The sequence below is a fragment of the Argopecten irradians genome, chromosome 13, assembly GCF_041381155.1.
Source record: "Argopecten irradians isolate NY chromosome 13, Ai_NY, whole genome shotgun sequence".
Lineage (NCBI taxonomy): Eukaryota > Metazoa > Mollusca > Bivalvia > Pectinida > Pectinidae > Argopecten > Argopecten irradians.
Genome location: NC_091146.1, coordinates 15,203,450 through 15,491,807, shown reverse-complemented (window position 1 = coordinate 15,491,807; position 288,358 = coordinate 15,203,450). Strand labels below are relative to the sequence as shown.

Sequence of the window (288,358 nt, the reverse complement as noted above, 5' to 3'; positions counted from 1 at the left end):
AACGGCATAAAATGTGCCAGTTTTGAATTTTTCAACTGCAACTGTTTTTATTTTTTTTGATTTTGCAGATTTAGAATGTGTACAAACGCGTTTCATCTGGCGTTTCTGTACAGTGTGAACTGGGGCCGAAGGAGCAATGGAATTAATCGCATGTACAGTATCTGGAATATGAGTTTGGAAAACCTCATTAATGATAGCAACAAGGTTTTCCTGTAGCTCTGCAACTGTTAGATTCCTTTTGTTTTTTGTCCAAGAAAAGAGCGATTTGTCAGATATGTTAGATTTTAGAATCAGTTTGTGTCCTAATATTTGATCCTTTATTTTTTGAACTTTTTTTGTTCTAGACAGCCCATCCAATCTTTCTGAAACAATATTGTAGGATGTCCACACTCCTTCACATTCCAATTTTTCTCTGATGTTGTTTTCTCTTTCTGCTTTCTTTTGTTTTGCAGCCTCCTTCTTTTCAATCCTTTTTGCTTGTAATAGTAACCTCTGCTTTCTTACAGCCAAAGTCTTTACACCATCTTGTGCAGCTCTCTCTTTTGCTAAATTTCTAGCTATTTTCATATATTTCTCTTTCTTTGATTTTGTCAATGTTTTTAAGTATTCTTTTGTTTTGTTTCGTTTGTAACAGATGGTGCCAGATCTACTCGCCTTGCCTTTTTGGGGAGCTTGGTTTACCGACCTATCCAAGTCGCTGAAATCAGCTTCTGACAGCCGATTTGTCAGTGGAGCTGTGGAGGTCTCTTGGACAAGGTCAGCTGAAGGATTATCATATTTTCCTCCTGGAAGCTGATCCTCGAGCTGTCTTGTTATAACTGGCAACATAGCTCGACATATTGATTGTATAGCTTCAAGGGTGGGTTTGTCATATTGAGCATTTGGTTCGATGAGTTTTTCATATACCTCATCCTTGTCTATGGAAGCTCCTCGAAAAGTTTGATTTCCTTTCAGCAAATCCTCTGGATGTTGTTGGTACTGCTCCAGGAACACTTTCAGTTGGAGCCAATGTTCATTCATCTCAAAGAATGATGTGTTTTGATCTTCCAACAATCTCCAAAGAGGGCCACAAATCAATTTCCCAACCAGTCCAAGGGCACGACATTCCGATAGGATTCTTTCATTTTCACATCCATTGTGGATAGCTGTGAGCAGTTTATTACACTTGCTTGTTCTACCCGATGAAAGGTATTCAAGAACATGTTTGCAATGGAAGTACATAGCACCTGCATCATGAAATAGCACATTGAACCGGTTATGCTTGAAAGTTATGAAGTGAAATTTTTGTTCCATTGAGTCCAAAAAATGTTTGAACTCGAGAGCATCTCCACTTTTTTCATCACCAGATGTTACCATGAAAGCTTTAGCACATGCTCTGATCAACTCTGATGCAGCTGATTGTTGATTATAATTGTTCACTATTTCATTGTGATCTTCAAATTCCTTCAGACCCTTCAGTGATGCAGAAGCCATATTAATGATAACATGAAGGCCACAAAACAGGCCATTCACTTCAGCAGTTTTGTTTTTTTCATCCTCCGTGAGTGTATCCCAATTGTCAATTATTTCCTCTCCATATTGTTTCCTTAAGTTTTCAAACTTGTGTTGATAACACTTATTGACAATGTGACGGTCAGTCATGAGGTTTTTTATTTTCATCATTAAGTTCGCAACATATGTTTTCTTTTCGTTTTCATCATCTGTTAGAGCAGAGGCCAGTTCTTCAACAGTATTGACAGTTGCCTCTATGTAACTGTCAGTGTCTCCAGTGGCCATTAATTGGTGACCAAGTGAAAATGAGCGGCCCCCACCAACCGAAATTTGAAAACCTGAGTATTCCTCGAAATGTTTTTTTGTGCCATCTAAATGCAGTGTTGCATTTTCACACTGGAGAATTTCCTCTGCTGCCTGTGCCTGTGCCAGGATTTGAGCCTCTACAGTTAGCAGAGTTGCAAGTGTTTTTTGCGGTAAACGATCTATTTCCACATGCATCAAGTTTGACAGAACAGATTTTACAACATTTTGACAATTCTTAATTGACACGCCCATTTGCAGCAAGTCAATGTACACTAAACGAATAGCATCATCATATTTTCCATTATGAAATACACTGATTTTTTTATGGCCCTCTAATGCTTCATCTACTTGTTCCCTAAGAACTGCATTTTCACTTTCAAGTGTTTTAATTGTTTCTTTCATCTCTTTAACTAATGTCTTATCAACATCTTTCTGTTTCACCCTTTCACCTTTCTGTTTGTAGTAGCTCTTTGCTTTCTGGAGATTAAGTTTCTCTTTTCTAAGTGTTGCAAGTTCTGTTTCAAGCTGATCTATTTGTTGTTGCTGATTGAGAAATTCTCTGTTTTTAACATCAATTTGTTGCTCTTTTTGTTTTAATTTTGCTTCCATTTTGTCAAGTTTCATGTCTCTTCTTTGAATTTTCCTTGATGTGTTGCGAGGTTTTAACTCTGTTAATTTCACCTTCAAATCATTTATCTCTTTCATTTGTTTGTTGTATTTTTGTTTCAGGTCAGCCATGTTTTTTATTTTCTCATTTAATGACACATTTTCTTCAGTTAAGTTTGTCATTTTGTCACTGTAATCTATGAGTTTATTGTACATTGAACGCAATACCTCTGCTGTTCTGTTATCCACAACAGATTCAGTACCCGTAGAACATTTCGTTTTGTTGACGACGTTTGAACTTAAGCTTGGACCCATTGTAGTTGGACCTTTGTAGATCTCGTCACAAAAATATTCGAAATCTGAAGGATGTAGACGAAGTCTTTTTTTGACTTCATACAGCCTGTTCCATTGTGATCTAATGGAATGTTCATTTTCAAATTTTGTGCCTTGGATTTCGGAAACCCATGCTGCGGCTTGTTTCCAAGGTACTGAGTGGAGAGTAACAATTCTCCTCAAGTTCAGTATATGTTTATTTTTAAGTTCAAATCCTGCTTTTACCTTAAATGTTCCACCTTGTAATAGCTGGTTCAGTTCATTACCCATTGATTTTAAATCAGGATGCAGTAAGTCTTGTGTTGAGATGAGATCCGGAATTAAAATATCTAGTTTTTCAGGTGTCTGATTTTTCAATACATAAGAGCGTACCTTTCGGGTAAGATTACTAATTTTTTGAGGAATTCTAAATTCATCATCAATTTCCTTCAAAATGACAGGAAGAGTGTTTTGAATGTTAACACATTTTGCTGCAAGTCCATCAACAAGGTCAATGTAGTTGCGGTAAGTCATCCGGATATCAGTTGGACATTTAAATTCAGAGTTGCTAACATTATCCAAAATGTTAATTATAGATTGATCCATGTTGGACACCTGAAAAACAAAAATAAAAAAGCAATGAAATTAATTGATAAAAAAATCAGAAATGAATGAAAAGTTTTCCATGGAAACCTGAAATGAACCATTAAGAGCAGTAAATAGTTTTTGTGTAGATTGTGATAATAAAATTTGATTTCTATGAAAATGAATACTTTAAAAAAATACATGAATCAAATAAATACATAAAATAAATTAATTAAATAAATATATAAAGACAAACATCATGAAATAATACATGTAAGAAGTAAATAAATGATAGAATAAATAAATATTTCTTGAAGATAACATGTCCATTGAGAATGTAGGTTATGTTAAAAAAATAAAATTTTAAAAGTTATATTTACCTTCATTTCATCACAGGTCCAAATTGAATCTCCACAAAATTAAAATAAAATCAGAAATAAAATTGAAATAATATGACAAACATAAATAAATAAATGAACTAAACACAACCACATCAGTATTTTTTAATCTTGTACAGTTTTGCCGTTTTTGTCCCCCGTTTCTTTCTGTTTATTTAGATCGTCAACAAGTTCCCCTCGCTGGACCTCGACTTGTAAATATCGCGTTATTTGCCATCATTTTCCATCCAGACTTTAATTAATGAAAGTGAACATTCAATAAATGTTTCTTCACAATTCTGATGTAAGGATAGTCATAATTTCGCAAATACGGTGACAAAATTGGCAGTTCGCCGACAACATGTTTGAAGATTTTTTATAGTCGCGAATGTAAATAATTACCCCGTCGGGGCCCCAAGTCAAGGGAATTGCGGCGAGTTGAGAGACCGCTCTGACCATGTGTTTTAAAACTCTTATTACGACATGAGCTGAATGAAGAAATATGTTCATAAGTTGAAAAGTTTGAAGATAAATATCTGACAATCGATCGACAATATGCGTCAGCCATAAATACCGTTGTATTCCCGATCTCCCACGGACTCAAAACATTCTGTCAGTCTTTTGCATATGAAGTAGTTAACAAAGGTCAAGGACGCATATATCATCTGAAACGTCATTTTATTGGCTATTCGCCCGTATCAATTTGTGTCGAGTCATTTCATTGGCTCAACTTGTACTTTCGTTTTTAGATAGAGTAGTGTTGAGTACACCGCCGGCCGCCATTACTCTGTCCGGGTCATATGGCGCTACCGGCGATTTTCGATCGCTTAGTATTTAAAAAGTTTGTGGTATTGAATTAAAACAAAGACATGAATCGCTTCAGATATGTTTATTTAACAGGTATGTAAAGTAACGTTATTCAAAACGAAATACTTTTTACAAAATACGACTTTTACAACAACAGTTCATTTGCCGTGAAACACATTTCATAACGTTAGCAACATAGCGAGTGGACTCCCTACTTAAGGCCAAAAGTGAGGCGATGCCAAGGGAGGCATTAGGAAAGATAAAGTCAGTTAGGAAGAAGAGAAAAGATAAGATCCTAAATTTAGTCGCCTTTTACGATCATGCAATATGGGCAGCAGGTACATTTCTAACGCCCTACCTGCAGGGGGACGGGGCCCAATAGAGGTAATAGAGGTAAAACATATAAATCGCTACTTGTCCTAGAGTTCTGCGCAGATCACCTTGCTGTAGGAATTTTTTTCACAGCCACAGCAAGTGTATCGGAAGGAAGTCAAAGTACCATCAAGCACAACAAATTGCCAGAGTTCTTCTTTGGGCAATTAGACTCTCTGATAACGTACCGTCCTAATATCACAACATCGTGTAACGAAACATTCCTGATGTTTTCCCAGAACAAAGCATGGTTGGCTAGAGGAACGGAATGAGTTATTGAATGATGCTAGGAAGGAGGGTAGAAAGATCAGGCAAAAGTTTCAGGAGAGAGGAAAAGAAATAGAGCGCACGTGTTTGGGAAAAATAAGGCAGAAAGAAAATGAATGGGAAAAGGAAAGTGCGATATTTCAGACAAAAAGGAAAAAATAACAAGTATTATACTTCATGTAGGATTGTGGCAGTCAGTCACAGATGTTGAAGAACACCTAGCAGACATTTCATCGAATCAGGAGAAGCTAAAAGCGGTGAAATCACAGCAAACATTTAGAAGAAAGTTTCTACAAGTGGTTAACGAGTAGAACATCTTTATATTTTTCTTTTGAAAAGAATCAATTCCTACTAATCATGGTGTTGATAGATGTTTGGGGATTGCTCCGCCACTATCAACTAGCATTACTGGTTATGGATGTTTAATATGGAATAGACGTTAACTACGTCAACTCTTATGGAATCATATCAAGCATGTTGTTGGTAGATATGTGGAGATTGCTCCACCACTATCAGTTATCGTCAATCTATTCTTGATATTGAACTACCTGTGAATATATCAATATATAGACCATCGTGTTACAAAGTTCTGATCTGGAAGTGCTATTGTAAAAGCAAAGACATGCATGATAGAGACATTCATGCTATACGTTTGTGTTTTACAAATTCCTTGAGTACTAGTATTATTACATGTGGAATTCAAGACCTTCAGGATACAGACCAATGTCAGAAAACAGAAGAGGTTAGATGGCATGTTGTTGAAGAGTTAAGTTTTCATGATTCAACACTCCCACCGATGATTAAAATCAGTAAATTTTACCAAATTGATTTGCACGGTAGATTAACCTTTGTCTTGTGATGTCCTCGTTTTTCCTGAAATGCATGTATGGAGTTATGAAATAAATATACCTAATACAAACCCATTTATTTGCATGTAAAGAATTGTAGCTACACGTATGTCAACTGCAAGCAGTTTTAACATATTCCCCATGTGATACTGTTTACAAAACCCAATTTAAGTCACTAAACAAGAGATCCCAGAGGGATCTTGGCGCCCACCAAAGAATGATCTATGTCTGACAATAGAAAGAGGGATCTTTTCCCTGCTTTTCAAACTTTTACTACATACTATATATGAAACTTGAGAAAGATCCTTTCAGTACTTTCTGAGATATGTAGCTATGTAGCAGTAACAAACTTCAATTATCAGAATCCAAGATGACTACCTGTCGATCATCTTGCTGATCAATAAGTCCGAAAATGCACTAGACCCCTTCAGGAACCTGTACATGAAATTTGAGAAAGATCCCTTCAGTACTTTCTGAGAAATAGCGGTAACAAACTTTATCTATCAAAATCCAAGATGGCCGCCGGTCGGCCATCTTGTTGACCGATTGCTCCCAAAATGCAATATGCACAACTAGGGTTCAAAGGGAACATGTATATGAAATTTGAGAAAGATCCCTTCAGTACTTTCTGAGAAATAGCGGTAACTAACTTTACCTATCAAAATCCAAGATGGCCGCCGGTCGGCCATCTTGTTGACCGATCGCTCCCAAAATGCAATATGCACAACTAGGGTCCTAGGGAAACTTACATATGAAATTTAATTTGAGAAAGATCCCTTCAGTGCTTTCTGAGAAATAGCGGTAACAAACTTTAACTATCAAAATCCAAGATGGCCGCCGGTCGGCCATCTTGTTGACCGATCGCTCCCAAAACTGTTCTGTTATCAGCAAATGGTAATTATCAAGAAAATATATCTCAAAACAAGTCACATCACAAATCAAACTACTGAAACGCAAAGTCTACATGATAAAGTTGGTTCGAGTAGCAATAAAATTACCATTGTAATGAAAGGAGTACAAAAAATATGAATGTATGTACTTTTCCGTGATTGCCTAGAACTTATTGGATTCTAGTAAGAGACAAGTTTTACACATATGGCAATAGAATTGAGAAAATGGAAAAAAAAATCATCCAAGTAGGTATAACAAATTGAAAATAAGAACTAAATGGATGGTTCTATAAACAGATAGGTCCAATAACAATTATTTTTGCAAAGTGCAATAACTCCGTAAGTAACAGTTGAATCAAGCTGATTTTCGAACTCGTCCGAGATTTTCTAATGTAAGTCTTCATTTAAAGTTTCATCAAGGTCGGTGCATATTTACTCAAGTTATCATGTTCAAAATATTTCAATAATTATTATTGCAAAGGTTTGTTTGTTTGTTTGAGTTTTACGGCCCATCGACAACTAAGGTCATTTAGGGCCAAACTACAGGGCAGGCATTAGTACCAGGATATAAACAAGGACTGTATCTAAAAGAGCATGATAAAAAAAGCAAGCAAAAACTAAAACAAAATTGTAAATGTTGATTTAACAAAATGAGTTACATAGGATAAAATGGTTCTGGCTAAAATATATGAGAAAATTCATGCACAATGGTGACGAAACGATGAGTGTTACGTTGATATGAATATAAGATGAGATGAGAAAACGTTCAAATTTTGTTGAAAATGCCGATCTCTTCGAGATAATTGAAAATACGATTATGTCTCAAGGCATGAAACAAAGTGTACATGTCGGAGACATCGTAGTACTTATCTCGTATGTGCTTAAAATCAATACAGTGCACTAAAATATGCTCCACTGTGAGAGGAGAATCACATGCATGGCATGTAGGAGGATCCTCCCCTCTCAATAGATAGGAATGTGTAAAATATGTGTGTCCAATTCGGAGCCGAGAGTGAACAACTTCCTCTCTGCGGTCTATCCGACTGGACATATTAGGATTAAGTGTAGTTTGTATTTTAAACAGTTTATTGTTTGTTAATTTCGGTAGACCACCTTTGTTGCCAATGGTGTTTAATGGCTGACTAAATGTAAGGTTTGATGTCGGTGCAAGGTAGTTTCAAATGTTTTTGTGCTAGGCGAAGAGCAGTCTTAGCTGCTTTATCAGCCTTTTCATTTCCCTTTATACCCACATGGCGGGGAATCCAGAGATAAGTATTTTGAGTTTTAGAAGAAAATCGAATTCGGATCAAAAGATTTTGGATTAATGTGTTTCTAGGGTTTCTTGATTTCAAAGCCTGAAGAACCGAAAGAGAGTCAGAACAGATGATTTGCCTTTTCAATGCGGTTGTTCTTCGATAGCACATGCTTCCGCAGAGAAAATGGAGACAACAGTCGGATAGAGGAGCAGTGATTAGCTGTACAGCATGCTGCCGCAACATTATCACCATCTTTTGATCCGTCCTAATGCACTCCCGAAAGGAGGATTTGTGGTCTTCGGGTAATGCACTGGATTTTGCCCTCTCATTTAGAGATAAATTGATATCAGGAATATATATATATGGAATTTCGTCTGGTCCAGCTGCCGAGTCCTTTGATTTCTCAAGGGACTCGAGCAATTCTGGTATCTCGAAAGGCCTATTGTAACTTTCACTATTGGAGGATTTAAAATTAGGACGTCTCTTTTCCTTTTCTTTTTTAAATTTTTGAAATTTTTTGGAATAATTTTTGACGGATGAATTTTTAGCAAAATTTTTGGCAAAGGCGTCAGCTATTTCGGATTTTGAAGAAAATATTTTATTTTTGTTAATGAGGTGGGAGGATGGTGTTGCTTTTCTTTTCCCACTGATTTTACCAATCATTTCCCAAACTTTCTTCGAAGATGTATTGGAATTAATTTTTGAGACATACTCCTTCCAAGTACTTTTCTTGTCAGACTTAATAGACCTTCGAGCTTTTGCTCTCCAAATTATAAAAATTGTTATAGTTTGAGACGGTTGGCGAAGCCAAGTACCGCCTCAGAGCGGAATTTCTACCAGATCTATTCATAAATGAATCTTTTGAGAGACGAAACTTTGTAGGTTTTGGCACGGATTTTGGTATGGTTTTTGTAGCGATAGAAGTGAGCGCTTATGTGAAAATTTTAATGGGGTCATTGAGGTTCAAAAATTTATCCTCGATGAGCTCCTCTGCGCACAAATTTTTAAATTGAACCCAGTCCGCCTTATGTAGATTCCAACGAGGAATAGGCTCCTCAAATTTTGGTGACCCTATGTTTTTAAGTATAATTGGAAAGTGATCGCTCCCACAAAGATCATCGTTGACCATCCAATTATAATCCAGAAGAATTGATGGATGGCACAACGATAGATCAATGTGGGTAAGCGAGCCAGAGGCAGGGTGTAAATATGTTGGGGCATTGGTGTTATAAAGACATAAGCTGTTTTTATCAATAAACTCTTCTGAGATTGATGGTGTCTTTCAGCATTATTTCTTGAACGCAGAATATGGATGGGTTTTTTGTTTGTATAAGATGTTTTAATTCTTCTATGTTCGTTTTAAATCCGCGTATGTTCCATTGTATGATAGTGTTTGTCTCTGTGTTGGTCCCTGAGGATAGTTTGTCGGACCGACAGGACTACTTGAAGTAGGTTGTTTGGTGGCGATAAATGTGTTGTCACCAAACTCGCTGTCGTCCGATAGAACATCATAGATGTTCCGTCCAAGGATAGGGTCATCTGATCCCTTACTGGGTTTGTTGTTTAGTGCAGGGAGCCTCGCCAGCTTTACCTTGGTGGTTTTTGTCTGGCGTTGCTCCTGCGGTGGTGTATTTGCTGGTCGCTGGCTCAGGGAGTTTTTTAACGTCAATAGACGGTGAAGATATAGCACGTCTATGACGAGCGGCGGTAACTTTTTTTCTAATGTTCGGTGTTTGGTGTTGTGTAAGTCCTGGAGATGCCGGTGTGATTGGCGTTTTAGCTCCAGGTGGTTTTTGTTGTGGCTAAGATGGACCAGACTTGAACCTGTTCGGGTCCCCCATGATTATTTTTGCAGGTCTTAGCATCAGCCATATCTGGGACATCATTGTCCCAGTTAGGCTTGTCAGCCAAGGCCTGGACCGACGCATGTTTAACGGTGACACTGTCAACAGGCGTCTTTGCGCGGGTGATCTGAGCATAGGTTGCCACATTCAGGTCTGAACGCTCGACTATCCTCCTAACCTCGGGGAAAGAGACACCTTGGGTATATTTGACCCGTAATATCTCCCTCTCCCGAGTCCAGGCAGGACAGGTGCGAGCAGACGCAGCGTGGTCACCCCCGCAATTGACGCAGTGACGGTTGACAATGTCACATTCGTCTTTTTCATTAGACCTGGATATGGCATACCATCAAGTTCAAATGCAAGAAGAAGACAAAGAAAAAACTGCATTCGCGACCCCTAGGGGTGGCCTTTATCAGTATGTAACTATGCCATTTGGATTATGCAATAGTCCGGGGACATTTCAACGTTTAATGGAACGAGTTCTGGCTGGTTTACAATGGCAAACGGCAGTGCTATATCTAGACGACATCATTGTTTACGGCCGAACATTTGAAGAACATTTTACAAACCTTGAGAGAGTATTAGACAGGATCGACAAAGCTGGGCTCAAATTAAAGGCCAAGAAGTGCCATTTCCGCCAAAGGGAATTAAAATTCCTGGGCCACATCGTGTCAAAACAGGGAGTACGCACGGACCCGGAAAAGATTAGCGCTGTTGAAAGCATACCCATTCCACGGTCAACAAAAGACGTTAGAAGCTTTCTCGGTCTCACATCGTATTACCGGAAGTTTATACAGAATTATGCGACGATAGCCAAACCTCTATTTGACCTTACCAAGAAAAACACGAAATTTTGCTGGAATTCGGATGCAGATACAGCCTTCATTGAACTGAAGAAAAAGCTTACTAGCTCAGAAATATTGGCTTACCCGGATGTCAATGGAGGGGAATTCATCCTGGATACCGACGCGAGCCAAAGCGCGATTGGAGGGGTACTATCTCAAATACAGGATGGAAAGGAAAGAGTTATTTCCTACGGCAGTAAAAGTCTAGATAAGGCAGAAAGAAACTACTGCGTCACAAGAAAAGAGATGTTAGCTGTAGTGTATTTCACAAAATATTTTAAACACTACCTAATCGGCAAACCATTTACTATTGGTACCGACCATGGGTCCCTTACTTGGTTACACCGATTCAAAGAACCAGATGGACAGATCCACCGATGGCTTCAACAAATCAGTCAGTTCGACATGAAAATAATACAAGGACCGACTGATACAAATACAACACCTCCAGTGTTCCCAGACATCACGCTGGACGGTAATGAGGATCGGATTGGTCACAATAATGAATATGAACGTGAAGAAGAAGCCGACATCGGAGAATCACAGGTGGTCCAACCGGAATCCACGTCCCGAAAGCTCCAGTCTGAGAAACAGCTTGTGAAACAGGGAACAAATCGTTCATTGTTTACAAGGACCAGAACGATTATGAAACCAGTGCGCTATCGCTAGAACACTTAAACGAGTCAGAACCATGGAGAACACAGCACGTGATTGGAGATGTGAAGACTGCGGAAACCAATACAGTACGAAACGGTAGTGAAATCCCGGCTTACAACGTCGACTGGACAAGTTTCTTTTCCTTTGTGAGTGAAGAAATCAAAGAACATTATGACTTTCAAAATTCAAGAAATGCCAAAGATGCACAAGAGCTAAATTAAAGATTTATTACCGATATTCGCATTGGAATTATAGTTAGAACTGTGTCAGTGATATTTACATCTTAGAACTGTGCCAGTGACATTCATATTGGAATTATCTTAGATCTGTGCCAGTGACATTCGCATTGGAATTATATTTATAACTGTGCCAGTTACGTTCGTATTGGAGTTATATTTAGAACTGTGCCAGTGACATTCGTATTGGGATTATATCTAGAACTTTACCAGTGACATTTATATCTTTGGATTATGTTTTAAAAAAAAACTGTCCCAGAAGTCTATTCATGTGTTCCTTCCATAACTTACTGTCGTCGTTTATGTTCTAGAAATGTTTATAATAATTTGTAATTACAAATTGTATGTAATAGAATAGTTTCGACAAAAGTTGTGTATGCAAGTGTATGTGAGTTGTAGTAACATCGATGGATACTTGATATCCACGCGATGTATTTAGTTATAGTTGTAGTAACATCGACGGGTACTTGATATCCACGCGATGTATTTAGTTATAGTTGTAGTAACATCGACGGGTACTTGATATCCACGCGATGTATTTAGTTATAGATATCAACGCGATGTATTATAGTTGTAGTAACATCGACGGGTACTTGATATCCACGCGATGTATTTAGTTATAGTTGTAGTAACATCGACGGGTACTTGATATCCACGCGATGTATTTAGTTATAGATATCAACGCGATGTATTTAGTTATCGTTGTAGTAACATCGACGGGTACTTGATATCCAAGCGATGTATTTAGTTATAGTTGTAGTAACCTCGACGGGTACTTGATATCCACGCGATGTATTTAGTTATAGTTGTAGTAACATAGACGGGTACACGATGTCCATGCGATGTATTGAAGGTTGAAACTTCATGATCACATTGTGAGTTTGACATAGATCAAGTAAAACATTCGTGTTTCAACGAAATAGCTTCGTCTAATCTTGTAGCTTATAATACACAGACTGGGTTTTATTTAGGATATAGAGGTAGAAGAAAAACATGTTTAACTGTTGAACAGTGGAAGTTCAATGTTTCAAAGGAGGGGGAAGTGTACTATTTTTATGTATGTATTTGTAGGTTTATACCAATTTCAATTGATTTGTATTCTTCTTAATTATGTACATGTTGACCGTGGGAATTTAGTAGGGATACACACTGGACCATTCCTTGATACACAGATAAAATTGTAGCGTTTTTTATCCCCCGCCGGTCGTGGACTGGCGCGGACAGCCACTGCAGTGTATACGTATTTCTGTACCTATCTGCGAGTGGCCCTCGGTCTAAGTGTCCTTTGTGGTAGCGCGCCGGACACCCGCCACAATACCCGAGTTTTATAGAGAAATAGTCGTGGGTCGTCGAGAGAATAAATGATCCAACACAGTCATAAAGTTTCCTGACTTCTGTATTCAATAGCAATCCACAGTGCATACAAACGCAGCAACACCTAGCACCTCAAGAATTGAACTCTCCACTGGACGTATGTTCGTCCGTAACTATGTCATCGTGACGACTCCTATACAGGGGAGTTCTAGTCGTCAGAGACCGTTGTTCTCTAGGTGTGCTGGTCATAACTGGCGATCCATCAAATCCAGAGTCCATCGTGGATCCTTCGTCGATCGTTTTGTTTTGCTGCTCCATAAAACAGAACTGTGTGAAAAGTCTCAACGATAAAAATCCGCTTCAACTAATTATAAGTGTAGCCTTTTTGAATCCCACCGCTGCCACCAATTGTATGACGTGAAGCGTCGTGAAGATACCATGTTATCCTGATTTTGCCCTGTAGAGATAAATTGATATCGGGTGTTTGAATGAGCCATGGTGGTACATCCGATATGGTGTACTCGTCAATGGTGTCGAAATTTATATTTAGTTCCAGCAACAATTTTGAAATTCTGATGCCAAATGTTGGTATGAGCTTTTGATTTTGTGTAAATATTTCTTGATGTTGTGGATTGAATACAAGGTTAAATGCGGGATTTTTGGGGTTGGATTTCAGTTGAGCAGCATACTGTAAGGATAATTTCTTTCGTCGATCGTCTAGAGATGGCTCATTAGCTTCCACATTGAGACTCTTCACAGGTGTTGTTCGAAAAGCTCCAAGTTTGAGACGCAGTCCCTGATTCTGTATAGGGTCAAGCATCTGTAGATAGGAGCTGCGAGCCGATCCATAGACAATAGAGCCGTAGTCAAGTTTTGATCTAATAAGTGCCCGATAGATACGTAGAAGCATTTCACGGTCTGCACCCCAATCAGAATGGGAAAGAACTCGTAGAATGTTCAGCGCCTTCGAGCACTTATCCTTCAGATGTTTGATATGTGGAACAAAGGACAGTTTCAAATCAAATATTAGTCCAAGAAATTTAGTTTGTTCAACTACTGGAATTTTAAGTCCATTGAGTGTGAGGTCAGGATCATTGTGCGGTTTTCGTTTTTGACAGAAGTGCATACAGACAGTTTTTGATCTTGAAAATCTAAAGCCATTTTCGTCAGCCCAATTTTGTAATTTGCCTAAACATTGTTGTAGTTGTCGTTCTATAGTGTGCATGTTTTTTGATCTTGTTTGTTTGTTTGATTTATTAACGTCCTATTAACAGCTATGGTCATGTAAGGAGGTGGGAGGATGGTGTTGCTTTTCTTTTCCCACTGATTTTACCAATCATTTCCCAAACTTTCTTCGAAGATGTATTGGAATTAATTTTTGAGACGTACTCCTTCCAAGTACTTTTCTTGTCAGACTTAATAGACCTTCGAGTTTTAGCTCTCCATATTTTAAAATTGTTATAGTTTGAGACAGTTGGCGAAGCCAAGTACCGCCTCAGAGCTGCATTTCTACCAGATGAATCATTTGACAGAAGAAACTTTGTAGGTTTTGGCACGGATTTTGTAGCGATAGAAGTGAGCGCTTCTGTGAAAATTTTAATGGGGTCATCGAGGTTCCAAAAATTATCCTCGATGAGCTCCTCGGCGCATAAGGTTTTAAACTGAGCCCAATCCGCCTTATGTAAATTCCAACGAGGAATAGGCTCCTCAAGTTTTGGTGACCCTATATTTTAATATAATTGGAAAGTGATTGCTTCCACAAAGATCATCGTTGACCCTCCAATCATAATCCAGAAGAATTGATGGATGGCATAACGATAGATCAATGTGGGTAAGCGAGCCAGAGGCAGGGTGTAAATATGTTGGGACATTGGTGTTATAAAGACATAAACTGTTTTTATCAATAAACTCTTCGATACGTCTCCTCTATCGTCAGTGCCTGGGGAGCCCCAGAGGCTATTATGACCGTTAAAGTCACCCATGATAATATATGGTACTGGTAGTTGTGATACGATGTTGCTCAGTTCATCACAACTAAATGGAGTATTTGGAGGTAAATATATAGAACAGACTGTTATTTTTCGGTGAAGAGTTGCGCTTATAGCAACAGCTTGTAAGGTGGTATTTGGCTGAATGTGTCTGTGAGGAACGTTTTTATGCACCGCCACCGCCACACCACCTGATGCGCGGCCACCTGTTGTTGGAGTTTTTGTGTATTGTGTAAATTGTCTGAGATTGATGGTGTCTTTCAGCATTATTTCTTGAAGGCAGAATATGGATGGGTTTTTTGATTGTATAAGATGTTTTAATTCGTCTATGTTCGCTTTAAATCCGCGTATGTTCCATTGTATGATAGTGTTTGTCTCTATGTTGGTCCCTGAGGATAGTTCGTCGGACCGACAGGACTACTTGAAGTAGGTTGTTTGGTGGCGATAAATGTGTTGTCACCAAACTCGCTGTCGTCCGATAGAACATCATAGATGTTCCGTCCAAGGATAGGGTCATCTGATCCCTTACTGGGTTTGTTGTTTAGTGCAGGGAACCTCGCCAGCTTTACCTTGGTTGTTTTGGTCTGGCGTTGCTCCTGCGGTGTGGTGTATTAGCTGGTCGCTTGGCTTTATTAGGGAGTTTTTTAACGTCAATAGACGGTGAAGATGTAGCACGTCTGACGAGCGGCAGTAACTTGTTTTCTAATGTTCTGTGTTTGGTGTTGTGCAAGTCCTGGAGACGCCGGTGGGATTGGCGTTTTAGCTCCAGATTGTTTTTGTTGTGGCTTAGATGGACCAGACTTGAACCTGTTAGGGTCACCCATGATTATTTTGCAGATCTTAGCATCAGCCATATCTGGGACATCTTTGTCCCAGTTAGGCTTGTCAACCAAGGACTGGACTGACGCATGTTTGACGTTGACACTGTCACTAGGCGTCTTTGCGCGGGTGATCTGAGCATAGGTTGCCACATTCAGGTCTGAACGCTCGACTATTCTCCTAGCCTCGGGGAAAGAGACACCTCGGGTATATTTGACCCGTAATATCTCCCTCTCCCGAGTCCAGGCAGGACAGGTGCGAGCAGACGCAGCATGGTCACCCCCGCAATTGACGCAGTGACGGTTGACAATGTCACAATTGTCTTTTTCATCGTGACCTTCACGGCCACAGTACTGACATACCATTTTCCGTCTACAATTGTTCTCATGATGGCCGTACCTCTGGCAGTTACGGCACCTCAATGGATTTGGAATGTAGACGGTAACAGCATAACGCTGGTAACCAACAGTTACGCTCTGCGGTAACGTTGGTGTTGCGAACGTCAATATGAAAGTGTGTGTTGGGACCAAGTTCCCACTCTTTCTGGTCATGATTCTCTTCACGTACGTGACCGGAATGCACTCCTCTTGGAAGTATGACAGTATGTCGGCCTCATTGTCATTGCGCAAGGCTGGGCACCTGATTACCCCCTTGCTGCAATTCCATGATGAGAGTGGTTTTACCCTTACGAATTTGCAGCACATGCTGTTATACAGCATATGTTGCAGATATGCTTCCTTGTATGCTGGCATCATGCTGCAAAGTTGGAAGCACTATTGCAGTACATGCTGTACTGCAGCATGAGAGTATGCTCTAATGCAGCATGTGCTGCAACTGTGCTTCTATTGGTGTGACAAAAATTGCAGCATTGATGCAGCATGTGCTGTACAGCAGTATGATTGAAGACTGCAATGCAGCATGTGCTGCTGTCATGCTGCATTATCTTGGAATTTCCTGTTATCTACGTCTTAGCTATGGGAAAATATGCTGTTGGGCAGCATGTACTTACTTCATGCTGCATTTTCTTTTATTCTACATCAACCCATGCTGCATTTATGCTGCATTCACTTAACTACTATTTACTAACCATGACCATACTGCTAGTATGCTGTAGTCACTTAGAGAATTAACAAAAAAGTTATCCTTGTCAAGAACTGACTCAGCTCAGTAAAATAAAAAAACATCCTACTATGTGACGTCCTCAATATTATATACATGACACTGATCATGAGGTAATATATATCTCAACTGAAGAAAATCAATATTCTTATATGAAGAAAGGGAAGGAAGACAAAAATAAAACAATGAAGAAAAACACAAAAACAGAGAATTTAGAACAACATTATCAAATAGATTTAATTCAGCAGAGGACATACAGAAAAGATTGCATTAACATTCTAATGGTCATAAGTTCATAGGTTATGTAAATATATACACATATATATACACAAATTTAAACAAATAGTTTTATGTTTACACAAGTAATTTGTGAATAAAAAAGAGATAAAATCTGAAGCTCTCCTCGATCTGTTCTGCATATATATATAAATCAAATTTATTATGTAATGTAGCCATAAAATGATATGCAATTTTTTTCTCACTGCTAGCAGTTTGTATTTCTGTATTTCCAATTACTTGTGCATAAATTTTGGAATCTTTTTATTCTCCCAAGAAGTTTACATTAAAATGGAAAACTTAGGGCTATCTTGAGAATTAATTTGCTCCTTATTAATGTAAAGATATCAACTTTTACTGCTTCAGAAAAAGCATTTCCTCATTTAGTTTTATTCTTAGAACCTAAAATCATTTTAAACATAGAAATCTAAGCATCAAAATTTAAAAAACTGGAAGATCTAACAATAGACCAAATGTTAGCTCACTTCAAGTATTAGCAGACATCGCACTGTTTTGACAGATTCAGAACATGGCTAGGTGGATCCTAGAAAATATTGATTCTTCATTAGTGATTAATCTTTCTCCCAAAAATTTGGGAACTCAGCAACATATGTTTTACCTGCACCAATGTCAAAAAACATTAGTTAATTCCTGAATGTCCTGCAGCTTGATCACCTTTGTGTCTCCCAAGACCACTGGAGTTATATGAGGACAAAATTTTGATTGATTTGGAACTGCAACAAGTTCACGAGCAATAGCCCCATATTGGTAACCTGGTGTTGAGCATTGCACAAAACACAAAATTTGAATATTGTCTTTATCACAAGATACTGTGAAAGAGTTCCTTCTTTTGACTGGACCATATTCTTAAATATGGAGTACATGTCCCTTGTGAAGGACTCTGTACATCTTCCTCACTTCAAATACTCTTCCAAAGCATTCCTGGATTGCTAAGCTTTCTGTTTCATTTGGTACATACAGATGTGATGCACCTAGCTGAAATGTATTGGTACATGGTCCAAGTTCATGATCTTTATAATTTGCTCTCTTACTCTTCGTTAAGTTGTTGTAAAATGTTCGGATTGGTCCTTCTTGCAGAGTGTCTTCCAGTTCTGGAATCTTCTGCTGAATACAAACTGCTGTTAAGATTTGTTGTTCAATTTGCTGGGTGCCATGAAACTGATTTCTGAGGTCTCCATTTAATCCTTCATAGAAGAAGCAAGAATGAGCCCAGAGGGGTCCAAGATCCTCAATTTTCTGAGTTAGGTGAAGGAGGCTGTGAACATTAAATGTTGAGTATCTTTCACCATACAATTTTTCAACACCTCCCACAAATCTTTGAAGAGAACGCTTTGCTGAAAGTATATCCTCTCCAGAGATGGAAACCTTCAACAAATGGTAAACTCCTACCACTAAATTTACATAGTGGCTGAAGTAATCTGTAGGCAAGATGTCATTTAAGACAGGTACAGAATAGAAAAGTAAAAATGTTCTGAATTCTGATGCCTTCCAGTCACCATAATCATCAATGTTTTGTGGCATTCTGGATATCAGGTGTGGCGGCCGAACACATCTTATTCTTTCATTGATGCTGTCAATGGACGCTCTGATAGACCATGCCTCTTGTCTGTGGTCTTGGTTTATCCAAAGCCCAATCATCATTTTCATGATACCCAGTAATACACAGTGCATATAGTCTATGGTCGTTCCTCGTATCAGAGAAAATGTCGGGAAAACAGATAGCATTGATATGCCTTTCACACCTTTTTCTGGTTCTGGTTCTCTTCTTTTCCCCTCAATGAACTTTTTTTCCACATTCCTTGCAAACGTTAAGGTTTCTTCATCAGTCCTGATAGTTGCATGACCATTTGCAATGTGATCCTCAGTCAAATCATACGGATATATATGGGAATTGCCCTTTTCACTTATATAAAAAGTTTCTCCTTTGGTGTAACAGCAGGGGCAGCCAAAGTTACCGTTGAACTGGACAAAGTCTAACATCATACACCTGGCAGGTGCATCAGCTACCGTAGAAAGAATTATGGCACGGAGATTGACAGCATTATTGTTGACTTGGACAGTTTCACCTGAAAGCAAAAAATTTCATCTGGTAACTTTAAAACATTTGTTTCTTTATAAATAATCAAAAAATATTTCTCGGGTTTTTCTTATATTTTGGCATTTGTCAATGCTAATCCCAGGAATCTAATAGACAGATATTATGATTTTAGGCCTACTAGTTAGTTCACTTAAGTAACAATTTTTTTCCAAAGAATCTGGCCCATGATCTTGAGTCAAGCTCATTTCCTCAGCACACTGAACTACTGGGCTAAAGTTGGCAACATTATCAAGGAAAACAAATCTTGCAAATAGGCGCCAGTGTATTTGTTACTGTTACAGTATAACTCTTGAATCATCCAACAAACATTGTTTTATTCTATTGCAAAATGATTTCATGTTAACATCAGTAATTTCAGCAGTATCTACAACTTTTAATGAATTATTCTTGAATTTACCTTTGAACAAATCCTTCATTTCTGTAAGCATAGATCCTAGAAATAATTTCATATCAGGTTTTTCATTTCCATACCACAAACCCATAAATAATCTATTTTCTCTTGTAAACCTGAAAATCAAAAATAATTCAACAATATCAAATACTTAAGCGATAACAGCAATTGTCAGAAATGGTCATCATGTTTAACTTAAAAATTAAAATGTTTTATTATATAGTAAACTGATTTCAATTATTGCATATTTTGAGCTGTAAGTTAAAAAATTAATATAATAAATGGAAGAGTGTTGAGTGGTAATAATATCTCAGTGTTATTTAACTGAACTCAAAATTGAGTATTACCTCTTTCTTTAAAAACAGACACGGAATATTCATAAAAACATTGTTACATGGTTTACAAGTTGCAAGGGATTAATTTTACTTGAGCAAAAGTGAGGGTGTAATAAATCCCAAGTGATAAGAAAGCAACAATCAACCAAACATTTTCAGATTTTTTAAAAGAATGACTTCCAAACATTTTCAGATTTTTTAAAAGAATGACTTCCACTAGTCCGAATGATTCTGACATTCTATCGACTCTTTATATTGGTCTGGAGTCAATGTCAACAAACATCATTTGAATGCCGACCCAGGCGCCAATCGCTTATTTCCCACAGTTTATATAGGGATGGAGTTCTGATGTCCATCGACTCCAGACCAATATAAAAAAGTTGATAGGACGTCAGAATCATTCAGACTAGACTACCATTAGTGTCTACAAGTATTCATATTTTATAAACATTTTACCGTAAGTTTGGAGGAAGTTCATTTATAGTTGCATACACTGGCCAAACACTGAACTTAGATGACTTAAATATGGCTACTCCATCTGTATTCACTTGAAGGGAAATATGCAGCTCATTTTCCCTTCTGTCCTTCTCAGATATTCCTCTCAAATATCCTGATTCATCAAAATGTTCTCTGTACAACTTCCCATCTGTAATGTCTTACATAGAGTCTAAATCTGTTGGACTTTGCTTTTTCTTTTGGATTGCTTTGAAAATTCCTGGTCCTGGAATGTGAAATAAGTAATACAAACTACAAAGTCTACTTTTAAAAAAAAATTCCATTTAAAAAAATATATATTATCTCTTTCAGACTAGCATTTCAAACATACAATATAAAAATGACGGGGCAATTGGGCACAAAATTATCAACATGCATGCAAATGCATGGTTTCACTAAAATATACATAGGCACTTGTATATGGAAGGCAAACCAAATCAAGAGCTGAATGTACAATGTGTCATGTAGAAATCTGTAATACAATACTATATATGCATTCAACTTTGAATCAAAAAAAGTTTGAAGTTTCTTGTTGTGTACCATAATATAAAGTCCAAAGGGTTTGAAAAAGTGATTTTAATATTACTTGCTTGAATGAATATATAATCACCATTAGATTGTCAGAACTTTCAGACTTTAGAGTACAAGTTGTCAACATAGATCAGAACATTTCTGATATCCATCAAGACCAGATTGAAAGAAATATCAATTGTTGATTTTCAACTTAAAAATCTGAATAAAAAACTGTAAGGTTCGTTGTTCTAGCTTTCAAGCTTTGATATCTTGAAAATTCTCTATACTATTTCAGTTCAAACTTACTGTTGAGAATCGAAGTCAGCTGTTTTACAGTTGGTACTGTCAGGAAATGACTAGACCTTGATGATGAGCAATTAGGGCAGTTTCCATGGTCATTTACTCCAAAATTCAGGAAACAATCCTGACAGTAGAAGTTGAAAACGATCGGGTTTTTTAAGTTTTGAAAAAAATCCCTGTATAATTTCAACGTACTACGGCACAAGTTGTTGGACATGCAGTGCAGTTCAACCAAAACAAGTAAATCACAAAGCGCAACACCGGTAAGAGAATGCCTCATAGCAAACGTAATTATGAGGAGCATCGACAGTGATGCAGTAAGTCTACATCCAGCATAAAGTGGTTGATCACCACGTGAGTTTGGAATCTGTTCAGAAGAACATGAAGATAGCTCAGCCTCCAATATATCATTTACCATCTCATCAAATTCATCGATGTCTGAGCCTGCTTCTCCAACATCGGCCTCATCAATTATCTGTGACGAATCGTGCGTTCTCTTTCGCCATTTTGTTGTTCTGGATTCTCGTTGGTATGGCCCTCTCTTTCCAGTCATATTTTGATGAGGTGTTTTAGATGCCATCATGTTTTTTAGGTCACCTGAGACGAAGTCTCAAGTGACCTATTCTAATCGCCTTTTGTCCGTCGTCGTGCGTCGTGCGTCGTCCGTCCGTAAACAATTTACATTTTCGACTTCTTCTCCAAAACTGCTGAAGCAATTTCAATGAAATTTTGCACAAACCTTCCTAGGTATAAGGCCAATCAAAATTGTGAATTATATGGTCCCCACCCCTCAGGGGGGCTGTAAGAGGGGCAAAAAGGGGTAAAATTGAGTAAAATTTCAAAAATCTTCTTCTCTACTCACAGATGTGGTAGAATCAAATACTTTTCATAAATAGAAAGGTCTTAAGGTCCTTTACAAAAATTGTGAATTATATGACCCTGGGGTCTCTAGTTCCCCCTGGGGAGGGGGTTAAGTTTACTATAGTTTATATAGGAAAACACATTTTTGCGCATTATTTGGTCATTTGTAATAGGAAATGAGTGAAATGTTGTCAGAATTATCAGTACGAGAAGGCCATTTTATCCTATTAAAACATTTCCTGACTGACCTCCAGGGGCCTTAGGGGCGGGGTAAAAAAAGGGTCAAATAGGCTAAAATTTCAAAAATCTTCTTCTGAAATTCTGGAAATGTTAGAATCAAATACTTTTCATAAATAGAAAGGTCTTAAGGTCCTTTACAAAAATTGTGAATTATATGACCCTGGGGTCTCTAGTTTCCCCCTGGGGAGGGGGTAAGTTTACTATAGTTTATATTGGGAAAACACAATTTTGCGCATTATTTGGTCATTTGTAATAGGAAATGAGTCAAATGGTTGTCAGAATAATCAGTATGAGATAGCATTTAATATCATATAACAAATTTTCAATGACCGACCTCCAGGGGCCTTAGGGGCGGGGTCAAAAAGGGTCAAATAGGCTAAAATTTCAAAAATCTTTTTTTGAAATTCTGGAAATGGTAGAATCAAATACTTTTAATAAATAGAAAGGTCTTAAGGTCCTTTACAAAAATTGTGAATTATATGACCCTGGGGTCTCTAGGTTCCTCCCTGGGGAGGGGGTCAAGTTTAGTATAGTTTATATAGGAAAAACACATTAATGAGCATGTTTTGCTCAATTTTTATTGGAAACGAATCAAACTTGGTTAGAATTATTAGCCTGAGATAGCATTTTAATATCATATCCACATTGGTCCTTGCCGACCCCCTGGGGGCAGAGGGGCGGGGCTAAAAAAGGGTAAAAATGATTAAAATTTCAAAAAATACCTCTAAGTTCACAGGTCTGATGGAAGCAAATACTCTTCATAGTATATTCTAACTCAGGTGACCGTTAAGGCCCATGGGCCTCTTGTTTAATGATAACAAAGCGAAACTTGAGTAATATCGCGATGGCGGCCATATTTATTGAGCATGATGTGGCACTGTTTCGTACGTGTAAGTGCTTACCGGTTTCTAGGACTATCTAGCTCTATTATACTTAATTTAATATCTCAATAGTTAATATTCAATAAAATTATTCGTTTGTTTAGCTATTCAAACAAGAAAATAGAACTACGCAATCGTCACACGATAATACGAAACTTCGGTTATGCGCGTTCCGGTTTCGTCATTCTGGCGCCAAATTGGAACCAGTAAGTTACGTTAACGCGCCCATTCAAATACATCGATAGAAAAAATGTCAATATCACATGTCATCGTTGAATGGCAGGAAGACGGATTTCCCATTGGAATTATACCGCTAAGAAACATCGAAGAACCAAGGAAGGAGTATAAAGAATACAAGGAAGATGATATTGTGCAGGCCAAATGCTTGGGATTTGAGGGCAGGTATCCTGCCAAATTATTAAAGTTTGGGGGTAAGTTGTCGTTTAGATCGATATTAAGCACTTGTAACTATACTGGTTGGCGACATATTATCGTGAAGAACATATTATCGTGATTTTGATTGAAGGGTTACACTAAATGCGATTTTTAAACGGTTTTGTGTTTAGAAAGATGACACCTACCAAAATTACCAACAATATTTTCAAATTTAGAAGAAAATTTAATTTTAACATAATAGATACCAAATTGCAGTAAATCTTACCTCACAAGTACAACATTAGCCAGGGGGAATGCATGATATCGGCTTTATTCTAAGATAATAGTCCCGATTTATATATCGTCTGCTTCAAAAAACGAAAGTTGTAAGGGAGATAATTCAATTTTAGAAAAGAACGCTGATCGGGGTCACTACAGCGCTTTTGATCAGACGACAAAATATATTAAGTTAGTAAAGAATGCCGATTTGATTTGTTATTTTATTGTTTACAGAATTAATCACCACCAGAAATCATTCAAATATCTTTAATATTTATTCAGAATACTAATAATTTATACATACACGTGAGAAATATTTGTCATTTTCAAGACATTTTGCCAGAAATAGACCTCTTCTTTTCCCCTGTCAGCGTAATCTAACGATTTGACATGTCATAAACAATACACGTTTTCTCTCATTTGCAAGGCAGTTTTTACATCAATTAATTTTTTAAAAATAGTTCAAATGTTTATCTTTATGTTGATACCAAATTTAATTTATACAATCACACGTAACTATTTTTAATATTTTTTGACAAAAAATCACGATAATATGTTCAGTAAAATGACACGAAAACCAATTTGACCGCCTTTTTTCAAAGGGCTGTGTTTATTGTAAAATATCATATAAATTCACTTAAAGCTTATTTATTTAAAGTGTTGTGGACTTAAGCTTATTTAGAACTCTAAAAATCTAAATTTAAATTCAACTTTTAGAAAAAAAATCGAGAAAAATCGCTATTTTTTCACGATAATATTTAGCAAGCCAGTAGATTATGCTGGCATGGTTTTCCTTTTATTTTTTATCTATTATTATGTTGAGGTGGTCACTAAAACTTACATTACTCTGTTATACTGAGGTTAATAATAATAGCTACATCTCGTTATGTGTACGTACGCTGGTGTCCTGAGTGGCGCACCTAAGCACGTTTGCTTGAATAATAAATCCAGTAAATTCAATTTCTTCACAACCTAGTTTATAGTTACCCATAGTTTGAATGTTCATTCATACAATACCAATACTTCTATAACTCTCTGGTATTTACAAATTACCCAAAACATGGTAAATATTGATGGACGCCGTGTTTTTGAAAGTCGAAAAGTGTCGGCTTGAGCGGCTTCCAGTTCTGCAAATTAGAAATATAAGAGCTTCGGACATAATTCAAGATCAGTCTGTTACTATGTACCATTATAGTCCATCACGTTTATCTTCTGTGTATTAGTAAGTAGTGATTAACGTATAATTTGGCATAATAATTATATCTAAGTGAAAAGTTGAAATGAATAAACTGGAAGAAGAAATCAACTAATCATACATGCATGTTTCACGTTCAATTCCAGTTTCCAATTTATTTCTGTAACTTTTAAGAAAATAAGGGAAACCAAACATACAGACATGTACAATCTGTATCATACTATTTGAATTAATTATGTAATCTCCAATTTATTGAACATTTTTGAACTAATAGAGAGTGTCAAGGACCTGAAAAAAAGTACAAGAAAGAATCTTAAGGACACCCAAGGAGACCCAGATATCATCCCAAAAGAAACACCAGAAAAACTCAACACCAACTCAGAAACAGAAAGAGAAAGTGAGAAAGAAGAAATGCGGAAAAAAAAATTCAGGAGAGGAGGATAGAGGCACAACACCGGAGGGAGGCAAGAAGGATAAGAATGGAAGAACTTGATAAATTACTGGACCATACAGTGAGGTAAATTTATGTGAACATCTTCTGTTCACTATGGATGTGGTACTTGAGTAGGATTTGGAATATTGACATTATATAATTACATCGCATTGGCATTTCTATTACCTGATGTATTTCATTTAAGCAAGGCATTCAATCAGTTTGTTAAGTAGCCTCGCAAAATAAGTTTTGACTCTGGTTTGAAGGGAAATGTTTATTTTTGAAATATGTTTTGACCCAGATTTGTAACTGAGCTTCTGAAATTGACAAATATTAAGAGTGAATGCCCTGTTAATTGTATCTTCCATGATTCATGATTGCATTTGTTAGGTATTTATACAATATAATATACTGATACATGTTATGCATTTACATATAGTGCTGGTACAATATCCACACCTGAGGCTGCCTCCCCAGTATCTGGTGACAGTGACTTATCTGAAGACAATGCACCTATACATATGGAGTAAGTATGTAATGTAATGAGAGTTTGGAATGCAAAGTAATCAGGACTTAGGTTGTGGTTTATAAGGTTGCGTGATGGACATAACTGTATTAAATACTAGTACAAATCAAATTATCAATAACTATATATATGTATTGTAAAACATATTCTAAAAAGAAAAAAAATCACACCTCAAAAACAATAAATTCTTAAAACAAAATTACTGAATATCAGTATGTTAGTAATCTATCATGATTGTAAGTCCCAAAATTTGATTGTACCCGTGTAAGTGGTACAAATTCAGTTTATGATTCATGAATTACTTTGAAGTGGAACAGTGTCAAAGGAAAGGCTTTCAAGTACATGATTCCCCCAAATCAATGAATAAATGAAATAAAATTAATAACACAACAGAAGTCGTTTTATCTATTTATTTGAAATGTATACCTATACTGGCACATGTTGTTCATTATAGTGTTAGCACAACATCCACTCCTGCCTCAATATCCCCAATACATGGCATTGACAACAGTCACATACCCGAAGACAACACACCTGTAGATATGGAGTAAGTATGTATGCTGTGATGAGTTTGTTGTTGTTAGGGTCATGTTACTTTTTAGATGCATTTAGAATTCTAACTTAGGAGTTTAGCAGAAGAAACAAACATGGCATTAAGCCTTTTCTGAAAGGAGATAGAAAGCATTTTTATAGATTATTAATTAGCATTAATACGTCGATGTTATTGTGACTTCACTTTTCTTCTTGTGAGTGAGAACAATTGTACTTTGCTGTTGATAGATTTAATATTTATTCTAGTTTGAATGTGGCAGTAAATGCCAAAGGATACCCTACTACAGCCATGAAAGTTCCTCGACAGCAGCCTATGCAAGGTGAGAATTACAATTATATGAAACAAAAGTTGTCACTCGCCCGTTGAAATTCTATTGAATGATAATTGGAACTGCATTCCAGGAAACCTGACATTGAGGAAAATAAATGACTATTATATATTCAATGCCATGTGGTCAAATTTGATAAAATTGGAACTATAGAGTACAGATCATATGCTAATTATTAATGGGTTTATTTGATGTTTGCTGGGTTCATTAATTTATTGCCTTAGGTGTTGATTTTATATAACCAAATATTTCACTTTATAATTGCTGCTATGAATATACATGATGCATACATGCTTACATGAAAAGTATCTGTAAAATTGTCTAGCAACATCCATCTGAAAAATTTCTGTAATTTTGATCTTGTAAATAATACTAAATGTTTGCTGTGGGTGTCAATTATATTGTTGTTTTATTGAAGAAAATTGCATACCAGGTGAGTGATTCATGCTTGTGTGTGGCAGGCAATAATGGTAATTTTCATTTTACAGATACAGAATGTCGCAAATGTCAACAGTTTGAATATAAATACAAGGAAGAAGTGAAGAAATTCGATGTGCTGAAATGCAGTGAGTTAATTTGAATTGATCATTCTCAAATTTTGTTGATAAATTTCCCTTGGTCTCTGGTCTTGCATTGTCCTTTTTATGATTGGATAGCGAACAGACTACAGCAAGCTATCATAGATTTTTGCATCTTCAATTATATCATCGCCACATTGAAATACTGATGATGGGTAAATCAGAGAGAGAGAAAATATAAAAATCATTTAATTATACATTAAAGAAATAATGATCATCCTTGGTCTGACATTTAACAGGATTTCATACTGTAATGTTAAAAAGTTGTTTTATGTCAACATTACTTGACATTGGAACTTCATACTTACCACATATGTTCATGTATGGTAAGGGAATGATATAGTATATACAGTTAAGGTATTTTAAGGCTTTTTCATTTGACTGTCATGATATTAGAATACAGGGAAAAAAAGAACCGAAAGAAAAGACAAATCAAACAGGAGAAACTTACCATACATCAATATATATATGCACTTCAGAACTGGCTGAGGCTCTCAAGGAAACAGCAGTTAAAAGACAGGCAAATGGAGGAAAACTTTAATGCTGGTTAATTTTCTTTAAGCATGCATATACATTGCTCTTATTGTAAATCATGACAATACCGTATTCATTTCTTTATTTTTAACATTTATTTCTTTGAGATATTAGATTGTTGATCATACACAATATTTCATGTATGTAATAAATCTGATGCATACATATTGCCAGCACAGTGCAGTGCAAAATCATGTAACACTGACTTAGTTCTGCATCATCCCTCTGAAAATGAACTATCACTACCTATTGAGGACAATGTGTTGCTTCTCAGATTTTTGTTAAGTTTTTTTTACTGGTATTCCTTGAATTCAAATTTGCTTTACACCAATTAGTTCTAAAAATATCAAATTTAATCTACAACTGATAAAATTTAGGTTTTTAATAAAGTTTATTTGGATAATTGTTGCATTGAATATTTTACCACAGGACATTCATATGCAGTGCCAAAACCAGGCATCCTGTCAAGGGATATTGCAACAAAGTATAAGGTAAATATGATTTAAAACTACATTGTCTCAAATAAATTGGTAGTATCCTAATGCTCTTCAGGATTTTAGTTCAAATTTGTCTTTCTGTTTTTTTTGCTCTTTCTTAATGCTGTGCAACAAATAGATTTAATTACAATCTTGATAATCATTTCTATTATCCCCACGACTGTCAGAGCACAAGTTGAGGTATTGCAGTTTATATCTGATGCATGCTATGGTTATTTTTTAGATGGTAGAGCTGGTACCAGCATCATCAGTTTTTGTGTTCCCTCATGACCTAGAGGAAATTAAAAAAGTGAGGAACATGGCAATAGCAGGCACAGTATCCAGTGGTTGTCGAATGGCCAAGTTGCTGATGAATAAATTCTGGCGAAAGAACGAACTGATTGGGGCAACCATTTCCACGGAAGGTTGTCCTAGCAAAATAGTGCTGGATCAGCACATCGTACGAGCCATAAAAGGTACGTCTTAATCTAGATTTCATTTTTCAATAAATAATTTTTGAAAAGGTCAATCAATTTAATCAGATATCTTATTGTTATGCTCATTCTCTGCAAAAAAGCTCACATTCAGTTTTGAATCATTTTTTGTCAGATTAACTATGTAGAATGAAATATAACTACTATCATGAATCCTATTCATTAGTTATTTATATTGGTAATGGCAAAGATACGGTGATCACTGTCGCCTAAATTTAAAGTGGTGGCCTGCCATGCATACCTGGTCAGAAAACCCATCAGCACTACGCATATAATTCTCGAACATCTTGCAACACACATTTGTTTTAATCCCCAGCGGTTGACTGACCCGCTTCTATAGTGTTTGAGTAACACTACTTATGGACCCTTTCAGTTTTTGTCACGGTTTGGCCGTTCTTTGATACAGTTCATTGATCCTATATCACATCTATTAATGGTGATTGAGTGAAGAATGTATGTGCAAATTATTTATTCATTATTTACTCTATTATTTGTGAGTACCACTGATTTAACACATTTGTTTAGAAAATAGAACTTCATAAAACAATATAATTTTATATCTATTTTGCTTTTAATGCCGTGCCATAATATTGCATGATGGAAAAACCACAAAAATATACATTTGCACCAAAAGTTTGCTTGGTAAAATTTCCTCCACCCATGATTTTTCAAATTGGGGTAACCCTCAGATATGTTAATATTTTCACACTACTTTTGCATTTTAATTAACCATTGTTTGGATGGAGGAATTATTGTGTCCTTTACTCATGGATCTGTTTTTGTAAGCTGTTTTTGTGCTTAATTTCAGCTTATTGTGTGTCAAATTTCGAGGCAACACCGGGTAATATACGTCAGGCTATGGCGTCCAAAATTACTTCCATTGATGCAAAGGAAAAGAGACCACCAGTAAAAAGAAGTTCTGAAGTTTAGGAAAAGTTCTGAAAATATGGCTGCTTTATTCATCATTGTTATGTTTGGATATCAGAAGTTATTAAACATGTCTTTTTTTATAGATATTATACATAACGTCATTGTACCCAAATTGATACCTTAATTGAAAAAATACCTAAAACATTTGTGTTGTTAAAGTTTACCTCATTTCTCATTGGTGATACCAAAGATGCATCATTTATTGATTATTACACTTCGTTAATGTAACTATTTCTGTTATTTTCTCTGAAAGATAACTTTGAAATTGATAACTCTGTCTGAATCATGTTAATCCCTAGAAATGTGGCCGTGCGACAATTACTTTTTGTACTATAATAGTGTTTTTTTCAAAGCGTAAGGCCTCCTCAAAGAAAATTTTTCTTAAATAATTAAATTTAAGAAATAAACACTTAATTTTTCTTAAATAATTAAATTTAAGAAATAAACACTCAACAGAAATAGATAAAATATAGTTGCCGCACATTATTTTTTTATTTAGTCACGTGCAAATTGCTCTTTTTATAGCATTATTTCTCCATCTTAATTTTTACTAAAACTGTTACTAGATTCAAGTATTTTGTAACTTGATTGATTCATAATTATGTTTGTAGTCTTTTTACATTGAATTTTTTTACAATCATTAAAAATAATTGATAGTGGTCTTTTGACATATGCACAACATTGGAACTGAAAACTGAATTTAAATGATTGAAATATCACACAAGTCATTACGTGGTGTTACGGGGTACCAAATTAGCACAGGTGCTGTTGTGAAAACACTTTTACAATTTTTACAGTAAAATGTATAACTGTATTCAGTATGACTCGTTATAATAAACGCAGCTACATCCCATTTATAAAGTAAACTCACAAAAATCTATATAAATTGATTTTTCTTAATTTTATACATTTTTTCTTGCTGGGTATCAATTTGGGTACACATCATGTGACAAAACTAGAAATTTCGAGACATGATATTAATTGTTCTAACAATAAAAATAAGCACTGAAATAACAAAACCAAGCATCAAATAAAGTTTGTGTGCTCTTTTTGAAAACAAAACAGAAATCAAAGTACTGAAAGTACTAAATGGCTCGGTCTTGATGATAGGAGAAATATATTTTTAAGGTCAATACTACTGTAGTTTTGTACAATAAGAAATAAATTTGGCTGGTGTTCCTAAAATACTAAAATCTTGGAAGCCTATTCTAATATTTCCTATGATGTTATATGTCAAATGATTTTATAACACATTCAGCATTTTCCTTGTTAATTTGATGTTAATGAAAATATCCATTCTTAATGACTATTGTCATCAAGTTCCTGGGACCACAGTATCAGTTAACAAGTATCGTTTGCAGCAGAGAAAGACAAGAGGCGTACTTTTCTATGACAAAATGTCTTAAATATAGAATATGTCTGTCCTCTAGAAGACTTATCAATATCACCACGTGATTTTTTAATAAATTGGTCAATTGGTCTACTTTTAACAAGTTTTGTAACTATTCTTTTGTAAAACAGCAAGTTGATTGTATCCGAACTTCAATTCAAACCGGATAACTTGTTAGCTCACCATAGACCATGAAATTGTTTGTACACTTTCTTAACTTCAGGATTGTTTTACAAAATTACAACTGAATTTTTCTACAACATTTTTTTATTTTCAAATCCCCATACCTCTGATGAGTATACTAAAACTGTCATTACAAGTGAATCAAATATATTCAGTTTAAGATGAACAGGAAGAGATACATTCCTCTATTTCTTATACAAACATTTTAATTTCTTCCTAACTGTTTATGTTTAATTAATCAAAACAAACAAACAAACAAAAGTTCAGCAGGTTTTTTCCCTTTCTTTAAAAACGCTACCATTAACATTATGTTCTGTACCTAGATATGTAAACAATTCTTATAAATCTAATTCTGTATTCCATAACATCAACTGGTGTTGTGGTACCGATTTACGTCTTGAGAATATCACAATTTTTATCTTTCTGATATGAAGTTCTAATTTCCATGTTATGCAATATTGTTAAAATTCAGGTAACATTTGTTGTAGACCATAAAAATATTTCTGATATCATAAAACAGTGTTATTGGCAAATAATATGATAAAAAGTTTGGGATACATTCCAATATCATATACCGTAAAAACTTGTATAATTTGCGCAGGTACTTTTTAGGGCTGAAAATGCTTAAAAAATCTACTATCAGTATATTTTGGCGCATCAAAAAATGGGGAAATACAATGTCCAGGGAGTCCCAAAACCGATGTATGAAGGTGACAATTTCAATGCAAAATATTCCCCATAAATGCTTGACAACTTGCACAAAAAGTGTTGTATTTAGAAGAAATAACATATGAAAACCGCATTGTGTTTGTTTTCTTTTATTGGCCACCGTAACCTGAAACTGAAATATCTAGCAGATGTCCCAAAACATTGGCTGTATGGTCCGCCGTACTCCGTGCACATGTCAAATGTTTTGAGATATTACACATGAATAGTAATCAGGAATATTTGAAAAGAGTAGAATATATTTACATTGGCACAATAAGTAATTAGTGTGTTTGAGGATCATTAACAATCAACAGTAATCAGCTAGCGGATACGTAGTTTAGCTTGCAACAATCACAGTGTGCATAATTTGTCGAGATTTTGTAAGACAAAATATTCTTTTCCACCAGGTAAGATTCTAAGTCATAAAGGCAGATTGAAAATAGGAAGGGAGATAAAATAACCAGATAAATATTTGTAGCGGGATCAGACTGGGTTGATTATCGGTGATCAGGTAGCTCAGCCGGAAGAGCTACATTTTCTTCTCTCCTGTTACAGAATTGGCACCCAACTAAATAACCAACGGTTGTGGTGTTTGAAAGGGTCTCGTATGTATTCAAAAAAGGAGGGAGGAGTGGAGTTGTAGCGGGACTGGACTGGGTCGATTATCGATGACAAGGTAGCTAGAGCACGGTAGTAGAGCACTTAGCTAGTGTTCGGAGAGTCCCGGGACTCGAATCCCGGTCTTGCCGCTACATTTTCTCCTCTCTAGTTACATATGGTACCATACTGTGCATGTAGATATTCAAGGTAAATCAACAATGTTCGCTGATCTTGCAGAATTTCCTTACAGTGTTATAATGAATGCAGTAAATGTATGTCTCATTGGTGTGATTGATTTAAAGGCAGTTCATGTGGTGACCGAAAAAAAGGTTTAAAATTAATACATTGATAGCCAAGGCGGGGAAAACATAAGACGACCTGTGTTATACAAATTAATGTTTAATTGATTTTCATTAAATTGTCTCGAAGGTGATGATTAGTGTGTTATGAACGATAGACTTAAATGTTTTTTGACAAAAAATATTACCAGCTTATGTCATATTGTGTTTTAAATTTAAATTATCTTTTATTTATTCATTTCATTTCATTTCAAGCATGTGTACATGTCATAGAATATAAACAAATGTCAGGTATATGCTTAAATCATATTACAGTTAAATTCACAATAAGGAATTTGAAGATGATGATAGTAATTTTTTCGGATTGATAATTATTACAATATTAAGCTTCCACAGTTGAAAATTACTTCTTTTTGTTCACACAATTCTTCTCCTAGACTGTTTCCAGTTGAAATGATACATGCATGCTGACATTCGGTGTAAAACATAAGGAAACAATAAATGTGTTAACAGAGTAATTACTGAAAAGGCTAATATCACATAATTAAACATTTTAATCAATAATTACCAATACCAGCATAGAGGAAATATTATTGAAGTTTTAATTCCCGCTGTTCTTCAGTCCTCCTGTTCTTACCTGTAAGAGTTTTGTCCTTCATAAATTGTTTGTAATATAGCAGTTGTTATATAATGTGCACAAAGAAGTATAAATATACACACGTAATGCATGGGTACAGTGGTTAAATTAATAAGTTATACAGAAAATGAGGGTGCTGATCATGAAAAGCGTAAAGTCTATTTTGTTGAGTGAAAAGTTAAAAAAACTAACATTGTTCTACACCCAAAGATGTGAATCGCACTAAAAACAGTGATCATGTGGGCTTTTGTGCGATTGCATTTTCTAAGACTGTGCCAGGTGGTAGTGATTAGTTCCGTTCGAGTGATCACACAATGCAAGCGGAGAGTCGGTCGGGAATAATGTTTATGTAAGTTTTGATTGCTAATCTCTGATGCTTGTTGGTAAAAATATAACTCAGGATAATTGCTAAACAATTAACAATTAATTTCTCTACATTTGTACAGATTGAAAACAGCTTTTTTAAGTGCCGTTTTACGGAAGAATTATGAAAAAGAAATCGGGCATTTTCGTCGATCTAGTAGTCCAAAAAAATATCACTTCGAGTTATATGAACATTCCATATATTGATTTATGTCATTCGGCAAAAATTTACTTCGTATTAACCTAGTTTAATGATAATGCTGTATGTTTTTGATCAGAACGTCAAGCTCCTGTGGTGAAAATAACTAAAATGTTTTAATAAGTATGGTTTAGTGGTATAAAATCTCTGAACGTACTTTGAGTATATGGATTACTAATCTGATTTTAATACACGGGTGCTTATAAAAAATTATCGAGTAAGTTATGGATGTGGTAAATAATTCATATCCTTATTAACTGCCCGCGTTAGTTTAGATTACGCCAATCTTGGACATTTACAAAATGTTCACCGTCTGTCCACGTACTAATTTTGCAGTAGACCAAATTTGTCCAAATTTTGTTAGAGTTGTCTTTCTTCCATTGTTAGTTCCGGATGAACGACATGTGCCAGTAACACAGCTGTGATAAATGCATTTCCATTTCGCCCATGAAATGGTATTTGCTCCGAGACAAATTTGATTCAAATTACAAAAATTCATTAAGGGTATCAATTTTGATGTTCGAGGTGAAATATTGATTTTCTTTTTTTCCATTGCGGGATAACTGTCACTAATGGAGGGAGGTAAACGACTGGGGGAAAAACAGCTTCGAAAGCGAAGCATTTTTGGGACGAAACGTCTTTCATTCATTGTAAACAACCCATTTTGGGAACGAAAAATTTAGATACTTTGTAAATAATTCAGGTGAAAATTTTCAAACAGAAGATCTTTTGGATAGTGTAAATATAGTAAGGATATAAAAAGCCGTAATATACTATTCCTATTTCAACGTTACAGATACGCTTATATCAGTTAACTTTCATATTCAAAATTTGCTATTTAAAATTCCCGGTAAAATCAAAGTTGTTGAATACACTGCCGCTAGGAGCGCTAGTATCTGCGAGCAAATTCTAAGCCAATCATATTGAGGAAATTGACTGTAAGAGAATTTTGCAAACCAGGATCATAATGGCGAGGTGAATCCTCGCCAAAAAAGTGAAGCACACCAAGCAAACAAATGTCATATAAGAGAAATCTACGTGTATTGGTATCAATTTTGGTACAATGACGTTAGTTATTTCAGTAAATTTGTCCTGAATAATCATAGTCATAATTGTTAGTTAAATTGTAACTTAGACATTAATGTTTTTTTCAGTACCTTTACTAGTCATATTTGTGTTTTAAATTGAAGCTTTGATATTATGTGTATGTGTTTTTAAAACAGTGCCAAGTTTCCTTAGTTTTTAAAGAAATCTTAAACTTTTATTTATTAACATTTGACCATGATGTGCTAGTTTTTAGCAGTAGAAATATTTTTTTTAATTCACAAATACCTCATTCCCCCCCCCCTTTTTTAAAAATTTTTTTTTACTTGCTTTTATCTGTTGAATTATATATAGTTTAAAAAAAAATATTTAATCACAGCTTTTCCCAATCTTCCTCACTATTCCATTACCAGTGTCTATTCTCTATGTAAATTACTTTAGTAATTGTAGGGTATATATAACTATATACAGCTAAAGAATTTGGTAAATGATTCTGAAAAGAAATACTACATTATATCTACTTACTGATAATTTCCAAGCTGATTTGATTCAAGTGAGTGATGCAAAATTTGGACTCCTTAGATAGGATTTAAATGCATTTTTTACAATTAGGAGGAAATTCATTTTGTCATTGGCTAATGCGTTTCCAAATACTTGCCACACAAAAACGTTTGGTTTTGTTCAAGATACATGTTTACATGTTATTTTTGGATTTTTGCATTGCTATTTTTGGAGAGATGCGTTATCTGTTGAAAATATTTGTGTATCAGTAAGTTTGGTTTTTTTGTTGTTTTTTTATGAAATATGCGTGTACATTATTTCAGTATTATCCTAAAGCTGCAATAATCTACTATAGTTGAGAATGGTTGTAAGAAAAAGCTGAATATTTACAAGTCATATTTGTAAGTGAAATTGTAACTTAGTAATTATGTTCATTTATTGGGAAAAATGTGCTAGAAGTATCCAGGTTTTTAAGTACTTAATTTTGTAAAGGTTTATTTTGCAATGTACATTGTATGACCATGATGTGTTAGTTTTCAGGATAGAAAGGCATTCTGAAATTGGCAAGTTTGATGATATTTTTTATTTGCAAACACATCTCAATGCATTTTTTTCTGTACAAATTTCCACTGCCCCTTAGATGTGGTCCTGAATAATTTCATGCTGTAGCTGTTGAATTTTATTCTAATAATCTCTCCCTTTCGTTAGTTTGTTAGCTGTAAAATTGTTGTAAAATCAGGCATGGGGGTTAATTAAAAATGTAATGGTAAATTAATTGTAATGCATTACAATTTTTCAAGTAACTGAAGTGTAATGTGTAATTGAAGCAAAATTTCAATTACATTTAATATGGTAATTTAATTAATTACATTACAAAAATGCATGTAATGCTCAATTACTTTTCAATTACATGTGATGTTTTTGTCAGATTACATTTTCCCTTATTTCTGTTCTTACTTAAGTTTTTGTCTTTTACATTTTAGCTTTTAATATTCTTATGATTAGCTACGGTCTATCATATAGTTTGATAACAGTTCTTTATTTTTGCATTCAAGATCAATAGTGAGAAAACAATGTCTTTCCCACCTATGCCCTTAATTGTATTAAATTAGGTACAAAATTGGAAGTTTGATTTGAAGACCAGAGGGTCTAGACTAGCTACCTTTAATTATTAGATTATCATACCTTGGGTGGCAAACAGCATAAAGGTTGAGGAACAATTGATCGTTACCTTCAATATTTCTGGCAGGCTGTAGCTAGGTTATAATGGTTAGAATCACACCTAATGTGACATTCAAAGTCATACCCACTATAAATATATGGCTTAATAAAGAGGCTTAGTTTTCCAGCACAAATTAGAACAAAAAAATGCATTCATTTATAAAGACAAAAATATGGGGGTAAAATGCATTAGATTGACCGTCACAATCAATAGAATGTCAATGGTGGCAATGTTATAGATATATCGTTTGTAAAACACAAATTTTTATCCTAATAGTGTTGTATATTTTATGTTACTTCTACCATAAGATCCTTAAATTAGATATCCGTACCTTGTACATTTTCTGGTCACACCATTTTTCAATAGAGTATTAGTTTTAAAGATAATTAAAACAATGTTAACTCAATAATTAAATGTACTGTTAACAATGATTGATTGTATAGTTGACAGGTGACATTATTAATTTATTACCTAATTAAGGGACTCATTCTTACAAAGGTAATATTTGGATTATCTAAAAGTAACCTAATTAATGGAAGGCACTAGCTTAAAATTAGTATACAAATGTACAGCATGGAATAATGTTATTGTTAAAACATAGTTTTATTTATACATAGTGGCCCAGTCCTTGCAGTAAAAGTTTGGGTCTTTTCATGTTAAAAAGGGGACAAGTAATGTGGTAATTTAATTAATAACATTGTTAAAGTAATGGTAATTTAATTAATTACATTGCAAAATACATGTAATGGTAATGCCATTTTAAAATGTAATGTGTAATTTAATTAATTACATTGCTATGTAATTGAACCCATCCCTGACTGTAAATACATAAAAACATAAAAATACTCCCATAAGTCAATACTTAATTGAAAATAGCTAATTCTGATAGTTAGCAATTTGCAATACAGGTAAAGTTTAAATATATTTTAAGCTTCTTTGCTATGGTTCATATATCTCATAAGTCTAGTCACCTATTTTGTGGACTTAGTGTGCAAATGTTTCCTTCATAATCTATGTACAGTTGTTTTTATGTGCTAATTAATTGGTTTTATTTTCTTCATAGAATTGCATTTACCTGTTACATAAATGTACTATTTTATTACAGACTGGTTGCAGCATTGATCCCAGCATATGTGACTTTCTCATGATAAATCTGCAGGGATGACCATGCTGTGATCATGCTACAACCATACTGGGATTGTGCTGCTGTACAGCACAGTTGTGCAGCAGATTCCCAGCATGATCACAGCATCATTTGCATAATTGAAACATGCTGGCATTCTGCTGCAACTAGGCTGCAACATGCTGTACAACAGCACAATCCAAGCATGGTTGCAGCATGGTCATTTTAAGCACATACATTATCCATGCTGCAATCATGCTGGGATAATGCTGTACTGAAGCACAGTTGCAGCATGATCCCAGCATGTGTATTGGTACTCACATTGCCTGTACTACAATCATGCTGGGATAGTGCTGTTCTGCAGCATGATCCCAGCATGATCTTCTGTATACACATTTCCCATGCTGCAATCATGCTGGACTATGCTTTTCTGCAGCACAGTAAAAGCATGGTCCCAGTATGGTTACCACTACAGGCTTTCATTGCAATGTGTGCTGCAACCATACTGCATTGCAGCCACATTCACAGCAGAGATGCAGTATGATCCCAACATCATTTGCATAATTGAAACATGCTGCATCTAGTAAAGATATATAGACAGAAATTTTGGTCACTGTGCTGCATCCATGCTGAAACCATGCTACAATTCTATGCTGCAAACATGCTGGAAATATACTGCATTCATGCTGGAAATCCATAAGGGTACACACACAGTGAGGCCGGCAAAAAACTGGTGGTTCCAAGGAGGTTCTCCGCTTGTTGCTTGCGGAAAACCTCTATTAGGAGATCACCCGATCCAAAGGCTTAACAGATTTGACATCGCCGGGCAATGCCTTTGATGCCCTTTCGCAATATTAAGGGTGATAAACCTGCAGTGGTCTTGCCGCTCTGTGTCATGACCAGAAACTGTGGGAATGTGTTTGTTGTACCGCTTTTTGTTTGTTGATTTGTGGTTGATTCCTTTTGGGGAGATTTTGGATGTAGTTCATTTTGTTTGTTTTGGGAAGCCATCTTTAAGAGTTTATACTATTCGCTAGCTGTGCCCCCACCCACCTCGGAGCCCAACAGGGGGACACTCATGATGACATGAATATCCAGTGTCAAAGTGCCAGGGTTACACAGATAGTATACTCGGGAGGATATTTCGAACGAACATAATTCAAATCAAGCTTGCGACAGCACGCTCGCAAGATTGTACACCTACAAGCTCGATCAGAATCAAGACAATCCAAATTAAACTCACGATTGACCCTAAGCCACCGCCTTCTTGGAAATCTACGAACCAAGGGCTCTGCATGACCAGCCGATTGATAATACAGGGCCCATATTACCTCTTGTCTAACCGGAGTCTGAAGCCAAAGTAGTGTGTAGCAGTAAAAAAAGGAAGAAAAAAGAGCAAAACCTATTCAACCACCAGGACCTTCTTCCCCCGGATACGAGATGCAACCCACGGCAAACAGGTTGGCTCAAATTGGAGCTACTGTGAAAGCCTTCAGCTACACTGATATCACGCGGACGGACGCACACCACACCCCCAAAAGTGGTGTGCATCCGCAAGAGACCAGTGTACCCAGTCTCGGGACATGGACCCAGCTTTCATGGTTTTACGGCCCATCGACAACTAAAGGTCATTTAGGGCAGAGTATCGGAACATACATATTTCAATCAGAATGTTTTATTTCAAATCCTAACATTTGGGTTTTCTTTGCTTGAAATAGGAATATCTAGAGAAAGCCACTGCAAATTTAGAGCTCTTAGACCTGGCTTTAGAAAAAAAACATCTTACGAAGTTCAGCCCATGCCTGCATGCAGTACACCAGAAAAAAAAATGCATTGGCAACTGAAATTCAAGGAATAACACCCAAAAGGACCTATTTAAGTGAAATGACTCCAAAACGAAGGAGAAGCCCTAGGTCACCTCGACTATTATCACCATGCCAAAGGTAAAGCATTGTTCTGTTTTTATTCAAACTCCGATTTCCTATATTACCTGAAAGTTTTTAACATGGCGTTGATCTGTGGCCACTTTTAAAATAAACAAAATTTGTTTACTCCTGAACTAACTTAAGAAGTTTACACCGTATTTATTTAAATTAGCACATTTAGAATTAAAAAAATATGAATAACCTATCAAATGTTAAAGTTCATTTTTTTTGAAAACAGATGTTGTACGTGGAAAGTGGTCATTTGCCATGAAGGCGATGATCAATGGGAAATTGGCTGATCTCCGGAAGCGAAGTGCTACAAGGCATTGATTTGTTTGTTTGAGTTTTACGGCCCATCGACAACTAAGGTCATTTAGGGCCAAACTACAAGTCATGCATTAATATCAGGATAAAAGATCAGGGTAAGAAAAGGCAAGTAAGGACTAAAACACATATTGTAAACGTTTATTTGATAAAAAAAGGTTTGCATGGGATAAAATAGTTTTGGCTAAAAACTCATGCACAATGTTGATGAAACGATGAAATGTTGAGTTGATACGATGATATGATGAGAAAACGTTCATATTTTGTTTAAAATACCGATCTCTTTGAGATAATTGAAAATACGATTATGTCTCACGGCATGAAACAAAGTGTACATGTCGGAGACATCATAGTACTTATCTCGTATGTGTTTAAAATCAATACAATGCAATAAAACATGCTCCACTGTGAGAGGAGAATCACATGCATGGCATGTAGGAGGATCCTCCCCTCTCAATAGATAGGAGTGTGTAAAATATGTGTGTCGGAGCCTAGAGAGAACAACTTCCTCTCTGCGGTCTCTTCGACTGGACAGGTTAGGATTAAGTGTAGGTTGTATTTTAAACAGTTTATTGTTTGTTTTGGTAGACCACCTTTGTTGCCAATGGTGTTTAATGGCTGACTGAATGTAAGGTTTGATGTCGGTGTAAGGTAGTTTCAAATGTGTTTGTGCTAGGCGATATTCCAAGTGAAATATCGCGAGAAGTGGTCATTGACGAGATCTTTCGTTTTGGACGCGCAACAGCCAGGCATGTTTTGGCTGGCGGACTGAGAGAACATTGATACTGTAAGTATTTTGTCGTATTATCGATTTACGTTTAGCGCAATGTATTGTTCTGATGTTTTTTTTCTCGGTCTGTTGTCTGCAGGGTCGTAGTGCATTCGTTTGTTTAAAACTTTTTTACATCGCACTTTTGTTAGACGACCGGCCAACACGTGGTGTTTGTACGTTCGGGGCATCCCCCGTACGTTTGGTGGCGTATGTTTTATGATGTTTACTAGCTTTTGCTAGTTTTTTGGTTCACATCGTTTTATTGTGAATTAGCCTGTTTTTGATCGGGCATACCCCCTTCGGTATTGTGGCGTACACTCCTAGTCCCTAGGTGTGTTTTCGTTACCCGCCATTTTGGATCGCCCAAGGCGTGGGTGTTAGGTGTGGGGTGAAAACGACGGTGGTCGTGGGTTTTTAACCGCATTTGGTCACTCGAATATCTTGTGTACTTAATCTGTTGGCAGGTAAGGTTAATCTACCTTTTGGTTCACATGGTTTTTGGTTGATATAGTGAACTATTTATTGGATGATTTCACATGGTTTTTAAAATGGGGTCAACGCAGTGTGTTTAGTCTAACACGAGTGTAGAGGGGTCGTGTCAGAGGTGTTTTTTGTGGTTGACCGACTTCTTTAGGTTATGATCAGTCAGTAGGTAATGGATATTTTGGTCTAGCATAACTCTATTTATGTTTGCCTTTAGTCAATGGCTTTTATTATCACTAGGACATTTGGTAGGGTTTACACAATGCTTGTTAGGGTTGGTTACCCAGCTGTGATTTGGGGTTGGGGGGGACGTCTCAAAGGTGTATTTGAAGTATTGGTTTGATATGCAGTCATATGTTTGGACTGTCACTGTGTTAAGATACCCTATATTTTGTTTAGTGTTGGGGTATGATTTGGTTTGTACTTATGTAATTACATATAAAATTTTCAGGCCAGTAGGCATATGGATTATTGACGTTGGTGGTGTTGTAGAGTGCATTTGTTTTTCTATATGTTCATCGCTTTATAATTCATATGTGCCTGTTGTTATATTGTAGATGGTTGTTTTGAAGGCAAGGCATTCGCTGGTGGGAAAGAATGTGTTGCCCCTGGCGCTGCGTTCTGAGGGAGTATGACATGGAACATATTGATATACCAAATTTAGCTCGATTGAAGAGGGGATCACCAACTGGACAAGTATGCGCTAAGCGAGCATTGAGGCGGAATTCCAAAACCTCACAGGAGAGTCATTGAGGACTATTACCAGTACTACACTCGAAAAGTATAATTATGGAATTTAAGGAAGGGCACGAGAAAAACTGACCCCGGAGGAGGAGGAAGATGTTTCCATGGTTACAGAAAAAAGTACAACAAGAGGCCCATGGGCCTTAAACGGTCACCTGAGTTAGAATATATAACGAAACAAATAATATGAAACAAAATGATAAAGAATATAAAACCACTATATGCTGGCCTTGAAGTTGGTCAGTGATTTATAATTTGACTTTTTAGACTATGAAGAGTATTTGCTTCCATCAAACCTGTGAACTTGGAAGTATTTTTTTTTGAAATTTTAATCTTTTTGACCCTGTTTGGTTCTGCCCCTCTGGTCCCCCAGGGGGTCATCGAGGACTGATATGGATGTTGAAATGCTATATCTTAGGCTAAGAATTCTAACCAAGTTTGACTCATTTCCTATGAAAATTGATCAAAAAATGCTCATTAATGTGTTTTTCCTATATAAACTTAAGTAAACTTGGCCCCCCTCCCCAGGGAATACATGAGACCCTAGGGTCATATAATTCTCAATTTTTATAAAACACCTTAAGACCTTTCCATCTATAATTATTTGATTGTACTATTTCCAGAATTTTAGAAGAATGTTTTTGAAGTTTTAGACTATTTGACCTTTTTTTAGTCCCACCCCCTCTACCCCAAAGGGGTAGGCCAGGATCAATATTGATATGATATTAAAATGCTATCTCAGGCTAATAATTCTAACCAAGTTTGACTCATTTCCTATGAAACTTGAGCAAAAAATGCTCATTAATGTGTTTTTCCTATTTAAACTATAGTAAACTTGACCCCGAAGTGGAAACATGAGACCCCATAGTCATACAATTCACAATTTTTATAAAACACATTTTAAGGCCTTTTCATCTATAAAGTGTATTTGATTTTACCATTTCCAGAATTTTAGAAGAATATTTTTGAAGTTTTTAGCCTCAAAAATATTCTCTATCTGACAATTTTTTGGCCCCGCCCCTCTGCCCCACATGGGCCCGGCATTGACCAATATGGATATGATGTTAAAATGCTATCTCAGACAAATAAATCTGACCAATATTGACTTATTTCCTATGAAACTTGAGCAAAAAAAAAAAGCTCATTAATGTGTTTTTCCTATTTAAACTGATTATAATTTGGATTTCTTTTTACTCGTGTGGAATTTTTATTTTGACAAACATTTAATGACAGCTTAGAGGAGTTGACAGTTTTTCATGCTTAAACAAGCCCCTTACAACGATAAAGACTTTGTTTATGCATCAGTAGGTGATACAGAGTTCAAATACTAGGTGTATATGTACAGTTGTACATGTATAGACTGAGCGCACCCGTGTCGATTCACACGCTTTATATAGGTGGGTCGGTGGGCGCGTCTGAAACAGTAATGGGTGTCTTCGACAGGGAAGTGTCTCATAAACGATTCTTGAAATATAGGTATACTTATTTTTATAACTTGCATTTCAACTTATAGATATTCTGGCCCCTCACAAGTCAGAAAGAATATTCTCCGACAGATAGAAGATCTATCTATCAACGTTTCCATGTTAGTAAAAGTATTGTGTATGAACAGAATCTCATTAGGGGTAAAAGAGTCGAGCATGGACAATTAACTTATGTGCTGTGATCTGCTTTTATAATAAGGGTGAAATAAGTTGGCATTGCTTTTACGATCGTTGTAAAATTGTGAATTAAACTCCGACACTTTTTTGTTCATCTAAAGCTTTTTAATGAATTCAAGTAGGCTATAATGTATTCACAGGGCGTTTTTAAATAAATTAGTATGACCATGATATGAACACTGACCTTTCTTACTTTTAGAGATAATTGTCCTCATGATTTGACCTTATTCTGGTTATTCATTAACGGTACCAGCAACAATTGATCTATCACACCTGGGTTTTGACCACAATAATAGACTGTTTATCACTTAGTCATTGAAATGAGTTAGTTTTCGCCTAAAATATATTCACATGCAACAATTTGTGTAAATCATAAACCTTTACTATATGCTTGATGGGCAAACAATATGCGGTTGAAATTTTGAAGTCAGTACTGTGTTAATCAATTTGTAAATTTGATATAGTTTTAGAATCTTTAATTGTGTAGTATAAGGCGATATTCGTTGAATTTCAAGCCCGCACTATGGACCTCAAGTGTTTAAAATTGCACAACGTTCTACTTTTATGAACATGATACGTGTGATTGAGTGCATACACGATTGATCCACTCAACTTAAGGTACCGTGAATCAGTTATCATCTTAATTCAGAGATGTGTGCCCCTACGTATAGACTCTGAGGTCGCACTATTGAACCCTGAGAAAAACTACCAATTTTCAGTCACGTAGTTCATGCGTATCGCACAAATCATATTTTAATGATCCTTCGACCAGATTGTCACACTAATTATAGCAAGTTCCTTACATGTAGCGTTAGAGTTATGAAAGTATCAGTGTATGTTTGGTCAGTGGTTAGTCAACTATGAATGTTAGTTGGTACAGCTGACATGCTATAGTGACCATGTAGGTACCCGTAAATGATATTCGATGAGGAGTAAACCTGGCCATGAGAATTTTTTACTACATCAGTAAATCAGTTACTCTAAGATCATAGGTAACATGTATTGCTGTTTGGTTAATTTTCTAGAAGTACTACATGAACGCTCATGCGCACAGTAAACCACGACATCGTATCATGTGATCAATGTCGTAAGTCTTACGGATGATCAACTTCAGACAGAAAACCTAATTTCAGTGTACATGTTGGACCCTTCAAACTCTAATCGACCGTTCGTTGCGGGGTGTATACTTATAAATATGATGAAATAAGTCTTATAGAAAAAATATTTTGTATATACATTTAATAACTTTGTTTGTCTATATGAATTATGTAGCACACCTTTATATCTAGGTAAGTAAGCTCCTATCTAACCACAGGTGCTCGTTTCTAATATAAGTATAAGTATAATACTGGGTCAAGGTCTATAACTCGGCCGGCCATATAACAGTACCCAATTTCAGAAAAAGTATGATTATTATCCAACCGTATAGAATATGATAATAGGAATACTCTCAATCGACAGTCAGATAATTTATCTTTAATTTGGTATATGATACAATATAAATCACGCCGTATAAATGTCACTAGGTATCCAGAAACATCGGAAAACAGCCAGATTTCAACTGGTCGGACACTGTGGTGTCCTCCGATAAACACGCTAGGGCTCTAATGGGTAGCTCAAAAACCACTGCATGTCAACATTTCAGCTTCATAGGAATTAAAGTTTGGTAAAAAACAAACTTACCGGTATGTTAGTGTTTATCTATATACCATCCATTTGCTCAATACAGCCTTTTGAAATTTCCGATTGAAAAAATGTGTGTCTCTAGCCGTCATGTTGATATGTGTGTAGTACATTTGTTTTCTCGGCGTTGATTGGTCAATTAATTTTCGAGAGCCAATCAACGCCGACAAAACAAATCTACTGCACACATACTTACATGGCGGCTAGAGACATAAATTTTTCAATCGGAAATTTCAAAGGGCTACGTTAGGCAAATGGATGGTATTTATCCATGGATTTACTAACCGGTAAGTTTGTTTTCTACCAAACTTTCATTCTTATGACGCTGAAGTGTTGACATGCAGTGGTTTTTGAGCTACGCATTAGAGTCCTGGCGTGTTTATCGGAGGACACCACAGTGTCCGACCAGTTGAAATCTGGCTGTTTTCCGATGTTTCTGGATACCTAGTGACATTTATACGGCATGATGATATATATTGTATCATATACCAAATTAAAGATAAATTATCTGGCTGTCGATTGAGAGTATTCCTATTATCATATCCTATACGGTTGGTTAATAATCATACTTTTTCTGAAATTGGGTACTGTTTATATGGCCGGCCGAGTTATAGACCTTGACCCAGTATTATACTTATGTTTATATTAGAAACGAACACCTGTGATCTAACACAGTTAGTAGGTGTAACTTCAATGTAGGGGAGTCTGTCATTGATCTGTTTGGAAATTGTCATAGCAAAACAAAACAAAGCAAAAACATGTTCTTCGTGAAATATAAACTTGTTTTCAAACTTTTAAATACTTTCCTTAAATTTGAATTACGTTACATGTAATTCATTTCGAATGTGTTTTGCAAACTGTTTTCTCTTATTTTCTAAGATTCTAAATATTCTTGAATATGGTTTCTTTGGTTCTAAGCTGTCCAGAGTAATAAAAATGAGTCAGTGTACTTCCACTTCGTTTTCACTCGATATTTTCTCCTAATCTGATAATATTTTATAATTTCCATAATACGGTGTTTTTACTTCTCATACAGAAAGTGTCTCGTTTATTTTCCCTATATCTGTATTTATCATTTCCTTTGTCAAATGATGGCGCGATTATGTGATTCCGAAAATTATCAAATTGTTTTTTCGCTGTTACCTATCGTGTATTTCAGAAACTACAATGTACCTGCTTTTTGAGTATGGCAATGGCTCAACAAGTTGGTATCGTGGTATTGGCATATGATCAAAATAGTAATTGTTTTAGATCATTTGTTCTTAGTAAATACACTCTGTATTACTAACTAATTAACCCCAATCGTCCCTGCCATTTCAAAATGGACTGGCCTAGTCTTTTATCTAGAAAACATAAATGTGTCATAGGGATGAATGAGTTAAAGGCTATTGTATTTGTTTGAGGATATTTTCGTGACATCATGGATACCATATAGTTTAAGTAAACATGATAAAAGAAAGGAAAATAGGTTTTGTTTGATTTTTGTTTGCGGGGTTATACTAAGACTGTATCATTGTTATCATAGTCATTAAGTCTATTGTGTGTTTGATCAACTGTTTACTATTTTTACACACTTAACTAACTATGAAAACGGAGTCCTAATTTTTCCAACCATCTATCTTTAGAATAACAAATAAATGTAGTACAAGTTGCGATTTTATCGGTAATAACCCGGTTGTAATTGAAGTAGCTATTTACTTTTTCAAAAATACGCTTTTGTCTGAAAGGTGCTTTTTAATAGTACAAGACACTCCCCGCGTGCCCATTTGTTGTTTATCTCTCTCCTCCAAGCATCCGGCTTGAGTATGGATATAGCGTACACATTGTACCTGCTTGATCGAATAGATACAAACGATTAGGAATTTCAACGATGTCAGTTAAAACCGTTAACAATACCTTGGAATTTGTCTATATTTGTGTGTGTGTTTTTTTCATGAGGGTGTAGAACGATGGATTTACATCACATTTTGCTTCGTGGTTACATGACAGACCATACTTCACCTTAACAAATGCATGGATATCTATATTACATATATATGGATTGTTTTCTCTAGGGATTGTCTGCCTCTGCTGTTCTCAACGTAAACGCTGTAATATTTATAGCACAGTGCATTTTAGTAATTTTATTGATTCGCGCATTAGGTTCAGTTCTGCATAGTCATATCTATGGAGAAAACGAAAAGGCGTCTGATATATATTATTTGCGTGACAATGCGCGAACATATATAATTACTTAATTAGTTCCTTCAAAACTGCTTTAAGAGGTTTATGTCAGTCACCCCAGCCACCGTCTACATACAATTATTAATTATGGACCTTTGTTGAGGTCTATATGGTTTTAAAACGCCTTGGTAGAATTTAAATAAAGAGACAGGCCGTATTTTAGATTCTACCAAGACATTATTTAAGGATTAACTTGAATAGATTTTTCATATAATGAAGTTACAACGCAAAAATCTGTGTGTATTCTAGACAAACCGCAAAGCGTACGCTAAGATTTTTGTGTTATATCTTCATAACATAAAAAGTATATTCAAGGTAATCATTATCATTCAATTTACTATTGATAATCTCTTTAATGTTCAATATTCATTTTGGGACTCTTTTCTCTATGAAATCATTACGCCGTTATCTCAGCCAATCAGAAGCGACGTTACAATCGTCGACGCCATTTTTTCATTTATTGGCTGATAGAATAGCTTTTAAGCCAATGAAAATTCTCGTTAATAGCAAAATTGAATCATAACACCATATGGACCGAATCAAAGGTCCTTAATTTCTATAATAGATATAAAGTTCTTTAACAAATGTCAAAAAAATTATCAAGAACTCAACGTTTGAGTAATGGTGTTTTTAACTTCTATAAGGGTATGAAAGAAATTTTGTTTGCAAACTGTGAAAACAAAAGTTTGCAAACAAAATTTATTTCATACCCCTATGAAGTTAAAAAATAGTTACATTAATGTTTATAATTAATTTTTCAGACTACTTGATAACATGAAATGCGTTTAAGCGTACGATTCCATTGATTTTCTAATGTATTATGGTTTTTTTTCTAAATCAATACGCGACTTTGACGTCTCTAGAATCTGCCAATCAGAGAGTTGGTTTTAGTATTAAAACAAATAAAAAAAATAAAAATAAGCCGATGAGAATAGTCGAAAATCAGAGCATATCTAATATAAGAAAATATCGAAAAACAACTGAAGCAGAGGTGACAAAAGCCTAGTACAGTCCTAGGCCTGGGTTCTTATCCAATTATTAATATATAATCTACCTTCACTTTTACAGTATGAAGGAATATATTGATGTATATTAGATATGCTCTAATTTTCCACTTTTTCATTAGCTAATACATGGTCACGTGACGTTCAATATTTAGCATATTGACTCGGTGTATCCTTTTTTGTGAAACACCAAGTCAATAATCATTTGATCACTTCATTGCCATTTCGCTTCAGGGTGGCGTTCTTTAAACAATGTTTTTTCTTGTAATTAATATACACATTAGATTTTTTTTACCTTTTGTTTTAAAGAAAGACATATCTAGTATAAAAGTTAAGGACCTTTGTTTCGGTATTCCATTTGCCTGCGATTTACATTCGCGAATTTCGCGATTCAAGTAAATTCGCGAAAGCTTATCTCCCCGAATTAATATCTTCATCATCTATATTGTTAGATCCACGATTATTTCTTTTCAAGAACTTGTGTTGAAATTAAAATTGGTTTACATTAAATGAATGTAGCAAACATAAGGTATAGCTGCGCTTCTTCACGGATGATTTAAGACTGTTCCAACATTACAATTTTTATATCAATTCCAACATATAAGTCATCAAGAGCTTGGTGTATTCAGGAGTGTTGGTGATATGAATTACTGTAAAACAACTTATTATCGCGCCGACATTATTTCGTATTTCCATGTCTAACGACGTTTCCATTCTTAATTTATATTAATTTCGCTATTTTGAATCATATACTTCTAATATACCTGTTTATTTTCGCTGTTTCTGCTCATGCGCGAAATTTAACAGCACGCGGAAACAAGATGGATTACACTTCTAGTTCCCGGTTTCATAAACATTTCTTAACTTTAAGGAATTGCTTTACTTAAATTTCCCCACAAACAAGCATTGCAAAAGTAAACGGAAAAATCTTGTGTTAAGGAACCTTCCTTAAAATCTATAATGCTTTCCTATGGATAATTTTTAATTAAGGAATTCCTTAAAGTTAAGGAATGTTCATGAAACTAGGCCCAGTTACTATTTACATGTATCAAGTTAGTTGTTGAGATGTCATATTTACTATCAAGGTTTTTGTTATACGGCATGGTGTCGGTGTCCAAGGCATTCGTTGGACTTGACCTATGAATCATTTATTGTATATTATTGGAACAGAAGTACTTGACCCATGTAGTTAAAATTGAAAGTCATGAAAGACCATAGAGTTGGTAGAATATATCCATTGAATCAGAATAAATTAGTGTGTATGAATGAAAATAATTTTATTGTACAACGTAAAACGAATCGGAGAAAAACCAATTGATATGATTAGCTAACTCCGGTAGGAATGTGTAATGGCTTCGGGGGCATTTAGTGCAATTAAAATGTCCTTTCAGACGTGGTTTACCTTGAGACGTGACTCTTGTTCGGGTATCGTGTAGACAACGGTTTGCTGTTCTTGGGTAAATGTCGAAGATGTTTGGGGATTAACTCGGGCACTCACAGCGGCCACTTGGCTGATACGTAAACAAACACCGTGATCAGTGTGTACGCAATCGATAGAACGCCATGAAAGGTTTTTACATATTTCTGACAACATGCGATAAAAGTTCTGGTGTGGTCAAGTGTCAATGTCCCAGTGGTCAGCCTATGTTAACATCGGAAAACCGAGATAACACGAGACCGTTATACAGGCAGACGACCCGCCTTATCTCGAGGTCATGTGGACGCTGCAAAATAGTATTGTGTTGATGTTTATGAAATCATGCATTTAATATTTTTATATATTTACACTTGCTTGGCTTGTTCACTATACGCAAATACTAGCCGATTTTGTTTACCATAACCGCATGGTAACATCGAACTTTTTTTAAAAAAGAAACCTATGACTTTGTTTACATTTTGACGCAACATTACGTGTATATTGTTGTTTTTCATAGAAATTTGGAAAAATGTAAACATATGCTAATGCGCTACATAGAATATATCCATAGAGGATTTGCTCCATACAAGCATGGTTAACATAAAAACGCAATCCAATCCCTATAGTTTTCTCATTGTTCTCTTTCTACCATAAGAGGGCGGTCAATTAAACTGTATGATGTCTTCACGTGGATTTCAAATAAATAGCACGTGAAATTCACGTGCAGGTTTTCAAGCGAAGTCAATTCATATGAGGTGTGCTCGTGGAATTTCAATGTTTACCCCGGTTCACATGTTGTTTATTTCATCCATTTTTAAATATATTTGTGTAACAACAGTCAGCAAAATATGCCATGTCATGGTCGAAAACATCGAGGTAATTATATTCCTGATCATCGTCAAATGAAATAGCTGAAGTGATTTATCTTCTAGAATAAACACGAGGAGGAAAGTTACAGTGTCCAGAGGTAAAAACACCAAGCTTTGTCCGAACTCACGCTCATAAGCAAGAGCGAATACTATTTTGTTTCATGCAAAGCACATAGAGACATTCAAAAAATATTTGCCTTCAAGGTCATAATAAACTTATTACATGCAAAGACCAATGAAACAATCTCCCTGGAATACGAAGTTTTAAAGCATTCTTTATCTGATACGGTATATCTAAAGACTGAAAGTTATGCCTTAGTATAAGTGTATTTTATAATGGCAAGGCTAAAAAGTGATGTTGATATTGGATGAATTATTCAAAACCAATTCGAAAAATAAATTGCGCCACAGGTTTTAATAAGAGTGACTCTCCATGGATATACAGCCCTATATGATTACGGTCGGTTGTGTTTTATACAGCTGTTTTAGAAGACTTCGGTGACATATTACGTTTGTAAAAAAAAACTACCTATTTAATTTGTATCCGGGTAAAGTAATAAATTGAGGAAATTTAGCGCCTGTCTTATTTCAATCGGCAGTGTCTGCATCAGAATATACATTGAAGTTTAGCGTTGCCTATCAACGAATGCATGACGCCTCATACGGATAATTGAGCTGAGATATTTGTCTAACAAACAACATAACAATTCAACACAGGAACGTGATCGTGGCTAGACTCATATCATTACTGCCTGGTAATAATTCCCATAATGCATTGCGCTGTGTTTCCGGTATAAACCCGACATGATTTCCAGTCAGCATTCGCTCGATCAGGGGAGAGGATAATATATACCCTATACATGTATAAGTTAAGCTTTAATGCGATATTGTTATAACCATATAAAATAGTTTCTTTATGACAGAAATGCCAATAAATTAATTGTTCTTTCGAGCGGTCCAACGAACTGTTAAAATCGACTGTTAAAATGGGCTGGCGGACATGAGTGACATCACAATGATGATTTGTTGGACTCTCACCCAAACTGCTGGCAAAACAAACCCCCATATGATAATGTGACACAGCATATTTTACAATCACGAGTTCTAATTAACTTGAACGGAACAGGAAGGAACCCGGACCCGAATTCCGTTTAAACCCATACTTACATAGACATTATTTTTAATGTTTCTTACGGAAATTAAATGTTTACTATTACAGAAATCGAACTCCAAATCCAAATTAGCGAAATTTATCAAAATTATGGTTTCGTCTTTTCAGAACGGGAATTTAAAGGGCTAGAAAGATTATTCGCGAAAATAAAACCCCGCCAAAATGTTTCAAATAGTTAATCGCCATTTTTTTACACCCGAGAAATATAACAACTGCGCAGTAGAGAAACGATGTAAAGAAAAGAAAATAAGTGCAAATATGTTTAGCGCAAAAAATTAAAATTAAATTATAGATGAAATATGCACGTTAAACGCAACAGTGAATCGGTTTTCTCTTCAGATACAATCACAAATCAAGATTAATAGAATCTTACATGGGTCTGTGAAATGGACAGGGATATCTCAACCCGAGTGAAAGATTTCAATTATTATCTAAAACGTTATAAGGGTTGACGGCCAAAATCTTTCATGAGGGTTGAGATATCCCTGTCCACTTCACAGACCCCATGTTTGATTCTTTTTCTCCCATACTCAGTAGAAAAAATGATGAAGTTTCACTTGGCTTCCAGTTTTTTTTATCGCGCCATTATCGCAGGAATGTCGTTATGCGTCAAAATTGATGACGTCATCGACAATGCGCGCCGCAGTTACGCCGCATGTATTGATGACGTCACGTTATTGTCTAGCGCGTGTGAGCTGTCTTGCACCCCCCTGTGTAAGATAGAGATATCTTTTCCCTAGCAACCGCGGGATATCCCTGTGAAGTATGGGAGAAATTATATTTTTCAATAACACTGATCTACAAATATGAAATTGAGTGTTGTAGAGATAAATTAATCTCGGGTGACTTACAGGTAGACAATACATAACGTATGGAACGGTATGACATTAACTTGTTATTGCTTAATCAAACTATAGTTGAAAAATACAATATGTCTGTGACTTTAGAGAACATCCGCTCACAACACCCGAATCATTTTAAGTAAGGATGAGTGTCTCGTTGACCTTGGCACTTTGTATAACAGTAAGCAGTCTAAAGCTAAATCGATCACCATTTAAGCATTTATACTCGGATTGAAAACGGTTGAATAGATTTCAATTATTATCTAAAACGTTATAATACTAAATTGAAGCGGTCGGAACGACGTTCAACTTAGTATGATTCCCTTATAATAAACCGCGTCCCAAAACTATAGATTTATGAATTATAAAATAACTTACATACACGTGTTAGGGTCGGGCTGATTTTTATCACCAGTCGCTCTATATCGCTAATGACTGGAGGATTACCATTTTAAAAATTCAAAGAATCGATGCTTAAGAGAACAAACAACACGCCTGGAGTGGTAGTTGAGGACACATCGAATGTGTTGTACAACGATGGCGTATCTGCTGATTTTTCTAGGTAAGAGATATTAACTCTTCAGTACCATATATGATATAGGTAAAGTCCTTTTGTGGTCATAATGGTTATATCTGACGCTTTAAGTAGGTAAGGTATTTCCTCTTTTTTATAAATGGATATTGTTATAATGATATTCATTTCAAATATATTGTTTTTACCTGCTGATTTTACTATGTAAGGGACTTTTTCTTCCGAAATGGATATAGGTGTTAAGATATCAATTAAAAATGAAGATTTCATCGGCTTGGTTTACAAGGTAAGGTGTTTACTCTTCTTTGAGAATGGATGGGAAGTGAGTTTTATGGTATCATTACAAAATAAAAGTTTCATCGGCTTGGTTTACAAGGTAAGGTTTTTACTCTTCTTTGTGAATGAATGGGATATAAGTTTTATGGTATCATTACAAAATGAAGGTTTCATCTGCCAATTCTAGAAGGTAAAGTAGTAATGAGGTAAAGTTTTGCTATATTAATTACCAAAAGTGATGGTTTATCCGCTGTTTACTACCTGATATTAACCTGTCTAAAATATAGTTTGCAGATTGTATATTCATCGCATAGCAATTCTGTTCCTTTTGGTTTAAGAAGGCAAGTAATTTACTCTTCTTCAAGAAAGGCTATTATTATATTCATTAACAAATGATGGCAAAATAAGTTTAATCAGGTAATAGCTCAATTTCTCCATAGGTTATAGTATAAGTATAATAATACAAAAGTATTAATTCCAAAACGGTGTACCTGCTGACTGTGCTGGATGAAGGATTTACTCTTTGTCAACGTATTCTGATATTCTTTACTAAAAAGATGATTTATTCGTTGTTTGTGCTAGACTCGGCGTTACCATATACACAATGTAGGTTACTGGTGAACAATTTAAAATGTATAAATTAGAAATACTAACGGTATATTTTCAAAATAAATCATTTGTACATATATTTTATAATATTTTGATCATCACATTTAGTGTGATAGATGTGATGATGCTATCTTTCGGGTGAGATTTACAAATGCTGACACCTACCCAACATGTACTGAACAACTGTCATAGACTGAGAACATTTAAAATGTATCTTAACTGCTGGCTGAGGAATTTAGTTGATGTCTACTAGTTACACTTTGGTAAATAACTTTGAGCAATTAGAGTTTCCCAATTAACAGATTTGTCCTTGGAGCAGTTGTAAAGTTGATAGATTATTCTCAGTAATGTGGAATCCATACATTCATATTTATGGATTGAACGAGTTACTTCATTCGACAGTCAACCGTGTTTATACCTTGTACAAAATGTGGGTTACAGATCTTATATTAATAGCATAATGACATAAATTGATATATACGTTAATAAGAAAGATTTTGATGCTGTACGAGATATAGGCTTTGGGTGTCTTAAGCGGCATCGACCGGTGTAATTGCAAGATGAAAAGGGCAAAAGTCCTTACTATTACACAACGACCGAACACGAATATACCACAACCACCCCAAACCTAAATACATTCACACATGGCACACATGAAAGGCCGTCGTTAAATGATGTTAATGGTAGATAAACAGTCAATCAACAGACAAGTTTTATTTACTTTCTTCTTGGTTCGAAATGTGGTTCAGTATGACAGGGAGGGCCTATACTACAGAAAACGTGGTGTAAATAATATAGTGATTTACGAATTATGTGCATTTGTCAGGATAAGTTAGTTTACTGGTGTTTCGTCCAATTTCGACGCATTTGGTATTTTGTATGTATTTATATTGATTTAGAAGGAAAAATTTGATATGCACTGTTTTTTATGCCTTTAGTAGACAATGACCTTGTCATTTTATAGTTAAACAAGTAACGCAACCTACATTTTAAAGGTCGTATTACTCTATGAACCTACATTTAATAGGTGATATTAATCTATGAACCTAAATTTAATAGGTTATATTTCTCAATGAACCTACATTTAAATTAATAGATGATATTATTCCATGAATCTACATTTAATAGGTGATATTACTCCATGAACCTACATTTAATAGGTATTATTACTCCATGAACCTAAATTTAATATGTGATATTACTCCATGAACCTACATTTAATAGGTGATTTTTCTCAATGAACCTACATTTACTAGGTGATATTATTCCATGAACATGATCTAATAGGTGATATTACTCCATAAACCTACATTTAATAGGTTATATTATTCCATGAACCTACATTTAATAGGTGATATTACTCCATGAACCTACATTTAATAGGTATTATTACTCCATGAACCTAAATTTAATATGTGATATTACTCCATGAACCTGCATTTATTAGGCGATATTACCCCATGAACCTACATTTAATAGATAACTCAACTCCATGAACCTACATTTGATAGGTACCATTACTCCATGAACCTAAATTTAATATGTGATATTACTTCATTAACATACATTTAATAGGTGATATTACTCCATGAACCTGTATTTGATAAGTGATATTACTCCATGAACCTGTATTTGATAAGTGATATTACTCTTAATAATAATTTTGTATGCTATGAGTCTTTTGCGTATAATAAATTTAATATTATGCAGCCACTGATTAACTTCGATTCTATTTATCGTGTAGCTGGTATTTATGGAAATATAGATACAATGTAATTTCGGATCTATTTAAGAATGGCGAAATCAGGCTCGGATTTATTTTTTTCTGTCTAACGCGCGACGTGATATTTTGATTATGGCGTTAGTATTACCCTTACTGTCACAATAGTGTTATTATATATGTGTCTTACGGTATTTTTGAACTTATGGTATGACATGGCTGAACGGGTCAGTTTTGTGGAAAATGTAATACTAATTCTTATTAACTTCAAACCCCATTATTGCATTGTTTTTTATCTCTGTTCTAGGATTACATATGGTTATGTGTTATGAATCGGTCGAGGAATTATGGAACATTGAGAGGGTATCGAATATCAGTCAATGTCCAACTGACCTTGATATGGTTGAATTATCACCCATAGCGTGTGTGGTGACCGCTATGACGTACAACCGGTCAACAGCTACGTATGATTGGTCAACTAATCAATGTACTGTCCACGATACAGCTTCTCAGAGCCAACAAACAACAGATGTACGTGTGATTTATATCAATGGAACCATGGAAGGTAAAATACAATTCTTTATCTGTATTTTCTAAAAAAAAATAACAAATATATTGGTTTATAAATACCATCACCTTATCATTATCATAAAACACGTTACTTTTTTCAAAGTTAACTATCCTGTCAAAGTGGAGTTTGTGAGTAAATTTCGACCCGAATTTTGGTCCTATTCTTTGTTGTATTCTACACAATTTAAACACATTAATAGTAAATACACTTTCGCTATAGTCATCTCGTACTAACTACACAACGCTATAGTTATTCTCGTACAACAAATAATACAATACCTGGTACTACAAACGCAGAAGTAAACAGGTTATATAATAATATTATTTAGTGCTCGTACTACACAACGTATAGTCCTACTACACAACGCTATTACACTTAGCACAAGCTATAGTTACTACACAACGCTATAGTGAGTACTACACAACGCTATATACTTAGCACAAGTGAGAGTAGTGAGATCAACTGTGGGTCTCGACGATGCCATATTGTATTCTAACATAATTTGCGAAAAAAATATACGAGATTAACCGACTATAAAATATAGATGTAACTTTACGATTATTTATATATGACTACATGCGATGATGAGTTTTGTATGTATTAAGATATAACCAGGTGTTATGCGATGTTTTATGTGGTTATTTAGATATAAACAGGTATGGTGAGATTTTTCTGAGTTAATTTAGATATAACCACGTGTGATGAGATGTTTTTTGTGTGTTTACTTATATATAACCAAGTGTTGTGAGATGTTTTTGTGTTCATTTAAATATAATCACGTATGATGAAATGTATTGTATGTTTATTAAGATAAACCCACATGTGGTGAGAATTTTTTGTGCTGATTTAGATATAACCACATGTGATGAGATGACTGATACTGGGGTGTACCGAGTCACGCCCACACCGGGGTTCAGCTTCCTAGTGAACTGTGAAATGGATAGTGAAGGACTCCCCTGGACTGTAAGTATATCTAATAATTAATTAATTCATCAATCGATAAATCACAATTAAGCAATCAATCAATAAATCAATCAATCAATTAATGAATCAATGAATCAATTAATCAATCAATCAATTAATTAATGAATCAATTAAGCAATTAATCAAACAGCCAGTTATTCAACCAATTTACGGATAAAATTGTTGAAAGCCAGTTCAGGGATATTGTGTAGATACATTAAAGTTAGTTTTGTATTTTATACGCATACATTTACCTTACTGTTGTGCACAAATCCTTTTATAACTTTTCCGATAAGGTATATCATAGTAGCATTTAACAGATATGTCATTTCCTTTGTGGAATATAACAACTACAAATACAAACACAAAATGTCTCCTTTTTATTTTGTGTGAAAACATTCTTATATAGAGATATCTGTTTTTGAAAACAAACACAACATGAAATTATACACGAGCCATAGCACTTTAACAACGACAATTAAAGTACCAAGTGGAAAGGTTTCATGATAATCACCTAAAATGGAGCCTAGTCCTCATATCATGTGAATAATTCATATGAGAGTGAGATAACATCACAACTTTTTTGTTAAGCTAGTAATGCGCCCCATGTTATATAAATAGCTATTTGATAATCCTAATTATTTCATCACCTGCATTTAGATGTGTTCAGGTAGATGTCAGGTGAATTAGGTTTGAAATATGAGTCTGTATATACGGGTACAAAAAATAGTTTGATAAATGATAGGGTGTGTCTGAACAATTTTGATTTAAGTAGGAAAGAGCGTGGGAAGATTAACGTTTTTAAATGTACGTATTTATATCAACAAATAACGCAATGATGTACCATAGAAATAAATTACTGTTATCGAAAGTTATCGTTATACGGTGCTTCTAATAGTCACACCCTCTACCACTTATCTAACATTAAATTCCTTTAAACAATATAATCTACAAGAATACAAAAATCTATTGTGGTGATTGGTAAATACAAGAGGCAGAGAGGGCCTGTATCGCTCACCTGGTTTGTAATGCCTAGTAATGTTCTGAATACAGGTTCATTGTTTCTTTTCTAAAGGAATTTGAATATTTCCCTCTAATTCCCCTATTGGGCCCCACTCTTTCTGCTTCAGAGGATCAAAGCCAAAAATTTATACGAATTCTGTTAACCCCAAGGATGTTCCCCTTCTCCCAAGGATCTTTGTGGCCAAATTTTGTTACAATCCATGCAGATCTCTAAGACTTCTAGCGCTTTAAAGGATTTACCTCTATTTTCCCCTATTTCGGCCCCGTCCGTTCGGCGGCTGGGGTCGCCAAGCCAAAATTTATACAAGTTCTGTTTCTCTTCCCCAAGAATGTCTTCGGGCCAAGGATTTTGTTACAATAACTGCAAAACTCTAGGACAAGTAGCCGATTTATAGGATTTACCTTTATTCCCCTATAAGGCCCCGCCCCTTTAATTGACTTCCCCTCCCCCCCCCCCCCCCCCCCTAGGGGGCGTAAAGCCAGCTTTTTCAAACAAGTTCTGTTACCCCTGTTTCCCTTCACCCAAGGATCTTGTGGCCAAATTTTGTTACATCCATGCAGATCTCTAAGACTTCTAGCGACTTTAAAGGAAAGGTTGACGAACTCATAAGTTATATTTGCCTGTATCGCGCAATCTTTAGCAGCTAGATGTGTTACTGAGAAATTTTCGGCGTCGTGTCACCTGTTACGTGAAAGTCACGTAACTGTACGGTAATCCTCAAAGTTATGGAATATTTGAAATATAATACAGTTCCAGAGAAATGAATCAACATCTGCAATTGGAAGTTTAAGTAGATTTGGGGTTCATTGTATACGACTTTGTCTCATTCAATTAACAAATCGTATGTGGTATAATTAAAATTTGTAATTGCCGTTTTCCCTTTTGAATTTGAAGCGAACATAACGTTTTCCTTGCAAAAACATAGTGCTACGCTGATGAAAATATTACTCAATGATCAGTATCTACCCGCATTGGCAGACATCTCGACTTATGCAGAATATGTTTGTTACCACAACGTTTGATTGACTAACGCAATATTCACATTCTAAGTAATTCGCAATGTGTCTGACCTAGGTGATACAGAATAGACAGAGTGCAGACGTGGATTTCTACAGAGTTTGGGACCAGTATAAACACGGATTCGGCAACATTTCCGGTAATTTCTGGCTAGGTGAGCTATCTTTTTACAACAATCTGATTCCCAAAGACAATTCACGTCACCTATTTAAGCCACGTTTAATTGCTTTTACGATTATTGCAATCCTGGTTACAACTTTCGTTCATTCATATCGATTAAATGTTTCTGGTCATCCTCCAGGTTTTGTCTATTATAACTAATGCACCGTAATATAATTGTTTCAACAAAATAAAAGACATAACAAACAATAGAAATTCAGAGAGAAAATAAACTAAAAAAAATTGTCATTTAAGGTAGCTCCATATTTTTGGGAAAACCAATGTCATTTTTTTAATGGGTCTAATTTTCTTTCATTTTTTCATGCAGATTTCAAATCTGTATAGAAACTTAGTTGTCTCGAACTACTTTTTGATATATTTGAGCTTGAAATATATACCATCCGTACACATACATTATGTATGCTGGCCGAAAATAGAAACAAATCATAAAAATATGTTTTCTGTAATATTATGGCAAATGTGCTTTTCAATCCTGTTGATTTTTGTCCTTAATTGCTAACGATAGCACAATATACAAAACTATTGTATTTTTATAAAAGCTAAGTAATTTCCGTTATTTCCGAGGACCTTTTCCATACGTAATTATCATGTTTTGCCACTAAACAATCGATAAAATAGGCAAAAAAAAAAAGGAAATGAAAATCCATGTAAATTTCACAATATGTGTATACGATATGCCCAAGGTAATGTAATTTTCAAATATCATATAAAAACACGGAGTCCTCGATCAAATTTTAACAGTTTTGTAAGCTTGAAGTTTGTAACTCACAACCCTTTCCCCATTTCATCCAGGGGAAAGACGGGTTCAGTTGGACTAATTTTTGAAAATCATGGCACAAAAAAACAGTCCACATCAGTGCATATTTTTTTGTAACATCGTATGTTGTTTATGTCTGTTTACTGTTATGATTTTCTCCGAATATTTCACGAAATCCTTAGGCGGTTTTCATAGAGTTCCGGAATTTTGGTCCAGACGTGTCCCCTCTTATCATTTATAGCGACGAACGTTACATCCGATGTATGACCATTCGTTCCCATTTACGACGGAAACCGCAATAACCTCCGAGATAAAATCTAATTTTCACTTCATTGCTTTTATCTGATTTATTTTAATTAATAATTTTAAAAAATCAAAATTATATGTAGACAATTTTCATTTATTGAAAAATATCCAAGTGGAATGGCGAAACGTATGGGAAACTATTCTGGTATTCAAAACAACTTCGGCAGCTTCCGGTTTCGCGTCATATGAACTGGCGTGGTTTGCAAAAGTATGGACGTACGTGTACCTTAACTGCCTAATAGGATAAATAAACAAAACACATGAAATGTATTTTCCCGGCAACAGAGGCATTGGAGCAATTATATATAAACAATATATATATACAAATTAGCAAAAACGTATAATAATTACGTGCCGTCACTGCTAACTGAGTCGCCTGAATGACAAACAATACATTTCTTCGAGAGAAAATAACTCTGTACCACGTGATACCTGTTAACGTTTGTGTGGGACTATTGTTTCTATTGGTGATGGAATGACGTCAAAAGACGATACCCCGTGTTAACGTCATTTCAACGGGAATAATACAAATAGTTACGTTCCATCACCACTGGAGATACTAGTTCCGCATAAACGTTAATCGGGTATCACGTGGTACATGAATTAGTCCCATTAGATTTTATTGACTTCTACGTATACTCTCACGGTTCTTAATGTTAAGTAACTAAGTTATTGAAAGTTTTAAAGTTATATATGCCGTATTTTTATACTCACGATTCAAGAATTTTACTATTTTTAATATGCTATTCATCGCCAAAAGTTATCAACATTTTGAAAGTAACAATACTTACAGTGTATAGGTTTTAATTTTACAAGTACAGATAAGAGTACTGCCAAGAGCATCATCATTACATCTGCAGAGCAGTGAAATGAGAACATACGGTCAGTTTTATTAGTAATTGTTCAGGGATTTCTGCAGGTATGTTTCCATCTAAACATATATAAAGCATAAACATTTAAGAATGCATAAATTCTTTGTTGTAACTGACGTTTATAAGGCATCATATATGGATTGAATGTATTTTTCTAATTTTCATAGCGGATATGAATAGCATAAGCTAACTACATATCCCTTGAACTGCGTTAGCGCTCCTCGGAAGATATTTAGAAAGCTTCTGCTATTCATAGCCGCTATGAAAATTAGAAAAATACATTCAATCCATATATATTTACATAAGAATAATTTATGAAATTAAAAAAAAGAGTATTGAAAAGTTATTATGCTATATTTAAAATTGTGACACCCATATACAACGAGAAACGAGTTTAATGGAACAGCTGGATGCCAAAGTCGTTCCACAAAGCCGCGTTTTCAAGCTTCCGTCTTCCGGTCGACTTTTTGCAAAAGACAAACGATAAACAAGACATATATATGTCGTTAAAATATTGTTTAATTGACTTATTACAGTAAACCTTAGTTGATTCTATATAAAGAAATAACACATTTAAGATTATACATTAAAATATTGTGGGGAAATACTTTTTTATTGATATGAAACTAACGTGGTGTTCGAAATCAGCTAATCGATGCACGAGAATCGTTGTATTCATAGTGTATTCAAAGTGTTTTCTTAGGCAAATGTTTGTCTTCGTCAGTTGGTTGATTCATATAGTGACGAAACATTCTGAATATAAATATACAAGTTTGTCTGTCCATTTGAATGACTTTCACACTTCGCAATTGTTTTCAATTAATTACAGAAGAAAAAGTAACATTTCGAAAGTGTCGTCCAAGTATATATGGCGCATACTGTTCGCGCTTATAAATCATAATTTACACTTTTTCGCATTTGTGCTTAAATTTGGCTTCGCTAAGAGAAGAATGTTTACCGAATAACTTAAATGTATAACACTGACAATCTTCTACTCAGGTAACGACAATATATTTATCCTGACTCGGAACTCGTGTGCACTAAGGATAGACATGCAATCTTTAAATGGGACATTTGGATACGCCGAATACTCGCACTTCCAAATAGCCAATGAGACAGAGAGGTATAAATTATCTATTTCAGGCTTTACTGGAAAGTTTAGTAAGTTTTCTGCATTTCTTTTTTTATTATCATTCATGTCGTATGATTATTCGCCAGATATTTTATGAGGGGGAGGGGTATTGAGAAAAATCTACCATTGATCACCAAACATGCTCTTAGTAACTTTGGCTTGAGTTTGTATAGACATCGTCTAAAGGATCTTCTCTTCTGAGCTGTAAATAAATTCATATGACTAACTTTGTTCTAATATTGATCTAGTGAAATTTTGAGTTTATATCAAAGTTGAAAATGGAATAGAATTAATATGGTGGCGGGCTCGATTATGTGCTATTGTGAATCCAATATAGCTATTTTACGCAAATTGTGATTATATCGTACACACTACAAATTTAAGCAACATTTCCCAAGCCGGTTTTCTGATAAGTACATGTATGCATATTCCCATAATTGATAAAAAATATTGTTCTCTCTAAGGAAACAAAAATATCACAGTCATTCCATTCTGTTTGTAGAATATAAGTTACCCCAAACCCCTAAATTTTGAAGATAAAAATAACTCGATTTTGACAATTTTAACATATTCACCGCTTCATAGAAAACTTTTTGATAATAACATTTTCTGAAAGTAGGGGGTTAGTGTGTTTTGATATTTTCATCATCTTAGAAAAGTTTTATTTTGAAGTTTTTCTTGATAAAACCTTAAATTACTTTAACTACACTGAAATGTAAAATATACAAAAAAAGATAGGGTATAATTTCACGCTTATAAATGCTTATTTTCATCACAGTGTACGTTAGGCTAATAATGCCACCGCGGTTACAATGATAATGAAGTTAAAATGTGAAATAACACCTCTCTACAAACTGTTAGAAATGCATTTATTTAAAATGGGTGCCAAATTGTTCATTTCTTAAACTTCTTGTTCCACAAAAAAAATCCACAAAATAAAAGTCGCGTTCTTAACATTTTTTATATACAAGAACCTGCTACAAATAAAGACAAATGTTTTCTTAAATCACAAAAACCTTCTCTTTGATTATTGTTAATTCAAGACTTCAATGAGACTGTAACCTTACAAGTGCAGAACCTTAATGAAAATTTAATAACAATATATGTGAAAGTAGATATTGATTGTTACAGCATGTTGTTTCGTGAACATAATGATATGCTCTTAATGGAAACAATTAACTTTCGCGTACAATATTATGACGTCACACTCGATACATACTAACATGGGTAGATACCTCTGTATATGAAAATGCCATAGCTTATGTCTCGTATGAAAATGATTTGTTTCGTGTTTTCTGTGAAAACGTTATGTTTTATATGAAAATGTTATGTTTTATGTCTAATAGAAAATGTCCTGTTTTATGTCTTATATAAAAATGTTCAGTTTTATGTTTTATATGAAAATGTCCTGTTTTATGTCTGATATGAAAATGTCCAGTTTTATGTCTTATATGAAAATGTTACGGTTTGTGTCTTATATAAAAATGGCTTGTTTTATGTCTAACATTGACATCTCCTACTTTATGTCTTATGAAAATGTCTTGTGTTATGTTTTATAAAAATGTCCTGTTTCATGTCTTATGAAAATGTCTTGTTTTATTATGACGTCACACTCGATACATACTAACATGGGTAGATACCTCTGTATATGAAAATGCCATAGCTTATGTCTCGTATGAAAATAATTTGTTTCGTGTTTTCTGTGAAAACGTTATGTTTTATATGAAAATGTTATGTTTTATGTCTTATATAAAAATGTTCAGTTTTATGTCTTACAGACAATGTCTTGTTTTATGTCTAATAGAAATGTCCTGTTTTATATCTTATAGAAAATGACCTGTTTACGTCTTATAGAAAATGTCTTGTTTTATGTTATATGAAAATGTCTTGTTTTATGTCGTATATGAAAATGTTCAGTTTTATGTCTAATATAAAAATGTTCAGTTTTATGTCTAATACAAAAATGTCCAGTTTTATGTCTTATATAAAATGTCCTTCTTTATGTCTTATATAAAAATGTCCAGTTTTATGTCTTACATGAAAATGCTATGTTTTATGTCTTTTATAAAAATGTCCTGTTTTATGTCTTTTATAAAAATAATATGTTTTATGTCTAATATAGAAATGTTCAGTTTTATGTCTAATATAAAAAAGTCCAGTTTTATGTCTTATATAAAAATGTCCTGTTTTATGTCTTATATAAAAATGTCCAGTTTTATGTCTTACATGAAAATGCTATGTTTTATGTCTTACATAAAAATGTCCTGTTTTATGTCTTTTATAAAAATGATATGTTTTATGTCTAATATAGAAATGTCCAGTTTTATGTCTAATATAAAAATGTCCAGTTTTATGTCTTATATAAAAATGTCCTGTTTTATGTCTTATATAAAAATGTCCTGTTTTATGTCTTATATAAAAATGTCCAGTTTTATGTCATACATAAAAAGACATGATTTATGTCTTATGTCCTTTTTTGTGTCTTATATAATACTACCATGGTTTATGCCTGTTTCCTAGGGGACTCCTTTCGTGTCCATCATGGGTACAAATTCTCTACACTAGACCGAGACAACGATAAAGACCCTGACAGAAGCTGTGCGGAGGGGCGGGGCGGGGCCTGGTGGTACCGGCACTGTGCTGACGTAAACCTCAATGGTATGTATAATCCCCCGACATGGAGGAAGGGGATCTACTGGCAAGGATTCTACAACGACAGCGAGTCTGTGGCAATGAAGACGACGAAAATGGCAGTGAAATGCTGACAAGGATTCAGGAATTGTTTATTTGTTGACCAGAGGGTCAGTTATTTTGTTGGCGCAAACAAATTAGGCACACGATGTGTTTCGGCATTCAAAGGGAACACGACAATTGCCAAAAGAAAAGGTGAACCTCTCAACATCTAAATATTTGGCATGATAGTACTTCTTTTAATAATTGTTATTCAAACTTGTGTAAGATGATCTTCTTCAAAATAACTAATGGATGACAGGACTTGAAAACGTCATTTAACCTGGACAGCGGCAAACGTTAACATTATCGCTTATGGGGAATCATTTAAATTTGATTCTGCTGTCTCTTATTTCCTTTCTACGGCCGATGATTTTTTTAATCTGACTTAAAATAAAGATTGTAGATTATAACAAATACAATCTATAAAATTTGTATTAGTTGCTATTTATTTCAATGGCGATTTATTTCAATACTCATATAATCGATCAGAAGAATTACAAAGTGTAGTGGTCTACGTAGTCGCGAGCATGTCGACTGCAAGTGCTGAAGAAGCTTGCAGTATCTAATTATAATTTCGGTGTGTGAAATTTTTGCTCTTTCGCATCAAACGCACACTAACCCAGACTATGACCACATCCAAAATATCCAAATTTACGGTATTTATATCCGTCTGTGTCTTTTGAATCAGAGCAGTGCGAATTATTCTTCTGTAAGTTTTCTTAAACTTGAAGACGTTTACAATGGCCGATCAATCATCAATACCTAACTATAACGTGATGCTACCCAAATTGGTACACTTTTAATATATAAGCAGAATTTTCAGTTTACAATCTAAACTGACAATAACTGTCCTGAACAAAAATTAAGGTACTAAACAGCAACTGTGACAATTTGTTTATCATATTATTTCCTGTTGCTTATTATCTCTATTTAAACATGAAAATAATTAAATTGTGAAATAAATCCGGAAAACAACGTCGTGCAACAACCGTAAATAAACCATGTATTTTAGAATATGTAAAACAATTTGCTGAATGGGATATTTTCCACAGAATTGTGACTTAAATCAACAAAAATAATGTTTGGACTTTCCGTAAATGAATTCAAACATTTTTCATCATGTCTAGACACTTATTAATCAATATAGGCATAGCCTATTGCCCAATCCCAATTGTAATACTACAATAAAAATATTCTGAAATGTTTTTTAAAACATGTAAAACAACTTGCTGAATGGAATATTTTCCATTGAAATGTGGCTTAAGTCAGAAAAATAATGATTGGACTTTCTGTAAATGAACTGAAACATTTTTTATCATGTCTAGACACTTATGAATCAATAAAGGCATAGCCTATTGCCCAATCCCAATGTAATACTACTATACAATTTAGTTGGTGTACCATTTTTGGTACCCAAACCTGCTGTAACACAGGACTTGACCAGGCATACTTCAAAGCTTTATATTTATGAATATATGCACTACTTACAAGTAAACCAATCATGGTATTAAAACTGGAGGCATCTATGTGTGTGAAATTTTGAAAGAAAAGTCTAGATTCAAGCCTACGTTAGAAAATTAGAAGCTATCTACATAGTCCATGGAGTGTGTTAGCGCTCCTCGGAAGATCCATTCATATATTTACATAAGAACAATTGATAAAATAAAAATTATTGGAGGGTTTTAATATAATATTTAAAATTATGATAATCATATACGATGAGAAACGAGATCAATTTGACAGCTGGATGAATGATCAATCCGTATATTTACATTAGAATATTTTTTGCAACTGACAAACGATAGACAAGAAATATAGTTAAAATAAGATTTGATTGACTTATTATAGTGAACCTTAGTTTATTCTACATCAGGAAACAACACATTAAAGATTATACATTAAAAGATTGTGGAGGCGCACGAGAATCGTTGCATTCATAGTGTAATCGTAGTGTTTTCATAGGCAAATATTTTTTGGCCAGTTGGTTGATTCATATAGTGACGAAACACTCAGAATGTAAATATTTATAAATGTGAAATGTATAGGTAAAAAGAATAACCCGTAAGTTCACATGTATCATTGAGATAAAGGTTATATCGGTAATAATGCAAGTTGGTGTGGTTTCAACTATAAGGTTAGCTACTTACACAAGTAAATGTTTTCTTTCGTATACCAAAACAACACAACTATATCGGATATAAAAATTAACAATAACAATAAACATGTTAAAACACATATACATGTATATTTGAATACGGCGGAATAAAGAAATTACCTTATTAGTATTAAAGCCAAGGTATTGATTGTGACGTCATGTGTTTAGGAACGTAACGTCATACGTTTCGGAGAAAACGACGTGAATTGCGCTCACAAAATAATGACGTAACAATCGATACCTACCACAAGAGAGCTAACTCAGTAATATTCAAAGACGGAATGTGGTATACTATAAATGGTTACAGAATAAATAAGGTTGACTTATTCATGCATGGAAGGCCATTACTTCATCTTGATGATGATCTGGTAGAGTATGATTGTATCTTCATGGATGGATGGGTTCTCGGTATCGAACAAGTATTCGATACATTTGGCGTTTCCACTGTTCTATTGAATCGTATAATGAAAGTAATAATTGCAAACATTCTTGTAAATGTAATTTTGTTTCTAATAAAGTATTAATACAGCATTTGTATTAGGAAGTTCCCGTTTATGAATTGCATCTGGCAGCTGTAGAACTAAACGTCTCAATGATTTTTCCCAATTTTATATAATTAGTTTCCCAAATAAAGAAAAACTCTCTAAAATATACGTATTTCAAGAAAAATACTATGTAATTTTTTTCCCAATTGAAAAGGTACATGCCTCTGAAATTATTGAGTAAGAAAAAGCCGGATACTGAGGGGGTAGACCTTATGAAAACATCATGAAAAAGATCGTGAAGTCCCGTTTTAACTGACAACCCCCTACAATATGCCACACAGTTGTATAGCAAAAGATTCCATTAGACACGTTCACTAAATATGACATTAAATGCATACGTTACTTCATCATAACCAACGTAATCGATGTACAGTGTAATCATCCACATTGGAAAGTGTAGTGGAGCGGCATAACAAGCCTAATTTTAATAATATTTGAAATAACCCATGCGAGAAACCTTTAATAATGGATTTTGTTTAGTTTAGCGAAGTTTTACTTGTGTGATAAAACATATTGGGACTATGACTAATTGCTTTTTGCATTGACTTAATTAATTTCATATTTTTATGGTTTACGACTTTTTCATTGCTATTTTTTTAATTTGCAATTTATAGTTATATTTTTGTATATGGTTCTCCTGTGCTGTGGTTGGAAAACGTTCGCGGCGAATATTTTCACAATTACCAAACAATTGTCCGTGAAATTCAACCGCGTGGAGAAGTAAGCTGATGAGGACCGCTCATGGGTTTCTGGCGAAGTTAGGTTTAGTACATTAGAAATACGTTATTGAGTGACCAAACCCACCAGTCCGCATGTACATAAAGCAAGAAATTTGCCAACCAAAAATGAATTCAAACTTTAACACGAGCAACGATACTCGATAAGTTTACTAATGCCGTAGAAAAACAATCGATATAAACATGTATTGTGTATTATCACTATTCACGAAGAAAAAAATATATTAAAATGAAACATTGTCAGAGTTACTTCCCTTCTCCCAAAACAAATGTTGTGTCGTGCATGCACCAGAATATTATATTTCCGAATAATTAATTTAAACCCACTACGTTATTTGATGATGATCATAATATCATCATGGTTAAGGAGAAGAAGAAGAGGAAGAAGTTGATGATGATTATGGTAATGTTGATGAAAAAGTTAAACTGTATATTACAAAACGTGAAAAAAATGTTAAAATGTTAGAAAACCTCAAAATTGAAAAAAATGTCAACAATAATATTCTTATAAAACCAACCACCGTCTGACAGGAAACTCTCACTCCTTATCATATCAAACTTTTTACTGAAAAACTGATTGTCAAAAACACTCCTTCTTCGTTAGTACAACCATAATCACCCGAAACGATCGCAGTCCCTTTTCGATGGATAGTTTCAAACTCGCCTACTAATTTACAGCACTGTTTAGTATCAGTTTGTCATCTAATGATGACGGTAACTGCTTTGGGGATAATCGGCGAGTCTGAAATGTTTTAATATCAAAATCAAGCCATTGTGTTTAATCACTAATGACAATATTTTGAACTATTCTGACTGAATAGTTTGACAAACTGCATCCGTGATTCCGACAGTGCAAAATGTTATTGTTCACTGGTTTAAAATCTCCATTCCAAGTGTCCAGGTGCGTAGCACACTAGTGTTATTCCATCCTCGTGTGTAGTATACATGTACCAGTGCGATCCTATTAGCCAGATCAAAACAACTGGATACTTTTATACTTTTAAATACTTTTATAAAAGTAATATTTATTCCCTAGTTCGTACATAACACACTTTCTATACCATATCAACAAGTTATTCAGTAAAGTCAAGCAAGTTGATTAACGGAGATGTAGAAAACAAAATGCCACAATGAAATATTTTACTAGTTTGAAATAAATGAAATTTACGATTTAGATGTGTTGATCTTTGTTTGTTTGATTAACTAACGTTCTATTAACAGCAAGTTTTTAAGGGTCATGATCTGGTGAGTTTGATTTGCTCGTTTTATTTCAAAGATTTTAAAATATTGCCGTTAGTAAGTAAACTCCAAGGTTGTATTTCAATATTTACACAGTTCAGACCCATCGATTCCCTCTAAAGCTGTTACCGCCATCATCAGAAGTCAGGCTGATGATTGAGTACGGCATCCTTTTACGGAACAAATTAATATCACATATAGATGAAGTCAACATGGATTTAAGGCGGCCCCTTTAAGTTGTTCCTCGTTAAGATTTCCGGCCTCTCATTGAAATAACATTTTATTGAATACAAATCAGATACATCAACAAACCAGCAATGCAAAGGGTACCTGTTTATAACAAAATTGACCCATAATATTTTAATCACCTGTATCCAATGTTCCGGTCGACTGGTCAGTTTGACCAGCTGGGCGTGTCGGAGTGGACACATTCTGTCTGATTTGTCCATGTTGACATTTAATAGATTTAAATGGATCTCAAGTAGTGGAAAGTGTGGCATTTGTAAAAACCGACAATGTGACTCACGCTTTGTCACTTCCTGGACACGACCAACCAGAAAACGTCATCAAAAGAAAAGTGAAAATAGCAACTCAAGGTATTGTAAATCGGCTGTACACGTAGTCAAGTTACCGCCACCTTGTAATAGGAAATTTGCGGTTTTATGTGTAGATACGTACCCAGTACACTGAATATGACGATAAAACTTGTGGTATTTATAAAGTAAAGCTGCTATTAAATGTTTGGGTTACGGATAATAGCTTTATTGGTTATGTCGTTAGCGGATAACGGGGATGATATCAAGCCGGATATTAAATCAGATTAATTGTGATTTAATAATGAATGTATGAAATTGTCAACACTTAGAAAATAGCACACGCATGAAATGTCACCATGGCACGTACTTGCTTTGATTTGGTTGATCATATTTATATCTTGTTAACAGCCAGGGTTATTTGAGGACGGTCTCCAATGTGTGCAATGTGTTGCAGTGAATGGATGTATGCCTGTTATGGGAGGCAATGGTATACATGTATGCATCAGCACTATGCAGTATCCGATGTGCTTATACACAAAATATCGATTACCCCCCCGCTCGTTCTAACAATATTCTATATATATGTTTACGTATTTGGGAAAAACACATATATGTAACATAATGGAAAGAACACACAAATGTAGTGACGGATAGGAAATCTTATATTTGATAACATTTAGTCAAACAAATTATTTGTGCAAGTATTTGTTTTCAACATCTAGTGTCAAGAATTGATGGAGGTTCCAATTATCGATATTGTCGATTTTTTATATCTGCAACGTGTTATCCCGATATGATATATCAATTATGGACGTTTTGTTGTTGTCCATATGGTGATATAAGTATAACACCTTGGTAAAATCAAATAACGACCGAGAGGAAAATTGAAGCATGTCTAAAATAAACGCGTGTATCTTCTCTAATATAAATGTATATATCCTCTCAAAAATAAATGCGTGTATCCTCTCAAATATAAATGTATATATCCTCTCTAATATAAATGTATGTATCCTCTTTAATATAAATGTATGTATCCTCTATTATATAAATGTATGTATCCTCTCTAATATAAATGTATATATCCTCTATAATATAAATGTATGTATCTTATATAATATAAATGTAAGTATCCTCTATAATGCAAATGTATGTATCTTATATAATATAAATGTATGTATCCTCTCTAATATAAATGTATGTATCTTATATAATATAAATGTAAGTATCCTCTATAATGCAAATGTATGTATCTTATATAATATAAATGTATGTATCCTCTCTAATATAAATATATGTATCCTCTCTAATATAAATGTATGTATCTTATATAATATAAATGTATGTATCCTCTCTAATATAAATGTATGTATCCTATATAATATAAATGTAAGTATCCTCTATAATGCAAATGTATGTATCTTCTATAATATAAATGTATGTATCCTCTCTAATATAAATGTATGTATCCTCTCTAATATAAATGTATGTATCCTCTATAATATAAATGTATGTATCCTCTATAATATAAATGTATGTATCCTCTCTAATATAAATGTATGTATCCTCTATAATATAAATGTATGTATCCTATATAATATAAATGTATGTATCCTCTATAATATAAATGTATGTATCCTCTCTTATATAAATGTATGTATCCTATATAAAAAATGTATATATCCTATATAATATAAATGTATGTATCCTCTCTACTATAAATGTATGTATCCTCTCTAATATATGTATGTATCCTCTCATAATATAAATGTATGTATCCTCTCTAATATAAATGTATGTATCCTATATAATATAAATGTATGTATCCTCTATAATATAAATGTATGTATCTTATATAATATAAATGTATGTATCCTCTCTAATATAAATGTATGTATCCTCTCTAATATAAATGTATGTATCCTCTATAATATAAATGTATGTATCCTCTCTAATATAAATGTATGTATCCTATATAATATAAATGTAAGTATCCTCTATAATGCAAATGTATGTATCTTCTATAATATAAATGTATGTATCCTCTCTAATATAAATGTATGTATCCTCTCTAATATAAATGTATGTATCTTATATAATATAAATGTATGTATCCTCTCTAATATAAACTCTCTAATATAAATGTATGTATCTTATATAATATAAATGTAAGTATCCTCTATAATGCAAATGTATGTATCCTCTATAATATAAATGTATGTATCCTCTCTAATATAAATGTATGTATCCTCTCTAATATAAATGTATGTATCCTCTATAATATAAATGTATGTATCCTCTATAATATAAATGTATGTATCCTCTCTAATATAAATGTAGGTATCCTCTATAAAATAAATGTATGTATCCTATATAATATAAATGTATGTATCCTCTATAATATAAATGTATGTATCCTCTCTTATATAAATGTATGTATCCTATATAAATAAATGTATGTATCCTATATAATATAAATGTATGTATCCTCTCTACTATAAATGTATGTTTCCTCTCTATTATAAATGTATGTATCTTATATAATATAAATGTATGTATCCTCTCTAATATAAATGTATGTATCTTATATAATATAAATGTATGTATCCTCTCTAATATATATGTATGTATCCTCTCTAATATAAATGTATGTATCCTCTATAATATAAATGTATGTATCCTCTCTAATATAAATGTATGTATCCTCTATAATATAAATGTATGTATCCTCTCTAATATAAATGTATGTATCCTCTCTAATATAAATGTATGTATCCTCTATAATATAAATGTATGTATCCTATATAATATAAATGTAAGTATCCTCTATAATGCAAATATATGTATCTTATATAATATAAATGTATGTATCCTCTCTAGTATAAATATATGTATCTTATATAATATAAATGTATGTATCCTCTCTAATATAATGTATGTATCCTCTATAATATAAATGTATGTATCCTCTATAATATAAATGTAAATATCCTCTATAATGCAAATATATGTATCTTATATAATATAAATGTATGTATCCTCTCTAGTATAAATATATGTATCTTATATAATATAAATGTATGTATCCTCTCTAATATAATGTATGTATCCTATACAATATAAATGTAAGTATCCTTTATAATGCAAATATATGTATCTTATATAATATAAATGTATGTATCCTCTCTCCATTTGCAAAGTTTGTTACTTCAGCGGATGTGTTTAGTGTTTCATCTTTATTGAAGATATCGAAAATGCCTTGATATTTAATGTTACGTGTACCTGTGTATAGGTTTTCACTCCATTCATAAATATTCGATTCTTTGCGTATACAAATGTAAATACACAACACCTGAACCTTGTCTAAACTCGTTAAGTTTATTTCGGCGGCTTTGCCAATCTAGCAAGAAAATACATGTAAATGATTTAATGTTATATGCCTTTTTTTTGTTAATGTAAAAAATTAATTGAAGCCCTCGGCAAAACCCTCTTCATAACCATGCGATACTTTTTCAATATTCAGAACGTGTATATTCTTATAATAATCCCAAAAAAATATACATATCTCATTTTTTGGTATACATTTGGTCAATTAAGAACTCAAATCATAGAGTCTTCTAATTTGTTTCCATTAATGTTATTTGTGATGCATTGTGATAAAATCCTAATTGATATTTCCCTCCCGTGAAAACCTGCACATTTCCTTTAATGGTGTTCTATGGGTATTAATTAACTGGCTGTTTACTCTAACGGATGTAGGGAGGTATAAATAGTTATTTATATCTCTGTGATCACACACCGTGCCGGGACCGGCCGGTAATTATACTGTTTAAAAAGAGTTTTTAAATCTGTGCAGTAATCTCTTGTGTCAATCGGTATGATATATAATTAATGTGTCGCTTCCCAGATGTTTTACAGGAACACTGTAGTGGAGATGGGACTAGACTGACTGCCACAAAAGAGTGGTTTACATGGGAAAAAACCTATAACTATTAAACTTCAGAATCACAGAGGCGACACCTCACTTCTGACCAAGACTTGATTTGGGAAGCGAAACTGAGTTCTGCCCCCTGGCATAAAAAACACATCGTGTTCTATAAAAGTGATCTTATATCGGCTGCGGCTTAGCGCCCTTGACTATTGACTAGGTTGTATTGAACTAATCAAGGTTTTACCAACAGTTCATGATCTTAAGGACGTTACTTTCACCGTCCTGCAGCTAGGGCGTTGTAATTGTACCTGCTGCCCCCCTTGCATGACACGCTAGTGTAAAAGGCGACTAATATTGGGACATAATATTTTATTTTCTTCCTAACTGACTTTTTTTTTTCTTAACGTCTCCCTTGATAATCGTCTTCTTTTTTGTCATGAATTGAGCTCTCGCCCTTTTGAGGTAGGCTTTGGGTTATATCCCTGGAATAAATACACCATAAACTAAAACATTGGTAGTGTCAAACACGGAAAACAGTTGTTCCACTCTTTATTCTTAGCGCTAAGTAGACGCACAAACGACTATGGTGTGTGTTGGACAGGGGACATAACCCAGAGGCTCCACTGTAGTATAAAAATGTGGTTTGATTTATTGTATTTACATTTTATTAAGAGTTAGAGTCATAAAAGAACGGCCTCCCTTGTGTGTGTTGTCTTGCGAGTGTGATGTCCTTTTTATAGTGCTATATCACTTGAGCATGACGCTAAAGACATCAAGCAAGACACCCAACCCGGTCACATTATACTGACAACGGGCGAATCAGTCGTCCAACTCTCTTAATGCTGAGCGCTAAGCAGTAGCAAAAACTACCACTTTTATGGACCATGGTGTATCTAAGTCGGGTGACAGAGGCCAGGGCCTACCTCATAAGGGCGAGCGTTTAACCGAAAGCCAAAAGTGAGGCGAGGTCAAGGGAAACGTTAGGAAGAAGAAAGATAAGATCCTAAATTTAGTCGCCTTTTACGCACATGCAATAGGGACAGAGAGTACAATTGTAATAGTCCAGTAAATATAGGGTGTTACCCGAAAATGATTGCAATAGATTGTATTCTTTGTTTTTCATTTAAGCAATAAACTGTTACCAGATTGGACATACAGTTGATATGAAGCCCATCCGGAAGGAAGATAAATAGAATGGCGCCCATTAGGGCGCCATGAATATTTATCTTTCGGACGGATGGGCTTCATATCAACTGTATGTCCAATCTGGTAACAGTTTATTACTTATATTTCCATTACGATCATTCGAATTCAAATCTACACACGTATATCCTTTAAATTTCCCGCTTGCGCTAGTGTTGACGTCACCAAGTTCAATAGACGGAACAGCAATAGCATCAACTTCTGAATATAGTTCAACACAAAACGGTTTGAAACAAGTGAACAAATGAAAATTATGCGATGACGTTTTTTTAATACAAGTGATTTTGTCAACACGATAATACTATTAGATTTCATAGACTACACAACTTTAAAACCACTTTTGAAATTATTTGACCGTTATGTATAGGCGTAAGTATACATTGAATACATTGTCAGTGACGCGGCGGAAACGTTAGATATTCATACGCTTGACCAGATTGGAGTTCATAGCCAGATATTGCCCATCTGGTTTAACATAGATTAAACGGGAAACTGAAAGTAGAATGGAAATAAAGTAAGATTGAAGTTTCTTTTTGTTCAAATATTTGAATAGGTCAGTTTTTCATTTTTCATAATGGAAGCCGATGAGGGTTACATAATTTTCAATGAGATAATGGAATAAAATAAAAGTTCAATTTCAGTTTTATAGCTGAAAATCATCACAGTTCTGATTTATTTGCTGGCAAAATATTATGACAAACGAATGAAACATGTTCCAAAAATTAAGATTTTTGTGTTGCAGATTTATGGCCTTAAGACATATTTTGGTATTCAGCCAAATTAACGTGATAGGGAGTTTTTACTGCTAAATAATATATGTATATTTATACCGTTTTTAGAACAAATGATGAAAATAACAAGTACAAAATATACAAAAAAGTCATAACATATTTGGAAGCATTTACTTTTTTATTTTTCCGAAATATTAGCCACCAAAATGGATGTTTTTCCCAAAATCCAGTCAACTTGACAGGTTAATATCTAGTTTTTCTTTTCTAGCTAATGTATTATCGGTCATGAATTAATATCAAAGAAAAAGTTAACCTTTAAGACATAAATCATAAATGTTCTTATTTTTCAGGTGGTGGAAAAAACCGCCTTTCCGAACATATGATTTTGGCAACTTTTGTATGTTAAAATACGAAGATCCTCCAACTCAAAAGCAGAAAACAAATTATGTTACAATTATTTTGAGGTTATATGCCTTTTTCGTATTTTTACTGGATTGTAAAATTGAAAGCGCCAACGGAGACGTTAGGAAGAAGAGAAAAGATAATATCCTGAATTCAGACGCCTCTAACGATCAGGGACGTTACAGGGTTTAGTGTGCTGTTCAATATCGTAGGGGGCATGGCTTATGAGACAACACTTTATCAACGACAAAAGTCTCTTTATTTGCTGCCCTATTGCATGATCTTAAAATGCGACAAAATTGAGGATCTTGGGTTTCCCTTGAAACCAGCTCACTTTTGGCCTTCTGTTGAGCGCTCGCCCCTTTGAAATAGGCTCTGGATTCTGTCCCCTGGCCGAGAAACACAAGTCTATAAAAGTGGTAGTTACGCTTAGCACTCAGTATTCCGGGAGCAGGTTCACCCGTTGTCAGTAAAATGTGACCGAGTCGGGTGTGTTGCTTGGTGTCTTCGGTGGCATGTTTCAGTAATATAGCACCATAAAAAGGGCAGCAGTTCCGCTATACCAGAAGACATAGCACAAACATACCGCAGTCTCCCAAAACAAGCACCTCGCACATCACACACGCTACAAACTTCATACATGGGAGGCCTCCTTACATGACCCTGGCTGTTAATAAGACGTTAATTAACCAAACAAACACACAAAAGATAAGAATCATATTCAAAAGAGACAACACACTTTGTACATTATGTATTTTAAATTGTGTGTAGGGTGGGTGTCGTTTTATGGAGTCTTGCTGAATTAAATTATTTAGATTTTGAATCTGATATATGAAATATTTGATCGGATCCTCAAAATGTAGAAAATTGAATTGTATACAACAAATTATTTACTGAATACACATTATACACTTCATTGGTATCTCGTTAGCCTAATACCATCGGCTGGATGTTAAATTTAATTTTGAACATAGCGTACAGTTACAGTACTCATATGTATTACATATATATTACATACTCAGTATGTAATATGTAAATTGACGTGTGACACTTTAATGAAATTTATTGTATTGAATTTAAAAGAGACACGGCATGAAGATACCGTAGCCCCCCCAAAACACTCTCACATGCAATATACTTACAAATGCAAAGGAAATATGCGAACTTTAAGTCGGCATACATTTCAGTTTTGCCTATGACATTACAATGCAATTGTTTGGTGTCATAACTTACACGTGGGTTTTTGCCCTGCATGTATGCATTAAAATTGTACCTGTAGCCCATATTGCATGATCTAAAAGGCTAGTTATCTTTTCTCTTCTTTCTACCTTACATTTTTCTTTCTAATGCCTCCCTTGACACCACCTCACATTTGGCTTATCAGCTGAACGCTCGCCCCTGTGAAGAAGGCTCTGAATTCTGCGCCTGGCCGAGCAACACCATAAACTATAAAAGTAGTTTCTGCTTATGATTAGTGTTCAGCATACCGAGAGTGGGACGACTGTATTGTCAGTTAACAATATAATGTGATCGCAGTGAGTGTGCTTATTTGGTGTATTTGGTGGCATGTGTCTATACAAAGGAAATAGTTCCTTTATTATTGAACACGATCATACCAAATATACATGTACCAAATAACACGCTCTAAGCGCTTCACTTTACGCTACACACCGTATACAGGGGAGGTTATCCTCAGATGTCACTTGTTGCTATTAGGACGTTCATGTAATCAAACAAACAAACAAACAAAAAGTGTCTTACGTGATATGAGACATCCACCTAAAGCTTTACCGTTATCGGTTAATTAGGATAATCTTATTTTCACAGACTGAATGAACGTTACAAAATGTGGCCACACATTTCCTTTCCCTAGTCATCCAATCATTTAAATGGAATTTAACAAAGTTGCTGTTAGAGGGACGTGTACATTTACCGCACACTTCACTGTCGGTGAACGAAGAATTCAGTCCAAATGCCTGTATCATTATAAATTACTGAACGAATTATTCACTGCATATTGAAGGGACGCATGTATTTATATTTCAATGAACGAAGGATTCAGTCAAAATATGTGTGCCATTATATCATTAACTAACAGGACTATTACTTAAAAGGACAGACATATAAATCCTATGTTATAGTAATGGTTCCGTTTGAAATGTTTGACTTTCATACACTGTTCTCCAAAAGTTCTGTCACATATAAGATTTGCTGACAATTTATCTTTAACAAATCTCGAAGAAGCAAACAATGAGTTAGAGATGATAAATAAGTTGATAGATAATGTTTAAAAATGACCATATCAAAAAGGTTTACATATTTCTATACTTTATGTATATTTGTGAAAATGCATGTGTAACACAACTTTTGGAGGGAAGTTATAATATATATCCACAGGAAGTATCCCATTAATATAATTAACATATAGTTACGAAAAAATTAATCAGTCACAGTGTGTGATTTATCATCCTCCGTAAGTTGATCAGTATACACAGTCCCATGGAGTGATTTCCACCCCGTCCTACCTACGTTAACGCCTCACCGCCCCTAAATACTTCACGGATCAGTGAACCCATTCACTGTCTCGGCTCTCGTACGTTTGAAATGAAATGTTTCACTGCAGTTAACTCACAACTCCTGGTCATTACGACATTTACCACGTAGGGCTCATGGCGATCTGATAGATACACAGACTTGTATTTATGTGGATCCTTTATTCTCTCGTAATACGATCACAATAGGAGGCCAGCAAAGCGTTACGGCGTAGTGTTAACTTTCTAAGGGACAAGATATACGTCAAAGTTTCACATAACACTGTTTACATTCAATCAGGCATGTTCCAAATGTGATCCAGGTTGTGTTCGTCGACTCTGCCAAAATTTGAAGCGTTCGTCTTTGATACTTTTAGTGATTTTTGGAAATAAGTGAATGAAATCTGTGTATAAATGCACGTGACGACTATCGTTATTACACAGTATTCTTGAGGAAGTCGGCAGCAGGTTTTTTAATAGGAAAACAAGACGTTTATTTGATGACGTAAAAAAGTGAACGAATTAAGTAATAGTTCTATGAAAAGTGACCGTCATATTTGTGCGGAGGTATATTATTGTAATGTATGTTCATTATCCAAGTGATGCATTCAGGCGGATTCTGAAAGATGTTAAGTTATAGAGGAATTTGATAGCTTTCTCATTCATGTGCCGCTGGAAAGTATAAATCACCAGGAAATTCAAATTGAAATGTCTAAAGGGATCTTACACGTGTTTAATATCGGAAGTGAACTTCCAGAGATGCAATAATGAAACGGTGAAGTCGTTATATTCATTTTGACTCGTCCGCTGTGATCCATTTCGTGAGCTAAAATTGCTGGATATTACAGGCAACGTCATATAAATTTAGATTAATTAAAAACACCAATAATTTCCTAATTAAACTGAATGAATTAGTAACAAGACAATCTGACTGTTTTTCCTATACACAAAATCGACTATCGGCAAAATTTCAACAAAAATATCTTTCCAGATTCAAAAAACCACTTCCCGGAATTGATAACCTTTTCACCATTAACAGGAACATTTGTATCACTTTATGGACTTAAGCATCGGTATTATTTAAAGCCCTCACGGATGTATGATATTTAATGTCCTAGTATTAATGCTTTCTGTGTACACGCACACTGGCTGTCATCATTCTATATAGTCATTGGTCTACTCCAGCTATAGTACGGTAACAACCACTACATAGACAATACGGATACTTTCAATGCATTAAACATATCCCAAAGAAAATGTGCCATTCATAACATTTAACAACTGTACGAACTGGAGAAAAAGTGTTAGATATATGATGGTTTAGTAACGTATAGAGGTTCGGGTTACTTCCACGCTTGCCACCTGGCGTTTAAATACCAGTTTCTACACATGTATATGATGTTGTGCGTTGATCACCAATTGCCCATTTACTGACGTCGCATACCATTTGGTGTCCACGAGACTCAACATTACAGTGAAGTTACACACTATTTATTCAAAATGGAGAGTTCTATAGTGTTCTGTACTATTCTGTGTATTTTATTTGTTGGAATTAGCAGTACATTTGCATTTGGGAATACGATGACCTTAGCTGAACTCATCGCGGATAACAACAGACTGCGAAAGGTAAGTCATATTACATACAGTACTAATAAACATCGTTATCTCGAAGAATTACCAATTAAGATGTTTATACTCGTTAATGCGAAATATTGGAAAAGCTTGAAAGTTTTTTCTTCGAGATAACACAATTAAACTCTGTTAAGGATGGTTTACACAATCATATGCATCATAATTTTATGTGATGTATCTGAAAGGTCTTGAAATACAGGGGCATATAACTGTTCCCTGAACACACAAAAAATGTTACAAAATTGGCGTTGTGTTTCCATGACTACATAAGTTTCATCCCCATGGTAACAGACTAAAGTGTCTCCATGGCTAGGAGTCATTGTTATTATGTGTTACTGTTTCCACGATTACGAATCATGTTGCCTTGGTAAGAAGCCTTTTTGTTCTCGTGGTCAATATTTTATGGCTTCTTACTACGTTTCATTTATACAATACGATCATGTTTCAATGTTTCCAGTAAGGCTGTGTTTAACAACCTGTCCTCATTTTAAGCAAGATGATATCCAAGGTACGAAATTTTATTTCAGCTACCCTGATTAAACAATGTATGTGTTGGTAAGAGAAAACATTCTCGGTTTGATTTATTTGAGTTGCTGAAAATCCTGTAGGTTGCAACATTGAGAACGTAAATATCGACATTTGTTATAAAGCGAGAAATTATACGAAAATCCTAATAGCTTACCATGGTCACGTGGATTAAGGATTTCGATATATCTGTTTATTGTTTCTTATTTTTAGAAAGTGTCACAATACATCCTGATGGTGTTCTGCAGGGTGATGCTCTTAGGGAATTGTTATTTATTTGTTGTTGTTGTTGGGATTTTTCTTTCTTTTTTTCGATAAATATATGAAACCTTGCAGATGTTTGGTTTTAGCCGGTTGATATAACGCAATGTTATCTTCACCACATAGCTATATTGAAATTACCCCTGCCAATTGATGAGTTTGATGTTTGATACTTATAATGCGGATTTGCTTTTTCTATCAGTCGGTATACCCGTTGGTATATTACACTGGGGATCCGGGTTCGATGCCTGGTCGACGATCCTGAATTCGCATTTTGCTGTACTCATAGTGCACGATAGAAACATGCCGAATTTGATGAATTTAATGAGCGACGATTGTGATCAAGGCCCGAAGGATTGTAATCATGGAGTTCCATCATAAAATCAACTCAGGGTCATGACAATTTAATGTCCCACACACAAGCAAATCATCGTAGTTGTAAATACCATTGCTGTCCAAGTGAATATGTAAATTGTGTATATAGCTGAAAGTACAAACTCCATCTTGTATTGATCGACTTGACATTTGTATAAAAGCATTTCCAAAGGGTCAAGCATTCTTGATCTTATGGCATGGGTGGGAATCAAAATGTAATGAAATTGCGGTTTTTTATAAGTCTTTTCGTTAAAGGTCAGACATCACACAGCAATTTATTTAAACTTAGTTGTATATTGATTCGATATGTTTTCAACATGTTTATACTTTCACAGTATATGAACGTTTCTGCTCCATGGCGGTCAATGAACTGAACCGGTTCTAATAGTACTAAATGCGATGTGTGATATATATTACATGCAAAGGATGTGCTTATGTAAAACCAAACTCAATATTGGATGTGAAGTCTCAATTACCTATAAACTTTGATTATAGTATCACCAAACCATTACTTTATTTTAAAGTCCGGTACATGTATATCTTTGATATTTTCACGTTATCGTTTCTAGTCAATATTTGACTCTAATGTGGCACAATAAAAAGCACAGATTCGCCAAAAAAACCTGACCTGGCGTGTCTGCGCTGCCCTCCATCAAGCATTACGTTATTGCATAATGTGCCTAAATTTGTTATGTAATCGTTTCTCTTCCTAACTGACTTTCTAATTGCTAACGTCCTTTACACCACCTCCTGACGTTTGACCGAATGGCGCGTTCACCTCTGTGAGGAATAATCTGAGGTCTGTCTACTGACATAATGATTAGAAGTGATTTCGGCTCCTACGTTGATGGGTGACCGGGATCGATGTGCTATTTGGTGTATGTAACAGTACAGGTCAGTAAGATAGCACTACAAATTAGACATGGGTTCCATTTTTAGACAACACCAACATACCACAGTTTCCCTGTATGCACTCAGCGCACGTAACTCTCATCACATCGACTGTACAGTATTTGCCCGGTCTGACATAGAACTGTCAATGGGAGTAGCAACAGAGTCATCTAACAGCTATTCGACCCACTGACACACAAGAATGAATGACCAGGCCCCGATTTCTCGAAACAAAATTAAGTCATAATTTTTCATATAAAGAAGAAAAACTTAAGTTTTGACTTAAGTCTGCACTTTTGTTTCGAGAAATCGGGGCCAGGGCTGTTCTCATGAATAGTCCTTAACTTCAATGAACTTCTTCACTTTAAAAAAGAGATATTGATGAAACGGACCCTGTTAAGCTATAGATATATGACGGCAATGGAAATAAATCAAATATATCCTTAGGCTTTAGGCTGACATTAACTGTATTTACTGCGGAATGTGATGAACTTTGATTGATTATACACTTCATCTTAAGACATAACCACGTTTTGGTACAGAGAGATAGATGGGGGCGAAAGTGGGTAAATGAAGGAGACACAATATTGAAAAATAGAAGTCGACGGAAATATAATTTCATGCACATGGAAGAGAATACTGGTGTAAAGACAAACACATTTGTTGCGTAAGATGCGGCCTCTATAAGTACATTCAACATCTCACATCGATCCCGGTTCCTTCAATCCCGAGACTAAGTGAGGCTAAACTAGTAATTTTCTACTCGGAAATTTTAAACATTTTCACGATAATATTCACCTTGCGAGACGAAAATCAACTTTTCACAAAAAAAAAGTCTTGCTGCGCTCAAGATTGATTTTTATTATAATAAATAGAACGAAACTGAAATGAAATTTCAAAACACATTTGTATAACGTCTGCACTTTAATACTAGTGCAATTCTCGTGAGTTTCTGTGACAGTAGACTAGGACAATCCTCCAGTCTTTGTCACTGACACAGTATTACCATAATCTGTATTTAAACACGTTGTATCATACTACTCAATATGTAAATATTGTAAATTTTTCCTCGTCAACTATGTATTATATCATCGCATGAAATTTAAATCCCTCCGTATTTACACACTTTCACTACTTATTTCCCTTTTTGTCGACAAGCATCTCCTTTTGTCTAAACTAATTTTACAAAACTACATAAATTATCTCTCCTCTTACTAAGTACTTCCATTTGCTACATCAGTTATCTGTAATTCTAAATTTTACAGACATTTTGTCTATTATCTTCCTTTTTTGGGGTAATCATTATAAATTATCTCCCTTTATTGGTTATCTCTCTTTTAGCTTGTTTCCTTGTTTCATAAGTTTCCTTTATTGAGTCGTCAATTTTCTCCCTTTGATAATAAATTATATGTATTTCAGTATTGGCTTTACCGTGATATCCCACCAATAGAATAAACATTTAGTATATGTGTAGTTAAAATCATGACAACAACTTCTTTTGGCTTTGCATCCACATAATCAAATACTCGGGTCCAAGGTAGCCGAAAAATTAGGTGTCCACACATTCTGTTTTTGGTCGTAATTAACATTAAGTGATTAGGATGACTTGTTTGTCTATAGGTAGTATATAACTATGTAGGGTGTGCTGTTTGGCGTCTTCATGTGACATGCTTCAGTGAAATAGCGTTATAAAAAGGGCAAGAGTCCCCCCTATTACAATGAATCTCAATATAACAACAAACTGCAGCCTTCCAAAACACACACGAACATTACACAGGCAACGCTCCGCTTTACAGACGGGGCCGTCCCTGAATGACCATGCTTGTTGATAACACGGACGTAATTTATACAACCAACTAATATTGCATTGGGGGAGACCATCCATAAATAGTTTAAGCTATCAATAGGACGATCAATCCACCAAGAAAGCAATCAACCGTTTATATGTATGTTGAACATAGACCAGGACCTAACAGAAGATCGAAGATTTTTCTCCAAATAATCTGGTTTTTCTTCAACTCAATAAATGTCAGCAGAACGAAGCAAAATCACGCGGCGTCATCGTTGATATTAGTTGTGTAGTGTGAAGAATTTGAATGCGACTGGGACCATAGTGTACCAGTCATGTCCAGTTCTAACAAGGATCTGAATATCTCTAACGATTCGTCACGGATCCGCAGAAGACTCATCATTGATCAAGAACTCTTTTTTAGATAGACAATTTACATAATTGTATTCTTATATCAATATTCATAGATTTCATTTACACCCTTAACGTATTTTTCCGATATCACTATATTTCCAGTATAAGGCATGGCATCACCATAGGATCCACTATACAAGAAGACACAACACGAACATACCGCAGTCTCCCAAAACACGCACCTCGCACTACACACCGCATACATGGGATGCCGTCCATACATGACCCTGGCTGTTAATGAATCAAACAAACAAACAAAAGGTATACTTTTCGTGGGATGGTCTGTAACTAGAATTATTAAACAAAATATAAAAGCAATAAAATTGTAACTGATCTGTATAATTCGTCTCTTGTTTCTCCACCTTCATCATCTACTTTCCTGCCCCCTCTCCTTCTCATAATTTACGATTACCCTAAATCCTACCACAATACTCCTCACCTATCAAAATAAGGAAACAGACTAATGCGACGTGGATATTAAAAAAATCAATATACTGTACCAGACTATGTAAAAGTCTTTTTACAAAACATCGCCGCGTGATGTGATCACTAAAATCTAGAAAGAAAATGTCTAATTCTGTTACTTTACTATTTCTGCTGAAACATGCGCAGTTCATCCATGTTGTTATTTGATTTCATAGCCTCAGAACTGTTGATGCAATGATATCCCGTTCATTATTCACAAATTATTTTCAATTACTGCTCAAATCACTGTCTGAATCAAGTAGATGATACCAATGGCGTCATGTGACAATGTGTGTACATCACGTCGCGTGCTGCTGACGTCAACAGCCACCAGACGGCGCTGATGCCATTGTTGATGATTAAAACAAATATTGCTGTATATCAGACAAGATATGGCCGATTTGTTTCAATTCATAGTTTGATCCGATTTAACCAAAAGGAAATTATTTTACAGTCATTTTACCGTAACTCACGCAATAGGCCTATTTACACACAAAATGTAAAGAATATATTCCTTAGGTACGGGCTTGCCAATATTCGACATACAGATTGCTTGTATGAACACAAATACACAAGTTTTTCCCAAAATCAATACAGTATCATAAAACACATCAAAGATAATTTAAACAATTCCAGGACTGACAAAGCGTACTGTGATCGTTTTGAGTCATACTTATAAGTTATTGCCTGTGTCTAATTATCTTTTATAGCAAATAGTATGTTATGTGTTTACCTCGTCCTGTAAACCGCAGTGTCTCAACTCTTCGTTCATTCAGTGTAGACTGATCACGCGGGTAACCAACAATGATGATGGCCCCTGGCCGAGGTACACCAAAACCTGTAATAGTGGTAGCTTCTTCTCCTGCTTAGAGTTCAGCATAAATGGATGACTACTATAATTATTCCATTTGACAGTATGATGTTAAACGGTGAGATGTGAGGTAGGCTTTGGGTTCTGTCCCCTGGCCAAGACAAACATAGTCTATAAAAGCGGTAGTTTCTACTCCTGCTGAGAGTTCAGTATATAGGGAGTGGAACGACTGATTTACTCATTGCCAGTATAATATCTTCGGAGGCATGCTTAAGTGAGGTAACAGTATAAAAGGAGCATGCGATTCCACTATCACAAAGAGATACAACACAAACATACTGCTATATCCCCTGGGAAGGCCTTAGATAAACTGGCTGTAAAAATGACTCTAAAAACAACCAACCAACCTATAGAAAGTTAAATTGAAACTAAATTTGAATATCTAAATTTAAAATTCCTTACCCATTTAGAGATGTACTATTCACTGTACCATGTATCAACACAAACTCAATAATACCACCATAATCTTTACTGAACGCACCTTAAATATAGTGAGAGCACTCCCGGTTTGATAGCAAGTGGCAGGCGATGTAAGCAGATTTGATACAAAACCATAACATTTTACCATCCCAGAGTGACTTCACATAATTATTGAAAAGTGGTATGCGTATAAGTCAGATACTCACGTGTTTCCCTTTTAAGAAATGCAATTTAACAATATTTATAACCATTAAATCCATTTATCGAATTAAAGGTGTATTTAAACTACACGATCAATTCTCTCTATGGTTATTTCAAGTCGCCGTCCTTCATGAATTTTAAAAATGATATCGTTTATGCGGTCCTTGAACCACGTATATAGTTGATTTTGATCATATAAGGTTCAGTGTTTCCAAATCGAAGAAGGGAAGGATCGCACCAAGGGTATTAATAAAGGACAATCACCTTACATTTATGTTCCAAACCTTGTCTGGTATATCATATAATTCTTTTATCGACAATTGTAGGCAAACAGATATGGAGTTCGCTTCCCTAACCAGACGCGGGAAAAAGTCGTCATATAGGAATTTCTATAACGTTAGGCAAGCTTCCTGTATCTCATTCTACAGATTAAAATAATTGTGAAAATGTAGAGCACATATTGCAGTATTTTGTTGACACTTTGTATCTCAATCTACAGATTAAAACAATTGTGAAAATGTAGAGCACATATTGCAGTATTTTGTTGACACTTTGTATCTCAATCTACAGATTAAAACAATTGTGAAAATGTAGAGCACATATTGCAGTATTTTGTTGACACTGGTTATCATAAATAAAATAAAATTAATTTTTTTTGTAACAATGCGTTTTTAGCTCACCCTTCGAAGGCAGTGGGCCTATGGAATTACTCTGGAGTGTAGGCCTTATAAAAATATTGTGTAAAGTTTGAAATTCTTAAAAAAAAATAGTTGCATTTATTTCTGTGTCAATACAAGATAAATCACACAGTGTGTAAGTGTTTGATATGGTTAATTATCTTAATCGGAGAAACAGTGCAGGATAATTTCAAGAGACAAACTAGACCAGAATGTTAAGGTTATGGAACATATATGTAAGTGTTCTTATGCTAAACAACTGACTTTGCTGTATTTGCATTGAAGTCGACATTTGTAATTGTTTGTCTTTTAGTGAAAGAGAGGAGAGTCAGAAAACGTTGGATTTTGAAAGCTGCAAGTGGTCCAAGGGGTCAAATTATGTTTGGTTAGGATGTTGGTAGTTTAGACTGCAAGACACGAGTTTTTCGTTCTCAAACATGTACATGTAGCTTTTTGATATAATTATATCCATAGGATTTTGACAACCATCACTACAGATCACGCGTTCGATAGGAAGACAGCGTATAGAAAATAAGACTGGCACTGATAATGTGTTGCGGTAACTTCTGGGTGTTGATGGCAAACGTTTTACGTGTTTAAAATGTGGATTAGAATATTTCTTATCGTGTCACTGGACTACTAGAATCATTCACCCTGTATACCCACATAACCTCGCTAACAAACTATTCATATTATACAAATAACACTTATGAAAAGGAAAAACATTTTATATCAAAATTTTAGGCATCAGCTCCCTGTAACGGGACCTACTAATTGTGACATACGAAACCTGGGGACCATACATTTGTTGACATTCACTGTCAGTATAGCATGGGAATACGTAATCTCCTTCCGCTCCGGTGCATTCGATTGTATACAATATGCAAGAAGGGAAATTGATCGGAGCGTTCGAATGGTTGTTTTATTGGTGTCTGGAGACCATCATATCCCAGCCATCGCCGTCGACACAATACATAAGCTCCATAATTCGTTTTTTCTCATTAAAATGGCTATCTATAATTAATTCTCACGCGAGGAATCTTCAATGTGAATTTACCGCGTTATTTAATGTCATCGAAATGTGTATAGTTTTTTTTCTGTTTTTTTTTAATCTGTTCTATCTGAATTGGTTTTTAAATAGACTCGCATTTCTGTCACTTTCGCTTATCATACTAAGCAATACGTATCAACTAGCCGGTTCTTTGTGTTAATTGTAGCTGGTATCATATGACAATTCCCTGACGCATACCCAATTTGTGTTGTGAGTGATACGTACAAAGTTGGTGTAAAGATATCTGATTGTTAATTTATGAGACCACTTTGTTGTGTAAACTATTCAATATTCTATTTCTGGTCATTTCATGATATATTTGATAGTTGACAATTGAAAGCGCCATATGTAACTGCGTTATGTATTTTACCTATCACATCATGGCGTGCTTAAGAATACGAGAGAAGATTATCAGACATAATGATACAGTCTACCCCACCACAATACGTGAGTCATGACTTCGCGGGAAACGGCCATTGGAATCGCGAGTCTCCCGTTCAAAATGTGTTAAATAAGTTTGTTATCATCACCTTTGAAATATTTGACAAAGTTGCTTTCTACGGGGATTTTTAATCGAAAAAAATACCAATCTTCGACGCTGGACAATAAGTGCAGTTGTACAGGAACCAGTCTCCTCGTCAATAAGCAAATCGTCAACACTGGGACATCTTTACTTTGGTTTTTGAGTTGAGTGTTTGTCACTGTAGAATAGAAGGTTCGGGTGTCTGTCTTCTGTACTAGATTCATTGTACAATGTTTTTTTTTTTTTCATTGTCAAAACAAAAGACAAAGGGATAAGGCAGAGTTATTACAACTTATAAACGCATTCTCCTAGCATACAATGACGAGATAAGAGACAGTAAACCTAGACAATATTAATAACATTAAATACAAAATTAACGTTTTTATAAAATCAAAATATTTTGCTGGACTTAATAAATAGATGCACGTGTCTGAAAATACTTTGGTTTATATGATCCGAGCATATAGCAGGGTGCCACATAGTAAAACTTTCAAATTTACATCAACATTTAAGTTTTTTGTTATCTAGTAAAATAATTCTGCCATTCACATACTCACTACATTGGAAGATAAAATGATAGGCACTCTCACACTAATTACCACACATACAACTTTTGATTGTACAATGTGCATCACGAACGCTCTTCATAGTACCCCAGAAAGAAAACACGAGACCAAATATTATTAAATTTGCACAATTATCAACTCCACGAATATAGAAATATTAAGAGATTAATGTAATTTATCAAAGTTATGTTTAAAAAATAATAATGTGCCCCCCTTCTATGTTGCATTTGTTGAATGTTGTACAAGTGTTTCTCTACACGGTGTATTTTGTAAAGAGATTAATAAAGTTTGAGGAGGCGGTAAACTGTGTTTCTTATATGATTAAATTCCATGCATTTCTTGAACATATATCACTGTGACACTAATTATTCTGATAGCAGGTGATGTAGAATCTAATAACTCTAAATCGTGACATTAAATTGTGCTTTTGACAAAAAAAATCGTTCGGCATGAAAACACGAAAATTAAGTCCCCCCGAAAATAAGTGGATTTACAGTATACTACATGTACGATAAGGTGTTGTATACTGTTCTATTAAAACGTGGCTGTAATGTTATCTATTGTTAAAGCTTGAGGTATAGTCGGAGCAGAGTCTACTATTATCACCCACTACTGTGGAATAGTTACCTTTTGTTGTGGAATAGTTTATGAACTATTGCACGGGAAAGGCAACTTTTCCACAGTTGAAGGTAAATGTAGAGACTGGTGAACATGGTTAAGCATGTAGTCAGAAATACATTCGATTCCCATCCATTAAATCCACCGAGAAATGGATTAAAGATTATCTCAGGCACTTGTCAACGTTGTCGTGATGTATTTAAGTGAGCCCTTACGGGCCTCGAACAATTCATCTTGACTATTCCACAGTTTTCGGTGTTTCTTCTATACATAATGCATAAGTTTCCGCTATGGCAAGGAGACCAAACATAAATATACGGTGATCTTCCATATCAAACACGTAACATTTTCACCATTACATATACATGGAGACACGTGTAGGAAATATCGTACACGATCAAATACTGATGGCGGGGAGTTGAGTAAAGTAATGAAATAACCACAAATTGATGAAACATATTATGTTTTACATTTAACAGTCGAAACATATTATGTTTTACATTTAACAGTCGAAACATATTATGTTTTACATTTAACAGTCGATTCCTGCATGCATCGACTTGTTTATCGGGGTATACAAAAATGTTTTACTAAAATAAAGATCACGTTAGAACTAAAATGATACTCTTAGCTCTGAAATACTGTAAAAGATATTTAAAAAGCCATTCACCACAAGTTGATTCACACAGAGTTCTTATGAAATGGTCTTTTAAATGATTTTATCTCATTCGTTTTTAAGTCGTGATAAATCATCTTTTTAAATTTAAATTGAATTAAGCGTGTAATGGAGATATCTCCGTGCTTGGCCTTGAATGGTTTAACGGCCGAATCCTAATTAGGATACGACCATTAAATTATGAACTGTTAACACACAACTTAACAACTGTATTAATATCGAAAAAAATTACAAAACAGTAAAATTTTGTTCAGCATTTTCGATCACACATCATAACCGTTTTTATTGTGCGCTTCTTGGAATTATTCTACAGTATATAGGTCCCGTATTTTCATTAGTAAGATGCTACACCGCTAATAAATTGTATTTTTTCTACATCAAAAACAGGAGCAGACAAATACGTATTTTTCTGTAGTTACAAAAGTTACTTACATTTGTACTTTACACCATTACCAACATTAAAAAGTTTGAGTTTATTATTTTACTCCAAGATAAATAAAATAAAAATGATTAATTGCGTTCTGAAAAAGTCTATGGTACTATGCTCAATATGAATTTACTTGCACATCCACCAAAAGCAAAGTCAACCATTACTTTTTGTTTTAATTAGACATACATTTATAAAAAAAAAACATTTTAAATAACTGTTTTTCGAAAGGTTTGTAGTGGTACTATTATCGTGTCTTCTTGATAAATAATATATTTAGACAAGATATCCCATAAAATCGTCCACGCAGACTAGAATATTTTAGCAAAACATTTTTTAAACATTAGTGTTTGTCATATCACCTTGACAAAGACGACACATTTTTAATGTGAATGGTTCTAAATGTTGTGTCGGTGGGAAAAGTTCAAACAGTGTAACAAAACCTGTTTATTGTTATGGTACAGCTTATCATGAACTCTGTATTGACAGTATACAGTAAGATGACTCTGACTGTTGGGCCTATCCCCCGTTTTTTCTCCCCATTTTTCACTACAGTTATAACCCAGATGAATAATTGATTCATTTGTATATATTTACATATGCCCCTATATATAGTCAACGGTAGGGGAGTTGCGTTCAAATTAGCGTAATCGCCATGACGTATGAATACAAACGCAGTGCAGGTTCGGACTATTTTTAGTTCACGCCTCGATAAGATTTTGCGTCATAATTTGACGGATTTCAAATTAACAATAAAGAGTTTTTATAAGATACAAGTAAATATGTATTTGACATTAAAACAAAAGATGTGTTCAAGATGTTACGTTAATAAACAACAAAATGATTCGCTGGTCGGGGCTACAACTGGGGAGCTTTCCTCAGGAATGTTCGGGGAATTTCTTAGTTACATGTACATCTGTATGTGTGTACAGAACATCTGATTGTCGGAGAACAAAATCATTACAAGTAGCCTATCCGAAAGAGTATCATCAGCTTTACCCCCGTCTTTGCATTCAAAATAGGCCTACACACACGTACAATGTACATGCAAACACTTGTCTATCCCCCGTCCTATAAAATAAAAGTCATGACTATGAAGAATTTGGTTTATATCGCGTTCGTAGACCGATACATACATGACAAACATTCAGTAGCTCAACGGTCATACCATCAATAGGCTAATAGGTGCACAGTAACTTTCCTCGGTTGAAAATCAAACATGGCGGCTCGCGCTCCACTTCGGACCGCATCACTACCCATTTCAACGATACATACCGGTAGTCGTTCCGCCTGGTTTATCTCAATTTTTATTCGAAATAGACATTATTGACAAATATCATTAATTGAATAAAAACATATTTCAAACGTACGGCGGCGTATTAGGGCCACTATATAATTTAATTTATCTTGTACGTACAAGTTAGTATCTTGTACGTACAAGTTAGTATCTTGTACGTACAAGATAGTATCTTGTACGTACAAGATAGTATCTTGTACGTACAACTTAGTATCTTGTACGTACAAGATAGTATCTTGTACGTACAACTTAGTATCTTGTACGTACAAGTTAGTATCTTGTACGTACAAGTTAGTATCTTGTACGTACAAGATAGTATCTTGTACGTACAACTTAGTATCTTGTACGTACAAGTTAGTATCTTGTACGTACAACTTAGTATCTTGTACGTACAAGATAGTATCTTGTACGTACAACTTAGTATCTTGTACGTACAAGTTAGTATCTTGTACGTACAAGATAGTATCTTGTACGTACAACTTAGTATCTTGTACGTACAAGTTAGTATCTTGTACGTACAAGTTAGTATCTTGTACGTACAACTTAGTATCTTGTACGTACAAGTTAGTATCTTGTACGTACAAGTTACTATCTTGTACGTACAAGTTACTATCTTGTACGTACAAGATAGTATAATGTTGAAACTCTCGGTATTAAGGCTGTGGCTGATTTACTGTCACCATGGTATCGCATGAAGCTATACGTATATTACGTACCCTTTGTATAAGCCAAAGGGAAAAAAGAATACCTTGCGACATGTTGTGGAGTTGTAATGCTGTGATAAGTTTCCGAACATATAGATGTAAATGTTTATAACAGAGTATTAACTATGATCATCATTTTGACAATAATTGATGTGTGTATATATGTCTAATAAACACAAAAACATATATGAAATAATTTGTTTTGCTTTTGTTGTCTGTGCAATCAGTAAATCATTCGAATTAGGGCATAATGCCTAAAATTGTTTTCGGAGGCAGTTAATTATTTTCAATACTACTATTCTGAAGTAAAATAAATGCTCAAACTTTTCCAATAATGGCACAAGTGTGAAGTATTTAACTTTTATTACTGAAGAAAATTACGAATTTGTTTGCTCCTCTTTTTAATAGATAAAAGTTATCATTCATCGGAGATGTATCATATCCATTTTATCACTAAATGTATCTTGTTATAAAACAAGCGACTATACAGTTTCCTCGGAAGGAACTATACAGTGTCAGTTTCAAAATAATGCAAGTGACTATACAGTTTCAACTCATAATCCGGCAATTTCATATTACGATTGTGAAAAAGATATTGTCCTCATTAATATATATCTATATTTTTAATATTGTCAAATAAGTTTATAAACCTGTGATCGTACTTGAAGCAATGCAAATTAGACCGATTATCTTTAATTACGTAAAATATCAGGCGGGTGACTCAATTCTGTGGTGATGAACAGCAGTTCAACTCAACTTGTATGTACAAAATACGATACTATCTTGTACGTACAAGATACTAAGTTGTACGTACAAGATACTAACTTGTACGTACAAGATACTAACTTGTACGTACAGGATACTAAGTTGTACGTACAAGATACTAAGTTGTACGTACAAGATACTATCTTGTACGTACAAGATACTAAGTTGTACGTACAAGATACTAACTTGTACGTACAAGATACTAAGTTGTACGTACAAGATACTATCTTGTACGTACAAGATACTATCATGTACGTACAAGATACTATCTTGTACGTACAAGATACTAAGTTGTACGTACAAGATACTAACTTGTACGTACAAGATACTAAGTTGTACGTACAAGATACTATCTTGTACGTACAAGATACTATCTTGTACGTACAAGATAGTAACTTGTACGTACAAGATACTATCTTGTACGTACAAGATACTAAGTTGTACGTACAAGATACTAAGTTGTACGTACAAGATACTATCTTGTACGTACAAGATACTATCTTGTACGTACAAGATACTAACTTGTACGTACAAGATACTAACTTGTACGTACAAGATACTATCTTGTACGTACAAGATACTAAGTTGTACGTACAAGATACTATTTTGTACGTACAAGATACTAACTTGTACGTACAAGATAAATTAAATTATATAGTGGCCCTAATACGCCGCCGTACAAACGTAATTGAAAGCCGCCATTGTTATATTTCAAACCAAACTGCAGCTATAACATTTAACAATCGGAGCTATATCTTCGGTCATCCTGACTACCGTAGCTACCAAGATTAACAACCAACATCGTTTTAACTTTGATCACGAACATGTAAAAATAGACATATTTATGTAAATATATAGATTGAACTGTGTTTTGGTTGCGTTAAAGGTGGTCTGAACACAATGATATACAGACATATTCTACATGTAGCGCTAACGCGCTACATACCACCTTTAACGCAATCAAAACACTGTTCAGTCTCTATATATATTGTACCACACGACTATACTAGAAGGCAAGGCAATAGTAAAAATGTTAAAGGTTTCTCCACTGCTTTGTTTTAGAGAAAACTTCTCTTCAGCTAGATCAGTTGATCATGAGCGTCATGCTAGTGCGTCAGAGGTCCCGAGTTCGATCTCAGGTAGAGGCAGTGATTCTATTTACATAAATCGTCCTCTCTTTCACACAACTTTCATATATTTTGATGAAAATTTGAATGATTTGAAGATATTTGAACAAAGAGTCACACAGTACCCACTGATGGTGTTACCTTACCTATGTTTGTACGAAGGATGTGCGAGAAAGAAACTTTGTGGAATCCCAAAGTACGACTGGTAAACTTTAGTTGGAAACATCTAGAAGTAGCCTGATAGCCTATTGGTCGAAAAGGATATCAGAGTCACGACTGATTTGATAACATATGGTTTATGACCAATACATGTTCCGTGTACCGATACGACGAACTTTCAGTAAACATGTACATGTACGTTAGTACAGTATGAATGTGACACCTGCACTTGTTCACACGCTCACGAGACGGTCAGGTGTCCGTGTGAATAGATTGATTTTGTTGTCGCCATTTCTTCCTTGTCCGTGCCCCAATTTTGACGATATCATAAGATCCTCAGGTGTCCTTACCTATTGTACAAACGTATAGTATTATACAATATCTATTGAGAGGTAAGCACTAAGTGAATTACACTTAATTGTATAACTACGGGAAAAGAGAATATCGAATGACAAACATTTAACGGCTAATTTTATAAATTGCTGGTGTTTGTTTTTATTTACCATTACAGCGCGGTTATAATGCAAAAAATGAATTGCTTGAAAACGTAAATGGGATAGTCGTATTACACAGGGGTGGTTGGGGTCAATGTACATGTGCAGGTGTCGCAAAGGAAGGCTAGCCGGTTAGAGAGTGTGGTGACAAGGTCACAAGAGTTACGTCCCTTGTCATACTATGTCTACACTTCCACATGTATATTGATAAAGTGTTGGTTATCGAACTCGCCGACCTATTCGGCAGAGTCATGTAGGCGATAACTCAATATTCTTAAATCGGGACAACCTAAATAGATTTTTAAAATGATAAATGCAATACCAATTTCATGATAAAACTAATCGGCTAAGTCTAAAATGTCAGACGATATCAAGTGAGATACTGTAAAACTGTCAATAAAAAGACAAATGCCAGGAAGTTTTACTGATAACATACAGCTTTAAAACCTTCGCGACGCCCTGATATGGTAGTATATTTGTTTGTTTTTCCATGTGTTAAGAGAGCGACCTACGAATTTCACATGCACAAAATTTGATCAATACCTGAATAGAGTACCACGTGGATATTTTGTGCGTCTCAGCACATATGCGTGTATATATACTGGCTCATGAACGTCAATTTCGTGACAGTACATGTAAATTAATTGAATAACGTTTGTGGCAATGGTCAGTCAGACGAGTCCAAGATTTTGAATTGATTTTAAGCAAAAATTGACAAAGAATGTTTCTAATATACAAAATGTGTATATGTATACTACGAACAGTTTAGAGGAAGGAATTAAAATAAGCACCTTGTGTACTAAAGTATAGCCATTGAAAAATCCAAGATGGATATGACTTACATGTAGCTGTCCTTTGATTCGATGCGCTTGAGGATGGCCAGAAGGCCAAAGGTTTGCAAAAGAAAAGACATTCATAATGATTTATATCCTAAATTACACTTCCAAAACCCTCGCGGGTTATTTTTTCAGTATCTATCGAATCAAACATTAAGTTTGTCTTTATTTTGACTTCTATCATATACAATGTACATTTTAACATTACGAGAAAGAGTTCAATGTGAAATGACCACCATGAAAACTGGAATACTTCATTTATAATAAATATCAAACAATTAAAACATATTTTTTTTTATACTTTTTTCGCACAGAAATAGTTTAAACGATTCAACAGGAATCTCCGAACTCGTGTTCCGGTAAATATAGTAATAGGGCGCCGCAGAAACCACAGAAATCTCGAGTCAGCAACCCACGAGAGAGAATGGCTACTTGCTTGATGGTCATATCTTTATGCTAACTAGTCTACTGAGAAATAATCAATAAAACACCTTTGATGAAGAGGATTACAATATCTTCAAAAATCAAGAGATGCATATGACTTAACGGGAAAAAACTCACATTGCTGCTATTGAAGTTTTGTTGATTTCCATTGTCAATATTTTGTGTAAAAAGATAACTGCTTTGATTTACACCAGTGGGGGGTGTATTTATTGTTACAGTAGTTAGCAATAAACGACTAGCGATTTACATGAACAGACGAAACTAGCACTATGGATTATTGATCACACTTCTAAATGACGACTAAAAGCAGTGTCTGCGCGGACATCCGGTCTTCAGGATTAAATGGAAACAAATTATGTAATAACGTTTGGCCGTCCCATCGATAGAAACATTAACAGCGCGTGCGAAACTGACCAAACCTTATCGACTTCACATCGCAACGAGAGTGGAATGACTCCACGCGGACTAAACTGTCCCGCGCGCTCTGACCGGTACAATTAAGGCAGGGAAGGTGGTCATTTTCGACCCCTAAATATGCAGAGTGGTCACTCAAATGGGTAATAGAGCGGACTAATTGGCCGAAATGTGTCTCGCGTGTGTCGTATATACAATGGTCAATGTAATTATCTCTGATCCGTCATGTTTACCATACAGACCGAGATGTTCCGAACCCGTCATTGTTATACTTGCAAAGTAAACTAACGAAAATCAATCGCTTTCGGTCATATCAACTAACACCCTCTGATAGACGGGCTTTAGACAAGATTGTACCACCAATAAACCGCGGGGAAGCACTGTACCGTTACAGAAACAGCGATACATGTAAACTTATTTAATGTTTTTATTTTTTATTCGAGGAAATATCGAGCATTTTTGAGGTATTTTTTTCTAAATTTCGAGTGTTACAAATACTGACAATATCAGGGTCGAATCTAACTTGACTTTCTGCTGTCAGCAACGTATATTATGACTATCAGTTGTCATACGCAAAAAATCGTTATGGGGAATTGTAAACATTAATACATACAGCCATGTCACACAAATATTGCTATTTTAATTTAATAATTGGTAAAATGGAGTGCAGGTCACAAGGTTACCTATAACAACACTTTAATTACAGAAGAATTAAATTTATTTTCTATATTTTAGTACGAGTTTCATTCCACTTGTTTTACTTAACTGCCCATGTAAAGTGTCCTTTATCTGTCGATTTCAGGTATGGATACTTTCTTCGTAATCAATGAATTATTCACTTTGCTTTTTTTGTCGAGTATGGATGTTGTGATACAGCAATAACCATGGCTAGTTGTTCATCATAGATATTGTGTCTTATCCTTTAACAAGGTACTCCAGCTGACTCCGTACGCAAATAATCCGTTGTCATCACCGAAATGGCAGTTCCGTGTGCATTTGAAAGACCTATTGACTGCATTAGCCAAAATACAATGACATTTTTTATTCTCATAAACCGAAGTTTACAGTGCATGCAGAGAATTAAATACAGAGTAGTAATGGGCCGAGCTTACATTTGTGAAAGTGAAGACTGAATCGTTGTTAAATAATTAAATCATGGTAATATTTTCATTCTGTATATTGTATTGTATGGTTATACATGTAATATATGTATTTCACTTTACAGTATTATTAAATCAAAAATTGTTAAAATCCACAAATCTCTCCTTAGTTCCTTCATCACGCTACGTCGATTTAGTCAGTCATTCAAATAATTACGTTCAGTCAGTAGTTTCAATTTAGTTAATTATCTATACCCAAAGATTTATGTTGGTAACATTATTAAATTTCTCATTACTCATGTCCAACACGGACGACCTTGCGATATCAATTCTAAACTACAAAAAAATGTACATCTGCACGTAATGTAACATGTCTGTCGGTCTCTGATTGGTTGTGAAGTGAGCTCAAGGCGATAATAGTTGTTGATCCACAACACCAAATATCCGGAAAAGGCACAATTCACACCAATCAATCATTGCTTACACTTACTTTGAGGCAAGAAGTGTCAGGAAGAATAATGATACGTTATACAGAAGAATTGTCTCGTCAGCACATGTCCAGTGATGTCTGGAACATACATATAGTTCTAGAACCATCAAGGAGAACAATGCTGTCGTAAGCAGCTACATATAAATAATAATGTCTCCATATTTAATGGCATCTTTCCGAAACTTATACATGTATCTCGAATAAAAAAAACCCAGACGTATGCACGTTTTCCTAAGATATATCTAGAGGAATAGGGGTCAGACTGGGGGATCATGGGAAGGGATTAGTTATATCAGACTAAAAAAATCTCGAATAAAAAAACCCAGATGTATCGATGTACCCGGTTTGGTATTGTCGTTAGCAACATGCATTTTTTTTTTTAATTTCTAGTGCAACGTTAAATATTAACCAATATAAGATCTTTATGTTAATCCCTACACAGTACGTCCCCATCTGAAGGAATTACTGGTTTTCTTATCATTAACTGAAAACAACGGTAACTAAGGCGTAAAGCGAGCTCCCTATCAGCTACTTAATTAAAAAGATACGATTTGAAGTGTAAAGTGACAAATGTGTTCCATTCATGACACGAGGCAAGCTACGTCGCTAATACCGAACGACTGCTTCTTTCAAAGGGGTTTCCAAGGTGATGGATCGTCCCAAAGGTGCGTCCGATGTTTTGTCTAAAGATCTTTCGGCTAGTTCGATGATCACCACCTTCACAGAGACCTGATATACTATATGTATCGGTCTAATGACAGTTTGCACGTTTTCCTAAGATATGTCTAGAGGATTAGGGGTCAGACTGAGGGATCATGGGAAGGGATTAGTTATATCAGACTAATGGCGGCATTATACTCCAAATCATTATTCTTTTCTCGTGGCGTAATCGATTCAAGGGAGATAATTGATCGTAGTTAGACTGGAATAACAGACGAAATGTAATGCTAACTTTTTATACATCAGTGTTTCCAAGGAAAAAAATAGAAACGAAAACTAAACAAATGCAGGGAGAGGATGACGAAGAACAGATTTAGTTCTATTGACATACAGATTGAGACAAAAGGTTTTCTTTTTATAATGAAGATCCGTGTCTTTGAATTAACAGTCATTTAAAAGTTACCGAATACCATCAATTAAATGTTTAAATTGTTGTTCAAAAGACATGGAAGACACTAAATTGTTACCTCCAAAAAACTTAAACTTAAACAACTTGGAAATAATTGGATTTAGCTTGGACGACCAAATTACTGTGCATCTTGGTTTTTCATTGTCCAGATTCCGAACCTAAATCTTAACGTAACATTTTTTGCAGTATTAGAAAACTAATTGTGTCCTTTCAAGGGACTAGTGGATACTCTTTGCGAAAAATGATTTACCTTGATGGTTGTAATATTTAACATATCTCAGTATAGGAAAAGAACAAACAACTTCCTGGTTAATCAATAGAGAGCGTCTTTATCAAAATACAGTTCAATGGTAAAGGTAATTGATAAATTGCCTTGTACATTTACCTAATACAGACTTATGACATTGCAACATGGTCAAAAAACAAATTTTCCTTTTTCGTCAACTTTGCGCTGTTGAAATTTCCACGTCCGTAGCAAATTGCTGCAAAATCACGAAAACATATAAAAAAATATTTAGTTGAAAGGATTTTCATCATTAACTAATTTTGTGCAAAAATAATTAATTATTTTGTTTAAATTGTATACGCTATATAAGGTTTTTAAAACAGTAAAAGTGCAAAGTCTTTAACAGATTCGAGTAATTGACCAAGACCCTAAGTAAATGAAACTTTTCGGAATATTCCCTGGCGAACAAAGTGCTAAATCCTGGCGTAACGTTATCGATAAACTGTCAAGCCTTTTACAACACTTCTCCTCCCAACTACACACCCCAATAACAAGCCTAACAACTCCATAGCGTGCTTTATATACACAAAGATATATACGTGTCGCATATAAAAATTTACATATATTAACTGCGGAACACTTCCGCTCCCCAGAGAGGACCAATCACAAACGATTTGACAAATGAGGTTTGATCAGAACGCTATAAATCTAATTCTTTGTTGTTTGGGCATGCCTCTGAAATGGAAAGTTTGCAGGAGTTCGTTATATGTAATGAGTTCCAGTGGGGAAGACGAATCCAATTATTCACCGCTAGATTTCCTATCGTGTATAAACTGTGTGTTTTTTGTACCTGAAACTGCATGTTCTGGGAGTGTTTATATCAAAATTATACGACATGAGCAAATTGATGCAAATGCATTAAAACAGTTTGTACTTTTACAATTAAAATTCAAATGAAGTGTCATATTTACATCCATGAGCGTGTAAAGTATGTAAATATGTACTTTCTGTAAACGTATAAAATATGTTTATATGTACTTTCTGTTAAATGTGGGCGTAAACTTCAAGAACACGAAGGAAATACACGATAGGTCGATTGGGCATGTTTCATATTGAGGCATTTAAGTAATTTGCAAAACATCCTTTAGATAATGTCTATATAAATGACCAATGATTTCCTTAAAACGACTACAAGATATAGAATATAGCTTATATAATGTCCATAACTGAGCAGTTCTAAAGCAGTATGCATCAGTGATGTCTATTTTCACTGTGCTTACCATTCGTATTTAGCCTTGCCATCCGCCGGGGCTGCCATTTCGTCAATGTAACATCACGGATAACTTTTCGTGTGTTACTTTTATTGAATCATCATGCTGTACAATGTACTGCTGGGATATATTACCTTAGATAATGAAAACAAATCTATCTTATATTAGCATGACACTTGTAATTTAATATGTATCGAATAATTACGCAATGAATAACTTCGCAGTATGTCAGCAAAATTAAGGCATACTCCTGAAGGAGTACATGGCAGATATATTACGGTATGACTGCTTTATTATTGAGATTTTTATATTTCTACTACGGTATGCTATCTACATCCCTTACACTTAGATGCTACTGTGTGATAATACACTGATACACGTACGCAGTAAATTACCCGGTCATGACTCCATGTAAACATACATCATTATGATAGAATGTAAACAATAGTTATATTGGCTACAATACAAACAATGCTAACGACCACCTGTTTGGTTAGTAATACTTTGGTCACAACTCCTTCCGAATAGGCTTACGATGTACTCCCGGCATGAATTTTAGCCATTTTAGTCTGGTTCCCAGCCGACACCAGACATGGCCGGCTGGTGACCACTCAGGCAGCATCGAGGAGGTGCCTGCAGAGTTTTGACTCGAAGTTAAAATCTCTCCGGTGTCCCGTAGATTTTCATAACCAGTTACACATATCATATATTATATACTTCACAGACGATGTCTGGAGAAAAGGCCGGTTATCAGCCGGACATCTTACATGTATGATAATCGGTCGATTAGACGGAGTGTATGATAATCGGTGCGATTAGCATTAGATGTTTGATTGGTATTCACTGCCTCACTATGGTATATTTGTATTATGCCTCCTTGTGGTAGTGTGTCTGGGAAGGTTTGTGATATATTTGTATTGTGTCTCCTTGTGATAGTGGGATTCTTACCCTTTTTATAGTGTTATATCACTGAAGTATGCCGCTGAAGATACAGAGTAGCACACCCTATCGGTCACAATATAGAAACTTTGGGTAAACCAGTCTCCCCACTGTCACTTAAGATGTTACAGTCACTTATATTTCGGACGATAATGGCAAAAATCTAATCAGACTGAATCGATATCAAAAGTCTCCTTAAAGGATATAACGAACGTCAATATACATCTAGCAAACTGAACCACAAGGATCTGAAAACTAGTAATATTATTTATATATTTGGATCTACCAGAGTATCCAAAGACCATTTTAGACGTTTAATGGCTCTTAATCAAAATCCATCAACACCATGCACTATATGCTTTAATGTTATGGACACTCTGGTGCACAGGGGCTTGGAGGAGAAGGTCTACAATAAATCTCTCACTCAACTCATGTTACAAGTCCCTGTGATCTAATGGTTTTATAAAAATTTTAGTAAATTTCCGGATTTCTCTGTGCTGGACTTCAATCTCAAGGACACATACACGGTCAGATAGCAGAGTAAGACGCTACATGTACATAAGTACATATGATGTCCATAAAAAGGTTGAAGTGTAATTTTTCTCGACATTTATATTTACTCTGTAGGTATCCCAGACACACATATCGCATGAGATGTACTCTGAGATTCAGTTTCAGACGCACACACCTGTATCACGTGGAACAATAGACCAATCAAATTGTGTCTACCATCTCTGTGATTTCTCCATTGAGTTGAAGTCAGATGTGAAGTGTTTCCTCGCGGGCTGAAATAGACGTACATGTTGTATATACTACCTCGGTAAACCTACTTACTGTATATTACCTCTCGATTTATCAATATTGACATGAGGTACGTACACATGTATATATAGACTATACCCAGGTGTCGAAGGGCGTATACTGGCTCATGATGGGTCTTTAAGAATTTCACGACCATTTTGTGATCTTAGACATATTACTATTCTGGGGCTGCAGTGGCCGAGTGGACATGTTTCCACACGCCTCCACGTGCACCTCCTCTGCGTTGCGAGTTTGAATCTCGTGTTGGGGAGTTGGCAACTAACCACTGAACGGTGGCTTTTCTCCTCATACTCCGACTTTTGTCCACCAACAAACCTTGCACGCTATTCATAAAACCTTAAACTAATTAACACCTAAACCAATTTTCATTCTGTTTTATCTCAAAACATCCCAGCCGATGTCTCGTTCTTGTGACCTTTATGAGCCCCCCGACACACACACCTAGTCATTAACTAAAATATATTTCTCCACAGCCGACATATGCACATGTAGCTATGTTGTGCTCTTTAGCCTAAATGACTTCATACACAATCATAATTATAACATCTTTTACAAACTATATATTTCGTACCCGTCCAGGATTGGTCGATATGTAAGGTCACAAGAACATGACCTCTGATGGGATGTTGTCAGATCGAAGTATTGCATTCCACCACAACCATAGTTACAGTATATGCACAATTCATTAAGGTTTGATTTTAAAATCCCTCAAGTAAACACGTTTTCAGACTTTAACTATTTCCGGGTCCCCGTGGTTCAAAAAAATAAGTGGTCAATGGTTTCCCCAAAATTAAAGGGATCGTTGTTAAATGACGAATACAGAGAAACATATGCCTTATGGCACCTTGTTATTTTATCAGAGGAATGGTTTGAAATAAGGTTCTACAAATATCGCCGATACCAATTATACCGCTGAGATCTATGGTCTCATATCAAATACTCGATCGTATATTGTACCTTACGTCTCCAATATCTACTTGTAATTTACCCGGAGTGTATAATCTATCAAAGCTTTTCTCATACGGCCATGAAGGTATTTTTGTATTTAAATTGGCTAATTATCAGGGACCAAATTTGGTAGAGACCTTCTTTCAATCCTTTTGAAGATAGACCTTTACATTATATCACCGTCTCAGGTCGGAAATATAACTTTTAAGAGAAACCATCTAGAGTGTGAGAATGTAGATTAATATCACATATAGGTACGGGTATATATGTGGTTCTTATATATTTGAAATTTGCCCATAAGATATTAAATAACGAACGATAAAAAGATAATGTAACCTCTGCTTTAAACATATTTTATTTACAGTGTATATCTTGAATACACAATTGAATTGGAGTTAACGCAAATTATCAAACTTGGTTAATCCTCCCCAATTGAATATAAATTAAAATTTGCATTTTACAAACAAGAAGACTTTATATCGACACATTTGCAAAATATCTCTCGTGCAATGTGCGAAATGGAAAGAAGGAGAAGAGGAAGAGAGAAGGGGGTATAAAATGTATATTGATACAAGAACATGTATGTATAAATAGAAATAAAAAAAATGCCAGCAGCAGAAAATTTCTCAATTTACTTTTCATAAATTTTAACTGTTTCAAATTACCTTCACCGTTCAATACTTGCTTCCTGAATACACTTTTTTTCAAATAATCTTAGTTTACACGTACAGCATCAATAAAAATATCAAAACGCTTGATTAACTTTTCTTTTGAACAGCTGGCATATATATTGCTCATGAATGCCAACTAGCATACGTTAAACACCAGTAACCGGATTGGAATACAGTGGTCCATACATCACCTCCTTTTGACGGTGAAATTACTGTTTGTAAATACTGGGGTTGTTTACGTGACGGCTCTAATACAGGTATGTATAGAGCCTTAACGTGACTATAACGAGTACCTACCTGTGTTTGTACACAATCTACCTGTATATTTACCTTGTACAGGTGAAAAGAGACCAGAGATTTATCACCGATTTCTGTGATAAAACTTGAACGCCGAAAAGATTTAATGAATGGGTTCTACATACAACTTACGTGAAGTCCTCCCTAGCATTCGTGCGGAGTTCCAAGTGGGCACAGTTTGGACGGTAACTGACCATCTCTTCCCGGCCAGGGAAAGTGTTTTGGCGACATGTGGCAGCCCTGTTAAAGTTCACGTATAAAATAGACCTTTAAAACCTACACAAGCGTGAAATGGGGATGATGGAAAGATAAACAGTTGTGACGTTTGATACACAAAAACTATTAATTGGTATGGTGTGTCCAAGCCGGTAGCCTAATGGAAGTTCTAGTAATTTGAGGTACGGGGACAAACGAAATCCGACATCTTATGGATGTTTCGGAATCCATGTGACTTCGGAACTAATCCGGGATTTCGGAATAGCACATACAAGCGGGAACTTAATGTAATATCGGCAATCAGTACGTATCTCCAATGTTTGTACGATACTTTTATTGACAGGTGTAAACTGGTATTGGGCATGACTTAAAACCATTCACATCGTCAGTACAGTGACAATCCGGAAATCACAGCTCCTGGACAATCACGGATTTCCGACAGGAACGTTTAGGCGGAATCGTAAAACCAATAACGATAATATGGACTGCAGCTCCCTAAAGGACAGGTGAAATGTACTATTGAAATTTACATTAAACATTCATGTATACAGGCCAAGGGTACATCCGGAAAACGCGAGTGATTCTCGGATAATTTAGATTACGGACTACCGGAACTAGAAATTACAGAGCAAATGGTAGCATATGTCATACCTTGAAAGGTGTATACGGAAGTTGTGGTGGCAAGTGTTTAAGTAAGGTGGCCGCGTTAATCGACATCTGCCCAAACAATTAACCTTCTTTTGGTTTAAGTTCGAGATTATTGAAATGTAAAGATTCAGACCTACAACACTCACACACACACACACACACACACACACACATCTAGGTCTGTGTATATGTAACTAGTTTGCCAGACACAAAGAGAACATGGTTAAATTGTTGTGTAGACCTGTCAATTGATGGCGCGACCAGTTTTTGAGCGACAATGTACCCTGTTCACGACTACATCTTCTTTTGTCCAACTCTGATATAATTGCCTGACCTTTCCCGCGGTTCAAGGTCAAACAACCACAATAAGACTAGTGTCAGAGGTTGTTCAGTGACAGACGAAAGTAAACAATCGCCGTGAGAGACACTACCCGTGACGTTCAGTACAATAGTCACGGTAAGGTGTGAAAGCAACTATTGTTTCCTGATTTAGCCAACAGAGGGAGCTGTCATAGTTTTCTAGTAATTAACCAGCAGGGGGAGCTAATATTCGTACCTGCTTTAACCGAAGAGGGAGCCAGGTACGTTTCCAGGTTAAGAAGGACTAGATTCATCATTGTTTTCTTATTTAGTCTCTCTCCCTCGCCACCTGTGGAAATCGGGATATGTTATCCGGCTTAGCCAACAGGGGACCCCAATAGTGTTCACCGGATTGCTCAATATTATGGGGTTAATAACTTTATCACCGTGTCTGAGAATGTCTGAATGAAAAACGACGTTTTTGTACTCGTGGAACAGACACGACATTCTGAAGGAACAGTGCACAAACAGCGATGTTTTGTGGAAAGTGATCTCTGTGTTTGTATATGCAGCACTCGAAATAACCGAAACTATTTGTTTACACTGCGAGCGTTCTAATTTGTACCAGAATTTCGTGTTACGTCAGATTCAGGAACATGACACGCTATATGGACCACCTACAGATATAAAAATAGATGCTGACAAAGCGTTCAATTACAGCAAGGAAAACAGGATTTCAAAATCTCGGAAGAAATTCAAGAGTTTAAGGCATGCGTGACCCCTAGGCGTGACCCCTAGACACTGACATTTTCTATCGTTTAGTGCTAAAGGGTTATCATCACATCATACCATGCATTACGGTCAGATTTGATGTACTACAACTTGCGTCTTTTAGCTATTGTGATAAAAACAATGCACGTGCATATATTATGACCTTGACCCTTCCGTGGTTGAAAGCGTCTATGAGAAGAGGTTCCGTGTGTCCTAATTATATTTGTAGTGTTTGTATACAAACGTTTGTACAATTCGCTCATATCAACAAGTGATATTAGAAGCTAAAAAGACTGGAAATAGGCTCTGAAAGAGACTCTAAACCGACGGAAACTGACATGTAGCCTCCAACAAAAACTAATTTTTATGGCTCTGGACATTTTCAATAACGACGACGCGTGCTATAGATGGAAAGCAACCAGGATGTTTGTACACAGTTGACGTTGATGCTGTTTGACGTTGTGTAACACTGTCTGCGATTGGCTGTGCATTATGACAACCGATGGTCACGTGATATCAAACGATTGACAACGATGGGGAATAAAAAGTAAGTATGACAGGGAAAATGCATATATTCAGGAAATATAATGTGCAAGAAATCTCCATAAATAATATTTTGATATTAATCAAACTTATGTTAAAATTAAACACAAATTTACGGACGTCTACACAAATATATGTATACATTCGCCTGAGATACATTCACACACATTTATTTTTTTTGTTTAGAACACTGAAACCAAACACTACAGTATAATATACTGCCATTTTTACTGAATGATATGTGTACACATGGTACTAATTTTAAACATACGACAAAATATGTCGGTCGTGGCTCCACTCTGTGGTCGCCAGTGTTCGTGGTATATTGTAGTTAACTTGCTTGGATCGTACTTTACTAACAGGGCTAGCCACTGGCGTGTGTATCTTTTCATCACATGCCGGAAATTAATATGCCAAAATAAACAAGCGCACAAAAGACCCTAGATTGACATCTCTAAGACGCTTACATCCTTACAAGGTCGACACGTCAAAGAGTTGATACGGGAGAGCAATTATTTCCCGATCGTAGATTAAACTGTAATGCCTAGGCTACGGTTCGCTATTGTACATGGTTAGCGGACGAGACCTACATTTTTGTACGAACTGAATTGAAGATTTTGCCGAAAGTTAAATCGTTGATATCAATGTTGCGATCATCTGTTTTCGCTTTTGAAGATCAAGGATAAACAAAAAACAAAGTCATTACATAAAAGAAATAACATACTGTATCATTCTTTAACTTTACAGGTTAATGATCCTGACATTTATCAGGACGTAATACCTAATAACAAACCAAAATTAATTTTGGGATACCGAAATATTTTGCGAATAGATAAAGAGTGTAACGCGAATCCTGATCACACGTAATTTTTTGCATGAAAGACAAGATTAGAAGCATTAGTTTTATGTTACTGGATTATAAAATCGTTGTATGGAAAGGACCATCTGCAAACGCTTATTCCTATTCTCTTTCCCACTACGCCGGAATCTTAATTAGACAAACAGCGAGAGTTTGACGCGAGACACCGGGGTCAGATATTGACATGGATCCTATATTATCACAGTAGGTCAAAGGTCAAACTGTCACAAACCCGTGATACTACATACAATAACAAACCTATTACGTATCCATGGTAACGCGACCATGTCTGCTCGCCCTATACCGGGACTATAGCGTGATAAACGCAAATGGCCGAGACACAGTAACGATTGTGTTCGACCACAGCTCACAGGGATCTGGTGACCAACGGCGTAGGCCTTTAAGATTTTGACCTTCGACCCATGGTCTCAAATTTTGCTTCTTACTGTTATAACAGTACCAACCGGATCATCTCGGAGAAATTTCCGGTAATCTTCGGAAATAATACCGAAGATTGACGCAAATTACTCCGAGTTATACATGATAATTTCTGGAGTGTTTTGACATGAATTTCCATTGTTGAATAAGAACTAAATGAAACACCACGTAAACACCGGATCGCTGGAGACTGCTTTTTAAAAACCTTAGCTTAATTCGTAGTTTTGTGATAAGCTTCTCATCATAGACTATAATGTAATAACAAGAGCTGTTGGAGAACAGCAAAGCTCGCCTATTCAGAAGAAGTTGATGTTCAAGTATTTACTATTTAAACATGGAAATGTGACAAATTAACAGACCTAAAAAAAAACCTATAGGGTCCCAAATTGGTTGTATTATCACGTTTAGCATCCATACACATTAGAAAAATAAAATCATAAACATTTATGATGACTTATGCTTAAACAATTGACAAAATAGAAACTTGCTCAAAAACTTTAACATGGAAATATGACAAATTAACAGACTCAAAAAACCCCTAAAGGGCCCCAAATTGGTTGTATTATCACGCTCAGCATCCATACACATTAGGAAAATAAAATCATAAACATTTATGATGACTTAAGCTTAAACAATAGACAAAATAGAAACTTGCTCAAAAACTTTAACGTGGAAATATGACAAATTAACAGACTCAAAAAACCCCTAAAGGGCCCCAAATTGGTTGTATTATCACGTTCAGCATCCATACACATTAGGAAAATAAAATCATAAACATTTATAATGACTTAAGCTTAAACAATTGACGAAACAGAAACTTGCTCAAAAACTTTAACGTGAAATAGGACGCCAACGCTGACGCCGACGCCGGGGTGACAACATTAGCTCCCCCTATTCTTCGAATAGGCGAGCTAATAATGTTCAATCATTGAGTAATTAAACTAATTAAATAAGATAATATGAAATAAACATAAAATTGATAACATTTTATTGCTCTGCTTAGTGCACGAAACTAAAAAGAAATGAATTGCGCAGAGTCGTCTTAAAATTTAAGGATTTGATAGCATTGCTGTGACGGCATTCTTACTGTTTTATTTTCTACGAGTAGATATACGCCGGTTCTAAATAACTCCAAACACTGAGTAAATCTGCTACTGTAATCGTAGTCGACATTGCGTGGCTGTTGATTTCCCTGGATACGGATGTTGTACTAGAAGATGACGGCACCCTCGCGAGACCCTGACCGCCATGTAACGTCAAACCCTATCAGCAGCTTGTCAACAGCCGGGTACTTTAACGACACTCGATGTCTTATCCAATCAGGTTTGACGCGGGTAATTAAATGACGAAAGTGACAGCGAACAAAAGGTTTGATGCGACTGTAGTAGATAAATGTATTTAACACGAAATGGCACATCATCCGTGTTCTGTCCGATGTCAAGACACTACAAAGGACTAAATTTTTCGAAGCGACACCGGAAATAGGTACTACATAATAGAGACCGAACGATAAACACGTGAGGATCGCATGACGACTTTAAGAAATGTTCGTTGAATTTGAAACGTTATACATATTATTACGTACATGTGTGTAGAAAGTTTTCGTGTACATGCGATACGACGCATGTTTATAGATGTTAACACGTTTTTTGACCTAAATCTCTTGTATTAGACCCTACAGTTGAAATGCCGTCACAGTTTCGTCACCGTGCCATGGATATCCTGGTATACAACTCGTGTGCTATAAGTCCAAAGCTCTAATTTCATTGCAATTTTCGAGGAGATACCAAAACGACGTGGGTGAAGTACGATTACCGTCGATCCCAGATCCGTCCTTTCCGGTGATTGTGACGTTATATTTGACGTGGTTTTGGCGACGTCACAATCACCAAGAGGCTGGACTAATCGACGATAATTGCACTTCATTCACGTAGTTTAGGTATTTCGGTATGGCGTTGTATGTATTTATCATATTTCTCCCTAACACGCTTTCAATAGTCCTGATTATTCGCGGTTTCCTCCAAATGCAGTTCATGTACATGTATATCTATATAACAATTTAATCAATCGTTTTCGTGAGTTTTTGCTAAACAATTAGGATGGATACAACATCGTGTGTTAGACTAAGACTGTCATTTATAACAACATTTAACAAAACCCTGGAGTTTATTTTTATTTATTTTTTATTTATTTTCACAAGGGATGTAAAACAATAGGTTTATTATGTAACATACATTTTACTTCGTGCGTAAGTGACAGCATTAACAGCACTCAATTTTTCATGTAAAGTGAGTAGTTCTAGTGAAAATTTAAATCGAGATCGTTAAACCGCTAACACAAAAAACGACATTTCGATCATTGGTCGTTTAAAGATAATATGAAGAAAATAAAAGTCATTTCAGAAATAAAATTGCCATACTTGAAGTAGACATTAAGAAGATTTTATACGAAAAGTAATTTCAAACAGCCGATGATTTATGTGATTTAATAACGGGGAAATAGCTCTCATAAAAGAATTTTGAGAAAGTCATTGGACTTAGCCGCCTATACGACTCCCAGGGGTAGCGATTATACAAACATGGCGGTTTTTTTCACGTCTTTGCTGTTGTTTAAGGAATTCGAATTATGATTTCGAAGAGTGCATTTTGATTACTGATCGCTGACGACATTTTTCCTATAATGGTCGTCAGGATGCAATTAATCGTGTGATTTACTTAAACATGGTATTTTAAAGTCATATTTCACTCTAACAAACCGTTGTTAAGTATACAATGTGTAAATAGTGATGCGCGTATATATATATATATATATGATTCTCAGATCCATAAAACAGCAACATATACCATTCAAATAAAGGAAAGGAAAAACATACATTTTTAAAGAGGCCACAGATTTACGTTATGTTTTACATTTTCGGGTAATATCGGAAACCTGAGTTGTATCACAAACTTTAACCATAGCTAGAATAAATAGATAAACGATATTTTGATGCCCGAATTTCATTTCTGAACAAAAGAGTTTTTTTTCTTTTTTTTTTATGTATATAGGTCCTTCATTATTTTTATTCAATAATTCACATAAAAAAACCCACATGACGTGTAGAAGTTAGAATGCAAAAAAATGATTACAGTTTTCATGCTGGTAGTAGGTCTAGGGTCACAAAGTCGGATATAAATTCAAGAAGAACCATAAATTGGTAAAACTTAAAAAAAAACATGTAATAAAACAAATGAAATGAGAACAAAGATTTTTTTTTTAATATTAAAAAAACCCACTTTCCTCATATACTTGGTACATGTATGTTAGACCCCGATATGTGTTACGTGGTAATTTGTTTCACTACTGATACTTAATGATGGAATTTATACTCGATAACTTGTCTCGGTTTTCTCGTTATCACCCTTATCTAATCATATTTTTCCTCATTGCATTTGAACTCTTACATCTTATTTTCAAATGCTACAATCTTAAAGATGCTCCATTGCCGACAAAGCATTTGAACAATAATTGGTGTTTAATCGTGTATATGTAAGTCTAATTCACACAAAAATTATTATGAAATAATGTATTGGTGCATGCGCAATCAGTTCTTCATTTTTTTTCGGGATGCAATAATTATTTTTCATATTTTTAACTTGAAGTAAAATTAGAAGCTCAAACTTTTCAATGGTGGTAATGGTGAAAAGGTAAGTAATTTTTATAACTGAAGTAAAATACTAAATCGTCTGCTCCTGTTTTTGATAGTGAAAAAAACCCCATTTGTCAGCGGTGGAGCATCTTTAAGAAATTTTATTACAGCATCTACGTATACCTATGCCGCGTTACGTAGCCCAGGCCAAACCAGTACTTCTGTCGTCTACCAGACAGCGTAAGTCAGAAGCAGCTGTCACGCGCAAGGTCACATAATTAGATTTACTGTCAGATATTAAGTATCTGGTAGATATCTCGGTCCAGACTTCGATCTCTGAATTCTATTGTTGTAGTTTATCCGTTTAAGTCAATTATATATATATACAGACTACTAACGTGCAATAACATTGAATTATAAAACGCTACTCGACCTTGGAATGCGGATTTTTTCCGGAATATAATTAACATATATATATAAAAGTAACTGGGTTTTCTATCCCTATATATCTTACTCTCTTGCTACGTCTAAAATCTTGCAGATTCTGTAATTTCATTTTCGGGATGTCGCTACAACCTCATCACCTCTTGTAAACATTTTCGGCCTATTCCACTCCATTTATCGAGAATCCATAATGTTCCCTTGACCGAGGACCCACCATGAACTCTGTAGTGTATTGCTCTAGACCATTCCTGTTCTTACCTTTTTACTCACCAACTTTAGTACCATTCAACAAGACGCTTGATAAGTCCCTTTATTTACAGTCTGTTATAAAAAATAAGTTTATATAGTTCCATTTAAAAAAGATTTAAGCCCGAAAAAAGATATCCGGTTGGTGACCAGTCTCTAGAATATTGAAATCGTCACTAAAATCTTGCTTGATATTTCGTGTCTTTGCGACATCGTTTTTTTAAGTTTCAAACTAGGGGAGATAATCTGGTATTTGAACTCTGTTGAGAAAATCTTATCAACAACTTATTGGGTGTGATAGCCGGTTTAATCAGGAAGATTAATACTTATAATATCACTGACTTTCACGAGATATAACGAACGTCTAGTTAAGCAAGTTCTCACCACACTAACCTCGTCCTTTCTTACTTATACTAATCACAACCAACCTCGTTACCTTTCTTTTCCAAGCCCTGTACAATCCTCGTCCTTTCTTATTTATACTTATCACAATCAACCTCGTTACCTTTCTTTTCCAAGCTCTGTACAATCCTCGTCCTTTCTTACTTATACTTATCACAACTAACCTCGTTACCTTTCTTTTCCAAGCCCTGTACAGTCCTCGTCCTTTCTTATTTATACTTATCACAATCAACCTCGTTACCTTTCTTTTCCAAGCTCTGTACAATCCTCGTCCTTTCTTACTTATACTTATCACAACTAACCTCGTTACCTTTCTTTTCCAAGCCCTGTACAGTCCTCGTCCTTTCTTATTTATACTTATCACAATCAACCTCGGTACCTTTCTTTTCCAAGCTCTGTACAATCCTCTTCCTTTCTTACTTAATATCACAACTAACCTCGTTACCTTTCTTTTCCAAGCCCTGTACAATCCTCGTCCTCTCTTATTTATACTTATCACACTCAACCTCGTTACCTTTCTTTTCCAAGCCATGTACAATCCTCGTCCTCTCTTATTTTTACTTATCACAAATAACCTCGGTACCTTTCTTTTCTAAGCTCCATATACCATCCTTGTACTCTCTTATTTGTATTCATCACGACTAACCTCGTCCCCAGTATGTCTATTCCGCCGAGCTTCCATTTAGTATAAATAGCCGATTAAAACTCAAACTCTCTATACATAATGGTTGGCACATTGAGGTAGGGAAGGCTATCCAATTTATATCTATAATAGAAATTAGATAAAGTCAAAAGAATTGTATCTCTCTTTATGAAACTTATCCGATAATTTACAACATACGGTAAATGTATTGAATATTAATCGCTTGGTTTTAATTCGAACTGCAAATATCATGAGGATAAATATCGATCTACATTTAATAGGATATCTGTTCACGTGGAATTAAAAATAAAACATAAATAATTGAATAAATTGAATCAATGGGATCTCGTATGCATATTAGCCTGTTATTTGATTCATAAATCAATATGTTCCCAAGGCCATATTCGCGTTTTAATGAAATCAAATTTGTATGTGTTTACTCTGATATTCTCCTCATTTTGTAAATTCGCTAGTGTATATCTTAATTATATGAATTAGAAGAAGATTATAGATCATAATTTATATTATTGCCTTTTATTATTTTTTTATTGAATTATTTACTTTTTAGGATGTGTCTTATCATTTTGTGTTACTACATATAACACAATAAAAGTTCAAAATGAATTGAATGAAACCCAATTTGTAGGAGTTTTACAGCATTTCACTTCAACAGTCGAGAACCTATAATTAAAAAATTGGGACAAACTTCAGGAAAATGACGTCAGTATAATGGTGACGTAAATTTCAATATCGTACGATGACGTCATAAATGTTGAAACATAAAATTATAGTAGTTGGCGCCACGGTGATAATGGTATAGCCTGAGTAGTGACAAAGTCATCGTTGTCCTAACCGTTTAAAACGAGGCATTGCAAGTGTTACTGTAAGTACCATTTCCTGAGTTCCGTAAAGATCAGCGGGATCAGCCGAGAGTAACCGCTGATAACAGAACCGTTTTTTCTAGACTCGTTTATATAATGTTTAATGAATGAAAGTCTGCAGAAATTAATAGATAAAATCATAAAAAAGCGGTCTTGAAGTAAAATTTCGTCACGCGCTTCCAAATTACGTCACACAAAAATGAATTTACGTCACATACGTGTAATTTAATCATATACATGTAACATTCACCAAACAAATACATGTTGGTCATATACAACAATTGACCAACACGCATATCAACAACTTATATAATGCATAGGTGTACAAATTACATGTATATGACACTGTACATTATACATCATGATAAGCATCGTTTCATTTGTCTGGATTTTATAAATGTACAATGTAGCTTGCATATACAGTATAACATGTTCCGATAATGATGTTAAGAATCTATATGTACACATATTGTATATACCTATAGACGTTTATATAATCTTATTAATGATAAATTTACTGATTTTTAATCACATATATCCAAGCAGATTTCAAGAAGATTTTCATGGTACAAATCACGTTAAGAGATATTTTAGTCTACCCCCACTAGCCATGGTGAGAACCAGATATCCCTTACTCCGTTAATGTATGAATCTGATTTTGACATGTCCACCTCTTTCGTTACTTAGGAGACCGGAAGCTTCGTCTACTGAGGAAATATAGTCTGGAGGCGTGGTAGTAATGAGTGTCATGTGACAGCAACATAGGCAACGTTATATATGCAGCACAAAATAGAGGCACTATTGCAATCCGAGGATTATTAGAAGAAAAAAAAATATATAAAAATAAATCCCCGCAAGTCTCATATATATTGGACGGTATACTTGAAGAGAGAGTTATGCTGTGACGGGAAGTACAATGTGTTTTCGAAGGAACGTCATTACAAATTTTAAGAGGGAAAGCAGTTTTTTTTAAAAAGTTGACTTAGCGCATTAGACTGCTGCAGACAAAACCCATGACGTTTATTTTGGAGTTTGGAGAGTCCATGATGGTATAAGCTCAGTCCGTTATTATTTTTTTCTTAAAAGAACAGTTACATTTATATTGAGTCAGATGATTTGATAGTCATAAAATCAAATGGAAAGGCTTCTCTGGACTTTTGGAAAAGAATTTGGCGTTTTATAAAATAGAATTACAACAACAATATTCTTTCAGTACGATATCAGCGATAAGAAGTGTTTATTGTGGAATATGTTTGTGATATTTTACTGGGACGAAATGTAATGTGAACGATAGTTATTGTGGTGAAACTTTATATGGAGCTATTATCACTATAGCAGACAGGTCGTCAACCCGAGACACATTTCCGGAAGTGACGACAGGGGGCCGTGAGTGTGAAACATATTCACCAGGACAATACGGGGGATTTATATCTACAGACAGACCATCATACAGGGTTTAACTCTAACGCTCACCAATTCAATTTACACGTGCACATACACCTCAATGTTACTATTCAACGTCAGTGCGTCCTTGGTTAAACAATATGTGGGTGGCAAAATCTACCAAATAGTCTTAGGAATACTTTCATACATATACGATTTAGATTGAATTACACACTGGGCAATTATTAGCGTTTGCCCACGTGTTCAGACCGACGATTGGCCGGGATTGGACAATTATTAGTGTTTGCCCACGTGTTCAGACCGACGATTGGCCGGGATTGGACAATTATTAGCGTTTGCCCACGTGTTCAGACTTCACGTGTTACGACGATTGGCCGGGATTGGACAATTATTAGCGTTTGCCCACGTGTTCAGACCGACGATTGGCCGGGATTGGACAATTATTAGCGTTTGCCCACGTGTTCAGACCGACGATTGGCCGGGATTGGACAATTATTAGCGTTTGCCCACGTGTTCAGACCGACGATTGGCCGGGATTGGACAATTATTAGCGTTTGCCCACGTGTTCAGACCGACGATTGGCCGGGATAACGTTAATAAAGCGAAGGACACGCGTACTGAAGAGGCGCTAGCAGCATATATTGTAAAGAGCTAGCTTATTAACCGTTTCCTATTTACATTACGCCTCAAAGTGGTGGTATTTCTGGACGAAGGTCGTGTTACAACACGTTGTATAAGATCCGTTTAGTTCGGATAGGAGAACGTTTGTGGCTTGAGAGCCTCAGTGATCAATAAGATTCACGGCCAGGTGGTCTCGGAACCTAACACAATCAGACGTCAATGGACCAATTTATTTGATCACATGACCAATTACATCGAGTCACGTGCATGTTTGATAGAATTATTGAATCCCTGGACATGTAATATACCCTGTATGAAACATTATTATCGAAGTATCGCCAGCCGATTAAGGTCCTCTTTAGGACTACGATATCCGATACTGATTGGAAGACTTTCGTAAATTGAACTTTACATTGCTGGTCAAAGTTGGGTCAATAACTCTATCTGAAGAAGTTCCCAAATATTTTGTTTTGAAATAAGAACAAGTGTAATTGACTGAGAAAGGTTAGAAAGTACCCATACAGTTTCCACAAGGTTTTGTTATGACTTTTGATGGCGCCGTTTGCCATAAATATTAGACCACGTGGCTTCCCCATAGAGTACAACCCTTCTACGTCGATCCTTGACGACGGAACCGTACCACCAGTTCACTGATCTTTGACCTTTGGTATACTGAACACTGAGTACTCTCAACAAAACTTGTTTCGGCGTCTCGTGCTTCGTTAAGAAGTGGATAATTCATTAGTGATATTTTGGAGAAAATTGCAGCAGAAGGTTTCCTTCACTGTGTATTTTGGGAAATCATATATAGTTATTTGGGCTTTAATTCTGTGAAGCCGCTTTTGGCAAGTTATTGGCTAGGTTGTGCCTCTGAACTGGCTTCATTGATTGGTCGAAAGATGCCTATGACATGTCACATGGTCTGCGACTTATTCTAAGCAGGTTTTGTTCGATGACAACTAAGTAACTGAGGGCACGTGCTCGGATATAAGTTAGGATACTGCCTTGATAGTGTAAATATCAATACTTCCCTAGTTGGTATTGACAAGCCAAATACAGAGAATTCTCCTCACACAGAGAACAGACATTAAATAGTAATAAATATCCACGTGACATTTCATTTATATAACCGGATATTTTAAATTTGTTTCGTTAGATCAGCAACGTTTGCATCAGTAGCAGCAGCAATATTACCCCGCTAATCTGGTATTTATATAACTAAGACGGGGAAAAATCATAGTACACAAAAGTTAGTGCTCGTGGTAACAACCTTCGTCATGGCAGCGTGGCGTGCTTTCACGCACGTGTGGATTTTAATTGTGTTCATGTTCGAAAAACTGGAGCAAGTTCATGGCGCTACAGTATGGGACATTATACAGGAAAACAACCAACTCAGAGAGGTAAGATAAAACGTATACATTTGTTTTTAATTGTTTGATTACTATGAAAATAAAGCGAAAAGACGAAAGTACAGTAAACAAAAATGCGTCATAATACTTATAGTATATAGTGAAATCAGAAGTTCATTTTTATTTTGTTGTAAATGAAAATATGTTTTGACCGAGTTCGTTATATTCGAGTTTTACTGTACATGAACAAAACATACAGATTGTGTTTGGAGTCTTTTAGAATTTCCAGTATTGAATTATGTACTGTAAAGCAATTTATTGTCGCGCGGGATTGAATTTCGACATATCGCGAAAATACATATGTGTATCGCCACGAAAAGTTTTAATACACAGTAACAGTGGAACCACAGGACAAAAACTGCGCCAAAATAGTCGTTAGGCATGAAACACGAAATAAAGTCGACATAAAAATTAGGTGATTGACAGCAGATAAATGTATGTTTAGACGTAATTGAGAATGATAGCAAATAAACGTTAAATGATGAGTATTGAAAGCTGTATTGTCTTGGCTGATACACTTAAAACCAATCTGATTTTAGCGTTTGTTGAGACGTTTGGTTAATTCATTTCAATGTGCAATATTCAATATGTAGCTGTAGCAAACTCACTGTTAGTAAACATTTCCATAGCACATTTTGCAAACTGTTAACATATTTTCTTTCCATTATGTATAAGTATCCATCTGTTTGTCTTGTTTTTTCAATAATGTCATTTTGATAAATGCTTTGTTTGATTTAAAATCGCCTAGATTAACAGCTTTGGACATCACTATGGCTGCAATAGAGTAAATCTACCACCAGCATATATATAAATAGCGTACGTTTGTTTATGTAATATTTCGGAATGTGGCTGTCGTCGCCTGCATTGCCACCCTATTGTTTATCTATGTCGGTAGTTAAATGTGAGGATATTTTTTTTTATTATATCTCATTCCCAGTTCAGTAGTTGTCTAGGGTTTCCATCTGTCGATTAATGAAAATATACGTGATTGTTTTCTCATGTCTTATTGATAACTTGGCGATTAAACTGTACATACCGTAAAAATAAGGGTCACTGTCGTTGAATGGGTTACAGAGCTAAGGTTGTATGGTATTATAACTGTATTAATGTTTTGAGAAACAATTCATTTGCAATACAGATATGCATGTTGACACAATTTTAAAATATCACACCTTACATCGGGAAATAACACTGTTCAATGCATGTAGATGTTTCTCCAATATTGGTTGTATGGTATGTTACTGAAACCCTATAAAGCCATAGAGTATCAGTAAGATTTATAAGGGTCGAGGGTGTAGCTGTCCCCTGTTGGTAGGCATCCATTTTGATGTCTTTTTTAAGCTAGAATCACGTCATTGTCACTGAAAAGCATGGCGTTACGCTCGCAAACCCATGACTGACAGGTAATATGTTGTACAAATACAGAATAAACTCAATGTCTTGAAAAGGTGTAGTGTGGGATTCCAGAGGGAATACATGCTGCAAAGTGAGAAAGAGAATAGAAAAAGAAAACAGTACTCCAGGAGTATATATCCCCGATCGATACACATTTCTTTGGAGTTCTTAAAATTCCATATTGTATTATTTCCGCTTCTGAAGTATTCGCCCTGTCACATTTCGACTGGTAACCTTGATTTATAGATAATGACATTGATAGTCAGTAGTGTCGGATAGAAAATAAACAGCAAGAGTAACATGCCAAAATGACACGAGAATATGACATTTCTGTATCAAATGGAAGCACAATTAGGTTACATTTCATCTTAAATTTGAACATTTTATTTTTTCCGTCAGTAGATATCGGGGTTTATAGAGTGAGTGTCCCCTCCCATTTATACGAAAGGCCCTGGTAAGCTACTGTAGAAAATGCTAACTGTCGTATTTTCTTCGTATTGCTATACACTTCAATATCACGTTTCGTAAAGCAAATCTGTAAATAGATATAATTTATTCAGAATTATCGACTTGGAATGCGAACCCATATCAAAATAAATCATTAAGAATAACGATTAAAAAACAGGTGATCATTGTGATAACGAATGGGTACGCAATCTCGCTTTAGACCTTTTGTTTTTGCTTCTGCCGTCTTGCTGCATTTGGAGCAATTTTTAAACCGCAAATCTCGAGAATTAGTTTGGCAGCGAACCAAAGCGTCAAAGCACAGGCACGACATGACTTGTAATCGATCAGTATTGATTATCAATATCTAGTTATTACAATTACGGTAAATAAGTAAGCTTATCTCGTAATATCTTTCCGAGATAGTTTTCTTGTTTTAAAGCCATTGAAAAATTAACGATAATTTTTACCTTTTTTACACTTTTACGCTCGACTATGATTCTAGGGAAAATGAAAATCGGTTGACAGTGAACACCACGTCGATCAGTTGCAAGGTACTGGCTGCAGGTCGATGGTTTTCATCAGTATTTCTCTACCTCCACAGTCATGTAGTGCGCCCTTGATAATGAAAAAAATAAAATAAACACCAAATACAGAGACAAAACATCAGGAGAAAGACTTAAGTTTGTTCAGATAGTTTTTTTTCTGCCATTGGTAAAGCGATTCTATATGTAAAGCTCGTTTAGGCTAATAGTTTCATTTAACGTGCAAAACGTTAGAATCTTTGATGATATTGTAAAGACCGAAGGGTCTGACCTTGTGACTGGGGACCCCGGACATCACAGATCTATCTAAAACCTATTAAACCTGTATAAGATAAATAGTTCCTGCTTTATCAGCGTGATAACGGGTTGCGTATCACCATAGTAACATTAACTTTACATAAATTTTATCGGAAAAAATAATCGGAAGTTTCCATGTACCAAGAGTGCTCATGAATAATTTCACACGTGGATAAATCGCTCGTGTTACTTACAATTTTTGATTTGATTTTTCTTCTTCTTCATTTGAATGGATATATTTAATATTAATAATGTGAAGACAACGTCGACGTAAACTGCCCCCAAGTGATTTTAAACTTGTTGTGGGTGGCAAAATATTATGTCTAAAGTTCTCGGAAGATGTTTTAATCTTAACAAAATATGCATTGTGGGTTGTTTTAACGATAACGACACTGAAAAAAAGAAAAAAAATCATCGCATTATAAAGAGGAAAGCCACGAATCGCTTTAACTCTTATGGATAAATTGATATAAATGTATGTAGAAGAAAGTCATATTTCACCATCACGGGGAATTATCATTTAATTTTTTTCTGTGTAACGTCTCATATGGTCCACACTGGTAGCACTGAAAACTCCATATATTGTATGTACATTGTAGGTGCAGTGAATATAAAGATACCGCGGCCGACTGAAAGGGCCACTAGCCTCATAGTTGTACAAGAAAAATCATTAATAGAAATATACAATAAAATGACGTCATGTGTACATGAAGATATGTCTGTTGAAATGACATTCAGTTGACATTCCGTTGGTCACTAACTCTATTATGAAAATATCCATGCTGAGAATAATATGCAATCTGATTAGAACACAGATCGTTATAACCACTTCATTAAATAGAGGATCTGACAACGTCCCATCAGGGGTTATGTTCGGACGACCTTTATAGCAAGTATACTTAGGATCAAATGCATTTTCTATACCTTGCTACAACACTTGAAAACGCTTTTTCGTCCATGTATACATATACAACTAGCTTTCTTGTGCTCCACATATACGAAAAATAATTCTAACAGTTTTTTTTTAAAAATCGTCCCCTGAAATTCGCCTTCATTATTCTGTAGGCAGCAATTTGATTTGCCATTTTCGAATGTCACCTGGATATGACCCCTAATGGGTTTTTTCCAGTTCCTCTTAGTGATAATAGTAATTGTAAGGCTTTGTATTTGAGTCACAGTGGAAAGTCCTGTATAAAATAGAAACAACGAATGACTTTTCAATACTAGAGTTATAAATAAGTTTGAACTGTTGTCTAAGGAAATTTATGGTAAAAGGTAACGATATTCCGTAAACACGTGGCGTCACAATCAACACATACGCGCAGGAGGAGATAAATCTGTTAGATACAAATGCGGACTGGCTGCGCATTTATTACTATAGAAATATAACATTGTATACTTGTTGTGTACTTTGTATATTGTATTCCTTCATGTCATACCTATCCCTTCGTATATCATACATTGAACATGTCCTCAGGTAACGCATTTCCATGTGTCTGCGTGATTCAATAAAAACCGTGAACTCTTAAAACTAAAGTATCGTAAGGACACGAGTTTGTTTTATCTGTGACCAAAGTGACTAAGAAAAATCCTACGTGTAAAATGTTTGACGGAATCCCAAGAGAACGAAACGAAAAACACTTTGTATACGGCGATATGTAAATTCCTCTTCCATTCCGACTAACAGAAGAAATATGTTGGTCTTACGAATAATTTCTTTAGCGACGTAACGGCATCGGTGTGGGCACGCGCCTCCCATCACGAGACAGTCTCGTGAATCTTCCTCAAGCTAGCTAAGATAAAAGGTATAAGGTTAAATCTTATTTGTTTTTTTACTGCCGGAAATTCCCGAGTGTATCGATCCAACGCATCACGTACAATACAGCAAGGGGTTTTAATGTCATGCGCACTCCGGAATTTTGTTTCAAATTGAGCTGCAAAGGTGAGCACCTCTAACTGTTAAATGTCATAGACTGCATGTGCCTCTGGGACGTCTCGTCATAGAATAGATTTTGTACTCTGTCTATCATACAGTGTCACCAATGTCGTGAGAAGTGAGAGTCGATAATGAATTACTACAATGCCTTCGTGTGACACATATTGTATATACATAATCAATATATACATGTTTGCCTTCTGAATCGAATTACACGGGTTCTCGTTGTAGCAATTTTTCAGTTTTGACTTTGAGGTAAGTCTTTGTGGAGACACACGATTTCAAATTAAGGAAGTTTTAAATTTCATTCTGTTTCACGTTCAAAATCAAGGAAATGGAACGACTGGTTATACGACTGGTTAAAGTTATTTGTTGTTAATATAAATCAATTAACCATGATTATGATTTCATTTTATAAAATTGTCATCTACTTCTCATCACAATTTGAGGACCCTACAGATGTCAGTATTTAAGTAAAAAAAAAAATACTGCAATATCATATGCTTTGCTAAGAATGTTTGCAACATCCCTATAAGATAGTTGCAGTGCTATTATTTGGGGGACACACATACTGCAGCCTCTCCAAAACTACTAATCAAATCATTTACATCGCATGCAGGGCAGGTCGTCATTTGTTGACGTTTGCCAATGAAAGATCGTTTAGCAGCAAAAACAAAGCAATCATCCTTTCCCTGTTGCTTTTAAACGTTGGAAAATTAAATAAATGAAACCTGTTGTTACAAGAACATAATCTTATATGCGTTTTGCAATAGATTGTCATTTTTTGTTTGGCCTTAAATCGCTCGATCAGTCACTACTGAAAGGTACTATTACGGGATATTATTTTTTCCGTATGTTCTCTCATAGAGCGGCATCACAATGCTACAGTATTGGTTTTGTATCAAGTTACCCCTTTGTACATCAGACATGGAAATATTTGACATATATCTTCGTCTAAACCTTGGGCGGGATATACGACCTTGACAGCGTATGTATTTTGAAAATATAATGTTGTCTGTCCAAGGTCAAACGTCATGAATGATACATCACTTCCAGACAGTACCTGATTCCTGTATATTATTTCCATTTTTTAACTTTTGTTTTACTCAAGGCATTTTTTAAAGACGAATTCGATTTGTTTCACAGACAGTTAATTTCCATGCGATCAGTCGCGGAACATTACCATTTTTCGGTCTACCATACATTTTTTAAATTCAGACTTTTCTACCTTGTCATTCAGGATATGAATTTCAGCATTAATGGTCATTTCAGTTGCACAACGCCCCATTGAGAAAGAACTTTAGTTCCTATCCCAAACTAATACTCGCCGAAGTTTAAAAAAATGAATGCTGGTTTTACGCATTAAGTGGCAGAGCAAATTGCCCATTTTCCTTGTAAAATGTAGATTGATAATCAGTTTACTGTATATATATCGTTTTATCCAGGATGGGGTGGGAAGGGATACTTAAGCATTGAACGTCTTTCAGGTGGCATTCATAGCCAATATGAATGCTAACCGGACAGTGGCAAATGCCATTATGCACGCTAACTAAAAGACGTTCAAAGCTTATATTTACAATTGGTTACAATTTTATGATGAAATCCCAAGGGATTTTGCATCATTAATGAATAAATCATTCGTTATCGTCATAGATTGGACAACCATTTGGACATCGGCTTTTTCGGGATAGCTGGCACGACAATTGTGACGTCACAATGATAATGACGTCATAACAAGCGTTTGAAGTTCATTGTCTATATGAGTGCCAACTGCACTTGGTACGGTTACATAGTGGGACTGCAGTGAAAATGTAAATAACATGTTTATCTTAAGTGCATATATTATGTATTTTGAAAGTGTTTCGAGCGTGACAACTGCCATACTCTTACAAAAAGTCATCATAAATTACCAACAATAATCGGAACACACGATATAGACAAAACTTCCATTCTTACCGAGATGTATAAACTGCACGTAACATAATGGTATAAAATGTTTTTGCTAGCGGCTGTCTTGGTGTTCTTGCACGGATATACCCATCAATAACTGACATAGTTTTCAATGTGAACATTCAGGTCAGTGGTTTTGTCGGCGTCTTATGTTACTAACATCTTAAGTGCATACAGAAGGTTTGGATTAGTGTTTTATGTTTGTAACCGAGAATTAAAACATTTGACGTTTTTGGCATTCCGTAAAATAAAGTTAGGACAGGACATGTGGTGATGTGTGCACTGTACTTGGTTAAGAATAATATACATGTATATAAAAAACATATTGATTTATTGTCTGTTCAATTCATCTTCGTCTAGCGAGATGTTGTTCGTATTGTTTTGCATGCTAGAGCTAGAATCACGTGCATTATAAGATTACCATTTGTAACTGTCTTACTGTTTACATTTCCTCATGCTTACAAGCCCAGGTTGAAGTACACAAAATAGGTAGGACCAGATATTATCATCAGAAAACCCAATGTTGCTGGACAAGAGATCGAGAACTCCTGAATCAATGTGGCGTAGTGTCACTATGACTTTTTGATAGAGTTAAGTGTGGTAATCGTTTGAGTTGATTTAAAGCTGACAATGTAATTTAAATATGAATTTGACATAGAAAAAAACCCATCATGTTCGAAAAATCATTTCTGAGACATGCCCTTGTTATGACAGTACCATAGCTAAGGAAACGAGTAGCTATTTTTCTTTTGCTTTTGGGCATGCGTTACGGGTGTAGTATTTTTTTATTTTTATTTTTCATATTCTCATTACGATAGCGAAATCCCTAGCCACCTAGCCAAGTTTTTCGCACATAACGAATTCAAACATAGTGTTATGAACTGGATCACTGTGAGCGGATTAAGATATGTAATCGTCATATGAAAAGTGCGCTAATATACAAAGCAGAGTAATAAAAGTGCAGAAGGATCTAAATATCAAAACACTAGGGTATGCTCACCACTAACAGATATGTGTTTCAGTAATTCAACATCAGCTTTCAAAACAATTAAGTTGTCCAGAGCATTCCGTGTCAAAACTAATATCAAACTAACCGCCATTTATCAGCATATAATCACCTTAGCGGCGAAGAACCACAAAATGGCGTATAACGTGTTGTAAGTGATGTGTCTCTAAGCGCCTAGTGGGTTTTCCTTACAAATATGCCAAGCGGGTCTGCCATATTATTTTGTCGATGTCGGCACTCTGTAGCTGTATGGCATTTTCTCTACCCGCCACATATACATCATCAGTTCCCTAGACGGAAATAGAATTATCACCATAATTGATAGATATGGAATACGGAATTCGATTTCCGGAAAAAATCTTTTGTTAAATTGCTCAATTATGTTGGGGTCTGAGGGTTGTCTCGAAATTTCCGTAAGTCATGGTTCGATAATTTGATATCTGGACGGAATCAATTGTTATGTAGATATGCTTCATGAAGACGAACGAGAATTTACTTTTGCGATGGCCACCTTCATTCTCGAACACTTGTCTCGTTTTACATAGGTTTGCGATTGCCCTTTTGGAGATGATTTTTGATTTATGTTCCCTTGGATAGAAATGCCGACTTCAATAACAAGTGTAGTTTAAATTCATGTAAAATTTAAAAACTACGGGGAAAAGGGAAGGAAGCAGAATATCAATGTCCAGTGTATCTTATAAGTTATAAGGGTGCTTGGTCAGCATTATCTAGTGAGATAACATTATATTAATGTTATAGCGAATTACACTAAGTGAAATATCACTGTGTGAGATAGTATTATGATGTTATAGCGAATTACACTCATTGAAATAGCACTGTATGAGATAGTATTATGATGTTATAGCGAATTACACTAAGTGAAATAGCACTGTGTAAGATAGATATGTAATCTTATAGCGAGTTACAATTAATGAAATAGCACTGTGTGAGATAGCGTTGTAATTTTATAGCGAATTACACTTCAGTGAAATAGCACTGTGTGAGATATCGTTGTAATTTTATAGCGAATTAAACTTAGTGAAATAGCACTGTGTGAGATAGTATTATGATGTTATAGCGAATTACACTTCAGTGAAATAGCACTGTGTGAGATAGTATTATAATGTTATAGCGAATTACACTTAGTGAAATAGCACTGTGTGAGATAGCGTTGTAATCTTATAGCGAATTACAATTAGTGAAATAGCACTGTGTGAGATAGCGTTGTAATTTTATAGCGAATTACACTTAGTGAAATAGCACTGTGTGAGATAGCGTTGTAATTTTATAGCGAATTACACTTAGTGAAATAGCACTGTGTAAGATAGCATTATAATGATATAGCGAATTATACTTAGTGAAATAGCACTGTGTGAGATAGCGTTGTAATTTTATAGCGAATAACACTTCAGTGAAATAGCACTGTGTGAGATAGCATTATAATGTTATAGCGAATTATACAATATACTTCAGTGAAATAGTACTATTTGATACAGTACCATAGAATAAGGGTGAATCATATGGTTTAGGGAAATGGCACTTTAAAGCAATTAAAGTATGCTGCATTTGATTTGAATATATTTCATTTGCATTCGGAGATTAAGAAGAAAAAATAAATACAATTTATATTTTAATTTTCACTAGCCTTTGTCTTCTCCTGATCTATTGAATGCAATCAATATGTAGTTTTATTTAGATCTTTTAACTGATGTATGACTTGTAGTTTGGCCGTAATTGACCTTGGTTGTCGTTGGGCCGTACAACCTAAACAAAAATAATAATAATAATAATAAAAGATTGAGCACAGGGTTACAACTTAACTGTATTTTTTTGTGCATTGATATGTAAGCTAGGTATTCTTCAGAAAGACAACACTTCAAAATATTAAAGCATGCTTCTAACAAATTGCACTGTAGGGTTATAATAAAGCTAGCTTCAATGAAATCATATATAGAATTATGAAAGGTACTAGTTCTGTGCTATCCTAACCTGATATTACTCGGAGATGGCGTTATGAGGGATTTCTTGCCAGTCCAAATTTTACACAGTGTCGTTTAAAACGAGGCCATCGTGAGAAAAACCATCAAAGAGCAATTTAAAGAAATATTTCACGAATTTCTTTAATTTTGGCATATTTCATTGTACGGCGAGCGCGTATGTAACAGCAATACTCATTATACAAACAAAGGGCGGTTGTTTATGTGGGGTTTACAACGAGAAGCAATCTCGACTGTAACATTATCTTTTACAGGAAATTGCAAACATTAAATCAGTCTAAGGTTTACTATGAGTTATGACTTCGCTGTGTTTATTGATTGAAATTTATGTTTGAAATTGTCTTAATTGTAAAGTATCTTGAATGATAGTCCCGTATATTCACAGGTGTTAATACAAAAGTCCGTATTTATCCTCCATGCAGTGGTTATCTGATCCTGTTAAGAAACATGAGGTAATTGTGAGATTATGATTATGATTAACATGGATGTATACACAAATTAAGATAAATTTGATCGCCTACCAGGTGTGTGATTTATAAAGGTAAAATGTCGTTTACTCCACAGAAAGTGTTTAGATGTAGTCAAACCTGCTATTCTGTATTTGCATGTTATAGAGTTATTCGCCCTTGTGGGTAGGTATTGATTGTGACGTCATGTGTTTGTGAGCGTACCGTTATGGTTTTCGGAGAAAACGACGTGAATTTAGCGCTCACAAAATAACGACGTAACACTTTATACCTATCCGCTAAGGGAGCTAACTCTGTAAAATACAAAGACAGAATTAATACATCCTTATTTAAAGTCCAAACTCACCAACCCTTTTTGGTGCAAATTACTATATAAATGACCTTTGTAAATCGAACACCTGTCTATAAAAGATAGCTCATCGACCCCATTTGGTGCAATTTGCTATACAATTGACCTCTGTATAAAATACACCTGTCTGTAAAGGTTTGACTTTACATGTGTCTTTATACAATTTTTTTTTTTAAATACGTCACAGTTAAAGTTGTATGGTCTATAACTTTCGCTCTTTTTGTCATAGTGAAAACTGTTTAAGTGTTATACATATTTTTCTCCGTCTGTCCGAGGTTTAAACTTTCTAATTGTACCACTTTTTATAAAGTTGCAGCACTGGAAGTATCTTTAATTATAAAAGTAAAAAATCTTTTTAACGTGTACACGTGAAAAATAGGCTCGAAAGGTGCCGAATCATTCCGAACTCTTCCGAACATCGTCGCGACAATCTCGAAGTAAAACGAGAGTTGTGAAACCAAGAGAAAATATCAACAATTTTTCATAAACAAAATATGTGGTCGACCTCATCAGACTCTATCTACAAAGAAAATAATGCTCGCACATTACAATATTTGATACACACAACATTTTACGGTAATGTGTAAATTGGATGTTTCAAATACTCAATCTGTGGACATATACTAGCATGATTTGCTCATATAGGCCAGAAGGAAAACGTAAACAAACACATGTGTGCTTACGCTAGTTACCTGGCTGACCACGTGCAGGTCGTGTCGAACGTCAGTCATGTGATACGATTAGGAATCCGACAAAACCCGAAGTCACTGAACATGGCGGTGATTGAAGGCGCTTTATTCAAAATCAGGAATATATGATTCCTAGATTTCGGCTCTCTTATAGGCCGACATATGCTTTTGGGAAGCTAAATCATCAAGTTACATGTCAATGTTTAAATGTCAAATGTTTAAGTTACATATCGTTACAGTGAAATTAGCAGCAATACAACTTTAAATAGTTATTTGCTTTTCAATAGTTAAGGAAGATATTTTTTAAGAACGTTCTAACCAAAATGTTTCATATGTACATCATGTGCTGTATTTGGGTGCTTTGAGGCACTGCGATATTTTAAGTTATGTCTCTCTGTAATAAAGGTAACTTTATAGTGTCACTGAACCACATTAGCAAACTAGCTCACATATTGTTTAATCAGTATCTTCGTGCGGCATGCTTTTTGGAGAGATAGCAATATGTGAAAAGGTTAATAGTTCAACTGTTACAAGGACGCACACCACAAATATACCGCAGTCTCCCAAAACATACACACATCCACATACTGTAACACATAATACACAGGGGAGGCCGTCATTAAAATTCCTGGCTCTTAATAGAACGTTAATTTAATAAACCAAACCAAACCAAGTTGTCGTCTAATTTCGCAGAATACTTGTTGAAACATAGAACTCAACTATAACAAAAGACAGTAATGGTTTTTTTTAAAGCATAGTTTGCCATTGGTTACAGGTATTCTATATTCCCCTCTCCCAGTCAAACCCTGACACCTCCTGATCCTGGCTGTAACACTAATCATACCAAACCAAGCCAAGACTAGACATTCACACACACGAAATCTGTTTGGATTTTCGAGTGATTATAAATCTTCTTTGATATATTGAATCACATTAAGAGAGTTCCCGTGAAACATCATAATTTTACCGCGGTATTACGCTTTTCTAGCAAACCCAGAGAGGAAACTTGGCAGATTATTGTTTCTATAGTACCTGTATGACGGACACCTATCGAAATTGATACGATATTGCTTCATTTCATGTCCCAAAATTACTCCAGTATTGTCATTCAATGAACAAAAATGTAAAATGTTCTGTCATTTAAAACACAATCTTACTGGTTTAATGTGAAATGTTCTACGTATTTATGTCTGTTTTACTTCCATCGTGATTTTTAAACACAAGCTGGTTTATTAATGCAATTTTGACTGAAAAATGTTTTTTTCTAAACGTTCTTTCGACGTATAAGACGTCTCGGTAGAGGAGTAGTCTAATGGATATTTGATGAGCTATTATATAGTACTATCGCAGAGAATTATACTACAAAGGACATTAAACATCACACACCCGTATTCCTCTAATACTACCTTACACTAGGAGGATATCAAACAATATTATAGACAACCCTTAAACGTGGTACCTTGATAAATATTACTACTAAATACAGAGTAGAGATATCCAGTACAAATCTACCGTGCATTCCTTTTTGTGGATTCGTGCCACTTGTAGTAGTGAGTTGATAGGAACGCGATTAGATATTTTCAAGTATGGCAGCGCCCATATGTGAGATACGCTTCGAGTTCAAATCTTGTATTGTCCAGAAAACTGGCAAGAGGAGAATCCTTGATATTTTATTTCAAAAGCTGAATCAGACTCCATCATTCATCTTTTAACTTCTGTAAGTTATAATTCTGTATATGGAAGCCAAATGGAAGCTCAGTAGAATTACGCGTTAAGCACGAGCAGAAAAGTTCCTTTTAATCTATCAGGTATGGCCCCAAGTCATTTTAAATGGATAATCATCTTTATATTATCATGCTTTCACATCATCAACTCATTAAATGCCACGCCATATCAGTTTTCTTAACGTTCCTGGGGACATCAGATTCCTGGAACTGTGCAGTTAACCTATCCGACTGTTGACGACGACGTGATTGGCCGTCTCTGTGGTATACTTCAGACTACAAGTGACATTTAACAAAGGTAGGCGTTACTCTTACAGCAACTATGACCAGCTAATGGCGGACTGAATGATTATGATACGGCAGGTGACATTATTAATCCAAATTAAAGTACAATAAGTACTTTAAGGGTAAGGTTAATGATGTCAAATTGTGATATGTCGAAATGTCGTTATCTTGAATCATTCGAGAGTAATTTGATAGAGTTTACTTCTTCGTGACGTTTTTTGTATATGTTAGATGTAAAAACAAAACATATAGCCCGTAAATACGCCGAATATTACTGACCGTTGATCGGTGGTTTTTTCTCCAGGTGCTCCGGTTTTCCTCAACCATCAAACCTGGCAGGTCCTTATACATGTATGACCCTAGCGGTTCATAGGACGTAAAACGAAACAAACGTATGATATTTAATCAAAGATGTCAAGAGACGATTCCTGTATTGTTAGTAGTGTACATGTTATGAAATACAAAATGTACAGGTCTTCCTAAACTGATTATATATTGATCATTTTTAATAGATCTAGCTTCATATAAGTGTTTTGACAATTATTTCATTAACAAATCATAACGATTAGTCCAGAAAATAGTTAAATGCTATAAGAGTGTTATGTATTTTATCTAAAGTTGACCTAAGTCCTAATTATACATCAGCCATATATCAATATAAGACTTACTTCTGGTGCTGCTTCGTGCGACTTTCTTCATTGTATTTTGTTTGAATTCTCTGTTATCGGTTTGAACTGAGGTATGGATTTAACCTGAGGCATATTTCGGTATCCACTATTTATTGATGGAAGTTTCAATTTTGAACTATGTGAACATGCAGATCATGCTCGTTTTATATTAAATATTTTTCCTTTGCAATGTTTTATTCAAACACATTATTTGTTTAAATAGAATCACGATAACATTTGCCTCTATGAGATTGCTTGGGATGACGCTGTGGTGTGTTTAGAAATATTCATTTAGTCTTATTTAACGTGTCTTCAAATAACACAATTTAATTGTCAAACACCATTCAGTTCTAAATTGATACTTTGCCATGCAGGCAAATTTGATCTATGTTACATCGGTTCTGATAGGTCGCATTTCGCATTTTAACCAATCAAATTACACGATGCATTTGACTACTATATATTGTCGTTTGTTATGCCGTGTGTGTAGATGTGCCTCTCTAAACATCTTTATTTATTTATCATCAGACGTGTCTGGAGAGTTAGATGTGGAAATCGACATCTATTCGATGTCTAAAATCATGGTTACTACACAAATAAATGCATTGCTCTTTATAATTTAACGGTCACGTGATCTTTTCACGTTGTCATGATACGTGAGGCGAATGCATGTCGTGCAAATAAAAGGAGATCTATTTCCGCTTCTTAAAATTGATAAAAATGCACCCGTAAAGTAATAATGGTAAATGGCGAATAAAGCTAATAATTTCACGTCTTATACTGTGTTTTGATATTATTTAAATGTAATGAATATATATAGTAGATGTTTTGGTACATCCGGAAAAAGAAACTCAAATGTAAACTGATTTATGTTATTTTGATCAGAAAATCAATATGCTGGCACCGAATGCCAAACAAATGCATGACAGTGACGATATTCGGGGATCGCATGCAGGGGGGAAATGTTATTATAGATGGAAAAAAATCGAAGATTCTTTTTGAAAAGACTGTCTTACCAAGATGTCGACTTGTCAGATAAATCACCTGACAGATATATCCTTAAACGTTACATAACTGTGTTGGTAGGCCCAGTTATTATGTCGATCTTTAGTATTTTTTGTATAGGTCTTGAACCAATACATTCAGGCCCTATATGGAATATTAAAGAAATGCAGATAATTCCGACTATAGTGGTATCAATGTCTAACTTGATATTATTCAGATCTCATCATAATTTGATACAATACTTATCGATATGAATTCATATATTTTTGTATATTAGTGTAACAGTTTTTATGTACTGTTAATATTATAGGGAGCAGGCATATACAGTGTATAGACATGTTGGCTGTTGCCCAATTCCCGCTGTCTTTAACTTATGACAATACCATATTCGAAAATGGAAAAAAAAGTATTTTAGACCAAGATGAAAAGGATATAAAAGAGAAAGTTGGACTACTTTGTGATATAACTGCTGACATTGTTATGTAAGCTCTTTTACCATAAATGAAACCTATTCGGATAGATTACAATTAAGAATTAGAAAGACAGTCATTTCCCACTTACATAAGTGACTAACTTGATATTACTACCATTGATAGTATGTGATATGACATTTATCAAACGAGTTCAATAATTTGATATGCCACGAACCTTTAGGCTCGTGGCATATCAAATTATTAACAGGTTTGATAAATTTCATATCACATAGTCGTCACGAGCGTTATATTCTTTTACTTATTAATTGAAATATAAGTAAAATTTTAAATTTCGTCTCTATATAAAAAAGTATAAATATATGGTTCGAATGTGACGTTTCTGTCTTCTGAGACAAGCATGGGACGCCATATACATGTATAGACTATGACGTTAAAACTACATGTGACGTCATAATAGTGTTATTACACGTGTGTCTTACGATATTGATGACATGGCTGTATGACCTGCTGCATAAAAGCTCTAATGATATTAGTGAACAACCTGATTCACATAACTGTTGTTGTGATACCACTCATAGTAATCCTTGGAATAGCGAGTTGATATTTATAAATATCAAAAAGTGTGGAACAACATTCACACAGAAAAAAACATGCTTTATCCAGACAGTATCGTACAAGAGTGCATTCAAAACCTCAGTGAACAAATTGGCAGATTAGTGAAATTTTAAAACGGAAAAGCGTGATGGCAGTGTTTTTTGCGAGTTAGCGTTTAGGGTGAAATTCGGTTAGAGCGGAAGGCGGAGGAAGTATATTAGCAGGTCACGGTAAACAGATTCCCTTACAGCTACAGCTAAATACATAATTACCTCGACGGTAATGTGATTCGCACATGGAGGCTGTAAGTACACGGAGTAAAAAACTGTTCTACTACAAACGATGGTAGGAGAGGAAAGAATTGACAAAAATGAAATATGCCTGGTAGAGTGTAGGTTAACGTTCCGTTTCTGTTACACTCATCTTCGTTTTAAGCCATCAAAACAGTAATACTATTGTACTCTATATTTATATACTGAAAGAACTTTTTTTGTATTGTGATGACGATCCCTGCAATCGTAAGAATAGGGCATGAGGCAATTGCATTCAACAGGTCTTTAAGTGTATTTTCTGTTCAGGGTCTATTGCCATGACTACTGTCAGATCATATTTCTAAACCTTCTCGTTGAAGATAAATTGTCTGCGACGTAACATTTACCAGGCAGTTATTGCAGATCCGGTTGTTCTCATTTTATGTACACACTTGTGTAAAGGTCCGCTACCTTTCCGAAGCAAAATTTAAATAATAACAATAATAACACAAGAAAGTATAGGTCGATGGCCTTAGATCAGGTTACACCACGAAACACATGCAAGATTCCCTGTGTAATATATGATAACTGTGGAGATTCATATCGCTGCTAAGTAACCTTTTATCTGTCTTAATTATATTTTTCAGAAGATGCTGATAAGTGTAGCATTTAGTAAGTAACTGTAGCTAAATTTGTCGATCTCATTTTCCATTCCTTTTTTAGAAATTGAAAGCAGGATCTGAAAGGTAGTAGGCCTTTAAGTATTGTATCGGGAGATACGACTCCGTTATGGCCTGTGTGGCCGAATGTGTTCGTCGTTTTCAGAGATACATCATCCAAGACTTTGGTAATTAATCATATATTAGAGGAATTCCTAAAGTCATTATCACTCAACCTGCGCAAATCCATGACAACAAAACATCTCATCTTTAATTAGTGTGTTATAAAGTACGTGACGATGCCATAACAGATGGACTGAGAGGTTGGGCAGGGTAATGACGTCCAGGGAAGGGGAGGAAAAAGGTTAAGTAAGTAATTAATATTGAAGCCTATTTGGTCTTCTGGGGCTTTGTGTTTGATAGATTTGACAGTCCAGCCCATCTATAATATAAATCATCAGTATATATCTACCGATTCTACGAATAATGTACGTTTATATTCAACATATATGATACTAGAGATGGAGTTTCATTTTCTAGATATAAGACCAGGTTACTGATATTATTTATACGTTACTGCCTACAATTGTAGGGAAGTTTTATTTACTATTAATAAAGAGGAATTAACTCCGTACATGACGGCCATGTTCGGTTTCTAGAGGTGATCGGTTTTGAGAAGGTTCGATTTCGGGAAGTTACACAAATTATGGTGGTATAAACATACATGGGATCTCGACAAAAAATGAACTGTGAAGCCGTTTATAGTAACTTTGTCTCAAGTTTACGTCTTTTTAAACTTCCTTAAAATTGACCATTATATTCATACGCCATCTTGATGTAGTTCATTTAAAAAAAACCTCAATCGTGTTGATGGCTTAGATGACATAGCTAGGGTTGATACAACCTACACTGCAGCTGAACTCTCGCCACGATTGATCTGGCTACCAGGAAGTTGAAATCATTTTATTAGATATCATTGGATTTTGTATAAATTATATTACTGTAATGTTATTTGATATATTTTACTATAAGAGCATTATGTTTTATTTCTGTAATTGAACTGTTGGAGTTTTGTCATCCTGTGATAATCTGATTATATATATCTATGAATTTTTGCGAATTCTGATCATCTGCATCTGTGATACATCATTGATGCAGAGTGATGATGATAAATTAGACTTGACTAAATATAAAAAGAACGGTTTAATAACAGATAGTATTATCATATTATCATAATCCCGTAATGACAAAGTACATCCCTCAAAGAAATTATTCGAGGCCATATGAGAGTAAGAATGAGTTGATCAGGGCTAGAATTGCGTAATGTCGGTTATCGCCATTATTTCAGTTTACTTTATATACTACTCGAAATTTGCTAAGGATCACTTTTATTCTGCAGTATATCAAATTTATTTTAATATACACTATTCATAAAAATGATTTAATGATGTCTTTAAGATGTCTAAATACAGGTTCCAACAGAAAAACTAAGGAATTTTAACGAGTGTCACTTGTGTAGATCTCTACTGTCATATAAATTTTTTGATGATGTATCGACATTAAGACCAACACTTGACTAGTGACCATACAAATTGTCCGATGTTTATTGTTAATTAGGTTATCGATCTGACTAGTGTCGTTCATATAGAATGGAGTAAAATCTTGTACTCTGTAGGGGCAATACATTTTAGAGCTTTTAATTTTTTTATATCTTCGGAGAATTCTTTTTTACGCAAACAAGGTTAGAGGAATACTTGAATCAGCTTGTTTGTCAGTCTGTTTGTCTGGCTGTCCGTAGAAAAAAATGTCTATTCCTGTATCTCTCCTCAACTCCTGGATGAATTTCAATGACATTTGACAGCAATGTTAGGGACCATGTGTACATATGCTGAGTTTCGTTTGGCAAACAATTGGTTTCGAATTGGAGTCTTTGCCACATGGTTCTGATTTAGTCTTTTCTAAATCCCGTAAGACTTGATATCGCGGTTTATATTGATAATTATATTTTAAATGTGATGGAATTTCGTGGCGATATATGTTCACGGATTCTGATCATCTGCAATGTACGCGGAATTTGTTCGCACGAAAAAATCATTTTACAATATTACTTCATGTTTTATTTGACTGTTTAAAATGTTTAAAACTTGCGTGGGAGTAGGGCCGCACTGGTCGAGTGCTTAAGATGTCCCGACATATTTCCACAAGCCCTTCACCTCTTGGTCGCGAGTTCGAATCCCATGTGAGGCAGTTACCAGGTACTGATCGCTGTCGGTGGTTTTTCTCCAGGTACTCCAGCTTTCCTCCACCAACAAACCTGGGACATCCTTAAATGAAACCTGGCTTTAAATAGGACGTTACACAAAAAAATCAAATATATCTTGCGTGGCGTGTGAATTACTCATTGACTATTTATTTTGTTTTAAGTGGTTTCAGAACATAAATACATATGTACGAAATAGCCTTTGAACTTGACATTCAGTATCATAGGCTTTTCTACTTTCTACAAATAGCATGCATATGATACATTTCTTTTCTAAAGCTTTATAAATACTTATTTTGTGTGATTAAAGTGCACTGTTATCTATTGTTGCATTTGATAAACTTCATATTGATACTCCGGTGATTACTGGAGTTTGATAGATATATTGTGTACCGACAGACAGCCAGACGAGACGTGTATATACGTGTGATGGAGTTTTATAGTGGCTCGTATTTTACTATCAACGGATTAATGACTAATTTAAAACTGCTGCTACAGCTGAAATTATGCAAGTCTACTGACTGATCCATTCCAAATTCCCTTATTGTCGATTTTAAAATCGTAATGTCTTTCTGTAGTCCCTAATACATTCAAACTTGCACTACGAATGTGCACTTCAAGCCAGTGTTTTGGGTATTTAACATGATTTCATTCGAACTCGTGACTTGGTCCTCAGTTATATTAATTTAAATTTGGGAGTCATATGTACTCTTGACTTCTATGGATCGTCCTTAAGCTATGATATTTGTCAGAATTGTACTTTAGCGATGTGACAGCATCGTCATGCTAATGGCAAGCTGCCGCCATTCATAATCAGCACGCGCTTCCAGCGTATTAACCGTTTGCATGTCTGGGCGATAAAGCGTCCAAACTGGAAGCGGGAATAACAATTATATGCTAATCAATGTTATATTAGAAAATCTCCGATTCAATATCATGTACTTTTACACGAGTCAGGTTGACAGGACGCGGAAAATATCACTCAGATTCACTGTATAGCAAATGACCATATCGCCTCAGCCATGTCCGAATTATGCTGGAATCGCATGTCCATGATATCTAATAGTTCAGAGGTCTCATAGAACCGTAATAGCTACGTAGTTTTGCCTATCCCATCATTGAGTTAAAACTCCAAGGGTAAGATTTTTACCCCCTCCTATATCGCAGTCCAGTTGCAAATTTCACTTCAAGATATTTTTTAGTGTGCTGCTTTGGCTATTTTTAAACCCCACCTTTGTTTCATAATGAGACGGGAGCATGTTTCTTACATACAGTAATAATTAATTTTTCTCTTTGTTTCTGGCTTTCTGATTGGCCTATTCATTTTTTTTCATTCCACGATGAAAAAAAAATCCGAGAAGGGCGCGGAAACCCGACGTTATCGTGACGTCACAATAAAAACATCGACGTTGCTTATCGATTTGGAAAAAATAATCCCTTGGAAAAAATCAATGGAATCGTACGTGTAAACGTATTTCATTTTATAAAGTAGCCTGGAAAATTAATTATAAGCATTGAAGTCACTATTTTTTAATTTCATCGGGTTATTAAATAAATTTTGTTTGCAAACTTTTGTGAGAATCCGCTTAAATGCTTAAATAACCTACTTATAGTTTTCAAATACGTGGGTTTTGTTATTAAAATTTAAGATTCAAAATCACCTACTGCAAAACATTCCTATAATATAGAGTTTTATAGTCGTTATTTCAGAACACAATTTGGTTTCTATCAAACTTCATATTGGTAACTCTTCAAACTACTTCATTGAAAAAATATGGTAGAAATATTCCTACCAATAAGTCCTAGATAAATATACAGCAATTAATATAAAGATAATTCAGATGTAATCGTACTTCTGTTAACAGCCCAACTCTAAATTGTCGCATTAACTAATTATTGTTTGTAATGGCTAGAAAAGAATATTGCTTTAAACCTCGACCCACACTCATTTGATTTTTAAAATTGATGCTACCTAAATACCAAACTAGCAGGCTCCTTTATGTAATCTTCTTATCTATCAAAGCGAGAATTTCCAGGAATATATGTTTCCTGTGGCTATACGATTCCTGTCGTGTGATGCAATTGGCTGGGTTACTGTGCTCGATGTCATCGTGCTATCACATGAAGCCACAACGTGAACACAAACGCATTCCTTTAAAATAACCATTTTCGGGAAACCACTTACTGATATTCCTCATTTGCATACTACAGAGTTATCTGCACTTGCGGGTAGGTATTGATTGTGACGTCATGTGTTTGCGTGCGTAACGTCATGGTTTTAGGAGAAAACGGCGTGGATTGTGCTCACAAAATAATGACGTCACAATGGATACCTACTCGCAAGGGAGCTAACTCTGTAATATGCAAAGACGGAACACCACCAGTAACAAATCTTGAAATATACATCATTAGACTATATACTTACTGTAAACAAACTTTCTTTCGCGGCTATTAAATTTCGTGATTTCAGTTTCAAAATAGGTTCGCGAAGATTAATTTTTTGCATATTGACAATATATAATAATTTACGTTCAATATATACTGTATTTAGTTCTTATTTATTCGCGGAGATAAACTTTCGATAAATCATTTGGATTGCAAAATTCGCAAAAATAAGTCGAACGCGAAAGACAGGTAGTTTACAGTAAATGCATAGCGCGAACATGATCACAACGCTAAGAGTTTGAAAGCTGACTATGCAAAAACAGCCAACACGCGAAAAAAAACCTTTTATAGTACTCATCACATGACTGTACGATATATCCAAGAGAGAAAGTCAATAGATGCCTTTAACTATTTATAAAATATTTAGGAAAATAAAGCCAAATGTAACGTAGCGACAATGAAAACGCTATTCACTGCAAATGCCTATCCCATGTTGTTAGGATCGGCTGTGACAATCATACCCTTTCCACGGCTAAATGAGTCTGGCGAATTACGTTCGGAATTTATCACTCGATTCCAAACCATCACAGTTTAACATAACGGCAGACTAATGGTGAAATAAAACATTACAATAGACTCTCGCGAGACTTCACTCTAATCCCGTTAGTTAAGCACCAAGAGGATTCAGATTAAAGTAGTCACGTGTTTATATACAGAGTGTGTACACAGATATTAAGAGATTGAATTGACTTTCTCATTCTGTAACGTTCTTCTTTCGTTGGGTTCAATAGAAAATCGATATCTGCTCTAACAGAAACGAGGTATTAGCAAAGTTAATTTCTGATAACTTTATTACTGAACTCCACTTTGCAGGGAAATAATTTTGGTGAAAAAATCTAATATGTTTCCACATTAGAGACAAATTGCTCGTTTAATGCGTTTTGATTTCTCGTTTATGTTGTTTATTTTCCTGAAATTATGTCCATATATCTTTGACAAATAGTTCATACTTCATTATTTCTTTTTGTTAAAACTGGAATGAAAAATGCCATTAAACTAAAAGATGTATGCGAGGTAATCATTTTGATCACATGATTATTTGTCGTTAACCTTTTACATAATTATATTTCGATTTTCGAATACAGACAAATAGCGTTTTTATTTCCCGTCGGAAGGTGGCGTTACCATTGATTACTATTGATATTTACAATATCATGAACACAAACTGTTAAAAATACTTTGTAATGGAACTTTGATTATAAAATATGATTTGCAAACAACTAACATGTACCATTGAAAAAGGTTTGGAAATATTTTTTATCGAAAATAGACTGCTTTTTCTCATCTCTTGTTCTCGTCCTTATTAGTTTTTTCTAAATAACGTCTTCCTAGAAACCATGTTACTTCAATGAAAATTCCTTACATGGTAAGTTAACAACATTACTGAAATTAAGAGATGTTGATGAAAGTGATCCCTGAGTTGATAAGATGTAAATGATTACAATAAAAACAAATCAAAAGCGTAGTTAAAATAAAAAATGTTATTTATATTTGAGTTAATACTAATTAAGTATTTCTAAAGCGGGGCCGGTTTGGCCGGGTGGTGACGATGTCCCGACATATTAACACATGCCCTACACATCTGGGATGCGAGTTCGAATCCCATGTGGGACAGTTGCCAGGTACTGACCGCTGGTCTGTGTTTTTTTTCTTCAACGGGTACTACGGCTTTCCTCCGCCAACAAACCTGGCACGTCTTTAGATGACCATGGCTGTTAATAAGACGTTAAACTAATAAAAAAAACCCGTTTTACTTTTGGCCTTGAATTGAGCGTTCGTCCATGTTGAAACGTTCTAGGTTCTGTTCTCAGGACTAGACATACATTAGTTTAAAAGTGGTAGTTTCTGTTAAGCGCTCTGAATAATGTGACTACCTGGGGAGTGTTATTCGATGTCATTGTAAGCATGCTTTACGCCTTTTTGATCTTTTATTCACATCTCGTGATCATGTTTTAACCAAATATAAATTGTAGGTAAACTGATAAAGTGACCAAGGTATATTACGTGTCTACGTATATCACACATTCAATCAATTGTCCCTGATTACATATCTCCGTAATTTAAATTGACCCTTCAAAGGCTGATGTTAACTCTTTCTAAATTGCAAGTGTAAAAAGAAAAACTGATAAGACCAGTTTTGATTGGATTCGGTTTGTCAGACGTTTTTTTCAAATTAGGTGTAATGTATCGTAATATTTTTGTCTATACCTTGAATTCGCATAGTATTCTTTCTATTCTAATAATGACTTGTATTTTCAATGTAAGTTTATTCCGTGTGAAGTAGTATGCTTTGTACCTTGGTTGAATTAAGACGCTATTCTTTCTCACTTATCTTTATTCTCGACACTCAAGTGGTTACTATCACTGGAGTAATATCCACTGTGCTTGACTGTAAGGCTTTGAAGTTGGTTGTCGCTCTCTCTGTAATCAAATGAAGTCTCTGTGGTTGGTCCGTGTTTTTCTCCTGAACTGCCTCCAGTTTTACTGTGTGATATTCCACGGGTAGATATTAAGTCAGTGATAGTAACCCCTAGAGCATTGATGATGTAACAAACGTTTAGGTCACGTGTCTACAATGCAATATTTGTTTTACAGTTACACAGTCTCATACACCGACACAACATGTCCCGATTGTTTGAACAGACCGGAATCACTGTCTTCGCTCCATATAGTACCGCCTTTCTTTACTTCAACGAGGGGCATTATGGGTACAACATGGCCGACCCGAATATGGTGGAGAGCTTTCTCTCATTTCATATAGGTAAGTATGTCTTTCGAGTTTCGAGTTAAGCAACACTAAATCACTTACTACACATACAGCTGTACCTTATATTAAGATAACAAATGCCAGTTTTCAAATACCAAATACATGTGCTGTTCCTTGATTCAAGAGGCAATAGCTGCAATGGACCGACATTGTTTGGGAAAGTAGAAATACAATCTGATTAAAATACAGATCCTTATTATCACTACGTTTGATAAGAGGATCTGAGAACATCTCATTTGGGGTCACGTCAAAATGACCTTTTGAAATGGCCAGAAACTTGACTGGGGACGAAATAGTTTAAAAAAACTGTCCAAATGATTTCATGTGTGTAGCCAACTCGCCCGAAGTGTATACTGGGGCGAAAAGACGTTTACAATTGATGTTGTAAGGTGTAGAAACTGCATTTGCTCTGAAATACACGTGGTATAAAGGTCATCTAGACGAGACCCCTTATGGGATATTGCAAGATCCTCTTTTGAACGGAGTCGTTATAAGGATCTGTGTTTTAATCAGATTGGTAGAAATATAACCCACAACATCTTTTTATTAGGTTGTTATTCCATTGATATTGAAAATGAATGGGAACTACAATGTTACCCATGTCCATTCTGCCTTGTTCAGTTGCCTATGAGGAAAATGGATTTTTATCTAACATCAGGTTCTAATTTTTTTTACTACTAACTGATAATTATTAGTATAAATATAGGGCCAGAATAGATTATATTCCATAATATAATAACTTTTTTCTGGTTTTAGTTACCAATTAAAGTTAACTTAAAGTTATTTTTTCACATTTCAATTGTGTATCTAGTGTTTATTTCTTATTGTATCGTTTAACCTTTGTTTGTTCTTCATTTTCAGCCCAGGGTATCATACATGAGAGTGATATCATTGATAACCGTGCTACTGACTCGACACACCTGTCTAAATCAAAGCTGCATTTCAACACTTTTACAGACGGCGACGAGCTCGTGAGTTAATTTTTGTACTCAATTAATTAGAGACAGAATACGCTAAGCTATATAGGAGGCATAGTTCATCCTCCCAACAACAAAACAAGATAAAATAAAAGCATTAATAATGAATTAATTTCATTTCGGGGACATTTGTCTGACTGACCTATGTTATGATATACCCCCGCAACAAAGTTAAGGGATATACTGGAATCCGTCCGTCTGTTTGTCTGTATGTCTGTCTGTATACACAACTTTTTCCGACAAACTCATCCTAAACTACTTAACAGATATTGATAAAATTTGTTACACAAAACCCTGTCAAAAAGGGGAGTTAGATATACTATGTAGGGTTCTGCAATATCCCCGTTATCACAAAATTTATGCAGTTTGGGTATTTTGCGTGCTCTCTGACAACAGTTCTAGTTTAATTTACCACAGCGCGAACAATTTTCGCGGTTTCGTATCGTTAGGGAAATGAACGCGCGAAATGTAATCGCATGCGAACAGAAATGTTTTTCATTTTCGACTGTGTATGTACATTTTAAGGAAGTCAAACAATAAAAAATCAAATGTTCTCTGTATCGTTTCGTTTGTCTCTTCGTCCGTCCATATGTCAACATTCCTGAGAAGCTCATGACCTCTTCTATCGAAAGCGTTAAGCAGAATGAAACGAAATATAAACCAAAAACACGTTTGGTGACGGACCAAACATATTATCTATCAGCTATACAATTTACGTTAGTTTATTGACTGTAAATGTTGACTTTGAACAACGACATTAAAACAATCAAACGATAGAACACAGTAGCACGCAACATCCATTGATAAGACAAAACTCACAACGCTATAAAACAACTGAATCAATATATTTGTTTATTATATAACTAATTTTCATGTTGGCACTAGATATATTTCTATCTCGGATTCAGGAACCATCCCAGATTTTTTTCTTCTTTTTATTATTAATATTTATTTGCACGCGAACTATTTCATCCTTTCAATAACATGATATGTAAAACCACACGTAGAAGTGCACAGGTTAAACTGAATAATTTGTATATCGCGAGATGTTATGATTAGGTTTTATTGAGATAAATTGTGTTGCGCCAATCCCTTCCAAATTATTATTTACGTTAGTGAGCCTCGTCTGTTGCGTGCTCACAACCACGCGTTGTGCCATTCTGATAATATATAGCAATGTAGAACTTTTTTGCGATGAGGTAATTTACAATTTTACACCAACGAACAACTTCAAAGAGGTAAAAATCGCGGTTATAAACAAAACCGGTGATATGATAAATATGATTGAACTTGTCCCAGCGGTTTTGTCGTTTTGCGAATTCTTATTGCAAAAAAAAAAAAAAAAATACAAATTCAACGAAATCAGTTGTTTTACAGCTTCATTCGACGATAAAAAAATTTAAATAGTCAAAAACATGTGTACATGTCACTTGCATTTTGTGTTTCAGATATATATATTTTCGATAATGTTTTGATTGTTGGAATATAACGGTTTAGATTGAAGGTATATCAGTGTATGATTATTTTTTGAGGAATTGGGTCTTTTAATTAAGACTTTATGATACAGATTGTTTCTAACATTGTATGATCTAGGCTGTCGGTAAACCCATGGTTCATGATATACAAGATAACGAATACAACCTATTGTGATTTAAACAGTATACAAATTATTTCCTTGTCATTTTGATTTTTGGGGGTAGGGGTGGGGGCAGTTACTATTTAGTTACATCATTGTCATATTTTAAAGTATATATTATGTACCTCGTTTTATAAACGTCATACTTTCTATTTTCAGATAAAGTCTGTGAACGGCGCAGTCCTTACACATGTAGATATCATCGCCTCTAATGGAGTTCTCCACATCATCGACAAAGTCATCGCTCCTATCGCCAGCAACAAGACGCTGCACGACTACATGTTAAACCCCGACATGAACAATTTTTCATTTGTGTATGTATAGATTTAAACTCTTCTATGGGCAACAGGCAATACTATATTAGTCCTCGTTCGGAAAATAAATAAGAAATCATTGACAAACGTTGGTATATAAACCGAGATGAGGGGGCCTTTATTGTCGATACAATAATCGTTAATAATATGACGACCGATTTCCGGAGGTAGCCGGCAAAGTTATGAACGTGTGTCTATAAATAACACATCGACACTGTTATATAAATAATTTTGCCACTATCTATTGCTAATGATGTAGACAGCGACAATAGAAACGTTTTCTGTGTCTTTTATGTTTTGTTAAATCAAACACTTGCACACATCGATTCCTTTGCTCCGATTTCAATATCTTTGTGATATCAGCTTAACAGGTCGGGAAATGATTCTCATTATTGTAAGGACGCTTAACACCGACATTTTCGTCAATTATTAGAATTCGGTTTTTAATTCAAACATATTGTACTGCCATAAATGCAATAGGAATGAACAACTGTGCAATGTAAATAAATCCCGTTCCCAGAATTTAGTGTAAGTGTAATAGGATTACTACTTATTCTGTTACAGATCTGTGACTAGGGCTTCCATCGTTGACATGGCCCTGAAGAATAGAACACGAAATAACAACTACCAGTTTACAGCCTTCGCCCCTAACGATTCTGTCCTGTTCCCCATGCCGGCCTATGGACAGGATGTGCTGTTCGGGGACGCCTTCCTGTTGAAATCGGTACATATATATAGTGAAATTGTGATCGCAATATGTAATCATACTTCAATGATTTGAAATCTGTGAAGATCAATGCCATGTCATTATGGTTTGGGCCTTAAACTCATGATGGATTTGGATTTTCATGAAATATTCATTATTATAGAATAGCATAACCTAGATATATCAAGCCGTTGTGTGCAACAATAACTGTTTTCGTTATAAATTATAATGCTAGATTATCATACTTTGTTATACCGATAAAAACGTTTCATTTACTTCAATATATTTACCTTAACTTTTAAGAACTTTATATATTTTTTTATTTTTTTCATGCCACCATATTGATCGTCACGTCACAATACAAACATTGGCGTCACATATTGATTTGGAAAATATGATCCAATGAAAAAATCGCTGGAATCATACTTTATAATGTTTTTATAATAATTTATTTCATCAAATACATTTACAAATAACATGGACTCATACAGTTTTCAAACACAATTATGTTTATACCCCTATAAAAACAACAAATAGTAACATTTTGATGTACTCAATTCACCGACTGTGTTTCAGGTTATACAAGCCCATATGATACCTGACTTCATCCAGTTTCTACCAAGTAGAGGCACGGTTCTACCACGACTAGCCACAACAGGGGCTGTCAAATACGAGAGAAGGAACGGAGAACGTATGTACTTTTAACACTGTTCGTATTGTCTTCGGAATTAAACATTTTTTTCCCTCCCGTAAACACTTTTAACATTTTTGTGTTCGGAATTAAACAAACTTTTTTTTTCCATAAATACATTACCTCTTTTACACAGATTTGTTACATTGAGAATCTTATAAATCGATTTGGATTGGCGCATTTAGAAGTGATCGTTTCTCCCTCGGGTACGCTGAGATGAATAACAACTCATTCACCCCTGGAGACAAATTTGAACTCTTCTGTTTCTAAGAGTGGAACAGTTTATTATGAATGTTCAGGGGTGAGCGAGTTAAGCATCGTTTTGATTGCGTATTGCTGTGTCTTGCGGTTTTCGTCACCAAAATTTGAGCAAGACATTAATTGTTGATGTAGTCGATGCAGAAGATCTTTCTTCTACGCCCAACGATTCAAACTATATATTACATATGTATTAAGTAGTTGTAAAGGTGACTTGACAATGTTAAAGTGAATAGTCGGGCAAAGAAATTCAGTCTAAATGCGTCCATTGGCCTTCCAAAAGTTCTCACATATTAAAACGACGGTCAAGTTCTGCTTACGTTTCCCAGTTCTGACCATTGAAATAAAGAAAAGTTGAAAGCATTGAAAGCGAGGCTGCGTGGAAATGTAACCACGGACCTAGTCAGCCGGGAGGACGTTTTAGGATTCCTGTACTTTAAATTAATTTCAGACAGATTCTGACGAGATATTTTATTTTTCTATTTCATAAGAAATTCTACTGGATACACTCACATCAATTTTACCGACTTTAGCCATCCTTGCCCGACTGTTCACTTTAATATTTACAGTAATGTATTACTATGTAGATAATAGCTGTGGTGATTTTGCTCGTGGCTTTGGCATTACACGGTATTGAGAGATTTTCTATTATAATTATTTATATTTCTATGATATGAGTTTTTAATGATTTTCACGGGGGGAAATAACCATTGTTGTCCTGTTGAACCATGATTCCAAAAATATACTAAAATACACAGTCCTTACACTCACCCTAAAATACGAATGTTTTTTAATGATTAATGAAAGAATGTTACACCGAATAGAATCAAATCAGTCTCTTATTTTCTACATTGTTTTCTTTTGTATATTCAGTATATGTGATGAATAACAAGGTGCGAGCCAGAGTGGTGGAGGCCAACATCCCAGTATCTAACGGAGTCATCCACGTTATAGACAACCTCCTGTACTTCGTCTACATGAACGTCGTCCAAAAACTAAAGGAAATGCCAGAGACAAAGTAAGTAAATGTGTCAGAGCTTCTCATAAAGTTGAAATTTATTCAAATTGATTTGTGATGGCAGTTGTAACGGAATGATTAATAATGATATGTCCATTGATACGTAATGATGGTGAAACTGATGAGTGGTTTTTAGATAATAATGTAACCTCTGCTGTGAGACATGACAATATAATATGGGTAACAGCAATGCTCCGACAGTATGGTTACATAAGATGATATAATTGACAACATATAATGGGAAAATCAAGAAAGTGATATGTAAAAATTGCCTTTGTGTATCACAAAAAAAATCTTCAGAAACATTTTTTTATTCCAAATAATTAATTGTATTTTAACTTTTCACGATTAATTATCCCAAAGCAAATCTTCAGATGATCGGTAAATACGTTGTTAATATATATCATTCAAATTGATATTATACTGGCAAAATTGTTACATTCAAGCTTGTAATTATTCTTTCAGAAAAGCTATTGGTCTATACCTGGACAAGCTTCCTCTAAGTACAAGAGAAAGGCTGTCTAGTACAGAAAACAAATTCACTGTGTTTGCACCGACGGACGAGGCCTTCGCCAAAATACCACGACTACACCAAGAGGAGTTGTCGACAGATCTGTCGGTCTTATCGGAGGTAAAGCTGGTGTTTTGTCACGTCGTGTTAAAGATGCTCCACCGGCGACAGAAAATAAATGATATCCATCATTTGAACAATAATTGGTGTTTAATCGTGGATATATGTGGCTAATTAGCACAAAAAGTAACTTATAATGATTTATTTTGCTTTCGATGCATGCACAATCAGTACTGCATTCCATATGGGACACAGTGCCACAGAATTTTTTCGGGATGCAATTAATTATTTTTTTATTTTTTTTATCTTGAAGTAATATTAGAAGCTCAAACTTTTCTATGGTGGTAATGGTGTAATCTCGAAGTAATATTAGAAGCTCAAACTTTTCTATGGTGGTAATGGTGTAAAGTGAGTAACTTTTGTAACTGAAGAAAATTACTAAATCTTCAGCTCCCGTTTTTGATACAGAAAAATTAGCATTTGTCAGCGATGGAACATCTTTAATTGCTTGTTTGCTAATTATAATCGGTTTTCGTACTCACATACTCAAGACGTTTACTTTTACTATTCCCTACAGCTGTTTGCATAATATGATGTATTTTTCAGTATGATAACAATATCCTAAAAGTAGTCTAAAATACCAACAATACTTATTACGTTGCTTTTCATGATGTACCGTACAACGGAGACTGACATTACTAAACTGATCTGGGATTACTACTGTAAAAATGAAATACTTAGAGATGCCAAATGATATCAAATAATCCTAACACAAAACCGACATTAATTTGACACAAATTTGTTGTATAGTTCAAACAACAATTGGATTGCACTCTACAACAACTTCGTTAGTGCTCTTCACAATTATCTCGGTTAAATCATTAGACAATGGTAATTAACATTGTAAACCTTAATCTGTTATTTATTTCAGGTGTTGGAGACTCACATTATCCCGGATGTAGAGATAGTGGGATATAACATTGCACGGTACGACGACCTGACATCTATAAACAACAGAACGATCCGGATTATACAGGTGAACAACGGTAGGTAATTAATACCTCTATATGTGTTTCATCTATATACAACATATCTATCCGGAATATACAGGTTACCAGTAGGTAATTTATATTACTGCATTCTCATTACAAGAATCAATAACGAAAAAATCTGACCCAAGGATCATTAAATGTACTTAAGTCTAAAACAGTCATAACATTAGGCTTAGCCAATCACAGATGACATTACAAAACGTTACGTCATATCTAATTGGCTAAGTTAAACTTAAATTTAAGACTGTTTCATGATCCAGGAGTCTGGTGGTATCTCCAAACGTAATTGTATCTAAGATAGCATAACGATTTAAATTAAACAAACTAGGTAGGTACATTCCACACCAACAGATGTTTCGGATATCAAATGAACGGCGGTGTTTATCATTGTTTATGATATACTCAGTAACCATATATATTTCGAGTAAATATTATTCAATCATATGATTTACATAGGATATATTCTCGACAGACTCTGAACCTAAAATTTTATATCTGTTGTTTCAGAGGTGTTCGTAGAGGCTGGAGGTATTCAAGCTAAGGTGGAGTTGACAGACATTAAATGTACGAATGGTATCATCCATCTTATTACCAACGTTCTTCTCCTTCGCAACTTCTCTATCTGGGACGCCATTTCCGGAAACTCTCGACTTCAGTAAGTATCGTCATGATTTTTTTTTCTTTTTGATTAAAGCATCCGACTTTTTTCTACATTTCGAGTCATTGATTTTCGGAATTCACATGTTAACTTGAAATATTAAAAAATAAAACACTATGTTAAATACGACTTACGAATTTAATTAAAAAAGCCCGAAGTAACCACATTATTTTATCCTTCAGGTATGCGTCTAATATGATTTCGAAGGATCCGGATTTACAGGCCATTCTGTCCGGGGCTAACACAGACTACGGAACACTTACCTTATTTGTACCCGGCGATGCTGGCATATTTAAAATTCCAAAGAGAACACGTGACTACTTCGACAGCGATCCTAGTGTAGTTACAAACGTAAGAGAATAACACTCTATTGTTTAGACATTTTATAATAAAACTCATTTTTTTTACGAAAAAAGCATCACAGGTCATGTTTTAAACCTCAGCAAAAACACTATTTCTGAGTGAGAATATGATTAAAAATGAATTAGAGTAAAAAATCGTAATATAATGATGAACAGATTGATGGAGTTTTATTTAGAGTTTGTTACAAAATTTGATCACTCTGAAAGCCAAAGGTCGTTAAATTCCTCATTTGGTAATTTTTCCATCTACGTCTCAAGCAGTATTTGTTCCATAACATATTTTACTCCATTAGTTATTATTATGATTTAATTAATTTATATCTTTTGTAGGCGTTACGAGGACATCTGTTTCTAGGAGAACTACCATCATATCATGTTACGTCAGCGATTGTTAAGAAAACAGTCAGCGGACAAGATATTGAAATCGACAATCGAAAAGGTGAATATCCGTTCTAATAACGTTTCTATAACAAATAATGAAATATTATCAAATCAACAAAATAACTAAAATATGCTGTCTGTAAACGCTTTGGAAAATATATCATATATATGAAACATATTATTAAATTGTTATGTCATTAAAAACAGGTATGCCGGTTTTTGTTTACAAATGATTTTCGCATAACATACGAATAAACATTAAATGTTGAATAAATGTTATTGAGACCATTGATCATAGCAGATTAAAAAATAACACCTGATCAAAAATATTATAATTTTCAGAAGTGGCTTTTGTTATTTTACAAATATATTCCACGCGACACTATAAATGTAAAACTTGTCATATTGATCCTCATAGAGATAATCGAACCTTCACTGAAGTATACACTTTATGAAAGTTGCAATGGTATTGAAAGGAGAACAAATTCTTGATTTTGGTGTGATTAAATATTTAAATCTTTTGACATTACCCAGGGTTCGTTGTAACCGGAAGTTACATCTTTGCCAAAGTCGTAGAGGAGGATATTTTGTGTTCTAACGGTGTGATACATATTATTGATGACTTACTACACGTACCCACACGTAATATACTGGAGCAAATGTCTAGATACACAGATTTAGAGTAAGTCATAATCTTAAAACTAGGGCGGAATATGAGCTGATATATCTAAGCTTTTACTTCAACAAAGAATGTTACGTCCTTGGTCAATCCATGGTTGAAAATCAATGCATAGAGAAATATTTTCTTTTAATGTCGTTATATAAACAATACATCGATGCAGTTAATTCAGCTCATAATTTATTAAGATGCATGGATGAAGGCACATATCGTGTATAATCACCTTATTTATTTACGTAAACGAGTAAGAAAATCTGACCAATATTAGGAGTTAACACCCCTTGTTATAACTGTGAATTAAGTTTTATTTAAGCGCTTGATGTGATATCAAAACTGTAATTAAACATACATTTACAAAGTTCACTATGTCATCTGTATTATCTTCATAATTATGATATTATTTATGTTGTGTAACGTTTTATTTCTAATAAAACATATGTTGTGATACTGATCAAAAGTCTACGCCTTTATCCTAGCTGGGTGATATTGTGAAATTTAATCAAATTTATGACAATATGAATATGAATTACTCCCGACAGGTTTCAGACTTCTTTCTACTCCATGCCACACATGTCCAGTCTGGAGTCCAAATTACGGACTGAGGAAGTTTTCTTCACTGTGTTTGTACCCGTTGATGACGCCTTTGATGCCGTGCCGAGGTCTCGAGCCGATGAAATGCTACAGAACGAACCATATATGGAGAAAGTGAGCGATACATGTTTTACGGCATAGGGGAAATAACTCTGTGTAATGAAGGGAATTTTAATCGTTTATTTTGTAATTAGAGGAAAATAAATCTAGCATTTTTTTCTGTTTTGTATCAACAAAATTGAAATGCTTAATCAGAAGACTCTGGTAATCAATAGGATATCAATATCATAAATCAGCGAACACGTTTGTTTAAATAATGTTTGTAAGAATCCCGCTCAAAATTACATTATTCCGACAAGTTAAAAACCATACATTAAGTATGGGGACACAAAACAGCAAAACAAATTATGGCGAGATGTTACATAAACTAACAACATATCTAATATACTATTGTAATTTTATTAATCACGGTGTAAACTTAGGATTAAATTTTAAATGGAAGCTTCAAACTATTTTGATCAACTCTTTGTCTCCTTTCTCATGAAGTGTCTGTAACTTCAGATGCTGAAAGCACACGTTGTTCCAAACATGAGCCTGTATGCTGAAGATTTCCATGACGGGGATCTCCTTTTGGCAGAAGAGGAATTTATTCACATCATCAAAGAAGGAAAGGACGAAGGTATCACGTCCATATTTTAGTCATTAACAGATTACAAAACAATACGCTATGGCCTAGGGTTATTATCTTGGTCTTGGTGAAACTTGTGATAGAATCACATTGAAAACAACTGTGATATTAAATAAACAACATTTTACTTTACTTTTAAATTCATGCAAATCATTAACGTATTGGTATGTCTTTCATCGGAAATTGCACTTATGATTAATTCCTTTTTGATTACGCAAGCCGTTCAAATGTTACCTGCCGCCCCTACATATGCACCTTAAGAAATAATCGACACGACTGAGATATATGGAATCGGTTATCAACGGTGCCAGGCGATGCTCAAGGTCATAGTACCGACAACACATAGATTTTATATGGCGTTACTACAAAAAAACTACTGTTTTAATGATACATAGGTTTGATTTTGTCCTTAATGCTTTGTTCTTTTGTTACAGTCATCATAATCAATAATAACGTCAGGGCACGATTACTGAAAAGCAACATCCGGGCGACCAATGGGAAGCTGCACGTGATCGATCGCCTTTTGTACTACCCTTACCTCACAGTGGCGGAGACTATGGTTGCGGATCCAAAGTTCAGGTAAAACACATTGTAGACACATTTACAGCTCATAAAAACCATATTGAACGATCCATTGAGCTGGTTTGTTGGTACTTTTTCTTTCACCCATATTGGAGACTTGTTAGGTAACAGATTTTCTGTCACCCATATTGGAGACTTGTTAGGTAACAGAACAGATTTTCTGTCACCCATATTGGAGAATTGTTAGTTAGCATATTTTCTGTCAGCCATATTGGAGACTTGTTAGAGATAACAAATTTTCTGTCACCCATATTGGAGACTTGTTAGTGTTAACAAATTTTCTGTCACCCATATTGGAGACTTGTTAGTGTTAACAGATTTTCTGTCACCCATATTGGAGACTTGTTAGTGTTAACAAATTTTCTGTCACCCATATTGGAGACTTGTTAGTGTAACAGATTTTCTGTCACCCATATTGGAGACTTGTTAGAGATAACAGATTTTCTGTCACCCATATTGGAGACTTGTTAGAGATAACAAATTTTCTGTCCCCATATTGGAGACTTGTTAGGTAACAGATTTTCTGTCACCCATATTGGAGAATTGTTAGTTAGCATATTTTCTGTCACCCATATTTGAGACTTGTTAGTGTTAACAAGATTTTTCTTCACCATATTTTTGTCACCCATATTGGAGACTTGTTAGTGTTAACAAATTTTCTGTCACCCATATTGGAGACTTGTTAGTGTTAACAGATTTTCTGTCACCCATATTGGAGAATTGTTAGGTAACAGATTTTCTGTCACCCATATTGGAGACTTGTTAGTGTTAACAAATTTTCTGTCAGCCATATTGGAGACTTGTTAGAGATAACAAATTTTCTGTCACCCATATTGGAGACTTGTTAGTGTTAACAAATTTTCTGTCATCTTCACCATATTGAGACTTGTAGTAACAGATTTTCTGTCACCCATATTAGAGACTTGTTAGGTAACAGATTTTCTGTCACCCATATTAGAGACTTGTAGTTAACTGAAACAGTTGTTAATCCCTCCTCCTTTTCCAACAAGGAGTTTGGACATATTGTTAAAACAACCGTTTTAATTGTTAAAACAACCGTTTTAGTATGTGTTATTCGTTAGATGTTTACCAGATTGCATAATTGTACTCAGAACGACATATTTTGAAGAACGAGAATGTTCGCTATGAATGGGCAAGGACTTACTTTACGTTATAAGTGTGGTTGCTATATCTTCCTGGAATGTACGAAGTTTACTCTTATTCATCTTTTTTCGAGTGTTATTTACTTACGCGATTTAAGAAAATTCGCGAAAAGATTATCTCCGCAAATTACCATCTTTATTGAAAGGAATTTCTATTCAATTTTTCAATCCGTGAATCTTCGCGAACTTACTTTGCTTGGAGTTTAATAACCGCGAAAGAAAGTTGTTTACAGTTTTCACATATATTTACCGTACTTGTGTCTGTTTCAGAGCGTTTTATGACCTTATGACTATCCTAGTGGAGTTTCAAACAATGGCCGCCGATAAAGACCAACAAATGACAATTTTTGTACCCAGTGCTACTTTCCTTGACTCAATATCGTCAAACGAGACCAGTGCTATCTTCACTAACCCAGAAGTGCTGATGAAGGTAATTCGTCAACACACAAGATTTAATGTTATAACACTAAAGTTTTGACTAAAAAACGTACAACCAAAAACGTATAGTGAATTAAATAATAGTACCTATCTAGTATAACCAATACATTCACACGACGCGAATATATAATATAATAATAATGTAAGAGCATGAATAGGGATTGTATTCATACAGAAATATTGGATTTTCAAAATATACAAAAGAATGAATAGGAAAAATAAGTGTCTTTTACTTTGAAAATGAATCACTTACTAACAGCCTAATACATAGAAAAACATTTTTCAACAGATAATTAAATATATCAGATTCACAAACAGGATTAACATAGAAGATGAAAGTTGTTTTTAAATATATAACTTCAAAACAATCTACTTAACCTTTGCTTTGATACTTGGTATGTTATTGGTGCGTTCTGTTTTAATTTACAACACAACAAACTTAAAACATGACAATTGTGTTACTAATTTCCTATCTGACAAAAATCAGTTGAATGCAAATGTGACGTTTGCATCTTTCTTTTTCGACTGATTTATATTTCGATGTTTGTGCTTGACAGATATTTATTGGTCACGTGATCCCGGGAGCCAGATTAGACAGTATGTTCCTGAGACAGAACTTTATCAGCGAGTACGTTTACACCGGACTTAACCATACATTTAGGTTCGAGGATGAAAACCAAGGTAGGTTAATAGATAAATAATCCAGAACTAACTGAAAATAAAATAATAACCGCTATTTTCTTATATTTATATTAAAATAACAGTACTTTTAGGTTGGAAGATAAAAACTACAAGGTATATTGATAAATAGACAATCAACCCTAAACGGAAAATAAAAAAAAATAAAAGCTATTTTTTATGTATATATTAAAGAATACACGCAAAGCACGAGGGTTTACAAGTAAAAATAAATGTTTTTTTTATTGTTTGTAACCTTTGCAGGCGAACATAAATCAAAGGTTGCGTTATTGATAAAAATGATTTAATGTGTGTTTGTATCAGTATGCGCATCGTTTTATACGTAATGTATGTTCAGAACAAATACGGAGATTATTCATATAACGTTAGTCACATCTGAAAAATGGCGCGAATGGAACCCAAGAAAGAAAGCATCGATTGAGGGAATATATTGAGACAAAAAGAAAGACAAGACTGCATTGAGCGAAGATATCAAATTAAATAGTATTTAAGGTATACGATGTTTTGTATATTTCTTTTTGAATATGATTTGTTTGTTAACAGGAGTCACAATCAGTGCGGGTTACAGTAACCTACACCAGCCCCTGGATATTGTGCGGGAAGGTGTGGCGTGCAGTAACGGTATTCTGTATACTATAGATGGTTTCCTGAGCTGGTCACTATTAAACATCAGAGAAGAGCTCGAGTCAGACGCTACACTCAAGTACGTAGTCTTTGGGAGGGCTTTATATTAGTTTGATAACTCGTGATGGAACCGTTGAAGTAATAAACATAACTTAACAAGTTAGAATGATGCCCGAAATATTGCTATGAAATGGAGTGGAAAATATGTTACCCATTTCCCAGGGAGCGGGGCATGTCTTAAAGACCTTTCTGCATTTAGACATATTTGTATGACGAAGAGATAATGTTTGATCGGTTTAAACATGTTTATCATTTAACCTAATCAATATGTCATGGTACCGGCAAATAAAAAATGTCATACGTTTCAAAAAAATAAGTTATTTATTAAGAATATAATTTCATAAAGTGACACTGCTTCTTCGACTTTTCGACATATTATTCTAGTGACCACTCTCAAATAAAAACACCTCGTTTTAATGATGTTTCGTTATAATGCATCGGTTTATCATATGTACGTTCGTTAAAAGGTTTCGCTACTAGGACAAAATCTATGCTCTGTTTACAGTAGCCAGAATGTGTTTATAGTATTATTTCAATATATATTGAGTGCATATCGATTCGAACCGAAAATCTAAATTTTTGTTTCGGATCAAATTCATATGTTTACCTAGAACTAAGCAAGTTTAAATAACATGTAATTTTCAATCTGATTCAAATACTGATCCTTACAACCACTCCGTTCAATAGAGGATCTGACAACATCCCATCAGAATGCATTTCTACATCTTAATACATCAATTGAAAACGCTATTTCGTCCAAGTATTACATATACTGTTTACTTTGTTGTGCTTTTTGGGCGGGATGACTACTAGTCCGCTAAACCTGCCTATATTATTAGGCTTTTTTTGATTTTTTTTTTTTTGCCTAATATAAAAGTTGAAAGATAAACAAAATTCTACCGTGTATATGCTACATGTATATGCAACGTGAATATCGCGAAAGTTATGCGGTACCAGCAATAGTCGTGTTCAATTTGAATATTTGACAACATGTCGTGTATGTCGACCATGATTTTACTTTAAAAACTCTAACTGGCTAGCATTTTGTTTATCTTTGTTTAGAAGGGTCTCGGAAGTATTTCATTGTACACAGTTGTTTAATTTCATAAATGGGATGTAACATGGGGGCAAAGGAGTACATAAGATCCCAATATAAAGGTATGTGTACGTTTTCCCGGCATTGCATGGACGATATATTAGAAATATGCCGCTGACGTAGCGTAGGCCAAATCTGGCCTACGATTTCACATTTTAAAGAGGTACCGCGAGCTGACTATATATTAGGCAAAAAAAAAATTAAAAAAAGCCTAATAATATAGGCAGGTTTAGCGGACTAGATGACTACATACGCGAAAAAAACTTTTTTCGTCCCCTGAAAGTCACATTCAAGATTCTGATAGTAGCTATTTGATTGGCCATATCCAAAGGTTTACTGGACATGATCTCAAATGGGATGTTGTCAGATCCTCTTTTCAAACGTAGTGATAATAAGGATCTGTATTGTAATCAGATTATGTATTTTTTAGATGCCATGTTTGAGTCGGCACCTATAATATCATTTCTTTGTTGTTTATAGCGACACGTCACAACGTTTTATGGATTTCTTGCCTGATGATGTAGATGATATATTCGTAGAAAAGGATCAGATTTATACATTGTTTCTACCGGAGGAAGCAGCACTACGAAACATACGGCCGGATTTTCACCTCAACGACACGGATAAAGAATGGGTAAATAAAACAATATATGTGCCTCTGTGAGTCGATGTTGTTTTATCATTGTAACAACTCTAATCAAATTAAAAGGATAGTTAGATTGCAATTGTTGGATAAATCCAATCTGGGTGGCGGATGAATAGAATAGCGCCCGTTTTCTATTTCGCAGTTAATCAAATTCAAGATGCGATTGAACATTTGAATATTTTCCTACAACCATTTACCCTGAACAGTCGAGGTCGATGTGATCAAAAAGTCATTCTCTTTCATTTTACCATTAGGCCATAGTTGTGTTTTGCGTCATTTTGATTTTCTTAAACCTACCAGCCAGCAAGGCGAAAAAAACACACATAAAAAATAAAACACAATGTTTTGCTAAGGAATTAAATTTTTTTCGAAGTTAAAATTCATTTCATTTCAACTGATCAAATTAAGAAAATAGTTTTCTAAATATTTGATATCTATGGTAATTGTATGAAACATTACTTACCCTGTTACACACTTTTTTATTGCCTAGTTCGGAAAAAAAATTGTGTTTGTTTTTTCACTTTTGAGATCTAAAGCCTACCAGCATGCGGACGCAAAGCAAAAAACAACACAACTATGGCAATACTGTAATAATCCAAATCTTTAAAAAGTTGTTTCATAGTTGCATAACGCAATCTGATTGAAATACAAATCCATATAACCACTCCGTTCAATAGAGGATCTGAGAAAATCCGATTAAGGGTCATGTTCGGATGACCTTTATACCACGTGTAATTTAGATCAAATGTATTTTCTGCACGTTGCTCTGTCAATTGACAACACCATTTCGCCCATACATACAAATGCGATTAGAAGAGCTTTATTGTGCTTTATTGTGCTCTTTGGGCGAGATGACTATGTACACGGAAATAATTCTGACAGATTTTCAAACTATTTCATCCCCTGAAATTCACTGTCAAAATTTTGCCAGCAGCAATTTGATTGGCCATTTACAAAGGTCGCCTGGACATGACCCCTAATGGAATTTTCTCAGATCCTCCTATCTAACGTAGTGATAATAAGGATCTGTATTTTAATCAGATTGTTGCATAACAAAACTTGTGTACTGGAGCATTTAAGGACAGTGTCTAATTTCCCAGTGCGGGCTATTGGCTAAGCAGCAATGAAACTGTTTATACTTCTGTTAAAATAATCGTGATGGTCACATCTCTTTATATTGGTATCACCCTTTATAGAGATATATCACGCTTTGACGTTTCAAATGTACTTTTTCAAACAAGATTGAAAACAAACTGCTATTGAATCTCGTATTGTTTCTATTTTAAGGTATATAGACGTCACGTGATCAATGGTAGTGCCATTTCACTGTCTGATTTACTACAGGCAGGAAACTCGAGTTACAACGACACTAAAGATGTTTACAACGTTGTGAGGGGCGAAGGTAGGTATAGTGACCCTTTAGCACTTGTAGAGGGTGACTATTACATATACTTTAAAAATGCTTTCTCGGCGAAATCAAATTTTAGCGCAATAATGATTTTGTACAGATTAGCGCAACAATGGATTCGCACTATGACCATGATGGTTTTTTAAACAATATAAAGAAATACAACTAGCTCGATCATAATTTAGCGTGGTGTTTTTGTTGCAAAACCTCTAAAGTTCAATTATCGCCAAGATATGTTACTATAAAATATAAGGATAAGTTGGATAAGGAAATTACATGTACAATGGATTTCTAGTAACTTAAATATTGATAAATGTCTGTTTAGTCTGGACAAACTTTACGCTGCATTTTCATGTATACATAAAGGCTCGGATGTTCGAGTAACGAGGGGCCGTCCATTATTCCTCCAACTTTCAGACAAATATTGAGCACATTTCAATTACAGTGTTTTCAATTTTTATTTTTTTAACTCTCAAATAAGAATCAACGATGGTAAATAATATACTTTCATTTAATGTATTTCAGATGTCTTCTTATGCTGGAATGGCATGGAGGCGAAGATTGTTAAATCAAACATATTAGCAAATAATGGAATTATCCACATTGTAAATAAAATTCTAGTTTCCATTCCGGAGCCGGAGATGACTACCCGGAAAGGAGCATTAGAACCTGGAGTAGCTTCAGCAGTTGTGATAAAAACAAACATTTTACTTATAGTAGTTTCCTGTTGTATTAGTTTATTTAAGATGTACGTACACAATCGGTGATAACTGTATTTGTGTTGTATTATGTTACTATAATATGTATGTTAATGGCAGCAATTTTGATTACTTAGACGAACCATCATTTGATCATAAGTTCGGAGTTTCTGTTAAATTGTCAATGTTGATATAATTACGTTACTTCGTGTTTCCTTAATCGTCAATTTATTAATCTATCTTTATTGTTGCTTGTATTGATATTTGTTTAATTCCCTTAATTTAAATTGACCATGATTTTCAAATCAATGTTTTATAATGGGGCACCATATTGTGAAAACGGCATCTGCACTAAACACAAGATGTTAATGTGTCAAGTATGCAGACAACATTCCATTGTCAACGACTCTTTTTTATATTCCGTCTTTGCATATTACAGTGTTAGCTCCCTTGTAGGTAAGTATTGATTGTGATGTCACTATTTTGTAAGTGCAATTCGCGTGGTTTTCTCCGAAAATATGACGTTACGCTCGCAAACACATGACATAACAAATAATACCTTCCCGCAAGGGCAGATAACTCGGTAATATGCAAAAACAGAATATTTGTGCATATCTGAGACATGAGGACGAATCAAATACTGAAGACTTATCCCTACCACGACTTCGTCAAGAACAGTGAGGCAACTGACTCTGGACGTAGGAACATTCCGATTATATTCATTAGTGCGTGATAAATTCTGATTAAAATACATATCCTCATTCTCACCTCGCTTCATAGAGGATCCTCACGGCATCCCATTAGGGGTCACTTTCTGTTGACGTTTAAAATTGGCTTATCAATTTGCTACTTCCCAGAATCTCAGGAGTAAATTAAAGGATAAAGTAATCTCGTCCGAAGAGCGCGACATAGATAAATGTATATGTGATCTGGGACAAAAAGTCGATTTCAGATTATTTATTTAAGAGGAGAAAATGCATTTGAATTGAAGTACAGAAAGTATAAAAGCTATAAAGAAAATAAAAGAATAATGATCTGTATTTCAATCAGAACAATGTTTATTGTGTCAAATGTCACAAGTGACAACTGCTGAGCAGGTATACATATATTGTGTATGAGTGAGAGTATGTTTGAGTGTCCTACTGAATGATTAGATCGTTAATTTAATTAATTATTGTGAAATATTTATCTCTCATCTGTGTATCTTTCATTGTAAGATATTGCAAGTATTTTTGTTTGAACTCGATTACCTGTATGTTGTCAATAGAAAATGTTTAAGCGTTTTCTAAGGGCTCAGAAAGAAACTTTCTGAAAAATAAGTTTTCAAAACTTAAATTTCGATTTATTTTTTATATGACTAAATGACTAAAGCATACTACGTAACTTTATAATATACATATCATGGATTTTATTAGAAAACAAATAATTACTTATGACTCGTCTCTTAACATCACATGTGAAGCGTATTTAAGGGTGGGTGGGTGCTGGAACGCCGCTTGTCACTTTTTACAACTGCGAAACCTCACTCCCTTCAACCTGAATTTCGATTCACCGAGCTGGATATTGACGCGACTAATTCCTAAAGCTCTCTTAACAAATTAAAGCAACCATCGTTTAATAGTAGTTTAGCTGGAAGGTATTTTCAGCAGGCGAGATGAAAAAAGCATATACTATGTATATTGCACTAGATGATACATCTGTTTTGACGCTCCACATGCATTGACTGTATTCAACATTACTGTGTTGTTCTGTCTACCTTTATTTACTACGTACACATGCCTGGGTGTATGTTGATGTCAAATGCATGTGTTTTGTGGCGGCGTTGCGGTGTCGAGTACCTGGAAATCAGTTGCACGTTGTTGATGTCATTAATCATATTCAAGAATTATCGAGAATTATAATTGTAATTCTACTATTCATAGACTTCTCCATATGTCACATAAATATAAATTGTCTTGTGTCGATACACATACCATCGAATATTGTTTACCTAATATCGTCATTCGTTGGTAAGGATTCTCTGAAGAAGTGGTGTACTAATTTTCTTGCCTTATTTAAGCTTCAATCTGTATTATGAATATGTCACATTGTTAGATTTATAATAAAGTCTTTGATAAAAACAGGTTTTATTACTTTGTTTATTAGTTAAAATTGTCAAAAGGCTGAACGGATGACTTATTTCAGTATTTTTCCTCATTTAGTATACTGTAAACGTAAAAAAAGCGGAATCAATATGTTTTCGTCCATTTTCAAAAAGATTAGATCAGCGATGAATTTACGCATTCGTACGTTTTTTGTTTGCTTAATTAACTTTGTACTGAGAATTATATTGGCATAATTATAGTTGTGCGCTAATTAATTACTACCTCAAAGATATGTACGTTTACACTGTTTTATCAAATTGAATTTTTAGTTTGCGAATCCTCAGAAGTAACCGAATATTAAAACAAAATCCAAATTATGGTGATCGGATGGTGTAGTGGTAAGCCAATCTGATTAAAATGCATATCCTTATAACCACTCCGGATCCGTTAAATAGAACATATAACGTAGTATGGAACGTAGTGATAATATGGATCTGTATTTTAATCAGATTGTGGTTAAGCCACTGATCTTTTACTAAGCTGACTTGAGTTCGATTTCCAGCATGGACGTGAAAAGGTCAGGGGTCAACAGCGATTAAAATATTATCAATCTGGTTAAGATACAGATCTTTAATATCAATACGTTTGACAAGTGAAAGGAGTACTTATAAGGATCTGTATTTTAATCAGATTGAAATGTGATTAACATTTGTTTTAAGATATCTCAAGGTATACGGTGATAGTTTTCCTATGACATAGTCCAGGGTGTATTTAACTCCAGTGATAGTAACCCCTCGAGTATCCAGGATGTAATATCAATAATACTTATTGCGTCTCCAGAACTGGGAAACAGTTTGTACAGGACTCTCTTATCTACCTGTCACCAGGAACTGGGAAACAGGTTGTATAGGACTCTCTTATCTACTTGTCACCAGAACTGGGATACAGTTTAAAAGGATTCTCTTATCTACTACCTGTCACCAGAACTGGGAAATAGTTTGTACAAGACTCTCTTATCTACCTGTCACCAGAACTGGGAAAAAGTTTGTACAATACTCTCTTATCTACCTGTCACCAGAACTGGGAAAAAGTTTGTACAATACTCTCTTATCTACCTGTCATCAGAACTGGGAAACAGTTTGTACAGGACTCTTTTATCTACCTGTCACAAGAACTGGGAAACAGTTTGTACATGACTCTCTTATCTACCTGTCACCAGAACTGGGAAACAGTTTGTACAAGACTCTCTTATCTACCTGTCAACAGAACTGGGAAACAGTTTGTACAAGACTCTCTTATCTACATGTCACCAGAACTGGGAAACAGTTTGTACAGGACTCTCTTATCTACTTGTCACCAGAACTGGGAGACAGTGTGTACAAGACTCTCTTATCTACCTGTCACTAGAACTGGGATACAGTTTCTAAAGGATTCTTTTAACTACCTGCAAAGTGTTTGATGTGTCTTCGTTTTTTGGTACTCTGAAAAACACCTTCGATGAAATTCCAAGAAACTGAATCAAAGGCTTTTTGAAAATCTATCATTAATAGCATACCCGGTATATCATTTTCTTCTGTATACTTCATTAAATCATAAATTAAACGTATATTTTCCCCGATATAACGACCTGCAAGAAAACCTGTTTGATCCCTATCAATATTTTTATCTAAGACAGTTCTTATTCTCCGAGTAATAGTTCCTGAAGCAATTTTATATATAACATTAAGTGAGTAACAGTAAGAGTGATTGGTCTCCATTTTTTTATGAAATGCCTTGGTTTATCACCCTTCGGTATACAAGTTATAATCCCAAGACGTTGAGAAACTGACAGTTCACCTTTTTCAAAGCCAAAATTAATACATCTTACCACAAAAATTCCCAAAAATTTCCAAAAGCATTTAAAAAATTCAGCTGTGAAGCCATCAATACCAGGACTTTTATTGTTTTTCATGCTATTTAAAGTTTTGCCTGCTTCTTCTAATGTAATAGGACCTTCTAATTTATCAGCGTCTTGTATATCTATTTTACAAATATCATAATCTTTTAATAAATTATGCAAATTTACATTTTCAACTTCACTTTCATTGCTATAAAGTTTCTCATAAAAATTACGATCTTCATTTAAGACATCTTCTTGTTTTGAAATTACACTTCCATCCGTCTAGTTTAATTTTTGGAATTATTTTTGAGGTAAAATTTCTGTTTTCTAAGTTTAAAAAATAACCTAGTCGGTTTCTCACCTTCTTCGGCCCATTTGGCTCTTGATCTGGTTATGCTACCCTTTATTCTATGCTCTCTGATTTTTTCTAATTCTTTCTTTTTAGAATCCAATAAAGCTAGATCAATATTTTGTTGTAACTCAAGTTCTTGAATTTCTATTTTTAAATTATTTTCAGTCTGGTTTTGCTGTTTCTTAACATAAGTGGAGTATGAGATTGATTTGCCCCTAATGTGTGTTAGTAGAGTTTCTAAGAAAAGTGAATCATCTATGGTAAACTGAAGGTCCTTATCTGGAATGTTTGATAGATTGGAAAGATTGTACAAAGGGAGACAATAAATTCTTTTAAGGTCCAAGATACATTCCTTAACAAGACTAAGATAGTTTGGATCATGTAATAAGCTGTTATTGAATTTCCAAATGCCTTTACCTGTTTTAAACTCAGTTAGTTTATAATAAAATACAAATTCTTAATATGGATATTTATCTTGATCAAGGCCCAGTTTCAGAAAAATTCCTTAACTGTAAGGATTCATTAATTCAAAATTCCTCATAAAGAAACACTATAGACGTTAAGAAAAAATATTTACGTTAAGAAGTCTTTATTAAAATATTTAATGCTTTCACATGGATAATTTTCAGGCAAGGAATTCCTTAAAATTAAGAAATGTTCATAAAACTGGGCCCAGATAGTGGTTATGAATACATATTTGATCGCAGATTGTCCTTTTTTTGTCCCATTAAACATAGTGTGGTATTTTTTAACATTAGAACAATCATTAACAAACCTACACACGGAGACATCATCCACACTATGTACTGCTTAAAGTGAACAGTCGGGCAAGGATGGCTGAAGTCGGTAAAAATGGTGTAAATGTATCCAGTATAATTTCTTATAAAAAGGAAAAATAAAATCTCTCGTCAAAATCTGTCTGCGTACGAAGAAATTAATTTAAAGTATGGAAATTCTAAAACGTCCTCCCGGCTCACTATGTCCTTGGTTGCATTTCCACGCAGCCTCGCTTTCAATGCTTTCAACTTTTCTTTACTTAAATGGTCAGAACTGGGAAACTAAGCAGAACTTGACCGTCGTATTAATATGTGAGAACTTTTGGAAGGCCAATGAACGCATTTAGACGGGGTTTCTTTGCCCGACTATTCACTTTAAATAGTAAATCATTAAAAATCGTCAAAACTTCAAGACCTTAGGGTCTTTATTTGATTACATATAAAACTCCGTGTAATGTCTTTTATCCTTCGATAATGTTTGCACATTATCATGTGCAGACAACACATTGGCTATCAATATATCCAATACGGGTGTACTATGTGACATTAAAATGTGTGTGCTACCTGGCTAGTCAAAAAGATAAGTGTATACATTTCATGTCAAAAACCGTGTCACACTATGACGTAGGAGGTATATAAATATCCTATTATATCCTGTTTGCTCAAGCTTCAACTATTTTCGAAAAATCAGATATCGAAAGTGAAAGTGGTTCAGAGTTCCTCGTAAATATCCAGGTAGTAGTGCTGATCCGACTTGAAACAATATGGCGGCGAACGTGAAGAAGAAACCAGGTGAGCTAAATGATTTAATAATGTCTATAATTATATCGTAATTAAGGACATACGTGATTTATGTGCGTCGCCTGTCAATTGAGTAAATTTCAACGTTTTCGCATATTGGTAGTGATACACAATATGTTAAACATGAAAGGACCCCACAATCCAATTTATATTGTATAAACATTATATTGATACTGATATGTAGACGTGGTACATCTATCTCGTAATAAAGCATAGTTTTGGGAGTCTGTGGTAAATTCGTGTTGAGCCTTCTTTTAACGTTGAACGCTTTCCTTTTTATCACATAACTGGTCCGTTTAGCCAGGTCATACAGTCATGTCATAAATATCTTGATAAAACTATTATGACGTCACGTAGTTTTGACGTCAGAATCTATATGTTACGTTGCATGATCGTCTCAGTAGACGGAAACATCACATCCAAGCCGGATTTTTATTGATTTATATAGAGACGAAATTAAAATGTTCACATGTAATTTATCTTAGTAAAGGTTATGTGATAAATAGAATCTTACACTCGTGACTATAAACTATGAAATGTATTAAACTGGTTAAATGATATGATATGCCACTTGCATAAAAAAGGGCCCGACATCTATTACCACAAGCCCTCCACCTCTGGGAAGCGGGTTCGAATCCCATGTGGGGCAGTTGCCAGGTACTGACCGTTGGCCGGTGGTTTTTCTCCGGGTACTCCGGCTTTCCTCCACCAACAAACCTGGCACGTCCTTACATGACCCTGGCTGTTAATAGGACGTAAAAAATAAACAAACCAAACTTGCATAAAGGCTCGTGGCATGTCAAATTATTGAACTCGTTTGATACATTTCATATCACATAGTCACTCAGGTAAGATCCTCTATTATATCTCACCAAAATTATATCAAAGGCTCAACCTAGTCAAAAAAAATCAATTAGGAAAAAGAGGTCATAACTAACGTCGTCTTTTACGAATATGTCATGGGGGCAGCGGGTACAATTCTACTGCAATAGAACAAAATAAATGTAACTGAAAAGAACATCAGAAGGTCCTATTTGGTCCACCGATCTATTAACTAATCCCAGAAACTGTGACCTTTGTAAATAACCTTTTTATACTAAATTCAATTCCAACCTGGATTAGTCTTCAATTGCATAGCACTTAAACATAATCCATTAATAGTTTTTAAAGTAATAATTTGGAAAAATATCTAAGTGTATCAATTACATTTCTTGTTGACAATTTGACCCCAAATTCAATCATTGTACGCGAAGTAAAAACACAATCTTTTCGCAACATCTGGACAGGTCATTAGAGAAAACAGTACAATAGCTTTAGACCAACCGAAATGATTGAAAGACACGAAAAGCAAATTAGATCTAACATATGACTATGACAGCTGTCAAAAAGAAATGCAAAATTGTGTCAAACAATCTATTAACATTTCATGTGAGCTTCTCCAATATTGTTATACACATGTTCAATACGATAGTAACACACACATTTTGTTTGAACTTCACATGTTCAACTGACCTCCAGATTATGTTATGACATAATATATAATGGTATAATTTCCTACCTATTTTTTTCATAAGTGGCTGCCCTTTTCGACGACAAATCATTACGCGTTGAGTTACCGGTAAAGATTGGAGCGGACTGGAAGATATTGATGTACCGTTTAGGACTGACTGGTGCCAATGTAGACCATATCGACCACGATTATGGACCTTTGAAAGACAAGATAGGAAATGGTTTGGTTAAATGGAACACAAACATGAGTCCGAAATCCGACCTCCAGAAAGCCATAAAACTGATGGAGGCTCTGAGAGATGCAGAGATGACTCTCCTGGCGGATACAATAGAAGACAAGTACAATTTGGAAGGTATGTTTTTCACATGACAGAAATTTATCTCAACCCTTATAGTGATCAGTCAAATCCTAACATTCAGTGTCATCTTTATCAATTAGTATGTAGAAATTATTAAAAGTATTAAACAAAGTAATGCCAAATCCCAACCCCCTAGTTTTTATGATTATAATTTATACATGTACATTCTGTCTGATATAATATTTCATATGATATTAATATTATTATTTAATGTAGAGAAACAATTTCATTTTCTATATCAGTTGATTAATATACAAGACGTGAGGATTTTTAATCGAATGGAGCAGAAAAACCCTGTTCACATCTGTTTTTGTCTTTAACCATCATCAGCAAATTTTAACTGTTATTCATATTAATACTTCTCACCTAAACAAGAGTCGGAGGAAACTTCTCAAGGCATCAAAGAGGAATTAACAGAACAGACGGTCGACATGGAAACTTCAGTGGTCGGTGGTAAGACTGATTTTTTTTATCTAAAGTCGACAATGAAATTTTATTTCCTTGTGGAAATATATTACACACTCTTAAACAACGATGTGTATACCCTACACCGAAAATTGTTACTAGCGAAGAGGTCGATGAATGTAGCGGTAGGTTTTGCTATTTACATACAGTATGTAATTCATATATTCCCTAAATCGGCAAATATCTTGAAAAACAGCTATATAAAAACAAATAAATAGAAATTCATCAGATAGATAGACTATCCCTTTAAATGTTCATTTCTTAATTTAAGATACCACGGATACTGGACTAGATGAATAATGGAAAACAGAAATTTTGCATAAAATGTTATTCAACCTGTCCATTGATATGTATTTTTTTCGTTACTCATGTTCTTTATTGATATATATTTTCCACTAGAACAAAAGCATGAAGAGAGTTCACAATACATGAAAAATGAATCAACAGAACCGACGGTCGCCATGGAAACTTCACCTGTCGAGGGTAAGACTCTACCTTCGGAAGGTTTAGTCGATATCAACATTATAATTATCTCGTAACATAATACAAAACCTACACTTACTGGTTAAAATCATATAACGTCCTTTTCAGGAGTTTTCATTTGTTTGTTTGTTTTACATATTATAAGTATTATAAGTATATCCAAATACACCAAAAGAATTTGACAGATATTTCAGAAATCTATTCAAAAGTTTTAGTTGATTATATCATTATAATCCCCCGCTGTGTACTATCACAAACTGTGTGTAGTATACTTGTACTTGTATACTCGTTTATGGTAAGTAGAAAGATTAATTTCTCAAATAATTAACAAAACCCTTACGTATAAGTCTATTTTTTTCTGTAGATCGGTAATTGTAGGATTTACATTGTTTGTTTGATTGTTTAGGTAATCGTTTGAGTATTTCTAAAGAGGGGCCGCGGTGGCCGAGTGGTTAAGATGTCCCGACATATTACCACAAGCCCTCCACCTCTGGGATGCGTGTTTGAATCCCATGTGGGGCAGTTGCCAGGTACTGACCGCTGGTCGGTGGTTTTTCTCCGGGTACTCCGGCTTTCCTCCACCAACAAACCTGGCACGTCCTTACATGACCCTGGCTGTTAATAGGACGTAAAAATAAATAAACCAAAAAGTATTTCCAAAGCAAAAATAAATCATATAAACTGTAATAAGATACCTCAGAAATAGTATACCTATTAGTTATAATCCATAGTTTTCTACCTTGGCAGCTATCTTTTGAATATTTTGAGTAAGTGATGTAATCAGATTCGTGAAATATATAGAAGTACTAAGATGAAAAAAATCACTCCAGTTATATATATATTTTAAGATATCACGGGTACTGTAGTAGATGAACAATTACGTAATTATCAAATGGAACTAGCGGAAGATGGTCTAAGGGGAGACAACTCTATCATCTGGGCGGGAACAGGATCTGGAAAGACCAGAGTAGCCATACACATCATGAAGAGCCATCTAGACAAGAACCCAAAAGGTAAAAGTAAAAACTAGAATTAAAAATTTCAAGCTGCTCCACCGCTGACAAACAATATTTCTACTCAATAAAAAGAAGAATAGACGAATTAGTATTTTTTTTTTCAGTTACAAATTAAAAAGTTCTTTAATCTGTACACCATTACCACCGTTGAAAAGTTTGCACTATATCCTATGCGGAATGAATTACTGATTGTGTAAGAACAAAAAGAAAAATAAATTATTATATATTAATTTGCATGTTAATTACACATATCCATATACGATTAAACACTAATTATTGTTCAAATAATTAGGGTCGTGTATGTGCTGTCGGCGGTGGAGTACTTTGGCTACTATAAACTCTATTTGAATACTAAACGTTTCTTAAGATACATATTTTGTGCTATTTTGCGAAAATCAAATATTTCGCGTATTTAAAGTGGTTTACGTTTTTTACAGTAATGAATAATTTACCAAATCTTATTTTTCAGCAAGGGTGGCATTTTTCACAACAACATTAATACTACTGGAGCAACAATACAAAATGATATCAAACCTCTTACCCACGTACAAGGTATGAGTAAACCCAAAATGACCACCATATGTATTTATTGTGGTTCCTTTGCCGAATACCAAATAATGTTTTGCTTTGAGTGAAGTTGTATTGATTGAACTCTTTCTGTACCGTTGGTCGATATGATTGTCCCTCCCATTTCCAGGTTGTCGTCACTTGATACTGACATTCTTTCCTCACAATAAAAATGTATTCAAATTTTCAATGCAGTGATATACATGTATGCAAATGTTTTAAGTTCAAAACAGACTTTCTGGATGCTAAATAAATATCTTCTACCACGTATATATTATTATGACAGCAGAACAAGAATACATCTCGGTTCGAGATTACATTTTCAAAATAAAATCTTGATGCAGGTTTAACATAATTGCACTAACTTTAGCATATTTACATTTTACAAATAAGCACACAACAAGTGGTTATTCTGTCAGAATTTTTTTTCAAAAACTCCCAGGGGCGAGCTACTTCCGGTGCGTAATCCGAAAAAATACAAATGAATAAAACAAAGCAAAACTATGAACAAATGGAAAATACAACATACACATGTAACTGCAATATTTTTTAGTAAAACTGATTCAATATTAAACTGCATATGTACAGTGGACCCCGATAATCAAGAAACCTCGCATTGTGAACAGAAAGGGAACATATTACCGTAACGTTACATATTGATCAAGAACACATATTTTGACTTTCCGCAAAATTCGAAATCCGGACGATTAAGGCTGGGAATATATGTATCCGAATTATCGAGGATTCACTTTAATATTGATACATCCACTCTATAGTATTCCACCTTGAATTGAGATTCATGTGTATATCGGACTTCTTTTCAGTCGTCAATTATGAAAATCAGCGGCCAGACTAAAAACGATGGACCCCTTGACATGGTTCTAAAGGACTGCCGAGTGTGTGTCATAATGCCTATGGCCTTGATAAACTACCTGAGCACTGGAGATGGTTCTTTACAGTTCTTCACCATGCTTGTATTTGACGAATGTCATCACACACGTAAACGCGAGCCTTACAACCAGGTGATGGCTTATTACCGGAAACTGAGTTCTGAGGGAATTAGTGATGCCGCATTGCCACAGGTAAGTCCTTTGTAGCTATTTTTCTTCGGTCGTTTCTTAAATTGTTTCAAATATGATAGTCATTTGTTTCAGAAAGGAATTGTGAAAATACTGTATTTGACCAGTACTTAACCTAGTAGATTATTCATATAGTTTAAGTAACGTATGTACGTACATGTGTTTAGTATTCAGCTCGCAAATTTGACCTTATTGATCAAAGATCATTAATGCATCACAGTTCCAACAGACAATCTAAACCAGTATTGATAATATTTTGTTAGGTCCAAAATAACAGTAGCAAGAAGCCTAGGACCTTTAACAGTTATCTGACAAAATATATTTTGCATATCCTAAAGGATTTCATTGCAATTAGTGAGTATAGGTCTATGGATATTTAAAGCACAATTGCAACATTGTTTCCCATTTGGGTTCTGCTTATCCTCGATACTCCAGGGGTTACAACTACTGACGATATATCCACCCTTGGACTATCTCATAGTAAATCTGAAGGCAGGTCAAGAGAAATTCTGTCCAATCACAGGTATGCAAATACTTCATTTGAAGACTACAGAGATAGGGACGCCCAACTCCGAAGCCATACAGTTAACCACAGTGTACCACAATACGGTTCTATTGATGTACACCAAAGGACCTAACTACCAGATAATCTGTTGCCTCTAGTTTTAATATGAGATAGTCCATGGAGGGATATTACGGCAGTAATAGCAACCCCTGGAGTATCGAGGATGTACTCAGCGTGACATTCCAAGATGACGGCATCATAAATGAAGCACTTTTCCCCTACCGTGTTGACTATCTCAGAAAGGTGTTTAGTGCTTATTTCAATGAACGAAACGCACCGTCTCGAATCATCCCAATGAGCTGGGAGCTTTTCTGGCCCTGGGGATTGTATCAGCCCCATTTATATAAAATATGATTGTCTTCACCCATCTTCTAATTTGTCAAGCCACATTTTTGTTGTGTTCCACTCGGGGGCTCAGAATGAGCAGAACTTTGAAAAAAACTTTCATAAATTAATCCAATTTCGGGTCCTGCTCCTGAGGGTCGGATCAATTTCATTTGTACAGTAATGACTTCCTTCACATCAAATCCCGGTGTGATCCACTCAAGTGGGACGAAAGATTAGGACCTTTAAACATGTTTTGGCAATGTTTTCTCTTGGCGCCCCGTCTGTGCCTCCTGGGATTGACCAGGCTCATTTACATAAATTACGACCGCATTTACAAAAATATGATGTTACATACTAAAGTTAGCAATCCACTTCAAAATTAAAGAGGAATGCGATTTCGGACATTGTTCTTTCATATTTCTCTCCCCAGGGCCCCACCCCTTTGCTCATATGTGTCTCAAATGGAATAACCATGTACCAACGATACTTTACATTAAATTAGGTAGTGATCTGCGTTGGGGTTAAGAAGGAGTAGGCAACTCCGTGACGCAAGACGCGCGACGACGGACTAAACATGACGAATATAGATCGTCGTGACCTTTGGTCAGATAAATTTAATGACCTAAACATACAGAAATCAAACCGAATTTCTAGTCAAAAACTGCAACTTGTCTATTGAACTATTTCGTAGTAAGTCTTTTCAATATGTTGTCATCATGATAACAATCTATCTATTTTACACTACAGTAAAATATTCTATTCAACACTTTTGAGATTCTTTTCAATATGTTATTATTCAACATATATATGTATTCAATTTGGATTCATTTATTAGATTATAGGATTAACAGCAACAGTTGGGACAGAGAAAGCTTCGAGTGTACATGATGCAGAGGGAAGTATCTTCGAATTGATGGCTAGAATGAATGTTAAGAAGATCGCTTACCCAAAAATCTACTTAGCAGAATATAAGAAATATGCCCCTGATCCTGTCAAAGGTTCGAGTCTATGACGAATGTCCTTCCGATTTTTGTCTACGACTTCATAAACGCAAAATATTGATAATGATGCGTATAATTTGATTTAAATAACTTCATCATGAACTTATGGGATTAATTCACGTACCACGTGATATCCGATACTGTTTGTTGCGGGACTAGTATCTCAAGAGGTGATGAAACGTAACTATTTGTAATCTTCCCGCTGAAATGACGTAATACGTTAATTTTTCCCATTACACATAGATTTCCATGATTTTCAAATAAAAATATATATACATATATGTCATAGTCAATTCGAAGCACTAACAATTTCCGTGTAAATAAGTTCCTTACTTTATATTTATGTAAATATATAGGAATAGGCGAATGTTAATTCATTTATTATATTTATATATATATAATGAGCAAATGGATTCAACTAAGTTGAAATGCGTTTAGATATATTTGTAAAACTGTATCACTCAGACAAACTCGCAATGGAGACCAGAGAGGATGATCCGATGGGACGAACTATTCAGAACGCTATGGAACGACTGGAGAACTATCTGGTCGATAATTGTAAGTTGACGTCGACATGAGTTTCGTACTATTTGGCTGATTCGGATACAGCTCCTATCAAAAGCTTGATTTAGTTAAAGACAATCTCTCGTGTACGGGATGTGTGGCGTTTATTGTATTTTTGTAGGATAACAGGTTCTACTATTGCAAGAGGACTCAATATGAATATACTGCAGTCTCCCAAAACACACACCACACTCTTCACACACTCAACACACTACATACACGGCAAGCCTTACATGGCCCTGGCTGTTTATATAACATGTAACATGTAATAAACCAACCAATCAATTGAAAAATACAGTCACATTGCAAGACAACGGACAAACCAGTCGATCAATTCATTTTGTGTTGAACACCGAGTAGGGGCAGAACCTGCTATAGACTCTGACAGGGAACACAAACCCAGAATCTTTATCACTGGGCCGAACGTCCAGATAAGTGCTAAAAGTGAGGCGGTGTCAAGGGAGACACAAGGCAGTAGACTATTGAAAGGGTTGTATCCAAATCTATTTCACCTTTTACAATATCATACTATGGTGGCTGCAGTACAGTTTCAAGTAAAACCAACGGCCTGCCTACTCAGCCAAATTGATAAACAATATGATCCAATGTATGAGAAATGCTTTATTTGGATTTTCTGTATATCTGAAAGAATATATCCACTTGTCCGATGACGATATGATCTCTCTCTTCCAAAATGCAAACACATAACGATTGTATGATATACGGACAACAATATCATTACGTCACAATAATACTGCATTGAAATCAAGACAATCACATTCCAATAAATTAGTCAGTATTGTGTATTTACATAAAGTAATCAGTAAAGATGCCGGAGAACAGGTTAAGAGGGCAATAATCATTCGCCCTCTTGAGAGCGAGGCAAGGAGTATCTCCATCTTTTCGATGAGATAATAAGCTTTCCAACACTCATCAAGCCTCGTGTTTCCCTTTCTAAACCATGAAGGTGATGACTAAAAATTAATCAGTACGGCATATACGAACATTCGATTATAATGCGATTTCCAAATACATTCGTCCAACCTAAATACTAGTTCATTTACATTTCCTATAGTTAAAGCAAACGATCTTGCATACGTGTTAACGTGACCCTTATAATTTGACATCGTTACAAACGTCTTCACAGTTTAGCATTGTCTTAATGGGAAATCATTAATCAATGATTGATAAATACCATGGCATACATTTTGCACCCAATGGTTCTAGTGTGTATCAACGACAAGGCTTTAAGTGCAATGTTGGAAGAGAGACCAGATACATTAAGGAAAGAACAACAGTACCAGACCTGGCTGTCACGTTTACAGGACGCCCTCCATAGCAGTTCACTGACCTCTGACCTTAAACACCAGGCCATTGTGCTAACTGACCACTTGATAGTAAGTTATTTCAACACTGAAATCTTTCACTTTCACATTCCAGCAGTTACAGTATCAATGTATGTGTTGCAATTGATATCCATAGAAACATCGGTCCTTTCGACTTTATAATTCTAATTAATTGCTTTACTGATAAAGCACTAGGAAAAGAACACAAATTCCACTATACAAGAAGAAAATTCCACTTTACAAGAGGACACAACATGGATATACCGCAGTCTCCAAGAATAAGTATCTCGCACTTCACATACGCAAGACACCACAAACATGGGCTTTATGTCCTTGGGAAATATCAACAAAATGTAGCCATCTTGATTTGGATAGCTTCCGGTTACAATGTGCTGCAAGTTTAAATGTGTAGAAATATTTTTATTTTCTCTCCAGACGTTTATTATTTGATATTTCAGATGTACCAGAGCGCGCTCTCCTTAAACTATACTTTAGGTATGCAAGGCGTATTAGAACACCTGTACATCCGGGCACTGCAACTGAAAATACTTGAACAAGAGGAACAACATCATGTTTCCATTGCTGGCCTTAGCAGATGTGAGAACCAAGTCACAAACATTACTCTTTATAAGGGTATGTTGAATGTCGAAAAGAAAGTTTTATTATCAATATTATTAGGGCCATTGAACGTGTCATTGACCTGAATGATGTATAGTTTAGATCTTATTAACAGTCTTGGTATGCATTATCTGATAATGAATACAACGAAATAATAAAATACTGAATTTGTTTCCCAGATACTATCAAAGAATTGGAACATATCTCGAAGAATCCTAAAAATGAAAACCCAAATATAGTTCGTCTTCAAAAACTGGTTGATGAACGTTTTGAGGAGAATGGGAAAGATTCGACTTTCATCATTTTCACACAAACACGGGAGGCTGCCATAGCTGTTTCGAAATATCTGAGAGATAATTCAAAGCATGCAAAATGCCGCCACTTGATAAGCCAGAGGTCAACTGAGGAAGGATGCAAAAGTAAGGCTAATTTGGTTTGGATACCTTAAATAATTATACGATATGAAAATGCACTTAATAAATCAGTATTTTATTTATTAATGCATACGACATAATTTTTCATTCACCTCATTGTTGTAGTAATTAAACACTCAACGAATCACAGTAAAATCGCGTAAAAATTAATCGCGGAAATGCAGTTTGGTATGAAAACGTACAATAAAGTAGGCGAGAGCATACTGTATAGGTGCTAATAATCACGGGAGTTTTAACATTGCGTAATTCGCGGATCCATCCCAATTTGCGAAATTTAATACCTCGCGAGGTCTATCAAAATAATGGTTAACATATTATAAATTGTCGCCTAAATGACGCTTTTAAAGGATACTAAGACAATTCGCGAAAATAAAGCCCCGCGAATAACGTCCAAACAGTAAATCGCGAAATTTTACACCCGCAAAATTTAACAACTGTATAGTATATAGGCTTACACTTTATCAAATTGCATAATTACCGTACATCTAAATGACATTGTTTTCTGTAGTAGCTATTTATGAAAAAAATAATTGATAATAAACCCAGTCTTACAGTACATATAAATTTGATTGAATTTTCCAGAACAGTCACAGGCAGAGCAAAGTCGAGTTGTGAAACAGCTTCTGGATAAACGGATCAACGGTGTGGTGGCGACACAAGTAGCGGAGGAGGGACTGGACATTCCGGCCTGTGACTTCGTCATCCGGTATAACAGATCCAGTGACGAGATTTCTACCAAACAGGCAGCTGGTACGGCAGGAGATCAATCTTAAATATGTTAACTTTTTCCGTGTTGTTGTAGACTGTCATTCACATAATTTTATTCTCTCCCTTCACCGTTGATGACTATAGTCGACAGGATTATACCCTCTCTCTTCCGCTTTGTTGACTATAGCCGACAGGATATACTCCCTCTTCCCCGTTGTTGACTATAGTCAACATGATTTTACCTTCTCTCCTCCCCGTTATCGACTATAGTCGACAAGATTTTACCCTCCCTCTTCCCCGTTGTTGACTATAGTCAACATGATTTTACCTTCTCTCCTCCCCGTTATCGACTATAGTCGACAAGATTTTTACCTCTCTCTTCCCCGTTGTTGACTCTAGTCAACATGATTTTACCTTCTCTCCTCCCCGTTATCGACTATAGTCGACACAGATTTTACCCTCCTCCCTCTTCCCCGTTGTTGACTATAGTCGACATGATTTTACCTTCTCTCCTCCCCGTTATCGACTATAGTCGACAAGATTTTACCCTCCCTCTTCCCCGTTGTTGACTAAAGTCGACATGATTTTACCTTCTCTCCTCCCCGTTTACCCTCCCTCTTCCCCGTTGTTGACTAAAGTCGACATGATTTTACCTTCTCTCCTCCTCATTGTTGATAATAGACGACAGGATTTTCCCCTTTCACTTCCCTATTTTGACTATAGTCGACACGCGATATTGACGTTCTTTCTTTAAAATAAACTTTCCTATTATATTCAATTTTGGAATGCACTGATATATGAAAAGTTTCTTAAGTTTTATTTTATGGCAGAGGAATAGGATTAATGAAACGGCCGTTACCACCATAAACAAATATAGTGGTTTGCTGCACGTTCGATCCCTTTTTTCGACATGATTTGGGAGGGTTTGGTATATGTTAGTGCTGCCTTTACTTGTAATATTGTCTCTGTTTGATGTGTTTTATTTGATTATGTCATGATAGTAATATCATCTGGACGTCATCATTTAAAAAACCCCACATAAACTTGTAACTATATAGTAATAAGTATTGCGACGCCTTGGTTCACAAAACAAACAACAAGAAACAATCCAAACTAAGAATTGTTTTATGAAATCTCATGAAATGAACATATGAACGTAATTTTTGCAGGACGAAGCAGAAAAATTGAGGGGAAAGTCATAAATTTCTTTGATGAAAAAAAGGAGAAACAGGAACAGACGAACGAAAGGAGATTGGAATTGATGAATGAAGCATTGAAGAACATTCTAGCCATGCCAGAGGCAACGGTTAAAAGAAATGTTGCCGAATGCATGCCCAGTATCAGTAAAACAGATGCCGAAGAGGAGCGAGCTGCAGCAGTAAAACTCACGAAAAGTAAATTGGAGGGTAACTTTACATTAAAATGCGGTCGGTGTCAGGAACCCGCAGTGTCGAGCTGCAACATCAGATGCTATCATGAGAGTCACCTCATAGTCATCGAAAGGGAGTTTTATACTAAAGTCAAATGCAAGTCTAACCCAAAACAACCGAAATTTAACGGTCTGCAAACAAAATATAAAATAGAGTGTAAAAAATGTGGACAAGATTGGGGTGTAGGTGCTCTTTATCAGACCGATGCATTCTTTGCATTGTTAAAGATAAAACAGTTTATTGTTAGGGGCGATCAGTCAGAAAAAGAGTATATAAAAACCCAGTGGAATAAGCTGTCTTTTAGCGTGGAATCTATCAACGAAGACGAACTACCGAATTTAACTGGATTCTTCGAACTTACACAATAAGCTGATACTTACCGATGACGTACATTAACTGAAAGAGTAAACTCAAAATAGTATAGAAATTTCATCTGATTTCACAAAGGTTGTTTTCCTGATTTTGCGTAGTAATAATAGGACTATATGTGACGGGTAACACTAAGCACAGGAAATGACAAAATATTAAGCAAATAGATATACGAGTAGTATCAGTGTAAAACCGCCATATGACCAATCAAATAAGATGTACATGCAATATGGTTGACTTTCCCTCCCAAATTACATATTCATCTTCTGTATAAGCTTAGTATGTAATGTCATTGCTTAGCGTCACAGATATTGTATATATGCTCTTGTTAAGGCTAAGTAACTGTATACGTACCTTTTGTCCAAGTCATTTGCTATTTTATTTGTTATTAAATAAACTTGATGTCAAGTAATATTGTCATTTATTTGGTTTGGTAATTATAAGAAGACACCAAATGAATATACCGCAATCTCCCAAAACACGCACCTCGCAGAACATACACGCAGCACACCATATACATGGAAGGCCGTCCTTATATGACCATTGCTGTTAATAGGACGTTAATTAATCAAACAAACAAACAAAGGTATGATCATGTTTTGTTCTATATAAACCATAGATACCATACGTAGTTAGTTGAATTATCTAAAGATGCTCCACCGCTGACAAATGGTATTCTTTTTTTTCTATTAAATACAGCTGCATACGATTTAATATGTTTCTTCAGTTACAAAAGTTACTTACTTTATACCATTACCACCATTGAAAAGTGTGAGCTTCTAATTTTACTTCAATATAAAAATATTAAAAATATTTAGTTGCATCCCGAAAAAAAATCCATGGCACTTTGCCCTTTATGGAATAAAGTACTGATTGCGCATGCACCAAAAGCAAAATATTTTTTATAAAACTTTTGTTTGTGTTTATTAGACATAATAAACACATACATGTAAATACACGATTAGACACCAATTATTGTTAAGATGATGAGTATCATTAAATATTATGCTCTGACGGCGGTATATCATCTTTAATTAATATCAATAATATATCACACGACTTGATTTAAATCATACTCTTTATGGTATGTCGACACTAACAGCAATTTCCAATACATTTTAGAACCACGTATTGTGTACACTTTTACGTAAAAACTACCGATTATTATTATAATTAACCGTCATAAGGTCGACACTTGCAGAAATGTCCAATTGAATTTGTTTTGTGTTTGACTGTCATGCATTCCACGTCCAGCACATGTGTCACGAACTCACTACACGACGTCGCCTTTCTGTATTCAGATATAGATAATTATAGTATCGACCCAGTCTTAAGTTGTTTTATCCTGCAACTGTCCCACATACTGACCGTTAACTACTGTCGGATAAGCTTGTGTTTTATCTGTCAATACGAAATGCTTTATATGTCAATACGATCAAGCGAATTAGTTCCAATTCTGACGGAACTTTTTCTTACTTGACCCAGAACTTGAACCTATCACTACCACTATCATAACAACAGGTTTTGTACGTACATATTTTGTTGACTTTTGTTTGTTTGATTAATTAACGTCCTATTAACAGCTATGGTCATGTAAGGACGGCCTCCCATGTATGCGGCGTGTTGCATGTATTTGTGCGAGGTGCGTGTTTTGGGAGGCTGCGGTATATTCATGTTGTGTCTTCTTGTACAGTGGAACTGTTGCCCTTTTTATAGTGCTATATCACTGAAGAAGCATGCCGCCGAAGACACCGAGCAACACACCCCACCCGGTCACATTATACTGACAACGGGCGAACCAGTCGTCCCACTCCCTGTATGCTGAGCGCTAAGCAGGAGCAGAAACTACCACTTTTATAGACTTTGGTGTGTCTCGGTCAGGGGACAGAACCCAGAGCCTTCCAATATTTTGTTGACGAAAACGTGTTACTATTAACACAATTCTGTCAGTCCGTTTTTGGCCATCATACCACACCTCTCACATGGCTCACGTTGCCGCAATGATATTTCTCGTTAGAATACCATCGTATGTGAAATGACACAGACATATTAACTTCGATGGAAATTCGATGTCCCATTTTGAGGGAGATGATTATATATACGAAAATAATTCTGACAGCATTTTCAATCTATTTCGTCCCCAATAAGGATCCTTGTAGCAGCAATTTGATTGGCCATTTCTAAAGGTCACCAGAACGTGACCCCTTATGGGATGTTGTCAGGTCCTCTTATCAACGTAGTGATAATAAGGATATGTATTTGAATCAGATTGAAGTAATCGGATAAAAATGCAGATAACTAGATTCACTTCGTGTCATGCCTCGATGATACGGAGTCATAATTAAGCTAGTATTTTAATTTGAGGGGTAACAACGTGGAAGATATGCAACAATCTGACTTGAGACGCATACGTCCGGATTATCGAGGGTCAGTGTTAACACATATTACGTGAGATTAATTTTTGTATACATGTGCATGTTGCACGGACATGTGTTAAGTTCTCTTCTGTCTTTTTTTTGTAAATTTCATATATGTTAATCAATTAGAATGAATTATGATCCGGAAACAATTCACACGCATTGCAAGTCAAATGCATTGTTTTTCATGATATTTCATATATTGAATTACACTTCTTATCGTAAATGCATGACATTTTTGTATGAATGTTTACAAAGTTTAATTACTCTAATTATTCTTTCGCTTTGTACATTTTATCTATGTGTGTCATGATAAAGGGACAGACGGCCCTGACAATTCGATATTGTATTTGTCTACACAAACACGATTTCGTCCTTGTTCCAAATTATATGGATTTATTATCAGACTATATACTATATAGCGCTTCGTGGGTCGATGTTTTGCGAAGGTTAAAGTTGGCGGAGGTTAAAGTTTACGGTTCATCGATTCTGTAATTGTTCATAGGTACAACAATGGGTTCCTGAACATTTCGCCGGTGTTATTCTTTGATTAAAGCGAATGTAATGAAAATAAACCAATTTTGAGCGCTATTAAGTTTGTAAAAAATATATATAAACAGACTACATCTACAAATCACATGTTAAAACAACATATGTGGTAATCGTCCGTTCACACAACTAACGGTGAACAGACTTACATGCATCGTCTGCTGTGTATAATAGTACAGCTCTATTATGTGTGTCTGTATACACAACCTGCAGACGGTAGTCATTAACCATACGCTATATCAGTTATAAAAAACCAGAGATATCGAAAGTAAAACTAGTGGTGTAACAAACATACAAATTCCTAGAAGCTCCTTTATCTACCACTGAACAATATGGCGTCTAAGGAGAGGAAAAAACCATGTAAGTAAATCAACTATATTCATCAGATATACATATAATAATGGTTTTGATGCTAAATATGTACTTTGAAATACACAAGTTTAAGTACCTATTTATGTCAAGCGAATAATGCTAGAAGTCTTGTAATAATATTAAACATTCCGTATTCGTTAACCACCATGATGGCCAGTGAACCCCGTAATATCAATATGGCGTCGTATTCAATAGATAAACAGAGGGATACATGATTTGGAATTAGTTCGGTTCCTTAATCATTATATCCTGCAGCCGTTAGCATTGTTGATTTTTTGTGCAGATGTAAGTGGCATCAACTGATATATACTCTATTTAACGTTATATGTGCCATAATGTTCATCCCCACGGACCAGGAAGATATTTTCAAATGATATTCATCATCAAACGTCACCAACATTTTGAGAATTACAGTACTTAATAAATGTATAGGCTTTTCTTCTATATGTATAGATAAGAGCTGTGAAAAGCATTATATTTACAACACCGTGATATGAGTTCATAAAATCAAATTATATGAAGTCATTTATCATTCATAATTTTTTACAGTGTTTTAGTACTTTTAAATCTAAAATTCAAATTCTTGCAGCTATGTTTCAATTTGCAATACAGTGCATAAATTCTGTATTGTATTAAACTATATGCTTTTATAATTTACTTTTTATTGCATTTCATTGTGATCACATATACATCAACATTACAAACAGAAGACAATACATAATATATCATTTTACAATTTGAATGTCACGAAAGAAAATTACTGATAACTACATAATGAACAATATTAAGTAAAAACAAGACATGGTAAAACAAATAATACAGCTAGTACAAGTATAGTCACTAGTGATTACAATAGTTTACAGATAAGGCACATCTTTTGTGTTTAAACTAAAGATAAGGTACTTGACATTAAAGATACAAAGACATGACAATACAAACTTAAAGCTGTTATACATGATGTATGTCTTTTCGTTCTTTTTCAATACATGTATGTGGTAGATATTTAATCGCCGTAACTGAATACTATTTCATTTAATCAACTAAAACATATTAATACGAACATTTTAACATTGGATATAACTATGGAATATATATATATATCTTATGATTTATGAAACATGATATGAGGTTTCATAACATGTTTTTCTGTCCAGTAGACAGTTGGCAAAGCTTCTTTAATCAAAACTGATGTTTTTATATAGATTACTAAAAAAACCTGATATGTCAAAATTTTCGCCCACTTACGCTTCATATAACTTTATTAGGAACAACATATTAATTCAATTTGAATCGCCTTATTGTAAAGCCAAATATTCCTATATAAAAGCTAATTGGTACATGCATTATTATTGTTTGCTGGATGAAATAAGAGGTATAGCCATTTGTGGTTTGCCGTGTTCTAGCCCGCGCACAGGCATTGTCTGTGTTAAAAATTTACATGTGTATAGTAAGATGCCACGTGATATATACAATGTATCAATTATTTAAACATCTATGAAAAGAATGTCCGTCCGTGCTTTTTGTCTATGATTCCATAAACTCAAATGAAATTTTAGAATAATACTAAATTTGTTAATTTAAATAACTTTGTGAGATACTAAGTATGCATACATATTCGTGCTGATAAATGTTACAGAGTGGACGACTAAAACCCCCGCTGCACAGGTTTAGCAATAACTCCATAAATAGAGGATATTGCAGAGCCCTATATATTTTTTACTCAAATCCCTTTTTTACAAGTAGTGTAGGAGGAGTTCACCGGACAGACAGACAGACAGACAACCCAATACCAGTACACCCCCTTAACTTCGTTGCGGGGGTAAAATAATGCGTGACTTCACCTGCTAACCTTCTCCATAACGACATGTAAAATTGTAAATATATTATCTTACTGCAAAGCTGAAAGTTGGGCTTGAGTCTGTATTTAGTCAATTCAAAAACGTCGCAATACCACAAAACAAAACATACACATCATGCGATATAGGCAGTATATTGATAATTATAGGGTTGAATTCACGTCAAGATTCCTTGTAAAATTCATATACAATCTTGAAAGTTCAACGGGATATCTCATTATGTGAGGGCATATACATGACATTAAAATTGTAAGATGATCAGCATTAACCTACTGTTTCAATTATTTCTTACCTATGTGTCTTGATAAGTGGCCGACCTCTTCACCGACATATCACTGCGCGAGGAGTTACCAAAACAGATTGGTGGGGAATGGAAGACGCTGTTATACCGTTTAGGGCTGACTGGTGTTAATGTAGACCATATCGACCATGATTACAAACATTTGAAAGACAAGATAGCACACGGCTTGGATGAATGGGCCAGAAACAGGCGTCCGAAATCCGACCTAAAGAAAGCAATGGAACTGATGGAGGCTCTCAGAGCTGCAGAGATGACATGTCTTGCAGATAAAATCGACGAAGAGTACACACTTGACGGTACGTTTTTGAAAGTTAATGGTTAAATTAAAGATGTGCAAAGTTTCTTCTGTACTGATACTGTAAAAGAAACATAATTATTTCTAAAGGAGCGTTATTCTATTACTATTGTTGTGTCTGTTTTCTGTTTTGCTTCCACATTCCACATGCTAGTAGGAGTAACAGAAGGCGAGTCTATATTGGCTTGGTTTGATTTATTATATCTACGTCATATTAACCACTAGGGTAACGTAAGGACGGCCTCCCGTATGTGCGATGTATTACATGTAAGGAGTGTTGTGGTATATGTTTTGAGATATTGTGGTATATTCGTGTTGTGGCTTCTTGTAAAGTTGCCCTCTTTATAGTGCTATAGCACTGAAGCATGCCGCAGAAGACACCAAACAACACACCCAATGCGGTCATATTAATCTGACAACGGGCGAAGCAGTCGTTCCATTTCCTTTTACAGTTTACAAAACATGAAAGAAAACATTCAAAATTTTCTAGACTATAATTTTGGCCAATGTGTTATCTGGGATTCAAAAATTTACTTTTGAAAAAAAACAGTTTAGCTAACTATTTTGTTAAATATATATAATGTTTGTTTGAACATTTTAACTTCCTATTAACAACCTCGGTAAATATATATAAATATGAATGTTAAAGAAGATTAAATTTTGTAAAATTTTAATTTTAATATCTCCGACAGTGTACATCATCATTCCATTTTATCAATCTATTTTACTATATATGCTTTGATCAATTGTTTTATCGCTTTGCTTCATGTTAAAATAATCAAAAAATATTTGTTTAGAACCAGAGCCGGATGGCATCCCTAAAGAAGACGTTAAATACCCGCCTGTCAAAATGAATTCCACAGCAGTAGATGGTACGACTCATTACCTAATTAGTCCATTGTCTCCTATTATTCCATTTTGATGCCTATGCGGGCGAAATTCCTATTTCAAACATTTTTTGTACCATCTTAGAACACTTGAGGAGAATAGTAAAACATGTTGGTTGATTTATTTATGTTGACTACTTAAGTATTATGCATTTTCATTATGCACATTATTATTTTGCGTTAAACATGTAATGATTCAAATATCTTAGAGTGCATTTATAATCAGATCAATGTTGCTGTTTTTTCCCATTTTGTTGACGTATCAGTGATAATGCTATTTTGAATTGCATTCATATACAAAAAATCCAATTACAGTCAATTAACATGATCGGACCACATGGTCAACAAACTGTTATTCTGTGTTCCAGAAATTTATGTGAGGGATATTGAAACCGACGAGACCTGTAACTTAAATCTACATAATTATCAAATGGAACTTGCGGAAAACGGTCTAAGGGGAGACAACTCTATCATCTGGGCGGGAACAGGATCTGGAAAGACCAGAGTAGCCATACACATCATGAAGAACCATCTAGACAAGAACCCAAAAGGTAAAAAAAAAGAAGTGTGAATACTTGTTTGTAATTTTATTTCGTTTGTAACGCTGGTTGTACGTTGTATTAGTTTTACGAAGTGTTAGACAATATAATTACAATGTGATGAGCTTGATGATTACAGATTTCCATAATTTGTTTAATCCTTTAGGTAAAACACATTTACCACTGCTGCCTAGAGTAAATAGTATTGTTTTACTCGACAATAATTCATGCATCTAATGAATAATTCATATGCCTGATGAATAATTCATCACAATCTGATTAAATACATATCCTTATCAACTCAACGTTTCATAGGAGGATCTGACAACTCACGTTCTGGCGGCCTTGAGAAATGGCTAATTGCTGTTGCCAGAATCTTGACAGGAGACGAAATAGTTTGAAAAAGCTGTCAGCAGTATTTTCGTGTATATAGTCATCTCGCCCAAAAAGCACAACACAGCTAAAATGTATATATACTGGGACGAAATGGAATTATCAATTGGTATAACAATGCATTTGATCTGAAGTACACGTGGCAAAAAGGTCATCCGAACACGACCCCTTATTAGATGTTGTCAGATCTTCTGTTGAACATAGTGGCTATATGGATCTGTATTTTAATGAGATTGAGTTCACCGCATCATCGTTATGTTACAGCGAGGATAGCTTTCTTCAACACGACGGTGACATTGCTAGACCAGCAATATAACGTGATATCAAGATTCCTACCACAATATAAGGTATGAGTTTTATCAATCTGATTAAAGCCAAACTATACGTAACTATCAACAAAACGTCAAATTAGATTCGACCTCGATTTTGTTAGTATTTGTAGACGTAGTTGAAATTGAGTTTTATCAAAGAATATTAATTTTGACTTCTTAATTAGTTTAGTACAAAAGTTGTTGAAAGTAGATACTTGTAAACTAGTCGCCATAGAAAATACGTTTATTGCCGAACGGAAGTCGTAAATTTCATGACCCGTTCGCTGAAGAGTTCAGACAGACGTTACGTAGTTACAGTAGTCACGTGACGTTCTAGGCAACTACCTACCATGTCGGCTAACCTCTGTTTGTTTGACTAAATGAGACGTATAGCGCACAACCAATTTAGGTTAAGCGCCACTGCAATGAAAACTAAAATGTCTGATTTATATTTACAGAGATGGATCACAAAGATCAGTGGACAAGACCATAAAATGGGATCTTTCGCTAACATTTTGAAGGACTGTCGTGTATGCGTGATAACACCGATGACATTCGTGAATTATATGCGCTCTAAAAAAGAATCTTTAAGCTTGTTCACCATGCTTGTGTTTGACGAATGTCATCACACCCGCAAAAACGAGCCTTACAACCAGGTGATGGCTTATTACCGGAAACTGAGCTCTGAGGGATGTAGTGGTGCAGCATTACCACAGGTAAGTTCTCCGCAGCTCACATGCTTCTCCAGAAATGTTCCTGACTTGTATAACGGGAAATTGTATCCAGATAGAGTTCCACTGCAGACATACTGGGATGGGGGATGTATAGTCAGATCGAGATCCACTGTGGAAACATCTAACTCAAGATTGCTTTCTACAGATCAAGGACCGAGGTCATTGTTCACTAAAAGTCATTGAAAATTATCCACGACACTCCATAGGTTATTATAACTGACTTTCTGTCCACTATGTAGCTGTATTATGACAACACTGAAGGCTCTATTTGAGGCAAATGAAACAGATACATGATGTACACACATCATGTACATTGCACGGTGAAGTCGAGCGTCACTGTCTGATAATCAACAAACAAGATTCCTAGTGGTCTATCATCATAAATTATAATTTTCCTGGAATGCATTCATTTTTTCTTTTGCATATTCTGGGATGGATATAATGAATGTGATTGACAACCAAATATTTAAACAAGTCACAACGATAACTTTTAGGACGAAAATTGTGTAGTAGTTGACCGATTAGTCATTTTAACCGTTGCTGTATGCTTTGTTTCATTGATAAACTTACGCCCTATTGACAGCCAGGGCCATGTAAAGACGGTCTCTAATGAATGCAGTGTGTAGCATGTATGAAGTACGCAGTGAGTGTTTTGGAAGACTGTGGTATATTGGTGTTGTGTCTTCTTGTATAATTGAATTTTGGACCTTTTTAGAGTGCTATAACACTTCAGTATGCCACCGAAGACACCAAGCAACATACCCCACCCGGTCATATTATACTGACAACGGATGAACCAGTCGTCATACTCTCTGTATGTTGAACACTAAGCAGGAGCATAAACTACCACTTTTCAAGACTTTGGTGTGTCAACGTGTTGTAGTGTTAATGTCAGGATTTTGAGGATGCGTTATATTTTTGTAGTGTGAATATATGTTTAAAGTATGGCCAAATACACCAAACACCACACGCCACGGACTACTCATATTTCTGAAATAGTATTAGGTCGTTTGCAATGGTTATTTTCACTTTCGTATCTATAAAACAAATCCTTTTCTTCACCAGATCATTGGATTAACAGCTACAGTTGGGACTGAGCAAGCTTCAAGTGTTCCTGATGCAGAGGATAGCATTATAAACTTGATGGCTAGAATGAATGTTAACAAGATCGCCACTCCACAGAACTATAAAGAGGAGTACCAGAAACATGTCCCAGACCCCATCAAACGTAGGTGACATTGTAAAGATCAGGTTCCAGGATCAGGAAACAGTCTTATACTTCAGATGTTGCTGTTGCTAAGTGAATAAAATTATTTAACGTTTTATAGACTGAATGTGGATAAAATGATCAAACATCTTACACTAGACAAACAATGATATATTGTGTTTAGATTATTAAAGCGAACAATTGTGGCATTAGAGATAAAATTTTAGGTGACTTAATAAAAAAGTTGGTTACTTACATTTCTTATCATTTATAATTAAATAACGAATTTTAGTATGATGAAATTTGTATGTATTTCTTATTTTATTAAATATTATTATTATTTTATTAAAATATAATTAGACTAATATTTTTCTATTGCTGCCCTGAAATATATTATAAAAGTTTGTTTACAAGTAGATTTTTCAGTTCATATCTGTATTTACTAATGACGTCCCCATAGTAAAAGTATAAATTACCGACAGATCTGTTTGAATAAAATAATCTGAATTCGTTTGAGACACGATATGGAAATCAATTTATTGTGATTAACTATAAACTTCAGAAAACATTGTGATGGAGGACAGAGAGAATGATTCAATCGGAGATACGATTCAGAGAGCTATGGAAAAACTGGAGAAATGGCTGATGGATCATTGTAAGTGAACAAAAATATGTTTTAAGTAAAGCACAGGTAGACAGTGTATTTCTGTATTGATTTAATTGGCCTGATTGAAGCAGTAAACTGTCAGAAGGAAAGTGTTACATAATTAAAAAGAGAGTGGGTCTGATACGGCTATACCAAACTATTCAATACACAAGAACTACATAGTAAACTCATTTCCACGAATGGGGGTTAATGCTGTTTTATTCCATTGCCCATTAGTGTATGCATATAAAGTATGCAAAATACATGTTATACTATTAGAATTTACTCAATGACGGGTTCTGTGGTAAATTTACACTTGACAACAAAAAATACAATAATTTGTATATTTTGTTTCTTACATTTCATACCCTTTAGTTTATGAAATAATTTAAAAGTCTCCAAGGCTTGAAAAAAAATTCTTAGGACTCGACTCGTTTCATAAAATTTCATATGAAATTATCCACATGTAATATCTTATATATATCATTTGAAACTTTTTGTAAACCTGTGCAAACAAAACTATTTCTTACCATGCTAGTATGTGAAAGAGACCAGGATATATGTTGTCTGATGGAGGAGATACCAGATACACAAAGGAAGGAACAGCAATACCAGTCCTGGCTGTCACGTCTTATCGTCGCTCTCCCCCTCAGTCCAGTGTTGACCCCTGAACTTAAACATCAGGCCATAGTGATAACCAACCACCTAAGGGTATGTCAGTTTTACGCTTACAAAACCGTCCTGTTGATTGGGGGTATTTAATTCTGTCTTTGCATATTAGAGTAATCTCCCTTGTGATTGACGTTATTATTAAGTAATTATGTAATTCCGTATTTTTATATTACTGAGTTACCTCCCTTGCGGGTAGATATACATTATGGTGCCATTATTTTGTGAGTGAAACCTCGAATGGTTTTCTCTGAAAAGTATAACATTACACTCGCAAACACGTCACAAATCAATATCTTATCTCAAAGGCAGATAACTCTGTAATATGTAAAGACAGAATTGTGAATAAATCTTACTGCAACACTGACATTAATGCCGTTACATGAAAGATCTACTAATTTTCCAAAAAAGGTATTTTGAAGATCATTTTAAATGACCAATACAGTAAAACTTCTAGGATGCCCCACTGACGACAGAGCATAAACAATGATTATTATATAGCTGTGTGTTTTGCTCGCTACTGATTGGCTGAAACTACATTTTCCCGCCTCTATACAACACGATATCCACAAGAAAATGCATTGTGACGTCATTGATATTCAAACGATCGAGGTCGTACCCAAACATAGAAATCTTGCACGGTAATGTCATGTAATATAACGACACAATTATTTTCGGGGTTGATATAAGATTCCAACAGATCGAGGTCGAACCCAAATACAGCCGAAAGCGACTTTCCATGACGTCGAGATAAGCTATTGTGACGTCATCATTCAGCAAATTGCGAGGGAGTACAGCAGGGTTACTTACATCAATGGGCCCTGTCAATGTCTGTGTGTACTTTTTGTATTTGTTTTAGATAGTAAGTAAGTGTATTAAAAACGTATTCCCTGTATTTTATAAAATATTGTCAATCTTATTTTTCTCCTCGGAATTATTTAATATCGGGAGAAGGACAACTTAATATCATGAAGTGGAGATACATATTCATTTACAGTATACTTGTAACAAAAGGGATTACATTATGAAAATACCATATGATAAAACAGATATATACTTGTTTTCAGGTAGATACTGTGATTTGTCAACCCTCGAAAGTGATATAACACTCGGCCTCCGGCCCCGGGTGATATTACTTCCTCGAGTTGATAAATCACAGTATCCACATGAAAACAGGTCGATATTTGTATATTATAATTTAGACAAAACTTAATGCTTCAACTTCTAAGTGTTTTTGTTAAATGCGAAATGAGTACCTCATTCCATATAGGGCATAGTGTTGTGGACTTTGTTTTTAATGCATATATTTATTTTAAATACTTTTATTCTGAATTAATTAAAATACAAAGCACAAACTTTGCAATAATGGTAATTGTGTAAAGTAATTTGCTTATGTTAATGAAGAAAATACTGATTATTCTGCTCTGTTTTTAACGCATAGAACTTACTAATCAAATTTAAAGACAATCTGATAATTATACATATCTTTATGATCACTCTATCAAATGGGGATTTGGGTTTAAATCAGATTATTGTTACAAGTAACACAATATTTATAACATGTTTGTTATTAATACAGCGGATGGAGAATAAAAATATCTCCATTAAATGTTCCCTTCATCCCTTAAAGATACCTCACCGCTGACGAATGGTCAGTTCCAAAGCTTACTTACTTACTTTACATCATAACCACCATTGAAACGTTTGAGCTTCTAATTTTGCTTTAAGATAAAAATATTAAAGATAAATAGTTTTGCCAAGAAAAACTCCATGGCAATTTGCCCTATATGGAATAAAGTACGATTGTACATGTACAAAGTGCAAGATAAATGATGTTATATATACATACATATATATAGATATCGTAATTAGACGACACATATTCAAATGATGAGTATCGTTTACGCTCTGTCGGCTGAGGTGCATCTTGAAGAATAATATGGATGATTCCGATATTCACTCATCCAACGTAATGTACCTAATATGTAATAAATATTAATCTATGTCCAAACATTGATTACGTTGTAGATGTACCAGAACGCGCTATCATTAAATTGTACACTGGGGATGCAGGGCGTTCTAGAACATCTTAACATCTCGGGACTAAAACATAAAATACGCGAGGGCGAAAACCAAGTTGTCATCTCAAATGCTGGAGGAGGAAAAGTTCTGTCTAGCACGCCATATGACGGAGGACTTGAGACAGTCAGCGAAACAAAAGATGAAAATCTAGGTCAAGTTGTCGAAGCTCTAGATAGTTTTGAAATCGACGTCGGAAACACTAAGCCTAAACAAGGATTAGAAGGAGATCCCAATTACAACAGTTTGGCGGACCCAGCCATTGACAGTACCGACTATGACGTCAGTATGGTTAAACAAGTAAGAGAGAGTACAGGATATGACGTCAGTTTGGCTGATTCGGGCATTGACAGTACCGGCTATGAAGTCAGCAACGTTGCACACGATAGAGATAGTACAGGATATGACGTCAGTTTGGCGGATTCGGGCATTGACAGTACCAGCGTTGAAGTCAGTACAGTTGCAAAAGATAGAGATGGTGCAGGATGTGACGTCAGTTTGGCCAATCAATGTATGGACAGAGATGCCGATCAAACGCTTTATAGTACCGGAAGTTACGCCGCAGCTCCTAGCACCATTCCAGCTTTAATCAGTACGGATGGTGGTGAGAGGACCACTAAACCAGATCTAGACACCAGACTATACGAAGGTCAAATAACCAACGTCAGCATATTTAAAGGTAGGCTTTTTATGGTTTGGTTTGATTTGGATTGATAGGTTTGATATTCTATTAACAGTCAGGATCATCATTTAAGGACGGTACCCAATGTGTGGAATGCGGTACGGTGAATGCGGCATACTGCTGTTGTGTCTCCTCCTTTTAATAATTATCATAATGGGAATTATTGTTAACGTTTTGGTAGTGCAATTCCACAACCGAAGACATCAAACAAACACACCCCACGAGTCCACATTATTCTTTGTTTGCCTATTACACCTGTTATGGTATGTTATCTGATCTTGCGGGTAGGTTGTTATTGTCACGTCATGTGTTTGTTTGCATAACGTAATACTTTTAGCAAAAAAAAAGAATTTGAAATTCGCTATAGAATAATGGCGTCACAAAGTTTACCGATCATTCAAGGGAGCTAACTCTGTAATATGCAAAGAATGAAATTAATACCGATAACAGGTAAACCAATCACATTGCGTACTTGATGCTGCACTTTGATGGACTTTGCTTAGCTTTTGATTAAGTTGACAAGAACGTCATCGAAATACACTTGAAGATAATTTAATTTTGGAAATTTGCTAAGCTTTTAAGTACAGTTATTTTATTGATCTATCTTGGAATAGTTTCATAAGAAATCATTCAAATATATATATCATCTATTTAAGATGTCATTGAAGAATTGGAGCGTCTTACGAAGAACCCGGCGAATGAGAATCCAAATATAGTGCAGCTTCAAGGAATGGTAGATGCACATTTGGAAGAGAAAGGGAAGGATTCGACTTTCATTGTTTTTATACAAACACGGGAAGCTGCAATATCCATTTCCAAATACCTGAGAGAGAACTCTTCGAATGTAAAATGCCGCCACTTGATTAGCGACCGATCAACGGATGACCGATTTCAGAGTACGGTTATATTTTCTTTAATTAAATAGTAATTTGTTTGTTGATTTGATTGATTAACATCCTATTAACAGCCAGGGTCATGTAAGGACGGCCTCCTATGTATGCGGTGTGCAGTGTGTAAGAGGTGCGAGATGCGGCGTGTTTCTGGGGACCTCAGTATGTTCATGTTGTGTCTTTCTGTATATTGGAACTTTTGCCTTTTTATAGTGCTGCCGAAGACACCAAGCAACAAACCCCACCTAGTTACATTATACTGACAACGGGCGAACCAGTGCAAAGCAGGAGCAGAAACCACCACTTTTATAGACTTTGGTTTTTTCTCGGCCGGCAAGGGAACAGACCCCAGAGCCTACCTCACAGGGGCGAGCGCTCGATGTTGTTGGTTGATTTGTATGATATAAATCCATCAAATTAAAATAAGGTTCTCAATTTATTCGTTATCGCATTCCAAATCACTATATCGATTGTGTCGTTGTTTATATATATCAAAGGCATCGCGATAGAATTGTTTTGTGGTTATTCAAGAAATAAAGAGATGCCTTCAAACAAAATTTCAAATTGAATTTTCAGAACAGTCCCAGGCAGAGCAAAGTCGTGTTGTGAAACAACTTCTGGCTAAACAGATCAACGGTGTGGTGGCGACACAGGTAGCGGAGGAGGGACTGGACATTCCGGCCTGTGACTTCGTCATCCGGTATAACAGATCCAGTGACGAGAGATTTCTACCAAACAGGCAGCAGGTACACTATTGTATATACTTACATATTACATAAATTACATGACAAACCTATTTACTATTCTTACCTATAATTAATCGTTTAAAATATTAGAAATTATAATGCCTTAACATCAATTAATCACAAGATACAATAAACAGCTTACGTATTCAATATGGTAATGACATTACTATAGGATTATTAATCAGCTAATTCCATATTGGCCCTGTTATTAGGCCTAAAATGTGACAGACTGAGGCCTTATAACAAAGTAAATGTTGAAGCTTATTATTGATACTTTTATTAAATAACTACTTTATTCATCAATAGCAATTGTAAATTCATAAAGTACAAGATACCATACGATTACCCAAAGTTTAATTAATTAAAGATTTAATGGATTTCTTGAGACAAGATATTCAGACATTGAATAACCAATTTTTGCATGCATAACCCAACAATATCTACCAGGAAATTATTGCAGCATTACATCTTTATCTTAAAATTTATCCGATTTTAATCACCATGATTTAATGGATTTCTTGAGACAAGATATTCAGACAATGAATAACCAATTTTTGCATGCATAACCCAACAATATCTACCAGGACATTATTGCAGCATTACATCTTTATCTTAAAATTTATCCGATTTTAATCACCATGATTTAATGGATTTATTGAGACAAGATATTCAGACATTGAATAACCAATTTTTGCATTCATAACCCAACAATATCTACCAGGACATTATTGCAGCATTACATCTTTATCTTAAAATTTATCCGATTTTAATCACCATGATTTAATGGATTTCTGGAGACAAGATATTCAGACATTGAATAACCAATTTTTGCATGCATAACCCAACAATATCTACCAGGACATTATTGCAGCATTACATCTTTATCTTAAAATTTATCCGATTTTAATCACCATGATTTAATGGATTTCTTGAGACAAGATATTCAGACAATGAATAACCAATTTTTGCATGCATAACCCAACAATATCTACCAGGACATTATTGCAGCATTACATCTTTATCTTAAAATTTATTCGATTTTAATCACCATGATTTAATGGATTTATTGAGACAAGATATTCAGACATTGAATAACCAATTTTTGCATTCATAACCCAACAATATCTTCCAGGACATTATTGCAGCATTACATCTTTATCTTAAAATTTATCCGATTTTAATCACCATGATTTAATGGATTTCTTGAGACAAGATATTCAGACAATGAATAACCAATTTTTGCATGCATAACCCAACAATATCTACCAGGACATTATTGCAGCATTACATCTTTATCTTAATATTTATCCGATTTTAATCACCATGCTAAGGCTTTGTCGTCTTTACGGTGTCACGCACACTCTTTGTTTGTTTAATTAATTGACGTCCTATTAACAGCTAGGGTCATATAAAGACGACCTCTCACTATGTTGTGTGTTGCGTGTATGTTGTGCGGATGTTTGTTTTGGAGACTCTGGTATGTTCGTGTTGTATCTTTTTGTATTGTGGAACTCTTGCCCTTTCTATAGTGCTATATCACTGAAGGATGCCACCAAAGACACCAAGAAACACACCCCACCCAGTCACATTATACTCACAACGTGCGACCAGGCCTTTGAAGAAAAAGAGAACTGTGAATTGGGTGTGTTTTCTTTCTGGTAGCTAAGTGATATTAGTAATTAAGGATTAATAAGTCCGGAGTGACGAGAAAACAAGTTGACATACTGCATGCTTCTTAACCTCCAACAAAATAGACAGGTTTATTGAAAAATACACAATTTTCCATCCCAATACTCCACACTCCAATTGTTCTCTGTTTTGATTTACCTATTACGCTTGTGAGCACTTTTCAGTATTAGGGGTTCTTTGCTCAATGTTAAACATCAGCTTGTCGTTGTCCATTGTTTGGAGCACAATAAGTTTTGCCATGTGTAGAGATGAAAACGTTGACCTTGTGAAATGCTGTATCAAACTATTTTAGGGATGTGTACAGTATGAACATATTGCACTAATATTAAGCTCTGTTCAGCGATTGCAAGAAAAATTTGCAAATGAAAAACAGAAATGTATTTGAAATTAATTCCATCTTTTTTTCAACTGATAAGATGCATATATATTAATACCAAGACATCATTTTGTTGATATAAAAGTTCCCGAAAATTTGAAATTACAATACGAAGTTGCTATCATATAATAATTAATAAACAATATTTGATGTATATTTAAATATATGTGATTTTGTTATTGCATTGCATTTTTAAAAATCTTGTCTAAGCACTGGTTAGTTGGTTTATTGTTTAAAGCGACAATTCCATTAGGCTAATTCTGTTACATGACTGCGAAGCAACATATGACATAGAGGTATTGTTTTACATTCCTTATGAAACATATAACAAGAAATATTGATCAATTTCACGACATTGTTAAGTATTTTAATTGATACCGTTGAAATTACAAATCGTTGATCATTACAATTAAGCAGGTACAGTATCCATACCCAGGCCAAAGTCACTCACGTTTAACAATGCAATATATAACCAATGAGGAATTGATGTATTAATTTTAGACAAGAACATGCATCAGGTATAACTAATAAGGTAAACACACTACTGTAAGACCGATTGAACTAGTTCTAAACAAAAAAATATTTTACTACACCAGCAAGAACCAGGGTTCGGCACACAAGTCATCCAACCACTATGTGTAACGATGGAGAATTACCGAGTTTGAACCTTTCATATATACATTTCCCTACAGTGAATTTTTTGGCATATATCACAATAAAACCAACTAACCTAATTTCTATTCGATCAGGTTTGTTTCCGAAATATTTAATGTAATTTTAATATTTTAACTTTGCGAATACGAAAACTTACAGAGACGGAGAAAAATATGTAGAACACTTTAAATACTTTTTCTGTGCCAAAAAATTAAACAAGTCACAGACCTTACAACCTTTATCAAATCATGAGAACAAGGTGGGTAATGATTATCTCCCCTCTTTCACAGCATTTGTTTTCATGGTCGACTGCACACATGTCCAGCCCCTTTCATCGTCATGTAATAATCCTGATTGGCAATGGAAGGGGTTATGTGGACTCAACTGTGGTAGCAAGACATTTATTGACCACACTTTTCATTTGTGAGAGGTTGGAAGTATGCAGAAACATGGCTAATTAGTTATGTCTTTTAATAAATATAACTGATGTTCAGACCGGTGAATCGGCATGCTTAGTGTTTACAGTAATGATAATATTTACATAAGCATTTTCATCAAAATATGTAAATATTATATTTTGATGAAAATATTTACATAAGCATTTTCATCTGGCCCTACAGGTAGGGCGTTAGAATTGTACCTGCTGCCCCTATTGCATGATCGTAAAAGGCGACTAAATTTAGGATCTTATCTTTTCTCTTCTTCCTAACTGACTTTATATTTCCCAATGCCTCCCTTGGCACCGCCTCACTTTTGGCCTTGAGTTGAGCGTTCGCCCCTGTGAGGAAGGGTCTGGGTTCTGTCACCTGGCCGAGACATACCAAAGTCTAAAAAAGTGGTAGTTTCTGCTCCTGCTTAGCGCTCAGCATACAAGGAGTGGAACGACTGGTTCGCCCGTTGTTAGTATAATGTGACCGGGTGGGGTGTGTTGCTTGGTGTCTTCGCCGGCATGCTTCAGTGTTAAAGCACTATAAACAGGGCAACAGTTCCACTATACAAGAAGACACAACATGAATATATACCGCAGTCTCCCAAGGCACGCACCTTGCACAACATACAAGCAACACACCGCATACATGGGAGGCCGTCCTTACATGACCATAGCTGTTAATAGGACGTTAATTAATCAAATAAACAAAGCATTTTCATCAAACTATGTAAATCTGAATACCCGTCGCAGTACACTGCAGTCAACATGATGAAAATTGAAATTTGACGTGTGCTATCAATCTTGTTAAAATTCAGTTCCCTATAACCACTATCTTCAATAGAACATATGCTTGGGATGCTGATGCATGCGTTCGATTGACGCGCTTGTAATATTGGCCCAGTTTCTTTTTATTGGTGCAGTTTTGTTATGGTATTGATAGGACAGTTTTCCCATATCGCTACTAGTATGACAATCCTATCAAAATTCCGATTCTTACAGCTACTCCGTTCAAGCGAAATGATTATAAGGGTCTGGATTTTAATCAGATTGCCAATATGAAAGTTGTTAATAAATACATATTGTGAACTGATAATAAATAATTGCATTCACGAAAGATAATATTACCAGTTATAGACAGATATCTGAACAATAAATATTAACATTGTAGGAAGAAGCAGAAAAACACAGGGAACGGTCATAAACTTTTCCGATCAAAAGAAAGGGAGACAGGAGGAGATGAACGAGAGAAGATTGGAATTGATGTATGAAGCCTTGGAGACAATCTTACAGACGCCGGATGATGAGATACAACGAAAGGTTTCCGAACGCATTCGCTCCATTACTGAAGCAGAGGCCGAGGAAGAACGGGCTGCAGAGGAGTTAGCGAAAAGTAAGACAGAGGGAAACTTTACGTTAAGATGTGGTAGATGTCAAAAGACAGCGGTGTCGAGTTGTGGCATAAGATGTTATCTTAAAAGTCAATACATAGTCGTGGACAGAGAGTTTTATACTAATATAAAACGGCGTCACCACCACAAGCCAAAAAATTATGCTGGCCTGAAAACAACATACAAAATAGACTGTAAAAATTGTGGACACGACTGGGGTGTGGGAGCCCTACATCAGCGAAGAGTATTCTGTGCCGTGGTGAAGATCAAACAGTTCATTGTGACTGAGAATGGTACAGAACGACAGTTCAGTAACTCATCATGGGCCAGTCTACCATTCACTGTACCACCTATCAGTAGAGAGGAACTTGGCAAGCTTACTGGGTTCTTTGAACTTACAGAACAGGATGATGATTCCGCACCCACGCATTGATGTGGCTTAAGTTTATTGAATAAGGCCTTAACTGATAAATGAGAATGTATTGCGCCGACAACGGAAGATCTATTTTGCAGTTGAAAACAAGTAGCGTTTTAAATTCTTTTTTACGCTTCTTTGTGGTGTTAAAAAAATAAAAACTGCTAAGTAACTGCTTCAGGTGAAGATGGTATAAGTATGCTTAAATTCACAGCTGATACAGTTAAATCGTAAACATCTTCTGGCTATTTTGATTTTTTCTTTATCTACCGGAATACTTCCAAAAAATAATTCATGGTCACTAATCCTAATTGGCTATGAAAGGGGTTATTGTGGACTCAATTGGGGTAGACATTTATTCATCACACATTTTCTTTGTGAGAGGTTGGAAGTATGCAGTAACATGGCTAATTATTTCTATCTTTTATTAAATATGAATGATGTTGAGACCGGTGAACCGGCATGCTTGGTTTATAGAGTAATGAAAACATTTATATAATTCTTAGTTGTTGCCAGACTTCCACGGGTATACCAACTACGTATAAACGTATACCTAATATGGGATATCAGCTAGTATAAACTTGGAAATGAACCTTTTGTCATTTATATTTTTTTATCTACCTGAATAATTGCATAATTATGTTTTTAAATTTGTTTATCAGTTAAACTAAACCATTTGTCTAAATCTAGAACAGAAACATACTCTTATGATATTCTTTGTCATTTCCAAAGCCTTTGACAGAGTCTGCCTAAAGGTCTTCTCATTAAGTTAAAATATGTGTGTAACGCAGGACAAGCGGACGAGTTGAGTAGGTGGAGTTGACAACAAAAACAATAATAGAAGCACCAAATAATCATTTACTAAATACTATGTACAGCTACAAATTCACACACACACATTCACTTTCCCTGGTACCCTCGCTCACGAGCTATGTAAGTTCAATACACAGTTAAAGGTCTCTGCAAAAGTAATCTGGACATTTACCGTGCAACAATACAGGATTCAACACGACGTAAAACATTACGAGCACCTCCTGAACCAAAGCCCAGGTCACTCGCGCGCGACATACAGGTAAGTATACATATAAACCAGCGCTTACTACTCATATAATCTACTGTTTCTCACCAACTGGCCACAATGCTAAAACGTCTATTCTCGACGCTTATCACTTCACCGTCATATATATGGACGGCCGTGACGTCTTCCTGTGGCACCCTGACCCGCCTGTTTATTCCCTCAAACTTCCCGTGGCTGACCGAAGTTTCTAACTGGTCCTGTTGCCGAAACTAAGGTAGCAGTGTCCTGTTGGTACACACACTAACTCCACTCCGTTGTAGAAAGCTTTAAAATACACATAACAAAAGTATGTGACAACTCCAAACCAAACATTCATACTCACAACTTCAATACAAAGACATTCTAACAATTTAATTAACCAAATTAGCCATTCATATATTACGACACATAACTACCACATAAATTATGCACAAATAAAATGTGTTATTAATATTTAATATAATAACAAAATCCAAGCACGTTTCGGTTTACAATAATTCATACCATAATGTGTATTTATGGCCACTACGGCCTTCTGTTCATTTTAACATCGGCGAACTCGCTGACCTAATTTACCTGTACATATGTAATAAATCACCGGCAAATGACTTATACTAAGCATTATATCATATCTAAAATGAAATAATCACAGTAAAACTAAGTCAAAGACAATACATATATACAACCCTACTGTTCATCAATCGCTACGCATGATTTAACCGCACGATCACAAATACACTAGAAATACATTTATCCGGATTTAAATAAATTCAAGGATAGTTTTTTTGTTTCTTTGATTAATTAACGTCCTATTAACAGCTATGGTAATCTATGTAAGGACGACCTCTCATGTATGCGGTGTGTTGTGTGCATGTTGTGTGAGGTGCGTGTGTTTAAGGAGACTGCGGTATATTTATGATGCATCTTCTTGTATAGAGGAGCTGTTGCCATTTGTATAGTGATATATCACTGACGCATGCCACCGAAGACACCAAGCAACGCACCCCACCCGGTCACATTATACTGACAGCTGTTGCACCAGTCGTCCCACTCCCTGTATGCTGAGCGCTAAGCAGGAGCAATTAGTGAAACAACAGCATAGTAAAACATTAGTTACTCAACACAGTCTGTATTCCGTCCCCGTTTCCTACGACAATTCGAAATAATCCCACTACAGGTAATTCACGGCCATTACTCACGGCGTACTCTACCTGTAGTGAAGCTCGCTCACCTTTCTAACGTGCGCTTCCGGTCAATAGTCGTACTTCCATTCGTGCCATACAAAAGCGTGCACACGACATACAGATCAAACAACATAAAACATTTGTATATTACAAATAGACTAATGCTGTCTTGACAATATAATATTTCGGGTAAATTCTTTTCCTAGATAGAAAACTTCTTAACTATCAGACAACAAAAGTTATATGTTAACAGTTCTTCTTTTATCGGTATCGAGAGTTCTCCAAGGCTCAATTAGTGGGCATCACCTTTTCCTTATTCTTATAAACGTTACAGCTGATAAACTAGAATCAACAGCATGTTTATTCACAGACAACACTTCTCTTAAAACATCATCATATTCATGTCGTGATTTTAAGTTTTAAAAAGTAAATCGATTGGAAAAACCTGGGCTTGTTTCTTTTATCCCGACAAAGCGAGGTAATTTTCTTATCGAATATTTATCTTAGATTTTAGTTTTTCATAGACATTTTGTGTTAATTAGACATATTTATTTACGTAGTTAAATTTAAATTTAATAATTGTTCAATTGATGAGTACAAATTGATGTTTTTTTTATTTGTACTTGAATACATGTAAGCATGTAAGGATTGGGTAGAGCGGGTTCAGCGTGAAGCAAGAATAACAACCGTCTTACCATTTTATACAAGAAATAAATCTTTGTGTTATATTATATTCAATTATAATATATACTTATGCCATTCACTTGTGCAGACAATGAAATATGTTAAAAGTCAAAAATGAAAGGTACGTTTTACCATGTATATACAGTAATAGCTGGTTATATCGCGACACATTTTTTTATATAAAACCTTTAGCTAGATCGTGCAAATGGAAAAAATCCGCTAAAATGTAAATCAAGCAATAATACCAAAGATAACCAACTTTACGACAATAAAAAGTTGTTTAGTCAATTATAAACATTTGGGCCTGATGCACCAGTTTAAGATATTATCCAACTTTAATGCTTTTTCATTATTGATCGTGTCTAAGAATGTTGAGTTTCTGTTGCACTGCTTTGGTCCATGTAGTTTGTGTGCGCAGTTTCTAATTCTTGATTTTTGAGTGATTGATGCCTTTGATGTTTGGAAATAGCTTAATGACATTGTTCCTCCAGTGTAATACTTCAGATATATAAATGACCATTTTCCAATGAAGTTACATCATACCTATTAGTTTAAATTCACGCTGAGAAACTATTGTGATAATCTGTTTGAAACCACTTCAGTATTGCCATATTGACAATGTTTAACAGTAATAAGCTTGTAATTTATTCCATTTTTGTTGTTGCCATTTAAAGGTAAACAGAAACAAACGTCCACGAATATAGCGATCCCTCCCTTAATGAGGATTGAATAAAAATAACTAATTAATAATTTTCTGTGTTTGTAGTATTATCATTTTGTTCATTAAAGTTAATAGTCGGTCAAAAAAAAAAAAAAAAAAAAAAAAACAAAACCCAGTCTTTATGAGCGGGTTGGTCTTCCAAAAGCTCTTACATATCGAACAACGACGGTCATGTTCTGCTTACGTTGTCCAGTTTTTAACAGTGAAATAACGGGACAGCCCTGTGTAAAAGTTCTAAAATAAATTTGTATGACTTTTTGAAAGCGAGGCTGGATGGAAATGAAACCACGGGCATTATTTTGACGGGAGATTTTATATGTCTATTTCATAAGAATTTATTCTGGATATATTCACATCATTTTACCGACTTTAGCCTTCTTTTGCCCGACTCTTCACTTTAATAATTGATTAAAATGACCAGGAGAGGGAATGTCATATCGACTATACAATTTTGATAACCATGGAGCGAAGCATGACTTAGGCGCAGCACAGACAACACACCGGGAGTTAAGTAAGGCATTACGGTAGAAGGTTCTTTTTAGAGTGATTTTCTAGTTAGAATTACAAGTTAAAAAGGAAATAAATCATTCATTCTATTTTTCAAAATGCTAGGTAGGAAAGAGTCTATTCATGTGAATAAACTATTTTTGTTGACATTTTGCTGCAAATCCCTAGAATTTGTGAAGTCATATATTGTTGGAAAAGGAACTAATTTAAAAAAAGTTATTTTTCTAGGTCATGCTATTACTTTGGTTAACATACTATAATGATTAAACACCTACAATCGACTAGTTTGTTAAGAAATGAACAATTAAATCCAAAATGGCAGCCAGACTTTTCTTTACATACAATGTATGGATGCCGTTAGGACAAGGATATTTCAATCTCATTTAATACAGATCCTTTTTTATCATTACGTTAGATAAGAGCCTCTATTGAACGGAGTGGTTATAAGGATCTGTATTTCAATCAGATTGAGGATATTTGTGTCATTATTAAAAGACAATCTCCTAGAATGGATACAATTAAAAAACTCTATTTCCTTGTAATTATGTAGTATATTTTGAAAAGAAAGAAATGTTTTATTAGTAAATTTTATGAAAACAGAAGATAAAATGGCCTTAAAGGTCACTTGAGTTACAAAGAACTTAAAAGAGATTTTAACCTTTTTGGTAAAGGAGCATTCAGAACTCAAAGAGATGCATATCAAAATCAAGTTACCATCACATATTATTTAAATTTGTATGAAATCTTATTGCAATTGAATAAATAATGGTCACAAGTTTTGTTTCTTTTCATATGAAAACTATACATGTAGTAAACTTTGTATTGGGGTAAGCCTGATATCCCAGATTCAGGATTGTTTGTTTGTTTGTTTGATTAATTAACGTCCTATTAACAGCCAAGGTCATGTAAGGACGGCCTCCCATGTATGCGGTGTGTTGTGTGTATGTTGTGTGAGGTGAGTGTTTCGGGAGACTGCGGTATATTCATGTAGTGTCTTCTTGTATAGTGGAACTTTTGCCCTTTTTATAGTGCTATATCACTGGAGCATGCCGCCGAAGACACCAAGCAACACACCCCACCCGGTCACATTATACTGACAACGGGCGAACCAGTCGTCCCACTCCCTTTTTGCTGAGCGCTAAGCAGGAGCAGAAACTACCACTTTTATAGACTTTGGTGTGTCTCGGCCAGGGGACAGAACCCAGAGCCTTCCTCACAGGGGCGAACGCTCAACCCAGATTCAGGAAATACAAAATTTTGGTAAAAGGTATTTGAAAAAGGAGACTTTTACCTTTAATGAGTATAAAAGGTGCACAGCAGCCCACGGCCGATTTTTATTTTATGATGGTAGACCACCACAAACTACGCATCATGTCACATACTTAAACAAAATTCAACATTTGTTTCCTGGATATGGCATCAAGAAGCACGATTTTCCGCTGGAAAAATTATATTACATGTAACCAATGTCAATAGCATGTCTTTGTTTTTTCGGATACAATCTAATTTCGTTTTTCAAAACCATCTTTGCACCTTAACCTTCAAATATCCAGGAAAAATATTTAGAAAATAACTTGGGATAACAGGAGATTTCTACAACCAACATAACGTCGTAGCAATCTCAGTAATTATCTTTTTTTTTTTCAAAATTCATTATTTAAGTGGCCCTAGATCAGTCAAACTAAGGTTTTGAATATAAATGACTTTCAGACAGTAACGGTAACAGGGAGATGACATTTTTTTGGAAAAATAGGTTTAATTAAGTTTAATAAATAGTTAAAAACAAGAAGATTTGGGCAGAGGATTTTCGTTTAGTTAGCAAATAGTTCAGCTTCGGGCATAGATCACAACACAATGTATTTACAATATTGAATTACACTATGCACAACAACAAATACAATACAATAACTCTCTCACCCCCCGATATACATATAGACCTCAACAAGAAGCACATATAAACATCTACACGTAATGAGTTCGTTAGCTGGACAGGCAGAGTTCCGTCAATGTCTCACGAACAGTGGTGGGCAGTAATCCTCCACAGCTATCTCACACAGATGGGCAGATATCCACCATAGAATAGCCAACCTCCGATCTTTCATATATACAAGACCTGTCAGATCACTCTACGGAAGGTACTAAGACAATCGGTCAATAATTCACCATCTGATTCCTTATTCCGCTGTCAGGCCTCGACCATGTTACAGCTCACCCAGGACTACAATATACCATAGATATACCTGATACAGTATCAGTCTAAGTATTTAGACAATCATACAAACTTAAATAACTCATATTTATATACATTTACGGCGCGCGACACCTTAATAAAAACACTTAATGCTGACACGCACTCACGTGTACACGTGTGTTTATATAACAATATATAACCTTCTATCGACTATATACACATTCTAACCATATATTACACCATCTAATAAATATGTCACCATTTTATATCAATATAACCTGAGTAACAATTATTAAAATAAAGGAAATATTCAGAAACACTATTTTAAGCACACCTATATATGAGAATACCCGTGCAAAGAACCGTGAAGATATCTATAAACATGTTTCACCATGAATGGTATTCCGGAAGTTGCAGTGCGCTGTCAAATTACGGATGGCGGACGATGGCAATTCCGCATCTTCCAATGTTATATCTACGGTGGCTAAAATACGAAACAAAAATGAAAATTATTTTCGTACAGAAATAATTTTGTTGGCTTTTGTCATTATTCTTACCAAACTTATCAAATGATTTTCATTGTGACAAAAAACGTCGGTAGATCGATACATATTTTTAAAACATTGCAATTAAATAAATTTCAAATAATAATTAAAAAGTAAATATGTTTCAAATCGATATTTCTTTTTAAATAAAAAAACCTTAATACATAAATACAAGCACGGCAAATTAAAAACAAAAATTTTCTTATATAATACAGAACAGCATTCGCTTTTGTGGAATACAAAAGAGGGGATAGTGGTAAAACGGAAAAGATTCACTGATTTTATACATGATGCAAAGAAAAGGGACGATGCTATATACAGCCGTCGCATCGCCGTTTTGAGCAAAGTAAATATTAAATGTATTTCATAACAATTCAAATATACCTTCATCCACAAATGCCACATCGAAATATTCGAACGCCATGCAGGCCTCCTTATAAAAACTTATTAGCAAAGGCTTGGTAGCATTCTTAATGTCGCTGTTCCATTTCTTGTGCAGATACTCATACTCACATGTCTAGATCTGTTTCGGCGACTTGGATCTGCTGAAGTACATGTATGGCTCTTATCATACTTCCGATCTCAGCCTTGGTTTTGTTGTCATTTTTTTGGTTTGCTGTTTTGACAATAGCCAAAATGAATACTGGCTCTAGGTCAGTTGCCGTTTTTAACTCATTTAAGTTGATTAAAGAAAGATAATATGTGTTAAGTTTTTATAAAGGTTGAGTACAGTATATTATGGATCTCTACACGCTTGACCAAAGTCTATAAAAGTGGTAGTTTATGCTTCTGCTTTGCGCTCAGCATACTTGGAGTGGGACGACTGGTTCGCCCGTTGTCAGTATGTGACCGGGTGGGGTGTGTTGCTTGGTGTCTTCGGCGGCATGCTTCAGTGATATAGCACTATAAAAAGGGCAACAGTTCCACTATACAAGAAGACACAACATGAATATACCGCAGTCTCCCAAAACACGCACCTCGCACAACATACACGCTACACTCTGCATGCATGGGAAGCCGTCCTTACATGACCTTGGCTGTTGATAGGACGTTAATTAATCAAACAACCCAGATTGTAGTTCATAGCATGGTATTACCCATCTGGTTTTAAAATAGACCAAACGTGAAACTGAAAGTAGAATGGATATATATATATATAAAGGTTACACAACGAGTGGTTGTTGGATATGGCATTTATTCCAAACGAGTGAGTTATTTTTTCAAAGCTTCGTGTCTTTTATAGCTTTTAAAAAGTAACTTCCGAGTGTTGAATAAATTCCATATCCAACAACCACGAGTGGTGTGACATGTTTCTTCCACAATTATATCGGCCTTTATCCGATAGAAATGCGACGAGGATAAGATAATATGTGTCTGCCGAGATATGCAAATAAGATGTAGTAATATTTTCTTCAGCAAAAAGGCACTAATTAGTATTCGAAGTCTTATTTTAATAAAACATTCATAGTTATAAAAATCTTCACCGTATTGATTGCCTAGCTTCTGGTGTTTTCCGGTTAGTTGCTTTTGAATAAATAACTTTCGACACTCCGATTTAGTTACATTATTTTGAAGATGTCTTGCGTCTGATAAGATAAATTCGCGTGTTTAAATTGCGAAAATGACCTCAAATAAATATATTCTTCATTTCAAAGTTACTTCAGTTTTGGTATAATTCCCTATGTTACAACTTGCTTATATTTCGGCATCGTTCCAATATGGGGTATCTCCGGGATTCGAAAAAAACGTCGTAATATTTTGTTAAACATGGAACGTTAAGGTTTTGTCATCATCTTTCTAACGCATAGAATAAATATTTACAGACTAATTACTAGTTTTAAATTAAGCCAACACACACTTCACTGTGTTTAAAATATTCTTTTAAAATAAATATATGCAAATACAAACTACATAGCTTCAACTAGCTATTCCCAAGCAAAGGCGAGGTTACTCGTATCGACTTAGGCAACATGGCGGAAATACGTCACAGAATGTATCTTCGGAAGTACCTTGATTTTATCGTACTTCCTTGTGTTAAACTAATGTAATGATGGTTTTGACTTTATCTTCGATATTCCCCGGGCGTGTAATAGCCATAACATGATGAAATAATGCAAAGGTAAGACGTGAGCGATATTTGTCTAAAAATGTCTATTTTACATATACAGGCGATTATACGCATGACAGCGTATCGAAATGTTAAGAAATTAACCACAGACAAAAGCATATTTAAATGTCAATGCGACACAACCATTCTCGTTACGAAAATGACGATTTATTACTAGTGGGTTTTTAACGGGATCCTAACTGTTAATCAAAGATCGCTGCCGTCCGTCATCGGGAATGTAAACAAACAGGGCGATGAACACTTATCACTATTAGTATTAATGACATTAGGCTCATCTATGTTGAAAAACAGAATATTACAATAGCATTTTAGTTTATTTTGAATGGTGTTGTATATAAGAGACAGCAACTGTTTCAAAATGAAACTTATTCTTAACAGGAAGCCAACCTTTGCAGTATTGCCAACTCACCCGATTTCTCCGGGTTGACCCGGTTTTCAGACATTTTAGAATGCATAACCCGATTGACCCGGCGGGTCATCAAATAACCCGATTTTCAGCATTTGGACCAAAGCGTCAAAAAGCTCACAAAATTACTTCAGATCAAGCCATTAGCGCAATTTTGATTACATCTCAGGGCTTAAGACTCATATCAGACCCTTGTATAATGTAGGTAGATATGTTTGTGTTTACACAAACTTTAATAAAGGTGTGAAATGGTAGCAATTAATCTATTCAGTCATGCATCACGATGTCTACGATCGTTTTTAGCCTGAGCCAGCTAGGCCTAACAAAATTAGACATGGCCAATTCATACTGTCCAAAATCAGAAATAATCTCTTCAAAATTCTTCAAAACAAACACTTGTAATTTCAGACAAAGATTTACTCACATGAACAAAACATAGTCAACTTGAACGGTATCCTGTTGCAGTAGGCAGGCAAGACAATCATAATGGCCGCCATTTTGTTTAGTCAAAGATAATATTGAAACCGGACAAATGTAGAACAAAAAAATCCGGATTTTATTAAATTTTATTTTAAAGATTTTTAATACAATATTCTTATACATTATCAGATATTAATTAAATTATTACAAAAAAAATCATAAATATTATTGAATAACAATATAAAAATAATAAATATATGCATATTTATATAATTAGGCTTTTAAAAAGTGTTAAAAATTACACTAAAATGTTGTTTCCCACATGACCCTTGTTTTGACCCATTCACCCGTTTTTGATCAAGGGTGTTTCACCCGATTTGACCTCATCAGAGGTAATATCTGCCCGCCGAGACACCACAACACACCCCACCCGTGTGAAGCAGTTGGCAATACACATTGGTGTGACGTCACGCCACGCAACGAATGGCCAAGGAGGTTAGATCGCCGTCAAAATATTGACCACGCAGTCGGTTTTCCTTTCAATTGATTGCAGAAAGCTATCTATCAATCTCTGTCGGTATTTCAATTTTAAGCTGTAAATAATGCCTTGGTCGCACGGCTGCAGTTTAGATGTTGTATTGGGTGGTAGAAACACTAACTTTACCGATGTCAAATTCTCAATACGAGGATGGGCGGGGAATTGTCAACAAACAGCAAAAGTTTCCTTTGATTGGAATCTTTCAATCTGATTAAAATACAGATCCTTATTATCACTACGTTGGATAAGAGGATCTGAGAACATCCCATAAGGGGTCACATCAAGATGACCTTTTGAAATAGCCAATCATATTGGCACTGCCAGAATCATGACTGGGGACGAAATAGTTTGAAAAAGCTGTCCAAATTATTTTCGTGTATGTAGTCATCTCGCCCGAAGTGAACAACAAAGCTAATTGTATATGTATACTGGGGCGAAAAAACGTTTTCAATTGATGTTGTATGGTGTAGAAACTGCATTTGCTCTGAAGTACACGTGGTATAAAGGTCATCTGGACGTGACGCCTTATGTGATATTGTCAGATCCTCTATTGAACGTAGTGGTTATAAGGATCTGTGTTTTAATCAGATTTGGAATCTTTCGGTCGAGTTTTCTCACCCATTTTGTGAAAATATCACCTGTCATCTATGCTTTCCTGCTGTGATGAAAGTCAACTGGTGTAGATTTCACATTTTTAAAACATCTATGATTCGCAAATTCTCCTAGAAGTTTTGTTTTGTTTGAGCCGTCCATATTTCCACAAACCATGACGGTTAATCGCTCTTTGCTGTTTTTACCACCATGGCAGCTTTCACCATCCATTTGAAGAGATCTATTGGGAAGCATTTTGTAAAATAGTCCTGTCTCATCAGCATTGTAGATGTCTTTTGGAGAATATCCCTAAAGTAGGTTTGGCAGTTTATCTTTCCAGTCATTTACTAAAGTTTCATCAACAACTGCGCTCTCTCCGCTCACAACACTCGAAACAATGGCATGCCTTTTGTTTAAAACTTTCAATTTTTTATAATATTTGTCGCTGAAAATCCACAATTTCAAGTATTTTGGCTAGATCATTTGCCTTTTCTTGTAGAATCGGTCCATTCAACGGAATATTATTTGAACGCATAGATCTTAACCATGTGAACAATGCCTCTTCTACCTGTGGAAACAATGTGTTCTAATTTTGTTTCTACTCGGACTCATGTCGCTACCCTAATACTGTAACATTTTCTCTCGATTTGACCAGATAGTACTTAGTGTTGATGGCGTAATTCCAAAATCATCAGCGATTTGTTTTTTCGTCTTTGATTGAGAATTGAGAGCATTCACAATCTGATATTTCACATCTAGAGAAATTGCTTTCCGTTTACGACGAGCTGGAGACGATATTTTTTCTAAGTGAATGCTCGATGAAACTGATCAGTGATTTATGTAAGGAAACCCATAACACTAATAGGAGAGTTTCGAGTTGCTCCGGATTCCGTCTCCTTCCTGATTTTTACACGCAAGGGTCATGTGATTTTGTAAAAAAAAAATAGGCCCCAACAACTTCCGGTTTTCGTTGTCTGGGACGCTTTGAAGATTTTAACGCCGAGAACACGGTTCTATTGCGCTGCAGAAGGCTGCTTTTCTAACAACAAGAAACTTGGGAAGTATGGATACATGTCAGATGTGAAATTTTATCCATTTCCAACCCGGGAAAAGATCCGAAAGCAAGAAGGCGATGGCTAGAGTTATTGCGTCGCCAGGATTATGACCCACCACCATATCATCGTATTTTTTTTCTTTTTTTTTTTTTCAACAAAATTTTATTTCAAACAAGTTGAAATAGGATCGAAAAACAGGTAGTGCCTATGTAAGTTCTCTCCCTGGTAACAAAATGTATATATACAAATGACATGAAAGAGTATTTGAAAGTATTTGAAAGTATATGTTTCAGAAGTCATGACAATATATGATATATTATTAATGAGATTATAGATAATAATTTTGTTTTTCAATAAGTATAATAATAAAGAAATGAGAATGCAGCAGCCATGAGGAAATTAACTTCACCCACCAGAAGATACGTGGCTAATAAGCCGATGGTCAGCCACAAATGGGATTCAAAAATTCTACCATGGCTGCTGTATTCATGTATATGATTTAAAAGATAAAATGTTGCAGAATATGGAGATAAAGTTTGGTCTAAATTTATACTTGACATGACACATGCATTAATTTTAACAATTACCTAAACAGATATGTAGCTAAGATAAATGTATTAATCATGTATTTTAAATAGTATGACAATTTATATAATAATACGTAAAATTTACAACTAATAAATGATAAATGCCAATCGAAACAGATGCTATTATAGAAGTGTTTTTCAGAACACTAATTTTATTACTTAAGGTATGGTATCTTTAACCACGATTAGTTAATCAATTATTCAAAGTTATTGATGAATCACACAATTAGAAGTACAAAAGTAATAATCACTAAGTAAAACAATTTTGATGGTGGTTATATGTTATAAAATCTATTAGTAGCCCTTACAAACTCTAGTGTACACTGAAAGATATTCAAGTTTGTTTCATTATTACAATCATTACAGCCAGACAAAGTATTTGAAGGTCAAAGTGGTAACGAGTAAAATTTATTTACTTATTTTGGAGAGTTCTGCGCTGTTCATTGTATTTACTACACGAGAAGAAGTAATGTTCAGTAGTTTCATATGCATTACCACACTCGCTCAATGGTGATTCTGCTAATTATTATAAAGATCAAAGTTTAAATTACTACAGCAGTTCCGTAATTGACATATCAGAACATTATCTTTCCTTTTGCCTGAATTTAAAAGAGTTTAGTACTTAAAATTATCTGTGGGTGTGATATCACTAATATTCTGGTTTAGAAGTTTTTTAAATTGGTTAATAGAGGTGATATTATATTGGTTAAATCAAATCTAAGTGCAAGTTCAATATATTCTTTCAGAGTTTTTGGAATAAAACTATTAGCATAAATGGTAGATCTACTAAAAGGAATTGCAAATAATCTTTCATTTCTTAACAAATACGGGTTTTCATTATTAAAGTATTGATCAATTAATTCGTTTAGATAGGAGGGAGCAGTTCCTGATACAATTTTATAAAGAAGGACAAGTCTATGTTTTTTGCGCCTTGTGGCAAGTGTATCCCAGCCAAGTTCTGAGTAAAGTTTATAATAAGATGTTCCCTTACGCAGTCCAGTGATAATTCGGGCAGCCTCTAATTGAATAGATTCAAGAAGTAATGCTTCCTGTTGTGTACAATTATCAAACAAGATATCACCATATTCTAATATTGGTCTAATATATGAAACATAAATATAAGTTAAAGATTTTCGACTCACTTTATATTTAACAGTTTTTTGACATTTTTGATAACCTCATTTTGAATAAGACATCTGGACATATAATATTTCTTTTGCGACTGAAAGTAAGCGATTCTGTTTTATCTGGGTTGAATTTAATATCCCATTTTTAGACCATTTATCTATATTTTCAAGGTCCTCAGATAAACTATTTGCTGTATCTAAAGGAGAGATGTCTGTGACCTTAAAAAGAGAGGTATCATCTGCAAATAGTCTTTTATCATTTGTTATACAATCAGTTATGTCATTTATATTAATTAGAAAAAGAAAAGGACCGAGAACTGAGCCCTGGGGGACACCCGCACTAACCTGACGATATGAACAGGAGAAACCTTCAGTTATAACTCTGTGTTGACGATTATCTAGATAACTTTTAAACCAATTTAAGACATTACCTTTAACACCATACATTTCAAGCTTATAAAGTAAGACGGGGTGCCAAACCCGATCAAAGGCTTTGCTAATATCACAAAAAAATTAGATCTAGTTTCTAGCACTTCATCTATTTTTTTTATATCTGTGTCATACATTGAGAGTAGTAATAAATAGTCGAGTCACCTTGAATAAATCGTGATTGGAATTTTGATAACATTTCCTGTTCAACAAGATGATTGTATAAATGTTTCAAGATAATCTTTTCTAATATTTTACTAAGACAATATGTAATTGAAATTGGTCGGTAATTTGAAATGTCATTATCACTACCTTTGCCTTTATAAATAGCATTTATATTAGAAAGTTTCCAAGACGAAGGAACAAAGCTAGTTGATAACGTTTTGTTAAATAAAATAGTTAAGGGTGTAACAATTGATGATAAAAGAAGTTTCAGGACCTTAAGCATAATGCCATCAGAGCCAGCAGGTTTATTTCCATTTATTTTAATTATTGATCTCTGACTTCCTGTTCCTGAATTAAGATATTATCAAGTATGTTAGGAGATTCAGGGACAGCAAGCAAAGGATCAATATTATCAGAAAAAGTTGATATTGATGTAAAATAGTCAACAAGACCTTCGGCTTTATCTATAGAATGGAACAAGAAAGAATTATTATAATTTAATGGTGGAATAATAGAGTGTTTATTATCACTATATATCATCGTATCTGCTCCAGACACTTTGTTGATGTCCTAACGACTGCTGAAAACCCGTATCCGACATTGTTTTCCTACAACAATTACAAGCAAGCAAGGAATACTAGGCTTTCAGCAGCGTTCATGAAGAGGCAGGTGAATAGATCTAGAGAGGAGTTAATTGATGTGTGAGGACAAGATGATGCTGAAACTGAGACAGAGTGTAGTAGCCTACCAGATCCGCATATTATGGTTAGTTGATATTATATCCCTATGGTTTTGTGGACTATAATCACTTTTGTGAAACAAAACTCAAACATATGTTATGCCCACTAATTTTAAAACAATATCACATTAAATGTTTAAAAAACTGTTACTTTGAAAAGAAACATGCAGTTTACTGGGGTTGGTAGAATTAAGTTTTATATAGATAATGTTTACTAACAGTACATTTATATAAAATACACAGATATACGATATTACTTGCAGTAAAGGTTATTCATGGCAAATTAACACAATAATTCCCAGTAAAAAAATGTTGATGTTGTATTGAAGCCACATACTTAAATTTTTGAATTCCTTGTAGGATGAACACAATTCAGTGTTTATGGCAGTTGCCCGAGAGGAGATAGTTATTGATTGTGATAGAAATGATGCTGGTTTTGTGAGAGGTAAGTTGATAATATGAACATGCGGCTCTTAAATATGAGTGTATATTGAAGATCTGTATTTTAATCAGATTGACAACTTATATAATGTTTTCAAGTTCTGATAAATGAGTACTGATCAATTATTTATATCTTGGCTAACAGGCATGTTGTGTTGATGTGGACATTACATTATACTAATACTTTTAATTCTTAGTTACAACCTTTTCCGCCCTGCAGGTAGGGCGTTAGAATTGTACCTGCTGCCCCTATTGCATGATCGTAAAAGGCGACTAAATTTAGGATCTTATCTTTTCTCTTCTTCCTAACTGACTTTATCTTTCCTAATGCCTCCCTTGGCACCGCCTCACTTTTGGCCTTGAGTTGAGCGTTCGCCCCTGTGAGGAAGGCTCTGGGTTCTGTCCCCTGGCCGAGACACACCAAAGTCTATAAAAGTGGTAGTTTCTGCTCCTGCTTAACGTTCAGTATACAGGGAGTGGGACGACTGGTTCGCCCGTTGTCAGTATAATGTGACCGGGTGGGGTGTGTTGCTTGGTGTCTTCGGCGGCATGCTTCAGTGATATAGCACTATAAAAAGGGCAACAGTTCCACTATACTAGAAGACACAACACGAACATACCGCAGTCTCCCAGTACACTCACCTCGCACAACATACACGCAACACACCGCATACATGGGAGGCCGTCCTTACATGACCATAGCTGTTAATAGGACGTTAATAAATCAAACAAACAAACAAACAAAAAATGTAAAAATTCTTAGTTACAACCTTTTTTAACCTGTAATTTTAATTTGAAGATATTTCAGTGAAGGAAAGAATTACATAATCTAGGGTCTCTTTTCAGTGTCAGCCCCACTAGACCATGATTGTGTACAGAGCAATGGCTCCATTTCGAATCCTGAGCAGTTTGATAACTGGAAACAAACTAGCCTCACTATGGAGGACTTAGAGCAGATGGAGGGATTACAGCAAAATTTTGAAGATCCTGATAAGTTGATAAGAGATCTGTTCATTGAAAAGGTGACAAAGGATGACCAATCCATAAGGAAATACACAGGCATACCCACCGATAGGATGTTGGAAGGCTTTTACAGTATGTAATGCTCTCTATAATAAATACTATTGATCACATGGAGACATGGAGACTAGTTAATAAAATCACAGAAATCCATGTTCATTATTACAAATGGAATCCTTGCCTAATTTGGTATATATACAATGTGTACAATATGTACAATCCTAAGATATCAGAGGAGAAATTATGTGTCTACATGTGTATGTATTAAATATATATTGTTTTCTACATCATTTTTGTCTACAAATATTCTGGATAGTGCATCACCAACTCTCAAGTACTGGTCAGGCCAAAAGTCTGCAGATTCTTCCTACCAGATGAACCCAGATTTGAAAAAGAGTGGACCACAAAGGAAACTTACAAGATATGAGGAGTTTAGTTTGACACTTGTGCGACTTAGTTCACTTTCTTTCTTGCTGACATTTTTGTATTATCTAGCAGTAGAGTGTCTCAAATTTTCGCCAAATAGATAAAGGAGTAAGTGCGGTAAGTAGGGTATATGGCCCCGAAAAGTAGTGAAAATAAAACGGAATACAAATTATTCTTTTTATTATTATTGGGTAATTGGATAACAAAATGATAATTTATAACAAAAATAGTCACGTCAAGTGTTTTGTTTGCCCCAGAAATGTGGAGCGAATGTGGGACGTTTTGCAGAAACTCTCAGATATCCACCGTCTGGTCACACAAAATGGTGTATTTCAAATATGCCGCAAAGTTGTATCAACTTCATATTTCGCGTGAATGTTTTATAAGGTTAACAAATTGCCTGGTTTAAATCCTGAATGATACACGTATGCGGCCATATCTAAAAGTCTTCTTTTATAAGTTCAAGTTTGACGGTGTTGTTGCGATGATTTTCTAATTTGAAAAATGACTTCATGTCTGGAAGCACGGCATAATTAAAACGGTGACTTTACGTTGATTTGTCGGATGTTTTATAACATGTTGTAAAGTATAAAAACAGTACATATTTTACTGTATATTTGTGTAGTTTTTAAAATGCGTTTTTATACAAGAAGACACAACATAAATATACCGCAGTCACCCAAAACACGCACCTCGCACAACATACACGCAACACACCGCATACACGCAACACACACCGCATACATGGGAGGCCGTCCTTACATGACCATAGCTGTTAATAGGACGTTAATTAATCAAACAACGTGTTTTTTTGTGTGTTTATTTTAGTTTTAACGATTATAACACTCCGGAAATTTTGTTGTGTCGGCATTTGTTGTGTACCGGAAACGTAAACAATTCGTGACACAGACGACAGCTGATTTTGACAGACGAGTGATATTGTGATTGAAACACGATTTTTACCAGCTTCTCAAGCAATAACCTGATAAGTGATGTCCTGGTTTCCTAGTATTTCCACTGATATTTGATGGTAAGATACTATCATAACCACACTCATTTCTGAATCATGAGCTTTCACGGAATAGTGTGACAGTGCAGAGAGACAGCAATCTAACTTCGTTACAATCACAGATATTCGCTACAAACGATAAACAACTTGTATACATGGAGTTAAACGTATTCCTATAGTTATACGTACAACTGTACATGTGAATATTATATGCACCACTCAAATTCCCTGAAAGACGATCTCAGACAAGATCGAGACACACAAGCAGGTATACACAGTACATGCACTTGCATTTGGTAGCCCTAGCTCAAGTCAACATTCTATTTATATGCCGAAATGGTAAAAAATATGACATGATCAGCATTTTAATTTGGCCTACAATTATTAATTTATAAATAAATCCACATATATATGCAAGTACATTTATGTAGTCCTTACATGTGCACGTATCATAATTAATCAAACAAACAAACAAACGTATCATACAAAACTACATGTTAGCTTACGTGTAGGTCATCTGCTTCTCCATGTCCCCCAGCAACCCGTAATAAATAAATAAAAACATTATCCAGAAACTAAGGAAATGTAAGACAATTCCCTGACCATTGTATGGCCAACTAAAGTCAGTCAGTTGTAGCGAAATATGCTGATAATTTATATTTGGTCTATTTTGTTTACATTTGTATAATTACAAAACATTTTGAGTTACAAGAACTTACATAGATTTTTTGGGATTATGTCATTTGTTTTGGACACATCGTACACGTATGTGCCACAGGCTGCTATATATCATTCTGATTTCTTGATGAATAATAGAACATAGAACGGATTGGATTTTTTGAATGAAAATTAACGTCCAGTGAACAGTCAGGGTCATTTAAGGACGTGCCAGGTTTGTTGGTGGAGGAAAGCTTGAGTACTCTGAGAGAAAGCACTGACCAGCGGTCAGTTCCTTGTAACTGCCTCACGTACACTTGAGATTCGAACTCGCGCCCCAGAGGTGGAGGGCTTGTGGTAATATGTCGAACCATCTTAACCACTCGCGCCCCAGAGGTGGAGGGCTTGTGGTAATATGTCGAACCATCTTAACCACTCGGCCAGCACAGACCCCATGTTCCAACAATTAAAAATAAAAAATGGAAAAATGCAGGTAATATAATATTACCTGCATTTTTCCAATTATTTTTTAATTTTTTTTTTTGAAATATCAAACCAAAATTATATATATACATTTTATATTTGTTTTAATATTTAAAAAACCCCATTAAATTCACAAAAAATATTTTCACTGTAAATACGGTTTTCTGATTGATCAATATTGAGTGAAAATATAAAAACTTATGTTTTCACTCAGATAAAAAATACCACATGTATTTTCACCATAAAACTATATATTTCACTCGGAAAAATGCCCTAAATACATGTGCACTTGTAGGTTCCAAGTTCGACACTGGTCTTGCAACTTCACTGATATACAATTTCTCCTCTTATACAGCAATAGTTTATACATATGTATTGGATTGGATTTTTTGAATGAAAATACGTGCGTTGTAATAAAAAAATAACATGTAAATACTATTCATACTAGTGGAGATATGAACATTTTTAAATGTACAGTAGAATGTCGCCATATATTTACACTATCTGACTCAATCCTGTCTGTGTATCCTTAGAATGTTGACAATATGATGCAAATTGCGTTGATATAGTGTCACTGTACTTGCCTGTGCTTTCACTGTTTTTATTGCATACAATATGCAAAAGCAATAAGTCAAAATATTGGACATGTGTTGGAGGAGTTATGTAAAGCTTAACATATATACATTAAACAAGAGGCCCAGAGGGCCTGTATCGCTCACCTGGTTTGTAATGCCTAGTAAGGTTCATTGTTTCTTTTCTGAAGGAATTTGAATATTTACCTCTAATTCCCCTATTGGGCCCCACTCTTTCTGCTCATGGGGGTCAGAGCCAAAAATTATAGGAATTCTGTTAACCCCAAGGATGTTTCTGGGCCAAATTTGGTTAAACTCCAAGCAGAACTCTAAGACTAGTAGCGATTTATAGGATTTACCTAAATTTCCCTATTGGGCCCCGCCCCTCCTGCCCCCAGGGGGTCAGAGCCAAAATTTATACAAGTTCTATTCTCCTTCCCCCAAGGATGTTTCTGGCCAAATTTGGTTTCAATCCATGCAGAACTCTAGGACAAGTAGCGATTTATAGGATTTACCTCTATTTCCCCTATTGGGCCCACCCCTCCTGCCCCCGGGGGGTCAGAGCCAAAATTTATATAAGTTCTGTTCCTATTCCCCTAAGAATGTTTCTGGCCAAATTTGGTTACAATCCATGCAGAACTCTAGGACAAGTAGCGATTTATAGGATTTACCTCTATTTCCCCTATTGGGCCCCGCCCCTCCTGTCCCCAGGGGGTCAGAGCCAAAATTTATACAAGTTCTGTTCCCCTTCCCCCTAGGATGTTTCTGGCCAAATTTGGTTACAATCCATGCAGAACTCTAGAACAAGTAGCAATTTATAGGATTTACCTAAATTTCCCTTATTGGGCCCCGCCCCTCCTGTTCCCCGGGGGGTCAGAGCCAAAATTTATACAAGTTCTGTTCCCCCTCCCCCAATGATGTTTGTGGCCAAATTTGGTTACAATCCATGCAGAACTCTAGGACAAGTAGCGATTTAAAGGATTTACCTCAATTTCCCCTATTGGGCCCCGCCCCTCCTGTCCCCGGGGGGGTCAGAGCCAAAATTTATACAAGTTCTATTCCCCTTCCCCCAAGGATGTTTCTGGCCAAATTTGGTTACAATCCATGCAGAACTCTAGGACAAGTAGCGATTTATAGGATTTACCTTAATTTCCCCTATTGGGCCCCGCCCCTCCTGTCCTCGGGGGGTCAGAGCAAAAATTTAAACAAGTTCTGATCCCTTTCCCCCAAGGATGTTTATGGCCAAATTTGGTTACAATCCATGCAGAACTCTAGGACAAGTAGCGATTTATAGGATTTACCTAAATTTCCCTTATTGGGCCCCGCCCCTCCTGTCCCCGGGGAGTCAGAGCCAAAATTTATACAAGTTCTATTCCCCTTCCCCCAAGGATGTTTCTGGCCAAATTTGTTTTCAATCCATGCAGAACTCTAGGACAAGTAGCGATTTATAGGATTTACCTCAATTTCCCCTATTGGGCCCCGCCCCTCCTGTCCCCGGGGGGGTCAGAGCCAAAATTTATACAAGTTCTATTCCCCTTCCCCCAAGGATGTTTCTGGCCAAATTTGGTTACAATCCATGCAGAACTCTAGGACAAGTAGCGATTTATAGGATTTACCTTAATTTCCCCTATTGGGCCCCCGCCCCTCCTGTCCTCGGGGGGTCAGAGCAAAAATTTAAACAAGTTCTGATCCCTTTCCCCCAAGGATGTTTATGGCCAAATTTGTTTTCAATCCATGCAGAACTCTAGGACAAGTAGCGATTTATAGGATTTACCTCAATTTCCCCTATTGGGCCCCGCCCCTCCTGTCCCCGGGGGGTCAGAGCAAAAATTTATACAAGTTCTGTTCCCCTCCCCCCAAGGATGTTTCTGGCCAAATTTGGTTAAAATCCATGCAGAACTCTATGACTAGTAGCGATTTAAAGGAAATGTTGACGGACAGACGGACGGACGGACGACGGACGACGGACGGACGACGGACGACGGACGCCGCGCCATGACATAAGCTCACCGGCCCTTTGGGCCAGGTGAGCTAAAAAAACGTTTAAACAAAAGACATTGGCCATATACAAGTTTTAAATTGATGTGATTTAGAAATTGCATCTTTTGTATCTATGATACATAATTACTTTCATGGATACATCAAGAATGTTAAAATAACAAAATGTGGCAAAAGAGCAGATAAAAAAAACAGGAGATGGCTGGGTGGACTATCGCAATATAAAAACTTCCTACAGGATCTGTTTGTTACCTGGTTTTATATTAAGTGACAAACATTGTACTTGCACAAAATGATGTTATCTGGATTTCTCTCGGCGTCCAAAGACAGACACCTATGTTACAAATCAAAGTGCATGTACTATTTCTGTTGGAGATGACTGTTGTGATGATGACTATGTACCTCCTGTCAAAACACCCAAGGTTGTGTTCAGCCCACAATGTATACCCTTAAAAATCCAGTCTTCAGGGAACAGCCATTCAACATGCTGTGTATGTAAGGGAAGGGGTGTTAAATTTTATAACTGTTTCTGCAGAATGTAGATATAAACTTTTTGTAGAAAAGGGTCATTTATTGCATGCAGGATCAAGATGCTGTCCATGCCATGTCAACAACAGTGAACATTTTTGTGAAAGTGCACTTGAAACATTCACTTAAGTAAATGACTGGAAGGACTCCACAACAAAAGTGAAATTAATTCTTTAATACAGAATGTTAGGGATGTCGCATCAAGAAGTGAACATTACAGAATTAATTTGATATAGAAAGTGGAATGAACAATTCTGACTACCTTTCACTAACTGGAATTTCAAAACATGACTTCAATGATATTTGTTCTCATGTATCTGACATACGCTGTACAAAAACAGAACGAGTCGCATGGCTGTGGCACTCTTACTTGTGAAGTTAAGGACAGGAATGTCAAATAGACTGTTGTCAACACTATTTAATATTGAGAAATCAAGTGTCCAGAGATCAGTCTCATCAGTCAGGGTATCCTTGAATGTTCACTTCACACCTAATTATGTGGGATTTGAACATATAAAGCGGGATGATATCATCAACAAACACATCAGACCTCTTGCACAGGAACTATTTGGTGATATCCTACACAGTAAAGATGGAACACATTTATCTTCATTAAAAAAAGACACAACTTTAAATTCCAACGACGATCCTACAGCCTTCACAAGAACAGACCATTTGTAAAGCCAATGATGATTGTATGTTTTAATGTAAAAAATAATGATGCAAGTATTATCAAGCATAACATTAACAGATAGGTATTGAATCTCACATGCCAGCATTTCTTCAAAAGGACAGAAACAACATTCTTCCAAAGAGGTATGTTTACAATTCAAGTACACTTTAGCTATGTGTAATAATAATTTTTGAAGCAATAATGCAGTCATAATTTACACATAAAGTGCACGTGTACTTTGGTGCATTATCAATCATAAGTATAAACATATTGATAATAAGACTGATTTTTTGGGTAACTTGTTCAACACATTAAAACAGGTCCTCAAACTCTGGTTCATGAGTTATGTATTTGCCGAATACTGAATAAGTATTAAAAGGGGTTTTTATCCGGATACTCCGGCTTTCCTCCATTTTATACTGGCACATCCTAAAATGATCCTGGCTGATAATACGATATTTAACCAAATATATCAAATCAAATAATGGCAACGACAGAAAAGTAGTTGAATATCTTTAGTTTATTACAGTAGTTATGATACAGATATAGTCTGAACATTTGCACTTTTTAACTTTATATTAATGGTTGCGCACTATTTAGCAGGCCAACACTTCAAGACCTGTTACAAAGATCAGATGGGTAGTGGAATCTGTCAATTCAAGGATTAAACAATGGAAGGTTACAAAGATCAGATGGGTAGTGGAATCTGTCAATTCAAGGATTAAACAATGGAAGGTTACAAAGATCAGATGGGTAGTGGAATCTGTCAATACAAGGATTAAGCAATGGAAGTACATAGCCAACATAGTCCCTAATACACAGATTCCTTACATTGGTGATTACGTCAGGTTGATCTGTGCCATATGCAACAAATATAAGGGACCTCTGAGTGCTGGGAATCCTGATGATGACAAAATACTTGCTGCAAAGATGAAGGCATGTGCACTTTAAAATTAACTTAAAACAACGTGTTGCTTTTTATTCTGTTATAAAGAATTACCAGACATTTGAAATAATTGATTGTGATGGCATATATTCTGAATACTCTGTAAGCTTTTTAATATGCAGATGTAATATTAGTATTGAAGTTCAAAATACGAGTAATTGAACAAAATTCTATATGCCATAATATTATTTCCTTCCTCAAATATTGTTGATACAATGATTGTTTTATTCATAATGATTGTTTGTTTGTTTGATTTATTAACGTCCTATTAACAGCTATGGTCATGTAAGGACGGCCTCCCATGCATGCGGTGTGTTGCGTGTATGTTGTGCGAGGTGAGTGTACTGGGAGACTGCGGTATGTTTATGTTGTGTCTTCTTGTATAGTGGAACTGTTGCCCTTTTTATAGTGCTATATCACTGAAGCATGCCGCCGAAGACACCAAGCAACACACCCCACCCGGTCACATTATACTGACAACGGGCGAACCAGTCGTCCCACTCCCTGTAAGCTGAACGCTAAGCAGGAGCAGAAACTACCACTTTTATAGACTTTGGTGTGTCTCGGCCAGGGGACAGAACCCAGAGCCTTCCTCACAGGGGCGAACGCTCAACTCAAGGCCAAAAGTGAGGCGGTGCCAAGGGAGGCATTAGGAAAGATAAAGTCAGTTAGGAAGAAGAGAAAAGATAAGATCCTAAATTTAGTCGCCTTTTACGTTTTTCATAATGATAAAGATGGTAAACAAATAAGGAACTCAACACAGCTGTTATGTTTTATTACTTATTCAAACAGGTCTTGGAAAAAAAAGAAGAATGTGCTGCAAGAGCGAGTAACCGAGGAATGTTTTGATAGGAAAACACATGCATGGAAGAAGCTGGATGCAGTGCCAGATTTCTATGCCCTGCAGGTAGGGTGTTAGAATTGTACCTGCTGCCCCTATTGCATGATCGTAAAAGGCGACTAAATTTAGGATCTTATCTTTTCTCATCTACCTAACTGACTTTATCTTTCCTAATGCCTCACTTGGCACCGCCTCACTTTTGGGCGTTGAGCGTTCGCCCCTGTGCAGGTCCGGTCGATCCCTGGCCGAGACACATCAAAGTCTATAAAAGTGGTAGTTTCTGCTCCTGCTTAGCGCTCAGCATACAGGGAGTGGGACGACTGGTTTGCCCGTTGTCAGTATAATGTGACCGGGTGGGGCGTGTTGCTTGGTGTCTTCGGCGGCACGCTCCAGTGATATAGCACTATAAAAAGGGGCAACAGTTCCACTATACAAGAAGACACAACATGAATATATCGCAGTCTACCAAAACACGCACCTCGCACAACATACACGCAACACACCACATGCATGGGAGGCCGTCCTAACATGACCATAGTTGTTAATAGGACGTTAAACATGACCATAGTTGTTAATAGGACGTTAATCAATCAAACAAACAAACCCTTCCATGAGTGAAGAAGAACTGCGGGGTAACACTATTGGTATATACTAGCTACAGATGGCCAAGCACTATACCCAGGAACACATGACAGAGGATGGTAGATTCGAGATCGTGTTAAAAGATTTTCCATGAATTCTCCGGGCACAAGTTCAGAGCAGCCATACCTCATCTAAAAGGTACTGGCTGTGGATGGAATATAGTCCTGCAGTTGTAAAGATCTGGTATTGTCAATGCCAGGCTGATGCGAGAGTGGTTGGAACGTGTTGCCATATTGCAACAGTTCTATGGTATATGGGGTATGCCAAACATTCTGTTGACATCTTACCCAGTGTCCAGAATTGGTCGAAATATATGCAAGATGCATAAGAATTTCCAGTGCTAATGGATGACAGTGATGCGAGTGAGGAAGAATGAGATTGTGTAATAATGGCTTTAAAGTTTTCTTGTTTACATCTGTGATTTAGATATCAGTATATCATGACCAGACTAATATATATTGGTATGCCATTTGAATTGTAAAGCACCAATAAATGTTTTCCTTTCCAAGATTTGAATGTAAAAATCTGCTAGGATACTAATGCTAATTGGTGCATTTCGGTCACTTTGTTTATCGAACTTACACAAAAGATATGTTGTGAAAGGGTTAGTATTTGAGATATTACCAATTTTAACTTTATGAATGTTTAACATTGACAGCAGTAATTTATGCAGATGCTTTGTAAAATGATTTGATTGATTTAGACTCATTTTTGAAAATATTGATGTTGGACATAATCATAATATCATTTATCATTCAAACATTAGTATGTCATTGGCTGAAGCGTTTAAACTGCATACGTAGTGTGGGAATTTTCCATGTTTTTTTTGCTTACACCTTGATCAGATTTTTCATGCAACATATATTTTTCTTCAAGTGCTACTTATGCTAGTCAGTCCATTCAGAAAAGAAGTGGTAAACAAAGATGAGATGACTTCCAATAATATATACATATATATGTACGCAATGTATGCCAGTTTTATAACTTAACACATGCATATTCTTGAAATGCAAATGAGTATAATCTGGTACATGTATAACATGGCGTTTATATATAAGTATCAGGTTTTCCAACTTAGGCGCATTTATTTGTAATTAAGTGAAGCTCTGCTTCTTATTAATTTTTCATAGTGTTATAATAAATTCATTCCATGATTGTTGATGATGAAAATATCATGATGACGATGATGATTGTGAATGTGGTTGTGGTGTCGGTGGCATGTGCAGATGTTGATGTCTGATGTTTGAAAATATTTTATGATACAACCATACACTTGTATTTGTTGCTGTGATAATTGCAGATTAATTGATATGTCAGTATTATTGATAGTAATGGTATTCTCAGAATATTGATAATTACTTTTAAATGCATGTTGATTATTTGTGTTAAAAGTAGCATTGCCAGTTATCTAATTTATTCGGTTATTTTGTACTGAATGAATGGAATAGGAATGGATTATAAAGGGATAAAGAGGGGTAGATGACATAACGTGATTTACAGAACAGGATGCGAACCTCTGGCATACCGTGAAAAGTTGTAAGTTCGTAAGTCACTGGCGCGGCTGAAAATGCTCGTAAACTTGGCCTGCTGTAAATCAGAGTCTGTCATATTTCATTAATGCACTTGGTAATTTCAATTAATTAAGAGTACTGGCATTTTTTCTTTTTTCAATTGTGAGTGTAAATAATTATTGAAGATAGAAGTTATTCTAATCATCTTTATATCATTATTTCACATTTTGCCTAAATGTTTCAAAAATGTTACGTTCTCTATAATTTGATTGAAATATAAAAATTGTCTTGTTTTTATCTAACATTATCCTAAAATAACAAGATTACAATAATTCTGACAGCTAAAATACAGAAAGGGAATAACCAAAACTAAAATTTCAACATCTCAAAAAACTTGTTATGTTGTGTTTTGAGTACCTTGAAATTTATTGTTGTTATGGAGAAAAATTGGTTGCTATGGTGTAACTATGAGCTGTAAAATGATAAAGTTTTCTAAAATGTGACATGGATATACAAGTTGGGACATCCTTAGAGTGACAAAACTGTCCATTTTAGCATGAATACAGTATACTGGTTTCCAGGCCTTATGCTAGGCAACAACATGTCAGAATGCTTTGAAATAGTGTTTTTTTTTATAAATCTCATATGAGCCGGCGGCTGAGAAAAGGGCCCTTACGGGTCAAAAAAAATATTTTCACTTTTTTACCTTTTCTGAAAGTACAGGTAATGGTGATTAAAATGCTGCACAAAATCGTTCCTATCTGAATTATTAGCGGCACAGTCGTCTTTTGAATATTGCAGCCTTTCAAGATCATGATGACGTCGTCAATAATTTTGATGACGTCGTCTCGTGTTTTCGACGTCGTGAAATTTTTGACGTCAACATTTTCGTAGAACATTGATATGAACATCTTTCTTGCATATATGGCTTAAGTGCAAATTATTAATACACAGTAATAATACCTGTACATCATGTACATGTATAAATACAAAATGTACATGCATGTCGTTCCTCCCATTTTAGTGGAAGGAATTGTCATACAAGACTCTGGTTTTGGCTAGCCAGTGGGCATACTGCATGTTTATGAAGAAAACGTTAATTGGTTTCGTTAAGATATTGTGTGCGTCTTTCTCTTTTCATGAAATACGTCCAGGGATTCTAGGTTTTGTTTTGTTGAGTTAGGGTTTAAAACCATTTAAAATCCGACAAACTGCTGTTGGCAATTTGTAACAATTGGACACTTGAAGGAGAAAGAAAACTATACCTCTCCATACATGATATTACTTTTTACTTTTAATTCAGTAGTAATCTGCTGTTCACCTCACTTCTGGTCGATAAAAACAAGGTCAGAATCAAAAGATAAATGATAACGAGTTTTTTTTATTTGCATGTTATATATTCAAAGTTTCATGATTAAACAAGCAAATCAATTTGACAGTCATATAAAATTCGAAATAAATCACACAAATTTAGTATTTACAATAATTAATTCATAAAAAATATTTTGAATTTTAGTACATATAACATAATATTGACTTAAGCATTGATCACTTTAATAATTAAAATATTAAGCATGAACGAAACTTGAGAGGCATCTGATAATTCAAATAAAAAAATGATGAATTTTAAGTCTCAAATGGATTTACTTATGAAACAAGAGGCCCAGAGGGCCTGTATCGCTCACCTGGTTTTTTTTTAGTAATTATCACAAGACTCTGACAATTAGAAAAATAAGCAAAATTGACTTCCAGTTTAATTTTTGAATCACAACCATACAATGATGCCATTGATACCATACAAATATGCTATCCAATACATAGGTTCAGAGACAAAGTAATTTAAATGAAAGTAGTAGCCTAATTGACCTTTTTGACCTCGCATCTACATGTATTGCCGTCTAAGGCCCCGGGAGTCAGCCCTATCATTTGTAGAATTTCAAATCCCAACCCTATAAGGATGCTACCATTGCATTTTAAGTGCTCTTCCATTCTTAGTTGCAGAGAAGAATTCGTTTATATGGAAATAGCTAAATTAACCCCTTTTGACCCCACCCTTCAGGCCCCCGGGGGGGTCAGCCCAATCATTTGCAAAATTTTGAATCCAAACCCTATAAGGATGTAACCATTGCATTATGAGCGTAATCCCATGTTAAGTTGCAGAGAAAAAGTCATTTATATGGAAATTGACCCCTTTTGACCCCGCCCCTCAGGCCCCCGGGGGTCAGCCCTATCATTTGCACAATTTGGAATCCCCACCCTATAAGAATGCTACCATTGCATTATGGGTGCTATACCATGCTTAGTTGCAGAGAAAAAGTCATTTATATGGAAATAGCCAAATTGACCCCGTCCCTCAGGCCCCCGGGGGGTCAGCCCTATCATTTGCACATTTGAATCCCACACTATATTACCATTGAAGGTCCCATGCTTATTCAGAGAAGAGTCGTTTATAGAATAGCACCCTTTGCTTTGACCCGACCCTAGCCCCCCCCCCGGGGGGGTACCCTATCATTTGCACAATTTTGAATCCCCACTCTATCACGATACTACCATTCCATTATGAGTGCTATCCCATGCTTGGTTTCAGAGAAGAAGTCGTTTATATGGAAATATAGCCAAATTGACCCCTTTTGACCCCGCCCCTCAGGCCCCCGGGGGGTCAGCCCCATCATTTGTACAATTTTGAATCCCCACCCTATAAGGATGCTACCATTGCATTATGGGTGCTATCCCATGCTTGGTTTCAGAGAAGAAGTCGTTTATATGGAAATAGCCAAATTGACCCCTTTTGGCCCCGCCCCTCAGGCCCCCGGGGGATCAGCCCCATCATTTGTACAATTTTCAGTTAGTAGCCCATAAGGATGCTACCAGTCAAATTTTGTTGAAATCCGACCAGCGGTTATGGAGAAGAAGTCGATTGTTGACGGACGACGGACGCCGGACGCTGCGGTATCCCATAAAAATGGGGACTAGGAGTGATACATGGCTACTTCGTATGCATTCTGAAAAATGTAAGCACATGCACATTGGCAAAAAACGTCCCATAGCCGAAACATCAAGATTCTATAACTTCTTGGTGACGACATTGCGCGTACAGACATAGAAAAAGATATTGTTGTACATATATTGACTCCGATCTAACTTTTGATCATCATATACCAGGTAAGTGAAAAGATCAAGAAGGCCAATCAGATTTTCGGTATATTACAGAGAACTTTTAATTTTATGAATACAAAGTTTAGTGAGATCACAACTAAACTATGCATGCTCGGTTTGGGCTCAATACAAGATGAAGGACGTAGATATTGACTCGAAGCAGTACGGCGAAGAGCCTTCCAGGATTGAATGATTTACCATACACAGAAAGACTCAAAATTTTAAAACCTCCCAACACTATCATACTGAAGGATTAAAGGGGATATGGTTGAGTTATATAAAATAACAAATGGAATCTATGATGAAGAGACATGCTCATTTTTAAAATTGTGGGATAATGTTGTAACCAGACATAGTAGAATAGGGAACACAAGAATGATATTTCCAGAGCAATCGAGGATACTACTACGAAGGAACACTTTTACTATGAGAACAGTAAAGCTATGGAACAGTCTTTCTGAGAAAGTTGTATAGGCTCCTAACATTAACTGTTTTAAAAAGTGAAAAAAAAACAAGATATCCTATTTAACTACATGGCTTCTATAACCGGAATATGATATAATTAATAACTAACACTTTGAGTCCGTTGAAGAGGAACTATTAATAGTTTGTGTACTGGGAATCTTCTACTGTATATCTATCTATATGGGACAAAGAATATCTATATATCTACATGTATTACCCTTTAATTTAGTTCTTTTCATGCAAACTTCATCTGTGGATAAAATGACTTCCCTTCAATTATAAACTCACATTTTACCACTTACACATGCAGTTACATATAAATCCTTGTGGGGATCTTTAACGTATGGCCGGATGCTTCTGTGAAGATACTTTGCCCTTGTCGAAGATGTCCCTGCTGGCTCTAGTCTACTTGGCAAACCAGTTGGCACAGACTTCCCTCTCTTCAGTAGGCGTACTGTTAGTTCTGGCCCATCAGCATCTTTCTTCACAACAACCTCACCTAGAAATTGGATACAAAAGAAGATGTTTCTTGCTAGCCTATTTTTGCTCCATTTGAAATGTCAATTACTAGTACATGATCACATCTTATTGATATATATATATATACTTTTGAAATATACAATATTCTTTGATGTTTAAAGTATTTTTTTTTCATTCTTTTGCATTCTCGAGGCAGAAGTAGGACTTTGTTGTTCAGTTCCACCAAAAGTAATCTGTAATATGTAAGTTGTTTATAACTAATAATTCAATAAATTACAATATTAAGTACAGTAACAAGACACTGCTTAGGCCTATTAATCAATCTAAAAAAATACAACATTCATACCTGGTTTTTCTGATGAAAACTTGAAATGATAAAATGCTTGGATTCCAGGGACAGCCCGAAACACTGGCTTGAAGAACTTCTTCCAGTCTATCCACTGCCATTCTCCGTCCTGGCTACCATATAACACAACTCGGTTGTGCAAGGTTGAGCGTTCCGCGGTGTGCTTTAAATCCTCCATAGAATCACAATCGGTTCGACGTATTGCCCGTCTAGCTAACCCAAACAAACTGTCAACCAAGCATCTTGCATGATAGGGTTTCATAAAATGTAAGTTGATTTCCTTATGAAGATTGTTGGCTACTCTCCACGAAAGATAACTGGTCATGATGTGGTTCTTGTTCTGTCCTCCACAATTGTCAGCATTCAAATGACAAACTTCTTCCCCTTCACCATGTCTATTAAAGAAGTCATCCAACATGGAAACAACAGAATACTGCAGTGCGTCGGAAGTAAGACACTTTGAGCTAAGTCAAATGTGTAATGTACGTTCCTCAAATTGATGGAGCATGGGGTGATGGAACCCTCTAATCTTGGTCGACCATCAAGTTCTTCTTTGGCAGCAACACAGACATTCCTGTAATGATCGCGCTCCCTCTGTGCCGACTTTATGTGATTACTGAATGCCTCTGTTGCTGACAACTTTTCCTCCTCGGTTCTGGCCTGTAAAATCAATATATAAGCCAGTCATACTTTTTATAAAAAACACTCCAGTTTGCAAGTTTAGAAAATCTTTAGCTGACAGTTAATTAATTAAAATGTTCGCAAGTTTTCACAGCTGAACGACTTAACATCCTTATTTTCTAATGAAAAAATGCCGGTGGCCGAGTGGTTAAGAACCCTCTATCTCTGGGTTGTGAGTACAAAATATGCGAGGCAGTTACCATGCAGATGGTTTTTCTCCGGGTACTTTGCCTTTCTCCACCAAGAAACCTGGCACATCCTTAAATGACTGTTTAGGATGTTTGTTTGTTTGTTTGATTTATTAACGTCCTATTAACAGCTATGGTCATGTAAGGACGGCCTCCCATGTATGCGGTGTGTTGCGTGTATGTTGTGCGAGGTGAGTGTACTGGGAGACTGCGGTATGTTCGTGTTGTGTCTTCTTGTATAGTGGAACTGTTGCCCTTTTTATAGTGCTATATCACTGAAGCATGCCGCCGAAGACACCAAGCAACACACCCCACCCGGTCACATTATACTGACAACGGGCGAACCAGTCGTCCCACTCCCTGTATGCTGAACGCTAAGCAGGAGCAGAAACTACCACTTTTATAGACTTTGGTGTGTCTCGGCCAGGGGACAGAACCCAGAGCCTTCCTCACAGGGGCGAACGCTCAACTCAAGGCCAAAAGTGAGGCGGTGCCAAGGGAGGCATTAGGAAAGATAAAGTCAGTTAGGAAGAAGAGAAAAGATAAGATCCTAAATTTAGTCGCCTTTTACGATCATGCAATAGGGGCAGCAGGTACAATTCTAACGCCCTACCTGCAGGGCCAGTTTGTGATGTTAAACTATTAAAACCAAAACTTTTACAATGATGATACAAATCTCAAATTCCACTGCTTACTTTTCATTTCCATTATTTTTTCAAAGCTTACATCTATTGGCTTGACAAGTAAAGCAAATTAACAGATCTATAAGAAATTATAATAAAAAAGTATTAAAGCCATTCTGTATGCTCTTGATATGTACCTGTTGTATCAAATCACGAAACTGTTCACATTTATGGCATACATCTGTTCGTGGAGTCATAAATTTCACATGGGGAACACCTCTGTGCCAAATCCTGATGAAAAAAAGCAAATGAAAAATGTGTCATATATTTGATGTTTATAGCATTTAACTTAGATTTATTTTCAAACCATGATCTTCACATGACAAATTATATTTTTATATATTGCAATTATGCTATTGGTTAAATCTAAAAGCAAAATATTCCAGGTAGGCACAGGGTCATTTAAGAACAAATTTGCGAGGATTAGGAAGTAGAGTGCTGGGAGGAAAAAACCAGACATACAGTCTGTAGCTAAAAATGCAACCCTTATGTACCTTGATACAAATAATAAACTAGTCAATTATAAACAGAAAGAAACATTTTTTTCTAATTAGCTAATGAATACTGTCTTTCTTTACTTGAGGAGGTAAAGAAAGACTCAGAAGAAGTCCTTAAAGCAAACAACGAGTTATCTGCTAGTAATGATTACTTTCAGAATATCATACCTGACAATGCTTCATTGACAACATTTGATGAGAAATCCAGAGCTTTTACAGTGTGTTATGAATCTCCTTGACTGTAATGTCGCATCTCATAATATCACACAAGTGATACGGAATATCGCAACTCTTTGTGGGCGTGAACCAACAAGACTATGGGGGGGCAAACAGGCTGACCATTGATAGAATAAATGATCAAAATTTAACTGTACTGATTATTAAATTTAATTAAGCACTTTCCCTATGGTTAAAACACTTTTTAAATGCGCCCACGGAAAGCAGAAACCAATCACTGTAACATAAAAATTATTAACACCTGTTAAGGCATATTTCATTTTTATAACCATGATTAATGTTATGCAAAACACCTAATATGATTGCTTATATAATTTTTATGTTGGGACTTAGTTATTTTTTGACAACAGCGGGACAGGGAAATTTGTGTGCAAATACGTAAAAAAATGGGATACCATTTCATTTATATGTATACTGAAAAAAGTACTCAATTTATAAAAGCATGTAAGGATTGGCATTTTTAGATTCAACACACATAAAAGTCTTTTCCAGTGTGGCATAAGATATAAAACTCACTCTTTAGTGTGTAATTTGGCTGTAAATGCACGTGCAACCATGTGAAATTATTGACCATCACTTTTCGCGAGTGGCGCAGCGAGAGACATGCGTAAAAATAAAGAAAATAGTCATCTATTTGATCAATATATCAACCAATTTTCAAAAATATTTTTTTTATCTTGTGTTATTTTCTTTATTAACTTACAAATGTGAAGTAAAGAAACCTTTTGCATTTAATCCGATTTTTAATTATTTTTATCATATTAGTGAGCACTTGAAAATTGAGGTGATCTCTGATTTGTTGGTGACATTACCACAAGTACTCCCTCCACAAACAGGATTGCATCTACGGTCTCGCACAACACACTGCTTTGATGTTTGGTATCCATGACATCCTCCCTTGATGGGCAAACACTGAAATAAACAAGACCCCATTATTGGGTTAAGTATTTCAGTGTGGCCTTCTGTGGCACATTTCAATCATCATGAATACTATTCAAACCAGTGGTACCAAGTGTTTTTTCGAATGCAACTGCCATAAATAGAGTGCCAGTTTTGGAATTTTTTCAACTGCAACTGTTTTTCATTTTTTTTTTTTTTTGCAGATTTTGTTAGAATGTTACAAACGCGTTTCAGACTGCGTTTCCTGTACAGTGTGTGAACTGGCGGCCCGAAGGCTCAGCAATGGAATTAATCGCATGTTAACAGTATCTGGAATATGAGTTTGGAAAACCTCATTAATGTGTAGCAACAAGGTTTTTCCTGTAGCTCTGCACACTGTTTTAGTATTCCACTTTTGTTTTTTGTCCTAAGAAATAGAGCGATTTTGTCAGATATTTGTATTGATTTTAGAATCAGTTAGAGTCATAATATTTGATCCTTTATTTTTTCGAAACTTTTTTTTGCTTGTTCTAGGACAGCCCATCATATCTTTCCGCGAATCAATATTGCTCAGGATGTCTCCACACTCCTTCAACATTCCAATTTTTCTCCTGATGTTGTTTTCTCTCTCTGACTTTCTTTTGTTTTGCTGCATCCTTCTTTTCAATCCTTTTTGCTTGTAATAGTAACCTCTGCTTTCTTACAGCTACGCAAGTCATTTACACATCCTTGTGCAGCTCTCTCTTTTGCTAAAATTTCTAGCTCATTTTCATATATTTCTCGCTTCCTTTGATTTTGTCTCAAATGTTTTCTAAGTATTCTTTTGTTTTGTTTCGTTTGTAAAAAGTTGGTGCCAGATCTAACTCGCCTTGCCTTTTTGGGAGCATTGGTTTTACCGACCTTATCCAAGTCGCTGAATAATCAAGCTTCTGACAGCCGATTTGTCAGTTCTGGAGCTGTGGAGGTCTCTTGGACAAGGTCAGCTGAAGGATTATCATATTTTTATCATGGAAGCTGATCCTCGAGCTGTCTTGTTATAACTGGCAATACATACTCATCATGACATAATTTGATTGTATTGCTTTACAAGGCGGTGGGTTATGTCATTATTGAGCATCTTGGTTCGATGAGTTTTTCATATACCTCTATGCCTTGTCTATGGAAGCTCCTCAAAAGTTTGATTTCCTTTCAGCAAATCCTCTGGATGTTTTTATGGTACTGCTCCAGGAACAACTTTTCCAGTTGGAGCCAATGTTCTTTCATCTCAAAGAATGATGTGTTTTGATCTTCCAACAATCTCCAAAGGACGGACCACAAAATCAATTTCCCCAACCAGTCCAAGGGCCACAGACATTCCGAGTAGGAGTTCTTTTAATTTTCACATCAATTGTGGATAGCTGTGAGCAGTTTATTAACACTTGCCACTTGTTCATACCTGCAATGATATAGGTTATTCAAGAATAACATGGTTGCAATGGAAAGTACACTAGCAACTGCATCATGAAATACCACATTATGAAAACCGGTTATGCTTGAAACGTTATGAAGTGAAATTTTTTTTGTTCCATTGAGTCCAAATATAATGTTTGATACTCGAGAGCATTCCCACTTTTTATCATCACCAGATCGTTACCATGAAAAAGCTTTTGCACATGCTCTGATCAACTCTGATGACAGCTGATTTGTTGATTATAATTGTTCACTATTTCATTGTGATCTTCAACTATTCCTTTCAGACCCATGTCAGTGAATGCAGAAAGCCATATTAATGATAACATGACGGCCCTACTCAAACAGGCCCCATATCACTTCAGCAGTTTTGTTTTTTTTCATCCTCGTGGAGAGTATCCCAATTGTCAATCTATTTCCTCTTCCATATTGTTTCCTTAAGTTTTCAACTCTGTGTTGATAACAACTTATTGACAATCGTGACGGGTCATGTCATGAGCGATTTTTGATTTTCATCATTTAAGTTCGCAAACATATGTTTTCTTTTCGTTTTCATCATCTGTTAGAGAGCAGAGGCAGTTCTTCAACAGTATTGACAGTTGCCTTCTATGTAACATGGTCAGTGTCCTCCAGTGGCCATTAATTGGTGACAATAGTGATAAATGAGCGGCCCCACCAACCGAGAATTTGGAAAACTCATGAGCTATTCCCTCGAATATGTTTTTTGTGTGCCATCTAAATGCACAGTGTTGCATTTTTCCACACTGGACGAATTTCCATCTGCTCTGCCTGTGCAGCTGTGCCAAGGAATTTGAAGTCCTCTACAGTTAAGCAGTGTTGCAAGTGTTTTTTGCGCGTAAACGATCTATTTCCACATGCATCAAGTTTGACAGAACAGATTTTAACAACATTTTGACTCAATTCTTAATTGACATAAGCCCATTTGCAGCTCATAGTCAATGTACACTAAAACGAATTGGCATCATCATATTTTTCCAATTATGAAATACAATGATTTTTTTTTATGGCCCGTCTAATGCTTCATCTATCTTGTTCCTAAGATCTGCATTTTTCATTTTCAAGTGTTTTTATTGTTTTCTTTTCATCTCTTTAACTAATGTATTGTCATACATCTTTCTGTTTCACCCTTTCACACTTCTGTTTGTAGTAGCTCTTTGCTTTCTGGAGATTAAGTTTCTCTTTTCTAAGTGTTGCAAGTTCTGTTTTTTCAAAGCTGATCTACTTTGTTGTTGCTGATTGAGAAAATTCTCTGTTTTTTAACATCAATTTGTTGCTCTTTTTGTTTTAAATTTTGCTTCCATTTTGTCAAGTTTTCATGTCTCTTCTTTGAATTTTTCCTTGATGTGTTGCGAGGTTTTAACTCTGTTAATTTCACCTTCAAATCATTTATCTCTTTCATTTGTTTGTTGTATTTTTGTTTTCAGGTCAGCCATTGTTTTTTATTTTACTCATTTAATGACACATTTTCTTCAGTTAAGTTTGTCATTTTGTCACTGTAGATCTATGAGTTTTATTGTACATTGAACGCAATAAACCTCTGCTGTTCTGTTATCCACAACAGTTTCAGTACCCGTTAGAACATTTTCGTTTTGTTGACGACGTTTGAACTTAAGCTTGGACCCATTGTAGTTGGACCTTTGTAGATCTCGTCACAAAAATATTCGAAATCTGAAGGATGTAGACGAAATCTTTTTTTGACTTCATACAGCCTGTTCCCATTGTGATCTAATGGAATGTTTCATTTTCAAATTTTGTGCCTTGGATTTCGGAAACCCATGCTGCGGCTTGTTTCCAAGGTACTGAGTGGAGAGTAACAATTCTCCTCAAGTTCAGTACAATGTTTTATTTTTAAGTTCAAATCCTGCTTTTACCTTAAATGTTCCACCTTGTAATAGCTGGTTCAGTTCATTACCCATTGATTTTTAAATCAGGATGCAGTAAGTCTTGTGTTGAGATGAGATCCGGAATTAAAATATCTAGTTTTTCAGGTGTCTGATTTTTCAATACATAAGAGCGTACCTTTCGGGTAAGATTACTAATTTTTTGAGGAATTCTAAATTCATCATCAATTTCCTTCAAAATGACAGGAAGAGTGTTTTGAATGTTAACACATTTTGCTGCAAGTCCATCAACAAGGTCAATGTAGTTGCGGTAAGTCATCCGGATATCAGTTGGACATTTAAATTCAGAGTTGCTAACATTATCCAAAATGTTAATTATAGATTGATCCATGTTGGACACCTGAAAAACAAAAATAAAAAAGCAATGAAATATAATTGATAAAAAAATCAGAAAAAATGAATGATTAAGTTTTCCATGGAATCCTGAAATGAACCATTAAGAGCAGTAAATAGTTTTTTGTGTAGATTGTGATAATAAAATTTTGATTTTCTATGAAAATGAATACTTTAAAAAAATACATGAATCAAATAAATACATAAAATAAATTAATCAAATAAAATATATAAAGACAAACATCATGAAATAATACATGTAAGAAGTAAATAAATGATAGAATTAAGTATTAATATTTCTTGAATCCGATTGAACATGTCCATTGAGAATGTAGGTATATGTTTAAAAAAATATTAAATTTTAAAAGTTATATTGTACCTTCATTTCACCACAGGTCCAAATTGAATCTCCACAAAATTTAAAATAAAATCAGAAATAAAATTGAAATTAATATGACAAACATAAATAAATAAATGAACTAAACACAACCACATCTCAGTATTTTTTTTAATCTTGTACAGTTTTGCCGTTTTTGTCCCCCCGTTTCTTTCTGTTTTTATTTAGATCGTCAACAAGTTCCCCTCGCTGGACCTCGACTTGTAAATATCGCGTTATTTGCCATCATTTTCCATCCAGACTTAAATTAATGAAAGTGAACATTCAATAAATGTTTCTTCACAATTCTGATGTAAGGATAGTCATAATTTCGCAAATACGGTGACAAAATTGGCAGTTCGCCGACACACATGTTTGAAGATTTTTTATAGTCGCGAAATGTAAATAATTACCCCGTCGGGGCCCCAGTCAAAGGAATTGCGGCGAGTTGAGAGACCGCTCTGACTCATGTGTTTTAAAACTCTTATTACGACATGAGCTGAACCCTGAAGAACATATGTTCATAAGTTGAAAAGTTTGAAGATAAATATCTGACAATCGATCGACAATATGCCGTCAGCCATAATTACCGTTGTATTCCGATCTCCCACGGACTCAAAACATTCTGTCAGTCTTTTATGCATATGAAGTAGTTAACAAAGGTCAAGGAACGCATATATCATCTGAAACGTCATTTTATTGGCTATTCGCCGTATCAATTTGTGTCGAGTCATTTCATTGGCTCAACTTGTACTTTCGTTTTTAGATAGAGTAGTGTTGAGTACACCGCCGGCCGCCATTACTCTGTCCGGGTCATATGGCGCTACCGGCGATTTTCGATCGCTTTAGTATTTTAAAAAGTTTATGGTATTGAATTAAAACAAAGACATGAATCGCTTCAGATATGTTTATTTTACCAGGTATTGTAAAGTAAACGTTATTCAAAACGAAATACTTTTTACAAATACGACTTTTACAACAACAGTTTCATTTGCCGTGAAACACATTTCATAACGTTAGCACCATAGCGAGTGGACTCCCTACTAACAAGCTCATAAAATCTAGACTGAATTAAATGATGCCTCCACCGTCCACGTCCACCGAGCATTAATGATGGATGTAATTATGCCTTGAACAATATTGGTGTTTTTTTCGCTTGTATATATATGCCTCTAATTAACACAAAAAATAATATATAAAATAATTTATCTTCGCCTGTGGTGCATGCGCAATCAGTACTTCATTCCATATAGGATATAGTGCCACGGAATTTTTTCGGGATGCAATTAATTATTTTTCATATTTTTAACTTGAAGTAAAATTAGAAGCTCAAACTTTTCAATGGTGGTAATGGTGTAAAGTAAGTAACTTTTGTAACTGGAGAAAAATACTAAGTCGTCTGCTCCTGTTTTTAATAGTGAAAAAATACCATTTGTCAGCGATGGAGCATCTTTAAGTTTTCAAGATTAAGTAATGTCTGCATGGTGCCCAAAATATCCTGCTTTATGGAGTTATCTTCCCCTACTGACAGATTATTTTGAAAAAAAACCCAACTGTATTTATATCCCTTCGCTGACTGAACATTTTTACAAGAATTTTTTCAAATTTGTTACATTGATAACATTATATAGTACTTATGATGCAGATAAAACTCTTTGAAATCAATAAGTTGTATAATGACATAATTTTAGCTTTAAACATTTTTAGGTTTTAATTACTGAACTTTAAAATGCTATAACATAGCAAAAACAAACATTCTTCATTGAACAGTTTGTACTGTAAAAGCAATGTAAAGTTGATTCTAATAGGAAAAGGTATTAAAATTAAAAACAAAGAATTTCTCAATTACTACTGAAAACTGACTTTGAGAGGGTGTTGCTTTCATTACCAAAGTCTTTAATTATTTATAATGGAAGTATATTACCCGATATGCTGTTCTACACCCATGACAGAAACCACATTGAGAAGTTCTTATTTGAATTGAATAAATTCTTTAATTTAGTAATTTTTTGAGCTATACAGTATTTCCAAGCATAATGCTAAATATTTAATTTTATTATAACCGCTCATCTTTCACAGAGTTTTATCTCCTCTTATGACTTATGATTGTACAGCAATGACGGACGAATCGTATATTCTTCCTATGGCATCTATGGTCTATATAGATGCCAGAGCTTTGCAGACAATCATCTCATAATGCGCTAGCGCGCATTATGAAGATTGTCTGCAAAGCTCTGGCATCTATATGAACCATAGATGCCATAGGAAGTTAGTTTAATGCTTAAATTAGATGTTAATATTCCTCGGGACATATTTCATCTTCGGATAAATAAACCTTTATATCACACTGTCAAAGGGTCCATAAATGTATAGAATTGATGAAAAAAAATTTGGTAGACCCATATTTTCATAGGAATACAAAGCAATAATTAGCCATTTTGGTGCTACTTTTATTATGGAAAGTAACCTAAAGACAAAATAATTCATCTTATCTAACAGGTAAATACATTATTATTCACCAAAAATGTGTGTTAATGTGTACATTCAGGTGCTTTTTGTTAGGAAATTAAAATATACTTCCGAAGATTAGGATGAGACGTGATAATAGGACTACCTCCAATTTAGAATTGGTAAGTTATAATAGAATCGGACTATCTTCCGAAGGTTAGGTTTTAGTCGTAAAAGAATCAAACTGCCAGTTTTGAAATGGGAGTACCTGTAACCATGCTGAAATGGAAGGCTACCTAGTTTGTTCAAATAAATGGACTTGACCTTAACTTAAGGTCACAGTGTCAAATGAGCTTAAATCTTTAAATGACTCCTCTATCAATATTTGACTGGCCTGTAGTCATATGCATGGTATAATGTATTAGTTGCAGCATGCTGGGCTGAAGGGCTACTTATTATGAGTTTGATCAAATGAATGACCTTGACCTTCATTCAAAGTCACAGTCACAAGGGTTCAAATAGACTAAAATTGTAAAATGACTTTAAATTGTTGGATACGTTTCCTAAGCTTATGAAACCGCTCTCTTTTAAGAGTAAAAGCAAGAGTTATATCCCGTTCCCGACACATCATATAGACAAAATAAATCAGAGATATGTATAACATGATCCCTTGTGCGTTATTCTTCATTCAGTTTCTTACTTTGGAGAATTATCACGAGTTATCATGGTCCTTTATGTCTCTCATTTCATCTGCAACACCCCTTAAGGTGTTTGCCCAACAGTACATATATAAATTGTGTAATACTGGGACTAGTATACATCCCACCTTATAATTGTTTGTTGTCCATATATATTACAAATGGGACTCTAAAATGTGTGTACTATTGACCAAATTCTTTTGTTTGTTCCATACGTCATATTACATTTTATGACTCAAGTTGTGTGTGGTTTTACTAGTATTACACCCACCTTCTTTTGTTTGTTCCATATATATAAATTTAGGGACTCTGATGTTGTGTTACTAGCTTGCACCCCACCTTTTGTTCCAAAGGTGATCAAAGGTTATCATGGGACTCTTTGTAAGTGTGTTACTATTACAAAAATAACCTACTTTTTTGTTTGTTCCATATATATTACAATCGGACTCTTTGTGTGTATTACTATTACAAACACCTTTACAGTTGTTTGTTCCATACATATTACACTGGGACTCTTTGTGTGTGTTACTATTGCCCTCAACCTTCTTTTGTTTGTTCCATACATATTACATGGGACTCAACATGTGTGTGTTACTATTACAAAGGTATTCTTTTGTTTGTTCCATATATATAAATTCATTGGGACTCTAAGTGTGTGTTACTATTACACCCCCACTTCTTTTGTTTGTTCCATATATGTACACTTGGAACTCTATTGTGTGTTTACTATTACACCCCACCTTCTTTTGTTTGTTCCATATATATTTACACTGGACTTGTTTGTGTCTTATACTATTAAACCCCACCTTCTTTTGTTTGTTCCAATATATTACACAAGGAAATCTTTGTGTGTGTTACCATTACACGTACGACTTCTTTTGTTTGTTCCATATATATTACACTGGGACTCTTTTGTGTGTAGTTTACCATTACAACCACCTTACTTTTGTTATGTTCCATATATATTACACTGGGACTCTTTGTGTGTATTACTATTACAACCAACCTTCTTTTGTTTGTTCCATATATATTACACTGGGACTCTTTGTGTGTGTTACTATTACATCACCACCTTCTTTTGTTTGTTCCATATATATTACACTGGGAATCTTTGTGTGTGTTACTATTACATACCACCTTCTTTTGTTTGTTCCATATATATTACATTGGGGACTCATTTGTGTGTATTACTATTACATCCCACATTCTTTTGTTTGTTCCATATATTACACACTGGGACTCTATGTGTGTGTTACTATTACACCCCAACCTTATTTTGTTTGTTCCATACATATTACATGGGAGTATCTTGGTTGTGTGTGTTGACATTACACATTCTTTTGTTTGTTCCATATATTTTGTCATTGGGACTCTAATGTGTGTGTTTATCCTAGGATACTATTACAACACACCACCTTCTTTTGTTTGTTCACATATATTTAATAAACTCTTTGTGTGTATTACTATTACACCAAACCTTACTTTTGTTTGTTCCCATTATATATTTACATAAACTTTGTGTGTTACACTATTACACCCCCTCTTATATTTTGTTTCCATACCATTGGTATTACATGGGACTCTTTGTGTGTGTATTACTATTACACCCCACTCTTACAACAAATTGTGTTCCATACATATTACATTGGGGACTCTTTGTTGTGTTACTATTACAGCCACCTTCTTTTGTTTGTTCCATATATTTCATATAGGACTCTTTGTGTGTGTATTTTTACACCCTACCTTGTAAATTTTTTTCATATATATATAGTTTCCTTGGACCTTTTGTGTGTATTACTATTAAGATCTTCTATTGTGTAACTATGTTCCATATATATTACATTGGGACTCTTTGTCTGTATTATTTTATTGGTTGGTTATAGTTTGTTCCATATATACATATTGAGAACTTGTATTTGTTTGATTTGTGTTTACTTATTACATACCCATTCATTTGTTTGTTCCCAATATATTACACTGGGACTCTTTGTGTGTGTTACATATTACATTCCCACCTTCTTTTCATTGTTCCAATGACAATTACACTGGGACTCTTTGTGTGTGTTATATATTACATTTCTTTTGTTTGTTCCAGGGTATATTCTGGTACAAAAAACTCTTTGTAATGTGTTACTATTACACCCAACACTTCTTTTATGTTTGTTCCAAATATAGTTATTGGGGGACTCTTTGTGTGTGTGTAACTATTACACCCCACACCTTCTTTTGTTTGTTCCATATATATTACACTTGGGAATGACTTTGTGTGTGTTACTATGTACAACCCATGGCTTCTTGCGTATTGTTCGATAACATATTCATGTTTAACAATAAGGTGGACAGACTCTTTTGTGTATTAACTATTACAGTGCAACCTTCTTTTGTTTTGTTCCATAAATATTACAGGGGACTATACTTTGTGTGTGTTACTATTACACCCCACCTTCTAATTGTTTGTTCCATATATATTACACAGACTAAATAGTAAACTTTTGTGTTACTATATACTGTACCCACCTTGTTTTTGTTTAGTTCCATATATATTAACATTGGGATTCTTTTTCATGTGTTACTATTACAAACCTATATGATTTGTTGTTCCACATAGAGTCATTACATTTGGTATACAATTGTATCGTGTACTAGATTATTATAGATTCCACCTTCTTTATGTTTGTTCCATACATTTAAATTGACTGTTTGTGTGTAGTCTACATAACCTTCTTTTGTACTACCTGATGTACTTTCGCTGTGTTTGAATTCACTGTGTACATAAAATCTATTATATTAGGTCTTAAAACTACATGCGCTGTGTATTGTCTGAATTTACATGTCCCCTGTGTCATGTAATGTCCTGTACATGTAAATCTGTGTGTATGTAAGTTGTTATCAGTCATGATGACGTATGAGAGGTGAGTGAATGGATTGGTTGAGTGTGTCACATTGACCCTGCATGACCCTGTCCTTGCACGTGCACGCCCACCCTGGTGGAAGCGTGTCCACACATTACATGGAAAATAGGCACCGGACATGTAACACCTATAGCTGGAAGCCTGTGTGCTTTACGGCCACAGTGCTGAAAGGTATGTTTATTTAATATTTAACTAGAAATAAAGTAATTAACTTATTATTCATTATGCAATATAATTAATATACATTAATAGTTTTCTGTTATAACCTTCTTTAAATAAATTGTCCATAAACCTTTATAATTTGTATATTATAAACAAAGGATCGCACGTGGTCCGTTAGGTTCAGGTAATGTATAGTAAAGTGAATTGTTAAACTAAATGTTAATAACCATGAAATAAAATAGGAATTTACTATATAGATATATACAGAAATAAATACCTGTATATTATATTTTATTATTACTTTACAGTATAAATATATCATATTATATAGCCGGTACATTTATGTGTCCCTATGTATTGTCAGGTATTGTTCTTTTTATTTTAGGTTTGCTGTCTGTCTCCGTTTTTATATAAAAAAACTTTCAACTGTTTACAGTTGTTGGTATTTATTTATTTACGTTAACAAATACATATATTATCACTCTCGTGACATTGGCGCCCAACGTATAATTCGAAGGAGGCAGTCCCCCCGTGTATACACACCCATAGTTTACCACGTGGGTGATCACGTGATACAGCTAGTGGACCGGAAAGTATGCTCAAGGGGAGATCACTCCGATTTAGATATGTCTATAACATTCAACATGTGCTTCCGGTTTTATGTCTTCTGTTTACCTGTGATTGTCATCGTCTTCCTTATTTTCTAATGTCATTATGGTTCGTGAGGTTATTTCGTTGTCATCATGTTTATTTGGAGTTCCTGCTGTCGTCGTTGGATTGTAACTGATTGTTATTCTGTATCAGTCCAGTCAAGAGCCGTCCAATTGTTGACATTTATCGTTTCGCGTGTTTATCTTTGACTTTAAAATTTTACATAGTTTTTATTGTCAAATTGTATTCACTATTGATATATTATACACGTTTGCTTATTGATTTGTGTTTGATGTCTCATGTTCATTTTCATATTTACCTATTTCATCAGTTATTAACAAGCCTGGGGGCTAAACCCATAAGTAATTGGATAATTCCGGTTCAATTATTTATTTTGAAACATTATGCTAGTGTAGATTAAATTTAAATCTATAATCTACTTAAATAATTATACTACTTATAAGACTCTAAATCTGTATATTTGATAAAATCACTATATAAATATAAAATATCAATAACAACATTATCATAATATTTTTATAACATTTTAGATACATTTGTATATTCATCTAAAATTTATATCCGTATAACATGTGATAAACTTTTACAAAACTCTTTACATTTCAAACTATCTTATATTTACATATATTGCATGCTTGCTTCCCAGCTAACAATCCCAACCTACTAACACTGCACACACTGCACTGCACTGTAGCGGAAGTTGAGAATTGTGTCAGAAGTTCAAGAGCTGAGTGAAACTGCCGGCTGAAGATGGGTTTTTGTAAAATGTTATATTTGTCCTTCGTGTTTTATGTCAGCGCATTGTATTTTATATAAGTATGTATCCACACCTCTACAAATATTCTGTATAATCTAGTTTTTGAATACTTATGATAGAGGTACATTGAGAGTTCCTCCTCCACTACTAGGCTCTGACAGCTCATGGATAATAATGGGAGTCAAACACCCAGGAACGTTATTCCTGTTAGGAGACCCATATACGCATACTGTTGCTGAGTCGCGACGGCCAGTGCAACCATATACCGTTGGGTATATGGGGAATTCTCCGAAACAGGGTAACAGTGGTGTGTGTGTGTCATTCAAACTCTAATGCTGCAGGCCCAGGTGTTGGTCAGGCACAAGACTTCGTTCCAGCTGTAAGGTCCCATACGAGCTTGTAAACTCCTGTTATATGGAGAATGACCATTGAAAACCTTAGCACCATTCAATTCTGGGTCTTGCAGTCTACGTTCATACATCTAGAGCAGTGGGAGAATGTCATAGTGAGCAAAGACCACTCCTGATTGTGAAAATCATAATTTAATATCTACAGCTACTAATGTGTATTTACTTATGGTTTAATACCAAACAGTTATTAAGTAGAATTTGTAGCATAATTGCAATTACTTTTCAATTATAATAAATGTTTAACATTATATTCACATCAGAAGTGCTTTGTTTCACTTGGCAGAGGAGAAATTCCATATATAGGCTAATTAGGTATACCATTACCTTGGGACACTGGCCATTGATTAATTTTGTAGTTTTGAGTTAAAATAAAAGTTGTTAAAATATTTTTCAAACTGTTAAGAATTGTTCAATGAGCAGTTATCTTATAATCCTTGTAGGTAGGGATCGCCCCAATCACTTGGATACTGGATACTGCACTGCTAATTGAGTTTCTTATCAATATTTTAACTGTAAATGTTTAACTTTAGCATACATTTTAAATGCCAGGAGTCATTTTTCCTTTGCAGGGGAGAATGTCGCGGTGTTTGAATTCCTCCATGTACATAAAATCTATTATATAAGGTCTTAAAACTACATGCGCTGTGTATTGTCTGAATTTACATGTCCCTGTGTCATGTAATGTCCTGTACATGTAAATGTCTGTGTGTATGTATAAGTTGTTATGATGACGTATGAGAGGTGAGTGAATGGATTGGTTGAGTGTGTCACATTGACCCTGCATGACCCTGTCCTTGCACGTGCACGCCCACCCTGGAAAAGCGTGTCCACACATTACATGGAAAATAGGCACCGGACATGTAACACACCAATATAGCTGTCCTGTGTGCTTTACGGCCACAGTACTGAAAGGTATGTTTTACATTTAATATTTAACTAGAAATAAAGTAATTAACTTATTATTCATTATGCAATATAATTAATATACTTAATAGTTTTCTGTTATAAAACTTCTTTAAATAACATTGTCCATAAACCTTTATAATTTGTATATATATAACAAAGGATCGCACGTTCCGTTAGGTTTTACAGTAATGTATAGGGTAAAGTGATTTGTAAACTAAATGTAATAACCATGAAATTAAAATACCATTATACTATAATACTCCCAAATAAATAAATACCTGTATATTATATTATACTTTACAGTAAATATACCAACACAATACCCCTCCCCACTAGACTGTCATACTACAAACATATACCAACACAATAACTGTATCCCCCGTTTTATACTGTATAATAAAACATATACCAACACAATAGCTGTCACTCCCCACTTCACTGTACTACTACAAACATAATAGAACACAATACCCATAATTAAACACTCAGACTGTATACTACAAACATATAACATTCAACACAATACAACTCCCACTCCATAACTGTATACTACAAAAGTCATATACCAACACAATACACCACTCCCCACTCAGACTGTATTACTACAAACATACACCAACACAATACCCTTCCTCACTCAGACTGTTTATAGTATATACTAAAACATATACCAACACAATATCCCTCCCCACACAGACTGTATACTACAAACATATACCAACACAATACTCCTCAACTCAGACTGTATACTACAAACATATACCAACACAATACCAATCCTCCCCACTCAGACTGTATACTACAAACATATATACCAACACAATATCTCCTTTGTCACACAGACTGTATACTACACAAATTACATATACCATACACACAATACTCTCCCCAGTCATTGTATACTTTCTAACAAATATAATACAAACATATATACTTCAAACTATACCCACACAACTGTACATACTACAAAATATCCAACACAATACTCTGTCCACACTCATTGTATAATACAAACATTTTAACAATACAGACCTCAACTCAATTGGTTAATAATACCCCTCTCCAGTCTCAGTACAACATGTATACTATAACACATATAAACATATACCAACACAATACTTTTAAATCACCCCACATCAACTGTATACTACCATATACCAACACAATACTCCTCTCAATTATACTACAAACATACACAACACAATACAAACTCCTCCCCACTCAGACTGTATATACCACAAACATATACCAACACAATACTTTTCAGTCACTCTGTCACCGTATACTTTATAAACTATAAATACTACCATACAATACAACCCCACTCAGAATACTACAAACATATACAACACAATACCCCTAGTCCCACTCAGACTGTATACTACAAACATACATATACCAGTTTTACTTTCACTCAGGACTGTAACTAATAAACATACACACACACATACTTGTCCCCACTTCAGACTGTTATACTACATAACAAACAACCAACACAATACTCCTCCCCACAGACTTATACTACAAACATATACACAACACAATACTCCTCCCCACTCAGACTGTTAACTACAAACATATATACAACACAATACTAACCCCACTCAGACTGTATACTACAAACATATACCATGACACACATACTACTCCTTCAAAGGACTGTATTAAAACAACCAACACAACACAAGTACTCCCCCTCAGACTGTATACTACAAAATACACCAACACAGTTACTCCTCCTCACTCAGACTGTTTACTACAAACAATACCACAAATACAACTACTCCCCACTCAGATGTATACTACAAATCATATAAACAAACAACTACCCCCCCACTCAGACTGTATACACAAACATATAATACCAACACAATACTCCTCCCCACTCAGAACACTGTTTTAACATAAACAAACATAAGGTACCAACACAATACTCCCAATACCACTCCAGACACACTGTATACTATAAACATATAAATAACACAATACTCCTCCCACACTCAGACTGTATACAGACAAACATATACCAACAATAACCCAATACCGCCTCCCCACTCATCACTGTATTAATAAAACACAAAACATATATACAACACAATACTCCCCTCCCACTCAGGACATATACTACAAACATATACCAACACAATGTCACTCTCCTACTCACTGTATAACCAGATACTACACTAACACTACAACTATACTGTAACTACCCAAACAATATACCCCACTCAGACTGTATACTACAGAACATATACCAACACAATACTCTCCCCACTCAGACTGTATACTACAAAAAGGACATACCAACAATACTTCTCCCCACTCAGACTGTATACTACAAACATACCAACACAATACTCCTCCCTGTATCAGTATACAGACAAACAGTTATAGAGGTGATGTCACAATACTCCCATCCCAGTCTCAGTCTATACAACAAACAGTTATAAATGTCACAATACTCCTCCATATATCAGTCCACACACAAACAGTTATAGAGGTGATGTCAAAATAACTGTATCAGTCCACAAACAAACAGCACTATAGAGGTGACACAATACCCTCCCCACTATCAGTATACTACAAACATACCAACACAATACTATCCCCACTCAGATGTGATACACAAACATTACTCCTCACAATACTGTATACTCCACATCCACAGACAAACAGTTATACTAGGTGATGTACAAACACAATACAAACTCAGTCCACAGACAATACAGTAAAACATTTGTATAGATGTCCAACACAATACTCCTCCCCACTATGTAGTCCACTACAAACAGTATACCAGGTGATGTCACAATACACCATCCCTGTATCAGTCCACATAAACAGTTTAAAGAGGTGATATCACAATACTCCTCAGTGTATCTCAGTACACACAAACAGTTATAGAGGTGATGTCACAATACTCCCCCAACTCCTCACAAACAGTATACCAAACACAATACTTCCCTGTACAGTCACAGACAAACATATAGAGGTGATGTCACAATACTCCTCCCCATCAGACCACAACACAAACAGTTACCAACACAATATCCCCACTCATGTATACACAAACATATACCAACCAATATCAGTCCACTCAGACAAACAGTTATAGAGGTATAAACAATATACCTAAGTCAAAAACAGTTCCCACACTCAGTACAGTATAGTCCACAGACAAACATATACCAACACAATACTACCTCCCTGTCAGACTGTATACACAAACAATACCAACACAACTACACACAATATACTCCTCCCCACTCAGACTGTACACTACAAACATATACCAACACAATACCCCTCCCCACTCAGTATCAGTCCATACAAACATACCACATACAGGTACATGTCACAATACCCTCCCACTCAGATCAGTCCACAGACAAACAGTACATACAAAACACAATACTTTCCTCCCTCTATCAGTCCATTACACAAACAGTACACAATACACAAACAATACTCCTCCCCACTCAGACTGTATACTACAAACATTACACAATATACAATACCCTCCCCACTCAGACTGTATACAGACAAACATATATACAGGTGATGTCACAATACTCCTCCCTGTATCAGTCCACAACTGTTATACAGTCACAACATATATACAACACAAACAGTAACAATAGAGGTGATGTCACAATTCTCAGACTGTATAGTCCACAACAAACAGTTATAGAGGTGATGTCACAATACTCCCCACCTGTATACAGTACAAACAGTATACCAGACACAATACTCCTCCCCACTCATCATGTATACTACAAACAAATACCAACACAATAGGTGATGTCCCACTCAGACTGTATACTACAAACATAGGCAACACAATACTATACAGGTGATGTCACAATCATCCCTGTATCAGTCCAACATACACCACAGCAATACCCCTGATGTCACAATATACTACAATACATATACACAACAAACTAGTTATAGAGACAATGATACATCACAATATAGAGGTGATGTCACAATACCCTCTCCCACTCAGACCATACACAAAACATATACCAATGTCACAATGCTCCTCCCTGTACTCAGTACACACATACTACAAACAGTTATACAGGTGATGTCACAATTACTCCTCCCTGTATCAGTCATTCAACAAACAGCTATACATGTCACAATACTCCTCCCCCCACTATCATACCACAGAAAACAGTTATAGAGGTGACCAACACAATACTCCTCCCATCAGACTGTCCATACAAACAGACTCAAACATGTCACAATACTCCTCCAATCAGTGATGTACAATACACCACAATACCCCCACTCAGATGTATACACAGACAAACACATACAACACAATATCCCAATATCAGTCCACACAAACTGTATACTACAAACATATACCAACACAATACTCCTCCCCACAGTCCACAGACACTAAAAACATATACAGGTGATGTCACAATACACCTCATGTATACCACAAAAGTACTATGTCACAATACAGTCCACAGACAAACAGTTATACCAATGTCACAATACTCTCCCTGTCTCAGTCCATACTACAAACATATACAACACAAACACAATACTTTCCTCCCCACTGTATCACCCATACTACAAACAGTTATACAACACAATACTCCTCCCTGTATCAGTCCACATACAAACAGTTATAGAGGTGATGTCAACAATACTCCTGTATCACCACAGACAAACAGTATAAACAGGTATACACCAACACAATACTCCTCCCTGTACTCAGACATACTACAAACAGTTATAGAGGTGATGTCACAATGCTCCTCCCTGTACAGTCCACACTACAAAAACAGTATAAGGGTGACACAAATGCTCCTCACTCAGACTGTATATTCCACAACAAACAGTGTATACAATACAAAACAACACAACAGTTATATAGGTGATGTCACAATACTCCTCCCTGTATGTCAAACAAACATTATACACAACACAATACTACCCTGTACTCAGACCACAGTATACTACAAACATATACACAATACAATACTCCTCAGATGTATACAGTACAACAGACACATATAGAATATCAATACAATGTCCTCCACTCAGTCAGTCCATAGACAAACACTATAGAGGTGATGTCACAATACTCCTCCCTGTATCAGTCCACTCAGACTGTAAACAAACTATAGAACACAATACCCTCCTGTCACAATGTCCTCCCTGTATACACAGACAAACAGTTATAAGGTGATGTCACAATATCCTCCCAATCAGACACAACACAAAACTAGAGGTGATGTCACAATGCTCCTCCTCCTCCATATCAGTCCACAGACAAACAGTTATAGAGGTGATATGTCACAATACTCCTCCCTGTATCAGTCCACAACAAACAGCATACTACAAAATGACTCAGTGTATACAACTCAAACATATATACCAAACAATATCAGTCCATTTATAGAGGTGATGTCACAATACCCCTCCTATCAGTCACACACAAACTGTATATAGAGGTGATGTCACAAATACTCCCCCTGTATCATATCCACAGACAAACACATATACAACACAATAATGCTCCTCCTGTATCAGTCCACAGTCAAACAGTTATATGATGTCACAAACATCCATCAGTCCAACACAAAACAGTTATAGAGGTGATGTCACAATGCTCCCTCCCTGTATCAGTCCACAGACAAACAGATATAACAATATTGAAACATATACACACAATGCTCCTCCCCACTCTATCAGTCCACAGACAAACATAGATATACATCCTCCTCCAGGTCCACATAACTAACTACACCTTCCAAACACTCTTATCAGTCCACAACAAACAGTATATAGAGATGTCTGTCCTACATTTATAAGTCCACATATACCAACACAATAGAGGTGATGTTACAATATATACTCAGAAGTACAGTATACTACAAATACACCAACATGTCACAATACTCCTCCCTGTACTCAACAGTATACTAAAAGCTATATATGATGTCACAATACTCCTCCCCACTATCAGTCCACACACAAACATTTATAGAGGTACACAATGTCACAATGCTCCTCCACTGTATCAGTCCATACACAAACAGTATAGAGAAGTGATGTCACAATACTCCTCCCTGTATCAGTCCACAGACAAACAGTTATAGACAGGTGATGTCACAATGCTATCCCTGTATCAGGTCCACAGACAAACAGCTATATATGTCACAATGCTCCTATGTATATACAACAATAAATGTCACAATACTCCTACCCTGTATCAGTCCACAATACAAACAGTATAGAGGTGATGTCACAATACTCCTCCCTGTATCAGTCCACAGACAACTGTAGTTATAGAGGTGATGTCACAATACTCCTCCACTCAGTATCATCCACACACAAACAGTATACAAACAATATCACACAATACTCCTCCCCTGTAAACAGTCAACAACACATACTAGGTGACAAACAGTTACTCATACAAGAGGTGATGTCACAATGAGTCCTACCACAATGTATACACAATCATACCACAACACAAACAGTTATAGAGGTATACTACAATGCATATACCAAACTGTATCAGTCCCCACAGACAAACAGTTATAGAGGTGATGTCACAATACTCCTCCCTGTATCAGTCACATACACTACAAACAGTATACAGGTGATGTCACAATACTGTCACTCATGTATCAGTCCACAGACAAACAGTTATAGAGGTGATGTCACAATGCTCCTCCCTATAATCAGTCCACTCAGACAAACAGTTATAGAGGTGATGTCACAATGCTTCCTCCCTGTATCAGTCCACAGACAACTCACTATAGAGGTGTATCACAATACATACTTAAACTGTATCCTCCACACAAACAGTTATACTAGGTATGTCACAATACTCTCCCCCAATCTCAGACTGTATCAGTACACACAGACAAACAGTATATAAGGTATGTCACAATGTCCTCACTATTGTATCAGTCACAGTCCAGACAAACACACAATACTCCTCCCATATAGAGTGATGTAACAATATATAAATACAGTCCACAGACAAACAGTTACTCAGGTGATGTCACAATGCTCCTCCAAATAAACAGTATCAGTCCATATACATACAAACATATACCAACAGAGGTGATGTCACAATGTCCCCTGTATCAGTCCACAGACAAAATACATATAAATGCTCCTCCCTGTATCAGTCCTACAAAACAGTTATAGAATATACACAAATGCCTCCTGTATCAGTCCACAGACAAACAGTATAGAGGTGATGTCACAATACTCCTCCCTGTATCAGTCACACACAAACAGCTATATAGAGGTGATGTCACAAATGTATATCAGTCCACAGACAAACAGTTATACAGGTGATGTCACTCAATGTCCTCCTGTATCATCCATCAAACAGTTATAGAGGTGATGTCACAATACTCCTCCATATCAGTCCACAGACAAACTGTTATAGAGGTATACAACACAATACTCCTCCCCACAATACTCCTCCCTGTATCAGATATTGTATACAACAAACAGTTATAAGTTGATGTCACAATGCTCCTCCCTGTAATAGTCCACAGACAAACACAGTATAGAGGTGATGTCACAATACTTCTCATGACTGTATCAGTCCACATACAAACAGTTATAGAGGTGATGTCTCAAAACACAATACTCCTCCAATATCAGTCCCACTCAGACAAACAGCTATAGAGGTGATGTCACAATACTCCTCCCTGTATCAGTCCACAGACAAACAGTTATAGAGGTGATGTCACAATACTCCTCCCTGTATCAGTCCACAAACAAACAGTTATAGAGGTGATGTCACAATACTCCTCCCTGTATCAGTCCACAGACAAACAGTGATAGGAGCTTACTTACCTAGATATAAAGGTGTGCTACATAATTCATATAGACAAACAAAGTTATTAAATGTATATACAAAATATTTTTTCTATAAGACTTATTTCATCATATTTATAAGTATACACCCCGCAACGAACGGTCGATTAGAGTTTGAAGGGTCCAACATGTACACTGAAATTAGGTTTTCTGTCTGAAGATATATTTCTACAGACAAAAAAAAAACAGTTTTCCGGACAACTCCGAAACAATTAGATAATTTCCAACGAAACTTTTGTTTTGTTTTACAGAAAGTTTGAGTACCATTGGTAGATAGGGCACTATTGTTTTAGCTTATTTTCCCTACGTTACTGGATCAATGCAACCTTATAGCGATGTTTGAGCTTATTTCTGTTTGTTTTATGTCCTACTTACAAATATGATCTAAAAGACAAACACATTTTTCACTTCTATTTGATTGCCTTTCTCATTTGCAGCAACCATTTTCTGTTCATGTTTGTAATTCCCGATGAGGAGTCTTAATATTCAAATATAACCACCCATTTGTTCAGACGTATAATTCGAAAAAAAACTGTAGGAAGAAGGATATGGAAAGGAAATATCCAATACGTTAGAATAACATTATGTTTTATGTTTGGCTAGTATTGTGCCAAAGTGTGATAAATTTGACAATAGCTGTAACTATTGCTACGTTTGTATTCGCTGAATAGCTTCATCTCTTTGCAGGTTAGAAATGCAAATGTAAAAACACCAAACTTCCTAGAGACGCAGATTAGTGATAAACATTTATCTGATTAGGATTAGGTTATCATAAAAGCGGACATAAACACAAATAAACAGTCATCATGGAATTGGGTATGGCTTTAAGTAGAAATATTCTAGTCTATTTCTAAAGAAATACCGGATTGTAATTCCAGGTATGCGGCAAGTATCCCAGAGGTTGTAAGCTTAAGTGATTCAACAGGTGCGCAATGCTGCAATTAATTTTTGTATCATAGGTGACATGGTAACTTGGTACTGATACAATCCATCTCGTTTGTTTCTTAAAATTCACACTTAGGATTGCGTTTTGATATATTAAAAAAACTGAAATTTATATTATTCATAAAGATAATAGAATCTACCTTTTACATAAATGCAATATATCGGAGGAAGATTATGAGTTTATAAATGAAATTATATATGCCTGTAAATTTAGTCCCTAATAAACGATAATACGAACATCTTTTTTTAGATTGTTTGTCTTTATAACACACAGTTGTATATGGATAAAACATTTTTATATTTTATATTTTAAAAAGAACATTTTGTTTTGTTTAGCTGCTTTTCATTTTTACGTTTTTACTATTCTTATTTCGATTTCGTTCTTTTCTTATCATTAATTTAATTGAGAAACCCAACCAAAGATCCAATATATAGAAATATAAGCATATCACAACTGAAATATGAATACATAAATAAAGATTGACTCTTCTTGATAATATGTATATGATGTTTCAAACTGATGTATATTTGTTTTAGGTTGAAGCACCCTCACATATGATAACTTCTTCACTTGCGATACATGAATCATCAATACAGGATCCTGCACGCTACCACCGACAGACTTATTTGATTGGCTTAGAAGACAAATCTATACAAACAAAGTGGTATTCATTTATAAATGAACTTGACATTTTATCTATAATATGACGCAGTAGAGTAGACACGAGAAATAAATGACATTAATTCCGACACATATCTCCTCGTGTGCCCCGTTACCATGTCCATCCGATCTCTACTAGAAATTCGCTGTAAAACACACCATTCCTGCATTTCGATTGGTCAAAAAAAATATACTCTGCATTCTATTTCCTAATTTATCTGATATTGCTAGGTGAAACACTCCTCATTTCAGGTTTCATTTCATATAAAGCCAGAAATTTGAAGTAAATCCACTACATACAGCAAGCGAACTTAGACGTCTGCAGCATTTGTTTTTTCTCTCTATACGTTTACTTGTTTCGATAGTAAGAAAGCCAGAACGTCAAGTTAGTCGTGGATCTGGGGCGACGTCGACCGAGACCACTGATAATGATATACAACTCCTAGCCCACATCGGAGGCATTGATTTTTGGCCAATAAGATAAGACAATATTAAAGTACGCCGTGTCTGAACTGAGGACATATAAACTTTCGGACTTTCGTAGGCAACAGCTGTGAGCCTGATATAGATATGAGCTAGTTTTTCATTTTCGCGGAACAAAGTTTCAAATTAACAGTACGTTAGAGGATATTTCAGCATATAACAAATACAGCAAAAAATTTTCGTGAAAAATTATTCCAGAGGACTCAAAATGAATATGAACCTATTGGCTAGTATTTTAGTGGTGGCGACAGTATGTGGACTCTCCGAAGGCCATGGACGACTCCTGGAACCGCCGTCCAGATCTAGCATGTGGAGGTCCATGCGGAATGGATCTCCGGAATTCCCGAATGCTCCAATCAATTATAATGACAACCAGCTTTTCTGTGGTGGACGTATTGTAAGTAATGTTCATAGATATACACTGCCCTCCAAAAGTTATGTTACATTATATAGTTGTTGACTGGGTTTGAGGCCAACAGTTGATTTGTTGGACCCGAAGATAAACTGTTGCCCAAGGCCAAAGGAAGAGGGCAACAGTTTGTGTGAGGGTCCAACAAATCATCCGATGCAAAAAAAAAAAAAAAAAAAAAAACAGTCGATAACTGTTTTGTTATACCCCATTGTGGCGTCACTCCGGTCAACAGTAAATTTTAACAGTTCTTTTGATCGCTCCACGACACAGTTCATTTATTGGCATTTATGTCAATAGAGTTTATATAGAAACTATTTTATAGGGGTATAACAAATGTAAATGTTTACTGGCAATTTATCTCGAAAACTCTCGAAAAACAAGTAACAGAAGATAATTAAGCTAACAAATAACATATACAGATGCCTGTCATAACATGGTTTACTTATTTTTGTATACTTGTAAAAAATGCACATGTAACAGAACTTTTGGAGGGAAGTGTATAGGTCGTTTGGGTACTCAATGTATATGACTTAAATGATATATGATTTAAATTCAAACCCTGTCATATCTTTAAATGAGATGTTCTTAACTCAATCACGTACAACAAACTACTGAAACAGAACCAATAGAAAACAAATGATTTATGTTTTGTATTATTGTGTTACTTTCATTATTATATGAGAAACACAATATAAATTATTCAAATGATATTACATTTTTTTGTTATTAGAAATTAAAGTGAACAGTTGGGCAAGGATGGCTAAAGTCGGTAAAAATGGTGTGAATGTATCCAGTATAATTTCTTATGAAATAGAAAAATAAAATCTCTCGTCAAAATCTGTCTGCGTACGAAGAAATTGATTTAAAGTTTGGGAATTCTAAAACGTCCTCCCGGCTCACTATGTCCGTGGTTACATTTTCACGCAGCCTCGCTTTCAATGCTTTCAACTTTTCTTTACTTTAATGGTCAGAACTGGGAAACTAAGCAGAACTTGACCGTCGTATCAATATGTGAGAACTTTTGGAAGGCCAATGAACGCATTTAGACTGGTTTTCTTTGCCCGACTATTCACTTTAACTGTCAAGATACTGACTTCGAAACGTAATCGTAATTTAAACTTTAGATCGATTAAAGACGAGATGTCAATATTTCTTTCCAAAATGCTACTTATCAAAAAGTCGTGCATTAATTTTAACCAAATGGAGCCAGATACAGCGAAACAAATGCTGTTTTCATGATAATTTACAAGTGATGATAAATCATTGGTAAATGGGGAAAATAATGTTGGCCACTAATTTAAATTTCTTTTCTGATGTTTAGGCTACAATACGTCTGTCATGTATTATTTTTTCAGTCACACAAATTACCCTGATATGAAGTGCCCCAACCAAGTGTCTAAGGTCTCTAGCGGAAATGCCACCGATAAGACTATCTGTTGAGTAGTTGACTATCGCAAGTTCACTGCATAAATTTGACAGAATCATTCTTAAAATGAAATTAATAAAAATAAAATTTGGTCTATACTTTTTCCCATTCCCATAGATGTATTACTTTGTGTTGATACTATGATAATGGTGTGCATTTTTAAGAATAAATCACACCTGTCTACAATTTTAAACCATAAGAAAGAGTTCGTATTACGCTGATGGTCTTTATAATAAAATGTCGCTAAGTCAGATCTAAATGTAAATTCTTCACTGAAAAACGTAATTTCAACATTAGTCCAAAGCATAACACTGTTTGCTTTAACTGAAATCGAGAAATAGTTGTTAAATATTAACAACAATATTAACTCAATAATTAATACAAAAGAACGATACTTTCTCCTCAGAAATATTAGGGTTCATATTTATTGAGCCATATCAAGTTGTCAGAATTATTTCTAATTACAAACATTAGCAATCTATAACATAGCATCTTTAAACTAGGTGTCAATAGTACAAATTAAGTATAATTGACCTTCCTCCTGGGTGTTTTAGTAGTATAATATTCTTCTCATACATAGAAAAAAGCTCCATGTGAGATCTATGTTAATATGCTGTTCATGTGGTTACATTTGATTTTCCACACAGGTTTATAAATTGCTTTATGACATTTAGCATTGTTCCTTCAAACATTGGTATCTAGAATGATGTGTGTGTTCGTGAGTGTTCCTATTTCATTTATTTAAATTTTATATTCGGAAATCAAGTATCTTTTCGTACAATGCACGTGCAGAAATAATGCATGTGTACTATTTCGACGCATCTGTATCTTGCAGGAACAGACATATTCCCTAATGCACAATAGGCTTTGCTTTGAGTTGAAATTCTTTCTATTTTTGAAGAATATGTGCACGATATGATAAGAATATGAACCTAATAACATCGTAAAATGAATTTGATATCTTGAATAAATTGAGAAGGCCTCTTATGCACAAAAGATTTTTCTTTAGCCTGAATTCATTCTTGTTTATTGAGAACATGTGCACAAAATTATAAGAAACCGAACTACGTAACGCCGTAAACAGGATTATCTTCGAGGAATAGAAATAGTCTCTCTAATGCACAAAAGGGAGACTTTTCTTTTATTTGAGTGTCGTTTTAAAGTATTAATAATTTAAAGTAATGCTTCTAAACACCAAATGAATATAACTTCACAAAACACCTTTATAATGTAAGTTTTATTTTTTATTTTTTAACTCGCCTTGTGTATTTACGTAACATATAAAAACGTTTAGCTATTGTATTCATGTTTGTTTTAGCAACAGGAGATGGAAATTAATATTTTATTGATGAATCACTAAAAGCAAAAGACCATTAAGGATGTTTGTCATGTCTTTTATTATGTGTTTATCATATTTTCGCTTGTCAGAAAGAATTCCTTGAGAGTAAAAGCATATCTTATATTTCGGTTTGTTAACCTATTATCTTTTTTCCAAACTGTCCACTTATATAACTTTAATGTTATCAACAACACACTTGAGAATCAACGATAGCCTCCATATACACACCACAGATACTTCGAAAATCAAAATATCAAAATCTGAAATGATGTTTTCACAAACAATGTTGATCAAAGAATGACGGGTTTACCATTTGAAGAAGGGAATATGAGTTTGCATTTATTAAATTCCTTTTTTACTAATGATGATATAAACAAATTACCCTAATAAACCACAAATACAAAAATTGTTATGTTCAGTAAAATTGAAATTAAGCTTAGATTAGAGTAAATATTGAACTCATTATGGTTTTGATAATTATGATTACTAAAAAAGATAAAGACATTTTATACCAATATATTTCAACAATGCCGCTCTTTATTTGTGTGGTAAAAATAATGTAAAAGAAGTGTTCATGCTCATATATGAATGACGTGAATCTAATTAATGAAGACAAATACTGTCGGGTACTTTAAATGTTTTTCAATTTAACGTTATATTGAATGTTTCTAAGCATTATTAAAGGCTTAAACAAAACCCTTCGAACGAAACGATGAACGAAGCTATTTCACGATACATATAGTACTACAATATTGCTATGAAAGTGCAATAATTTCATCAATACATGAAGATTTTCAAACATGAAAAATAGATAACAGTTCAATTCTGAAATCTGCGATATTGCTACTTATAAAAAACACGTGCTTAAGATTGAATGTAATTCAGTGTAAAGATGATGGAGTCTTGTTGATATAAAAGTCAATACTCCTTTTGCAACGTAATTATAGCCGTACATAATTAGCTATAATATTCGGTATTAAAGACAATTACTGTGCGAAAAAAATACCAATATATAATCTAACATTATCTACTCCTTTACAGTTACATGCATGTATCTATAAACTAACCAATATTGCTTTAACACCAACTTAACATTTCATAATAGGTTTATATTATAATTGTGGTCAACACAACAAAGTATTGACTTTATAAACAGACAAATAACTGGAAAATGACAGTGACGAGAAGGAAGTTAAGATTAATAGGCATTCAAGCACCCATTATAACTCCACCGTCTGGAGAGAGATGACAAAGTTAGATAACTCTGTGCTGATAACGGGAAGCAAATGTAAATTATCTAGTATATAATAGACACTGAACACACTCTCCCGTGTTTATACACAGACATGTGTAGTGATAACAAAATTTTGTTTTCATATCGTTGGTACCTGTTGCCCAGTATTTATGCTATGTATACTGTAATTCTCCTATGTTTACACAGTTCTGGATGTACGTGTACTTAAATGATCAATATCGTTTTGCGTTTTATTTTGTCTTTTCAGTGTATATTTCTAGTGACGCCCTTAACATAACTTAATATGTATTTGGTTGTTAAGATATTGCGTACTAACGCGTTATATTATTTCCTGCCAATTTTATAAATTTCTTTATGTACAGGTTCCATTGCATTTTCCTTATTGCGCTGAGAGACGAGGCCTTATTTTTTTTTCTGTTTGAACAACAACAAGATTTTGTTTACACAGCTTAAATGGATAATTGTATTTGATAACATATGCTTTTTGAGTTGATTGTTTAATGTTAATATCTAACATTTTAAAACACGCAAATACATTATTTATGAACGATAGCGTTTATCAAAACGAATATGTGTCCGTTTTTGTTATAAACCCAAACGATACTGAGAATAATGCTTACAATTTGAATAACTGAGCGCGGTACTAATTAGGATTTAATTTTCGTGCTTCAACATACTTTTTTCAATAAAAAAAACCAAGCTGTGGAGCATTGATGTCTAAACATATTAGTTTGGTAAATAACTGCCTCTTTAACTTTTCCTTCTCACCTTTCTAACCAATAGAAATGAGTGTTATTTCTGAATTTAAATTGGTATTCATTATAGGCTTTCGGAATTTTCAGGCGATTATTTATTTCTTATAATTTTTGCATAACGCCTAACCCAAATCTAACAGGGTAATATAACGTTTTTACTACTTCACACACCCATGTTACCACCTACGCATATTTCGACAGAACATATTTAATATATCATGCACATTTATCTTGAGGGATTAAATTGTCGGGTCTTGTTATTATACTACTGTAAACAGCTGATTTGAACCATGGGCTCCAGCGCACAGGGACAGGAACTCTACTAAAGAAAGAAAAAAAAACGTGTAATATTTTCTGATTAACCAAGATGTTATTTTCCCCAATAATGTCACATATAAAACGAATAAAAATAAATAGCATGTTTCATCTTTAAAGATTTACTCAATCGAAAACAAGAACAGACGTATCACTATTTTTCTTCAGTTACAGTAGTAACTTACTTTATACCATTTCGACCATTGAAAAGTTTGAGCTTCTTATTTTAATTCAAGTTAAAATTATTAAAAATAATTAATTGTATCCCGAAAAAAGTCCATTACACTATGCCCTATATGGAATTTAATACTCATTATGCGTGCACTCAAAGCAAATAGATTATTTTTATGCATTTTTACGTTAGTTAGACACATATAAACACGATTATACATAGTTATTGTTCAAATAATGAGTAACGTTTATGCTCTGTCAGCGGTGAAGCATCTTTAACAATTGATAAAGTGGTGATACAGATCTCAAAATATAGAAAGGCATAAAAATGAATTCAACAAAGAAGCCTTCGTATGCATATATACGATTTCGTAAATTCTGAAAACCGACTTCCATTCTAAAAGTATAAGTTGGTATACAAAAAAGCTTTTGATTGTATGTTTCCTGTTTATATCTGTGTATAAATATTAATAGCTTGTCTTCCTTGTGTCTTTTAGATAGTCTTTCATCCGCACCAATGTTTTGTCTTGATAAAGAATAATTGTTTTTTGGTTTGTTTTGCTTAGATATGATTTGTACAATTTACTCTTTATACGGATTGAAATGTACTTGCATTCAAGTATATTCGTCATGATTTTTTTAGTGTCAATTTTAAAGTGGACATAGGTATTCTCTGCTATTTTTTGTTTAAGTAATTCATATCAGTACCAATAAATATAGGATTTTTAAATGAGTGTTCATTTCAGGAGATGTTATGAAACCGAGTCTAAGAAGTTGAGCCTTGTCGAGCAAAACAATAAAACGTCGAGATCAAATATGATATAAAAACAATTTTAAGATATTTTTTTCGCATAACCACAAAAACCTACATTTTGAAATACGCAGCATTAATCTATCGGAGATGGCCATTGATGTCCCGTCGTCCACTAATACGAAGCTATTAATTATGTTAATTATTTGACCTTTTATAGCTACATTTACTAAACATTTTAAATAAAAATCTGTACTTAAGCTTGGTTTTGCATTGATTTTACATTTCAAAACTACACGTTTCTTTATTTCAACAATATTGCAGCATTTGCTAATATAATATTTACATCTAATTCGTACTTATAAAGGTTGCATCCGTTTGACATATCAGAATTATACTAACGTTGTTTTTATCTAGATAACATCTTTTTTTAATATCAGGACTCGATTTCTTGAAACAAACTGAAGTAAAAATATATAATTATAGTTATAAGTTACATTGTATATAAGGGGAAAAACTCAAGTTTTGACTTAAGTCTGCATTTTTGTTTCGAGAAATCGGAGCCAGGTCCTGAAACAAACTTAAGTCAAAAACTGTCGTAAAAAGTCATATTATTTTTACATAAGTTCTATAAGAAGGAAAAATCACGTTTTCAGTTACTTTTTTTTATAGATTTTTCCTCATTTTATACATTTATACAATATTTTATTGCTATATCTTTTCATTTTTAACTTTCAGAACTTCATCTACCAACATCAAAAATGTGGGATCTGTGGGGACCCTTACCAGGGACCTCGAAATAACGAGGCTGGAGGAAGGTATGCCAAGGGGATCATCACCAGACACTATACGGTCGGCCAGACTATTGACATTGGTGTCGAGATAACTGCTAATCACCACGGCTACTTCGAGTTCAGGTTGTGTCCAAATAATGATATACATAAAAGAGCTACCCAGGAATGCCTAGATCAGCATTTGTTAACACTGGAAAACGCCGACGGTACAAGGTAACAATGTCATTTAGCCGACATAGTTTTTATTGAAGAAATCAAATTAAGATTTATAGCATTTCGTAAAAAAATTGACAAACTAAAAACAACGATATCACATTGAGATAGTTATGCTTTCTGCAGGTATAACGTACTCAACCTTATATGATTTGTGTACAACCACTTACATATTAAAAATCAATGGATAAATTCATACGTTGACGTTAGAACATCTGTATATAGTATTGTTTTGTTCGATATAGGTACTACCTCGGCGGAAGGAGGGGAGCTATCAATCTTAAGGCTAAACTACCTGAAGGTCTGACGTGTTCACAGTGTGTTCTGCAATGGCGATGGAAAACAGGTACCTGAACGGATTTATGAAACACACATGTCAATATATAAAAAAAACTGTCAAATGTAAATGAAAAAAATAATAATAAAACAACCCATAAAAAGCAAAGAAAAAGGGAAACCCTAATAACCCACAAAAACACCCGAATCAATCACGTTCATGTGGAAGGCGCAATGTGGTAAAAGCGTAACTAATTTAAATATATTCTTTAAATATAAAAGCATGCAAATTCAATTTTGAAATGTGATTATGCCATCCCATCTCCAGATACAGTTTTCTTTTTACGTTCACGTCGGATATGGTTTTTTTTTTTAAATTAAAAGGTTCAATATGTTCCATGGTCACCAAACCATGTAGCGTATCGATATAAGATGTTTTAATCGATACAATTTTTTTATTATCAAAGTAATTAATATTAAAACAAAACATGTTAACGAAATCACAGTCGCCGTGTGTGCTTTTTATTTGTTTTCACTGTAACTTCTGATGTTTTTTTATAATTCAGTTCTGTTATTATTATCATTTTACAGGTAACAGTTACGGTTATGCTGCTAATGGTACATATTGCATTGGGTGCGGCCTACAGGAGATGTTTTATGGCTGTTCCGACATCTCAATTTCTGGCGGAAGTAGCGGTGGTCATGTGCAGCCTCAGGTAACCTCCAAACCAGTGACGTCAGCCCCAGTTGTCCAGACTCAGAAGCCGGTAACACAGAGACCTATCTACATTACTCCGAGACCAACACAACCAAAACCCGTCCAGACAATGCGACCTAATTCTGGACTATTCTTCCCACCAATCGGACAGACGAATGGCGGACAAACTTCCGGACAGACGACGGGACCGACAGTCACTAGGTGCCGTGCTATCAATCTTTGGGCGGGAGTCCCCCAGCTTGACCAGTGGTGTCTCGATAACTGTGCAAAAGGAAATTGTCCAGCTCTTGCTTGTAGTTGTAATTAAATCCGTCCAGATGTTAATGAATACTTCTTGTTTTATTTTACATCAGAAATATTTTAATCATGTCAATTGTCTTTAATAGCGCTTAAATTCACACATGTTATCGCGACTTTGTCATTGTTTTCATTTTGATGTTCAATCTTATATTTCAATAATCGCCGTTTAACACAAAATGAAAAACAATGTCGAAAGCAACAGGTCAACGTTTGCATAAGTCAATTTTTTTTTTTTTTTTTGAAATTCATCATAAAAATATGACTGAAAATCATATTGTTATTTATCAGAAGTTTAATTAATTAAGATTTTTTATTAGTTGGTATCGAAATTAACAGATAACTTCTAAACGAAACAACTCTTGTAAATCCATTCGTAGAAAGTATGCACTATACTATGCTCATTAAACTATAAAATATATCATTTTCAAAATAATTTGAAAGATATAATAAATAAAGATATTTTGAAAGTTTTATCGTTATATAGAGTTTTAGTAGGGATATTGAACGTTTATAAATAAGTATAATTGTAAATCATGTAATGATATTGATTCTTAATCCCTAAAGCATATTTCATTAGTGTCTATTCCGTCTTTGCTTATTACAGAGTTAGCTCCCTTACGGGTAGGTATCGATTGTTACGTCATTATTTTGTGAGCGCAATTCACGTCGTTTTCTCCGAAACGCATAACGTTACGCTCCCAAACGCATGACGCCACAATCAATACCTACCCGTAAGTGCAGATAACTCTGTAATATGCCAATTCGGAATATGTGGAGGAAAGCGTTGTCATATATGTCTAATAATTGCTATAGTAAAATTTGCTATAATACAATAATGATATATTTATCCTTGGTGAATACCACAATTTAATCGTTATAATTGTTTGTAAATAAATAATGATTTTTTTTTTAAATTTCTATTTGTGTTTTCTCTAGCGCATTACATCATGTCATGCAAATTACGCCTTACGCTATCATCACGATGATTTTTTCTAAATCTCAGGTATCATGAACTTTAAGTTTTGTGACACATCCAATTATTCAACTTAGTGAGACTTTAATACAAAGCCAAAAAAGTGTATCTTTTTGGTGTGTTTAGATAATATCGCATTAGGCAATGACGTATATAAAACTATGTCGTCATGCTCAACTTTTGACGTCCTCAAATGATGTTACTTGAGTAGCTAATGCTATTTATCACATCAGAATTTGATCTTGATAAACCAGGGCATTTGTATAAAACATAAATTAATAAAGTAACCCAAGAAGAACATGTTAATATTCTGTTAGCACGATGACATACAGAAAACAATTCAAATTCCAAATTTAATTCAAATTTTGAAAAAGGGGGCAACTCATAGGTACATTACCTATATAAATGGTCATGAAACATAACCAACAAAAGTTAGTAGGTTTACCCACTATACAGATCAATTACCTTCTAACTAAGATACCGGTATGGCCATCGAAATGTCATGAGCAATAACTCTGCTTGTTGTGTTAAACGGCCATATATATAGCTTTCTGTGCCAACCTGAATAAATGGTTTCACAACATAAACATATTGTCATGTGCGTGAATCGATGTCCCAAATAAATATAGGTGACTAAAGTCATAGGACATAAATATTCGTAACTGTTGTTTTCATTATAAACGCTATGAATGGTTTTCTCCCTTTTTTTCTTTGAATTTATCTGATCTCATCTATGAATATATTTTTAACAAATGTGGCATACTGATAAATAATTGTCTACACGTGCAGCTCATCATATTTGATTTTAAAATATCATTATTTGTGCACCGCTTCAACTTGATCTCTATAAATGTTCAACATTTACACTTTGGACAAAACGTTTTAGTATCAAATCCTTCACAGCCGTCTTGACAGTCCTTATCCAGGGGACGACACATATCTAAAACAGAATATATAATTAGTCAATCTACAGCAATATTCACGCAATCATACAATATCACGCATATTTTAGATTACTTATTATAGTATCCCCAATCGTATTAGCTTATAATCTATTAAAATCGCATTTACTGATAAAAATCAGTTTAAATTGGATCGTTGATAAAAAACGAAATAGGTATACATAGGACATGGTATACTGCCTGAATGATAAATAATAGATTATATGCCAAAAAATTGTGAAAGACACAATATGAAGCAAAACATTGAAATAGGAAATATAAAATTTGTACATGTATGTGTGTGTGTGTGTGATGAAGGTCTATGTACTGGAAGATTGGGATATATTTTGTTAAATGATTAGTCTCCGAACACGTACATCGGGTCAAGATGTTAACATATAGTAATATACCTTATGCTGAATTGAGAGTGTTCTATTATTGAAACAATAATCAGAAAGGCACCTTAACATTGACCAATTGAACTGGTTTACCTATGGTATCCATAGTAACGGACCCTTTCCTGATCAGATCGGGTTGTTCACATCTACACATAGGGCAGTAGTAGTTAGTAGCGTCCAGATATAAACACTCGTCAGGACAGTTATCCGGGATAGGTCTGCAGACTGTTATAAAACAGAAATTAACCTGTATTTTTGTATGTGTGATTTTTTCATATTCCTTGCCGGTAGGTTTTGATTGTTACGTCATTATTTTGTGAGCGCAATTCATGTCGTTTTCTCCGAAAAGTCTGACATTACTCTCGCAAACAGACGACGTCACAATCAATACCTACCCACAAAGGCAGATCACTCTTTAATATGCAAATACAGAATAAAGTTTTAAAGACAGTTATAAAACAAAACATGGCCTGTAAATAAAGACCTGTTATTTTTTGCTATGATATTAAGACAACAAAGCAAAATGTATTTTTTGTTTATATAAATTATTGATATTATCATTATAGGTAGATCCTATAGAAATGTCTTTTGTTTTGCTATTATATATCTATAATCTGTTAAACGCACAGATTTTTTTTTTTGCATTTCTACAAACTATTCACCTTAAATATTGCTACAATTCATTCAAATTAAAAAACAACCCAATATGTTGATTATTTGTGAATTCTTCCTTTCGTAATATCATACGCCCACAATATCTAATTTAAGTTATTTTGAAGGACTTAATGAAATGACATACGTAAATTTCTTTGGCCTTTCTATTGTAATCATATAATGTCTAGAAGTAATTTGGTGAGACTTCAATGATTCAATTGATGCATCAATAAAGATAATTAGTCATTCATTTTAAAGTGAATAGTCGGGCAAAGAAAACCAGTCTAAATGCGTTCATTGGCCTTCCAAAAGTTCTGATATATTAATACGACTGTCAACTTATGCTTACGTTTCCCAGTTCTGACCATTAAAAGAAAGAAAAGTTGAAAGCATTGAAAGCGAGGCTGCGTGGAAATGTAGCCACGGACATAGTCAGCCGGGGGGACGTTTTAGGATTTCTATAATTTAAATTAATTTCTTCGTGCGCAGATAGATTCTGACGAGAGATTTTATTTTTCTATTTCATAAGAAATTATACTGGACACATTCACACCATTTTTACCGACTTTAGCCATCCTTGCCCGACTGTTCACTTTAAACGATAAGTTATTGCTCGCGAAAAAGAAATCACTTTCAAAAATTAATAACAATACCTCATGTCGAAACCAGAACAGAATAAATCAATATATGCCGTATTAATATGCTTTCATACACATGCATATTATATCCAGGTAAAATTAAAGATAACATAGCCTTTATCTGAACTTTACCTGTAATTGACAAAGATGTTTGCTCATATAAAACCCCATGTCAATTTTAGATCAAAATGTATAACCCTAACATGAGGTGACATTTTCGGGTAATTCATATCATTGAAGTTAAAATCAATCTTAATAAAATATAGATTCATATGTTAATAAAGATATAGATTTCAAACAGATTGATGTAAAATTAACATGAAAATTCCCAAAATAATTTTATTTTGAAAATTTTCATGTAAATATTTGTTCGCATAAAATTCCATATGAATTTTAGATGAAAATGTATAACAATGAATTGACATTTTTTATTCATTGGATTTTATCTTTGAAGTTAAAATCAATCTGATTAAAATATAGATTCATATGTTAATAAAGATATAAATTTCAGTAAGATTTATGTAAAATTAACACTGAATCATATTGACATCGTGTGCCTGTGTAGATACAAATCGAGTCGTTCCATACTAGGTCGGATATCAGGCTGACCAAGGGTTGTCTCTGTGTGGAATGCCGTTGGTACCGGCTCACCGCCATCACCACACATACACACCGTACACTGTCTTAGAGGATCGTAAACATGACAGGCCCTGTTGGTACATTCGGATTTCTCCTCCGGGCAAAGATCCAAGTCTGTCGAAAGAAAATTCAATTCCCATTTTCGATATTGTCATCATGTTGATTGATATCATCAAAACCTATGTATCTCTGATTGATGTATTTATAGTTACTTCATATTGCGATTGAAATAGATTTTCCTGTCTTTTGTCTTTTTTTTATTTTTATTTGTCATATCAGTAGATTATAGTTGCTAATGTATAAATAAATAAAGTTGAATGGACGTATTTCAAGTGCTTAATTTAATGCTGATAATTAACATGTCACGAGATCAATGACAGATTCAAAAAATATAAAGATATGCACCTGCATCTTATAGATTCCATAAGTAACTAACAGTTGAATCAGATTTTTCAATTGTAATGGAATATAACATTTTACAACAACTTGCTATTACTGAAATACATTTCCATGTACTAATATAATATAAAACATCATAATTTATTTGAATAATGGAGAAACACACACCAATAAGACCTGCAGGGCTGGGTTGCCTCCCTTCTCCTATTTCCACATTTCCCGACTCAGAACCTGTGTTACCGGTTGGCTTCACGTTCGCAAAAAACTTTTGTAGCAGCGCCATTGCTTTATCCTTTTCTCCGGCGTCCATCTCTTGGAAGAATTCCAGCATGGTGTCAAATCTGTGAGTTTTCGCCTCCGAGCTCCGTGTTACACCTGATACAGTTGTCTGATAATTAGTCCCTGTATTATGCCATAAACTGACGACTTCCTGTGGTTCTCCCGATGACCCGGAACTCGTTCTATTATTTAAAGGTTTATTTCCGCTCCATACTGTCATAGGCTCGTTATTATCGGAAATCAAACTCTCATGGCTTGAAGTCGGGCTCAAAGACGGCGAAGGTGTTGATAATGAATTCCACAGCGTCGATGTTATTTTTTGTGACGTTTTATCTTGATATGATGACGTCATTTCCATCTTAACTGAAGGTTGCGTAGATGCCAACATCAATTGAAGGGTCTGTGTATTTCTGGATACGGTCGATTCGTCATGGAATGATTTAGTCGATACTGGTTCCGATGTGGTATTAGTTTCTGGAGATGATGCAATTGTAGGTGTAGTCAATGACGTCATTTCTTGTGATGTTGAATAAGTATTAGTTACAGGTTCAGATGATGAACTCTTTTCTGTATATGACGTCATTTCCGTTGTATATATTGAATTCGACGATGTTACTGGTGTCGTCACTGGAGGAGTCGAAAATTGTGATGTCAGGCCTGATGAAGCTGGTGATGCCATTTCTGACGACATTGGTACTGATGTTGATTCTTCGCTTTGCATGTGTGAAGATTGTGTCATTTTATGTGTTATTGCTGAAGGATTAGTTGGGTTTATTTCGTACGTCGTATGGTCAATGTTGGGTTTATCCATTGATGGTCCGGGTGCCGTCGTGACTATGAAAACATTATGAAGGATAAGGAATTATAGAATCATACATTTGAATAAAAAAGAAACATATAAAAACTAAAGATATCGAGTATTGTATTAATAAAATGAATCAGCTAATCAATTAATACCTTTTACATTATTGGTAATATTTACAAATGTACATCTGGAAATGACTTTGATATTTTAGATTACTTACGTTGACATGCGCAATACATACATCCGGTAAATCCATTGATCTTCCAGCATTCCGCAGGGCAGTTTTTATCAGGCTTTTGACATCTCCCAGGCATTACCCCAAACATCGGTCTGTAGAACTCTTTAGGAAAAATGGCTCATTGTGACAGCTCACCTTTATATAATGTTTCTGGTAAGTTTGATACTCGGATAATATTTTCACATACTACCACGACGATAGCTTCATGGGAACAACTGTTAAGCACTGATCAAATACTGATTCTAAGATTATAACTGTGTTTTGGGGTAGAGCTTAGCTCCGCTCGAGTGATTTCACTTTGCAACTGTGATATTATAAGGTCTTTTCAACGAATTTAAGTGCCAACAAAATTGTAAATTTTCATAATCCACGATAATTAAGCTCAACGAAAATAAATGATTTTACAGCTTTCCACGTTTTAAGATGTGTTCTTATTTTGCGCTCATTGGCAATTTACATTTTCAGACATTTGTGTTTTATTATTGCCTTAATTATGATCATCACGTTTTTATAGCTCTAAATATTCATCGCATTTCACACATACAAAATATTAAATGATTCAAAGTTAACCAATTATTACATAATTATTTCAAACCTATAGTGAATACAAAAACATTGAATTAATAGTTAAAATTTCTTTACATTTAATATTAACAGACGGTTCATAAATAATAAAACTCAGGGCAAAGTATAAAAATTCTGTTTGTGGAGAACAAATATTGGTTGAAAATAAAAGAAAACCATTAAATATTAAACCAAATACATGAGCTGAATGTGTATTCATATTATCATTAGAGATAAAGCACATGTATTTTTAATTATTTTACTATTTGTAGAAAATCCTATATAAAGGGATGCAACTCTTGCTAGGATTTATCGTTACCATAGACTATCTGTCTTACTTATAAAGCATCTTCAGTTTTTACCAAATGTTTATACACAAAGACTATGTGCTTATTCCATGTCCATTTATATAATATTATGTTTAACAGAAAACATATACATGTATTGGAATATTCAAAATGTAAACCTTGGAAATTAGGCTGCATATATGACGTCATCATTGGCGCAAGTTTTCCTTGGTTAACCACGCCTATCGACCCTTGACCTTCATTCCATTGTTGATCTTGACCAATCATATGATTAGTTCCATCTATCCACTGATGCGATTTATCAGATGCACTTCCGGCACCAATCCAATTATTTCCTCCCATCATTCCGTTGGCGCTGAATGGCCCTGCCTTATTTCCGGAAGCGGCCGATTTCTGGTTCCCTCCATTGATTTGTCCATTCGTAAACTGACTTCCGGTTTGGAAAATAGCTTTGTAATCATCTTGCATTCGATCTGATGCTTTCCTCATAAATGTTGTCAACGATTCTGAAAACAATTAAAACATATCTTTACCTGAGACAATTGGGATATTATTTTGACCATATATATGTATACATGAAACAAATTGTTACGTTTGATCTAGTAAACATATTTTATCTGTAATAGAAGCAATGAACAGTGATGGGGGTAAAATTCTGCTATGTTTACGTTTTTACGAACTTAAATACCCGCAAATGAAATGGACAAAAAGACAAGAAAGATAACCTGTACAGTTTATCACTGTTAGAAATCAACAAATCCGCGAACATTTCTCTCCAGGAATTAGTATCCAATAGGAGACCGCGAAAAATCATTCTCGAGAATTCAAACAACCATACAGTATAATGTAAGAGAATAAAGACTGTTCAATATAACACTTTCATCGCCGATAGACAATCCGAATACAATATCCTGGATGCATTCTGTTAATCAAACATGACTAGAGAAGTAATCTAAACATCTATAAATAACTGTTTATCAAAAGAATCAGACGCCGTCAATGTTATAAAATGTAGCACGTGAAGATTTTCTTCACCGATTAGCAATCCTAATACAATTCTTCTGGATTAATCAAGTATATTGTAACAAGGAATCTAATCTACGGACACCGTTAATTTTATAGAACACGTATGTTCCACGGAAACTATATGCGCTTCAAATAGACTTGCAAGAATAAATTGAACATTGACTATGTTTATTGATTTTTATTATTTACATCCTGATTATACATGGCTTCTGATAACGCAATTGTATTTTAGATCCCACACAATACCGTTGATAAGACGCTTGAATCGTTTTGAGTGTTTGACATTGTTTATTTTAGCCTAAATTACGGACGGCGTTTTTATCATTCTTTCAATATCCGAGACCACACAAAAGCATCAATTTGACGATCGAGCTGCATCATGTTATTTGATTTGCTGATCGTTGTCAAATATCTTGTTCAATGCAATTTTTCGAGCCGTTAAAGCAAGTATCGCTTAGGGTTGTAATGATTTAAACAATTGATATTTTAAATACATTGAATGCAATGAAACAATATGTAATAGCTGATAACGATTTAACATAAGACAAAAACATATTATTCATAAATTTGACCTTCTCACTTTTTTCTTATAAAAATATTTATATTTCAGTAGTGTCAATATCATTGTTATGAACTGACTTTAATAAAATACATTACTCATGATGCCTTTAGAAAGTCTACCATCAGGTTATTGAACTTTTTAAAAGATTGATTAAGCTTTATCATTACGTGTAAATTATTGAATTCTAAGACAAATAGTGTTATATATTCAGCCGAGGCAAAATCGACTTTGAGCATTGATCTGGAAACGATGACAACTTGTATACCTTCGTCTGTGATCATATCGTTAGAGTCACCGAAATGGCACAGAGACATATCACTGTTTGTCTAACAATATTGCAAAAATATGAATGATGTTTACTTATTACATACCGAACTTGTTCAGCCATGTCGCACGACCATGTCATGCATATCATAGACATCGGTGTTGTATACAGTAACAGTAAAAGGTAATACTGACGTCATACCAACATGTGACGTCATACGATTGGCTCGGTAAAAATAATGTCATATGAAGCCTTACGTCGCCGTTCGTATATAGAAATAGAAATGAACGTTTTGCTACTATTTTCATTAATACTAGTTATGTGATAAACGGAATCTTACACTCGTGGCTATGTAATATGGAATTTATAAAACTTGTTAAATAATTTGGTTTGTAACTCACCAAAATGCTCGTGTCATTCTACATTTGCACATTACAGAGTTATCCGTGTTTGTTGGTAGATATTGATTGTGACGTCATACAAGTGTACCGTCATACCTTTCGGAGAAAACAACGTTTATCGCGCTCACAAAATAATGACGTAACAATCGCACCTACACTGAAGGGAGCATCAGATGGTGGGCTATTCAAATCGCTTCCCGTCCGTGGTCCGTCCATCCGTCCGTCCGTCCGTTAACATTTCTTATTACCGCTATTTTTTCAGAGCGGGCCGAAGGGATCTTTCTCATTTCATATGTAAGTTCCCCAGGGCATTTTTGGAAGGATCGGTCATCAAGATGGCCGCAACATTTGACATTTTGGGACCGATCGATCAACAAGATGACCGACAGGCCGTCATCTTGGATTTTGACAATTAAAGTTTGTTACCGCTATTCCTCAAAAAGTGCTGAAGGGAGCTGTCTCAAATTTCATATGCATGGTCCCCTAGGACCCTGTTTATGCATATTGCATTTTGGTACCAATCGGTGAACAAGATGGCCAACAGGACGCCATCTTGGAATTTGACAATTGAAGTTTGTTACGGCTATTTCTCAGAAAGTAATGAAGGGATCTGTCTCAAATTGCATGTGCATGTTCCCCTAGGTGTCTAGTTGTGCATGTTGCATTTTTTGACCGATTGATGAACAAATGAACAAGAAGGCCGACAGGCCGTCATCTTAGATAGTTGAAGCTTGTTACCATTATTTCTCAGAATGTACGGAAGTGATCTGTCACAAATTTTATATGTAAGTTCGCCTAGGACCTTAGTTGTGCATATTGCATTTTCGGACTGATCGGTCAGAAAGGTAGCCATCTTGGATTTAAATAATTGAAGTTTTTAACTGTTATATATCTCAGAAAGTACTCAAAGAATCTTTCTCAAATTTCATATGTACTAATATGTAGTCAAAAGTTTGAAAAGCAGAGAAAAAATCCCTCTTTCCATTGTCAGACATAGACCATTTTGTGGTGGGCGCCAAGATTCCTCTGGGATCTCTTGTTGTGTTATATTTCCAGAAAATAAAAAAAAAATTATTCAAATAAATCCTTATAATTCAATTTACTAAAGATAATCTCTTCAATATTCAAAATTCATTTTGGGACTCTTTTGTCTATGAAATCATTACGCCGTCATCTCAGCCTATCAGAAGCAATGTTACAAACGGCGACGCCATTTGTTCCTTTATGGGGTGATTAAGTAAATTTTTAAGCCAATGAAAATACTCGTAACAAGCAAAATTGAATTATTATATAATATTTAAAATACACCTTTACCTCCACAATCGCATATAAAACATTCCCCGCTGGTCTTCAGACAAAACGTTGGGCACATGTAGACCAAAGGGCAGTCAGTGTCACTTGGTATCGACCTTCCGCTGTGTAAACCTGTTGAGGACAATCAAAACGCATTTTACTTACTAATAGTATCCTCTCACAACATCTTCGAGTAGGGATCCAGTTGTTCAAAAGGTGATGAGGCTAATCACGGTTTAATGAAAATTTTCAAGTCAAAAGAAAATGTTTATATTTAAGCACATTACAAATAAATTAAAAATATATTAAGATAAAGGATATTATACCGTATTACATATTCACTGATATCGCATGACACCTATTATATTCATATATATATCACTTCATACTACTTAAAGCTTACCTCCAGACACGCTTAAGTAACAGTATAGCAGTTGATCATGTGAAGTTTAAATACTTCACACAATGTAGTCTGAGTGAAAAATGATCGAGTTATATCCTTTTTTTGTTAAGAAGAAGGAAGGTGCTAATCGTTTCAATCAGATGAGGAAACTCACAAGTTAAATTTATAAAAAAGAAAATCTAAATACGTGTATTTATTTGTACCACCAACCGAACAATTGCGAGGACAAAATAAAGTATTGAATTGTTAGTTTCTTACACTGAATTATATATCGTCCACGTAGAGAGTGCTTTGTGCAGGTACTTTGTATGTATCTTAGGGGTTGTTGGTGGAAGTTGAAAAGTTGTCTCCCATGGATGTAATCCCGAAAACTATTATCTTTCGTGAGTAAGTGGGCAAGTACTGAGTCAATATAGTAAATGTTTCTTTGTTTTATTCTAGTATTTTTTGCCGAAAAAATCGGCAATCATGCATAGTATTTGTTGGAAAAATTAAAGAAATCAGTGACATATGGCTAACAACTCATACAAGCTTACAGCATGAAGCGAGGGTGTCACATCGGAGAAAAGATTGTTTTATGGGAAAGTATGATTGAATTTTAAAATGTACAGTGTTTCATTTTCTGCCAATCCAGACCTCGCGTTATTTATGTGTTACCGATATATAATTGAAGGAATAATTTAGTTTTAACGAGAAATAATGATTAAAGATCGTATTACATGTCAAAAGTAAATACAAAACATATATGCTTACCTTTTGTAACACATAAGTGGCCAACAACTAGTATAATCACCCATATTGTATCCATACTCATGCTAACAAAGTAAAGTCTTATACTCTTAAACGTAACAATACATTTTTTTTAGTATTTAACATGCAACTTTTTCCATACACATGTCGTTGTCCAAGCGAAAATATAGGCGCAGATTGTCTATTGACACGCTGACCAATGAAACAAAAGATAAGCTAATCTCATTTGTACACGATCGCTGCGACTGGCCAATAGAATTATAGATAAGTAAAAGTGTATACGCCATTAATTGTAATCTAAAGGAAGCACCTGCTGAAGAGATATAAGATGACGACGAATATTTATATATAGATAACGGCAAAACAAAAATACGGCCATTTGATTCTACTTTCATACCATATGATGAGAGGACAAGTATACAATAATACAATGGTGTACAAAAGGCAAAGTATAAACCATGTATTAACTTACCTTTAATACCATATTTATGATTTAATTTAGAAAAAAATGTAAGTGTTAATTCCCGTTTACATGATCCGTGTTATGGGAATTAACATTTACAACTAGTATGGACGACGGTAGGCAACACAAGACGACCCGCATTATGGTGATTAACATGTCACATGCTTTATTTAGAGTATTCTAAAGATGATATGTGTTGTATTAGTGGTAAGCAAATACCATTTTCGACTCTACAAAACTATATTGTATGAATCTCGTTTTACATTAACATTTCAAAAACTAAATGCCGTTTCTATTTAAGTAGAGTATGTCATCAATAGCAAATACAGATGTTATTTGTTATCTGGAAAGACATTGTTCGGTTCATTTTGAGACCTTTTCAAAAGTACATAGGAACATAAGAAGCCCAATTTCATTCTTAACTGGCTAATGCTATTGTCGCGATTAATAACTATGAGAGTAATTATTATAAAGAATATTGCATAAAACATTGACATTACTATTCTCGGATTCTAAGTTGCAAATATTTACTCAAACCGATCAAAAGTTCAATTGGTTCGATAGTTAGTTAAGTACAAAACGCCTGTCCGTAAATCGCGATGATGGTAATGTTTCACTAACATAAATCAATGTAAATGATCCATGATATATAGAGACAAAAAACTTTCTCTGTAAATCGGAAACAGGATAAAAGTCACAACAAGATCGGGTGTTGTATCCAGAGTCACACTCTCAGTAGATTTTGTTTAATCAGGTAAACATCCTACTTATGATGAGGTTTATATCATTTGAAGAAAAATCAACCAGCATAAATTCCGTGGCATGTTTCATGCATGCGTTCCAAACAAAATGAAATGTAGAAAAGGGGAATTTAAAATTCCCCGTTGACTGCCCGATCAGGAATTAAAAATTTACACTTCTAAGAGTCTGCTTCACAGCTTCATAAAAGATAATACTAGAATATCTGTTTTACTCAACCAAACTAGTATTAGCGCTTGCATCCAAATTAAATCAGAAGACATTTTGTAACATTAGATTAGTCTGTATCAACTGTGCTCTTGTTTCAGATAGATATTTACACAAATGCTAGTTTATCGATGATAACTTTATACTATAACCACATAACTTTTATCAAAATATCTCTATTAAGTTTTGTGTTCGCACAGAAGTTGTACAATCAACCCGTCCACCTCGAAAAATGATCTGGAACACTGAACAGTGAATACTTGTTTCGGGAATTTGGTGGGCCTATCGAATTCCCTGTAAGATACGTATACAATTATAAAATAAACGGAGTAAATAATTCTTTAAAACTAGAAAATATTCTGTTAGAAGCGGCAAGGATTGTTACAGGGCTTCCAGTTTTTACTAAAACTGAGTTTTTTATACCGTGAAACCGGCTGGCTGCCACTTTCTAAGAGACGAGAAGCTCGTAAACTTTCGATGTTATATTCAATAGTCCATGGTATGGCACCAAGTTTCCTCATAGATATATTGCCTGATGGTATTGGTAATTTAACCCCTTATAATTTACGAAATGCATATAAATTAAGAGAACACTACTATCGTTTACAATTATCTCTAAGTTCAGTTTTTCCTTATACTATACATCTTTGGAATGTTTCAGACCATAACATTAGGAATTCTCCTTCCATAAATTCTTTTAAACTAAATATAATGAAATCCCTGAAAACAAATACAAACTTTAATTTTCCTTTTGCAACATATGGACCAAGAAAACTTAATATCCTCCATTGTCGTCTAAGAAACCGAGCAAGTTCCCTAAATTATGACCTTTTTAGAGCAAATCTTACCGATTCTGCATATTGTCAGTGTGGACATCCCAGTGAGGATAGCTATCACTTCTTTATTGCTTGTCCTCTGTATGCCAATTCTCAACACTGAGTTATCATGGTACGAAGGCGGAATTAATGTAGATATTCTATGCAAAGGTGATCTTAATAATTCAATCATCAATAACATGAAAATTGCAAAAGCTGTACAGCAATTTCTGGTAAGAACGGGTCTCTTTCGCTCTCTTATTTATTTCCTATATCATTACAAGTTGTCAAGATTTTTTTTCCATTTTTCATCGCTTGTTTTATATATGGTAATGGTATCACACGAATACTAAAAATAAGAGTACAAATCAATTTCGTAACCCAATGAATGGGACCAATCTCTATCTTTCTCCCGCTCTCTTACTAGTTTAATGTTCTTGGTGAATCATACTATTTTGTTCCATGTAATCACGTGACTATTCATTTTTGTATGTTTATATTCTCTATATTTTAGGAGAAGTCACATATAAGTCGGAAAAACTTAATGACTTATCCTTTTGTCATTTTATGTCAATAAAATATGTTTAAACTAATCATAAAATAGACATACCGTTATACATTATCTCAGAACTGTATTGTATGCATGGTAAAACGCCTTCAGACGTTGTATTTAGGTTTGTATGAAGCAGGAATGGTCATTGTGCAGGAAATCGAATATCTATCACAGATCGACATTGTCGTCTCAAATGAATTCAATATAAATTGTTTTTCTTATTTCACTTATTCTATATATTATTAATTTTGTTAACTTTATGGATTTCTTTCTGAAAGCGTTTGTTTATATTTCCACATATAAATGAATCCAACTGACATGTATAAATATTAATATTTAAATTCAAATATTTAAGATATTAAAATATGTACTTTTAAGAGTTCAAGTTTTATGGGAGACTGCAATTTATCGAATTTTTGTCTATACCGCTAGACCGTAAATAATTTCATAAAAATGTTAATAACACATTTTATACAAGTATATCTATCTTGGAATATAATACCCGATTTGAAGTATGTTACACAATTGACCAAAAGATGCTTTAAGGAAACTCGATTTTATAGATTATATATATATTCCTGTCCTTCATATTCACATATGAAAGAGTCTCTTACTATGAAATGAGAAATGAATACAATAGCAATATTCTTTGGCAGTACTTGAGGTACATGGTGTCCAATAACTTATGCTACAATTTTACATTTAATATATATATTTTAATACCGAATGTCGAGCACCAAGCTAAGGTTTCATTTGCAATAAAAAGACTGCAATCATCAATTAGGTTTCCGCCACAAAACAGCTTAACAAAATAAGATATGTTATCTTAGCAGTGATCGTGTTAAAAGACACATTTTCGCTAAATGCGGTCACAACGGCGTTATCCTTGACATTAGAGCAACTGAAGAATATTGGTATCGAAGACTTATTCTTACATGTATATACTTATTCCACTAATTGATAAATTAGACAACGTTGTCTGGTGGTTGTGAGTACCTGCTGTAATTCCGATGATACGTACACTTAAATTATTTGATTTGTTGAGAAATAGTACATTAGAGAAACATGTCAACTTTTCCTATTAATTGTATTCTGTATTTGCATACTACAGAGTTATCTGCCCTTGCGGGTAGGTATTGATTGTGACGGCATATGTTTGTGAGCGCAACGTCATACCTTTCGGAGAAAACGACGTGAATTGCTCTTACAAAATAATGACGTAACAATCGACACCTTCTCGCAAGGGAGCTAACTCTGTAATATGCAAAGACGGAATACTGTCGTCTTGACGTGTCAATGTCCTCAAATTGGTGACGTCACTATTCCTACAACACTACTTTTGATTGCCTACCTTCATATACCATACATCTATTTTAGGTTATGACGGGTTTATCTACCTCTCAACCGGAGCTACAAAGTCCTTAACACCCATCAGTTAAGTCTGCATTAAAGGGATAACTCAGTCTAAGAGTAGTACCTACAATTTTCATATATATCGGAAACAAACCAGTTCTAACTGTGATATAACGGAAAAGCCCACTGTAGTGAAATGTATTTGAGATATTAAACCTTGCTTAAGAAGAAAAATACAATTAAGTAATATTTTGCTTCGTGGTTAAGTAACAGAATAAGCCTCATTGATTGTCCCTTTAACTGCCACTTAACGTCCGGTGTAGTAGTCTAGACGATGACGACCAACTACAACAGTTTGATATTGCTTATCAAACTGAATTAATTATCAGCGTGAAAGCTTGACGAAAACCTCGACTAAACATTGCGCGCGCTTCCCGGGTAGTTGATTATATAATTACAACGTAACGACTTCAATAATATCACGACAACCTATCAATTATTAGGTGTACCATTAGCGTCATGTTGATATGTTCACAATGTTTATTTTGCTCCGAATAAAAATTCATAAAAATTTCAAATGGAAATGGTAAATCAAAACTTTGTTTCATGGTAAACCATGTGTAATGGTTTTTTTAGCAGTACTGCCATATTTGATTTTGTACTCTTATTTGACATTGAAATATTAAAATTGATGCATTTTAAGTATTGTAATTCTCAAAATGTTGGTAAATTCTAATGGTAAACAACATATTTTAAAATATCTCTTGATTCATGAGCATGAAAATGACGGCACATAGTTTAACTATCAGCGTGAAAGCTACCTCCTTGACTTGTATCGTATTGACTTTCAATAATTTGACAACTACCTGCGAATTATCGGGTGTGAAAATAGAGTCATGTTGATATATTTAGTTTCGGGCACTTCCAAGTGCCACCTTAGAAATATCAATAAACATGTATATCCCACCTTCATCATATGTCTAAAGTGGAGATGATGTCGTTATTATCCTCAGTTTCATGTATGTCGCTTGACATTTTCAAATTACTGTGTAAAAAATTCCAATGCATCATGGATAATTATTGATATAATGTAACAAATATAACTATTCACATTTCAAAGAAGAATCATTAATATCAAATTTATCAAAAAATATAATTTTAGATATGTTGGTTCATTTAGAATTTCTTCTTTGACAGTTCATTTTGAGACACAGTTTCATTTTCAATAATCATAATGTGGTTTATCATTTTGCTGATTGAAATTTCAATGACATCTTTCCGGAGCTATCTTTTATTTACCTATTGATCGCGGCTGTATCATGATTATAATGCCGACTGAATAGTAGGGCTAACCCAGGATTGATTAAATGTCAATACAAAGCAAGGAGCACAAGGCACTGAAGTCTTAATGATGGCTGGTCTGGGCAGTTTTATGTGGTTGGTCTTCGCTCTGCCGTGTATCGCTATGGTTGGTAAGTTAATCATTACTATCTTAATATTTGATTTTTTTTTCATTTCGTAAATCATACTGTTTATTATTTAAGTGACTTTTCCTTTCATTGCTAATACTTGATGTTAGTAGCTCATCGGAATGGGTTTGATAATTATCTTATGACGTACACTGTAAACGGCTACCTGACCGAATGGATGAGATGCCCCGACATATAACCACAAGCCCTCTGGGTCGCGAGTTCGAATCCCGTAAGAGACAGTTGCCAGATACTGACCGCTGGTCGGTGTTTTTTTCTCTGGTACTCACCTTTTCCTCCTCTACCACACAGATTAGGATTTCCAACACTGGCAGGGTCAATGCTTAGTTTGAAGTCAAACGTAAGGTGGTGTCACAATTGGATCATCCTATTAAAAGTCAGGAGAGGTTATTCAAAGAAGTTGGTCTTGAGCTGTATGTAATTATCGCGTGCATGGTCGTCTGTTTTGGAAGACTGCGGTATATTCCTGTTAGATTTCTCTAATATTGGAACTCTCGGTTGTGCTTAATGAGCATATTTAGGATTCCTTTGTTTGTAAATATGGCAATGAATACTGTGACAGGATGGGGTGTGTTTTAGATGTCGTCGTTGGCATGCTTCAGTGAGGTCAACGATACCAGAGGACATAACACGCACTTCACACACGCAACACACCGCATACATGGGAGGACGTCCTTACATGACACTGACTGTTAATAGGACGTTAATCTAATCAATAAAAAAGAACCCAAATGTTTACTTTTCTTTCTTTATGTAAGCGTTATGATTATATCCCAATTTGAATTTTTTAATTTTTGACAATACATATATCGATGTCTTAATTTTGACTCTTGTTTCAGGCTTCAGCTCCGCAAATACATTTATCTATCCAATGGTTTTCCTTGAGAACCGTGAGAAGGCCGGAACACACCTTACTCAGATGACAATTACATGTGTCGATAAAACAAACAACTGTAACGTCATAATGACGTTTTCAATTGACGGGACATCACAGACGTCATCCCTCCCCGCCGATGACACCATGACGGTGAACCTTGATCCAGGAAAGACGAGACTAAACGGAACAACAATTGAAGATAAAGGTATAAGTTTGTCGTCAGATGGCGAGCTGGCAATCATGGGATACGATAGCGGGACTCCGCTGAGTTCTGACATTTTTATCCCGCGTGAGCACACCCACTTAGGTCGTGACTACGTAGCGATGACGTATTGTCAAAGTAACAAGAAATGCCTAATCGGTATTCTAGCTGTGGAGCCCAATGTGAGGACCACCGTTACAATAGTGTTCCCGGATAGTTTTACGGGAACTGTGAATTACAATGGTACTACATACACAGGCGGGGATATACTCTGTGTTCATTTGTCTTATCTTCAGACATTTCAACTCGTATCCCTGGGTGTCCTAACTGGAACAATAGTCATGGCGGATCACGCGATCGCAGTTGTTTCTGGTGCCGATCGGACGAAGGTTATATTGGGCCCGTACATTAATCATCTATCAGCCACAGTGCCACCTATATCGTACTGGGGGAGACAATACGTCCTGGTTAGGACCGATCCTACGAAGACAGACTATGTCACGGTTATTGCATCTAGAGACAACACTGTCATAGCTATCACGTGTAATGGCGTCACAACTGCTACTATAGCGCGTGCCTATCAGGATCATTACGGGTTCACGATGGACTGTGACCTGTGTGAGATATCCTCTGTTGTGAACATTCTCGTTGGCCATTACCCACGAAGAATGGCTAATAACCCCGGATTGTACTATCCCCTTCCCATGAACCATTTTACCCAATCTTACGTCATTTCCGCTCTGCCTCAAGGTGATTTTAGTGATTGTGATCTTGTTGTCATTGCAAGTCATACAGAACCATCACTAATGATTGATGGCGTCATCAGAAATGATCCCTGGGTTACCATGGTTACAATGGATCATTTATACCTGGTAATAGGTGTGAGTGGTTATTCCGGAAGTCTTCGAATTATGGCGAATCAGGTGATTGGCGGCCATTTAATCTGTACGTCCGGCGACAGTACCCGTGTAGCACCATTAATGCCGGCTACCTACGCAAGTTATGTAAGTATATGGTACATGTACAGACGTAGTAATATGGATATAATGTGCAAATTTACGGTACAAATAAATTTATAAATTCATTTTTTAGTATTGAGGATACTGCAGCCTTAAAGGCTATGTACGTACACTTCATACGTACATTGTATTCGTACTGTGTACTGTACATCGCATCATTAAAGAGAATGCTATTTCGCTGGACAGCATGTACATAACTTGCTACGAATCTTAATAGGTAATGCAGCGTGCACAAATGTATCTCAAAGGTATGTAAATGCGGCCTTCGAGATAATACAAGTTCAGTTTTCTCACTTCATTACACAAGTAGAGTAAGGTAATTTACACATTATAAAGTTGTCATAAAAGTTGTAAAAACTCTTACAAAGTGATCTACTTGCAAAGTTTATATTACGACAGAAACGTCGCTTAAGACAAATATCGAGTTTGAAAGATATGAAGTTGCCGGCAGACCATCATAGACCTTATTGAATTGTCAAAGTCTGATCGAGGTTGTCTGAAGCCTCTTTGCACTCAAAGGAATACTCCAAGAGTCTCATTGGAGGCCATATGGCACTTAATTGCAAAAGAAGAAAATACTCATGATGGCAAGCAGCCGACGACGGGAATGTCCCCGAATGTATCCCCGATTTTATTTTATCATATTTTTTCTAATCAATGCAGATCCATAATTATATGAAAAATAATTCCTCCTAGAATTGTGTTTACAGTTTTAATTATGTATGCAAGAGGTGTGTTGTATGTGTGACTAAATGCATCAGGACTAACTATTGTATATTCTGAGCATCAAAATATTTTCTTGTAAATAAGTCAAGAAAATGGTTGTTCTATTTCACTTTCAAATAGTTTTATTGTCAAAGATATGAGGCGTCGGGCATTGCAAATATATGTCTCCCTAAATATCAACAGCCAGGCTAATGTTTAACTTAATACGAAAAGAAACCGAATGGCAGTTAGAAAGACAAAAAAGGTCTTTTCACACCTACACTGCACGTTATCATTCTTGTTCATTAGATTAGATTTTTTGTTCAGGGACTTAAACATGTATATAATAACGTACAATGTCAACATCTGCAATTTGAGAAATATCTTAATTTATCTATGTGACACTTAAACCCTTGCCATTATTGAAAGAGTTTTGTCGCTTCTTTTTATTATAAAGATAACGTCATACCTTACAAATGTAACTTTCAGTTTTCAATAACATTTTATGTCACGATCCTATTATGCAATGATACATTTTAATTGTTTTATTTTATTTTAGATCTATTCCACTGTTTTTAAACGAGATGGTGACTATGAAAATATTTTTTTAAATTGTATTATTTTCTTTTTGTTCACGGGCGAGATGGTAACTATGTAATTATTCATCTTCATTGTATTATTATCTTTCGT

The 288,358-nt window shown here is 35.0% G+C and overlaps 8 protein-coding genes, 2 long non-coding RNA genes and 2 pseudogenes across 11 annotated transcripts in view; 8 read left to right on the top strand and 4 right to left on the bottom strand.

The window, feature by feature from the left end:
• LOC138306495 (putative leucine-rich repeat-containing protein DDB_G0290503) overlaps positions 1 to 2,531 on the bottom strand; it is a 3,501-nt gene extending 970 nt beyond the window's left edge. The window contains exon 1 of the mRNA XM_069246960.1: positions 1 to 2,531. This exon is cut by the window's left edge and continues 970 nt beyond it. Within this exon, the coding sequence (XP_069103061.1) occupies positions 1 to 2,502 (2,502 nt within the window). The 5' untranslated portion in view covers positions 2,503 to 2,531.
• Positions 2,532 to 16,508: 13,977 nt separating this feature from the next.
• Positions 16,509 to 21,977, bottom strand: LOC138306053 (uncharacterized). The gene is made up of 4 exons (XM_069246395.1): positions 21,375 to 21,977; positions 20,517 to 20,781; positions 19,732 to 19,841; positions 16,509 to 19,302 (listed from the first exon to the last, which is right to left on the bottom strand). The coding sequence occupies exons 3-4, from the start codon at positions 19,814 to 19,816 to the stop codon at positions 18,083 to 18,085; spliced, it is 1,305 nt and encodes a 434-aa protein (XP_069102496.1). The 5' UTR covers positions 19,817 to 19,841; positions 20,517 to 20,781; positions 21,375 to 21,977; the 3' UTR covers positions 16,509 to 18,082.
• Positions 21,978 to 23,560: 1,583 nt separating this feature from the next.
• Positions 23,561 to 26,705, top strand: LOC138306230 (uncharacterized). Its single transcript, XR_011205813.1, has 4 exons — positions 23,561 to 23,781; positions 25,474 to 25,716; positions 26,072 to 26,158; positions 26,613 to 26,705. It is a non-coding gene; the product is annotated as an uncharacterized lncRNA (long non-coding RNA).
• Positions 26,706 to 26,799: 94 nt separating this feature from the next.
• On the top strand, positions 26,800 to 31,567 carry LOC138306229 (uncharacterized). The gene is made up of 6 exons (XM_069246627.1): positions 26,800 to 27,030; positions 27,528 to 27,605; positions 28,097 to 28,163; positions 28,581 to 28,642; positions 28,872 to 29,103; positions 29,930 to 31,567. Exons 3-6 carry the CDS (start codon positions 28,142 to 28,144, stop codon positions 30,049 to 30,051), a joined length of 438 nt encoding a protein of 145 aa, XP_069102728.1. The 5' UTR covers positions 26,800 to 27,030; positions 27,528 to 27,605; positions 28,097 to 28,141; the 3' UTR covers positions 30,052 to 31,567.
• Positions 31,568 to 58,007: 26,440 nt separating this feature from the next.
• Positions 58,008 to 66,650, top strand: LOC138306343 (ryncolin-1-like). The gene is made up of 4 exons (XM_069246775.1): positions 58,008 to 58,109; positions 60,208 to 60,304; positions 63,265 to 63,426; positions 65,918 to 66,650. The coding sequence occupies exons 1-4, from the start codon at positions 58,017 to 58,019 to the stop codon at positions 66,160 to 66,162; spliced, it is 597 nt and encodes a 198-aa protein (XP_069102876.1). The 5' UTR covers positions 58,008 to 58,016; the 3' UTR covers positions 66,163 to 66,650.
• A 13,551-nt stretch (positions 66,651 to 80,201) lies between these two features.
• LOC138306669 (fasciclin-1-like) lies at positions 80,202 to 164,390 on the top strand. Of its 2 annotated transcripts, none has more exons than XM_069247112.1 (22): positions 80,202 to 81,763; positions 144,101 to 144,266; positions 145,134 to 145,243; positions 147,045 to 147,199; positions 147,764 to 147,923; positions 148,482 to 148,596; positions 149,728 to 149,872; positions 150,338 to 150,503; positions 151,375 to 151,489; positions 152,003 to 152,150; positions 152,336 to 152,504; positions 152,846 to 152,954; positions 153,431 to 153,578; positions 154,115 to 154,280; positions 154,728 to 154,845; positions 155,289 to 155,433; positions 156,870 to 157,029; positions 157,595 to 157,718; positions 158,280 to 158,439; positions 159,997 to 160,150; positions 161,450 to 161,564; positions 162,096 to 164,390. In XM_069247112.1, the coding sequence occupies exons 1-22, from the start codon at positions 81,638 to 81,640 to the stop codon at positions 162,335 to 162,337; spliced, it is 3,216 nt and encodes a 1,071-aa protein (XP_069103213.1). In that variant the 5' UTR covers positions 80,202 to 81,637; the 3' UTR covers positions 162,338 to 164,390. The 2 variants fall into 2 exon arrangements, with proteins under 2 accessions (XP_069103213.1, XP_069103214.1); XM_069247113.1 differs by lacking the exon at positions 80,202 to 81,763 and adding an exon at positions 118,446 to 120,096.
• Positions 164,391 to 168,004: 3,614 nt separating this feature from the next.
• LOC138305632 (uncharacterized) lies at positions 168,005 to 205,200 on the top strand. Its single transcript, XM_069245930.1, is given in 27 exon segments — positions 168,005 to 168,151; positions 169,735 to 170,022; positions 170,404 to 170,481; positions 170,893 to 170,976; positions 171,825 to 171,989; positions 172,462 to 172,544; positions 173,384 to 173,641; positions 175,366 to 175,528; positions 175,997 to 176,089; positions 177,323 to 177,492; positions 177,900 to 178,074; positions 178,239 to 178,478; positions 179,076 to 179,243; positions 180,371 to 180,997; positions 186,504 to 186,791; positions 187,588 to 187,662; positions 188,046 to 188,228; positions 188,874 to 188,956; positions 189,379 to 189,636; positions 190,720 to 190,882; positions 191,424 to 191,516; positions 192,046 to 192,218; positions 194,205 to 194,934; positions 195,594 to 195,833; positions 196,404 to 196,546; positions 196,549 to 196,573; positions 200,891 to 205,200. Coding segments are annotated over 27 exon segments (5,727 nt in total). The 5' UTR covers positions 168,005 to 168,123; the 3' UTR covers positions 201,544 to 205,200.
• An 11,063-nt stretch (positions 205,201 to 216,263) lies between these two features.
• Positions 216,264 to 219,019, top strand: LOC138306489 (uncharacterized). Its single transcript, XR_011205879.1, has 3 exons — positions 216,264 to 216,625; positions 216,960 to 217,044; positions 217,887 to 219,019. It is a non-coding gene; the product is annotated as an uncharacterized lncRNA (long non-coding RNA).
• Positions 219,020 to 223,504: 4,485 nt separating this feature from the next.
• On the top strand, positions 223,505 to 225,357 carry LOC138305631 (uncharacterized; annotated as a pseudogene).
• Positions 225,358 to 232,236: 6,879 nt separating this feature from the next.
• Positions 232,237 to 234,569, bottom strand: LOC138306271 (uncharacterized; annotated as a pseudogene).
• Positions 234,570 to 258,727: 24,158 nt separating this feature from the next.
• Positions 258,728 to 267,713, top strand: LOC138305995 (uncharacterized). Its single transcript, XM_069246305.1, has 4 exons — positions 258,728 to 259,361; positions 266,127 to 266,395; positions 266,641 to 266,741; positions 267,263 to 267,713. Exons 1-4 carry the CDS (start codon positions 259,173 to 259,175, stop codon positions 267,694 to 267,696), a joined length of 993 nt encoding a protein of 330 aa, XP_069102406.1. The 5' UTR covers positions 258,728 to 259,172; the 3' UTR covers positions 267,697 to 267,713.
• A 618-nt stretch (positions 267,714 to 268,331) lies between these two features.
• LOC138305994 (serine-rich adhesin for platelets-like) lies at positions 268,332 to 279,374 on the bottom strand. The gene is made up of 8 exons (XM_069246304.1): positions 279,229 to 279,374; positions 278,094 to 278,204; positions 274,684 to 275,031; positions 273,636 to 273,755; positions 272,500 to 273,444; positions 271,882 to 272,046; positions 270,095 to 270,226; positions 268,332 to 269,602 (listed from the first exon to the last, which is right to left on the bottom strand). The coding sequence occupies exons 1-8, from the start codon at positions 279,287 to 279,289 to the stop codon at positions 269,517 to 269,519; spliced, it is 1,968 nt and encodes a 655-aa protein (XP_069102405.1). The 5' UTR covers positions 279,290 to 279,374; the 3' UTR covers positions 268,332 to 269,516.
• Between the last annotated feature and the right edge of the window lie 8,984 nt (positions 279,375 to 288,358).

Excerpts from the sequence above, each read along its gene's own strand:
- LOC138306053 (XM_069246395.1), bottom strand. The coding sequence starts at position 19,816 with ATGGGTTTGTGGTATGGAAATGAAAAACCTGATATGAAATTATTTCTA. Across the intron at positions 19,303-19,731 it reads AATGAAGGATTTGTTCAAAG|GTGAAACTGTCCAAGTCAAC; the intron begins GTAAATTCAAGA and ends TTTTGCTTTCAG.
- LOC138306229 (XM_069246627.1), top strand. The coding sequence starts at position 28,142 with ATGGAGGAAAACTTTAATGCTG. Across the intron at positions 28,164-28,580 it reads GGAGGAAAACTTTAATGCTG|GACATTCATATGCAGTGCCA; the intron begins GTTAATTTTCTT and ends ATTTTACCACAG. Across the intron at positions 28,643-28,871 it reads ATATTGCAACAAAGTATAAG|ATGGTAGAGCTGGTACCAGC; the intron begins GTAAATATGATT and ends GTTATTTTTTAG.
- LOC138306343 (XM_069246775.1), top strand. The coding sequence starts at position 58,017 with ATGACTGATACTGGGGTGTACCGAGTCACGCCCACACCGGGGTTCAGC. Across the intron at positions 58,110-60,207 it reads GTGAAGGACTCCCCTGGACT|GTGATACAGAATAGACAGAG; the intron begins GTAAGTATATCT and ends TGTCTGACCTAG. Across the intron at positions 60,305-63,264 it reads TTCCGGTAATTTCTGGCTAG|GTAACGACAATATATTTATC; the intron begins GTGAGCTATCTT and ends TCTTCTACTCAG.
- LOC138306669 (XM_069247112.1), top strand. The coding sequence starts at position 81,638 with ATGGAGAGTTCTATAGTGTTCTGTACTATTCTGTGTATTTTATTTGTT. Across the intron at positions 144,267-145,133 it reads CTTTCTCTCATTTCATATAG|CCCAGGGTATCATACATGAG; the intron begins GTAAGTATGTCT and ends CTTCATTTTCAG. Across the intron at positions 145,244-147,044 it reads TTACAGACGGCGACGAGCTC|ATAAAGTCTGTGAACGGCGC; the intron begins GTGAGTTAATTT and ends TTCTATTTTCAG.
- LOC138305995 (XM_069246305.1), top strand. The coding sequence starts at position 259,173 with ATGAATATGAACCTATTGGCTAGTATTTTAGTGGTGGCGACAGTATGT. Across the intron at positions 259,362-266,126 it reads TTTTCTGTGGTGGACGTATT|AACTTCATCTACCAACATCA; the intron begins GTAAGTAATGTT and ends TTTAACTTTCAG. Across the intron at positions 266,396-266,640 it reads GAAAACGCCGACGGTACAAG|GTACTACCTCGGCGGAAGGA; the intron begins GTAACAATGTCA and ends TGTTCGATATAG.
- LOC138305994 (XM_069246304.1), bottom strand. The coding sequence starts at position 279,289 with ATGAGTATGGATACAATATGGGTGATTATACTAGTTGTTGGCCACTTA. Across the intron at positions 272,047-272,499 it reads CAGCCCTGCAGGTCTTATTG|ACTTGGATCTTTGCCCGGAG; the intron begins GTGTGTGTTTCT and ends TTCTTTCGACAG. Across the intron at positions 269,603-270,094 it reads CGTTACTATGGATACCATAG|ATATGTGTCGTCCCCTGGAT; the intron begins GTAAACCAGTTC and ends ATTCTGTTTTAG.